The following is a 228,907-nucleotide window of genomic DNA, read 5'->3' as shown; positions in this document are numbered from 1 at the left end:
TCTTCCTTTCCTGGACTGCTCAGCTCCTGCCTCTCCAGGGCTGGGGGGCAGCAAAACAGCCCAACGCCCAGTGTGGGGAGGCATTGCACTGGGGGAGAAGGCACTAGCCTGGCATTCAGGATGAAGGCTGCACCCAGAGTTCTTGGAATCTGTGACCACCCGGGCCCTCACATATTCATTCCCTTCTGGTTTTCTATCCTGGACAGTGGCAGGGGATTTGGGTGGGGCTGGGGCGGAGGTCCTAGGACATCATAAGCAAGGGAGAGGGGATGTTAGCTCCTATGAGGGGGCTCTTATATCCTGTCCCTTCTGTGAGACCTAGCCATGTGGGGGGCCTTTGCTGAGAGGTCCACATTCCTTCCCCTGCAGCCTCTTACTGAACTCTCGAATGGAGCAATGCAGCAGGTCCTGTCTGGGGCCCTCATGCCCTTTCCCTTTTCTGCCTGGAGACTGGGGGCTGGGGGAGGTATCCTCATCTGACTTTAGCCTACAAGGACACAGTATCAGGGTGAAGTTCTTGCCCCAGAGAATGCAGAATAGCAAGATCCTCTGCTTAGGTGGTTCTGCAGGACACCAGGCTGAGGCTGTTTCTGGAAAGAGAAGGACTCCTGGGCCTAGGGCAGAGACCCCAGCCCTAGAATTAAGGAGGAGAGAGATCTACCATGCCATCTGTAATATCTCCTCCAGAAAGTCCTGTGCATTTCTCCCAGGCATCTGCTTTGCCTCATCTGGGGTGCTGGGGGCCCTGGGGAGGGAGTCCCACAGGCATCAGCGGGGCCGGGAAGCCTGAGAGATTTGCCAAACTGGCCTAACCAGAAGAAGAATGCAAGCTACAAGTGACTCAACCCAGCCAGGCAGGCACTGAGGTGGCGGCAGGCTGCAAGGGGGTAGGTGGTGGCGAGGCCAGGGTGGGGTGATTTGCTGCGCAGGAGAAGGGGGAAGCCTGCAGGGGCAGGTCTGGATGTGGTCTGAGAGGGGCAGCCATCTCCAGGCCCCTTCCAGGGGACATGGTGGGACTGACCCATCCCTCCTTTCCTCCTTATTGCCAAGAAGTCTGGGAGGTGAGGGCAGCATGGGGGAAGAAGCAACTGACTGCTGGTGGGTGTCCATGGCTTGAATGAGCATAGCTCTCCAAGTAACTTGTAGGACGAGGGAGACTTTGAGGGGGTTATCATGAGAGTAGTGGTCTTACTGGGGCCAGAGAACTGGTCTTACTGGGGCAGAGACCCTCTTCCTTGATTTTCCAATTTCACCCATCCCACCCCATACATTTCAGTACCATGAGAGCACTGCAAGGACGGAGAATGGAGCTTTTGGGTCTCAACCTTTACAGGACAGATGAAGGCCAACCATGCATTGTCGAGCCTCTACAGTAACACGGTGGGAACGAACTAGAAAACATTCTGTTGTTCTTTTTTTCTTTTTTTTTTTTTTTTTTTTTGAGACGGAGTCTCGCTCTGTCGCCCAGGCTGGAGTGCAGTGACTGCATCTCAGCTCACTGCAAGCTTCGCCTCCCGGGTTTACGCCATTCTCCTGCCTCAGCCTCCCGAGTAGCTGGGACTACAGGCGCCCGCCACCTCGCCCAGCTAGTTTTTTGTATTTTTTTTTTTTTAGTAGAGACGGGGTTTCACCGTGTTAGCCAGGATGGTCTCGATCTGCTGACCTCATGATCCGCCCGTCTTGGCCTCCCAAAGTGCTGGGATTACAGGCTTGAGCCACCGCGCCCGGCCCATTCTGTTGTTCTTTGAACAAGTGTGTGCCAGGCACTCTGTTATATACTGAGATGCCAGACTCAGGCCCTGCCTTAAGAGGCTTGGAGTGCAGTGAGGGGAAATAGACAAGGAAACACATACTTATGAGGAAGAACCATCAAAGAGGAAGGCAGTAAGCTGCTTCCTGTCCCACCCCAGCTTCACCACTTATCAGGGTAACTTCAGCCAGGTGCCTAACCCAATCTGGGGAGATTCAAAAAAAGACTCCCTGAAGAAGTGACATCTAAGTTAAAACCTAAAGGATGCTTAAGGATGAGTTGAGCAAAACAAGAGGAAACTTTACTTTCATAAGCTCTCCAGGCAGTCAAAACAACAAGGGTAGAAGCCTTAAAACTCTGCTTGGGCACTAGAGTGCAATTTGGAGTATATGGTTTAAGGCATCAAGCTTTCATTTTAGGACCATCTCCTCGTCTGCTGGATGGAGAATGTTTTGAAAGGGGGTAAGAATGAAGGAAAAGTGACCAATGATGCTTGCATTAGGGTAGAAGCATCTGCCTAGATGGAGAGAATGGGATTCATTTATTGATTTGACAAATATTTATTAGGCATCTACAATGTGCTAGGTCCCGTTCTACGCACAGTGCTAAAGGAGGTATTAGCATTAAAGAAAATACCTCCGGCCGGGCGCGGTGGCTCAAGCCTGTAATCCCAGCACTTTGGGAGGCCGAGACGGGCGGATCACGAGGTCAGGAGATCGAGACCATCCTGGCTAACACAGTGAAACCCCGTCTCTACTAAAAATACAAAAACTTAGCCGGGCGAGGTGGCGGGCGCCTGTAGTCTCAGCTTCTAGGGAGGCTGAGGCAGGAGAATGGCGCAAACTCTGGAGTAGGCGGGAAGCAGTGAGCTGAGATCTGTCATTTCTGCACCCAGCCTTGGGTGACAGAGCAGACTGCTCAAAGAAAAATACCTCCCAGACAGATCTTACTTTTCTTTTTGAGACACAGTCTCACTCCCCATCACCCAGGCTGGAGGTGGTGGTGCTGCATTCAGGGGCTCACTGCAACCTCCCAGGCTGGAGTACAGTGGTGTGATCTTGGCTCACTCTAACCTCCGCCTCTCAGGTTCAAAAGATTATCCTGCCTCAGCTTCCCAAGTAGCTGGGACTACAGGCACGTGCCACCATGCCCAGCTAATGTTTTATTTTTTTATTTATTTATTTATTTATTTTTTTGAGACGGAGTCTCGCGCTGTCGCCCGGGCTGGAGTGCGGTGGCCGGATCTCAGCTCACTGCAAGCTCCGCCTCCCGGGTTCACGCCATTCTCCTGCCTCAGCCTCCCAAGTAGCTGGGACTATAGGCGCCCGCCACCTCGCCCGGCTAGTTTTTTGTATTTTTTAGTAGAGACGGGATTTCACTGTGTTAGCCAAGATGGTCTCGATCTCCTGACCTCATGATCCGCCCGTCTCGGCCTCCCAAAGTGCTGGGATTACAGGCTTGAGCCACCGCGCCCGGCCTAATGTTTTATTTTTAGTAGAGACAGGGTTTCACCATCTTGGACAGGCTGGTCTCGAACTGCTGACCTCAGGTGATTCACCTGCCTTGGCCTCCCAAAGTGCTGGGATGACAGGCATAAGCCACGCGCCCAGCCTCACAGATCTTACATTTTAATGATGGGCGACAGATAATAATTTCTTTCTCTTTTCTTTTTTTTCTTTTTTTTTTTTTTTTTGCGCTGGAGATTTGCTCTTGTTGCCTAGGCTGGAGTGCAGTGGCGAGATCTCGGCTTACTGCAAGCTCCGCCTCCCAGGTTCAAGCAATTCTCCCACCTCAGCCTCCCAAGTAGCTGGGATTACAGGCGCCTGCCACTACGCCTGGCTAATTTTTGTACTTTTAGTAGAGACGGGGTTTCACCATGTTGGCCAAGCTGGTCTTGAACTCCTGACCTCAGGTGATCCACCCGCCTTGGACACCCAAAGTGCTGGGATTACAGGCGTGAGCCACTGTGCCCGGCCAGATAATAATTTTCTTTTCTTTTCTTTTTTCTTTTCTTTTCTTTCCTTCTTTCCTCCTTCCTTCTTTCTTTCTTTTTTTTTTTTTCTTGAGATAGAGTCTCGCTCTGTCACCAGGCTGGAGTGCAGTGGTGCTACCTGGGCTCACTGCAAGCTCCGCCTCCCGGGTTCATGCCATTCTCCTGCCTCAGCCTCCCAAGTAGCTGGAACTACAAGCGCCCACCACCACGCCCGGCTGTTTTTTGTATTTTTTTAGTGGAGACGGGGGTTTCACTGTGTTAGCCAGGATGGTCTTGATCTCCTGACCTCGTGATCTGCCTGCCTGGGCCTCCCAATGTGCTGGGATTACAGGCGTGAGCCACCGCGCCCAGCCCAGATAATAATTTTCAAAAGGAGGAAATATCGTACATAGAGACCCATGCTATGGAGAAACAGAGGAGGAGGGAAAGTGGGGCTGGAGGGAGGGATGCATTTTAAATAGAGAGGTCAGGGAAGGCCTCACAGCATAGGTGACATTTGAACAAAGGATAAGGATCTCAATTACTGGAAGAAGTGTGCCACAGGGCTATCTGGGGGAAGATGGGCCAGGGACACTGAAGAGCATCTGCAAAGGGTGAGGGAGTTAAGGAGAAACATACCGGGTGTCTTTGAGGGCACCAGGGAAGCCAGTGTGGGTGCAACAGAGTGGGAGAAGAGAAGGCTAGAAAATTATACAGAGGCCAGACCGTGTAGGACCTCGGAGGGAATTCTAAAACTTTCACTTTTATTCTGGTTGGATTGAGAAGGCATTGGAAGATTTTGAGCAGAGGAGTGACATTTTCTGATATATAGATATATTTGTGTATATATATATATATATATGTGTGTGTGTATATACATACACACACACACACACATATATATACATATTTTTTTTTTCGAGATGGAGTTTCCCCTCTTGTTGCCCAGGCTGGAGTGCAATGGCACGATCTTGCCTCACCGCAATCTCTGCCTGCCGGATTCAAGCAATTCTCCTGCCTCAGCCTCCTGAATAGCTGGGACTGCAGGCATGCACCACCGTGCCCAGCTAATTGTTTGTATTTTTAGTAGAGACAGCATTTCACCATGCTGGCCAGGCTGGTCTTGAACTCCTGACCTCAGGTGATCCACCCGCCTCGGCCTCCCAAAGTGCTGGGATTATAGGCATGAGCCACCATGCCCGGCCATTGTGACTTATATTTTTAAAAAACTGGCTGGGGCCTGGTGTGGTGGCTCACACCTATAATCCCCGCACTCTCAGAGTCCAAGGTAGGCAGATCACTTGAGGCCAGGAGTTCGAAAACAGCCTAGCCAACATGGCAAAACCCAGTCTCTACTAAAGATACAGCTGGGTGTGGTGGTGCACATTGTAATCCAGCTACTTGGGAGGCTGAGGCAGGAGAATCACTTGAATCCAGGAGACAGAGGTTACAATGAGCCAAGATCGTGCCACTTTTTTAAAAAAGATTACCCCGGCTACTACATTGAGAATTGACTCCAGGAGTTAAGGGCAGAAGCACGGAAACCAGTTACGATACACTGAAATAATCTAGGCAAGAGATTATGGTGAAGTAATGGAGAGGTTAAGAAGTAGTCAAGATTTGCTGGCTCGACACAGTGGCTCACACCTGTAATCCCAGCACGTTGGGAGGCCAAGGCACGTGGATCACTTGAGCTCAGTAGCTCAAGACCAGCCTGGGCAACATAGCAAGACTCCATCTCTACAAAAAGTACAAAAATTGGCTGGGTGTGGTGGCACACACCTGTAGTGCCAGCTACTCTGGAGGCTGAGGCAGGAAGATCACTTGAGGTCAGGAGGCAGACATTGCAGTGAGCAATGATTGCACCATTGCACTCCAGCCTGGGCACTACAGAGAGACCCTGTCTCAAAAAAAAAAAAAAAGATCTGCTGAAGGGTTGGTTCACTGAAAAGCAGAATACAGCAGCAGGAACAGGTTTAAGAGGGAGCAGAAATTTGTATCCTTTTGAACATGTTGAGTTTGAGATGTTTGTTCTAACTCCACATGAGGATGTCATGTGAGCAACAGATATACAAGTGGATGATCTGAGAGATTTAAGAGAAGGATCTATAGGACCCAATATCTGATTGAATGGATGAGGGGTCAGGGAGGGCAGTAAGGGACAGACAGCTGTCAAGGTTGTCTACTTCATCCTCAGCTTGGTAATTAGTTGTTTAAGTCCAGGTGCGGTGGCTCACGTCTGTAATCCCAGCACTTTGGGAGGCCGAGGCAGGCAGATCACCTGAGGTGAGGAGTTCGACATTAGCCTGGCTAACATGGGCAAGACCCTGTCTCTACTAAATATACAAAAATTAGCTCTGCGTGGTGGTGCGCACCTGTATTCCCAGCTACTCAGGAGGCTGCGGCAGAAGAATCGCTTGAACTTGGGAGGCAGAGGTTGCAGTGCACCACTAGCACTCCAGTCTGGGTGACAGAGCAAGACTGTCTCAAAAAACAAAAACAAAAACAAAAAAAATATCAAGTTGTTGATAGGTCCACCGACTGAGATGGGGAATGCAGGAGGATGAACAGGCTGGAATGTGAAGATAATGAGTTTGGCTTCCAATACATTGAATTCAAGGTGCCTGTGGGACATCTGTGCAGACAGCATAGTGAGTTATACAGATCTGCAACCAGGAGGTGAGGATTTAGCCTGGAGATACTGACTGGGGAGTTATCAGCATGTAGATGGTCATAAAGCTCAGAAGTAAATGAGATAGGTCCAGGGTGTAGTAGATTGGTAAGAGAAGAGGATGGAAAGCAGAACTCTGAAGACTGCCAACATTTATGAGATGGAAATTGGAGACATCTATGATTAGAAGATAAGAAGAAAACAAGAAGCATATGATAGCTTTTTTCTTTTTTTTTTTTGAGATGGAGTCTCGCTCTGTCACCCAGGATGGAGTGCAGTGGCGCGATCTTGGCTCACTGCAAGCTCCGCCTCCCAGGTTCACGCCCTTCTCCTGCCTCAGCCTCCTGAGTAGCTGGGACTACAGGCGCCCGCCACCGCGCCTGGCTAATTTTTTTTGTATTTTTAGTAGAGACGGAGTTTCATCGTGTTAGCCAGGATGGTCTCAAACTCCTGACCTCGTGATCCGCCCACCTCGGCCTCCCAAAGTGCTGGGATTACAGGCATGAGCCACCGTGCCCGGCCAAGAAGCAAATACGTTACAAGTTAAGGGGAGTGTTCAAAAAAGACAGTATGTGAGGAATTGTTTAGATTGCTTATACTGGAGGTCACTGGCAAGGAGGCCAGAAAGGGACCTCCAACTGCTTCTAAGCTAGACCTTCTTTCTTCGCACCATCCTTACAGCATGGAATTGAGGATTAGGACTTAGAAGCCACTTTCTCCTTGTTCATTCATTCATTCATTCATTCATTCACATATTCACTTGCTGTGCATACAACCCCCCATGTGAAGAGATGCAAAGCGCTACAGACAGGCTCTGTCTTCAGAGGATCAGGGACCCAGGGGTCATATAGAACTGGATTTCAATCTCAGTTCTACCATTTAGAACATAATCTTTGATGACTCCAAAATCCCTATCTCCAGGACAAACATCCCCACTGGGTCTGTATACACAATTGTCTCCTCAACATTTCCATTGGGATATGAGCCAACTCAACTTAGAAAGTCCCTTTACTCACCAGTCTGGGCAACATGGTGAAACCCTGACTCTAGAAAAAAATACAGAAATTTAGCTGGGCTGTGTTGTGTGCTTGTAGTCCTAGCTACTCAGGATGCTGAGGAGGCAGGATCACCTGAGCCTGGGAAGTTGAGGCTGCAGTGAGCCATGATTGCACCACTGCACTCAAGCCAGGGCAACAGAGTGAAACTCTGTCTCAAAAAAAAAAAAAAAAAAAAAGGAAAAGAAAGAGAAAATAGAAAAGAAAAGAAAATAGCCTTATTCAAATAATCTAATCCTGTTCAATTTTCCCCTTTTTAGTAAATGGTGCTACCATCAGCCTTTTGTTGAGATCCAAATCCGAGGAATAATTTTTAAAACATTTTTGGAGGAAAGAAGGGAAAAATATAATATATAGAGAGTATAAATATTATAGTATAGCCGGGCATGGAGGCTCACTCCTGTAATGATAGCACTGTGGGAGGCCGAGGCGGGTGGATTATCTGAGGTCAGGAGTTTGAGACCAGCCTTACCAATATGGTGAAACCTTGTCTCTATTAAAAATACGAAATTAGCCAAGCGTGGTGTCACGTGCCTGTAATCCCAGCTACTCAGGAGGCTGGGCAGGAAAATCACCTGAACCCTGGAGGCGGAGGTTGTGGTGAGCTGAGATAGTGCCATTGCACTCCAGCCCGGGCAACAAGAGCGAAACCCCATCTCAAAAAAAAAAAAAATTAGCTGGGCGTGGTGGCAGGCACCTGTAATCCCAGCTACTTGGGAGGCTGAGGCGGAATTGTTTGAACCCAGGAGGAGGAGGTTGCAGTGAGCCGAGATCGCACCATTGCACTCCAGTCTGGGTGACAAGAATGAAACTCGTCTCAAAAAACAATAATTATAGTATATATAATATATGGCATATTATACTATATATAATTTATGCTATAGTATATACAATATGTGGCATATTATAGTATATATGGTATCGTATATATAATATATGGTATACTATAGTATATATAATATATGGTATAGTATATATAATATATACTATAAATACATATAATACATATAGTATATTTATACTATACTTATCACCATATACAGTATATCCGATACTAGAGATAATATATACTATATATAACAGTATACTATACTTATATAGTATACTTATATAGTATCTTATACTATACTTACATAGCACACTTATAATAAGTGTACTATTATATAATATATAATAGATATATAAGGAAGGCCCTGTGTGTTCTGGCCCTTACCTTTCTTCCTGGACACATTGCCTTCTTTCTGTCCTGGAACCTGCCTGTTCTATTGCTTTTGCATTTGTTTTTTTCTTCTGACTGGATCGCTCTTCCCCCAGGTTTCACCTATCTGACTCTTCGTGTGCATTCTGGTCCCAACTCAAATGTCACTTTTTCAGAAAGCCTTTGTGTGAGCCTGTTATTCTCTATCACGAAAATTGTTCTACGTATATTTAAATTAAATTTTTTTGCACGTTTTTCAGGCAATTCCCAGGGCCTAGAAAAATCTTTTGTTGAAGATTTATTGACTGACCATTGGCCTTGGCAGATTTCTGCAGTGCTTTAAGCCATGGTTTCCTTATTAATAGAGGAATAAATGCCTATCTTGCTAGGTAGTTTAAAGCGCCGGGGATGAAGGTAAAAGTATTAAGGACGTCGGGAAATCTCCCCACACTGAACCTTTGCATTTTCCTACTCACTTCCACTGGACTGCTGAGCAAACCGACAAAGGCTCCTTTCCCTCTGGGTAAAGAGCTACGGGACTCTTCACTTCAGGCCCGGAAAGAGGTGGTCCCACTACGCCGTGGCATTATCGCTTTTGTTGTTGTTGTTGTTGTTTGAGACGGAGTCTCGCTCTGTCGCCCAGGCTGGAGTGCAGTGGTGCGATGTCGGCTCACTGCCAGCTCCGCCTCCCGCGTTCACGCCATTCTCCTGCCTCAGCCTCCCGAGTAGCTGGGACTACAGGCGCCCACCACCACGCCAGGCTAATTTTTTTGTATTTTTAGTGTAGATGGGGTTTCACCCTGTTAGCTAAGATGATCTCGATCTCCTGACCTCGTGATCCGCCCGCCTCGGCCTCCCAAAGTGCTGGGATTACAAGCGTGAGCCACCTCGCCCGGCTATCGCTTTTTTAACAAGCGCGGAAAACCCCCTCCCATCCCAATGTTTAATGTACCGAAGTTTGTGAGAGTCACGTGAGACTCTCGGGTCTGCCCCGCCTCAGAGAGGTGGAGCCTCAGCTTGTCGACCAATAGCAGGAGCAGTCTCCAGAACAGCCCCAACGCGACAGGGAAAGGGGGAGGAGCCGGGCGCCCGGCAGCTGTAACAGCACTTCCGGAAAGCACGCCCCGCCTCTCCCCCGGCCCCGGGCCCGTTTCTTTAGCCAGTGCCGGGTGGGCAGAACCTGCGGGTGCTGATTAAAGGCGCCGCCTGCCGCTTTCTCTTCGCCCCCCCGCCGCGACTCTCCGCCCCCTTCCCGAGTAGCGGGACTGGCCTTGATGTAGGGACACCACCCCCCCGTCTCCTTCCGCCCCAGCCCGGGAGCTCGGCTCGCTGCAGCCCCCAGCTCTCTCGCTTCCCCACCCTGCCTGCCCCGCTCTGCTCCGAACCCATTGTATACGGCCGGCTGCGGACTCCCAGGCCGGGCCGTGGCGGGGGCGCTGGGACCCCCGAGTGCCCCTCCAGCTGGTCCCGTGGGCCGCGGCTTCTCAGCCGTCCGCCTTCCTCGCGGCGGCGGCGGCGAGGGCGCCCTTTCCTCCTGGCGCAGGCGACGGGGACGCACCCCCACCCCGCGGCGCCCCTTCCCGTGGGGAGAGCCGGGCTCGAGCAAGTCGAGGCAGGAAAGGGCCGCCGCGGACTGCCCGGCCAGCCGATCGTTTTTATTATCGAGATTATTATTAAAAGGGGGCGGGGACCCCAGGACGCGGGGGAGGGGCTGGATACGCAGGTATTTTTATTAAACAGATTATTCCTGAAATAATAATAATAAGCGCAAGATGGCTGAAGGTGGCTGTGATGAGAGTGTTGGGGTTGGGATTTTTTCTTCCTCTTTTTTCTTTTTTGATCTGACGATAAAGCTCTGAGGCGACAGCCGCTGCGGAGACCTTGCCCGAAGCGCCCTCCCCTCTCTTGAGAAGCAGCGGGCAGACAGACGGACCTCGGACCGAGCAACGGGCGCGGGCCCGCCCCGGACGCGTCGCCTGGGCAGCAGCCGGGGACCGCGGGCGCTTGCCTTTCTGCCGACTTCTTCCAATTCTCATCTTTTTTTTATTTTTTGGACAGGACCGGGGTGGGTGGAGCAGAGGTGGAGAGAAATCAGGACTTCGCGTTTTCTCCCCTCTCTCCTAATTTGTTGGAGGCCGCCAGCCCTCCCCGTGGAAAAAAAAAATCTCACCAAAAAAAAAAAAAAAGAAAAAGGAGCTAGAGGACGCCGCGGGCCCCTCAGCGAGTGCGCCCAGACCCCGGCCGCCGCCGCGGAGCCCAAGATGGCTGGGCACTGAGGGAGGTGGCTCGGCCTGGCCCCGCCGCCGCAGGCTGGCTCCGACCGCAGCCCCGAGCCTTCCAGGCCCGAGCAGAGGCCGAGAAGAAAAGAAAGGGGGGGGGGGGGGGGCCGGGGGGGCGAAGGGGGAGGGCCGGGGGAGGGGAGGGGAGGGCCGGGAGCCGAGCCTCCTGTTCATTAGCAGTTGAGAAAAATTCCTTTCTAGTTTGATCAATCCTTGTTTTCCTCAGCAGAGCCCGGGCGCCCGCCCAGCGCGGAGACAGGCGCGCGGGGTCTCTTCGCGGCGGGGGCTCCGGGCCTCGGGGGAGCGCAGAAGTAGCCGCCCGGGGGTCAGGCCCGAGCGCCGCCGGGGCTTCTCCCTCCCTCCCTCGCCGGTTGCCTTTTTTTCCACTTCTCTCCCTCCCCCTTCCGTTTCTATTTGTGAAGGGTGGAGGAAGGCAGAGGCGGGCTGGTGTCTCTGGCCGGGGACTGGAATTTCATCTGAATGACTGCCCCTGCGCGCACGCAGCGCCCCGGAGTCGGCCCGCCCGCGCCCCGCAGCCCGCGCCCGGCCAGCCAGCCGGGGGACGCCCGCACCGTGGCCCAGGGACCGCCGGCCCGCCCCTCCCGCCCCGTCCGGATCTAGCAGCCCTCGGTGCGGCCACCCTAGCTTCCTGGCCCCGCGGACCCCAGACCCCGGCCCTCGCGAGGGAGGCGCGGCGCCGACGAGCCAGGCAGGAGCCGCAGCTGCTGCCGCCGCCGGAGGAAGTGTGCTGCTCCCAGGCTCCGTCTACTGCGGGGCGCGCCCCAATGTCAGCCGCGGGGCCGAGCGCAGGCCGCGGGCCGCCACTGCCCTAGCCGCGCCGACGGGGAGGCGGCCTCTTATATGGAATTTGGACCCCGGAGCTCCCCTCCAGGGCTGGAGCCCCGGTCGCGGCCCTGGCGCAGTCCGCCGCCTCCCGCTAGGCGCTCGGGAGGAGGAGGAGACGCAGCCGGCTGCGCGCGCGGCGTGAGGACCGCGGCTCCCTCCTCCGGGGGGCGGGCACGCGGAAGGCGCTGCTGACTGAGCGACCGTCGGGGCCGGCTGGGGCCGGAGCTCGGGGCTCGGTGGGCCTACAGCGGCTCTGGACGGACCCCCGGGGCTGGGGAGTCGGGGAGGCCTGCCCCGGCCCCCCTGCCCGCGGCCGCCATGGCGGAGAATTGGAAGAACTGCTTCGAGGAGGAGCTCATCTGTCCCATCTGCCTGCACGTCTTCGTGGAGCCAGTGCAGCTGCCGTGCAAACACAACTTCTGCCGGGGCTGCATCGGCGAGGCGTGGGCTAAGGACAGCGGCCTCGTGCGCTGCCCAGAGTGCAACCAGGCCTACAACCAGAAGCCGGGCCTGGAGAAGAACCTGAAGCTCACCAACATCGTGGAGAAGTTCAACGCCCTGCACGTGGAGAAGCCGCCGGCGGCGCTGCACTGCGTGTTCTGCCGCCGCGGCCCCCCGCTGCCCGCCCAGAAGGTCTGCCTGCGCTGCGAGGCGCCCTGCTGCCAGTCCCACGTGCAGACGCACCTGCAGCAGCCCTCCACCGCCCGCGGGCACCTCCTGGTGGAGGCGGACGACGTGCGGGCCTGGAGCTGCCCGCAGCACAACGCCTACCGCCTCTACCACTGCGAGGCCGAGCAGGTGGCCGTGTGCCAGTACTGCTGCTACTACAGCGGCGCGCATCAGGGACACTCGGTGTGCGACGTGGAGATCCGAAGGAATGAAATCCGGGCAAGTACCCTACACGCGCGCGCGCGCGCGCGCACACACAGACACACACAGTCCCTTCCTCCCTCCCTCCCGCCCGGGGACCACCCATCCCGACAGGCTGACTCTTGTGACATCAGGCCAGTAACCCCTGGCCAAACTCTTCTCTGAAAGTTTGGGGACAGGGTCCTGGGAAGAAGGGCCCCGGGTCGCTACTTGGTACATTCTCGCACCTGTGCTCACAGGGTCCGTTTTCTGAGTGCTTTATGGGATTGGGGTGTGGGACCGTCAGGGGTAGAGTCTGGGTGTTGCTTTTCTGTGGTGCGCAGCTCCCTCCCCCAGCCTTGTTGCTGTAGGCCCTACGGGAAGTCACCGAGGCAGTGACCCCGGTCCTGCCTCTCCAGCTGCTGTTTATGTAATGAGTGTCCCGGTGCCGCTGCTGTGGCTGACATGATCCATGATGCTGGCATACCAATGAGGAAGTAAACAAAAGCAGCCATGTTAGTTTTCAGCGCTATTGGAAACACATTGGGGGGGTGGGGGGAGCTTCCGGAGGGAGAGCAGAACTCCGGCCATCTCTCTGGACAGGGCCTGGGCAGCCAGCGAGGCCCGGACAGCGGCTCCGCTATTTGGATTCCTCCCGAGAGCCGGCTCTCCCTGTGTGAGAATCGCTGCCCTTGCCTGTGTGTCGCACGGGCCGCATGAACAAACCTTCAAGTATGTGTCTTCATCATCCTGGCCCTCTCGCCTAGCCCAACCCTCTCGCCGCCCTCCCACATTTGGGGAGGGGAAGTGGAAGACGGAAAAAGAATCCTGTGGGTTTAAGGTTGAGCCGCCTTGAAATCTGGTTTCAGGCAGCTGGCTCCCCTGGGCTGCCGGCTGGGTGATTACAGAACCGCGTTCCCTCCCATTGTATACACCCTGCGGCCGCGGCCAATGTCAAACCGCCTCCCCCCTCAGGCCTCTGGGCCTAGTTTTGGAGCTGGACTGAGGCAATACTTCCGTCCCCTTCAGTGGAGGGGGCTCCTCCTAGGTCCCTCCCCAGTCCTCTGGCTTTCAGGGTTGAGTCATACCGAAAGGAAGGGGTTGGTCTGACACCGAGGAGTCCTCTCTGAAGCCCCACCTTGGGGCCTGGGACCTGGGGCCTGAGGCCTGGGTGTGATATCTGGGGGCTAGGCTGTGCTCTGGTGGGACTGGGAGTGTCTCTGGGTGGGGATCCCTGGAGGTTAGTGGAGGCCAGTGGGGAGGCTGGGTATGAGGAAGCTCTGTTCAGGGCATGATTGGAGATGGGGCTGTTTCCTGTGTGGGGGGACCAGTCAGAATGAGTCACTGTTTAGCAATTAAAAAACATACACATACGACCAACAAAAGGCAGGAGGGCCACCACAGGCTGGGGCGGGGACAGCAAATACGATTTACTGTATAATTAGTTTCCAATCGGATGGACTAGCCCTGGGTTTGTGTGCCAGGATAGGCCTCTGGTTTCTTAAAGGAAGTGTGTCCTCCACCCGCTGTGTCCTCCACCCCAGTTCAGGGCAGGCACAGCCCACACTTTCCCCAGTATTGGGAAGCTGCTGCTATTAATAAAGATGGAAGGGCTGGGGGAGGAGGCCAGGAAAAGTGCAGAGGCAGGAGAAAGGAGGGCTGTCCAGTTCTGTCCTGGGATTGGCAGTGGAAAATGAGAGGAGGGGAAAGGAGATGTGGCTGAAAGGAACAGGGGAGGGGCAGTAACCTGGGCGATGTGCAGATGCCTGCTCGCACCCACAGTGCTGCTGTAGCTGGTCTGAGTGCTAGGGATGTCTTTAATTGGGGTGGGAGAGAAAACATAATTACACCTGACTTGGTGTAGGAGGATAGCTTTAGGTGTCTGTATTTTTGAGTGTCTTTGAGACTGTGTGCTTCGCCCTCCAATGCACCTGTCTCCCATCTCTACAGTTTGGGGCGCAGGCAGGGGTGGGTGGGTGGCATGTGCATGCAGAGTATTCCCTGGGGTACCCCCCAGTAGGCCCCTCATCTCCAGACTCGTGGATTGGATGGAAGCAGGCACTGAACTTTGTCGACAACTCCACAGGGTGTGTGTACGTGTGTGTGCGTGCGCGTGCGTGTGTGTGCGCGTGCACGTGCTTTCTTGTGCCTGGTGTGGGCAGGCTCAGAAGTAGTGGGTTGCATCAGGGCCAGATGTGCAATTCTGTGCGTTCAGCAGCTGTGCCCTGCAGTGGCAGCCTGAGCCCCATCTTTCTCCAGGTTCCTCCTCCTGAGGCCCCTGATTCTTTCTGGTGCCCCAGGCCACTGGGGTTGGAAACCCTTCAGTAGCCCAGTGTCACTCAACTGTGAGTTTGACTTATTGAATATGGAGAAATAGGGGCCCTGCCTGCCCTCCCAGGAGGGAGAGGAGGGGGTGAGCCATAGGAACCTGAATGGAAGAACCCTCTGCACTCTCTGTAGGCCAAACAGGGGCAGTGGGTGGAGCTCTTTTCCTTGGCCCCTTTTCCCTGGCTGGAGGGAGTCTGCCTTAAACGGCCTTTGCTGGTATTGTGGGCGAGGGCCACAGAATTCCCCAGGATACAGGGGCAGAAGCACAGAGACCTGGCACTTGCGTTAAAATCTAGGCTCTGCTTCTTGTGCATCCTCTTCTGCCCTCCCAGGGGGATTGCTGACATGCCTGTCAATTGGCTAGAAATAGGAAACCCAGATTAATCCCTCCCTGGTGGCCTCACCATCACATACTCACAGCATCCACAGGTGTACATGGGCCATGGCTTAGAGCAGGGACCCAGCAGGAGGGCGAGCAGGGCCTCCATCCATCCTGGGGGACTACAAGGGGGACTCTCAGAATCAGGCCCAAGCGGGTTGTTGCCCTAATCTTCCCTTGGGAAGCCAGTGTGTCAGCCACATTGCCCTGAGGCCTGAATACTCACTGGATGGTCCTGAGACCATTCTCTAGGATGTGCCTAGATCCTAAATGTGCTCTCCCATGAGGTTGTGGGGAAGCTAAGGACCCAAGATTTGAACATCCAGGTGGGCTCAGTCCTGGCAATCCTGAGTGGTCAGACCCCTCCTGGACCCCAGGTTCAGGAGTTCATCTAAAGCAATGAGGGACTGGTGGGAGCTGGGGGGGGTGTCCTTATCTCATGACCCCCCACGACATGGAAAGAAGACCCAAGTGCAGGCCCGGTTGCATGTGTGAGGGGCCTGCAGGTATGTGGTGCGTGTGTGTCTATGCAGGTGTATCTGCTTGAGTCTTGTGCAGTTATAGTTGTGTCTCTGCATCGTCCCTGGCGTCCCAGAGCAAGGCTGAACATGTTGCTAGGACCCTGTTCCTTGCATTCTCAGAGGTTCAGAGTCAAGAAGAGGTGTTCTCTGGGGGAGGAGATCCCACTGCTTGGGCCAGTGTGGGATCTGCCCCTGCTTGGAGTGAGGGGATCCTGCGCACATTGCCGGTGGCTGGAGGGGTCACCCTGAGACCCTGGAGGGAATCCTGGGTTTCCTCTCCATTTGTCTGTCTCTGAGTACGCAGTAAGAGTGAGGGCTGGCTCTACTGGGGCTGGTGCTGAGGCTGGGGCTGCAGCCTGACTCCAGCAGTGCAGACCTCACTGCTCCATCTCCCCACAGCAGACCATACTCCTGCAGGGGTGTGTGTGTTTGTGTGCACACATGTGTGTGTGTGGTGTGAGATCATGTGGCCCCTTCTCTGGCCACCCCGAGTCTTCGTGGAAGGAGGCCCTGGCTTGGCCTTCCTCCGTTGCCCCTGAAACAGAGCCTCAGGCAGAGGCCGAGCTGCCCACCCCCATCCCAGGATCCTGCTGACACGGCCGGGCACCTGTCATGCACACAATATTGACTACTCTGACTCCTGCAGCCCTGGGTGGCCGCACGTCCGTGTCTGTCTGCAGGTGTGTGTGTGTGCATGTGTAGCCAGCACATCTGGGTCGTGTATCTTGGATGTGACTGATTTTTTTGTATCTCACATGGGTGTCTCTGAGAAGGCGCAGCGTGCCTGACTTCAGTCTCTAGTTGCACGGCCGTGTCTGCCTACCAGGCCTGCTGAGTGCCTGTGAGTCGAAGTTGAGTGTGCCTTCCTGACAGTTGGCAGTACTACTGTGCTGCTCTGTGAGTGCCTGCTCAGGTGATCCTTGCTTGGTGGCTGTGAGTTTGTCAGGGGTCCTGGGACGTCCCCCTGTGGTGGGGGTGTCGGGGAAAGGAGGGAAAGATGGGCTTCCCTTTGGAGTGAGCCTGTGGCGGGTATTGGAGGTAGGAGCCGAATGGGTCCTGTGCTGTTGTATTGGGCACAGTCTGGCGAGGCGGAGCAAGCCCGGCTTGGGCCCCTGCCCCGGGCTGAGCAGGCTGGCCTGGCTGGCCTCCTCCCTGGCTCTGGGAAAGCCTTCCTTCCCGGCTGGCCTGGCATTCAAAGCCAGACAAAGGGGGGCTTTCTCTCTCGCCTCTTTGTTCTGCTGCCCCAGAGCGCTGCTCTCTGCATGGCAAAAGCTAATTCCACTCTGCAGCTGGGAAGACCTCTCTGGGGTCTGCCGGGCTCGCATCTGAGGCGCTGCCTCTCTCCTTGCCCTGGTGTCTGCCCTGGAGCCCCTTCCCTCTGCGGCCTGTGGTTTCCCCAGCCTGGGGTTCACATGATAGCCCAAGGCAGAGGCTTGAGGCATGGAAAGGGGGTTTAGGACAGGCAGAAGCTTTTCTGAGGAAAGGGGAGAGTGCTATGGGCCCAGAGACCCAGGGAGAGATGGGGACAGGGACCAGGGGGAGGAGTAGGGGAGGGTTAGGATGGGGTGGCTCTGAGGAGGGGGCTGGAGCCAGAGCTGGAGCTGGCCGGAGAGTCACTGGGCAGGGACCTGAGCAGGAAGAGGCTGCCCAACCCCCTCTTCTTGCCCCTCCCTGCTCTGCCTCTCCCACCACCACAGGGGCTTTTGGAGCCAGCGCTGGTCTTGTCTGAAAACCTAGAGACTGCCTCTTTCCCGGTCCCTGGGGCCCTGTTTCCTCCTGACCTTGTTTCTCTTCAAGGTTGACTTGAGGGTTTTATTATTATTATTTATTAACTTTTATACAGACTAGAGTCCCCAAGCCTCACCTGTCTGCCCAGTCTAGTCTGGCATCAAAAATGGCAGCTGGTGTGGCCAGTCAGGCTCCAGAGGGACATGAGGCTTTCCTGGGGCAGGACTGTAGGGGCTCAGGGTTCCCTGCTCCAGGCTGGGAGGGGAGTCAGAGGGAGCAACGGTAAAGCTGAGGAGTGGTGGCCCAGGTGGTGGAGGGTGGGAATGGTGGCTCCTGATTCTTCATGCTTTTGTCCTCACAGGCTCCGGGCAGACCACCGAAGGCCTGAGGCCCGATAGGCAGGGCTGGGGGTGTGAAGGTCCTCCCTGGGCCCCACCTAGTCCCCGTCTCCCTGGAGGCCTGGGGCCTCCAGACCTTCTAGCCCTGGCCACGTTCCACTTTGCTCTGCTCTGCTCCTGCGTGCTCCAGTGTGCGCAGTCCAGGCCACGCACCCTGGGGGGTGGGTGTGGGGGTGCGGTGGCGTGTGTAAGGTGCCCCCAGCCCCATCTGCCTGCGCGGAGAGTACTTGCTCTGAATTGAGCTGAGAAATCCGGTCCAATCTCAGCTATGGGTTTTTCTCAGGTGGGAAATGGGGCATTGGCTCTTAGCCATTCCCTGGGGAGGCAGGTGGGGGTTGGGATGGAAAGGAGGCTGCTGGTGGTGGGGGGGTCCGGGTCTTCCTTCCTCTGCTCCCTGTCTTCCAGCATCTTCCAGTGTCCTGGCATCCTGATTTGCTCATTTGGTGAACTGGGGTGGGGTCGTGAAGGGGACAGCAGGCGGGTATTTCCCATCTTCCTTCCAATTTCCCAGGCTTGAGGCGGCAGCAGCTCCCACTGTTCTCCCAGGCGCTGTCTGTAGCAGGAACTGGCCCTGAGGTAGAGCAGGCCAGGCCAGTGCAACCCCCCAACTCCTCCCTGACTGGCACCCCCTGGCCAGCCTCCTTCCCCTTCCTGCTCTCACTCCAACCCCTGCAGCAGAGACAGGAGCCCAGTGGCCTCTGCAGCAGGAGGGGGAAATGAAACCCTCCCACCTGCTAGGGACTGTGGCCACGCCTCTGTGTGGCCTGGGCTGGTGTCCCACCCAGAGTGCCCAGGACAGAGAAGCTCGGGAAGACTCTGCTGGCTCCCAGGGTAGAAGTGCTGCCAGGGAAAACTGAGGAAAGCCCGGAAGAAGAGGGAAGGGGCTGAGCCCCACCCCCCCAGGACTGGACAGGAAGGCCCTCTCTCTGCTGTGCCCTGAGGGGTCACTCCCTGGGCATCGGCAAGGGATGGGGCAAAGGGGCACCCACCAGCCTGCGGGGTGGGTGTGGACAGCTCCGCTCCTGTCCTTAAGCTGCGCTGGGACCTTGGAGCTGCCTCTTTCCTACCCCTCCCCTGGGACTCACTTGGGTCCGCCCTGAACCAGCTCCTGGTGAGTTTGGTCGTGGAGAAGCAGCCATGCAGGAAGCCCATGGTGCGAGATGTGTGGGGCCAGCAGGGCCTTTCAGATGTCCTGAGCACTGGATGGCGGGAGTGACCTGGACTCTGAGGAGTACCTGAGGGGGACCTTGTCCTCCTGAGGGTAGGCATGGGGCAGCCAGCAGGCAAGAATTTGAGGGCCTCGGCCGGGCGCAGTGGCTCAAGCCTGTAATCCCAGCACGTTGGGAGGCCGAGACGGGCGGATCACGAGGTCAGGAGATCGAGACCATCCTGGCTAACATGGTGAAACCCCGTCTCTATTAAGAAATACAAAAAACTAGCCGGGCGAGGTGGCGGGCGCCTGTAGTCCCAGCTACTCGGGAGGCTGAGGCCGGAGAATGGCGTGAACCCGGGAGGCAGAGCTTGCAGTGAGCTGAGATCCGGCCACTGCACTCCAGCCTGGGCGACAGAGCGAGACTCCGTCTCAAAAAAAAAAAAAAAAAAAAAAAAAAAGAATTTGAGGGCCAATTGTTCCAGGGGAGGTCAGCGGGCCTGATGTTCCTGGAGTGTCCTGGCCTCCTCGCCATCGTGCCAGGCCTCTCGCCATTGTCTGGGGTCTCCAAGGAGGTCCAACCTTCCCTGTGAGAGGGTTGGGTCAAGTGCGTTTGCACCTGTGGCTGTGCCCGCCAGCATACCTGAGGCGGGCTCGGGGCTCAGGTGGCAAGGTATTCTTATGTGCATGTGCAGCTTTGTGCCGGGCGCCCCTGCGCCTGCCCGCCCATGCTGTGTGTGCTGTCAGGCTCTGACCCCTTGGGCTGGCAGCAGATTCCTGTGCCTCTTGGCACTTCTGGGGGCAGAGCAAGGTCTCCCGGGTCTGTTTCTTTTAGAAGTCCTGTCCTGGGTCACTGAAAGGTTAAGTTGTGTGTGGGCCCCTTGCACCCAGCTTATGAGGTGAAAGCCTCACCCCCACACTTCCTCCTGCTCCCAGGGTTCTGGTTATTTCGAGAGTAGCCTCCAACACAAAATGGGGTCTGGCTGAAGTCTCTGGTGGGCCTTGGTTTGCCCCTACATAAAATGGGCTGGTGGGATGAGGAAGGGATTGATGGCAGCTTGTCTTCGGGGGGGCCAGCTGGGTGTGACTAGGGTGGGAGTCATGGCGTTGAACTGGAGGGCTACTCTCAGGCCCCCACAGAAGAAGAAAGAGAAGCACTCCTTGCGGCGTGACAGTTACTGTGAATGTCTGTGGTTACACAGAGCTGCTTTGCGAATTTTATTTTGTGTGTGGAACCTGCGGGCTTATTGAGTGAATTTGTTATGCATCTCAAGCCGCCCAGGCCTTTGTGTGGCCTGTCTCTGAAGGGAAGTGGAGAAAGACAGCAGCAAATCCCCGTTCTTAAGAGGCTCTGTGTCTTGTAGGCAGATGAGACCATGGTTTGTGAGGCAATTAGAAGACTCCAGAATAGTGCTGTCTAATAGAACTTCTGCATGATGGTAACATTTTGTAACTTTAGTATCTGAGACTAGTGATACATAGGTACTGGCCACTTGAAATGGGGCTGGTGCATAAGGAACTGATATTTAACTTTTTTTTTTTTTTTTTTGAGACAGACTTTCGCTCTTGTTGCCCAGGCTGGAGTGCAATGGTGCGATCTTGGCTCACTACAACCTTCGCCTCCCAGGTTCTTCTGCCTCAGCCTCCTGAGTAGTTGGGATTACAGGCATGCACCACCCCGCCCAGCTGATTTTGTATTTTTAGTAGATACTGGGTTTCTCCATGTTAGTCAAGCTGGTCTCAAACTCCTGACCTCAGGTGATCCGCCCGCCTTGGCCTCCCAAAGTGCTGGGATTACAGGCATGAGCCACAGTGCCCGACCTTATTTTTTATTTTTTGTTAACTTGGATTTAAATAGCCACATATGACTAGTGGCTACCATATTGGACAGCACAACCTGAGAGGGAGGGCAGAGTGGGACAGCCCCACCCCGTAGCCAGGACCGGGAGGGACCTGCACAGCCTCAGAGCGGGGGTCATGGAAGGTTTCCTAGAGGAGTAGGGATTTAAGTTGGGCCTTGAAGGATAGACAGGGGAGGGAGGAGGCACTGTGGGCTGCAGAAGAATGTACTTAGAGCTGCAGGGAGTTTCCATGTGCGGAGTGTTGGGGACAGGATACCAGCCCAGAGTCTTCATTGCCATGCTAAAGTAGTTGATAGCAGGGAGTCACAGAGTTTTTGAGCAGGGGAGAGAGCCTGTCTGAAGAGGCATATCTGGTGGGAGGAGGGCAGGAGAGATGAAGTGGCTGGCAGGGAAGGGGTTGTGGGGACAGGAGATTATGAGCTGAGAAGGGCAGCTTGGTCCAGTACCTTCCAGCAGCCTGGCCTGAGGTCTTAGGAGACCCCAAATCTCCTTTCTGCCTGGGTCCCACTGAGGGGCTGAGGGAGCTAGCCAGGACTCCAGAGTCCTAACTCTTGGTCTTAAGAACAAGGGAGGGGGTGGCAGGCTTGATGCCCCTTAATGTAAGGCGAATATAAAGTGAGATCTCTGGACTGGGACAGAGGCTCATGTGGCTTTCGAAGGGAATTTGACCCCCTGCATCTTAGGGTACTTATCTCTTAGATGACGCTCCCCAGGGAGAGGCAGCACAGACTGGGTAAGAGTGGACCCTGCTGCCAGATCACCTGGGTTTGTGCCCAAGCTCTGCTATTTACAAGCTGCATGACCATGGACAAATTACTTAACCTCTCTAGGCCTCAGTTTCCTCTTCTGTGAAATGAGAATAATGATAGTACTTACCTTATGACATTACTGAGATGATTAGATAAATCTGTACAGGAAAAGTGCTTAGAACAGAGGTTGGTGTAGCCTTGCCTCGAAAGCTCAGGGTTTAAATATGCATGGGGGCTGGGCATGGTGGCTCACGCCCATAATCCCTGCACTTTGGGAGGCCAAGGTGGGCAGATCATTTGAGGTCATTAGTTTGAGATGAGCCTGCTCAACATGGTGAAACCCCGTCTCTACTAAAACTACAAAAAAATTAGCTGGGCGTTGTGGCGCACGCCTGTAATCCCAGCTACTTGGGAGGCTAAGGCAGGAGAATCACTTGAACCCGGGAGGCAGATGTTACAGTGAGCCAAGATTGCACCACTGCACTCCAGCCTGGGCAACAGAATGAGACTCCATCTAAAAAAATAATAAATAAATAAATATGCATGGGAAGCTATTCTGGGGAGAGCTGGTAATAGGCCCCTGGGATTGGAGGGGGCCAGAGGGGCTGGGTGGCAGAGGCTTGGTGCCGTCGGGTCGAAGGATCCATAGGATGCATGTGTTGTGTAGAGGGAAGCATGGGTCAGGGTTGGAGCCACAGCCCCTCTGATACCCCCATCCAACTGTCCCTGCAGAAGATGCTCATGAAGCAGCAGGACCGGCTGGAGGAGCGAGAGCAGGACATTGAGGACCAGCTGTACAAACTCGAGTCAGACAAGCGCCTGGTGGAGGTAGCTAAGCCCAAGGCGATGCTGAGGGATGGGGGTGGCTTGAGTGCAGGGCTTTGGGTGAGTTCCTTACTAAGGATTGACTGTGTGGCTCTACGCCAGAACCACTCCATCAGTCATTCAGTGAACTGTCCGTGGATACCCACTGGTGCCAAGGGATGCTGGCCCAGAGCCCTGTGCTACCAGTGGGGAACTGGCAGGTCAGACCTTGCCCCTGGGAGCCTGGGGCAGCCTGGTAACTTGGAGTTCTAGGATGTGAGATGGGTAAGAGGGGGAAACCAAAGGTCTCCAGTGCTCACCTGCCTGCCCACTCCTACCCCCTGTACTCACAGGAGAAAGTGAGCCAACTGAAGGAGGAAGTTCGGCTGCAGTACGAGAAACTGCACCAACTGCTGGACGAGGATCTGCGGCAGACAGTGGAGGTCCTGGACAAGGCCCAGGCCAAGTTCTGCAGCGAGAACGCAGCGCAGGCGCTGCATCTCGGGGAGCGCATGCAGGAGGCCAAGAAGCTGCTGGGCTCCCTGCAGTTGCTCTTTGATAAGACGGAGGATGTCAGCTTCATGAAGGTGAGCTGGGCCCAGGACCAGGCTGTTGGCACCCAGAGGGCCATTTCCAAATTGAGATCTGCAGTTTCCCCGACCTGTAGCTCACATGCCCTTGCCTTTGGAGCCAGCGTGCATGGGTTCAAATCCACCTGCCTGCTCTTTCTAGCACTGTGACCTTGGGCAAGTCATAGGTACATCCCGGGCCTTGTTCCCTCACCTGCAAAGTAGTGTTGATGATACAGGGCTACTATTCTTTATCCACAATTCCATATTTATAAACATCTCTGAAAACTAACAGAAACAAGTTTTGGCATCTAATTTAACAGCAAAAATTGACCTGAACTGATGTTAGGCAATTTGTGGTCTTTATCTCACTTGGTAGGAAAATTCAAACATTTTGCTGCAGAAATGTTGATGTATTCGATTGTTGTGTCTTGCTGGGGATGATATGTAATATATGATACAGGCACTGTATATTCCTTCTAAAATCAAAAAAATTTCCAAATTCCAAAACACATCTGGCCCCAAAGACTTGAGCTAAAACAGTGTGGGCCTGCAGAGCCCTTCTTCTTGGGTAGCTATCTGAATGAAGTTATAGATGCACAGAAAGCACTTAACAATGCCTGGGTCATGTGGCAAGAGCTCAGTAAATGTTAGCTCTTCTTCCGCAAATGGCCACCCCAACCCCTGCCACTTTCTGTCCAGAATGAGAGGATCCACCTGGCCTGGGGGAGACTCTCGGGGGGCAGCTTTTGTCTTCCCCTCTCCCCGGGCTCTCCCTGGGCTGCCTTTTCCACTGACTTGACCCTTTTCTTTCCCCCAACAGAACACCAAGTCTGTGAAAATCTTGATGGACAGGTGAGCTGGTGGCCCCAGCCCTCCCAGGGGCACATCCTAGGGAGGGCAGGGGGACCAGGCCCATGGCGGGGAGGTAGGGCGGGCTCACCGGTGATGCCTCCTCACAGCAGATGCCCCGTCCACTGCCCCCAGGACCCAGACCTGCACGGGCAGCAGCCTTTCCCCCCCTAAGATCGGCCACCTGAACTCCAAGCTCTTCCTGAACGAGGTGGCCAAGAAGGAGAAGCAGCTGCGGAAAATGCTAGAAGGTGAGGGTGGGGTGTTCCGCCGAAGGGAGACAGGGCCCTTTGGGGAGGGGTTCAGCGCCAGAACTTTCCCTCCAAGAGGCAGTGTGGCCCAGTCTGGGAGACCTGTCCTCATATCCTGGCTTTGCCACTTGTAGCTGTGGGACAGTGGGTAAGCAACATGACCTCCCCAGCCTCCATTTCTTCAGCTTAAAGTGGGGATATAACTATTCTCTACCTCCTAATTGTAGAGGAGCAAGCATCACCTGAGATGTAACATTCTCGAGCCTCTAGGTGTCAATGGTCCCCAGGTCCAACCCGGGGAGAGGAGGCCTAGGTTGTTTGGGGCGGGAGCTTTGGCGACTTTTGCCCCAACTCTCCACAGGCCCCTTCAGCACACCGGTGCCCTTCCTGCAGAGTGTCCCCCTGTACCCTTGTGGCGTGAGCAGCTCTGGGGCGGAAAAGCGCAAGCACTCAACGGCCTTCCCAGAGGCCAGTTTCCTAGAGACGTCGTCGGGCCCTGTGGGCGGCCAGTACGGGGCGGCGGGCACAGCCAGCGGTGAGGGCCAGTCTGGGCAGCCCCTGGGGCCCTGCAGCTCCACGCAGCACTTGGTGGCCCTGCCGGGCGGCGCCCAACCAGTGCACTCAAGCCCCGTGTTCCCCCCATCGCAGTATCCCAATGGCTCCGCCGCCCAGCAGCCCATGCTCCCCCAGTATGGCGGCCGCAAGATTCTCGTCTGTTCTGTGGACAACTGTTACTGTTCTTCCGTGGCCAACCATGGCGGCCACCAGCCCTACCCCCGCTCCGGCCACTTTCCCTGGACAGTGCCCTCGCAGGAGTACTCACACCCGCTCCCGCCCACACCCTCCGTCCCCCAGTCCCTTCCCAGCCTGGCGGTCAGAGACTGGCTTGACGCCTCCCAGCAGCCCGGCCACCAGGATTTCTACAGGGTGTATGGGCAGCCGTCCACCAAACACTACGTGACGAGCTAACGCCACGCAGGCGGCGGGGCGCTGGGGAATCTTCCTCCCCGGCCCCCGGGCTCGGGAGTTACGCATCCAGAGACCTGCCCTTCTACCTTCCTCGCCTCCCCTCTTCCTCATTCCATTGCCCCAGGTCTTTTCCTTTTGGATTTGGTTTTGGTTTTGGCTTTGTTTCTGATTTTTTTTATTATGAATCTCCTGGACGCACAGGTGACAGTGGGAGCTGGCCTGGGCTGGGACCGCAGGTGGCCCTGGAGATGGGAAAGTGTCTGTGTCAAGGCGCTGAGCTCTCTTCTGTCTCTCCTTTTTTCCTCTACTCCTTCCCCTTCACACCCCCGTGGCTGGAAGGAGCCTTAGCTTCCCTGAAAGCTTGGGGGTCCCACCCTTCTTACCCTGCCCGGGAGGAACGCCCAGGGTTTGTTTCTCCTCTTGTTTTCCTTTTGGGCAGTTTGATCACTGATCGAGTAAGGAATGACCTTTAGATTGTGGGACTTTTGTTTTTGTTTTTTATTTTTTTAAACCAAGAATGATTTCTCCTGCTTCCTTCTCCTCACCATCTTCCCAGACGGAGTTCAAAGGCCACTTCTCAAGCAGCTTTTGGCACCTTCAGCCTCAGAGTGGAATCTTTTAAAGACAGGAACCCTATGTCCAGGAAAGGGGAAAAGGAACTTTGCCAATGATAGTGACCACATTAAAAGCAAATAATAATAATATTAATAATAATAAAGAGAAATAAAAGAAATAATAAAATAAAATAAATAGCACAGCCCTTGTTGAGGTCAGCAGGGAGGAGGGGCTGCCCGGAGTTGGGTCCTTGCCTGGATTTTGACACAGCAACTTCCTGTAGTGAGCACTTTGTATGAATCGTGGACTTCCTGTTCTCAAGGCGCAGGTATTTATTCTGTAATCTGTCTAGAGCACACACCAAAATCCAACCTTCTAATAAACATGATGGCGCAGTCCCACTCCCTGCCTCGCCTGTTCCCCTGTCCCCCCCGAGGCCTGGGATCAGTGTGGGGAGGGGCCCCTGCCCTCCTTGCCTTGATTTTGCCCCCCGGGTCCAGCTGGTTCCAGGCCTGTGAATGTCAGTTCGTCAGGCACTGACTCCGTCTGCTCTTGGCCTTGGGTTCATTTGACAAATATTTGCCCAGGGCCTCCCAGGCCCAGCCCCATGCCACCTGGGCCCTGGCATCTCTTTGAGGCTCTGCCAGGGTGCTCTTAGCTGAGGACAAAGGAGAAACACCTTTCTATGGGTCTTGTGAAGTTTACCTCCTTCAGGCCACAAATATTTGAGTGCACACTATGTGCCAGGCACTGTGCAGGGCTGCGGGCATAGAGACAGAATGTCATCTAGCTAGGCCATGGCCCCCATAGGGAGAGGGGACCACTCGGGTCCATACTTCCTTTGGACTTGGGGCTTTGGCCTTGGGAGGGGTGGAGGTGAGGTGGCAAGATGAAAAAGACATCTTGTCCCCATCCACTTCGGCAGAGCTCCAAGTCTCAAGCATGTCTTGGGAGCTTGTTAAAAGGGCTGATTTCTTGCTATGGCTCACGCCTGTAATCCTGACACTGTGGGAGGCCAAGGCAGGCAAATTGCTTGAACTCAGGGGTTTGAGACCAGCCTGGGCAACATGTCGAAACCCTGTTTCTACAAAAAATACAAAAATTAGTTGGGCTTGGTGGCGCACACCACACCTGTGGTCCCAGCTACTCTGGGACTGAGGTGGGAGAACTGCTTGAGCCTGGGAGGCAGAGGTTGCAGTAGGCCTAGATCAAGTCACTGCATTCCAGCCTGCGCAACAAAGCAACAGAGCAAGACCCTGTCTCAAAAAAAAAAAAAAAGAGAGAGAGGTAGGGGCGCTGATTCCTGAGGCCCAGCTTAGACTCATTGGGAATCTCTGAGAGCCCAGGAATTTGCATTTTTAATTCTATTCTGACACATCCTGGGGTTGGAGAAGTGCTGCCATCGGGGTGGCCAGGGTCCTCCCTGCTGCTTATCACAGAGGCCACTGTGGGGAGAGTAAGCTGGGACACCCCAAGGCCCTTCTCTGGAGAGGGACCTCATCATCAAAAGGCTCCAGTTGTAGACATGCTCTGCACGGAGCTGTAAGTCCACAGCCCATGTACTTCTATACTCTGCTGGGTGACTAGCTGTCTTTCCTCTTGTTTGAGCAGAATCAGGGCCTGAATGCCAGCTACCCCAGGAAACCCAGGACAAGGCAGAGAGCCATGTAAAGTCCCATGCTTGCCAGGCACAGTGGCTCAGGCTTGTAATCCCAACACTTTGGGAGGCCGAGGCGGGCGGATCACCTGAGCTCGGGAGTTCGAGACCAGCCTGGTCAACGTGAAATTTCATCTCTACTAAAAATACAAAAATTAGCCAGCATGGTGGTGGGCGCCTGTAATCCCAGCTACTCAGGAGGCTGAGGCAGGAGAATCACTTGAACCCGGGAGGCAGAGGTTGCAGTGAGCCGAGATCGTGCCACTGCACTCCAGCCTGGGTGACAGAGCCAGACTCCATCTCAAAAAAAAAATATGTCCCATGCCAGTGGTCCAAGCCTCACTGACCCCTAGCCACCCCTCCCCTCAGAAAAATAAAGGGTTGCCAAGCACGTTGGCTCACGCCTGTAATCCCAGCACTTTGAGAGACCAAGGTGGATGGATCACTTGAGTCCAGGAGTTCAAAACCAGCCTGGGTCACATGGTGAAACCCAAAAAATTAGCCAAGCGTGGTGCTGTGGGCCTGTGGTCCTAGCTACTCTGGAGACTGAAGTGGGAGGATTGCTTGATTGAGGCTGGGAGGTGGAGGTTGCAGTGAGCTGAGATCTTGCCACTGCACTCCAGCCTGGGCAACAGAGCAAGATCCTGTCTCAAAGGGGAAAAAATAAAGAAAGAAAAATAAAGACTTTGGGGCTGGCCAGACCAAACCATAGTCATAGTCTTGCTAACTGCCTCCGCCTTCCTGCCCTGTGCGAGTAGAGGATGACTCGGGTGGAATGGTGGACCCTTGCTTCATCGTTCCCTTCCCCAGTGTGGCAGGGAGCCAGGAGCTTTATGACAACAGCTGGCCTCCCCCTTCCCTCCCTGTGCACCTGTTTGGGGCTAAAGGGAGTGGGGAGATGGCTGGAGCACAGTGCCCCTCCAGCCCAGGGTGCAGGATGCCTGGGGACAGGTGGCAGTGGACAGTCACTTCACTCCACTGACATCTGCTTCTGTCTCACCGTCCCTTTCTCCAGTTCCCAGGAACCCTGGGACGTCCCCCATGCCAACAGTTGGGAGCCAAGACAGAAAGCTGCCCAATTTCTTTCCCACTTGGCCTAGTTTTGTTTTGACTGAGGGGAGAGGCCCTTTCTCCAGGTGCGTCAGTCCACTGAGATCTGATATCTGGAGGGGACATTCTGGTGGGAATGGGATGGGCTCGAGCCCCTCCACGTCCCAGCTTTGAAGCCCACCCCAGACAAACACACGCTCACGCACACATCTATAGGTGAAGCAGCAGCTGCCCAGAGTTGGCTTGGGGGGATCTCTAGGCAGCCAGGGAAGCAGGGAGACACTAACCCACCCAGCTGTCCCCAGCCATCCAGCTGTCCCTGGCTTTGTAGGAGCAGCTGTCACCCAGCCCCCAAAAGGGTCAGGGGCAGAGGAGGCCCAGCAAGAGCTGGGGCTGCCCCAGGGAACAGGCTCACTCAGAAGTCATCGGAGGGGCCTTCTCTGCCCTGAACTGGTGGCCCCTTGGAGAGCTGGCTGCAGCCACAGGTGCCCCAGCACACGGCCCTCCCCTCCTGCCTTCCCCCAGAGGCCATCACGCCTCCCCTTTCCGGGAAGGGTTGGGGATCCAACCACGTCTCCCCACCCCACAGACCTGTGGCCCAGATGTGCTGAGACTGCAGGGAGGCCACCGCGAGGGAGGGGGCGGGGGTGGTTTCCTCTGCCGCCTGCCAGCCCCAGCTCTTTCATGTTGCCGCCCTCCCCATCCCAGCCCGGAGCCCAGCAGCTGGGCCAGTCCTGCCCCCTCCCTCGGCCTCGCTCCCAGCTGTCTTTGGGGTGGGGCAGGGCAGCTGGGGAACAGCTGCAAGGCGGGAGCCTGGGGGGTAATGGGTGCCCCCTGCAACTGCCGGAAACGGTCTCTGGGCCAAGAAGGGAGTCTGAAGGTGGGGGTGGGGAGGGCGAGGCCTGGGGGATGATCAGCTCCACCCCCTCTCCCAGCGCATCTGGCCAAGAGACCCCAGCTCAAAGCACCCTCCCAGCCTTAAAGGGCACCCTGGGGTGGGAGGCAGGAGACAAGGGTGGGTGCCCTGACCCACTGAGTCAGCACCCCAGGGCCTCCTTCTCCAAGCTGAGACCCCCACATTCTAACCTCACCTCAGGGTTCTTACAGGCCCTGCTCACACTCTCCCACTCATCCTGTCATTGTCACCTTGGCCTTCCTAAGGCACCCTCATCTTCTCCCATCCGAGGGTGGGGGAGAACCAATTCAATTTGCAACTTCAGGACCCAGGACCCATCTAGCCGCCTGGGGAGTTCCCTACCCCACCTCTGCAGCCTATAAATTCTGTGGGGGAGGCGGCCCTGGAGAGAGGATCAGAGGCATGTCCTTCCCTAACCTCCCACTCCAGCCTACTAAGAAATGGGAGCAGGGCTGACCCTACGAAAGTGTGGGGGGGGTGAAGGAGCTGGAGTTGTGATCCCTAGGTATCCCCAGACAGACATCACCACACTACAGCTCCTCTTCTAAGGTGATCCCAGCACTTTGGGAGGCTGAGGCATGAGGATCCCTTAAAGAGACCAGCATGAGCAATATAGGGAGATCCTGTCTCTACAAAAAATTAAAATATTAGGCTGGGCGCAGTGGCTCATGCCTGTAATCCCAACACTTTGGGAGGCCAAGGCAGGCAGATCACTTGAGGTCAGGAGTTCGAGACCAGCCTGGCCAACATGGTGAAAGCCCCACTCTACTAAAAATAAAAAAAAAATTATCTGGGCCGGTCATGGTGGCTCACTCCTGTAATCCCAGCACTTTGGGAGGCCGAGGTGGGTGGATCACAAGGTCAGGAGATCGAGACCATGTTGGCCAACATGGTGAAACCCCGTCTCTACTAAAATACAAAAAATTAGCCGGGCATTGTGGCGCGTGCCTATAATCCCAGCTACTTGGGAGGCTGAGGCAGGGGAATCGCTTGAACCTAGGAGGTGGAGGTTGCAGTGAGCTGAGATCGCACCACTGTACTCCAGCCTGGGGACAGAGCAAGACTCCATCTCAAAAAAAAAAAAAATTATCTAGGTGTGGTGGCAGGCGCCTGTAATCCCAGCTCCTGGGGAGCCTGAGGCAGGAGAATTGCTTGAACTGGGGAGGTGGAGGTTGCAGTGAGCGAAGATCGCGCCATTGCACTCCAACCAGGGTGACAGTGCGAGACTCCATAACAAAAAAAAAAAAAAAAAAAAAGCCAGGCGTGGTGGCTCATGCCTGTAATTCCAGCACTTTGGGAGGCTGAGGCGGGCAGATCACGAGGTCAGGAGATTGAGACCATCCTGGCTAGCACAGTGAAATCTCGTCTCTACTAAAAATGCAAAAAATTAGCTGGGCATGGTGGTGGGCACCTATAGTCCCAGCTACTTGGGAGGCAGAGGCAGTAGAGTGGCGTGAACCCAGGAGGCGGAGCTTACAGTGAGCCGAGATCGCGCCACTGCACTCCAGTCTGTGCGACAGAGATTCCTGTCTCAAACAAACAAAGAAAAACACACACACACAAACAAAAAATTAAAAATTTAACCTGACTTGCTGGCATGTGCCTGTGGTCCCAGCTACTCAGGAGGCTGAGGCAAGAGGATCACTTGATTGCTGGAGGATCCCTTGAGCCTGGGAGGTCAAGGCTGAAGCACCACTGAACTCCAGCCTGGGTGACAGAGCGAGACCCTGTCTCAAGTAAATATAATAAAATAAAGTAAAGTAAAGTAAAATAAAATAAAAGCCTGGCATGGTGTCTAATGCCTGTAATCCCAGCACTTTGTGAGGCTGAGGTGGGCTGATCGCCTGAGGTCAGGAGTTCGAACCAGCCTGGCCAACATGGTGAACCCCTGTCTCTAATAAAAATACAAAAATTAGCAGGGCGTGGTGATGGGTGCCTGTAATCCCAGCTACTCGGGAGACTGAGGCAGGAGAATTGTTTGAACCTGGGAGGTGGAGGTTGCAGTGAGCCGAGATTGTGCCACTGCACTCCAGCCTGGGTGACAGAGCAAGACTGCGACTCAAAAAAATAAATAAATAAAATAGCCTCCCTGCATGTTTTTGGAAAATTCTTCCTTGGAGAAGCTTTAGAAACAGTGGTCTCCAGAACCCAGATTCTAGTACTGGTTCTAGAATCCTCTGAATCCTGTTTCTTTTTGTTAAGAGGGCAAGGAATGAAATTGAGAGCACTCTTAGATTGTCGCTGTCTTTTTTTTTTTTTTTTTTTTGTGGAGATGGAGTCTTGCTCTGTCTCCCAGGCTGGAGTGCAGTGACGCAATCTTGGCTCACTGCAAGCTCCGCCTCCCAGGTTCATGCCATTCTCCTGCCTCAGCCTCCTGAGTAGCTGGGACTACAGGCGCCCGCCACCACGCCCGGCTAACTTTTTTGTAGTTTTTGTAGAGACGGGGTTTCACCATGTTAACCAAGATGATCTCAATCTCCTGACCTCGTGATCGGCCCACCTCAGCCTCCCAAAGTGCTGGGATTACAGGCGTGAGCCACTGCACCCGGCCCTAGATTGCCTCTGTTTTATACTCTGTGCAGAAGAGCTGGGGCAGGGCCTGGGGTTTGGGCTTTTCCAGGGCTAAGATTCCAGAATCTTCTTTGGAGGCTGGGAGGAATGGGAAATACTTCACAGTATGGGGCAGAGTCTGCTAGGGTTGGGGGGGATCTGCCTGGACCAGGAAGGGGCTGGTCCCGAGAACATGAGCTTCTTCCTTCAGTTTCTGTCGTTCTTTCCCAACTCTCTCTCCTTCCACCTGAATCCCAAAGTCTGTCTTCCCTTCCAGGATAGCATGTGTTCCAACTCTGCTGGAATTCCTGCACAGCCCACAACCTCAGGATGTCACTGTCACAGTGAAAGTCCTTCCACATAACCAATAGAAAGCTGATGATGGATAGAGCTCTGGTCTCTACTATATCTATTCTCTCTCTCTTTTTTTTTTTTTTTTTTTTTTTTGGAGACAGTCTTGCTCTGTCATCCAGGCTGGAGTGCAGTGGCCTGGACTTATCCCAGAGCTCTGCACTAGGGGGGTCTTCGAATGTTTCCTTCACGAGAGACCAGTTTTCTTTCATTGTTGTGTGGTTAATGCCTCTCAACTGTAGCAAACTGGGATATTTATGACTTCTCCTTGCACCAGATATTCAATAATTGGCTCTTTCTTGAGGGAGAACCCATCTGCTCTGTGATATAGAATTTTTATTATTATTATTTACACTGAGGCAAGCAGGGGGTGTGATATGTGAGGTGGTATGCAGCTTGTAGCATGGGGGCTTAGAGATGGCACAGAATGGCCGGGCGCACTGGCTCATGCCTGTAATTCCAGCACTTTGGGAGGCTGAGGCCGGTGTATCACCCGAGGTCGGGAGTTCAAGACCAGCCTGGCCAACATGGTGAAACCTCGTCTCTATTAAAACTACAAAAATTAGCCAGGAGTGGTGGCAGGCGCCTGTAATCCCAGCTACTCAAGAGGCTGAGGCAGGAGAATCATCACTTGAACCTGGGAGGTGGAGGTTGCAGTGAGCTGAGATCACACCACTGCACTCCAGCCTGGGTGACAAGAGTGAGACTTTTGTCTCAAAAAAAAGAAATGGCACAGAATTCCATCTCAGAAGTAGAATGCGGTGAGGGGTGTTCCAAGAACTGAGTGTAAGGGTGGTGTGAACTTCTGGTCCACCTGGAAAAAAAACAGCAGTGAATCATTTGACATCTAAATGTCCTGGGCTGGGCGTGGTGGCTCACGTCTGTGATCCCAGCACTTTGGGAGGCTGAGGCAGGCGGATCACCTGAGGTCGGGAGTTCGAGACCAGCCTGGCCAATATGGTGAAACCCCATCTCTACTAAAAATACAAAAATTAACTGGGCGTGGTAGTGGGCATCTGTAATCCCAGTTACTCAGGAGGCTGGGGCAGGAGAATCGCTTGAACCCGGGAGGCAGACGTTGCAGTGAGCCAAGATCGCATCATTGTACTCCAGCTTGCACGACAAGAGTGAAACTCCATCTCAAAAAAATACATAAATAGGGCCAGGCTCGGTGGCTCACGCCTGTAATCCCAGCACGTTGGGAGGCCAAGGCGGGCGGATTACGAGGTCAGGAGATCGAGACCATCCTGGTTAACACGGTGAAACCCCGTCTCTACTAAAAAATACAAAAAATTAGCCGGGCGTGGTGGCGGGCACCTGTAGTCCCGACTACTTGGGAGGCTGAGGCAGGAGTATGGTGTGAACCTGGGAGGCAGAGCTTGCAGTGAGTTGAGGTAGCGCCACTGCACTCCAGCCTGGGTGACAGAGCGAGACTCCGTAAAAAAAAAAAAAAAAAAACCCATAAATAAAAATAAATGTCCTGGCTGCCTGGTTGTGAATTGGATGTTGCCATCAGACACTATCCATGTGGACGCCTGCTGCAGGGCACTGAGCTGGGAGGGGACATGAATGCAAATGGGCAGCTTGTGGCCTAAGAGGGACTTACCAGCCACACCAAATGCCAGTCCCGCCCGCTGCAGCTCCCCAGTCTCCACCCAGCACACCATATACTGGAAGTCAGTCCGCCCACAGCCTGTGTGCTTCCATGCCCCACTGGCTTCAGACTTGCTGACCCCTCTACCTGGGCTGACTCTCTAGCCTCAAAGTCTCACCTCTGTGCAGCCCTCCTGGCCCCGCCCCCTCTGCAGAGAGTGGCTAAGGGGTAATGAGACGATGTATGTGAGTGCCAGGTCTGGTGCTGGCATAGGCGACTTTCAGGCCACCGCAGCTATCACAATGTTTATGTTCCTTTGGGCCAGCCATACTCCCATGCACTTCGCTCCCTTACTTTGGATTTTAACTAATTGTGGTTCACAGGTTAGGTTGCAAGCTGCCTGGCTTAATGTCCAACTAGCCTGTGAATGCCTGGAGGACGTGAATGTGAATCAACTCTGATTTTTTTTTTTTTTTCAGAGCCTAGCACAGTGCCTGTATGTTTGTTTAATTCATTCATTCATCCATTAAGTCATTATCGAGCTCCTTCTTGTGCCAGGCATTCCTTCAATGTCAGGGATATAGCAGTGAACAAAACAAACTCTGCCCTCTTGGAGCTGATCGTCTGTGGGGAAAAGCTAGACAATCAGCCCTAAAGAAGTCACCATGAGAGGCCGGGCATGGTGTCTCACGCCTGTGATCCTAGCACTTTGAGAGGCCAACGCGGGCGGATTGCCTGAGCTCAGGAGTTTAAGACCAGCCTGGGCAACACGGTGAAACCCTGTCTCTACTAAAAATACAAAAAAATTAGCTAGGCATGGTGGCACATGCCTGTAGTCCCAGCTACTCGGGATGCTGAGGCAGGAGAATTGCTTGAACCCAGGAGGTGGAGGTTGCAGTAAGCTGAGATCACACCACTGCACTCCAGCCTGGGTGACAGAGTGAGACTCCATTTCCAAAAAAAAAAAAAAAGTCACCATGAGGCCGGGCACAGTGGCTCACACCTATAATCCCAGCACTTTGGGAGGCCAAGGTGGGCAGATCACCTGAGGTCAGGAGTTCAAGACCAGACTGGTCAACATGGCAAAACTCCGTCTCTACTAAAAATACAAAAATAGCTGGGCATGGTGATGCATGCCTGTAGTCCCAGCTACTTGGGAGGCTGAGGCAAGAGAATCACTTGAACCCAGGAGGCAGAGGTTACAGTGAGCCGAGATTGTGCCACTGCACTCTGGCCCGGGCGACAGAGCAAGACTCTGTCTCCAAAAAAAAAATAAGGCTGGGCGCAGTGGCTACACATCTTAAAGTGTAATCCCAGCACTTTGAGAGGCTAAGGCGGGCAGATCACGAGGTCAGGAGATCGAGACCATCCTGCTAACACAGTGAAACCCCATCTCTACTAAAAATACAAAAAATTAGCCGCGTGTGGTGGCGGGCGCCTGTAGTCCCAGCTACTTGGGAGGCTGAGGCAGGAGAATAGTGTGAACACAGGAGGCGGATCTTGCAGTGAGCAGAGATCACGACACTGTACTCCAGCCTGGGTGACAGAGCGAGACTCCATCTCAAAAAAAAAAAAAGCCTGTAATCCCAGCAGATCACCTGCGGTCAGGAGTTCGAGACCAGCCTAAACAACATGGTGAAACCCTGTCTTTACTAAAATACAAAATTAGCCGGGCATGGTGGTGCATGCCTGTAGTCCCAACTACCTGGGAGGCTGAGGCAGGAGAACTGCTTGAACCTGGGAGGCGGAGGTTGCAGTGAGCTGAGATCGTGCCACTGAACTCCAGTTTGGGCAGAAGAGCAAAACTCCGTCTCCGAAAAAACAGAAAAGAAAAAGAAACTGAGGCATGGAATGTTCCTTCTATGTGCTAGGTATGTGAAACTCCATCTCAAAAAAAAAAAAAAAAAGCAAACAAAAAAAAAAACAAGTCACCATGAGTTGGTGATAAGTACAGTCCAGGAAGGCAAAGCAGGATGGGGACACGGGGGATGCCAGGAGGGGAGGGGGTGTGGAAGTGTTTATAGGGAGGACCGGGCAAAGTCTGGTTGAGGAGATGGGAAACCTCAAGAATGTTGGGGGGCAAGATCTGGGGGATACTTGGAGCAAGAGTGTTTCTGGCAGAGAGAACCAGCACAGAGGCCTCCGGCAGAAAATGTTGTTTCAGGAACAGTCAGGGGGCGAGGGCAGCTGGAAAGAGTTGGGGGTGGGAGAGAGCAGCGAGTGATGAGGTCAGACAGGCAGTGAGGGGACAGGGCTCAGGCCATGGGAGGGGTTTTGCTTCTGCTCAGGAGATATTTGCTGGATGAAGAGTTTCACAGGGAGAGGGTTAGAGGGTACCCGACTGTCCTCTTAGGGAGGTAGGACTTGAAGCATGCCCTAAAGGAAGGGAAAACTCAAAAGAGGGGGCAGACAGCCCAGGGAGGAGGTCGCTGTGAACACAGGTGGGAAAATGAAATTGTGGGGATTATGCTTGGGGGAGTAGTGAGCAGAGATTTGGGCACAAAAGCTGTGTGGAGTCCATGGCTGATAAGTCCATTAAAAAGGTTTGGGGTCAGATCAGCAGGGCCTTGAATAACAGGGTAAATGGTTTGGCTTGAGGGACCCACAGCAGCAGGGCCTCTGAAGGCATCTGAGCAGGGGACTGCATTTTAATAATGGAACTAACCCCTCGAAGGAGGAGCAGGCAGGGGAGTCCAGACCAGGCTGGGAGGCAGTGGGAGGGCCAAGGGAGAGACAGGTGGGGTTCAGGGTACACCCTCAACCCAGTCTAAGGAGCGGGAAGGCGGGTGGCTGGGTGTCCAGGTCCTGCTGCTCAGCTAAGGGATGGAAGCCTGGATTAAGCCTTCCCCTTCCCTGCCAGCTAGCCATGGGCCCCCGAGTCAGCAGAAAATCCCGGCTCCAGGGAGGAGGCGGCGTGGAGCCAGAAGCTGCTGAGGGAGCACTGGCAGCAAGATGCCATTGTACATCCGCAATCAAGATGCTTCAGAGGAAATCAAAGCACCAACTGGGGAAATGATGTGTGCACTCTCTTTCTCTCAAACACACATACAAACTTCTGCCTCCAAAATGGGTCAAGTGAAGGCTGTGGGCGTGGGTTGGGGAGGGAGGGCTGGGAGAAGTGAGGGCCTGGGAGCCCGGGAGCAGGCTGGGCCCTGGTGCCCACTCACCCTCCTGGCATAGGGGATGGCAGCAGCTGCAGGGTGGGGCGGGATGTGAGGATAAATATACACCTCCCATGCATATGGATCATGCTCACAGCTGCCCTCCTTGCTTAGTGTTCATTAGGACCAACTGTTTCAGGAGCAGTGGCAGGCGGGTGGGAGAGGGTGAGGTACCCATTCACAGACTGGGGGTAGGGGGGCTGCCTGCAGCTGTGCAGATGCCTCCCCCACTGCCTGGATCAGCATCTCAGCCCCTGAATGCCCCTTCCTCCCGCTTTCTCTTCTCCCGACCTGCTGCTATGCCAGATCTGGAGGTCTCAGGGTGGGAAAGGGGCCTGGGGCATGAGTGAGGATGAAATCCAGGCTGCATCCCCATAGGAGCTGGGGAGAGTGAGGGGAGAGTTGGGCTGGATTGGATCCCTTGGTCCAGGATGGGCTGTTGTTTACAAACCAAAGCTTCTTATCCCCTTCTTCCTAGAAGCCATCTGTAGCATTCCAGCAGGAAAACGGCTTTGGCACTGTCCTCTGGAGGCTCAAGGGAAGCCCCATTCCTATGTGACAGCCCTAGACCAGGCTTGCTCTGTGCCTCCAAAGGGAATCCAAGGGAGCTGAGGTTGGTGGACCGGCATCATTCTGCAGGATTCTGACGTCCTGGCAGCAAGGAGGGCTAGGGAAGGAGAATGCTGGCCTCCAACCCGGGAGCAGGTGCTCCAGGTGGGCCTGGGCCTGGGCTCGGGGAGAGTGCTGAAATGCAGGCCCAGGGAGGGGTCTGGCTGGTGTCACAGGCAGGGCCAAATGTAGCTATATAGCTTGTGCCCTACCCAAGGGAACTGGCCGAGGGGTCTGCAGCTGGTGCCACGCCTTGTACTCTGGTGTGGGGCATCATCTCCCACATGGGTCAGTGGTGGTCTGGGTGACAAGCCTCTCTAGTGTTAGGAATATGGCCAAGAGGAACTGCCTGTGGACAGAGCCCGTGTGTCTCCTATGGTCAGCTCTTTCTCCTCCTGCTCCAGCGGTCTGAGGGGGCTCCTAGGGCTGCACCTCCAGGGGGCTGGCACAAGGGCTTCTGAGCCCTGGGTGGGAGTGGAGGCAGCTGATCTCAGGCCAGAGCCCCAACGGCAACAGCCTCCCCAGGCCCTTTTCTTGGTTGTAAGGGTGGGGCTGGGCACTTCCTGCCCCCTCTACTGGTGGCATCCAGAGCAGCAGCTGACTCTGGGACCCCAGGGCAGGGTCTTCTGGATCCTGAAAACAGGGTGAGTGGCAAAGAGCGAGGGCCACCTCTAGCCTACCTCCCTGGGGTGGCATCATGGAATAAAATGGGCTTTCAGCAAGTGTGCTGGCAGGAATCGCAGTCAAGCCATTTCCTAGCTGTGTGACTCTGGGCAAGTGACTTAACCTTTGTGAGCCTTGGTTTCGTCATCTGGGAACTAGGGACAGTAAACGGCTATCTGGTAGGGCTAATCAAAGGATGAGACCCACTAATGACTCAAAGGAGAAGCAGTTGGCTTAGCTAAATGGGATTCCGCCTGCAACCCTGTACCTCTCAGCTTCAGGTATCCAAGCAAATTCTCCCTGCCCCCTCCTGGACGCAGCTTGCTCTCTGTAGTTCTGTCATTAATATTTCATTTCTTTAGCAAAGGCTTTTTGTCCCTGGGACACTGCTATTCACTCTGGAGGAGAAACCGCTCCGTGCAGAAGGATTCCTTAGCTCCTTTTCTGACAGCAGAGCATTACGAGCCAAAAGCAAACAGGTATTGTGGTATGAATCTGGGGCCCAGCAGTGAAACAAGCCTGGGTGCAAATCCTGACTCTGCCCAGTTCTTCCTGTGGGATCATGGGTGAGTGATTCGAATTCTATGAGCCCCATCCCCATACTGTGAATGACAATATCTACAGTTAACAGTGTCTTTGCGAGGATTAAATAAGATAACTGTGAAGTACCTGGTGCAAGTGGCTACCTCCTTAACTCTTTTCCCCTGGTCTGACACTGCGGGGGCCTGGTTGTTTGCTGCACTTCCACGCCTGTGTGTGGCTGGTTCTGGACACACACACACACACTCACACACACACACCAGTGCTGGACCAGCAGAATGACTGCAGGGAGCCAGGGCGCTCTTTCTTTCCTTCCTGCCCCTGCTCCTGGTGGCTGCAGCTTCTCTGTGTTCTGCAGTGTTGGAAAAGGAAATTACAGAACAGATTGCAATTAAGGGGGATGAGGGGGAGACAGGGACAGAGGCCCTGAGATGCAGCTTGACTGAGCGCTAAACTGTGTTTGCACCTGGAGCCAATCAGGAGCCTCTGATAAGAGCCTTTCCCACTTACAAATCTAATAGCAGGAGGTGTGGTTGGGGTGGCCCTGGGAGTCCCGAAGGGAGGGGGCTGCTGGCCTTGAAAGTCACAGAGCCACATGGGAGGGAAGGTGGGAGGCAGAGGTCTTGGGGGCCTGGGAAGGTCTGGACTCCAGACTTTCTGCCAGCTGTTATATTTGCTACCATTGATTTAGCACCTACTACTCACTGTACGGACATCTCATCTCATCCTCTTGACAACTGCACAACATGATTATTGCCTAATTTTGAAGATAAGAAACTGAGGGCCAGGCACTGTGGCTCACACTTTATAATTCCAGCACTTTGGGAGGCCAAGGCACGTGGATCACCTGAGGTCAGGAGTTCAAGACCAGCCTAGTCAACATGGTGAAACCCTGTCTCTACTAAAAATACAAAAATTAGCTGGGGATGGTGGCACATGCCTATAATCCCAGCTATTCGGGAGGCTGAGGCAGGAGAATCGCTTGAACCTGGGAGGTGGAGGTTGCAGTGAGCCGAGATTGTGCCACTGAACTCGTTTGGGCAGAAGAGCAAAACTCTGTCTCCAAAAAAACAGAAAAGAAAAAGAAACTGAGGCATGGAATGTTCCTTCTATGTGCTAGGTATTGTCCTAGATCTAGGCACTTTGTTTACATGAGATCTCTTTTAAATCTCCCTATGCTGGCCTAGTCAACATCAAAATGCTGGGATTACAGGCGTAAGCCACGTGCCCAGCTACGCTTTTTAATTGTACTGCACTGTCCCTTTTTTGGGCAGGGAGTGCTGGGAAGGGTTTTGCCAGATTTATCAAAACAAAACCAAAAAGCTAGGATGACCAGTTAAATTTTAATTTAAAATAATGCATTTTTTGAGTGTTATACTGATGTCCCAAATATTGCATGGGATATACTTGAATTAAAAATTATTCATTGTTTATCTGAAATTCAAGTTTAACTGAATGTTCTGTAATGTATCTGGCAACCCTAATTCTTCTTTCTCCTGCTTCCAGCTACCAGCTAGTTCTGCCCACAGCTTGCTCTTTAAAGGCTGGGCGCGGTGGCCCACGCCTGTAATCCCAGCACTTTGGGAGGCCGAGGCGGGCAGATCACGAGGTCAGGAGATCGAGACGATCCTGGTTAACATGATGAAACTCCATCTCTAGTAAAAATACAAAAAAACCCCAAAAGTTAACCGGTGTGGTGGCGGGCGCCTGTAGTCCCAGCTACTAGTGAGGCTGAGGCGGAAGAATGGCATGAACCCGGGAGGCGGAGCTTGCAGTGAGCTGAGATTGTGCCACTGCACTGCAGGCTGGGCGACAGAGTGAGACTCTGTCTAAAAAAAAAAAAAAAAAATTAGCTAGACATGGTGGTACATGCCTCTAGTCCCAGCTACTTGGGAGGCTGGGTTGGGAGGATGGCTTGAGTCCAGGAGGTTGAGGCTGCAGTGAGTTGTGACTGTGCCACTGCACTCCAGCCTGGGTGACAGAGTGAAATCTGTCTCAAAAACACAAAACATACACACACGCACAAATGGTGAGGCCCTGTGGGACCAGCTGTGCTGCTGTGTCTCTAGCCTGATGAAGGGACAATGAACTCTTCTGCTCCAGAGGGCAGAGCCCGGGACAGCTGCCAACTCTGCACCTTCCATGTAACACTGGGCAGGTCTGTTCCCTCTCGGAACCCTCTGTAAATGGAAGATCCAGTATCAGGTACTATGTAACTGCAAGTCTCCCTGCAGGCCCTAACTTTGCTAATTATTTCTTCTCCCTTTTTCCTGTCTGTCGGGCTGGACCTGGCCAAGGATGAAACCCAGTCTATGGTTGTGCTGTGTGAGCAGAGGACATGCAACACCTGGGGCAGGGAACCCAGGGAAGCAGTGCTTGTCAGAGGCTGAGGGGAGGAGGCTGGGCAGAAGGAGCACTCAGAGGCTGGGGGTTGAGGCTGCTGGGAAATGAGCCACTGACAGATTTTTTTTTTTTTTTGCGATGGAGTTTTGCTCTTGTTGCCGAAGCTGGAGTGCAATGGTGCGACCTCCGCTCACTGCAACCTCCAACTCCTGGGTTCAAACAATTCTTCTGCCTCAGCCTCCCAAGCAGCTGGGATTACAGATGCAAGCCACCACGCCCGGCTAATTTTGTATTTTTAGTAGAGACAGGGTTTCACCATGTTGGTCAGGCTGGTCTTGAACTCCTGACTTCAGGAGATCTACCTACCTTAGCCTCTGAAAGTGCTGGGATTACAGGCGTGATCCGGCCCTGCCATTGACTGTTTTTATTCTCCAGAGGCGGCAGCTTGCTGAGCATTCAGACCCAGGCTCCCAGCCCCACCTGCACTGAAAGGCTCTGTGATTTCAGGCAAGTTCCTGAACTGGGGCAAGTGCCTCAATTTCCTCCGCTGCAAAGGGGAACTAATGCTTACCATGATGTATCTAAAGTGCTCGGCACGTAGGAGGGGCTTAATGAAGGGCTATTATTGCTATTGTTGGTATCCTATTTTATACATATATCCTTCTGGAAAAAACCTCTTGAAGAAAGCTAACCCCTGAAAGGACAAACACATTTCAGGCCCTCTCTGAGCTTCGGCAAAGAACACAACACATTCCAGGCTGCCTTCGTTCCAGCTAAATTTTATTTGTCGGATTTTTGACAGACGTCTAAATTATACATTGAGTTTTCCACATGACCAAACACCACGTCTCTTCCTTTGATTATCATTTTCAAAAGGGATTATAAAAAAAGAACCTTTTGATGGATCAGACTGAACCCTGAAACCACATGGAGTGCAGAGCTAAAAATAAAAGGAAGTAAGAACTGGTCCCCGAGAAGGAAAGGAAAGGGAAATCAAAGCAAACTCGGACGGGAATGGAGAGACGAGTCCTGGTGAGGGTGACATGGTGTCACCCTCCGGGCCAGGCCGGATAAGGAGCGGCCAACAGTGAGGGTGGGGCGCAGAGTGGCACAAAAATAGCCACTACTTTAGTCCAGAGGGGAATAAAGAAATTTGTCAAAAGCCAGGAGAGAGAAGTGGAGACGGAGGGAGGGAGGAAGGAAGGGGGCAGGACCGTGTCCTCCCAGCAGCCGTGGGAGCTTCGGACTCCTTTAACCCTGGCACATTTCTAACCGCCGGCATAATCGCTGACTTTCAGCTGTGCACCGACATGTTCCCCAGCTCAGCCCACATCAATGACACCCTTGTTTCCATAGTAACCAAGGGAGAGTGAAGGGGAAAGGGTGTGTTGCACTGGGTGCAGGGAATCCAGCCAAAAGCAGCCACACGGGGTAGGTCGGGAGGAGGGGAGGACTCCAGTTTTTCCCACAACTGGCTTGAGCACATATCAGGAGCGCACCCCCAGGCCTCGCCCGCCCTCCGGCCTCCAGCCCTCTCCCCCGCACATTCAGATGCAATTGTGTGCAGGGCAAAAGTCTCACTAAGACTCACTGGGGACGGGAGGAGGAGAAAAAGGGTCTCCCCTTTCCAGCTTCAAATTCTGTCTTCTGGTCAGGGGGCAGGAGTGGGCAGGGAAGAGGCAAGAGGGCTTTAAAAAGCATTTTGTTTTTAAATGGGAGCTTTCAAACTTTGCCTTTTTCAGGCTTCTCTCATCTACCCCAGAGCCCCAGGAGGGTTCAAAAGGGCTCAAAGGGAAGATGAAAGCGTGTGACATCTGCAGCGTCTCTGTGTCTCTGCAGCTGAGGAGCAAATCGGAACATTTACAGAGGCCGTTATCAGAGGAGTGGCTTCTGCCTGCTAGCAGAGGCCTTGGGAGGGCTCTTTAAAACAGTCCCCTAAGTTGGTGGTAAAAGGACAAAAATATTTTACAGACCCTCCACCGCCAGAGTCAAAGTTCCATAGTGCAGTGTTCCAAAATTGCAGACCTCCAAGCAGGCATTTTGCCCCTCAGATAACTTGTCCCTGATGAAGTATTTTTCAGAAAAAACAATTTTCAAGTGCTAGAGCCACATTTGCAGCCTGGTAGAAGGGGGATTTCTGACTTCTTATAATTCTGTGTTGCCTCTGTTCAAAGTAGGAGAGGAGCTTGGGTGAGCCAGAGAAGCCAGTGGAGGAGGTTGCAGAGAGCAGCTAGCTCTGCGGTTTAAAAAAAACCCTCACTTTCTTTTGTTTTGCAAGTCCTTACAGGTCTGTCCACAGCAACTCCAGGGCACCTTTTCACGGCTGGCTTTGTTAATGACTTTCACGCCAGACCGCTTTTGAAGCTGGCTATGCCTCAGTCTCTGCTGCATACTCTTAGCCAGAAAAAGCTGGGTACCGAGGGCCAGGGGCTGCAGTGGCCCCTTCAGTCTGCTCACATGCCCTGATGGGCTTGGGAAGGGCCACCTCCCAGGATGAGAAGGCAGCTGGCCCCCAGGGACCCACCAGTCACTGGACAGTCTCTTATTCATTCTCTGAAAACCCCTGAGCTCAGGCACCAGAACAGAGTTTAATTCAGCAGCCGGGCAATGCTCTGGCCTGTTTCCCCATGTTTGAAGCGGAGGATTTCTGAGGCTCAGGGAAACGAGCTCGTTTTGCAATGAGGGGCAGGAGAAATGTTCTGCTATTCCTCTCCAATCAATCAACAGAGGACAGACATTCTGCTGCAGAGAGGCAGAGGAGCCCAGCAGCTGGGGTGACTCTGGCTTCCCTGGACACGACCCCTGCAGTCACACGTACACCCATGTCCTTCCCAGCAGCAAACCCTCTCCACCCCTAGGAGCATCCCACACCACCAAGTTGCCAGCACTGTAAAAATTGATCTCTCTAAAAATCGATCTGCCTGGCTTTTCTCAGTGGAGCACGTTCATGGTAAAGCTGCATTTATTTCTAAAATCTGATAGCAGCAGCCTATTGTGATCGTTTAAACACAGAATTCTTTGAGCTTTAGAAATCCCATCTATAGGATGGCCACAGAGAAGCCAGCTAATCTCAGAGTCGGCTGCTCACTGCTCCACTGAGCTGGAGAAAGCCTGTTTACGCTAGCCTGAGCCCTCGATGTGAGAGCTTTTTAAGGACCTTGTAATTTTTCTGGAATTAAACCTCCCACCTCTCCTTACATTCCAGATGTCATTACAGTCAAAAGTCATAAGAATTTGCTTCTCTGTGTGGCTGGCTGGGGCGGGGGCAGGGGCAGGGGTGGGTGGGATGGGGTATGTTTCTGTAGTGACTTGTCTGCAAGAAAGGTTTTTTTTTTTTCTTTTTTTTTCTGTCCAAAGAGTGAGGATTACATACGTAGTCTCTGACCTGCGAGACGATGGGATAGTTTAATTATCTGCCTTTTCTCCCCCCACCCCCACCCAGCAGCTTCCTGCCGGACAGACTGAAGCCTGGCTGGGCTGGTGATGGTAAAAATCACTGACAGCAGCAGCAAACACTGTCTGTGGTTTCAAAACCATGGAGGGAATGCAAGGGACGGGTCAGTAAATAAATGAACTCAGCAAAGCTGCTTCTTCCTCTTTTTCTTTTTTTTTTTTTTTTTCGAGAGGGAAAAAAAGCCCACTGGAATTGTCTAAACTGCAATGCAATCTCTTGCTCATTTAAAAGATCTCATTTTCTAATCATGTGCTTTGAGACATTTAATACTATTTCAATTATGCAGAGGAAATAATATAATTCCTTTATTTGAAAAATGATACTGAACCTCAGAGATCAGTTAAATCTACTGCTGGAATGGGGATTCTTTCTAAACTGTGTTGTTCCCTCTCTTCAAACAGCTGTAGCTGTACACAGATGGAAAAACATTTGGTCAGAAAGCAGCAAATTAGTGTTTTTCAGGACCGAATTCGGCTCCCGCAGCTCCTGCGTCTCCATTCGTCTAGATTTTATTTCTTCTTTGCATTGACATTTTTGCAGACCCAGTTCATGCCATCCTTTGAGGGAAATGGGCAGAGAAAGGCAGTGTTAGTTGTAAGAAAAGTGCCACACGCTCCAGCCTGGAGGGGTGGGCGGGTGGGGGGGTCCCAGGCCCTCCCTCCCAGACTGCCAGCTTTAAGGAGTTTGCTTGGTTCAGGGGCCCACCTCGGTGACCAAGGACAGTGACCCCCCAGGAGGAGGAGGAGGAGGGAGGTCTCTGAGAGCACAAGAGGGAGATGGGAGGGGGAATGCCCAGCGCCTGAACTTGAGATGGGTCCTCAGGAACTCCCTCTGAAAAAATAAACACATCTGCTTGCATCCAAAGCCTGACTGAGGAGCTATCAGGAACGATTCCAGCCATTTTTGGCTTTTTCTAAAAGCTGACCTTTGCTAGGGCATTAAATTCAATAAGCCACCCTTCTGGTGCCCCAGTGTGTTTACAGTGTGACAGTGTACACTTGGGTTAAATTAAATTTCTTTTTGGAAAAACAAACCCAGTGCAGTGAGTGTTGAGAGTCACACACCAGGGCGATGTGCATTTACTTCTCTTCCTGCAGCACTTCAGATAGGTTTAAAAGGGTCTGGCCCGCTTCTTATAGCTTTAAGCACCAGCATCCAGAGGGACTGGGGAGAAGGTTCCCTTAAAGGCACAATGACCTTGAAAGCGCCCTCTCTTAGAAGGCTGCAGAGGGACCCAGGTAAAAACCACACAATGCCTACAGCCACCCGGCAGGCGGCACAATTCCTATGGATGCCAGGCCTGTCAGAGGTGAACTCCTTCCCAACCCCCTTTGGAGCTAGCCCTGGACACTGCCCTTCCCTAGAGTCTCCCCAACCTTCAAGAGCGTGTAGAGTTTCCTCAGAAGCCCAGAACAAAATCCAAGGCAGCTGCTGGCACGAGTCCTTCCCCTTGCATCCGTAACAGAGGCTCACAGAGGTCCCAGCTACATCTGCATACATCAGCCATACTGGACACGCCACCGAGTCCCACATTTCCTGTGGCTATGGATCTAGCTGCTGAACCTGAACAGCTGAGACAGCTTACAGTAATAAATATCAGCTGACACCCTTGGCCATTCGGAACATTAATCCCATAAACAATACATCACTGCAAAACCACCAGCAGGCATCCTCTCCCCCAGCGCATCTGACCGTCACCTGAATTTACAGTGATTACAACTCCGCCAGTTGCTATCAGTGCACTTGGGCAGCAGAACCAGATAATCTGACGGCTGTCCCAGAGCCGACCTCTGACCTTTGCCAAGATGAGGCCGCGGTGCAGAAAGCCCGAAGGTGGACAGCACCTGGCGGCAGCAGGGGGAAGGGCAGAGGAATGCTGAGGTGGGAGAAAGGGGGAATCCAAACGCATCTCTAATTACAACGGGGTCAGCTACTAACTCTGAGAAGCTAAGGGCAATTTTAAGACCATTTTATGAAAAGGATTAATTTAAAGAGAAGCATGTTTAATTTTAGTAGCTAATTGGTTTCCAGGAAAAAAAAAGATCACCTGCCAAGAGACAAAAAGATTTTACAAATAAAAGAGGGATGAATAAGATACGCATCTTCTCTCGCCTGGGAAGCTGAATAGATCGGCACTTACACGGCACTTTCCACCTTCAGGGGCTTGCACAAGCACTCCAAGGTGGGCACCTCTCCTCTATGGAGGCTCGCAATCAAACCATCTTCTCAGAGAAATCAAGGACAGTGTGCCCACACTATGTGAACAGCGCTTTGCCTTTTTCTTGCTTTATGGCTGATTAAGGAGAGATTATTGCATGTAACTGAACATGAATGCAGGCAAAGAGATAGGAAAAATATTTACTCAGCTGCAGGAGCCCAAAGCAGAAGGTGGAGGGTGCGGGGTGGTTTTATACCGGGTCTCTGTTATGGAGGCAAAGGAGGGTTCAAACGGCAGAGCCCTGCTGAGGGGCAGTGTCTGGTGTCTCCAGATGCCTGTGAGGACCAGCCGTGGTGAAGTCCTTCCAGCCACTGTCCTGCCAACAGAGGGCGCGTGGAGGCCAGTCCCTGCCAGCTGACCCCCAGCCTGGGCCCCTGCGGCTGCCGCTGCCGCTGCAACCCTGAGTGTGGGAAGCACAGGGAGTGTAAACAGAGGCCCCTCTAATCTGAAGCGGCTAGGGCTTGGGGAGTGGCATCTTTCTTGTGCTAGCCAGAAGAGAACTGGGCTGGAAGTGGGAGGGGAGGGAAGGGGAGGCATTGGCCAACAGTGGTACCTCCTCAATCACGTGGCCATGGATCTAGCTGGGGCAAGCTTTGTCAGTCACACTGGGGCAAGCTTTGTCAAGCTGCCTCCTGGAAAGGAAAGGCAATGGTGGTGCCCAAGCTCGCCCAGGGGAGGCTCCCATCAGACTTGCTGGAGGTTATATTCCCAGAACCTAACATGATGTCTAGCCCACAGCCCACTTAATTCACATCTTTTAAGTCAATCCTTGTAGAAGCCTGTGAAGTAGGTACTAGTGTTATTTCTCTATCACAGCTGAGGAGATGAAGGCACAGGACAGAGCAGGGCAAGGGCAAGCTGTGGTGCCCAGCATGGTGCTCCAAAGCTGCTTACCAGTTCGTGGGTACCTGCCAGGTGAAGGGCTCTGCCCCAAGCTTAGAGAGGAGCTGGGAAGCACCCTGAAGACAGGAAAGGGAGGAATTCTAGTTTTATCCTCCTCATGACTTCCGCTGAATGCAGGGGCCTGAGACTGGAGTAGCCCCAGCCAAGCCTCCCTGCAGCTGATAGTGCCAGAGGCTGCTATGGGCCATTCAGTTCTCAAGATTCCTGGGCTGTGGGTATGTGTGTGTGCAGAGGCCTGGCTATCTACCTGGCTGCACAATCCTCACATATTAACCATCCACCCAGACCACCACCTCCAGTGGAAATGCTACATTTAGGGACAACATACTTGCAAGAGGAGGAACCTTCTGCTTCTCATGTTTAAATAAATGTTCCACACTACTCTTGCTTTCATCTGGCAAGGAAGGTTTTTTTTTTTGTTTTTTTTGAGACGGAGTCTTGCTCTGTCGCCCAGGCTGGAGTGCAGTGGCATGATCTCAGCTCACTGCAAGCTCTGCCTCCCGGGTTCATGCCATTCTGCCTCAGCCTCCTGAATAGCTGGGACTACAGGCGCCCACCACCATGCCTGACTAATTTATTTGTAATTTTAGTAGAGACAGGGTTTCACCGTGTTAGCCAGGATTGTCTCAATCTCCTGACCTCATGATCTGCCCACCGTGGTCTCCCAAAGTGCTGGGATTACAAGCGTGAGTCACGGTGCCCAGCTTTTTTTTTTTTTTTTAAACAGACAACTGAGAAAAGGTGATCATTTACTTGAAGTAGGTTACTGCTCTGCTTCTAAAGAAGGAAGTGAACTCATAGGTTTGTTTAATGGTTGAACTTTTTTTTTTTTTTTTTTTTTTGAGACGGAGTCTAGTTCTGTCGCCCAGGCTGGAGTGCAGTGGCGCGATCTCGGCTCACTGCAAGCTCCACCTCCCGGGTTCACGCCATTCTCCTGGCTCAGCCTCCCGAGTAGCTGGGACTATAGGCGCCCACCACCGTGCCCAGCTAATTTTTTGTATTTTTAGTAGAGACGGGGTTTCACTGTGATCTCGATCTCCTGACCTCGTGATCCGCCTACCTCGGCCTCCCAAAGTGCTGGGATTACAGGCGTGAGCCACCGCGCCCGGCTAATGGTTGAACTTTTATTGTTAAAAACTGGTTTGACCAATTTTCTGCACATTTGATCTTCATTATGGGGATGACAATCTTACGGTATGAATAGTCCTCCCTTCCTTCCTTCCCCGGACCCTCCCCTGACCAATCTTGCTGAAACTGAATTTGAATTGATTACCTTCAGTTCAATAACAGAGACTAAAGAGAGACATGGAATTTCAAATACTGAGCTTTGTTTGGCCTCCTAGAGAGGAAATAGTTTCCAATGTCACAATATTATTCTCTCCTATAACCACTGGGAGAAACAGCAGGCCGCCCCTAAGCATACGGGGGAAACTCACTCCCAGAGCTCTGCATCCCAGAAGTTAAGGTGTACTGCTTCTTTCCAAGGGAAGAGTGGTCTCTGACTACGCTGCTCTCTTTAATTTGATCTCTGTACATTGCATCCATCACCGCTCAGTAGTTGGAAGGAAGCGGTGGCAGCCATGGCTGGGTGGGCCTGGTTTTTAGAGCCATGCTGGTTACGTGGTCACAGCAGTAATTGCTTTAAGATGACGAGGTGCTCAGATCCTTGCTGAGCAATGCAGCCTACCCCATTGTGCCATCAGGCCCCCACGGTCAAGGAGCAGTTGGATGCTGCGTACATCAAATATGGCTCGCTGTTTTTTTTTCTGGTGACAAAGGGTATTGCACCAGAGAGGTAGCGAAATCGAATGTCCTGAGACTGCTTTCTTAGTCTCCAGGAAGGTTTGAAAATTTAAAAATAAACCTGAGGTCTGACTCACAGGTAATAAGCAGTTCCATATATACCTGGAGTCAATAACAACTGATGCCAGGCCTAGAAAAAAGTGGTAAATGTCGTTTTTCAAAATATTGGGGCCAGGCGTGGTGGCTCACACCTGTAATCCCAGCACTTTGGGAGGCCGAGGCAGGCGGATCACCTGAGGTCAGGAGTTCGAGACCAGCCTGGCCAACATGGTGAAAACTCGTTGCTACTAAAAAAAAAAATACAAAAAATTAGCCAGGCGTGGTGGCGGGTGTCTGTAATCCCAGCTACTCAGGAGGCTGAGGCAGGAGAATCGCTTGAACCCAGAGCCAAGGTTGTGCCATTGCACTTTAGCCTGGGCAAGAAGAGCAAAACTCCATCTCAAAAAAAAAAAAAAAAAAAAATTAAAATTCTGTGGCATATTAGGGAGAAGTCCTCCAAATCAAGGAAAATGAAGCAAGACCAAGAAATGGGAGAGTGAGCATTTAGTGTTCCTCCGGAGGCTGACTCGGGGATGGATTACAGCTCGGCACTCGGACTACTCATGGCCCCTTCTGTGGACACAAGGCAGCTGAAAGCCTATGTGACCTGCTCATGGCTCCTGTCTTCAGGAGGAGGAGAGGGACGTCGGGCAGACATTACAAGAAAAGGTGAGCATGAGGGGGTGGCCTGGAGAGCAACACCCAGGGCACGATCTGCTGGCTCAAGGCTATGGGAGGAGGCAAGTCTCTGTGGTGACCATGGCCAGAGGTCAGGTTAAAACTTCGGATTGGCCGGGCACGGTGGCTCAAGCCTGTAATCCCAGCACTTTGGGAGGCCGAGACGGGCGGATCACAAGGTCAGCAGATCGAGACCATCCTGGCTAACCCGGTGAAACCCCGTCTCTACTAAAAAATACAAAAAAATAGCCGGGCGAGATGGCGGGCACCTGTAGTCCCAGCTACACGGGAGGCTGAGGCAGGAGAATGGCGTGAACCCGGGAGGCGGAGCTTGCTGTGAGCTGAGGTTCGGCCACTGCACTCCAGCCTGGGCAACAGAGCGAGACTCCGTCTCAAAAAAAAAAAAAAAACTTCGGATCTCTGCTTTAAGAGGAAATTCAAAGCCAGTATCATTTTAATTACACACCACACACACACATGCACACTCGCAGTATTTTAGAGAGAAACTGTCTTCAAATGCCTGAAACTATAACAGCAGGAAGAGCTGTGGTTTGGGGTTCAAATTCAGGTCTGCGGGTGGAGGAGGGATGGATTTCTCGATACCTTTCTCTGGCTCTAAGCCAGATCCTTTGTTCACTATTTTCTAGACACCAAAGGGGGAAAAAAAAAGACTGAGAGTCCCAGTGCGAATATTTCATCCTAGGAGGGGCCCTGGCAACTTGGGCCTGACCTCGAGGGCGCAGAGTGACACTTCCTCCATGTTGATAATGGAGTCTAGCTGAGGAAGGTTTGGGTTCTCCCTCCCAGATATGTTTCAGTTTCTCCTCTTTCCGCTGTCATCCACTTGACATAACTAGGTCTCTCCTCATCACTCCCCTGGACAGTGGGCCTCCTGGCAGGGCAGAGTTTCTGAGATTGAGGATCTCCTTCCACTTCTCGTGCCCTTTACCTACTCTCTGCTCCTGATGGTCTCCCACGAAAACCTGCTTTAATTATACGATGGGCTGGCTTCGCAGTCAGCGCCAATCAGGAAAAGAAACCCCGGGTCCATCCTCTCTCAGAAGTCAGTTTCCACACCTGAAGCAGGGGCTGGTGAACAACACGTGGTATTTCCCACCCCTGTAACGGCTTCGTATGTGCTGCCTTCAGGACACCAGGTGGAATGGGACCCTGAAACCCATCCCAGGAATCACTAACTTTCTTTTCTTTTTTTCTTTTTTTTTTTTTTTCTGAGGTGGAGTCTCGCTCTGTCGCCCAGGCTAGAGTGCAGTGACGCGATCTCGGCTCACTGCAAGCTCCGCCTCCTGGGTTCACGCCATTCTCCTGCCTCAGCCTCCTGAGTAGCTGGGAATACAGGTGCCTGCCACCTCACTCGGCTAATTTTTCTGTATTTTTAGTAGAGACGGGGTTTCACCGTGTTAGCCAGGATGGTCTCGATCTCCTGACCTCGTGATCCGCTCGCCTCGGCCTCCCAAAGTGTTGGGATTACAGGCATGAGCCGCCGCGCCCAGCCAGAATCACTAACTTTCATAGTCCCAAATCATGTGTTTAAGCTACTCCACTAATGAGAAGTGATGTACCTGCCCTACTTCATCCACAGAGGGGCGTGGCTCGCCATCTAGCAGCTCCGTGCCTGTTTCCCTAACTCGCCCCCGTGAGGCTATTATTTAGCAGTACAAGACAGGTCTCTCAAATATGTTTTGATTAAACACGTACAATGTATGTGTCTGCCTTTAAACACTTGAAACTGCAACAGAAATTCCAGGTCTTTTTGGTTATTTTTAAACCTTTGTATATTTTCTTTCAGAGTCGTTAGAATCAGATGTCACCTGATTTGCCTATTTAGAGCCTAATCATTTGGGCCAGCTTTTGGGGAGGTGGGGTGGGGTGGGATGAGGAGGAAAAAAAATAGGAATTTAGGGCATTTCAGTAATTATTGCACAGTTTTCATGTTTGAAAGTGAACCTCAAACCATTAGATCTTAATGATATTTTTCTAGTAAAGTCTTTCAATTTTAGAATATTTTTAGCCCTAATAAATAAAAATCACTAAAGGTCTGTACTTCAACTAAGCAATGCTGGAAAGGAATTCCACTTAAGTGACTCTTTTTAAGGCAAAAACCAGGAAGCTGGTGTGTGGACAAGAGCTTGGGTCGGAGGCACCACCTAAGGGAGGCATATGGTCAACCAGGGGCTCACAATGAGAAGTATTTCCGCAGCCAAACTTCACGACCTTTCTCTGGTCCCCAAAGGTTACCACGAAAGGACAATAGACAGCAGATTCCCTTCTTAATTAACATTTTTATTAAATAACCCATTTCAAATAATGGTTAAATTCTCTAAATTTATATCATTCTATTAACCATACTCTAATCTCATTAACCTTGAAATCCCAGTCTTAACTACCCAATTCTATACACCATGGTACTATCTACTAAACTAATTAAGTGACCTTCAAACTATTTCTCCTCCATACAAAAATCATTTTTTATTTTTTACTCATAGTTTTTTGTTGGCTCTCTCTTGATATCATTTCCTGTGAACTTGGTTGCTGAAGGCCCCAATCTGGGAAGAACTTTCTTATCAAAATCAAATCATATATAATAATCTCACATTACTCACTCAAACTGGTTTATTTTGCAGCATTCCCCTGCCTGTCCCCAACTCCACCCTCTAACTGCCTAGTAGCTTGCTGCCTCTTTTGTGGCCTAAAAATCCTGTGAAGGGCACTGAGTGTCTACAGTGGTTACACAGCCAGGAGCATGGAGCTCTATCCTTTAATCTCCACCTGATGGGAGTTGGGGGAGGTCGGGGGGTTGGGAAGAAAATGACAGGAGCTCCCTCTCTACCTCCAGGCTTCTCTGAAGCAGTGTCCTTGACTTTAAATGCCATAGCTCTAAATACTGATTCGATTACTCTAGTCTTCCTTTTTCACATCCCTAAGGCTGGCGGAAGATATAAGAGCCTTACTGTTAATTCTTGCTTTGCTTTTTCTTCAACACTCTGGTCAAGCAAAAGAAAGATTCCAGAGTTGTACTCGCACTTTCTTACAAGTATGCACACAAACTGTATTGCTTTTCTTCAGCCCCACCTTCATAATAGCCCCCAACCTCAAGATGCTCTCAGCTTTCTAAATTTGTGTTCTAAACCCTTCAGACAGGCTCATGCTGAAGTGGTTTGCAGAAACACAAGAAAATTACTATCTTTTCATGGGTCTCATCTTCATCAACATAACCTTAGGCCTTATGACTTCCATCCTGTGTGCAATCAGAGTAAAACATGTTAGACAAATTTTGATTGTTTATTTTTATTTATTTATTTATTTTGAGACACAGTCATGCTGTCGCCCAGGCTGGAGTGCAGTAGTGCGATCTTGATCTCGGCTCACTGCAACCTCCATCTCCCAGGTTCAAGCGATTCTCCTGCCTCAGCCTCCCGACTAACTGGGATTACAGGTGTGCACCACCATGCCCAGCTGATTTTTTTTGTATTTTTAGTAGAGACACGGTTTTGTCATGTTGGCCAGGCTGGTCTTGAACCCCTGACCTCAGGTGATCCACCCACTTCGGCCTCCCAAAGTGCTGGGATTACAGGCATGAGCCACCGCACTCAGCCTTGATGTTTTAAAAAGCAGCCAGGGCTGGGCAGGGTGGCTCATGCCTGTAATCCCAGCACTTTGGGAGGCTGAGGCAGGCAGATCACTTGGGGTCAGGAATTCAAGACCAGCCTGGCCAACATGGCGAAATCCTGTTTTTACTAAAAATATAAAAAATTAGGTGGGTGTGGTGGTGCATGCCTGTAATCCCAGCTACTTGCAAGGCTGAGGCAGGAGAATTGCTTGAAGCCGGGAGGAGGACGTTGCAGTGAGCCGAGATTGCGCCACCGCACTCCAACCTGGGCAATAAGAATGAAACTCTGTCTCAAAAAAAAAAAAAAAAAAAAAAAAAAAAAAAATTAGGGGGAGCCTGCTTTTCCGGTACACAGTTCCTCAGTACAAAGCAGGGGCTTTCTGTCAGCAGAAGCCTCTCAGTGGGAAAACAACCTGAAGTAGCAGGAAACAGACACCAACCCTAGGGCCGGGAGAGATAACCAACAGAAGAAACAAAAACACTTCTAGGATGACTAGGACGTGTATGATTATTGGTGGCTATCACCTTGGAAGGACAGGCAGTTAGCATCCGTAATATTAGACACAACACAAAGTCCCAATCCAATCAATCATCAAAGAATCCTAGAGTTAGAGACAATCCTCAGCCTTCTGTTCTCACATCGCTCCCAATGGGGAAGCTTGCTGCACATGTGGGGTGGCTTACCTAGGGCGCTCTTGGAGCACCTCATGATTTCTGATTGGTTGCTAAGCAGAAAAGAACCAAATTCCTCCATGCCCCTCCTGTCTTGGAATGGTTCATCTGCCCATCAAGATCAGCGCAACCAATGAGACAGACCACCTCGGTTAGTGTCATGTTGCCAGGTGGCCAAGGCTTCCTGTAATCTTACCTGAACGCCCTCTCCTGTGAGAGCTGAGCAAGACTGGATCTGCCAGACTCGGTCGCGGATGGTATGCAGGTTCAGTCCTTCTGCAATTTCAGAGGCAGGAGCTGCTGTGAGCAAATCCTGCTTATTAGCAAAGATGAGCACTGGCACACAACTTAGTTTTTCTTCCTCCAATAATTCCGCTAGTTCCTGGATTTTGAGAAGGGAGAGGGAGGGAAGGTTAAAATCTATAAATCTATGATATATAACCATATACTACCTTTTTCTCTTTTTCCTTTTTTTTTTTTTTTTTTTTTTGAGACAGAGTCTTGCTTTGTCACCCAGGCTGGAGTGCAGTGGCATGATCTCAGCTCACTGCAACCTTCGCCTCCCAGGTTCAAGTGATTCTCCTGCCTCAGCCTCCTGAGTAGCTGGGACTACAGGCATGTACCACCACACCCAGTTAACTTTTGTATTTTTAGTAGAGACAGGGTTTTGCCATGTTGGGCAGGCTGGTCTAGGACTGCACACCTCAGGTGATCCACCCACCTCGGCCTCCCAAAGTGCTGGGATTACAGGTGTGAGCCACCAAACCCGGCCAACCATGTACTTCTAATCAGAAAAAACATAACAGTTAAGCTGATCAGCTAGCAACTTTCAAGAGTAGTGACTCTCAAACTTTTTTCTTTCTTTTCTATTTTTTTTTTTTTTTTTGAGACAGGGTCTTGCTCTGTCGCCCAGGCTGGAGTGCAGTGGCGCAATCCAGACTCACTGCAACCTTCCACCTCCTGGGTTCAAGCAATTCTCATGCCTCAGCCTCCTGAGTAGCTGGGATTGCAGGTGCACACCACCATGCCCAGCTAATTTCTGTATTTTTGGTAGAGATGGGGTTTCACCATGCTGGTCAGGCTGGTTTTGAACTCCTGGCCTCAAGTGATCTGCCTGCCTTGGCCTCCCAAAGTGCTGGGATTACAGGTGTGAGCCACCGTGCCCAGTCTGATTATCAAACTTGAACCTGTATAAGATTCCCCTGGCAGATTCCTGGGCCCAATCCAGAGATGCTGACTTTGGAAAGTCTAAGCTAGGGCTCAGGAATCTACATTTTTAACAAACTCCTGAAGTGATTCTGTTATAGATGATCTACAGACCAAATTTTTTTGAGACAATATCTCACTCTGTCACCCAGGCTGGAGTGTAGTGGCGCGATCACAGCTTACTGCAGGCTCAGCCTCCTGGGCTCAAGTGATGCTTTCTTTTTTTTGAGACGGAGTCTCTTTCCACGCCTGCTGGAGTGCAGTGGCCAGATTCAGCTCACTGCAAGCTCCACCTCCTGGGTTTACGCCATTCTTCCTGCCTCAGCCTCCTCGGCAGCTGGGACTACAGGCTCGCCCACCTCGCCCGGGCTAAGTTTTGTATTTTTTAGTAGAGACTGGGTTTCAGTGTCAGCCAGGATGGTCTCGATCTCCTGACCTCGATCCGCCTCCCTCGCTCCTCGCCTCCCAGTGCTGGGATTACAGGCTTGAGCCACCGCCACCGCCTCAAGTGATGCTTTCTTTCAACTTAGCCTCCTGGATCAGCTAGCTGACCTATGGTGATCGGCCACCATGCCCAGCTAATTAAAAACATTTTTTTTTGGCCGGGCGCAGTGGTCACCCATGTAATCACAGCATTTTGGGAGGCTGAGGTGGGCGGATCACCTGAGGTCAGGAGTTCGAGACTGGGGTCTGACCAATATGGTGAAACCCTGTCTCTACTAAAATTCAGGCCGGGCGCTGTGGCTCAAGCCTGTAATCCCAGCACCTTGGGGAGGCCGAGACCATGGATCACTTCAGGTCAGGAGATCGAGACCATCCTGTCAACCCGTGAAACCCTGTCTCTACTAAAAAAATACAAAAAACTAGCCGGCTGCAGGTGGCTGTATGCCTGTAGTCCCCAGCTACTCGGGAGGCTGAGGCAGGAGGAACGGGCGAACCCGGGAGGCGGGAGCTTGCAGTGAGCTGGAGATCCGCCACTGTACTCCAGCCTGGGCGACAGAGCGCAGACCCGCCTCAAAAAAAAAAAAAAAAAAAAAAAAAAAAAAAAAATTCACAAAAATTAGCCACACATGGTGGCTGGGCACCCGGTCCCAACTACTCAGGAGGCTGAGACAGGGATAATTGCTTGAACCCAGGAGGCGCTTCTGCAGTGAGCCAAGATCACACTGCACTCCAGTCTGGGTGACAGAGTGAGACTCTCTCTGGAAAAAAAAATTTTTTGTAGAGACAGGGTTTTGATATATTGGCCATGCTGGTCTTGAACTCCTTGGCTCAAGGGATCCCTCCCGCCAGCCTAACAACAGAGAATTATAGCCATAAACCAACACACCTGGCTCATAGAACACATTTTGAGAAACATCATTCAAGGCAGAAGACAAGAAGTGGCTTGAGATTCAAAACTTCTACCCAAAGTGGATTACCTGCAAATAACTTTCAATGCGTGTGTGTGTGTGTATGAAATTTAAACTGAAAATGACAATTACTTTAGCGAGCACTTGTTTCATCAATCTCTATCTCTAAACATGCATGCACATGCTTCACATTTCATCAAACCTACATCCTAAAATAACTTTATTGGTCCATCTGGCAAGGTCCCTGATATTTAGGTTATAGGTTGGGGTCTAAATTATATGTGATTCTGTTTACAAAAACTATAGAGAGTTGTATATGTACTTAAATGATAGGCCCATCTTTTCTCTCATTAAATTCACATTTTAGCTACTTAAAACACGGGCTTTCAAAGAGAACTGTAACGGATCAAGAGGCAGATGATCACATAGGACCTCCACCTCCAAGCTCAAGATTTCAATAAAGAGTGATAACCCAGAAATCATCAGGGTATGGAAGGTGGTGAGTTGTTTCCAGAAGTCTGGAGGGTTCTCAACCCAATTTCAAAAAAAAGGACATAAACATGAGAACTGCTACCTTTGAAGCCACCTGTGGTCATATTTAGGATACAGGCCAAGGACTCTGCAATGAGAACTTTTAAAAACTTTTTTTTTTGAGATGGAGTCTCACTCTGTCACCCAGGCTGGAGTGCAGTGGCACAATCTCGGCTCACTGCAACCTCCGCCTCCTGGGTTCAAGCAATTATCCTGCCTCAGCCTCCAGAGTAGCTGGGACTACAGGCACACGCCACCACACCCGGCTAATTTTTTGTATTTTTAGTAGAGACAGGGTTTCACCATGTTAGCCAGGATGGTTTTGATCTCCTGACCTCAGGTGATCCACCTGCCTCGGCCTGCCAAAGTGCTGGGATTACAGGCATGATCCACTGGCCTTAAAAAACATTTGAAAATTAATTTAAAAGTTGAACTTTTTTTTTTTTTTGAGACAGTTTTGCTCTTGTTGCCAGACTCTTGGTGCAATCTTGGCTTACTGGAACTTCTGTCTCCTGGGTTCAAGTGATTCTCCTGCCTCAGCTTCCCGAGTAGCTGGGATTACAGGCACGCACCACCACACCTGGCTTATTTTTTGTAGAGACGGGGTATTACCATATTGGCCAGGCTGGTCTCAAACTTCTGACCTCAGGTGATCCACCTGCTTCAGCCTCCCAAAGTGCTGGGATTACAGGTGTGAACCATTGTGCTGACCTTTTTTCTTTTCTTTTTCTTTCTTTCTTTTTTTTTTTTTTTTGAGACAGGGTCTCACTCTGTTGCCCAGGCTGGAGTGCAGTGTCTTGATCACAACTCACTGCAGCCTTGAGCTCCTAGGCTCAAGCCATCCTCCTACCTCAGCCACCCAAGTAGCTGGAACTACAGGTACATGCCACCATACCCAGCTAATTTCACTCCTTTTTTGTAGAGATGGGGTTTCTCCATGTTGTCCAGGCTGTTGCAATGAGATCTAAGCACGCTTCTTCAAATCAGTCCACTCCACCCCTTGCCTCTCCTATCAGCAAACCCACCCTGGGTAAAATGTCCTTCACTTCTCTATGTAAAATTGGGTACACAAATCACATCATGTAATCATGTTGACATGCGCCCTGCATTTGAAGCCGTATTTGGGTCCAAGGTACACCTCATCTCCTGGCTTAAAAAATAAAAGCAGCTTAGTTTTGGCTTGTGCATTTCTTCCTGTCCTTTCAAATTTGTCAAAGTTACCCCTGAATCAATTAAGTAAGTATTGAAAAATGTAAATAAAAATGAGAAGTGAATTGTTCCTTTGGGTTCATTTTCACATGGCCTGGGAAAAAACCTGAAGAGCCTTTGGGCATAGTGCTAAGTTCCACTCGTCTGTATCTCGTATATTCAATTTGATTAAAGTTAAAAAGCTTTAATTAAAAAACTGTTTAGGCTGGGCGTGGAGGCTCACGCCTGTAATCCCAGCACTTTGGGAGGCTGAGGTGGGTGGATCATCTGAGGTCAAGAGTTCAAGACCAGCCTGGTCAACATGGAGAAACCCTGTCTCTACTAAAAATACAAAAAAATTAGCCGGGTGTGGTGGCGCACGGCTGTAATCCCAGCTATGTGGGAGGCTGAGGCAGGAGAATCACTTGAACCTGTGAGGTGGAGGTTGCAGTGAGCCGAGATTGTGCCACTGCACTCCAGCCTGGGTAACAAGAGTGAAACTCCATCTTGGGAAAACAAAAAAACTGTTTAAAGAACTCTCAACTAATTTCAGACAACTGGTATTTTTGCCAGCTTGCTAGAATAACTGTCTTGTTTCAACTGTAAAGGTTAACAGACAAAACAAAACAAAAACTTCCCTCACTCTCACACATTTACAAGGTTGATTAATGAATACCCAGTTATTTGGGAACTATCTCAACAGAATAATTAGTATTTAAAAAATATACTAGGCTGGGTGTGGTGGCTCACGCCTGTAATCCCAGCACTTTGGGAGGCCAAGGTGGGAAGATCACCTGAGGTCGGGAGTTCGAGACCAGCCTGACCAACATGGTGAAACCCTGTCTCTACTAAAAATACAAAATTAGCGGGGCGTGGTGGCGCATGCTAATCCCAGGTACTTGGGAGGCTGAGGCAGGAGAATTGCTTGAACCTGGGAGGTGGAGATTGGGGTGAGCTGAGATCATGCCATTGCACTCCAGCCTGGGAAATAAGAGCAAAAAACTCCGTCTCAAAAAAAAAAAAAAAAAAAAAAAAAAAAAAATATATATATATATATATTAGACCTTTGATACAAAACAAAAGAATTATTTACCTGACCCGTCTCTTCAAATCTTTTTCTGTCTGCACTGTCGATTACATATATCTATAAAGGAAAAGAAGAAGGTTATTTCAGTGAGCAGAGATGGAAAAGACAGGGCAATTTCTGCAAAAGGAGCAGGTGATCCCCAATCAGCATATTCCAATTAGCACAACATACAGTAATTCACTGGCGATTCTCATCTCATTTATGAAGGCCAAACAAACAAATACACAAATTAAATAAATAGGGGTGCCCAGAAAGTACCTTCAGCAATGCTCCAAAGTCTAGGAATTTAGGAAAACCAAGTGGGATAAAATAGCTACATTTAATGGGCACTTGATGTTATCAGTAAACATTACTAGGTCTACTCTATTAACCCTCATTACAACTTTACAATATAGATTTCACTGTTTTCCCTTTTTTTTGAGATGGAGTCTTGCTCTGTCACCCAGGCCGGAGTGCAGTGGTGCGATCTCAGCTCTGGATTCACACCATTCTCCTGCCTTAGCCGCCCCAGCAGCTGGGACTACAGGCGCCCGCCGCCACGCCTGGCCAATTTTTTTGTATTTTTAGTAGAGACAGGGTTTCACTGTGTTAGCCAGGATGGTCTCGATCTCCTGACTTCATGATCCACTCGCCTTGGCCTCCCAAACTGCTGGGATTACAGGAGTGAGCTACCACGCCCAGCCTTTTTTTTTTTTTTTTTTTGAGACAGAGTCTCGCTCTGTCACCCAGGCTGGAGTGCAGTGGCGCGATCTCGGCTCACTGAAAGCGCCGCCTCCCGGGTTCACGCCATTGTCCATTCTCCTGCCTCAGCCTCCCAAGTAGCTGGGACTACAGGCGCCCGCCACCACGCCTGGCTAATTTTTTGTATTTTTAGTAGAGTCAGGGTTTCACCATGTTAGCCAGGATGGTCTTAATCTCCTGACTTCATGATCCGCCTGCCTCGGCTTCCCAAAGTGCTGGGATTACAGGTGTAAGCCACTGCGCCTGGCCTATTTTCCCATTTTATTCGTAAATAAACATAAGCAGAAAGTCAAGTAATTTTCCCAAATTACATCTGGTACTTGAGAAAATTGGGATTCAAACTCAAGCACGTAAGTCCATAGCTGCTCTTAACCTGTCTGCTATACTGCTTCCCAGATTGTCAGAATGGAAGGGATGGTGTTTTGAGGCATTTATAATCCTATATTCCTCAAATCTCAAAGTACCATCTGCAGCATTAACTATATGCTGACTTCAGGGGCTGATGACAAAGGAGACACAGCTGGGTCAAGATCAAATACTGGAAATAGTAAGGGCACAGTCTTTGCCAGAAGCAAGAAAAGTCTTGAGATTCATCATAAACTACAAATCCCACGATTTCTCTCCATCCCTCAATTTTAGTTATTGCATGAATAACATCCTACAGCAATAAGGGAAATAAGGTAACACACACACACACACACACACACACACACTCACACAAGAAAGAAAGAAAAAAAGAAAGAAAGAGAAAGAAAGAAAGAAAGATCACCTATAGTTATACCACCCAAACACATTAACTATTTTAATTTCCTATGGAAAGCTCCCTTTTAATCCTCCTTCATATGAAAACTAAAAAAGAAACAGAGATATAATTTTGTAGGTACTTTTCATTAAATGATGTATTAATGTTTTCTCACTTGCTAATCTAAAAATTATCAATCTTTCAAACTTTCTTTAAAGAATTTAAAATTGCTATTAGCCTAATGGTATAATGGAAACATTCTCTTTTAAAATAGCATATCCAACTAAAAACACAATCTTCAGTTCTCACCATTACATACGTTAAATTATGTAAGTTACAAGCATTTTTTTTTTTTTTAATTTTATTTTATTTTATTTGTTTTTTGAGACGGAGTCTCACTGTGTCTCCCAGGCTAGAGTGCAGTGGCGCGATCTTGGCTCACTGCAAGCTCCGCCCCCCGGGTTCACGCCATTCTCCCGCCTCAGCCTCCCAAGTAGCTGGGACTAAAGGCGCCCGCTACCGCGCCCGGCTAGTTTTTTGTATTTTTAGTAGAGACGGGGTTTCACCATGTTAGCCAGGATAGTCTCGATCTCCTGACCTTGTGATCCACCCGCCTCGGCCTCCCAAAGTGCTGGGATTACAGGCTTGAGCCACCACGCCCGGCCGTTACAAGCATTTTTTTTTTACTCAAAGTCAAATTCTGTGCTACACTGAAAATCTGCTCTTTAGAAAAAAAAAAAAAAACCACACAATTAAAATTCCACCGCTTAATGCTCTCTATTTAGAGTCACAAATGCTAAATATTATACCAGAAACCAATTTCAGCCATTTCCCTCAAGAATACTCTATGTTTTGGCCAGGCGCGGTGGCTCATGCCTGTAATCCCAGCACTTTGGGAGGCCAAGGAGGGCAGATCACCTGAGGTCAAGAGTTTGAGACCAGTCTGACCAACATGGAGAAACCCTGTGTCTACTAAAAATCAAAAATTAGCTGGGTGTGGTGGCATATGCCTATAATCTCAGCTACTTGGGAGGCTGAGGCAGGAGAACCGCTTGAACCTGGGAGGCAGAGGTTGTGGTGAGCTGAGATTGCGCCACTGTACTCCAGCCTGGGCAACAAGAGTGAAACTCTGTCTCAAAAAAAAAAGAAAAAAAAAAGAATACTCTATGTTTCTACTTGGAGAATCATACGAGGAGAGAGGATGAATATGTTTGGTTTCAATATTTTTGTATGGCATTTTAATTATTGCTCATTATTATTATTGTACTCTGATTCGATGTCAATACATGCACTAATGAGTTCTGCACACCACACACACACCCAACATTCTATGTGTCTGATAAGTCACTCTGCAGAATATGGTGCTTGCTTAGTTTTCCACCAGTGAGGCTCACCTTCTAGAAGTAGCAGGCAGAGTATAAACACAGATGAAGAAAGAAGAAATGCAATGGGAGAGTGAACTTCAAAATAAAAGACCTCATTCAAATTGTTTTATAGTCTATAGTAGCCTAGAATGATTTTCACTCAAGCAATAGTCCAAGAAGATGTGAGGGAAGACCAGGCACAGTGGCTCATGCCTGTAAACCCAGCACTTTGGGAGGCTGAGGTGGGTGGATCACCTGAGGTCAGGAGTTCAAGACCAGCCCGGCCAACATGGAGAAACCCTGTCTCTACTAAAAATACAAAAATTAGCTGGACATGGTGGTGTGCACCTGTAATCCCAGCTACTCGGGAGGCTGAGGCGAGAGAATCGCTTGAACCCAGAAGGTGGAGGCTGCGGTGAGCCGAGCTCACGCCACTGCACTCCAGCTTGGGCGACAGAGTGAGACTCCGTCTCAAAAAATACACATATAGGCCAGGCGCAGTGGCTCACGCCGGTAATCCCAACACTTTGGGAGGCTGAGGCGGGCGAATCAGAAGGTCAGGAGATCGAGACCATACTGGCTAACACAGTGAAAACCCATCTCTACTAAAAATACAAAAAATTAGCTGGCGCATGCGCTACTCAGGAGGCTGAGGCAGGAGAATCGCTTGAACCTGGGAGGGAGAGGTTGCAGGGAGCCAAGATCGCACCACCGCGCTCCAGCCTGGGTGACAGAGCGAGACTCCGTCTCAAATTAAAAAACAAAAAACAAAAAACATATATTTATGTGAGGGAGGAAAGAAAGATCAGCTAGGAGTGTCTGGAGCTCAGAGGGCTGCTTGGTGGCTATGTTCAGGTCATCTGGCAAGAAAAGAATGACAAAGCAGGAGAGAGGTGTGCTGGGGGCAAAGGCTATGAATAAAGGTGAGGGTAGGAAGGAAGAGGCTGAGACAAGGCTGATAATATGGTTAAAGATAGTGGGTGCAGTGGCTCATGCCTGTAATCCCAACACTTTGGGAGGCCAAGGTAGAAGGATCGCTTGAACCCAGGAGTTTGAAACCAGCCTGGGCAACATAGTGAGACCCATCTCTGAAAACAAACAAAATTAGCAAGATGCAGTAGCATGTACCTTGTAGTCTCTGTTATGCAGGAGGCTGAGGCAGGAGGATCCCTTAAGCCCAGGAGATTGAGAGAGTGAGCTATGATCACGCCATTGCACTCCCCTGGGCCACAAAGTGAAACCCCGTCTCTCTCTCTTTTTTTTTTATGAGATGGAGTTTCGCTTTTGTTGCCCAGGCTGGAGTGCAATGGTGCAATCTTGGCTCACCCCAACCTCCGCCTCCTGGGGTCAAACCGCAGCTCTTAAAACAAAAAACAAAAAACAAAAAACAAACAAACAAAAAAAACCCCAGACGGCTGATATGAAGAAACAGACAGTTGGGAGAGGATGGTGAGAAATGGAAAGATCATTTTAATAGTAGACAAGAAAGATGACCAAATACCAGAGAATCCAGAGGCTGAAGGTCAATGAGAAGAAAGCTTAAATTGTACTCATAATTATTTGGTATTTATTGCTTTGACACGAAATTTCACTGCAAGCATTTCCATTACAAGATTAGAAAGGAGGATTTTCCTAAATTATACACCAATTTTTCCTATCATTTGGCATTTTCTCAAGTAACTTTTAAAAAATGTGAAAATTACTACACAATCATTCTAGGAGTCAATCTATAAAGGAAGCATCCCATTTATTAAGAGCCAAATGAAAAAGTCATAGGCACAAACAAATCTCTGGTGATCCCACAAGTGTGTTTTTCTGCAGCATTATACTTTTTTTTTTTTTTTTTTTTGAGAAAGAGTCTTGCTCTGTCGTCCAGGCTGGAGTATAATGGGGCGATCTTGGCTCACTGCAACCTCCGCCTCCTGGGTTCAAGCAATTCTCTTGCCTCAGTCTCCTGAGTAGCTGGGACTATAGGTCCATGCCATCAAACCTGGCTAATTTTTGTATTTTTAGTAGAGACGGGGTTTCACCATGTTGGCCAGGCTGGTCTTGAACTCCTATCCTCAAGTGGTCTGCCCACCTCTGCCTCCCAAAATGCTGGGATTACAACCATGACCTACGGCGCCCGGCCCTGCAGTGGTATACTCTCATCCTGATTGTCGCCTCCCCAGCTCCTCCCAATGTCTCCATGCAATGTCTGTTTCCTTCTGGACAACAGCTAAAGATAAGGATTACCTTTACTTTTTCAAAAAAATAGCATAGCTATTGGTTAACTCAGTCATGTAAAAAATGTAAAAAGGCATTTTTTTGAGACAGAGTTTTGCTCTTGTTGCACAGGCTGGAGTGCAATGGCGTGATCTCAGCTCACTGCAACCTCCGCCTCCTGAGTTCAAGCAATTCTCCTGCCTCAGCCTCTGGAGTTGCTGGGATTACAAGCATGCTCCACCACGCCCAGCTAATTTTGTATTTTTAGTAGAGATGGGGTTTTGCCATGCTGGTCAGGCTGGTCTCAAACTCCTAACCTCAGGGGATCCGCCCATCTTAGCCTCCCAAAGTGCTAGGATTACAGGCATCAGCCATCGTGCCCGGCCAAAAAAAAAAGATTTTGAAAGCTCCAAACAAATTAATAGTCAATTAAAAATTTTTCTGGTCTTTTGCCAGAAAGTATCAGGGAAAGTTAAACATTTATTATGCTCCTGACTCACCTTTAAACAGTATAGACCTTCACAAGTAAGTCATGAAAGCTACTCAAAAGTCAAGTCATATAATCCATGGCATGATGCTTGAGGCAAAGCCAATTCACATCATTTTTTGGCAACTGTTTTGAAATGCTTATTTGGTTATGGGAGGAAGAACTACAGAAAAAGATTTTGTCTTGATAGAAGTTCAGCCAACTCCAGATCACCAGAGAGGGCTCGCCCAGCGTGTGGACGGAGGGCTGTTTGTTCCTCCTCTTGCTTCTGCTCCTCCCAGCTCCGGCTGCCACCTTTTGTCCATTTTATTGCTCCTAACATTTCTCCACCAGATGTAGACAGCAACAAGAAGGTGTGACATTAACCAGTGTGGCTTTTTGATAGCTTGAGTGAAAGTCTATGGAAGGCTCGAAATGATCAGGTGTCTGGATAAACTTGTGGTTTTCAATTAGATGTGCTTCCTCTAGCTTCAGTAGTATAGATAAGTAAGTGTGAGAAATTTGGAAATGATACAAGAGATAGTTATCTTCTTTTAGGGTGTTTGAGATCTCGATGTCCTACACTTTAGATATGGAAATAATTAAAGTTACTTTATTTTATTTACTTATTATTTATTATTATTATTTTTTGAGACAGAGTCTTGCTCTATCACCCAGGCTGGAGTGCAGTGGCGCGATCCCGGCTCACTGCAACCTCTGCCTCCCAGGTTCAAGCAATTCTCCTGCTCCAGCCTCCCAAATAGCTGGGATTATAGGCGCCTGCCACTACGCCCAGCTAATTTTTGTATTTTTAGTAGAGACGACGTTTCACCATGTTGGCCAGGCTGGTCTTGAATTCCTGATCTCAACTGATCCACCTGCCTCAGCCTCCCAAAGTGCTGGGATTACAGGCATGAGCCACTGTGGCTGGCCTACTTTGTTTAAATTATATTACATTTAAACACAAAGCTGGTATTAATAATACAGTAAATGATTAGTAGTAACATGAATATACCTTGAAAATACATTTATTTTATCTATCAAAAGGCTGTTATTATTTCTGGGTCTAAAGAGAAATGGAAGCTACCCTATCCCCTCCCTTCCATCACACTTCAAGTTTTATTTCTTAGTCACTACCCTCAAATTAATAAAGCTGATGTCAGATGTTCTCAATGTCATCTTCCCTAAGAATAATTCTGGTACTTCTAGGAGTTGCCCTTAGTATTTCAAACCTTTTTTTAAATTTTTTTTTTTTTTGAGATGGGGTCTTGTATGTTACCCAGGCTGGTCTCAAACTCCTGGGCTCAAGGGATCCTCCCACCTCAGCCTCTTCAGTAGTTGAGATTATAGGTGTGCACCACCAGACACAGTTTTGAGAACCATTTAATTTAATACTCCAAAGCAAGGGTAGGCAAACTTTTTATGAAAGGCCAGCAGTCAATATTTTAGCCTCTGTGGCCCATACAATCTCTTTCACAGTTCTTGAACGCTCCTGTTATCGTCAGAAAGCAACCACAGAAAATCTGTAAACAAATGCATGCGGCTATGTTCCAAGTAACTTCATGGACACTGAAATGTGAATTTCATATAATTTTCACATGTTGTGAAACATTATTCTTTTGGCATTTCTTCCCCCCAACCACTTAGAAATGTAAAAACCACTCCTAGCTTGAAGGCTATACAAAAACTGGAGGCAGCCTGGATCAATTTGTCGACCTGCTCTAAAGCAAGATTTGATTATGGTACTCTAGAGAAAATGGGAAAGAATGAACCAGGCAACTCTTGTGTCAAGCCTCAAGCCTGCTCTTCTAGGCAGTGGAGTCTAGCATAATAAGTCTTTTTCAACCAACAATGGAAGACTATTAAACACAGACAAATGTAACCCATCCACCACTGCCACTCTAAGCGGCTACAAAACTGGCAGACATGGCTGTGAGTCACAAGGCCTTAGAATCTAACCCCAGGGACTCAGCTGCTCCCCCAAACCTGTTTAATCTCAAACAGCACTGGAAAATAATGAAAGGTTGACCCTCAATTCAAAATATTATCTTGTACTAGTGCCTAGTACAAGGATGTGCTGGAGGAAGCTTTTCTAGGGTTGTTGTGAACCGATTTTTGCTGGATTGTACGTTAATTCCCGGGTACTCTCAGTTCATGTGAATGTGGAATCCAGGGTTACGTTATATTACAACGACCTTGCAGTCTACCCTCAAGCTATTAGAGCTTATGATTTAAAATTACCCTTACCTGGAGACCAGAAGGTTTCTGAGACCTCCTTATGGAGACTTACAATCATTAATGTCCTTATATACTTCTCTTCCTTGGGTATTTCTTTCAAGATACCTTAATCCAGCAGATGAACAGATAGGAATGTAATTTCTCTCAGCCACCTGCTTTTTCCTCACTCTTGATTGAAAGAGGAAAAGGGAGTCTATAGTTTTTGAAACATGTATACACTTTTTTTTTTTTTTTTTTTGAGATGGAGTCTCGCTCTGTCGCCTAGGCTGGAGTGCAGTGGTGTGATCTCGGCTCACTGCAACCTCTGCCTCCTGGGCTCAAGCGATACTCCTGTCTCACTGTCTCAGCTTCCTGAGGAGTTGGGATTACAGGCATGCGCCACCACCTCTGGCTAATTTTTATATTTTTAGCAGAGATGGGGTTTCGCCATGATGGCCAGGCTGGTCTCGAACTCCTGACCTCCGGTGATCCACCCACCTCAGCCTCCCAAAGTGCTGGGATTACAGGTGTGAGCCCTCCATGTCTTTTCTTTTCTTTTTTTTTTTGAGATGGAGTCTCGCTCCGTCGCCCAGGCTGGAGTACAGTGGCACGATCTCAGCTCACTGCAAGTTCCACCTCCAGGGTTCATGCCATTCTCCTGCCCCAGCCTCCCGAGTAGCTGGGACTACAGGTGCCCGCCACCTCACCTGGCTAATTTTTTGTATTTTTTAGTAGAGACGGGGTTTCACCATGTTAGCCAGGATGGTCTCGATCTCCTGACCTCGTGATCTGCCCACCTCGGCCTCCCAAAGTGCTGGGATTACAGGTGTGAGCCACTGCACCCGGCCCTCCGTGTCTTTTCAAGACTTGATAGCTTATACCTTTTTATCACTGAATAATATTCTACTATATGGGTTTATCTATTAACCTACTGAAGGACATCTTGGTTGCTTCCAGGTTTTGGCAATTAGGAATAAAGCTGCCATAAACATTCCTATGCAGGATTTTGTGTGGAATATCAATTTCCAACTAACTGGGTATATATCTTGAAGTACTTCTGGACTGTATGCTAAAACTATGTTTAGCTTTGTAAGATACTACCAACTGTCTTCCAAAGTGGCTGTACCATTTTGCATTTCCACCAGCAATGAAGAGGAGTTCCTGTTGCTCTACATACGTATCGGCATTCGGTATTGTCAGTTTGTTTAATTTTAGTCAGTCTAGTAGGTATTAATATGTAGTACTGGCCGGGCGCGGTGGCTCACGCCTGTAATCCCAGCACTTTGGGAGGCCGAGGCGGGCGGATCACAAGGTCAGGAGATCGAGACCACAGTGAAACCCCGTCTCTACTAAAAATACAAAAAATTAGCCGGGCGCGGTGGTGGGCGCCTGTAGTCCCAGCTACTCAGGAGGCTGAGGCAGGAGAATGGCGTGAACCCGGGAGGCGGAGCTTGCAGTGAGCCGAGATCGCGCCACTGCACTCCAGCCTGGGCCACAGCGCGAGACTCCGACTCAAAAAAAAAAAAAAAAAAAAAAATATGTAGTACTATATTAATGCTGTTTTAATTTGTAAATCCATAATGACATATAATACTGAACATTTTTTATATGCTTATCTGCCTTCTTTGATGAGGTGCCTGTTCAGATCTTTTGCCCATTTGTAAAACTAAGTTGTTTGCTTATTCTTGAGTTTTTTAGTTATTTGTATATTTTAAATACAACTACTTTAACATACATGTGTTTTGCAAATATTTTCTCCCAGTCTGTGGTTTGTCTTTTTATTCTCTTAGCAGTTTCTTTTTTTTTTTTTTGAGACGGAGTCTCGCGCTGTGTCACCCAGGCTGGAGTGCAGTGGCGCGATCTCGGCTCACTGCAAGCTCCGCCTCCCAGGTTCAGGCCATTCTCCTGCCTCAGCCTCCGAGTAGCTGGGACTACAGGCGCCCGCCACCACGCCCGGCTAGTTTTTTGTATTTTTAGTAGAGACGGGGTTTCACCATGTTAGCCAGGATGGTCTCGATCTCCTGACCTCGTGATCCGCCCGCCTCGGCCTCCCAAAGTGCTGGGATTACAGGCTTGAGCCACCGCGCCCGGCCAGCAGTTTCTTTTGCAGAGTAGAAGTTTTATTTTATTTATTTTTTTGAGATAGAGTCTCACTCTGTTACCCAGACTGGAGTACACTGGCATGATCACGGTTCACTACAGCCTCAACTTCCCGAGCTCAAGTGATCCTTCCAACTCAGTCTCCCGAGTAGCTGGGACTACAGGTCCACATCACCATGCCTGGCTAATTTTTTTTTTTATTTTTTGTAGAGACAGGGTCACAGTATATTGTGCAGGCTGGTCTTGAACTCCTGGACTCAAAGCATCCTCCCACCTCGGCCTCCCAAAGGGCTGAGATTACAGGCATGAGCCACTACACCCAGCTTCCAGAAGTTTTAAATTCATTTAAGTCCAATTTATTTCTTTCATGGATTATGCTTTTTGTGTATCTAAAACCTCATCACCAAACTCAAGGTCACCTAGATGTTCTTCTATGTTATCTTCTAGGAGTTTTATAGTGTTTGGATTTTACATTTAGGTTTAAGATCCATTTTGTCAAGGGCCTCAGGTAGAAGGAAAAAAAATCCATTTTAACATTTTAAGTTAAGGGGTAAGGATGGGTCTAGATTTTTTTTTTTTTTTTTTTTGCATGTCGATGTCCCATTATTCCAGCACCACTTGCTGAAAAGATTATCCTTCCTCCCTTGAATTGTCATGTTCTTTTGTCAAAGAGAGTGGGCCATATTCATGTAAGCCTATTTTGGGGCTTTCTATTCTGTTCTGTTGATCAATTTGTCTACTCTTTCTCTGAGGCATGCTGTCTTTTTTTTTTTTTTTTTGAGACGTAGTTTCACACTTGTTGCCCAGGCTGGAGTGCAATGGTGCAATCTTGGCTCACCGCAATCTCCGCCTCCTGGGTTCAAGCGATTCTCCTGTCTTAGTCTCCCGAGCAGCTGGGATTACAGGTGCCTGCCACCACACCTGGCTAGTTTTTGTATTTTTAATATAGATGGGGTTTCACCCCATTGGCCAGACTGCTCTTGAACTCCTGACCTCAGGTGATCCGCCTGCCTCAGCCTGCCAACGTGTTGGGATTGCGGGCATGAGCCACTGTGCCCGGCCTATGCTGTCTTGTTTACTTGCTTTACAGTGAATTTTGAAGTCAGGTAGTGCCAGTTCTCTAACTTGTTCCTTTTCAGTACTATACTAGCCATCTAAATCTTTTGCTTTTCCATATAAACATCAGAATCAGTTTGTCAATATCCCCAAAGTAACTTGCTGTGATTTTGACTGGGATTGTATTAAATCTATAAATCAAGTTGGGTATAACTGACATCTTAATAACACTGAGTTTTCCTATCCATGAGCATGGACCATCTCTTTATTTACCTAGATCTTCTTTATAAGTTTTGCAGGTTTCCTCAAACAGGTCCTGAATGTATTTTGTTAGATTTATGCCTAAGCATTTCATTTTGGGGGTGCTAAATAGTATTTTGCTATTAATTTCAAATTTCAATTGTTCACTGCTGATAAAAAGGAAAGCAACTGACTTGAACATATTCATCTTATATCCTGCAGCCTTGGTGTAATCACTTATTAGTTCTAAGTGTTTCCTTGCTGATTTAAAAGATTTTTTTTTAAATTTTTGAGATGGAGTTTCACCCTTGTTGCCCTAGCTGGAATGCAACGGCACAATCTTGGCTCACCGCAGCCTCCACCTCCTGGGTTCAAGCGATTCTCCCACCTCAGCCTCCCAAGTAGCTAGGATTACAGGCATGTGCCACCACACCCAGCTAATTTTGTATTTTTAGTAGAGATGGGGTTTCTCCGTGTTGGTCAGGCTGGTCTCGGACTCCTGACCTTAGGTGATCCGCCCGCCTTGGCCTCACAAAGTGCTGGGATTACAGGCATGAGCCACTGCACCCGGCCTGATTTAAAAGATTATTTATTTTTATTTTTTTTTGTTTTTTTCTGATTTAAAAGAATATCATCTTATCTTACCTTATCTTATCTCAACCTATTCTTATCTTATCTCATCTTATCTTATCTTAGAGAGAGTCTCACTCTTGTTGCCCAGGCTGGATGACCACCATGCCCAGCCTTATTTTAGTTTTTTTAATTGAGACAGAGTCTCACTCTGTCACCCAGGCTAGAGTGCGCGATCTCGGCTCACTGCAAGGTCCGCCTCCTGGGTTCACGCCATTCTCTGGCCTCAGCCTCCTGAGTAGCTGGGACAACAGGCGCCCACCACCACGCCCGGCTAATTTTTTGTATTTTTAGTAGAGACAGAGTTTCACTGTGTTAGCCAGGATGATCTCCTGACTTCATGATCCGCCCACCTCGGCCTCCCAAAGTACTGGGATTACAGGCGTGAGCCACCCCGCCGGGCCAACAGTTTTTTAAAATGCAAAAATTCCTGTCCTTATGGAGCTTACCTTCCAGTGTGAGAGAAAGGTAATAAATAAAAATATGTCTGATGGCAACAGGTACAAATAATTTGCTGATAGATCAGATGCGGGGAGTGAGAGGAGAGGGAGCCAAGAATGACTGCATTGTTTCTGGAGGAATGGGACTACCATTTACTGAGAAGACTGTGGGAAGAGTAGGGTTGAGTAGGATGAAAACAGGAATTTGGTTTTAGACACGTTGAGGCTGAGGCCTTACCAGCCCCTGAAGTAGAGATGTCAAATAGGCAGCTGGCTTATATAGTCATGTGTTGCTTAATGACAGGGACATGTTCTGAGAAATGCATTATTAGGCAATTCTGACATGGTGCCAACATCATACAGTGTACTTACACACACCTAGATGGTCTACTACACACCTAGGCTGTATGGCATAGCCTATTGCCCCAGGCTACAAACCTGTACACCAAGTTACTGTACTGAATACTGCAGGCAACTATAAAACAATGGTAAGTGTTTATGTACCTAAACACATACAAGGTAATGTGTTATGACAGCTATGTCACTAGGTAATAGAAAATTTTCAGCTCTTTTTTTTTTTTTTTTTTTTTTTTGAGAAAGAGAGTCTTGCTGTGTCATCCAGGCTGGAGTGCAGTGGCAAAATATTGGCTCACTACAAGCTCTGCCTCCCAGGTTCAAGCAATTCTCTGCCTCAGTCTCCCGAGTAACTGGGATTATAGGCGTCCACCACTACACCCAGCTAATTTTCGTATTTTTAGTCGAGACGTGGTTTCACCATCTTGGCCAGGCTAGTCTTGAACTCCTGACCTCCTGATCCACCCGCCTTGGCCTCCAAAAGTGCTGGGATTACAGGCGTGAACCACTGAGCCCGGCAGCTCTATTATAATCTTAAGGGACCACTATCATTTATGAGGTCAGTCACTGACCCAAGTGTCATTATGTGGCACATGACTGTATATGAAACTCAAGTTCAGGGGAGAATTCCAGGCTAGAGATGATGGTTTGAGATTCATAAGTATCTAAGTGGTCGTTAAATCCTTCAAATTAGACGAGGTCACCTAAGCAGTAACTCAGAGAAGAAAAACACAAGGACTCTGGGGCTCTCAAACATTTGGAGGTTGGGAGATTTAAAAAAATAGCAATGGAGATTTAGGAGAAGTAGCCAGTGAGGAGAAAAACCAAGATAGAATGGTGTCTTGGAAGCCAAGTAAAGACAATGTTTCAAAGACAGCATTACCAGTGTTAAATGGGCTGATAGGTCAAGTGAGATGAGTACTGAAAACTGAGCCCTATTTTTAGCAATGTGGAATTATCAGTGAGCCTGAATAGAAGGCTCAAGAGTAACTGGGAGGAGATAAAGCAAAGACAGAGAGCATAGGAAACTCTTTCAAGAAGTTCTGCTATAAAGGGAGGCTGAGGAATGGGACAGTATTGGAGGGGGATGTATGGTCAGGAGGAGTTTTCTGGGGCTTATTTTTTCTTTATTAAGCAAGAAAAGCTACAAGATATGTTTATGTTGATGGGAATGATCCAGAAGAGAGAGACACTTAAGAAACAACAGCAGAGGGTGAAGCTGTTTTGAGATGCAAGATGATTTCTTTTTTTTCTTTTCTTGAGACAGAGTATCACTCTGTCTTCCAGGCTGGAGTGGGGTGGCCCGATCTCGATCTGGGTTCACTGCAACCTCTGCCTCCTGGGCTCAAGCGATCCTCCCACCTCAGCCTCCCCAAAGTGCTGGGATTACAGGCATGAGCCACCACACCTGGTCTAGATGATTTCTACTAGTAATAAATACATAGATATGGCTGCTATTATTGCAGTTTATTGCCTTGCATCATAACTGATGTAAACGCAAACTTTTGGTTAGAGGTTAGTAAAAGTGACATGCAATTCTTCTCCCATCTAAGTTCATGAGTTCCCCTAGTTTTAGGGTATGATTATGAGAGTATGTGGCTGAGGTAGAGAAGATGACAAGATCATTGGAGGAGGGAACTGAGAGGCTGGAGTTTTGTGGAAATCATGTATGTGGACAGTGAAATCTCCAAGAATTCTGAAACAGTAGTGGTCCTAAAGGAAATGACAGTGAGCTGGGAGCTAAAATCTTGGCCTCCAGCCGAATGAATGTTCCCTGCATCAAGGTATTCCCAATTATGAGGCAGCTTCTTCTACTTCTGGACAACTAATTATAGGAAACTTCTTCTTTATTCTGAATTACATTCTACCACCTAATATTCCCCATCTTGCTCTTGGCTCAGCCCTCTAGAACTATTCAATCCCTCTAACTTAAGATAATTCTTGAAGCTGCCTGGACAGTTCCCAGTGTTCTCTTTTCTAGGAAGAACACTGTCAGGTCTTTCAACCACTCCTTATACATCATGGTTTCCAGTATTTTCACTATTTTGGTTGCTCTCTTTGTGATACACTTGATTCATTGTCTTCCTAGGGGTGACAGTCAGTGGCATGATCTTCTGACTTCCCTTCTGCTATTCAAATCACTATGGCAATTAATAAACACTTTATTTTGCCAAGACGGGTGTGGGTACAACATTGTTACTGAGGGACAGCAAAACATCTTATACAAGTTACACAAAGACGTTTTCCCTTTATAATCTGCAGCCTTCTGCTATCCCTGCTAAATTCACAGTGATTAATGTTATGGTGGTGGAATTACTGACAAGAAAGAATGTTACAGTGTCCATGTTTCTAATACATGGCAGAAAATACTATGAATTAGTGCATCAGAAGGAGTACTTACAAGAATATCAGTATTTTCAAAATAATTCCTCCAGTATGGTCTGATTTTCCTCTGTCCACCAATGTCCCATACATTCAGTTTAAAACCTTGTGATTGTACACTTTTGATGTTGAAACCCTGAAACAGAAGCAAAAACATCAAGTTTTATTAAACTTTGGGATCATAATTCTGACAAAGTTACATTTAATAACTATGTATTTTTTTATTAATTCTAAAGTACTCTGCCATATGTGATACTGGTAATGCTGAAAATGGTTTGGTGTGACAGAGAATAAAGAAACATATTTATACATGCTTATCTCATCCAGGTTGTGGAGTCAGTGTTAATAATGTCAGGCTAACACAATGTTTTTCTACAATGAACATATATACATATATAATTGCTGAGGATAACTCCAAAGGAGAATAGCTCTAATTAATCAACACACATCACATGCCCATGAAGCTTCAGGACAGTAAAATTTAACAGGACATTTCACGCAACTAACAACAACAACAAAAAAGCTGAATCTGAAGACTCAGCAGAAAAGAACACAAGCTAAATTTAAAGAGGCAAAAGCTACAAATCTAGAGGATTAGATTCTTCAAGAGCAGCTCAAAATAAATTTCCTATAGGGATTAATCAGGAAAAAGAGCAGAACTGAGGATGCTATGGGGGAGGCTGGGTTTATAACTCGAATATATCAGCCCGGTAGGGAGGTGGAGCCCTCAGTTACAGACACTGATGGAAACAAACAAGTGGTCACTTAAAATTGTGCTTTCAGGCCAGGCGCGGTGGCTCATGCCTGTAATCCCAGCACTCTGGGAGGCCAAGGCGGGTGGATCAGGAGGTCAGGAGTTCAAGACCAGCCTCACCAATATGGTGAAACCCCGTCTCTACTAAAATACAAAAATTAGCCAGGCACGTGCCTGGAGTCCCAGCTACTCAGGAGGCTGAGGCAGGAGAATCAGTTGAACCCAGGAGGCAGAGGTTGCAGTGAGCTGAGATCATGCCACTGCACTCTGGCCTGGGTGACAGAACGAGACTCCATCTCAAAAAAAAAAAGTGCTTTCATAGGCAACTCTGATGAACTTGAACTTGAAAAGGAAGTCTTCATTTTTTTTTTTTGAGACAAAGTCTTGCTCTGTTGCCCAGGCTGGAGTGCAGTGGCGTGGCCTTGGCTCACTGCAACCTCCGCCTCCCAAGTTGAAGTGATTCTCCTGCCTCAGCCTCTCGAGTAGCTGGAATTACAGGCGCCTGCCACCATGTCCGGCTAATTTAATGTATTTTTAGTAGAGACAGGATTTCACCATATTGGTCAGGCTGGTCTCAAACTCCTGACCTCGTGATCCGCCCACCTTGGCCTTCCAAAGCACTGGGATTACAGGCATGTGCCACTGCGCCTGGCTGGAAGTCTTTTTTTTTTTTTTTTTCAGACTTTCGCTCTTGTTGCCCAGGCTGGAGTGCAATGGTGTGATCTCAGCTCACTGCAACCTCTGCCTCCCGGATTCAAGCGATTATCCTGCCTCAGCCTCCCGAGTAGCTGGGATTACAGGCATGCACCACCACGCCTGGCTAACTTTGTATTTTTAGTAGAGACAGGGTTTCTCCATGTTGGTCAGGCTGGTCTTGAACTCCCGACCTCAGGTGATCTGCCTGCCTCAGCCTCTCAAAGTGCTGGGATTACAAGTGTGAGCCACTGCACCTGGCTGGAAGCCTTCATTTTTAAGACAGTTACTTGAGGTGAAACTTTGAGGAAGGTGAGCAAATCAGGGACAGGCAGAATTGCCAGCTGGGGGTCAGTGTGGAAGGAAACAAATTAACAAGCCCTTTGGGGTTCCCAGAGAATGTATGTCATGAACAAGAATTTTTTTTTAAAGTCTTCTTGCAAAAATTACATAGGGAAACCAGGATTTGAAAAACCCAATCAGGGCCAGGCTCGGTGGCTCACACCTGTAATCTCAGCACTTTGGGAGGCCAAGGCGGGTGGATCACGAGGTCAGGAGATCGAGAACATCCTGGCTAACTTGGTGAAACCCCATCTCTACTAAAAATACAAAAAATTAGCCGGGTGTGGTGGTGGGCACGCCTGTGGTCCCAGCTACTCGGGAGGCCGAGGCAGCAGAATGGTGTGAACCTGGGAGGCAGAGCTTGCAGTGAGTCCACTGCAAGATTGTGCCACTGTACTCCAGCCTAGGCAACAGAGCGAGACTCTGTCTCAAAAAAAAAAAAAAAAAAAAAGAAAAACCCAATCAACAGCTTGCTACCACAGAAGAGACATTTCAGCCATAGATACGTTTGGGGATGCCTCCACAAACATTTGTTTCATGTGGTAGCCTGTCAACACTGCTGCCTGGCACAGAAGGAGAAGGCACAGTGCAATAGGACAGGAACACTGCCACCCAATTTCCACTGAGGATACACAGTCTCTGGAGGATAACTGGGGATCCTGCTGACTCTCGCTTCTCTAATACGCCAATGACTGAATACATTAGAAGTTCAAGAATTCTAAAGGGAAATAGTGTAAGCTTATTGAAAAAAGTTTCATTGTGGCTCACTGGCAAAACTACTTTAGTATATTTTAAAATTTCATACTCAACAATGATATTAAATGTCAAACTCAGTAATACTGAATCCTTTCTGGAATAAAGCAGAAAATAAATAACAGTAAATCTTGGAATACAATAACAGTAAATCTTGGAATTTGACCATATGTATCAATGGGCTTAAACGTCTATAAGTAATGAGACCCAACAAATCTAGGAAGTTATTCTGAGGAAACAATAATAATGAATGGGCACAAACATTTAGAGATGTATATTACATAAGCATTTACATACATAATAACAGAAAGATGTTCATGATCTATTATTAAGTAAACAAGAAGGGACAGGTTCAGTGGCTCACACCCATAATCCCAATTTTGGGAGGTTGAGGTGGGAGGACTGCTTGAGCCCAGGAGTTCAAGGTCTGCCTGGGCAATGTAGTGAGACCCCATCTCTACCAAAAAAAAAAAATTAGCTGGGTGTGGTGGCACATGCCTGCAGTCCTAACTACTCAGGATCCTGAGGTGGGAGGATTGCTTGATACCAAGAATTGAGGCTGCAGTGAGCTATGGATGGCGCCACTGTACTCCAGCCTGGCCGACAGAGTGAAACCCCGTCTCTAAAAAAATCTATATCTAGATATAGATGATACAAACTAGTATGTCCTCTATGAGCCATTTTTATTTTTTATTTTAAATATACCCATCATATATATGCATAGAAAAAAACTTGATACATTCCTAAATGTGAACAGTGGTATGTCTGACTGGGCATTATATATAGGTGACTTCTAGTTTCTCAATTTCATTTATTTATACTTCCTAAATTTACTACAATAAGCACTTATTACTTTTTCAAATATAAAACAAAAAACATAATAAAAGTTTGTTTCTAAATAATACGAAATGTTGATGCAATATAATATCAGAGTCACCTATAACACATCCAACAAAGCCTGAAGTTTAGAATGAGAACTTTGGGTTCCTAACTTTATTTCTGTGTTTGCAGCGTGGAAGTCTTCATGTTAGTGTTCTTGAGAGATACAGTTTATTGCTAATACTAAAAAAAAAAAACAAAAAAACAAAAAAAACAAAAGAAAACCCACAAGCAAGGCACACAAAACCTAGTGCTTCTTTTTCCGGCAGAAATCTTGACACACTAATATGTGTTTTCAGTCCTTCTAGGCTAGACTACTGTAATTTGCTCCTCCTCAGGCTATACATTAAATTTGTTCAGAAGCTGTAAAATTGTTCATTTGGTAGCAGTTGAAATGACTTTTCCACAAAGAGTTGTGAATCAGTAAGACTCATAGGCCATGAAGTATGCATGCACGCCAGCACAGCCATTCAAACCTGACACCAGGGTCTTATCACAGTACAGTGATGGAAAATAACTCTGGTTTTGCTAAAACCTCTAACCTTTAATGCTCAAACACTTTAAAGTGACTAAGACCAACAAGTTCTCCCTGTTGGCTTAGCCAAAGGTCAGGCATTCTCAGGATTTCCTACAGGGAATGAGTTCTAAGAAACCCACTACAGTTTTTCCAATCAGGACTTATCTTCTTTTTTTTTTTTTTTGAGACGGAGTCGCACTCTGTCGCCAGGCTGGAGTGCAATGGCACAATCTCGGCTCACTGCAATCTCCGCCTCCCGGGTTCAAGCCATTCTCCTGCCTTAGTCTCCTGACTACAGGCGCCCGCCACCACACCCAGCTAATTTTTGTATTTTTAGTAGAGACGGGGTTTCACTATGTTGGCCAGGATGGTCTCCATGTCCTGACTTCATGATCTGCCCGCCTTGGCCTCCCAAAGTCCAAAGTTCTGGGATTACAGGTGTGAACCATGGCGCCTAGGACTCGTCTTTTTTTTTTTTTTTGGAGACGAGGTCTCGCTCTGTCGCCCAGGCTGGAGTGCAGTGGTGCGATCTTGGCTCACTGCAACCTCGGCCTCCCAGGTTCAAGTGATTCTCCTGCCTCAGCCTCCCGAGTAGCTGGGACTACAGGCGCCCACCACCATGCCTGGCTAATTGTTTTGTATTTTTAGTAGAGACAGGGTTTCACCGTGTTAGCCAGGATGGTCTTGATCTCCTGACCTCGTGATCTGCCCGCCTCGGCCTCCCAAAGTGCTGGGATTACAGGCATGAGCCACCCACGCCCGGCCCAGGACTCATCTTTAAACCTCCACGCTGTGAGCACCATCATTTCCTTATCCTTTATGCTTTGCTTGCTTGCCCTTTTCAGGAAAAAGGAAGGTTGATGAGACTGGATTTAAAAAGGCAGGTAATTGGCCGGGCAAGGTAGCTCATGCCTGTAATCCTAGCACTTTGGGAGGCCAAGGCGGGCGGATTGCCTGAGCTCAGGAGTTTGATACCAGCCTGGGCAACAATGGCGAAACCAGGTATCTACTAAAATACAAAAAATTAGCCGGGCGTGGTGGTGTGCACCTGTATTCCCAGCTACTCAGGAGAATCGCCTGAACCCAGGAGGCAGAGGTTGCAGTGAGCTGAGCTTGCGCCACTGCACTCCAGCCTGGGAAACAGAGCGAGACTCTGTCTCCCCCAAAAAAAAAAAAGAGAAAAAAAAAAAAGCAGGTAATTTTTTTTTTGTTTTAAAAATTGATACATATTTGTATTTATTAAGTCTGAAAAGTACACGGTAAAATTTTTTCTTTTTTTTTGAGACGGAGTCTCGCTATTCGCCCAGGCTGGAGTGTAGTGGCGTGATCTCGGCTCACTGCAAGCTCCACTTCCCGGGTTCACGCCATTCTCCTGCCTCAGCCTCCCGAGTAGCAGGGACTACAGGTGCCCGCCACCAGGCCCGGCTAATTTTTTGTATTTTTAGTAGAGACGGGGTTTCACCGTGTTAGCCAGGATGGTCTCGATCTCCTGACCTTGTGATCCACCCGCCTCGGCCTCCCAAAGTGCTGGGATTACAGGCGTGAGCCACCGCGCCCGGCCAGTACACAGTAAAATATTAACCATGGTCTTTCTCAGAGTTTTCTCCTTTATACTTTTTCTGTTTTCTACATGCACTACGTTCATAATCAGAGAAGATAAAGCTATTTTTAAAAAAGAGGTTGCAGTGAGCCAAGATTGCGCTACTACACTCCAGCCTGTGAGACAGAGTGAGACTCTGTCTCAAAAAATAAATAATTTAAAGAAATAAAATAAAAATAAAAAGAATATAGGTACTCACTTAGATCTGCTGGATTTGTCTATATACACACAAATACACACACGTGTATATATGTATACATATATTTTAAATTGTAAGATAACATGTACAATATGCAGCGGCTGAGGACATGTGTGGGTGGGGAAGGAGGGGCACATCTGGAAGACGGGTGCATGTGCTGAAAGGTGATGTGTGGAGGCTGAAGCCCAGCGGGGTGCAGATGCTGCAGTGCGGTAGCCTGATGAAGTGGGCACTGTGAAGTGTGTCCGTGTACATATTTTAACATTATAACATAAAATGTACCATTTTAACCATTTTAAAGTGTACAGTTCCATGGCATTAAATACATTCACACTGTGGGTCATTATCCACAGAACTCTTTTCATCTTGCAAAACTGACTCACTGTACCCGTTAAACAGTAACTCCCCATTCCCCCTCCCCAGCTCCAGTAACCACCATTCTGCATCTGTCTCTATGAATCTGACTACTCTAAATACCACATGAGAATGGAATCTCTTACATATTTTTGAAATCTGGTTATCTTCAGATTGCATAGACTTTTCTCAGAGACAAAATTTGGAAGTGGACAAAACAGTATTTCCCATTTTGTCTTTCACATTGCTATTATCGTCTTTCTGTGTCACACGGCATCTGGAGCCAAGGTAGTGCTCACCTGTGTAGGTGTGATGTGGCTGATATCTTCAGATGCTAGCTGCTTCAGAAGAGTGGTCTTGCCAGCATTATCCAAGCCCAGGAGAAGTATTCTCATCTCCTGGTCTGGTGCACTTTTCAACTTGCGCAAAATTGAGAGCAAGCCCTTGAACAACCACAAAGGAGACAGATTACTCTGGAAGCACTGACTTTGATATTACTGGATATCAGAATAACTTCTCCTTGAAAAAAGTTCTTGGTTATAGAGAGCTTATGTTATTATTTTTCACTCTAATACCACTTATTCCATTTGCTTCCTCTTTCCAAGTTTCAGTAGAAGTGCTATAGTAAATTCAGCAACTTAATAAGTAGCATGGCTTATTTCTGCTCCTCCTATCAATCTAGCTTAGCAGTCACCCCAAATCTCCTTGGAGTGTGAACTCTACCCCATCTGCGTTCCCAAAGCCCTTTATATATACTTAGAACAGAACACACATCATATCAAACTAGGCAACTGATGTTTGTATTTTTCTCCTTTACTAAAGTTTCTTGTGGTAAGAGCTACACTTGTCCCACAATGGCTGGCATTTATTAAACAGACACTAGATAACACTTATGGAATTAAATAGAATGACACACCCAAGTTAACACAAGATTTTAAGGTGTTATACAAAAATATATAAAAAGGCTATAAAAAATTACGGTTGGGCTCTCTGTTAACGATTTTATCTATTTCATCATTTCGTATTGCATGCCTGTATCAAAACATCTCGTGCACCCTACAAATAGGTAACACCATGGACCCACAAAAATTAAATGGAAAAAATTTTTAAAAAAGATTTTATCACCAGGCGCGGTGGCTAACGTCTGCAATCCCAGCACTTTGGGAGGCTGAGGTGGGCGGATCACAAGGTCAGGAGATCGAGACCATCTTGGCTAACATGGTGAAACCCCATCTCTACTAAAAATATAAAACATTAGTTAGGCGTGGTGGCAAGTGCCTTGTAGTCCTAGCTACTTGAAAGGCTGAGGCAGGAGAATCGCTTGAACCTGGGAGGCAGAGGTTGCAGTGAGTTGAGATAGCGCCACTGCACTCCAGCCTGAGCGACAGAGCAAGACTCCGTCTCGGGAAAAAAAAAAAAAAAAAAAAAAAAAGATTTTATCTATTTCAGCTAAAATGTTAGCTGAAATAGATAAATGCTCTACTTCATTAAAAATGTTCTACTATCACCTTTCACAAGACCCTACAGGATAGGTGCATGGTATAGATTACCTGTGTTTTTTAAGATTAAAAATTTGGTACAACAGAGAAGTTAGGAAATCATAAAAGGCATCCATGAAACCAAAAAAACAAAACAAAGCCAAATTTAACCAAGGATTTTTTTTACTGTTAATCTAATATTTGTTTCTTGTTTTCATTTATTATTATTATTTTTAGACAGAGTCTTTTAAAGAAATAACTTTTAAAGAAATAACTAAAGAAATAACTTTTAAAGAAATAACTAAAAATACTGTTTGTTTTTTTTCCAGGCAGAGACTTTCTACACACTAATTACATTTTAAATTAAAGAATTAAGAGAAAAACAAGTCCAGGCACAGTGGTTCACACCTGTAATACCAGTGCCTCTGTCTTTTTTTTTTTTTGGAGACAGAGTCTCCCTGTCTCCAGGCCGGAGTGCAGTGGCGCGATCTCCGCTCACTGCAAGCTCCGCCTCCTGTGTTCACGCCATTCTCCTGCCTCAGCCTCCCAAGTAGCTGGGACCACAGGCGCCCACCATCACGCCCGGCTACTTTTTTGTATTTTTAGTACAGACGGGGTTTCACCGTGTTAGCCAGGATGGTCTTGATCTCCTGACCTCGTGATTCGCCCGCCCTGGCCTCCCAAAGTGTTGGGATTACAGGTGTGAGCCACCGCACCCGGCCATGCCTGGCTTTTTTTTTTTTTTTTTTTTGAGGAGTCTTGTTCTGTCGCCCAGGCTGGAGTGCAGTGGCCCGGTTTCGGCTCACTGCAACCTCCGCCTCCCGGGTTCACACCATTCTCCTGCCTCAGCCTCCCGAGTAGCTGGGACTAAAGGCGCCTGCCACCGCGCCCGGCTAATTTTTTGTGTTTTTGGTAGAGATGGGGTTTCACCATGTTAGCCAGGATAGTCTCGATCTCCTGACCTTGTGATCTGCCTGCCTCGGTCTCCCAAAGTGCTAGGATTATAGGCGTGAGACACTGCACCCGGCCTGGATAATTTTTATATTTTTAGTAGAGATGGGGTTTCGCCACGTTAGCCAGGCTGGTCTCGAACTCCTGGCCTCCAGTGATACACCCACCTTGGCCTCCCAAAGTGCAATAGGCATGAGCCACCTCTCCTGGCCATTATTCATTATTTTTTTATGGATAGAAATATAAAGCATGTTGCTGGGCGTGGTGGCTCACGCATGTAATCCCAGCACTTTGGAAGGCCAAAGCAGGAGGGCTACTTGAGCCCAGGAGTTCAAGACCAGCCCTGGCAACATAGTGAGACCCTGTCCTTACAAAAAATAAAAAACAAATAAGCTAGGCATGGTAGCGCATGCCTGTGGTCCCAGCTACTCAGGAAGCTGAGGTGAGAGAATTGCTTGAGCCTGGGAGGTCAAGATTGCAGTGAGCTGTATTTTGCACTCCAGTCTGGGTAACAGAGTGAGACTCTGTCTCAAAAAAAAAAAAAAAAAAAAAAAAAAGAAATAAATTATGTTGATTTTTCGTTAAGAACATAAGAACATCTTTACAGGAAAGTTATTTGTTCTGTGCTATAGCTGATAATTTTGTTCTAACAACACATGGCTAGAACAAGAGTCAAAGAATCCCAGAGTGTAAAGGGCATATAATTTAATCTCCCAGCCCAAGAAGAAATTCCTTCAAACTGAGTCTTAGAATTATGTAAAACGGTTATATTTGTTACTCACATTGTACCAGGCAATAATTCAAACCAGTTTGTTCACTAAGATCAAACAATACTTCTGAGAAATAATTCTCAACAATTGCATCTTTGGACAATCATATGCAAATACGCATAATTATTAAGAATTCCTTTCTGCCTCAGAGACTCTTTGTTTACCACTTTAGTACTGTGTTTGTACTGACTTGCTAAGGACCACATTAACCTCTCTATGCCTCAATTTTTTCCAGCAGTAAAATGGAAGGTTTAGTCTAAGCTAGACAAATTCTGTGCCAAAAGATTTGGGGGAGAGAGATTGAATAGATTTGAAACAAACAAAAGTCTGGCTTTTTAAAAGGCCAGACTTTTTTTCCTTTTTCTTTTTTTTGGGGGGACAGGGTCTTCCTCTGTCGCCTAGGCTGGAGTGTAGCGGCGTGAACACGGCTCACTGCAGCTTCGACTTCCTGGGCTCAAGCGATCCTCCCACCTCAGCCTCTCCAGTAGCTGGGACTACTGGCTCACACCACCCCGCCCCGCTAAGTTTGTATTTTTTGTAGAGATGGGGTTTTGCCATGTTGCCCAGGCTGGTCTCAAACTCCTAAACTCAGGCGATCCACCCAAAGGCAAGACTTTTTTTGCTGTTTTTATCTCATCTGGTCTTGAATATTTTGACAGCATTCCTTCTTTTTTTTTTTTTTTTTTTTTGAGACGGAGTCTCACTCAGCCGCCCAGGTTGGAGTGCAGTGGCGTGATCTCGGCTCACTGCAAGCTCCGCCTCCCGGGTTCACACCATTCTCCTGCCGCAGCCTCCCGAGTAGCTGGGACTACAGGCGCCCGCCACCTCGCCCGGCTAGTTTTTTTGTATTTTTTAGTAGAGACGAGGTTTCACCGTGTCAGCCAGGATGGTCTCGATCTCCTGACCTCGTGATCCGCCCGTCTCGGCCTCCCAAAGTGCTGGGATTACAGGCTTGAGCCACCGCGCCCGGCCCAGCATTCCTTCTTAAAACTATATTTATAAGAAGTCTCCCTGGTTTTTATTAGCTATATTGCAGTCACTCATTTATAATATCACCTTTCAGAAAAGTAAAAATTAAAATTCTGAGATCCTTAGGGGACTGGTGACATAAAAAGGTTAAGAAGAGGAAAACTCATTTTACTATTCATCCTGAGTTCCTGATTGTAAGTGAAAAGAAGGGGTCTCATTACCTCTTAAAATAAATTCTAAAACATCTGGAATTTATCAAATTAGTACATATAGGCAAAGTTCTTCTCATGCATTTTCTGCTTAGTGCAGAAATTATGAAGGAAGATCTGTTTCCTATTTTAAAAAAAAATTTTTTTTTGGCTGTGTGTAGTGGCTCACACCTGTAATCCCAGCACTTTGGGAGGCTGAGGCAGGTGGATCACCTGAGGTCAGGAGTTCGAGACCAGCCTGGCCAACATGGTGAAATCCTGTATCTACTAAAAATACAAAATTAGCCAGATGTGGTGACACATGCCTGTAATCCCAGCTACTTGGGAAGCTGAAGCAGGAGAACTGCTTAAACCTGGGAGGTAGAGGTTGCAGTGAGCCAAGATTGTGTCTCTGCACTCCAGCCTGGGCAACAAAAGCAAAACTCCATCTCAAAACAAAAACAAAAAACAAAACCATATATACATATATATGTATGTTGGTTTTGTTTGTTTGTTTTTTTGAGAAAAGGTCTCACGCCTGATGCCTAGGCTGGAGTACAGTGGCGAAATCATGATTCACTACAGCTTCAACCTCCCAGGCTCAGGTGATCCTCCCACCTCAGCCTTCGGAGTAGCTGGGACTATAGATGTGTGCAACCACACCCAGCTAATTTTTTGTATTTTTAGTAGAGATAAGGTTTCACTATGTTGCCCAAGCTAGTCTCAAACTCCTGGCTTTAGGCAATCTGCCCGTGACGGCCTCCCAAAGTGCTGGAATTACAAGAGTGAGCCACTGCGCCCGGCCTATAAAATATTTTCAAAGTTTAAAATTAATGTTTTAGGTTTTTCCTCATGTGTCTCTTTTAAAGAAATCACTAAAAATGCTGTTTTTTTTTTTTTTTTTTTTTTTTTTTCAGGCAGAGGCTTTCTACACACTAATTACATTTGAAATTAAAGAATTAAGAGAAAAACAAGGCCAGGCACAGTGGTTCACATCCATAATACTAGTGCTTTGGGAGGCCGAGGCAGGAGGATAGCTCGAGGCCAGGAATTCAAGATCAGCCTGGGCAACAAACACTAGACACATATCCCTACCAAAAAAAAAAAATTATCCAGGTGTGGTGGTATGCACCTGTGGTTCCAGCTACTCAGGAGGCTGAGACAGAAGGATGGCTTGAGCCTAAGATTGAGGCTCCAGTGAGCTATGGTCGGGCCACTGCAGTATGGGCTGGGTGACAGTGCAAGACCTTGTCTAAAAAAAAAAAAAAAAAAAAAAAGAAGAGAGAAACATAATGTTTAGTCACCTTAAAAGGAGAGGAGCAAAGCACAGATAAGAAAGAAAAAGAAATCATTCTAACTATAAGGGTGAGCACAGTGGCTCACGCCTGTAATCCTAGCATTTCTGGAGGTCGAGGCAGGCGGATCATTTGAGGCCAGGAGTTTGAGACCAACCTGGCCAACATGGTGAAACCCACCTCTACTAAAAATACAAAAAATTGGCTGGGCATGGTGGCGGGCACCTATATTCCCAGCTACTTGGGAGGCTGAGGCAGGAGAATAGCTTGAACCTGAGAGGTGGAGGTTGCAGTGAGCTGAGATCACGCCAGTGTACTCCAGCCTGGGCCACAGAGCTAGACTGTCTCAAAAAAAAAAAAAAAAAAAAAAAATTCTACCTATAGATAAACTTTATTAACCTAATGGTGTAGAATACAGTGCTTCTACATTTCTAATGAGTAACTTTCCTTATTAGGAAATAATAACTTCAGATGCTTCACCTTTAAGTGAAATTACAGAGAAATGGAAAGTTCAGCTAATGTTTTCTTCCAGCAAAACAATAAATGGCATTTCAAGCATGGTATAGGGAAGACAAGTACAAATATAATACAGCATCATATTAATCCAACTACTGAGGACAGGGGATCACAGGATTATCAGGGTTTGCTAAATAGGGAAGAGGATATTTATAGAGATCAGGGTTCTGCCTGAAAGGTACAAAGTAAGCTGATTTAAGAGGCTGGATGAAAGAGACCAGAATAAGTCTATTCTGTGCATCTATATTTATATGCCCATATTTTATTTTAACTGTCAAATGAAGGGAGACAGCGATTAGAAGTTAAATTTATTATGGGGCTGAGTTTTGCAGTATAAATACAATGAAATTAATTTTTAAAGTGCATTTTTTGGCCAAAATATCCATTCACGCAATTATCATTAAACACCCATAATGTGCCCCAAGTACAACAGTGAGCAAAACACGCATGATGTCTATGTAGGATTTATATTCCTGTGACATTAAATAAAGCGATTTAAGAAACATGAACTTCAGTTAAAAGTATATTGTGTGTTACCAGCATGTGTGTATACAAGTTATCTGCACCCTGGTGGGCAGAAGTGGTTTGACTCAACCACAAAACATTTAAACAAACTTTTCTACAGTCAAATCATGAATAGATGTGCTATGGACTACAGACGTTTTATCTGCCTTGAAATCAGCTTAACCTATTGGCAGAGGCATGGTGCACTGACCTAAAACAATATAAACTAGGTCATTCAAAGAAACCAGAGTGGTGGAGGGGGAAGGAATGTGTTGGTATATAGAAAATATATGTGGTTGTGAGGAGCAGCTAAAATGTAAATTCTGAAATTACGAAGCCAACCGTCAAGTACATACAGTCCCCATAACTAACTTAAATATAACTGACTTCTGTTTGTTTTTATGTCTTTCAACTAAACTCCTATCAGCTTAAAGCTCAAAATTGAGAACTTCATCCAAACTGTGTCTTCTTTCTCATCACCCTCTCCTAAATAAATACAAACAATGTTTCCTGAGGAAAAAAGTCTGGGCATCTCCTCAGGAAGAGTGGGTTCCCACTTCACCAGAGTGCTAATGAAACGATTATGGGCTTTTACACAGACTTGTATTCAGCTTCTGTGTGTGTGTGTGTGTATACACACATATATATATCTATATATATCTGTGTATCTATATGTGTATATGTGTGTGTGTGTATATATATATAAAACACTGAACACAGTTTCAACTAGAAAATAGGAACAGGCTGGGTGCGGTGGCTCACGCCTATAATCCCAGCACTTTGGGAGGCCAAGGCAGGCAGATAATGAGGTCAGGAGATCAAGACCATCCTGGCTAACACGGTGAAACCCTGTCTCTACTAAAAAAAAAAAAAGAAAAACAAAAAGAAAATTAGCCGGGCGTGGTGGGGGCGCTTGTAGTCCCAGCTGCTGTGGATGCTGAGGCAGGAGAATGGCGTGAACCTGGGAGGTGGAGCTTGCAGTAAGCCAAGATCGCACTACTGTACTCCAGCCTGGGTGACAGAGTAAGACTCCGTCTCAAAGAAAAAAAAAGAAAATAGGAACAATACTTATTGTTATATCTTGTATCTCTTATATCTCAAGAGATGATGCTATGAGGATGAAATAAGGTCATGTATGTAAAGCATGACACATAGCAGCCACTCAAAACACCACCCCCGTGTTTTTTGTTTTTTAAATAATTTTTCACTGGCCATTTTCTAACTAGAAAACATAAATAACTGTTGGGAACAATCTTCAAATGTTGAACATGCTTGAGAACGACCACAAGCTCCATATATGTAGAAAGTGCTCCATAAATACTGAACGAAGGAGTCATATGTTAAATAACAGTCGATAGTTATATGCTAAAATTACTGTCATTTTAGTAATTCATCAAGAACCTGGCATTGTAAAGCAGGCATAAAATAGCTGACTAAATGCTCAGAGAAACCCATATTTGGGTTTTTGCCACAGTTACCCAAATTTGAAAAAAAATATGTATTTGTCACAGCTGACGTTTGAAATAAAAACCAAAAAAACCTTGGGGTTCACTTTTCAGTTGTACAGTTAGCCCTGGGGGCTCATGGGATACCAGATGAGACACACTTAAGTCACACCACTGACTAAATTGTGTTTCACTTCAAGTTTTAAGAATAGCTCACACTTTTAGAGATACAAAAAAAATGTATTTGGGAAACCAGATAAAGAATCCAGAATAATTTGTCCTAATTTCTTATTGTTCATCTTAGGAAAAAGGAAAAAAGAAAAACAAAATCTGTTTTCATCATTGATCACAACAGTTGTATACAACAGTGTTGTATATACACTGTCAATTTGTTGTATAAAGTGCCAATTTGCACCTGGAAACATGGGCAGTGGTTAATTTACTGTGGTCTCTAATTATAAATTAAACAATCATGGAATTACACAGTCCACTTAATTGATAAAACAAACTGGGAAAAGTTAGCCAACTCTCATGCACTTCTCATCTATAATGACGAATCTTAACTCTGTTGGTTCGGCATGCCCTTTTCATTTCAATTCTAACTATTTTCTGGGTAAATATTTATGTTTGTACTCATTTGTTGAAAAAAACTTAGCCTTTAAACGGACAGCTCACGTATAAATGATTAAGAAAAAGAAACAGTTGTAAAAATCTGTTTAGCCTGAGGTTAAGAAAAAAAACTGCAAGTGTAGCAAGTGTGAAATGTGATTGGCAACTTCAAATAACCCTACTTCTTTAACAATCTGACAATGTAAAACCAATTGAGATTTTTTTCCTATCTAAAGCTACTCACTGGATAATCTGACCAAACATACATCTATTTCTTTTTCTTCCTGGGCATCTAGCTTTATTTTATTTTATTTTTTTACTTCTTAAATTGACAGAAATGGCTCAACATTTCTAAAAGTGAAGAAAGGAACTAGGAAGAGAGGTGGAGCAGTAACTATAAGTTTGATGACAGGCTCTTTGCAGCCAACTAACCTGCTTTAAGTGGTTCAAAATCAATTTTTCTTTGATAGCTCTAAAATTACTCAATTCCATTTTAACTCCCTCCAACTAACTGTACAGACATCAACAAGAAACAGAGTGTCAACGGTCATATCTGTCACAATCATAATTTAGAATTTGGGAAAGCTTTAATTAGGGCTGACAGAGAAAAGGCTTGCCCCAGATTGAAGCTTGATCTCCATTTTTAACATCTCGTTCTTTTCAGTTTGGAGACCCCAAGCTAGGATTGAGATCTTTTGGTCCTGGTGTGGTCACATGCAAGAGGAGATTGCAAAAGGTTTCGAAGGAAATTCCAGAGACCGGGCAGCTAATATGCTTCCATCAACATGGATTAAGTATTGAATGAAAAATCGGTCATCACCAACAACCAGGTCTTGCACAACTCTCAGCAAATAACTAAATAATTCGGGACTGAGGAAGCGCACCCGCCACGCAGACACCAAGACGGCGTAAAATCCACCAGGCATCCCTTCCAAGCGGCTCCCCTTTGTGTCCTGGGACTTACTCCCCTACCCCGCGGGGCCCAGACAGCGCAAGAAGGAGGGGTAGGCTACCATCTCCCCTGCTACCGCCAGGGCGACCTCAGAACCAGCGGGGCCGGCCTTCTCTCCGCTTCTGGCCGGGCTCCAGACGAACCCCACTTTACTGCAGCGCCGGGAGACCGATTGCCCGGGAAGTCTAAGCCTGCGAGCGAAAGCTGCTCTCTGCAGCTCCTGGGATCCGCCCTCACCCCTGTCCCCAGAGTAATGATGGAGCCTGAGCTCCGCACCCTGCCAGCCGCGCACTCTGCCAGCCCCTTCCCCAAGCCTCGGACCCGCCGCAAGCCCCGCCTTCCTCTCCAGGCCCAGGCCTTCCTCCAGGGCCCACCCTCGGGGCTCCCCGCCGACCCCCGAAATCAGTGCAGAACCCAGATAGCAGGCTGAGCGACGTCCCATTCCCTCCTTGGCTTTAAGCGCAGTGCTCCGCCCTGGGCCTGGGGACGGGAGGGGGGTAACTGGCCGACTCCAAGGGGGCCCAGGTCCCCATACTCACCATCCTCCCGCCGAGTCCCTCCTCCTCCTCCTCCTCCTCCTCCTGCCTCCCCCGTTACCAAGGGCAACTGCTGCGGCGCCGCCCCCGACGTCCCTCGCACGCACAGCGGAGGAGTGGAGCAGCAGTACGGGGCGGGGTGCAGCGCCGCTTTCCCCAGAGTGCGCAAGCGCGCCAAGGCGCCCGCCCACTGCGAGGGCGGGCTACGGGAGCTGCAGAGGCGGCCGCCGGCTAGCTAGGACCTGGGAGTGGAGAAAGGCTGCCCACGTGGCTGGCGGGAGCCTCCAGGCCTGGGATTGGTCGAAAAGGAGGGGCGTGGGCGGGCATGGGGGCGGTTCCCCCGCCCAGGTCTCTCCCCAGGCCAGGTTTCTAAGGCGGACTGTAACTGGTGACATTTGTCCCGGGACCAGGTAAGGGGCCTTGGGACGAGGGCGCTCACCCTGTCTACCTCCAATCCCCACATCTCGGGAGGGAGCTGAGATTTCTGTCCTGACTGTCCAGGCGGGGCTGCAGCGCGGGCTAGACTTCCGCCTGCAGAAGCCACGTGGCGCGAGGAGTGTGCCCTGGGGCTGCAGATGGGCCCCTCTGCTCTGATCCCCATTGCCTGCGAGTGCCAGGCCGAGGGGCTGGGGCGTTACGAGCCGTCCGGGATAGGGGAGTACCGATGGGGGGAGACCGTCTGTCGGAGGGCAAGAAGCAGCCTGGGGCTGGCCCTGAGCCCTGAGGTGAGCTGAAGCACAGGTGAAAGGCGTTTTGGGGATTGGCCCAGTTTTTGTTTTGAGACAGGTTGTCGCTCCGTCGCCCGGGCCGGAGTGCGGTGTCGCGATCTCGGCTCACTGCAGCCTTCGCCTCGCGGGCTTAAAAGCGATTCTCCCGCCTCAGACTCCCGAGTAGCTGGGATTGCAGGTGGGCGCCACCACGCCTGGCTAATTTTTTGTATTTTGTTTTTGTAGAGACGGGGTTTCGCCATGTTGCCCAGGCTGCGCTCGAACTCCTGAGGTCAAGCGATCCGCCCGCCTAGGCCTCCCAAAGTGCTGGGACTACAGGTGTCCCAAAGTGGTGAGCCACCGTGCCCAGCCTCTGGCCGGTTTTGCTAAGCTGCTTTGGACCGGACCGTGCACCATCTGTAGTCCTGGAGGAGGCAACAATGAGCCTGCATTTTCAGCCAAGGAAGAGCAAGAAGGGTACTGGGGTGGGTTGGGAAGTGCTACCTCCCACCCCTTTCCTGATGCAGAGGACTATAAGAAGAGTTTGCACAAACGTGTTAGGCCCTGTTCTAGACGCTGGAGACACAGCAGTGGACAAAATCAGCCCGTATGGAAATTACATCCTTCCTAATGAAATACGTTTCATACCAAATTTCATTTCATTTTCACAACCCCTATAAATTGGTAATTGCGGCCAGGCGCAGTGGCTCATGCCTTTAATCCCAGCACTTTGAGAGGCTGAAGGGGAGGATGGCTTGAGCCCAGGAGTTGGAGACCAGCCCGGGCAACACAGTAGGACCCTGCCTCTACAAAAAAAAATTTTTTTTTTTTTACTTAGCCAGAGGTTCTGTGGCGCACTTGTAGTCCTAGCTACTCAGGAGGTTGAGGCTGGAGGATTACTTGAGCCCAGGAGCTATTATCACACCACTGTACTCCAGCCTGGGTGACAGAGCAAGACCCTGCCTCAAAAAAAAAACTGAAAACAAAAACCAACATCTGCTGTTTGCATACCTGCTTCAGATCCTTAGAGAGAAAAGCAGTTCAGAGCCTTGACTAAGGAGGTGATGAATGGAGGTGATGATATAGGGACACAAACCCCTATAATCTACTCATCCGTAGACTGTTAGCCCTTTTATGAAAAAGGCAAGGCAGGTCGCTCTTTCTAAGTTGTCTGGTTTCTAAAAGCCCACTTGCCTTGGAGTCAGATGAGTATCCATAAGCCTATACCTGGGCCTGCTCCTGTAATTATTACTCTCATTTTCCAGCTTGCTCTAGGCAGCCTTGACCCTAATCCTTGCCTGTCTCAGTGGTCTTTGTGTCTGACCTTCTGGGGTCTTTGGCTACCTTGATCTTCCTCTGATGTAAGTACCAGCGATATGCTTCGTTTTTCTCCCTACCTGGGGCTACAAACAGGAATCTTGTGCACTTCTGCTTTTAAGAGGATACCTCAGAAGGAATTTGGAAGCTTGTTTTCTGATCTCTGATACCATTTGTCAGAGAAAATCTCTCTCTGGGAAGGATGAGCATTATGTCAGCATTATGTAGTAGTCTATTTCTTTTTTTTCTCTTTTTTCCCTCTCTTTCTTTCCTTTTTTTTTTTTTTGAGGTGGAGTTTTGCTCTTATTGTCCAGGCTGGAGTGCAATGGCGCGATCTTGGCTCACCACAATCTCCACCTCCTGGGTTCAAGCGATTCTCCTGCCTCAGCCTCCCAAGTAGCTGGGATTACAGGCATGTACCACCAGGCCTGGCTAATTTTGTATTTTTAATAGAGATGGGGTTTCTCCATGTTGGTCAGGCTGGTCTTGAACTCTCGACCTCAGGTGATCTGCCCGCCTTGGCCTCTCAAAGTGTTGGGATTACAGGTGTGAGCCACTGTGCCAGGCCTCTTTCCTTCTTTTTTAAGGAGTTGGCAAGTAGGCTATAGTGGATAGAGGACCTTGGGGAAGTAAGTAAGGCCTTAGCTGTTGTCCAATCTTTGAGGACTGGATCTGTTGATTGTTGGTGTTTATATCTGCTGCAAGTACTTAGTGCAGGGCCAAGTGTACCAAAAATGCCCACCGTGGTGGCCCAATCCGTGTGCACTTTCTAGGCTTCAGTTTCCTTTCTGTAAACTGAGATCTTAGATCACTTGTCTTCAAGCTGTGACATTCTGTTTTTTTTGGAGACGGAGTCTTGCTTTGTCACCCAGGCTGGAGTGCAGTGGTGTGATCTCTGGTCACTGCAACCTCTGCCTCCCAGGTTCAAGTGATTCTCCTGCCTCAGTCTCCCTAGTAGCTAGGATTACAGGTGCCTGCCACCATGCCTGGCTAATTTTTTGTATTTTTAGTAGAGATGGAGTTTCACCGGGTTAGCCAGGATGGTCTTGATCTGACCTCATGATCCACCTGCCTTGGCCTCCCAAAATGCTAGGATTACAGGCGTGAGCCACTGCGCCGGGCCTCAAGCTGTGACATTCTCTAATCCTAGGAGGGAGATACCATTAAATCACTGGTCTGATTTTGACTCCTACCTTGTTCCTAGTAGTGTAACCATAATCCTTCAGAAGTGGGGCTACCCTGGACATGATGATGACCTTTTTAGGGAAGACTAGATGTGGCTTGTGTGGGAGGAGGGACAGTAACTATGGAAGAAAATTTAGAGACCGGTATGACTCAGCTCAGGCAAGGTAGACAATTTGCAACTTCATGAAAGAAAGCCTGCTCTTGCCGGGCACGATGGCTCACGCCTGTAATTCCAGCACTTTGGGAGGCCGAGGCGGGCGGATCACCTGAGGTCAGGAGTTTGAGACCAGCCTGACCAACATGGAGAAACCCTGTTTCTACTAAAAATCCAAAATTAGCCGGGTATGGTGGTACATGCCTGTAATCCCAGCTATTAGGGAGGCTGAGGCAGGAGATTCGCTTGAACCTGGGAGGTGGAGGTTGCAGTGAGCCGAGATTGTGCCATTGCATTCTAGCCTGGGCAACAAGAGTGAAACTCCATCTCAAAAAAAAAAAAAAAAAAAAGCCTGCTCTTAGTTCTGTAACCTAGGCAGGTTCTGAGTTTGACTTAAGAGAGGTGGTATCCTTGATGCCAACAGACCCAAGAAGTTGGAATACATTTCAGGTAAGCAGTGAATATTCTTCGAGGGCACGTGAAAGATGTAGCAGGAAACATCACAGACATGATCCCTATGCTCGTGAGCCTTACAGTCTGTCAGGGGAGGCAGACTTTACACGAATCACAGTCAATGACAAGAAGGTGACAATCACAAATGCCCAGCATGCTGCAAAGGACAGGATGCTGTAGGAGTATATATCACAGAAGGACTTGAGTTTGTCCTGAAGGAGTCGGGGAACAGTGCCCATTGGGGTACAGTGGGTGTGTGGCAGAAATGTTCCAGACAGATCGTTTAGGTTTTTTTTTTTTTTTTCCGGCTTTATGTTTTATTTAAGACAGGGACTCTGCAGTTTCTATCCTGACTTTAGTTAAGAAGGCAAAGGCTCTTGTGTAAGTAGCAAATGTTTAGTTTACCCCTTGATGATAGTCCCTCCATTCTGAGAAGCAGAGGACTTTTCAATGTTGCGTTAAGGGGAACAGAGATGTCAGAGAAGGTCTGGCGCTGTGTGTACGCGTGTGCTGAGGGGCAGGCATAGCATTTTGCTCAGTCAGGCTGTCTCCAGTGTGCGTGAGCCTGGGGCTCTGTAAGCCAAGGCAGCATGTGGTCAGCCAGCCAAGCTGACTCCTTTTAGGTTCATGTAGAGCCTGGGAAAGTGAACTCTTTCCCCTCCTCCCATTCCTGCTTCAGTTGGGACTGAGAGAAATGCCTTTGGTCTTTGAACCAGCCTGCAGGAGGCCAGGTGGCAGGGGAGAGGGGAAGTCTGAGTTTTGGCAGTGGACTCTTTCTGTCTGCCTTCTGACTTCTCTGGAGATTGCTGCTTCAGAGAAGCATCAGGGCCAGGCTAGGGCGCTGTGGATACTCCATGTTGAGCCTCTCCTCTTGTCCCTGGTCCTTCCTCTTAGGAAAAGGTGTACCCCAGCATATCAGCTTCCTGATGTCTCTTCCGCCTTAACGAAAAAAATCTAAAAATTGACCACCACTCTTCCTTCCCCAACTCGGTCCCTCCTGCCTCTTTTCTTGAACTGGAACTCCTGGCCTCCCAAAGTGCTGGGATTACAGGCCTGTCTGTGCCTGTCTCCACCTCCTTTCTCTCTTCTTTCTGGTGGTTCTTCCCATCTTTGGGGGCTTCCTTTTCTCAGCTTCTTTTTTTTTTGAGACAGGGTCTTGCCCTGTTGCCAAGATGGAGTGCAGTGGTACCATCTTGGCTCACTGCAACCTCCACCTCCCAGATTGAAGTGATTCTCCTGCCTCAGCCTCCCAAGTAGCTGGGATTACAGGCACCTGCCACCATGCCCGACCAGTTTTTTGTATTTTTAGTAGAGGCGGGGGTTTCACCATGTTGGCCAGGCTAGTCTCGAACTCCTGACCTCGTGATCCACCTGCCTCGGCCTTCCAGAGCGCTGGGATTACAGGCGTGAGCCACCATGCCTGGCCTCGGCTTCTTTTTTTTTTTTTTTTTTGAGACAAAGTCTCACTCTGTCGCCCAGGCTGGAGTGCAGTGGCACAATCTCAGCTCACTGCAACCTCCGCCTCCTGGGTTCAAGTGATTCTCGTGCCTCAGCTTCTTGAATAACTAGAATTGCAGGTGCCTGCCACCATGCCCAGCTAATTTTTGTATTTTTTTTAGTAGAGATAAGGTTTCACCATGTTGGCCAGGCTGGTCTCAAACTCCTGACCTCAGGTGATCCACCCACCTCGGCCTCCCAAAGTGCTGGGATTACAGGTGTGAGCCACCAACCATGCCTGACCTCAGCTTCTTAAATGTTCTGATTTTTCAGGGTTTGTCCTCAGCTCTCTCTTCTTCCCATTCTGTGTGTGTTCTCACTGGAAAACTTTATCGTAAATCACCTCGATGCTGCTGACTCCGTTTTTTCCTTCTAGCTCTGACCTCTGTTTTCTTTCAAGCCTGAATACCCAGGGGCTGATGAACTTCTTATTCAGCAAATACTTGAATATTGTGCTAGGCACTGGGGTGACAGTGGTAAGCAAAATGAACATACCACCTCACTTTACAGGTGAATTATTTAACTTAGTTAAGGTGTTATTTCTAAGAAAAAGACAAAATGACCTAGTAGTAGAAGCTATAGAAGTAAATCTGAAAATTATTTGTACAAAAAAAAAAAAAAAAAGGACAAATAGGTACTATTCAGTGAAGAGAGGAAACACTGGCTTTTGAGTATGGTGTTTGGAAAGGACCTGAGACAGGATGCAGCCTATTGCATTTGAGAAAATCCTGGCCAGGCTTGGTGCCTCACACTTGTAATCCCAGCACTTGGGGAGGCCGAGGCGGGTGGTGGATCACGAGGCCAGGATATCGAGACCATCCTGGCTAACATAGTGAAACCCTGTCTCTGCTAAAAATACAAATCGTTAGCTGGCTGTGGTGAGGTAGGAGAATCGCTTGAACTCAGGAGGTGGAGGTTGCAGTGAGCCGAGATCGCACCACTGCACTCCAGCCTGCAGCCTCAGTGACAGAGCAGGACTCCATCTCAAAAAAAAAAAAAAAAAAATCCCATGGCAGGACTGGGGGTGGTGGCTCACTCCTGTAATCCCAGCACTTTGGGAGGCCAAGGCAGGCAGATCCCTTGAGCTCAGGAGTTGAGACCAGCCCGGGCAACATAGGGAGACCCTGTCTCTACAAAAAATACAACATTAGCCGGGAATGGTGGCACATGCCTGTGATCCCAGGTACTTGGGAGGCTAAGGTCAGAGGATCTTTTGAGCCCAGGAGGTGGAGGCTGGGGTAGTGAGCCATGATCATACCACTGTACTCCCTGCCGGGCAACAGAGCAAGACCCTGTCTCAAAAAAAAAAAAAAAAAAAATAGGCCGGACGTGGTGGCTCACGCCTGTAATCCCAGCACTTTGGGAGGCCGAGGCAGGCGGATCACGAGGTCAGCAGATCGAGACCATCATGGCTAACAGAGTGAAACCCCGTCTCTACTAAACATACAAAAAAATTAGCCAGGCGTGGCAGCGTGCGCCTGCGTGCGCCTGTAGTCCCAGCTGCTGGGAAGGCTAAGGCAGGAGAATAGTGTGAACCCAGGAGGCGGAGCTTGCTGTGAGCCACGATCTCGCCACTGCACTCCAGTCTGGGCGACAGAGCAAGACTCCGTCTTAAAAATAATAATAATAATAATAAATAATCCCATGGCATTTGAAACTCAACATGGAGAAATCAAGCTTACTATTAATATTTTGTCCCTCAAAGCCAATTTTTCTGTGCTCTCTCGGTTAGCACCTATCACCCAAGTCAGAAACCCTGGATATCACTCTGGATATTTGTCCTGTGTCAACTCGAATAAGCTAAACAAGACTCCCCGGATTCCCTCTCTGGTATATTCCAGTTATAGTGGCTACCCAGGAGCACACATGCACCATCTTCCAGCTCTTCAGACGAACAGTAATCTGGGTGCTGCTGTGAGGGGATTTTGCAGATGTAATTAAATTCCTCAATTGTTTGGCTTTAAGTTAATCAAAAGGGAGATTATCCTGGGTGGCCTGACCTAATCAGGTGGAAGCCCTTTAAAGGAGGGCTAGACCACCCCTGAACCCCCTCTGAGGTTCTGGACTCTGAGCCATTACCCACGTTGCTCCCTCTCCCCCGGGGATGGTCTGTTGCTGGCTGCCTGCCCTGCTGACTTCAGGATTGCCTACCCAACAGCCACAGTTATGTGAGCCAATTAGCTAATTCCTTGTGATAAATCAATTTCTATATTTTATCAATATTATATTATGTCAGCTTTATATATATTTAGGCCAGGAGTGGTGGTGCATGCCTGTAATCCCAGCACTTAGGGAGGATGAGATGGGAGGATTCCTTGAGCCCAGGAGTTTGAGATTAGAGTGAGCTATAATTGCACCACTCCACTCCACCCTGGGCAACAGGCTGAGACCCTGCCTAAAAAGAGAAAAAAAAATTATAAAGTTTATATAGATAGATCAATATATATTTATAATATATAAAGTTATATATTTATATATAATTTTGTATAGCTATATGAATTATTTATGTTTATTATGTTTACATATTATATTTAAATAATTCATATCTCTATATAAATAAATTTATATATTATAAATATATGTTGATACATCTATAAATTTTTAAAAATCATATTTATATAGATATATAATTTATATATTGATGTAGATATAGAAATTATTTATATATTTATAAAATATATATTATAGCATACAAATATATTTTAGAAATACATAAAATATGTATATGTGTGTGTCATAGGCCAGGTGCAGTGCCACGCACTTGTAATCCTGGCACTTTGGGAGGCCAAAGCAGGCAGATTGCTTGAGCTCAGGAGTTAGAGGAACCCCATGTTGCCCCATGTTATGTTTTGGTATCTACCTATCTGTCTGTCTGTCTGTAATCTACTGATTCTGCTTCTCTGGTTGAACCCTGACTGATACAGTGTTCCTTTTATACCTATTGCTTAGCAGATCCTAAGATTCCGCTTCTTTGAAAGATTCTCTCCTGTTCATCTCTCCTTTGAGTGCACCTGGGTTCATCTGAGCCCTATGTCTTCTTGCCTGGATTATTGGGGTTCCCTTCCAGCTGGTCTTCCTGCATCCCGTGAAGTCTGGGCACACCCTGTTTATTCTTACGACTACCCAGTTTGTTCTTGGTAAACTACATATCTGATCTTGTCACTCTTCTTAAAATCTTTCAATGACTTCCTGAAGTTTTCAGGCAAAAATTTAAAAGCCGCTGGGCGCGGTGGCTCAAGCCTGCAATCCCAGCACTTGGGGAGGCCGAGACGGGCGGATCACGAGGTCAGGAGGTCAAGACCATCCTGGCTAACACGGTGAAACCCCATCTCTACTAAAAAATACAAAAAAAACTAGCCGGGCGAGGTGGCGGGCGCCTGTAGTCCCAGCTACTCGGGAGGCTGAGGCAGGAGAATGGCATAAACCCGGGAGATGGAGCTTGCAGTGAGCTGAGATCTGGCCACTGCACTCCAGCCTGGGCGACAGAGCGAGACTCAGTCTCAAAAAAAAAAAAAAAAAAAAAAAATTAAAAGCCTCAGCTTTTTTTTATGACTCCGTTTTCTCTCCTCTCTTAGTGTATCAATTATACTTCTTTTGAAAACCTTTTTAGCAGTTGCCCAGGAGTTTGCAATATATATTTATGACTAATCCAAATCCACTTTCAAGTAACACTATACCACTGCATGGAACGTGCAAGTACCTTGGAATGGAGTCCTCCCAATTCTCCCTTCCCGTCCTTGCTATTACTGCTGTCATGGATTTCTCTGATCCATAAACTACAATCACCAAAAAATTGTTGCTACTATTATTTTAAACAAATATATCTGTTTGTTAACTGTTAACAATTCAGAATAAGAGAAATAAACATTTTTACTTATTTTTGTTTGTTTGTTAATGTTTTTTCTAAGACAGGGTCTCACGCTGTCATGCAGGCTGGAGTGCAGTGTCACGATCACAGTTCACTGCAGACTTAGCCTTAGCCTCCCAGGCTCAAGCAATCCCCCCATCTCAGCCTCCCAAGTAGCTGGGACCACAGGCACATGCCACCACGGCTGGCTATGTTTTTTTCTTTTTTCTTTTTGTAGAGACAGAGTCTCACTATGTTGCCCAGACTGGTCTCAAACTCCTGGGCTCAAGTGATGCTCTTGCCTTGGCCTGCCAGAGTGCTGGGATTATAGGTGTGAACCATTGCCCATGACCAGAAGAACTTCTTCTAATATCTTGTAAGTCAGGTCTGCCAGTGACAAATTTCCTGTTTTGTTTGTCCAAGAAAGCCCTTTTTTTTTTTTTTTTGAGACAGAGTCTTACTCTATCACCCAGGCTGGAGTGCAGTGGCTCGATCTTGGCTCACTGCAACCTCCGCCTCCTGGACTTAAGCATTCCTCTCACATCAGCCTCCCCAGTAGCTGGGACTGCAGGTGTGCACCACAACACCTGGCCAATTTTTCTAGTTTTTGGTAGGAAAAAAAATACAAAATGAGGTTTCACCATGTTGGCCAGGCTGGTCTCAAACTTTTGAACCTCAGGTGGTCCACCTTCCTTGGCCTCCCAAAGTGCTGAGATTACAGATGTGAGCCACCATGCCTTGCCGACTAGAATTTTTTTTTTTTTTGGACAGAGTCTCACTCTGTCACCCAGGCTTGAGTGCAGTGGCATGATCTTGGCTCACTGCAACCTCTGCTGCCCAGGTTCAAGTGATTCTCCTGCCTCAGCCTCCTGAGTAGCTGAGATTACAGGCACCTGCCATCACGCCTGGCTAATTTTTATATTTTTAGTAGAGATGGGGTTTCACCATATTGGTCAGGCTGGTCTTGAACTCCCAACCTCAGGTGATCCACCCGCCTTGGCCTCCCGAAGTGCTGGGATTATAGGCATAAGCCACCGCGCCCGGCCCCGACTAGAAATTTTTTTTTTTTTTTTTTTTTTGAGACGGTATCACCCAGGCTGGAGTGCAGTGGCCGGATCTCAGCTCACTGCAAGCTGCCTCCCGGGTTCACGCCATTCTCCTGCCTCAGCTTCCCGAGTAGTGGGACTACAGGCGCCCGCCACCTCGCCTGGCTAGTTTTTTGTATTTTTGGTAGAGACGGGGTTTCACCGTGTTAGCCAGGATGGTCTCGATCTCCTGATCTCGTGATCCGCCCGTCTCGGCCTCCCAAAGTGCTGGGATTACAGGCTTGAGCCACCGCGCCCGGCCTTAGAAATGTTTTAAGGGATATAAAGCAGTTAGTACTTGAGATGGTTCTTCTGTAAGATATGGAGATAGGTGGAAATGGGTAACGACCAACAGGATCAGATGGTATGCACCCCCAAATAGTAATTCCAATGATCTATGAAGACGAACATTCCCACACCATCCCTCACCACGGACTCAGTGTTTCTCAATGCGAGACAGAATTCATGTGTGGAGGATCTGAGTCCAAGCCCTTCTATTGTGTAATTGCATTAGTATTATTTGTTTTTTGTTTTTTGTTTAACATTTACTTTAGATTCAAGGGTACATGTGTAGGTTTGTTACATAGGTTAACTTGTATCACTGGGGTTGTACAGATTATTTCATCACCCAGGTACTAAGTTTAGTACCCATTAGTTATTTATTCTGATCCTCTCCCTCCTCCCACCCTCCACCCGCAAGTGAATCCCAGTGGGGTCTGTTGCTCCCCTTTTTGTGTCCATGTGTTCTCATCATTTAGCTCCTACTTATGAGAACATGTGATATTTGGTTTTCTGCTCCTGCATTAGTTTGCTGAGGATAATGGCCTCCATGTTCATGTCCCTGCAAAGGACGTGATCTCGTTCTTTTTTGTGGCTGCATAGTATTCCATGGTGTACATATACCACATTTTCTTTATCCAATCTGCCATGGATGGGCCTTTAGCATTTCGACAATTTCTGTTGACACATGTTCAAGCTCACTGATTCTTTCCCTGGCCATGTCCAGTCTACCGATGAGTCTATCCAAGACTTTCTTCATATTTATTACAGTATTTTTGATTTCCAGCATTTCCTTTTGATTCTTTCTTGTTTCCATCACTGCTTACATTATTTGTCTGTTGTCCACTTTTCCCTTCAGAGTCCTTAGAATATTAACCATAGTTTTATTTAAATAATTAATAATTTTATTTATTATTTATTTATTTATTTTAACCATAGTTATTTTAAATTCCTGGTCTGATAAGTCTAAAATCTCATATCTAAATCTGGTTCTGATGCTTGGCCTGTTTCTTCAAACTGTTTTTTTTTTTTTCTTTTTAGTATGCCTTGTAATTTTTCACTGAAAGCTGGACATGATGTACCCTGTGAAAGGAACTGAGGGGTGAGGTTTTGTTTATCTAGGTTATGTTTACTGTTTGCTGTAGCTATAGGTATAAAAGGCTAAATTTTCTTCTGGTGTCCTTGTTCTTGTCTCCCCTACTGTCTATGGGTCTCTAGAGACTTCTTAAATAGTGCCTAAGACGTGTTACTCTTTTTGTTATCATCCTTGTAATGATACAGGAGCCCTGCTGGTGCAGCGGTGACGTGAGGGAGTGGAGGGATCTACAGTCCTGTGATGAGGTCTCAGTCTTCTGGTGAGTCTGTTTCCTGAACCTTCAAAAGAGATTCTCAGTCTCCCCTTGTCCTCTTTAGGTGAGGCAGGAAGGCAAGAGGTGGCTGGAGTTCTCCTTCCCTGAGTCAGTTAAGTTCTGGTAAAACCCAAGATGGTTAGGCTCTGGTAAAATAGTTTCCCTCAAGGGTAGACTTTGTTAAGAAGAATGAAAGGGCTGGGCATGATAGTACATGCCTGTAGTCCCAGCTACTTGGGAAGCTGAGGTTGGAGGATTGCTTGAGCCCAGGAGTTCGAGGCTGCAGTGAGCTATAATCATGCCTGTCAATTACCATTCACTCCAGCCTGGATAAAATAATGAGACTCTGTCTCTAAATAATAAAAGAGGCCAGATGCGGCAGCTTACACCTGTAATCCCAGCACTTTGAGAGGCTGAGGCAGAAGGATTGCTTGAACCTAGGAGTTTGAAACCAGCCTGGGCAACATAGTGAGGTGCCATCTCTACAAAAAATATAAAAATTAGCCAGGCATGGTGGTGTGTGCCTGTAGTCCCAGTTACTCAGGAGGCTGAGGCAGGAGGATCCCTGAACCTGGGAGGTAATAGTTGCATTGAACCATGATCATACCACTGCACTCCAGCCTGGGTGACAGAATGAGATCCTGTCTCAAAAAAAAAGTAAAATTAAATTAAAAAAAAAAAAGAACAAACGGCTTTGGAGTTTTTGTTTTGTTTTGTTTTGTTTTGCTTTTCCCGCCCGAGAAGGAGTCTTGCTCTGTCACCCAGGCTCAGGCTGGAGAGCAGTGGCATGATCTCAGCTCACTATAACCTCCATCTCCTGGGTTCAAGCAATTCTCCTGCCTCAGCCTCCTGAGTAGCTGGGATTACAGGCGCCTGGCACTGCACCCGGCTCATTTTTGTATTTTTAGTAGAGATCAGGTTTCACCATGTTGGCCAGGCTGGTCTCAAACTCCTGTCCTCATGATCCCCTCACCTCGGCCTCCCAAAGTACTGGGATTACAGGCCTGAGCCACCGCACCGAGCTGGCTGTTTTTCAAAATGACTACTTTTCCCATCTCCCTGCCAGAAGCACCCCGGGGTATTATACTGTTTAATGGGTGGGCTTTTGTTCCCAGAGCTCCCCAAGCACAGGCACTGTATTGTCCCCTTTTGCAGTCCCTCCTGCAGTATGGTTAAGCACAGAGCTGACCACCAGCAGGCCCTCAGGAAACACGTGTTGGTGCCCAGTTGCTCAATCTGATGACCATTCACTGGGGCCCTCCCAAGCCGAGTCAGACGATGCCCAGTAGCTGGCGAGAGCAGACCATCTGCAACAGTGGGAGGTGCTCAGGCCCTCTGCGGTGGGCTTTGATTTAGGGGACAGTCCTCTTCTTCCTCTGTCCCTTAGGTCCACAGTTTTATGTGTGAACAAGATGGAGGCTGACCTGACTGGCTTTAACATCGATGCCCCCCGTTGGGACCAGCGCACCTTCCTGGGGAGAGTGAAGCACTTCCTAAACATCACGGACCCCCGCACTGTCTTCGTATCTGAGCAGGAGTTGGACTGGGCCAAGATGATGGTGGAGAAGAGCAGGTGAGTGGTTGGGGAAAGGGCTGGAAGTAGTAGGGTAACATTGATGGGGTCCTCTTGGGTGGAGGTGGAAACTGAAGATGAAGGAATAGACAGAACTCTTAGGGCTGGGGGCTGGGAGAAGCGAGAGTAGGGAGACTGGGAGATGTTGATCAGGCAGGATGGTGACTGCCTGCTGTCCTTGGGTGGCAGGATGGGGGTTGTGCCCCCAGGCACCCAAGTGGAGCAGCTGCTGTATGCCAAGAAGCTATATGACTCGGCCTTCCACCCCGACACTGGGGAGAAGATGAATGTCATCGGGCGCATGTCTTTCCAGCTCCCTGGCGGCATGATCATCACGGGCTTCATGCTCCAGTTCTACAGGTGGGACTTGGGGGCAGGGCCGTGGGAGGTACAGCTGCCTGGATCTGCTGGTCAGGGAGCCATACTGTGATAATAATAATAGTTCTCTTGATTGGTCACTTACCAGATACCAGGCACTATGCTACATTCTTTGCACGTATTGCTTCATTTAACCCTCTCAACAACCCTACACTATAGGTACTATTGTTTCCATTTTATAGATGAAGAACTAGAGTTCTACAGAGGCTGAAGAACTTGTCCAAGTTTAAACGGGCAGTAAATACGGGTGCCTGGATTTTAACTGAGGCAGTCCTATGTAGAACCCTCAACAAATAAGTTACCCCAATTCCTTCTTTAAAAAGTACTTTTTCCACATTGATTTTAATTATGTAACAACCAAACAAAACAATAGGTAGTCCCTTTCTTGGCTTGGCTGAGGAGAGAATAGACCGCCTCTGTAGCTGCTGGATGTGCGACTCTTCTTCCCACCTCTTCCTTCCTCCCCTGCGTCCCCTACCCCATGCATTGATTGGTTCAGCTATTGAGCTGGGCTTTGGGCCAGGTGTTGGGAATGTAAAGGCTTCAGTAACCCCCCCATCAAGGAGCTCCCAGTTTTGTTGAGGACACCAAGAAGTAAACAGTTACAGTACAGCTTGGTAAGTGGTAGGTTGGGGGAAGAACATGGGGTTGTGGAAGCAGGAGCATGGAATGACTTACTCTGTCTCAGGAGGGGCAGGGAAGGGTTGGGAAGGTTCCAAGGAGGAAGTGATCTCTCTCAACAGAGCAGGGTTCGGCCACGTATGAAAGGAGGAGGGGGAGATATTTGAGGCAGAGGGGTCAGCCTGCACAAAAACCCAGGTGCATAAAACAGTATGGGAACAAGCAAGGCATGATGGCTCATGCCTGTAATCTCAGCCCTTTGGGAAGCCGAGGTGGGTGGATCACCTGAGGTCAAGAGTTCGAGACCAGCCTGGCCAATATGGTGAAACCCCATCTCCACTAAAAATACAAAAATTAGCCAGGCGTGGTGGTGTGTGCCTGTAGTTCCAGCTACTTGGGAGGCTGAGACAGGAGAATTGCTTGAACCTGGGAGGCAGAGGTTGCAGTGAGCTGAGATCGCACCACTGCACTCCAGCCTGGGTAACAGAGCGAGACTCCGTCTCAAAAAAATAAAAAATAGGCCGGGCGCGGTGGCTCAAGCCTGTAATCCCAGCACTTTAGGAGGCCGAGACGGGCGGATCACGAGGTCAGGAGATCGAGACCATCCTGGCTAACATGGTGAAACCCCATCTATACTAAAAAAATACAAAAAACTAGCTGGGCGAGGTGGCGGGTGCCTGTAGTCCCAGCTACTCGGGAGGCTGAGGCAGGAGAATGGCGTAAACCCAGGAGGCTTGCAGTGAGCTGAGATCTGGCCACTGCACTCCAGCCTGGGCGACAGAGCGAGACTACGTCTCAAAAAAAAAAAAAAAACTAAATAAATAAAAAATAAAAACCTAGTATGAGAACAGTGTGGGGACCTGCAGATCACGTGCTTTGACTGGCGTGCCCTCAGGACTCCCTGCCATCTGACTTCTCTCTGCCTCTCCTGGCCTTCCTCACTGGTAGGACGATGCCGGCGGTGATCTTCTGGCAGTGGGTGAACCAGTCCTTCAATGCCTTAGTCAACTACACCAACAGGAATGCGGCTTCCCCCATATCAGTCAGGTAGGAGACCTGAGCCCCAGGCTGTCCTCGTGCCTCCCACGAACAGCTTTTCTAAAGAGTTCTGGGCTGGCAGTCCTTCCTGGGCAGCGCCTGCACCGAGCAGGTGACCAAGTTACCATTTCCCAGGGTTTGGAAGTATTTTCTCAAGCTGAGTAGGAGTGGATCTTCTTCCTAGACCAATTCCAAATGTGTTTATTCATTCATTCTCTAAATATTTCTTCTTGAGTGTGTATTATGTGCTGGGGATGTGCATGGTTCTACATTCTGGGATACATTGTTAAGATGTGTGGTTGGGCCAGGCACGGTGGTTCACACCTGTAATCCCAGCACTTTGGGAGGCCGAGGCAGGCGGATTGCCTAAGATCAGTCTCAAAACAAACAAACAAACAAAAAACACCCAGAAAACCAGGGTTGCAAGGCAGAGAACAGCAGAACTGTGTCTGTGTAGTTAGGCCACTTAGAGCAATCCCTTCTGTGGAGACGACATTTCAACTGTGTCCTGAAGGTTGAGGGTTGAACGACCCAAGAGCCCAGGGAGCCCCTCGCCGCATAAGGAGCAGCCATATGCAGAGGCTCTGAGGCAGGAAGGAACTTGGTGTGTTCACAGTACTGAAAGAAGGCCAAGGGGGCTGGGGCTCTGTGAGCGAGGGGGAGAGGGTCACAGATAAGGCTGGGGACAGATCCTGTGCGGTTTTCAGGCATGAAGCCTCACCAGCCGACTTTCTCCCTCAAGCCCGTGGTTTGGCCCTCAGCTGGCAGGCGCCCCACTCCCAAGCATCTCTCTCCTCCCCCAGGCAGATGACCCTTTCCTACTTCACAGCCACAACCACTGCTGTGGCCACGGCTGTGGGCATGAACATGTTGACAAAGGTATGGTCTGGGGCTGCTGCAGCATGGTGGCCACGCGGGGGCAGCAGAGTCCTAGGGAAAACAGCCTTCCCCCAGGGACAGTTCCCCAGGCTGGGTGAGCTGGGAATAGCCAGAGCCCTGCTAGCCAAGTGATGAGAAATACACCAGGGCTGTCCCCAGGTTGGTTCTTCTTGAGCCTTTGAGGGAGTTTGGGGTTCCCAGAGTGGGTGTCTGGATGTGTGGCAGTAGCAAGGCCTAATTTTCTTTTTTGTATTCTAGTTGTTCAGCCCCCTCCCCTCGCATCTTCCAGTGCATCTCAACAACTCCTACTATTCCCTTCCTCCAACAGAAAGCGCCGCCCTTGGTGGGCCGCTGGGTGCCCTTTGCCGCTGTGGCTGCGGCTAACTGTGTCAATATCCCCATGATGCGACAGCAGTGAGTATAGGCCCCCTTTTCTCCCTACAAACCACAAGATTAGCAGAAAAGGGGCAAGAAACCAAAGCAGTGGGTGGCTTCTGGGGACTGCGGTGGGCATGGGGAGGGCTGCTGGGCTGAGCCTCTGAAGGGCCCTGGGATTGGCTGCTCCCCTGGTGATGGCCCCGTGAGTGGTGGGTGACCGGGTTAGGCTGTGTGTTTGAGTCCCGTGGGAGTCCTCTCCTGGGTGATGTGGGATGGGAACGACAGGGTGGACCTGTGGAGTTTTACACTGGATTATGTCCTTTTGGACCTGTGTTAAAATTGTGAACTCCTCCTACTTCCCAAGCCCTGGGGATGGCATACAGAATGAAAAGTATCAGGCTGAGGCGTCTAAAGATAGCACAGAACCCACAAGCTTTGAAAGAAGCCAGAGGAGTAGACAGAAATTTTCCAGGCACCCAACTCTAAACTTTTCAGGAGAAAAGGTAAAGGAGAAACTTACTAAGTCTCACAGTTCTTATTTCTTGACTAGAGAAATCTCTGTTATGAGGTTTTAATGATGTAATTATATAAAGCACTCAAAATAGCACCTGGAACATAACAGATGCTATGTAAGCGTTCACTGTTATTTCTACCATTGTCATCATTATCAATATCTACAAGCCACATTTTCTTGGGACTACCGACAAATGGAAAATGTTCACACTAGCCTTTGTAGAAGGAGTGCTACCAGAATAGTTGTGCACACATGCTGCTCTTCTTATCTTTCCTTCCCCATCCAGTGAACCTTTCCTAACAGGAGAATGAGTCCCTGCCACCTACCGGGGCTTGGGTTGAGTGCTGTCAAGAACTGGCCTGAGAAGAATAGCTGGGGTGAGCTGGGTGCGGTGGCTCATGCCTATAATCCCAGCACTTTGGGAGGCTGAGGTGGGAGGATCACCTGAGGCCAGGAGTTTGAGACCAACCTGGCCAACATGGCAAAACCCCATCTCTACTAAAAATACAAAAATTAGGGCCGGGCACAGTGGCTCTCGCCTGTAATCCCAGCACTTTGGGAGGCCGAGGTGGGCGGATCACGAGGTCAGGAGATCAAGACCATTCTGGCTAACACAGTGAAATCCCGTCTCTACTAAAAAAACAAAAAATTAGCCGGGTGTGGTGGCGGGCGCCTGTAGTCCCAGCTACTCGGGAGGCTGAGGCAGGAGAGTGGTGTGAACCCAGGAGGCAGAGCTTGCAGTGAGCTGAGATTGTGCCACTGCACTCCAGCCTGGGCAATAGAGTGAGACTCCATCACAAAAAAAAAAAAAAGAAAAAAATTAGCCGGGCATGGTGGTGCACGCCTGTAATCCTAGCTACTGGGGAGGTTGAGGCAGGAGAATCACTTGAACCCAGGAGGTGGAGGTTGCAGTGAGCCAATATCACGCCACTGCACTCCAGCCTGGGTGACAGAGCACGATTGTCTCAAAAAAAAAAAAAAAAGAATAGCTAGCGTAATCCTTACCAGGTCCTGTAAAGTGGCGCCAGGATGATCCCCATTTTGCAGATAAGCAAAACTGAGGCTTTGGGAGGGTTAAAGACTGCTCAAGGTCACACACATACGCTGCAGTTTCAGGACTCAACCCAGACAGTCCGGGCCCAGGGCCAGCGCTCTCAGCCACTGCCCTAGATCGCTCCTAAGATACTGCTCATTGGAGTGCAGAAGGAAGGTCAAAGGCCCAGGCTACAGGAGGTGGCTTTCTGGAGCTTAAGCGGCCTGGCCTTGGTCCCCTGGCATGTCACGTGGCTGGCAGGCTTCCATCACCCCTTTCCGAAGTCCAGTAACTCCTGTCTGTGTTTAGGGAGCTCATCCAGGGAATCTGCGTGAAGGACAGGAATGAAAATGAGATTGGTCATTCCCGGGTGAGTAGAGGCCTCCCTTTGGGGTGGGAGGAGGAAATTCCCTTTCATACCCTGTCCCCTCCTTAGTGGTCACAGTGGGCACCATTATAGAATTGAGAAGGCTTCTCTGACTTCATCCTCACTCCCTGTCAAATTTTCCCCATGTTTCTGTGTTCAGAACAGGCCCCTTCTGTCCTTTCTCCATCATTTCTGGTCCATAAAAACCTAGCTAGGGGTGAGGGGATGAAGTGAGGTCACTTAGCACTTGGAGGGTCCTTCTCTTCCCCTTTACCATCTCAGACTTGGCCATGTTGCTGACCCAGCCCCCTGGTGCAACCCATGTACACTGGATACATCATTTCTGACAACTTACTATTTTCTGCCCTCAGAGAGCTGCGGCCATAGGCATCACCCAAGTAGTTATTTCTCGGATCACCATGTCAGCTCCTGGGATGAGTAAGATGGGGAAGCCCTTCCATCCTGGGGAACCCTGTGACACAGGGTGGAGGTCTCAGCCACACTCAGGTTTTGGGTGGGAGGTAGGGCCCACCCTCTACAGCTGTGCTTCTCAAACTGCTTTGCTTGATTGCTGCAAGCCTAGAAGAACCATACTAATCCCTAGAACATCAGTTCATCCAAGGTTTGGGGTAGAAAGTTATTTTCATTTTATTAATATTTGTCAAGCATTTGTGTTTAATGTGTAGACAGTGTGGGGTGCTAGGAAGAGTGGTAGAGAAAATAAATTCCCTGCTTTGGTTTGCTTCCAGCAGGGGGCGTATTGCAAAATTTGTTTGCATGAGCTTACAAATGCATTTTTGAGTTTTGACAAGGAGGCTTTGGACCTAGCAGCACATATTCTCCTGTTATCGCAAGCGTGCAGATTGAGAAGCCTGGGAAGCACTGTTGTGCCGGGACTTTGGGGAGAGAGGTTGGGGGTGGCCATGCCTACTTACTCTTCTGTTCTGCCTCATGGTGAAGTATTTTCTGGAGCTTCTGTTGAAGGAGAGGGAATCACTTGGTTCCTAGTCTGACTTAAGAGGAAGTCCTAGGGAAAGCCTCCCAGCCCTCCCCTCAGCTTCTCCCCTGGTCTCTTCCAGTCTTGCTGCCAGTCATCATGGAAAGGCTTGAGAAACTGCACTTCATGCAGGTATGTAGGGTTTGCCTTGGCATTTTCCCTGCCCAGAGTGCCTCCAGTCACATCTGTCCCTGGGGATGCCTGACATCTCACTCAAGCCCACACCAGTCTCCACTGGCCTCTTGTTTAGACATCATGGCCAGTTTCCTGACCTGGTCTGCAGAGAACAAGGCCTTCTTTGAGGGCCAGGGGGTCCTTGCCTGTGGGTTTTTCTACCTGGCTGATCCATGGCAGAGCAGGGATGGGGTTCACCTTATGGCATAGAAGTACCATGTGGATCTGTCTTTTATCTGTTTTTATACAGAAAGTCAAGGTCCTGCACGCCCCATTGCAGGTCATGCTGTGTGGGTACTTGTAAGTATCATGTTTTGATGGTTTGGGTTCTGTGTGGCTGGAGCACTCGAGATGTGTCATCTTGTCTAGCCTGTGTTGGAGAACGTGTACTCCTTTACCTGACTTTAAAAGTGGTCAAGCTCAGAATACTTATGGTCCATCTGGAAAGCTCTTGCCCCATCTTTTGTGAGGGCTTCAGGCTGGCTAGACTTTACGCACATGTCCATGTAGGAAGTCCAGTGCTGAGGTGCCCTCCCATCCGAGGGTCTCTCCTTTGACCTTAAGTCTGGAGCAGGTTTTTTTTGTTTTTTGCGTTTTTTTTGAGATGGAGTCTCACTCTGTCTCCCAGGCTGGAGTGCAATGGCACAGTCTCAGTTCGCTGCAACCTCCACGTCCCAGGTTCAAGCAATTCTCCTGCCTCAGCCTCCTGAGTAGCTGGGATTACAGGCATGCACCACCACGCCTTGCGAATTTTTGTATTTCATCATGGTGGCCAGGCTGGTCTCAAACTCCTGACTTCAAGTGATCCACCTACCTTGGCCTCCCAAAGTGCTGGGATTATAGGCATGAGCCACTGTGCCTGGCTGTCTGGAGCAATTTTACAGAAGAGATAAGAATGAGGAGACATAGCTTTGGCTGGGACCGTCACGTGTCCCAGACTCACACAGCAGGGAAATGCTACCAGTCACGTCAATGTTCTTGGGTATCTGCCATTAACTGGAGAAGTCCTAGCATTCACCATGCATTTCAGGGCCATGGGACTAATGACAGCAATACTAACAGCTAACGTTGACTGCATATTTTCTCTGTGTCCCCACTGAACCCAATGCTTCACACCTATAATTTCACTTAATTTTCCCAACCTTAGAAATCTACGTATTATTATCATCTCCTTTTACAAATCAAGAAACTGAGACTTAGAGTAAGAAACTTGCCCAAGGGTATATAGCTGGTAACTCCTGGAGCTGAGATTTGATCAACAGTCTAACATTATGCTTTGCCAACTTCTGCTAATTGAGTAGTGACCATGGGCTGGGTGCTTTACATACATATCTCATTGAATCCTCACAGTAGCCCTGCAAAGTAGGCACTGCAAAGTGGGCTGCAGTAGCCCCAAAAAGTAGGTTGTCCTCCCTCTGTGCCTCTGAGGTAACTTGCCCAAGATGGCACAGCTAGTAAGTGGTAAAACTGGGATACCAACCCAGGTCTGTCAGAGTCCTGCATCCTGTAAGACCTTGCCTCCCAAACCCTGGTCCACGCCAGCATCATTGGCATCCTCTGATAACTTGTTAAAAGTAAAGACTCTGCAGCCCTTCCCCAGACCCCCTCAGTTGGGACCTGCATTTTAATAAGCCCCTGAAGTTATATGCTCAGTGAAGCTGGAGAAACTGCCTTTCACTGTGCTCTGACAGCCTAGGTGTTCAACTAATAAAGAAGCAGGTCTCAGAATCCACAGATTCACTTCTTCCCCTCCATAGGGCCCCTCCCCCTCCTGGTCGCTCCTCCCACTACAAGTCAATCTTCCCCCTCCAAGTTGCTCCTCTCGCTCCTCATCGCTCCTCCCCTCCATGTCCTTCCTCCCTCTCCATGTTGCTTCACCCCATCCAGTCCAAGTCGTTCTTCCCACTCCAAGTAATTCCTTCCCTCCAAGTTGCTCCTCCCCCTCCAAGTCGCTCTTCACCCTCCAAGTCATTCCTCCCTCTCCAAGTCACTCCTCACTCTCCATGCTGTTCCTCCAAGTTGCTCCTCTCCCTCCATGTTGCTCCTCCCCCTCCATGTCCCTCCTCTCCCTCCATGTCCCTCCTCTCCCTTCATGCGGCTCCTCCCCTCCTTGTCGCTCCTCCCCCTCCATGCCAGCAGTGCCTGGGCTCCTTTGGCCCACCGCTCACAGTCCCTGTTTACTTCATTGTCTTCTTCCTCTGCCTGAACAATGCAGTAAAGGGTGGGAATGAGTGATGGGGGTTGGGAGGGTACTGGTTTCATCCCCCTGCCAGAATGAGTATCCTCGCACTGCGGGAACAGGAGAAGGGTTGGAGGGAAAGAATATGGGGCCAGCTGGGAAGGCAGGCCAGGTGCCTGGGCATTGCTCCTTTCCCTTCGGGATAGGGGATGGGCGGGCCTGTGGGGAGATGTCCCCTGATGCTTTGGTTTCTCCTTTCTTGCAGCCTCATCTTCATGGTGCCAGTGGCGTGTGGGCTCTTCCCACAGAAATGGTATCTGCTGTTCATTCCTTACTTGGTTTAACTGACCGCCCTGCCAGTGTGCTCCCTGATCTGCCTGCTGTTCAGAAGGAGACAGGGAAGGGGCAGGAAGGGCAGCACCTGTCTGAGGACAGGTGTCCATCAGCCTAAAGGCTGGGCCTCTTAACCCTGGTGAATTTTGGTAAACCAAAACAGATCTGCGAGGGGCGGGAGAAGCCAGGGGCAGGAATAAGGTTGCTCCCTCCCAGTGGAGCAAGGACTACCTTGGAGAGAAAGTCGGGGAGCAACAGGAGACTTTCTCTCCCTGCCGGCTGGGTTATTAGGAAGCTCTCCTCTGGCTGGATCTGGTTTTTCACTTTTTTTTTTTTTTTTTTTTTTTTTTGAGATGGAGTTTCACTCTTATTGTCCAGGCTGGAGTGCAGTGACACTATCTTGGCTCACCACAGCCTCTGCCTCCCGGTTCAAGTGATTCTCCTGCCTCAGCCTCCGGAGTAGCTGGGATTACAGGTGCCTGCCACCATGCCTAGCTCATTTTCTATTTTTTTTTTTTTTTTTTTTTGAGATGGAGTCTTACTCTGTCGCCAGGCTGGAGTGCAGTGGTGTGATCTTGGCTCACTGCAACCTCTGACTCCCTGAACGATTCTCCTGCCTCAGCCTCACGAGTAGCTGGGATTACAGGCATGCGCCACCACGCCCCGCTAATTTTTGTGTTTTTAGTAGAAACGGGGTTTCACTATGTTGGCCAGGATGGTCTCAATCTCCTCACCTTGTGATCCGCCCGCCTCCGTCTCCCAAAGTGCTGGCATTATGTGTGTGCGCCACTGCACCTGGCTTCGTTTTGTATTTTTAGTAGAGACGAGGTTTCACCATGTTGGCCATGGTTGCTCTTGAAATCCTGACCTCAGGTGATCCGCCCGCCTCAGCCTCCGAAAGTGCTGGGATTACAGGCATGAGCCACCGTTCCCCACTGGTCTTTAACACTGAATAAGGGGGCCAGTCGTGGCGGCTCACGCCTATAATCCCAGCACTTTGGGAGGCCGAGTTGGGTGGATTTCGAGACCAGCGTGACCAACATGGAGAAACCCCATTTCTACCAAAAATACCAAATTAGCCGGGCGTGGTGGTGCATGCCTGTAATCCCAGCTTCTTGGGAGGCTGAGGCAGGAGAATTGCTTGAACCTGAGAAGTGGAGGTTGCAGTGAGCCAAGATTGCACACCAGCCTGGGCAACAAGAGCGAAACTCTATCTCAATAAATAAATAAATAAAGGGACAAGCAGAGGACTGAAAACCAAAATCCCTCTATTTCCTTTGTGTGTCCAAGAAGGAGGAAGCAGGGAGAATGGATGATGGAAAAGGGAAGGGATACATCAGACTGTGGGGCGGTGGGTGACTGGCCCCAGGAGACAAGCGTAGCTTGAATATATACCCAGACGATTCCAGTCTCCCCTTCCTAGTATTCTAGTTCAATACTAGTTCCATGGTCATCTGCTAGACATCTCTTGTGTCCCAAGCACTGTGTTTGTAATCTTGTGGAGAAGATGGAAGTTGAAACGAAGAACCATAGCCCAAGGAGGATGAAGTCAGGCCTGAGTAATGGTAAAGCAACATTGTGGTATACAAAGGCCAATAATAATCCTAGTTGGAAAAATCAGGAGGGCTTCTTGGAGGTGATATTTGAGTTGGGCTTCATCTGAGGGTAACTTACTGCTTGTCCCCGGTGGCATGCTCATAATCCTCTTCTGCTCTCTTTTCAGTGAATTGCCCATTTCCTATCTGGAACCAGAGCTCCAAGACACCATCAAGGCCAAGTATGGAGAACTTGAGCCTTACGTCTACTTCAATAAGGGTCTCTAAATGCCCCACCTCAGCAAGGACCAGTCTATTCCCATATTCACCAGCTCCTTCTTAGCTACATGCACACTTGTGTCCTCCTTCCTCTTTGCCAACAAGGCCCGAAAGCCAGGATAGATTGGGGGGTGGGACAATGAATGCCTCATGCTTACACCCTAGTACTGGTTGATTGGACCTCAGGGGAAAAAAGTGAAAAAGGGTAGCAAAGGCCAATGTCTTCTAGCTGCTTCCTCCTTAACCCCTGTCCCCTGGAAACCAGAAGCTGAGGCCCTCTCAGGGAGGAGACACCAAGCAAATCATTTGGAAAAGTTAGGAAACCTTTAGGATTCTGGTTCCAGCCAGGATTGAGGAAAAGACCTTGGATCAAAAGGAAGCTCCTGTATCTCTTCTTCACTTCTCCTCTCCCGAGCAATGGAACCTTTTAATCATGTAATTCTAGCCGAACTCAGGAAAAAGAAGGGGGAAAGGACTCTGTCCCCTTGGGGCTCATCTCCACCCTTCCCCATCCTCCTCCTCGTTGGCCCCTGGACAGACAGCTTTTTTTTTTTTTCCCCCAAGATGGAGTCTTGCTCTGTCCAGGATGGAGTGTAGTGGCACGATCTCAGCTCACTGCAACCTCTGCCTCCTGGGTTCAAGCGATTTTCCTGCCTCAACCTCTCAAGTAGCTGGGATTACAGGGCACCCGCCACCACGCCCGGCTAATTTTTGTATTTTAGTAGAGATGGGGTTTCACCATGTTGGCCAGGCTGGTCTCGAACTCCTGACCTCAGGTGATCCGCCCGCCTCGGCCTCCCAAAGTGCTGGGATTACAGGCATGAGCCACTGCACCCAGCCCGTACCGCTTTTTTGGGAATGCTGCTAACCTTGAAATGATCAGACACCTAGGAGTTATTAGTGCTAAAAAGGGGACCGTGCAAGGCAGCAGAGTTACATGGTTCTTCGAATCATGTCTGAATCTATTCTTGGAATCTTCTGTATAATAAGGGAAGTTCTCTTTCCCCACTGCCACATATGTCTGTTTTAAAAGATAAGTCCACTAACTGTGTGTAAAAATGATATATGTAGGCATTAACCATACACTTTAATGGGTATAATTTCCTGCCTGCTTCCCTTCCTCAGCCCAGTAGGTTAAACAGCAAAGAAAGACTGGTGTGTACTGAATAGGAAAGGGAAGTTTTATTTGGAACCTTCTGAGAGGAAATCAACCAGGACCAAAAAGCCTTAAAGGACACAGAGCAAAGCACAGCCACTTCCCTTCCCCAGCTTGGCTGCCCTAGGTGATTTCTCAAGCTCCTTGGGGGACTGTTGTTTCTCATCTGGAATCAATGTGTATATGAGTTTTGTCTGGTAGGATTGCTCTCTCTGTCCAAATGATATCACTGTGAACTGAATAAATTTGTTGAAAGAGCACATAGGCACACACACGCACACAAACTGTAAACTAAGTTAATAAAGCCTGAATGGAAAGCTGGATCTGGCCTTACTTTGGCCTTGGCATGTTAGAGGGTATCACAACTATCATATAAAGGGAACTCGTCTGATGCCTGGAAGCTGTTATTTCCCTTATTAAAGGGGAAATCCACCTGTCTCCACAGGAAGCTCCAGAGATCTCCCAGAATGGGAACTGTGTTGCCCTAGAGCAAGAGTTGGCAAGCCATGGCCCAAGGGGCCAAATCCACCTGCCACCTGTTTTTCTGCAACTGGGAGCTAAGCAGATTGGACCTCAGGGGAAAAAAGTGAAAAAAACATGGTGAAACCCCATCTCTACTAAAAATACAAAAAATTGGCCTGGCGTGGTGGTGCACACCTGTAATCCCAGCTACTCGGGGCTGAGACTGGAGAATCACTTGAACCCGGGAGGCGGAAGTCGCGGTGAGCCGAGATTGCGCCACTGCACTCCAACCTGGGCGACAGAGTGAGACTCCTTCTCGAGAAAAGAAAACACGTATCAGAATCAGCTCGCAGAGTTGTTAAAGCACAGATTGCAGGGTCCGTTGCTGATTCCTAATTCTGTCACTCTGGGTTGGAGCCTGAGAATGCGCATTTCTGGTCATCGCCGGTGATGCTGAATCTGTTGGTCTCAGCACCATACGTGGAGGAGCACTGCTCTAAGCAGAAAGGGCCTCCTCCCCGAGGCCAAGGAATTGACTGCAGCTTGACACATACCATAAACTTAGTCCTTCTAAAGTATACAATTCAGTGGTTTTTAATGTAGTCACAAAGTTGTACAACCATCACCACTATGTATTTGAGACAAGATCTCGCTCTGTTACCTGGGTTGGAGTGCAGTGGTGCAATCACTACTCACTGCAGCCTCAACATCCTGGGCTCAGGTGATCCTCCTGTCTCAGCCTCTGGGGTAGCTGGGACTACAGGCTAATATGATTTTTTTGATGGGGTCTCACTGTGTTGCCAGGCTGGTCTTGAACTCATGGCCTCAAGCGATCCTCCCACCTCAGCCTTCCAAAGTGTTGGAATTACACACATGAACCACTGCATCTGGCCTCAGAACATTTTTCTTGGCCCCAAAAGAAACCCCATACCCATTAGCAGTCACTCCACATTCTCCCTACCTGCCAGCACCTCACAATTCACTTCCTGTCTTTAGAGATTTGCATATTCTGAACATTTCATATAAGTGGAGTAATGCAATATGTGGCCCTCTGTGTCTGGCTTCTTAGGATAATGTTTTCAAGGTTCATCCATGTTGTAGCGTATGCAATTTGATTTTAGCTGGTATTTGAACAGAAAAGTCTGTCTTTGAGCTAGCTTCCTTAGGACAGGAGACCTGACTTTATTTCCAAAAGCAAATAGGAAAAGAGAAACATTATCAGAGCCAGTCAAGCTTGGAAACAACTCCTGACTGATGTTCTTTCAGAACCTACAATGTTTCCCATTCCTTCTCAGCTCCTCAAGCCTCTTGGATTTCCTGTTCTTTTATAGACAACTGCTCTTTTGGAAATGTCTAGAAGGTATGTGGTGGCTATAATGTTCAGGGACATTCTAAAAAGTGGTCACTCAAATTGCATCTCAGTCTCATTTTGTAACATCTCCCTTCTTTGAGTTGGCTGCTGTGGGATGTTGAACAAGAGGCAGTTAAGGTTACTAAAAGGCCTTGGTGTGGGAAGTGCTAATCCAGACTGTCCTATCCAATAGCTCAGCTTGAGCTTTCAGGTAAAAGCAGAAAAGGAAGTTGCGGCAAAATCCTTGGTGTTTGCCAAATTGAATTGGGATTTCTTATTTATTGAGAGAAAGAGGGTATCACTCTCTTGCCCAGGCTGGAGTGTAGTGGCATGATCATGACTCACTGCTGCCTCAACCTCCTGAGTAGCTTCTTTTTCCTGAGTTCGGCTTGAATTGCATGGGTAAAAGGTTCCATTGCTCAGGAGAGAAGGAGGAAATGAAGAAGAGGTATAGAAGCTTCCTTTTGATCCAAGATCTTTTCCTCAATCCTGGCTAGAACCAGAATCCTAAAGGTTTCCTGACTACAGGTGCATGCCACCATGCCCAGCTAATTTTTAAGTTTTTTGTAGACAGAGGGCCTCACTATGTTTCCCAGGTTGGTCTTGAACCCCTGACCTCAAGCAATCCTCACACCTTGGCCTCCCAAAGTATTGGGATTACAGGCGTGAGCCACTGCACCCCACTTGGGGTTTCTTAGTGATGATGAAACCTAGCCTTTATATGGAAGACTTACAACTTTTTGAGGCCAGGATTGAGAAACCTTGTGCCATGAAAATAATTTGGTCCTTGTCTAGTACTCAATTTTTACTTCTTCTCTAAGAAGCTTGACTTGTGGGATGGATAAGTTTCTAAGAAATGAGAGATTGGCAAAAATACTTGTCACTTTTTGCAGTACTTGGCAAAGCAGGATCAAGATAGACCCAGAACTACGGACTTTCTTAAGCTGAGGCAAAACTGACTTAACTCTTACCTGTTTCCCATTTTTCCAACACTTAAGCCAAGAACAACTCCCTCTGGGTTCAGATGGGGGCTAGACTGGGCCAGGCTGTAAAACATTTTGACAGGTTTTTTTTTTTTTTTTTTTTTTTTTAAGACGGAGTCTCGCTCTGTCACCCAGGCTGGAGTACAGTGGCCGGATCTCAGCTCACTGCAAGCTCCGCCTCCCGGGTTCACGCCATTCTCCTGCCTCAGCCTCCCGAGAAGCTGGGACTACAGGCGCCCGCCACCTCGCCCGGCTAGTTTTTTTTGTATTTTTAGTAGAGACGGGGTTTCACCGTGTTAGCCAGGATGGTCTCGATCTCCTGACCTCGTGATCCGCCCGTCTCGGCCTCCCAAAGTGCTGGGATTACAGGCTTGAGCCACCGCGCCCGGCTTTGACAGGTTTTTGAGAGGAAATTGACTGCTACAGTCAACTGTGTTATTTGCCATGGGTCTTCCTTTGTCCATTTATTTTACCAACTTTTTTTTTTTTTGCTTTTTTTTGAGACAGAGTCTCACTCTGTCACCCAGGCTGGAGTGCAGTGGCACAATCTTGACTCACTGCAACCTTTGCCTCCCGGGTTCAAGCAATTCTTCTGCTTCTGCCTCCTGAGTAGCTGGGGCTACAGGTGTGCACCACCACGCCTGGCTAATTTTTTGTGTTTTTAGTAGAGATGGGGTTTCACCATGTTGGCCAGGCTCGAGCTCCTGACCTCGGGATCCGCCTACCTCAGCCTCCCAAAGTGCTGGGATTACAGGCATGAGCCACCACACCTGGACTTTTTTTTTTTTTTTTTTTTTTTTTGGAGACAGAGTCTCACTCTGTTGCCCAGGCTGGAGTACAGTGGGACAATCAAGGCTCACTGCAGGCTCAACCTCCCTAGCTCTGGTGATTGTCCCACCTCAGCCTCCCAAGTAGCTGGGACTTCAAGTGCGTAACACCATGCTTGGCTAATTCAGCTAATTTAATTTTTTTATTTTTGTAGAGACAGGGTCTTGCCATGTTGCCCAGGCTGGTTTCAAACTCCTCAGCTCAAGGGATTCATCTGCCTCAGCCTCCCAAAGGGCTAGGATTATAAGCATGAGCCACCACGCCTGGCTATTTTACTAACATTGATCAAGCTCCTGGTTGAGCCTTGTACAGAATATTATAGGCTTTAAAAGAAGAAGAAAGACCTGATATGCTATACAAAAAGCTGCATATCGGGCAGGCAGATGTGTTACGAGAATCCAGAAGCAGCAGCAAGGAGTGGGGGCTAGGAGTTTGTAAGCAAGGAACTGTATCTGTAATATGTAAATGAAGTTATTGGGCATCTCTTCAGTGGTCAGTGTGAGTGGAATGTGTGGGAAAATGTAGTGGTGAGAGGTGACATAAAGAGTAGACAGGGACGAAGTCACAGAGAGGACCGTGTTGGGAAGTTTGGACCTTTTATTCTGTAGGTAGATGAAGTATTTAGAAGAGGAGGCCGTGATATAATAATATTTGGTTTAATGTGGTACGGTTGTGGTATGTGGCAGAAATTTGAGAGGGAAGAATTGGCAACTTGCAGGGCAGCAGGGAAGCCATTTGTATTTAGCTAGAAGAACATGGATTGAAGCAATGGATGGTGGATTTCAGAGCAATTTGTGAGGCAGAACCAGAATTTCGTCCGTCGAACTTGGGGTGACGAAGCACTATGCCTCAGATAAAGGTACTATCTTCTAGGGAATTTAAACGGACCTAAGTTGCTATTTGGGCAGTTGAGACCAAGAGAGGCATCCTGGTTATAGTGCTGTGCTGCAAGACAAAAGACATTAAAAGATTTTTACATTGCAATTGTTTTCCTTTTCAGGAGCGCCTGGTTACCTTTCAGGAATAATTTATTTTCCAGCACCGTTAAGAACCACTATACCTCTTTTTCTTTTTTTTGCTGTGGAAAACTGGAAAACTAGTACTTCCGCCACACTCAAGATGGCTACATCAGTAATAGCCTTTTCCATCCACCTGTGTGGCCTCGCCCCTTTATGTAGCTACTTCCGCCACTCTCTGCGGGTTGGAACGCATTTTACACCTCCTCGCAGCTTTCAAGATGGCCCAGCTTCCTCCTACTTTTTATTGGCTGGATCGCTTCGTCTTCAAGAGAAGGCGGGACTTATGTTTGATCGGCAGCTACATTGATCAATGGGCAAAGGGCAAAGGCCAATGAGGAGCTGGAAATGGAGAGTCTCCCGCGTGTCTGGGAGGGTGTTTTGTGCGGGGCGGAGTGGAGCCGAGCCGGAAGCGGGAGGGGAGAGTCAAACAGGAAAAGAAGGGAAGAAGGAAGAAGAGGGTAGAGGAGGAGAGGGAGGAGGAGGAGGAGGAGGGAGGTGGCGGCGCCGTGGCGGAGGAGCAGGAGCAGGAGGGGGATGGAGAGGAGAAGGTTCCTGGGTGGCATGGCGCTCCTGCTCCTCCAGGCGCTGCCCAGCCCCCTGTCAGCCAGGGCTGAACCTCCGCAGGTAAGGGGGAGGGGGCGTCTGGGCCATGCTGGGTCCTGGAGGTCGTCGAGGCCTGGCTGGAGGGGTCTGAAGGAGTGTTGTTGCCAAGAGTTGAGGGGTCCCGAGAGGGGCGTCTATGCCTGGCGTGGACAGGATCTAAAGGGGCGTCGGTGTTTAGCTGAGGGACACCTGTGACAGTTTTGGTGTCAAGGAGGTGGCAGAGGCATGATGCCAAGCGAGTGAGGGGTGTTTGAGACGGCAGGTTGGTTAGGCGGGCTGGGGTGACTGTGGCTGGATAGCGGTGCCAAGCTGGGGATGTGGGCCTTATTCGTGTCCCTCTGTGGAGCAGGTGTCCCAGGCAGCAATGCAGTATGTACGTCTGTCTGTGTAGGGGTACACAGGCTATTGAGTTGGCCTATGAAGGAGGGGATCCTGAGAGAATATTTCTTTCAGGATGAACTGGGGAAAGTTCCGAGGGCATCTTAGTCTCTTTAAAAAAAAAAAAAAAAATTATTATGTTCCTGGGAGAGACTTGGCCCCATTTTTAAATCTGTAAGCCATGGCGCCCTTGGTTGGAGGCAGGACTCTCAGAAGGCAGGTGGGATGAAACAGAGTGGAACCCCTCAGGAGGAGGAGCACTCTTTGAGCTGTAACAAGCTCTTGCTGTTAGGCTGGCTGGCCTGGGAGAGCAAGGCACGGATTCTGATCTGAGCCAGCTCAGGGCTTTTGACCACAGGGTGGTTCTGATGCCAATGTGGGCAGCAAATGGAGCACCCCAGCTTTTCTTGCTGGGTGGCTTGCTCTTTATCCAGGCAGAGAAGCTTGCATGTGCTGATTCCAGCTCCAGCTGGCATTTCGAAACCCTAACCAGAGCGTTACTCCTGGTGCCAAGTTGGGTGGGGTGCAGTGGGGGCAATCACCCCTCCTTCTTTGCATTTGGCAAAGCTTTATTATTCTTTTTTCTTCACTTTCTGTTCTTTTCCCCGTTTTTTTCAGAAAGGCATACATCGACACATAGCATAATGGCAAAGTCTATACAACTTAGCGCTTGAACTTCTGTTGTGAACAAGAGCAGAAACTGAGTGCCAGCAAAAATACTTACCTTTTCCCTAGGAGTTTTAGGACTGCCTTTTCACAAATACATCTTGTTTTGCCCATTATCCTCTATTTTAAAATACTGATTAAAAAATAAGTTGAAATTCACATGACAAAAAACATTTTAAAGTGAACAATTCAGTGGTATTTAGTACACTTACAATGTTGTGCAACTACCACCTCTATCTAGTTCCAAAACATTTTCATCACCCCAGCAGAAAACCTCGTCCCTACTAAGCAGTTACTCTGTGTCTCCCTCTTCCCCCAGCCCCTGGCAACCACCAGTCTGCTTTCAGTCTCTATGGATTTATCTATTCTGGATATTTTATATAAATGGGATCCTACAATATGTGGTCTTTGTGCCTGGCTTCTTTCACTTAGCGTTATGTTTTCAAGGCCTATTCACATCGTAGCATGTACTAGTACTTCATTCCTGTTTATGACCAAGTAACTTTCCGTTGTCTGTATACCACAATTTATTTATGCATTGAAGCACCTAATTTTTCTTTAGGATATGTTTGTGTATACTAGAAATACCATGTGAAAGGAATGGAGCTCATTTTCTAGCCCAGCGTATTCCCTTTTCCAGGGTTGGGACCCTTCTGTTTTAGCCTTTGTTGGAGTTGTTTTTCCAGTGAAAATCATAAACTGGAAGGAGAAATACATTTTCTTTGTTTACTAGAAAAGTTATAGTCCTCAGACAACAAAATATAGAATATAGTAAACACAGAATTTACTTTTCCTTTGCGCGTGTCTGTTTCTATAAGTATCTTGAAAAGGCTGTCCCCAATAACCAATAAATGACATCGGTAGAGGGTTGGTTTAGGAATGTCAGAGCCTTTGGAGATGGGCTGGTCAAAGATAGGAACTAGATCCACTTTTTCAGCAAGGGGAATGATGGAAAGTGGAGGTTCCTACTAGGTCATGGAGCCTGGGAGGTGTTGTGAAGATGTGGAAGGGGATTGTTAATATTGTATCCTAATTGCAGTTTGCAAACCACAGGCTGCTTTCTTGTATCTCTGGCACTTCTAATACTTAATTTTGGGGACAGGTGTCTTTTGTACTTTGTTGCATTTGGATGAATGCTAGCACTGACCAACAGCTGTTACGTGGTTACAATTCCTGCAGAGGAGGGAAAGTTTTTGTAATGAGCGGTGGCCCTCTTCCTAATCAGCGCCCACATACCCTCACTCCTGACACTCCCCATACACTCCCACCCCTCACCTTATACCCTGTGTCTTTCTGTCCGGGACTACTAGATATCTATAGTGAGATTTCTGTTTTGAATTTTAACCTTCGGAATGCAAGTTGCTATATAATTATTAACTCTGAATCCACCACAATTTAGTCAATGTATTTTTTGGGTTTTTTTTTTGGTCTGGGGGGAAAGGGTTGCTTGTACAAATCAGTAAGGAAAAAAAATCCCAAGGCCGTTTTGGCACAGTGCTACTTCAAGTACCCACTGTCCTTAATTCAACAGTGAAGTCCAGCTAACTTTGAATTCAGGAGGACTTACTTGTACTCATTCTGTGTCGAATAATGATATCTGTACCTTATTGCATTTCTCCCACAAAATTGATCTACTTAAAATCTTTTTTTTTTTTTTTTTTTTTTACATACACATTTACTATCATAAATAAATGATATTGGGCAACTTGCTTTCCCTGTTACCAGTTCTGCATTGAAACAGCCATTTCTTGTTATGCAGGCAGGCCCTGGAAAGTTCATCATCTAGTTCATTCTGTGGTTAGGAACTTAGACTTAATTCTCCTATAGGTTATGACATTACAGCTCACAGACGTGAATGCTTAAATCTATAAAGAATGAAAAAGGACGGGCGTAGTGGCTCACTCCTGTAATCCCAGCACTTTGGGAGGCCGAGGCAGGCAGATCACAAGGTCAAGAGATCAAGACCATCCCGGCCAACATGGTGAAACCCCGTCTCTACTAAAAATATAAAAATTAGCCAGGCATGGTGGTGTGCGCCTGTAGTCCCAGCTACTCGGGAGGCTGAGGCAGAAGAATCTCTTGAATCTGGGAGGTGGAGGTTGTGGTGAGCCAAGGTCATGCTGCTGTACTCTAGCCTGGTGACAGAGTAACACTCCATCTCAAAAAATAAAAAATAATGAGAAAACAATAGAGGCTCCAACAGCCTTGGTATTTGCTTCCTGCAGTTAGATTATGATTGAGATACATAGAGTTTCTTTTGGTTGTTTAGATTTAACCAGAATGTTTGTTTTTGTCATTGTTGTTTTTGTTTTGTTTTTGAGACAGGATCTCACTCTGTTGCCCAGTCTGGAGTGCAGTGGTGTGATGTGATCTTGGATCACTGCAGTCTCGACCTCCCAGGCTTAAGTGAGCCTCCCACCTCAGCCTCCTGAGTAACTGGGACTACAGGTGCATGCCACCACACCCTGCTAATTTTTGTGTTTTTCTGTAGAGATGGGGTTTCGCCATGTTGCCCAGGCTGGTCGTGAACTCCTGGGCTCAAGCGATCTGTCCATCTCAGCCTCCCAGAGTGTTGGGATTACAGGTGTGAGCCACTGTGCCCGGCCTAAACAGAATATTTGACTATGTTATTTAAAATAATGTTTTGGGCCGGGCGCGGTGGCTCACGCCTGTAATCTTTGCACTTTGGGAGGCTGAGGCGGGCGGATCACGAGGTCAGGAGGTCAAGACCATCCTGGCTAACACGGTGAAACCCTGTCTCCACTAAAAATACAAAAAAATTAGCTGGGCGCAGTGGTGGGCGCCTGTAGTCCCAGCTACTCGGGAGGCTGAGGCAGGAAAATGGCGTGCACCCGGGAGGCGGAGCTTGCAGTGAGCTGAGATTGCGCAACTCCACTCCAGCCTCGGGGACAGAGTGAGACTCTGCCTCAAAAAAAAAAAAAATAAATAAATAAAATAAATAAATAAAATAATGTTTTGGTAGAAATGTCTTTTTTCATAGGGTAACTCAGCCAGTGGTTTAGGGACACATCTCTAGAGATGCAGTCCTTACCTTTCCTTTCCTTTGCCAAGCTTAAAACTTCGAGCTGGATGGGGGCCCCAGTTCCTGCTATTTTTTCCCACCTAACCCTCAATGGTATACCCTTTGGTTCCCACCTCACCTTACTCACCCCCATTGCCCAGTTTTCAGTCTGGAAGCCCTATTTCATTCTTCTTTCTTTTCTTTCCTTTCTTTTCTTTTCTTTTTTAGATGGAGTCTCGCCCTATCACCCAGGCTGGAGTACAGTGGTGTGATGTGTGCTCACTGCAAGCTCCACCTCTCAGGTTCATGCCATTCTCCTGCCTCAGCCTCCCGAGTAGCTGAGACTACAGGTGCCCGCCACCACGCCTGGCTAATTTTTTTTGTAATTTTAGTAGAGACGGGGTTTCACCGTATTAGCCAGGATGGTCTCGATCTCCTGACCTCGTGATCTGCCCGCCTCGGCCTCCCAAAGTGCAGTGATTACAGGCGTGAGCCACCGCGCCTGGCTCCATTTTCCTTTCTTTCAAATGGTATGTCAGTGCCATCGCCATCATTCCTTCTTGTACGGTAGTAGGATGCGAGACTTCCAGATTCTAATCCCTTTTACCTCACCTTCTTAGTGCATTTGATATACCAAAGTGTAAAATCAGCACCTTGAGTTTCTGTAAACTCTTTCAGTAGAATTCAGTAGGCATGAAAGAATGGACATTTACTGAAATGTCTACTCTTTGCAGCAGGCTATTATTGCTGGGCTCTGGGAACCATCAAATAAGTATGGAATCCCTGTTCCCCAGTAGCTGGTAATCTTGTGGCAAGAACAGATAACACACACGGTGAATCGTAATCCAGAGGTTTTGCTGAAATGCAAGTACAAACAAAGGACTGTCAGAGCAACTGATTCTGCTAGGGCAAGAGGAAGATGGGGTGCTAGGAAGAACTTCATTAAGGAAAAAGCATTTGTTCAGGACTTTAAAGGTTGATAAGAATGAGTAGAATATCTATGAACCAGGAAAGGGAAAAATGGATTCCAGTGTGGAAGAATGAAAATGGAGAGTGTGTTTGGAGGTAGCATGTACTCTGTGGCAGAAGCTTTGTGTGTGTATGTGTGGAGGAGTGTGGAACTGGGGGAGGCTGGAAAGGGAGGCTGTTGTCACATGGTCAGGAGGCCTTTCATCCATTCATCTAAGGCTGTACCATCCAGTAGAACTTTCTGTGATGCTGGAAATGATCTCTCTCTGTGCCATCCATTTCAGTAGCCACTTAGCCAGGTGGCTGCTGAGCATTTGAAATGTGGCTAGGATAACTGAATTTTGAAGCATATTTAATATTTATTTGTTTATTTACATATTTTTATTTTTTAGAGACAGGATCTTGCTCTGTTGCCCATAGAGTTTCTGTAGCTGGAATGTAGTGGTGTAGTCATAGCTCACTGCAGCTTTGAACCACTGGGCTCAAGCGATCCTTCCACCTCAGCCTCCCAAGGAGCTAGGACTGTAGGTGCGTGCCACCACACCTAGCCCTATATTTAATTTTTTTTCTTCTCTCTTTTATTTTATATATATATATATATATATATGTATTTAAAATAGAGATGGGAGTCTCACCATGTTGCCCAGGTTAGTCTAAAACTCCTTGGGCTCAAGTGATCCACATTGGCCTCTCAAAGTGTTTGGATTACAGGCGTGAGCCACCACACCTAGCCTAAGTTTTTTAGTTAAAAATTTTTTTAAAGAGAGGAAGTCTCACTGTATTGCCCAGGCTGGTCTTGAACTCCTTGGCTCAAGCGATTTTCCTTCCTCAGCTTCCCAAAGTGCTGGGATTGTAGGCATGAGCCATATGCCCGGCCCTCCATATTTAATTTTTTTTCTTTTCTTTTTTTTTTTTGAGATGGAGTTTCATTCTTGTTTCCCAGGCTGGAGTGCAACGGTGCAGTCTTGGCTTACTGCAACCTTTGGCTCCTGGGTTCAAGGGATTCTCGTGCCTCAGCCTCCCAAGTAGCTGGGATTACAGGCACTGCCAACACGCCTGGGTAATTTTTTTCATACTTTTTTGTAGATACGGGGTTTCACCATGTTGGCCAGGCTGGTCTTGAACTCCTGACCTCAGGCGATCGGCCCGCCTTGGCATCCCAAAGTGCTGGGATTACAGGCATGAGCCACTGTGCCTGGCCGCCCATATTTAATTTTTATATCAACTTTATGGAGATATAATCAGGTCAGACGCAGTGGTTCACACCTGTAATCCCAGCACTTTGGGAGGCTGAGGCGGGTGGATCATTTGAGGTCAGGAGTTCGAGACCAGCATGGCCAACATGGTGAAACCCCATCTCTACTAAAAATACAAAAATTCTTGTGCACCTGTAATCCCAGCTACTCAGGAGGCTGAGGCAGGAGAATCGCTTGAGCCCCGTAGGTGGAGGTTGCAGCAAGCCTAGATCGCGCCACTGCACTCCAGTCTGGGCAATAGAATGAGAGACCCTATCTCAAAAAAAGAAAAAAGAAAAGAAACTTTATTGAGATAATTTACATGCCAAAAAATTCACCCTTTTAAAAGTATACATAAATTGGTGTTTCAGTATAGTCACAGAATTTGTGACTATCAGTGCTAATTTTAGCATATTTTCTTTATTTTTATTTTTATTTTTCTTTCGAGATGGAGTCTTGCTCTGTCGCCCAGGCTGGAGTGCAGTGGGGCGATCTCCAGGGTTCAAGCGATTCTCCTGCCTCAGCCTCCTGAGTAACTGGGACTACAGGCGCCCACCACCACGTCCAGCTAATTTTTTGTATTTTTAGTAGAGACGGGGTTTCACTGTGTTAGCCAGGATGGTCTCAATCTCCCGACCTTGTGATCCGCTGGCCTCAGCCTCCCAAAGTGCTGGGATTACAGCCGGAAGCCACCACACCCCACCCAATTTTAACATATTTTCTTTAGCCCAGAAAGAAACCCCATAGCCGTTAGCAGTCACTTCCCTTTCCAGCCCCTTTTGTTCTATCCCTTAGTGACTAGCGATCTACTTTCCATTCCTATGGATTTGCCTATTCTGGACATTTCATATACAGGGAATGGTACCCTATGTGGTCTTTCGTGGCTTATTTCACTTACCACAAGGTTTTCTTTTCTTTTTTTTGAGAAAGAGTCTCACTCTGTTGCCCAGGCTGGAGTGCAGTGGCGTGGTCTTGGCTCACTGCAACCTCTGCCTCTCAGGTTCATGTGATTCTCCTGTCTCAGCCTCCTGAGTAGCTGGGACTACAGGCATGCACCATCATGCCCGGCTAATTTTTGTATTTTTCAGTAGAGACTGGGTTTTGCCATGTTGGCCAGGCTGTTCTCAAACTCCTGACCTCAGGTGATCTGCCCGACTTGGCCTCCCAAAGTGCTGGGATTACAGGGGTGTGCCACTGTGCCCAATTAAGGTTTTCTTTTTTTCTTTTTCTTTTCTTTTTTTTTGGTTGAGACAGGATCTCCCTCTGTTGCCCAGGCTGAAGTGCAGTGGTGCAATCTCGGTTTACTGCAATCTCCACCTCAAGCAAACCCCCTATCTCAGCCTTCCTAGTAGCTGGAACTACAGGTGCACACCCACACCCAGCTACTTTTTGTATTTTTTGTAGAGATGGAGTTTATCATGCTGACCAGGCTGGTCTTGAACTCCTGGGCTCAAGCGATCTGCTCACTTTGGCCTCTTAAAGTGCTGGGATTACAAGTGTGAGCCACCACACCCAGCCAATGTGATATTTACTTATAATAATTTAAACTAAATAGCTGTATGTAGATAATGACTATATATTGGGGGATATGATCTAACAGCTTTCCAGAGTAGGGGTTTGGTACAGTCAAACATAGTGGTCATGTCATGGGCTCTGGGGTCAGACCACCTGAGTTCCAAACTTTATACTATCCTTGAGCAAGTTACATAACCTTTTTGTGCCTCAGCTTCCTCATCTATAAAATGGGAATTGTACTAGTGTGGGGTTGTCATGAGGTGAAAAGACATAATATATGTAAAGCTCTTGGAATATACTCAGTGATTATTAAGTATAGTAATAATGATCACCATCATTGCTATTTGCATTCCTCAGAGTGTATTATGGTTTGTAAGTTAGTATCAACTCCCCAGACTAACTTCAGGAACTGAGATCTGGAGATTTTGCAGGTGACTTTCTTGATTCTGTTCTATGTCTGAATTTAGGTTTGGGGAGAATTTTGTCCTTCCAGAGGACATTAGTCACTGTCACAGCTTGGGAGTGCCACTGGCATCTAGTGGGTGGAGGCCAGGGATGCAGCTTAGCATCCTGGAATGCTCGGGACAGCCCCCCACGGCAGAGACTTTTCCAGCCCAAAATGTCAGTGGTGCCGAGGTGGAGAAATCCTGGCTTAGTGGGACCTGCTGTGGCCTTACCAGGTCCTGTTCATTATCGCAGAGCTTGGGGTCAGCCTTCTTGCAAGAACAACATAGCATTGTGAAGTGTAGGAAATTACCTTGGACAGCAGGTTTTCGGTGGGACGGTTTGAAGCTTTGATATGCCGAATCTCACTGCCTTTCAGGTTTGTTGATGTATGTGATCAGTCAGCTCTGTCTTGTCAGCGAACATCAAACATTTTGAAAAAAACACATTTTTTTGGTCTGTGATTCAGTAAGCAGGTGAGCCTCCCTTATTTACCCCATCTTGAACTTTCTTTCCTCTTGCTTTGATCTGCTATGTGGTTTTATTTTAAGAACATGATTTGCTTTGGTCCCAGTGAAAACCTGCTGGTCAATTACTTTATTTGCTCAGTGTCCTCCACAGTCCTGCAACCAATCAGAACTGAGTCATGTTCTTAGAACTTTTTCCTTTCCCCATTCCAAGTCCTGGCTCTACTCTGATTTTCGGCCTCAGGAACGTTGGTTTGCTCTCACACACGTTTAGCCTGTGGAAATCATTAGGTGTTCTCAGGGTCTGCCACAAGAGAAGCTAAGTGTCCTGGACCTCAGGATGGCTGTGTCTCAAGGAGAGTCCTCTTTTCAGGCCCCTAGGAGGCAGCTCATCTGTGGATGTTTGAGCCGGCGGGTCTTTGTGGATGCTGTGGGTATCTTGCATGGCTTTGGATTCAAAACTTCACCTGTCTTTTGAATGCCTGTCCACCCATACCCTTGAGAGGACCTCTTCCCTTCCTGCCGTCAGCTATTAGGGCTAACACTTGGGAGATCATCAGGTTCCAGGTGGTAGAATGGCTTGGGTTGGTTCCTTGTTCCTACTACCCCAGACATGGACATCACTGGGGCCGCTGATCCCACTGTAACTGCATAGCCAGTAAGAGCAGCCACCGAGTGATGGATTCTCCTGCTTCCGCCTCCCAAGGAGCTAGGACTACAGGCACACGCTGCAGCAACAGAGGTGGTGGCCTGTCTCCTTGGTGGCATACAGTAGACAGGCTGAGGTCTCCCTTTTGAACCATCCTTTTCAGTTCCACTAGGTGGAGCAAAGTCTGGCCTGAAAACTGCATGCTATGTGGAAACCACAAACAAACAAACACAAGTAAATCCAGAACATTGCAACCTGGGAGGTCAAGAAAGGGGAAACAAATCCCATCCTATTGAATTTTAAGGCGTGTTGATACAATTCTGAGCTTTCCTGATGTGGGGATTAAGTAGGTCATCCTCTCAGACTTGCAGATCGCCTGTCTTGCATGGTCTGGGTTTTTGGGATATGCTTGCTTACTCAGTTACATTCCCATAGCTCTGGTTTATTTACTTTTGGTTTTCTCCTTTCCACACTTTCTTCTGTGGGAAATCAGAGGAGTTGTTTATCTTCTGCTCCTGGTACTGTTGTTCTCACAGTGCCAAAGCTAAGTTTTGATTCAAGATCTCAGGTGTTTAGAATAATTTAACTTAAACATTTTTGGAAGAGGTAAAAATAAATGTAAGATGTTACAAGACTGTTTGTGGCTTGGAAGGGTGGGTCCTAGAGTGGAGAGTTACGAAAACATGTCTGTTTTGATTTTTAAATATCTAGCAAGACAAATGTTACACTGTAACACTTTTATTACACATCCTTTCAGATCAGAGGCATGCATTCATGGAGAAAATATTCGTATTTTTCAGAATTCTACATGTTGCTTTTTGGTTTGCCATTTCCTAATTTATTTTCCTCATTTAAAATCCCACCTGGCAGTTTCATCAAACACAGAAACAACAAGCAAAAAAACCACAACTTAGTTTATTGATCAGATTTAAATATTTTTCTCTCTTAGTGGTTCATTTGGGAGAAGAAATTACTATTTGGCTTTCTACACCAGGATGTTGGAATATTGAATATTGTAGCTCTTTGGAACTTGAATACAGAATTGAATAGTGTGAGTTCATCCTGCTTACTCCTTTCTTTTTCCTTGGATAATTTGTCTTTAAGTTTTGCAAATCCATTTGCTACATTTGGGAGGGGGTGAGGAGCATAAAACCCACCCCAGTGTGATCTGGCACAATGGCTGACTTTCCATTTTTCTTCCTTAGAGCTGATTGCTGCTTTTCTTTGAGCTTTAAGCCTTTTTTTTTTTTTTTTTTTGAGATGAAGTCTTGCTCTGTCATCCAAGCTGGAGTGCAGCGGTGTGATCTCAGCTCACTGCAACCTCCGACTCCCAGGTTCAAGCGATTCTCCTGCCTCAGCCTCCCTAGTAGCTGGGACTACAGGCACATGCCACCATGCCTGGCTAATTTTTATAGTTTTAGTAGAGATGGGGTTTCACTGTGTTGGCCAGGCTGGTCTCGAACTCCTGACGTAACCTGCCTGCCTCGCCTCCCAAAGTGCTGGTGCTGGGATTACAGGCATGAGACATCGCGCCAGGCCCCTTTTTAATTTTTTTTAATTTTTTTATTTTTAGAGATAGGGTCTTGCTATGCTGCCCAGGCTGGAGTACAGTGGCACAATCATAGCTCACTGCAGCTTCGAACTCCTGGGCTCAAGCGATTCTCCTGCCTCTGCCTCCCAAGTAGCTAGGACTATAGGCACACACTACAGTGTCCAGCTAATTTTGTTTTATTTGTTTATTTATTTATTTATTTATTGAGACAGAGTCTTGCTCTGTCACCCAGCTTTAAAATACCTTTCACCTTTTTTTTAAGAGATGAAATCTGTCTCTGTCACCCAGGCTGGAGTGCAGTGGCACGACTTTGGCTCAGTGGAACCTCCACCTCCTAGTTCAAGCCATTCTCCTGCCAACCTCCCCAGTAGTTGGGATTACATGCATGCACCACCATGCCCACCTAATTTTTGTATTTTTACTAGAGATGGGGTTTCACCATATTGGCCAGGCTGGTCTTGAACTCCTGACCTCATGATCCACCCGCCTTAGCCTCCAAAAGTGCTGGGATTACAGGCATGAGCCACCGCTCCTGGCCTTGTTTTATTTTTCGTAGAGGTAGGATCTTGCTATGTTGCCCAGGCTGGAGTACAGTGGTAATTCACAGGCATAGTCATAGTGCACGGCAGCTTTGAATCCCTGGCCTCAAGTGTTCCTTCTGCCTTAGCCTCCTGAGTAGCTAGGACTATTACTTTTTTTTTTTTGAGATGGAGTTTTGCTCTGTTGCCCAGGCTGGAGTGCAGTGGCACGATCTTGGCTCACTGCAACCTCCACCTCCTGGGTACAAGCAATTCTCCTGCCTCAGCTCACTGAGTAGCTGGGATTACAGGCACACACTACTACGCCTGGCTAATTTTTGTATTTTTATTAAAGATCAAGATTTCACCATGTTGGCCAGGCTGGTCTCAAACTCCTGATCTCGAGTGATCTGCCTGTCTTGGCCTCCCAGAGTGCTGGGATTACAGGCGTGAGCCACTGTGCCCAGTCTACATTCTTTTTTAATTACACAAAAACAACACATGCTCATAACAGTGTTAAATAATAGAAAGATTAAAAAATGTTGGCCGGGCCTGGTGGCTCACGCCTGTAATCGCAGCACTTTGGAAGGCTGAGGCAGGTCGATCACGAGGTCAGGAGATCAAGACCATCCTGGCTAACATGGTGAAACCCCGTCTCTACTAAAAATACAAAAAATTAGCCAGGCATGGTGGTGGGCACCTGTGGTCCCAGCTACTCGGGAGGCTGAGGCAGGAGAATGGCTTGAAGCCAGAAGGCGGAGCTTTCACCAAGCCGAAATTGCACCATTGTCTTCCAGCCTGGGTGGCAGAGTGAGACTCTGTCTCAAAAAAATATATATATATATTGTTTAGAGTAGAAAGTGAAAGTTTGTGGTTTGGTATGCATTTTTGGTGGTTTTTCTGCTTATGCTGCATATTCATAGATATATTAATATTCATACATAAACTTTATGTATATATACAGACATATATATATACACACACACACATACACACACCCACACATATATACAACCATAAAATTGTTTGGTACAGGTAGGGTTCTTTATTTGTTTTAAAAACAAAAATGTGGGCCGGGCGTGGTGGCTCAAGCCTGTAATCCCAGCACTTTGGGAGACTGAGGTGGGCAGATCACTTGAGCCCAGGAGTTGGAGACCAGCCTGGGCAACAGAGCGAGACTCTGTATCTTTGAGACAGAGTCTCGCTCTGTTGCCCAGGCTGGAGTGCAGTGGCACAGTCTCAACACAGTGCGGTTTCTGCCTCCTGGGTTCAAACAATTCTCAGACCTCAGCCCCATGAGTAGCTGGGATTACCAACGTTTGCCACCATACGTCGCTAATTTTTTTGTATTTTTAGTAGAGACAAGGTTTTGCCATGTTGGTCAGGCTGGTCTCAAACTCCTGGCCTCAATGATCCATCCCCTTTAGCCTCCCAAAGTGCTGGGATTAAGACGTGAGCCACCACGCCCAGTCCAATTTTTAAATTTTTTGTAGAGACAGGGTCTTGCTATGTTGCCCAGGCTGGTCTTGAATTCCTGGCCTCAAGTGCTCTTACCTCAGCATCCCAAGTAGCTGGGATTACAGGCACAAGTCACCGCACCCAGCGATACTATTATTCTTGTTTGCACGTCATTGTGCTCTCCTGCGAGAAGAGTGATGGGCTCACCACCAATGCAGATGGGCGCTATTTGTCAAGTATAGGAGTCGTCACCCATCTTGACCACAGGGCTAGACCACATGTAGCTCTGTCTGCTGTCGTACACAGTACTGTGCTGCATTGAGGGGGATCCTTGACTCGTGTCCCCAACCTCCATTTGGCATTTCCTGTTCTGAGGGGAAGATAGTTTCTGAGTCTTTTTTTTTCTTTTCTTTGATACAAAGTTTCCCTGTGTCACCCAGGCTGGGGTGCAGTGGCACGATCATAGTTCATGGCAGCCTGACCTCCTGAGTTCTAGCGATCCTCCCACCTCAGCCTCCTGAGTAGCTGGGACGATAGGTGTGCACCATTATGCCCAGCTAATATTTGTATTTTTAGTACAGACTGGGTTTCACCATGTTGGCCAAGCTGGTCTTGAACTCCTGACCTCCAGTGATCCTCCTGCCTCGGCCTCCCAAAGTGCTGGGATTATAGCATGAGCCACTGTACCTGCCCCCACCTTTTTTTTTTTGAGACAATCTCACTCTGTCACCCAGGCTGGAGTACAATGGCATGATCTCGGCTCACTGCAACCTCTGCCTCCCAGGTTCAGGCGATTGCCCTGCCTCAGCCTCCCGAGTAGCTGGGACTACAGGTGCCTACTACCACGCCTGGCTAATTTTTTATTTTTAGTAGAGACGGGGGTTCCCCCATGTTGGCCAGACTGGTCTCGAACTCCTGACCTCATGTGATCTGCCCGTCTTGGCTTCCCGAAGTGCTGGGATTACAGGTGTAAGCCACCACGCCCAGCCCCCCCCTTTTTTTTTTAATAACAGTTTTATTAAGATCTAATTCACAGACCTTAACATTCACCATTTTCAAGGGTATGATTAAGTGGTTTTTAGTATATCCACAAGGTGTGCCACAGTCACCACTATCTTAATTTCAGAATATTTTCATCATTCCAAAAAGAAGCGTTATAGCCATTAGCATTCATTCCCCTTATTTTCCTTCCTCCAGCCCCTGGCAACCACTAATGTACTTCCTGTTTCTATGGATTTGTCTATTCTGGACATTTCATATGAATGGAACCATACACCATGTGGTCTTTTATGACTGGTTTTCTTAAAACTTAGCATGTTTTCAAAGTTCATCCATGTTGTAGCATGTATCAATACTTCATACATTTTTACGGTCAATTAATGAAGGGTCCAGCCCTATGGGGTTTAGCGGGTGCTCTCCCCATGTGCGGAGACGAGAGATTGTAATAAATAAAAAAAGAGAAAGAGATAAAGAGAAAGCAACTGGGCCTGGGGAACCACTACCATCAAGATGTGGAGACCGGTGGTGGCCCTGGCTGGGCTCGCTGATATTCATTGCATACAAGACAAGGGGCAGTGTAAGGAGGGTGAATCTTCTAAGTGATTGACAAGGTGAAGCAAGTCACGTGATTACAAAATAGGGGACCCTTCCCCTTTAGGTAGCCGAAGCAGAGAGAGGAGGCAGCATACGTCAACGTTTTCTTCTCTGCACTTATAAGAAAGATCAAAGACTTTAAGACTTTAACTATTTCTTCTACCGCTATCAACTACGAACTTCAAAGAGGAACCAGGAGTACGGGAGGAGCATGAAAGTGGACAAGGAGCGTGACCATTGAAGCACAGCACCACAGGGAGGGGTTTAGGCCTCCGGATGACTGCGGGCAGGCGTGGATAATATCCAGCCTTCCACAAGAAGCTGGTGGAGCAGAGTGTTCCCTGACTTCCAAGGAAAGGAGACTCCCTTTCGTGGTCTGCTAAGTAACGGGTGCCTTCACAGACACTGGCGTTACTGCTTGCCCAGGGAGCCCTCAAGAGGCCCTTATGTGGGCGTGACAGAAGACTCACCTCTTGCCTTCTAGGTCACTTCTCACAATGTCCCTTCAGCACCTGACCCTATACCCGCCGGTTATTCCTAGGTTGTATTAGTAATACAACAAAGAGTAACATTAAAAGCTAATGATTAATAATGTTTATAATAATGATTGATAATTGTCCATGATCATCTCTATATCTAATTTGTATTATGACTATTCTTATTCTAACTATTTTCTTTATTATACTGAAACAGTTTGTGCCTTCAGTCTCTTGCCTTGGCACCTAGGTACTCTTTCGCCTACAAATTAATACTCCATTTTATAGATAGACTCTTTTATTTATTCATCAGTTGATGAACATTTGAGCTGTTTCCACTTTGGGACTATTATGAATAATGCTGCTGTGAACGTCGGTGTACAAGTTTTTTTTTTGGTTTTAGAGATGGGGGTCTTACTATATTGCCCAGACTGGGGAGTAAGCTATTCACAGGCAAGATCATAGCTCACTGCAGCCTTGAACTCCTGGGCTCAAGTGAATCCTCCTGCCTCAGCCTCCTGAGTAGCTGCAACTACAGGCATATGCCACTCTGCCTGGCTTGATGTACAGGTTTTTATGTGGACTTGTTTTTAATTATCTTGGGTGTATACCTAGGAGTAGAATTGCTGGGTTATTTGGTAATGCTGTGTTTAACTTTTTGAGAGACTGCCAGACTTCTCTGAAGCAGCTGCACCATTTTATACCCCCAACAGCAATGTATGAGAGTTCCAATTTCTCCAACACTTGTTATTGTCTGTCTTTTTAATTATAGCCATGCTAGTGGGTGTGAAGTAGTTTCTCATTGTGATTTTGATTTGCATTTCCCTAATGACTAGTAATGTCGATTTTTTTTTTCCTGTTCTTATTGGCCATTTGTGTATCATCCTTGGAGAATTCAATCCTTTGTTCATTTACCCTTATCTGACTCAGGGGCCAGAGGTCTTCCCAGTGAGTGATGCCCAGGGTGAGGTTTTCTTTTAAACTGGGCTCTGTCAGGGCTCCGGCATTTCCAGACTTGGCTATGTTCCTGCCTAGTCTTATGACCCTGGGCCACTTAACCTCTCTGAGCCTGCCTGCTTGCTCTGCTTTGCTTTGCTTTGCTTTGCTTTGCTTTTCTTTTCTTTTCTTTTCTTTTCTTTTCTTTTCTTTTCTTTTCTTTCTTTCTTTCTCTCTTTCTCTCTCTCTCTCTCTCTTTCTCTCTCTTTTTCTCTCTGTCTCTTTCTTTCTCTTTCTTTCTTTTTTTTTGAGATGGAGTTTTGCTCTTGTTGCGCAGGCTGGAGTGCAATGGCACGATCTCGGCTCACCGCAACCTCTGCCTCCCGGGTTCAAGCGATTCTCCTGCCTCAGCCTCCCGAGTAGCTGGGATTACAAGCATGTGCCACCTGATTTTTGTATTTTTAGTAGAGACGGGGTTTCTCTATGTTGGTCAGGCTAGTCTCGAACTGCTGACCTCAGGTGATCACCCGCCTCAGTCTCCCAAAGTGCTGGAATTACAGGCATGAGCCACCGCGCCCAGCTGAGCCTTCCTTATTTCTATCAGCATTGCCCAGAGACTGCTCTGAGGCCAGCCATTCCTTGATAAGAGACCTATGTGGTCAGAGAAGTCTCCCCTCTCATTTGGGGAGTCTTAATGCGTATGCTTACAGTTCAGCTTCTGAACAGTCACACAGTTAGGACATCTATATGAAACCTTTATCCAATATATAAATTGCAAATGTTTTCTCCCGTTCTGTTTTGCCCTCTTTTTTTTTTTTTTTTTTTTTGAGACGGAGTCTCACTCTGTTGCCCAGGTTGGAGTGCAGTGGTGTGATCTTGGCTACTGCAGCCTCCACCTCCTGGATTCCAGTGATTCTCCTGCCTCAGCCTCTCAAATAGCTGGGATTACAGGCACCTACCACCATGCCGAGCTAATTTTTGAATTTTTAGTAGAAATGGGGTTTTCCTATGTTGGCCAGGCTGGTCTGGAACTCGTGACCTCAGGTGATCTGCCTGCCTCGGCCTCCCAAAGTGCTGGGATTACAGGCGTGAGCCACTAAGCCCAGCCTTAACTTTTTTTATGTTTAATTTTTTCTTTTTTTGAGATGGAGTTTCACTCTTGTTACCCAGGCTGGAGTGCAATGGCACAATCTTGGCTCATTGCAGTCTCCACCTCCTGGGTTCAAGTGAGTCTCCTGCCTCAGCCTCCCGAGTAGCTGGGGTTACAGGCACCTACCACCATGCCTGGCTAATTTTTTGTGTTTTTTTTTTTTTTTTTTTTTGAGACGGTGTCTCGCTCTGCCGCCCTGGCTGGAGTGCAGTGGCCGGATCTCAGCTCACTGCAAGCTCCGCCTCCCGGGTTCACGCCATTCTCCTGCCTCAGCCTCCCGAGTAGTTGGGACTACAGGCGCCGCCACCGCGCCCGGCTAGTTTTTTGTATTTTTTAGTAGAGACGGGGTTTCACCGTGTTAACCAGGATGGTCTCGATCTCCTGACCTCGTGATCCGCCCGTCTCGGCCTCCCAAAGTGCTGGGATTACAGGCTTGAGCCACCGCGCCCGGCCAATTTTTTGTGTTTTTAGTAGAGACAGGGTTTCACTGTGTTAGCCAGGATGGTCTTGATCTCCTGATCTTGTGATCTGCCCGCCTCAGCCTAATTTTTTGTATTTTTAGTAGAGATGGGGTTTCACCATGTTGGCCAGGCTGGTCTCGAATTCCTGACCTCAGGTGATCCACCCACCTCGGCTTCCCAAAGTGCTGGAATTATAGGTGTGAGCCACTGCACCCACCTTTAATGTTTAATTTTTTAGGAACAGTGTCTTGCTGTTGCCCAGGCTGGAGTGCAGTGGTGTGATCACAGCTCACTGCAGCCTTGACCTCCTGAGCTCAAGCAATCCCCTACCTTAACCTCTCCAGTAGCTGGAACTACAAGTGTGTGCCACCACATCTAGCTAATTTTTAAAACATGTTTTTTTATAGAGACGGGGTCTTCCTATGTTGCTTATGTTGGTCGAGAACTCATGGCCTCAAGCATTCTTCCCACCTCAGCTTCCCAAAGTGCTAGGATTACAGACAGGAGCCACTACAGCTGGCCATCTTTTAGAGATCACACCACTCCAGCCAGGGTGACCCTGTCTCAAAAAATGAAGAAGTAAAAATAAATAAAAAATGAGTCTCTAAAAGATAACAATGTTTCTCAACATTAATGTCATCCCATAGCATCCCTAGAAAACTTGACAATAATTCCTTAATGTTGTAGGATAGGATCTTGCACTTGAGAATTTAAAAAAGATCTAAGAATAAAAATATTGTTACAAAATTCAGCTAATTATGACAGTTCTTCAGTTTTCTTAATTAGCCCTCAGTATGTTCCTCTACTTGAAAAAATGTTACTCCCAACAGTACCCTCAATCCCATGAGAATCAAAAGTACTCTTTCAATCCCAGCATTCTCAGTGTTACTTGACCAGGTCTAGTAGTGGTGTTTTAATGATAACCTTTTTTCCACCCTGCAAAACTTGGTCTTTCATTTTTTTTTTTACACACACATCTGTTTCCAACCTTTGCTTAGTGTATAAAGTGAAAGATTAACTTATGACTTTTGCCCTCAATTTCTAGTGAAGAGAGAATTTTGGGGAAAATCCTCTTATCTGAGATTGCATAAATGTTCAGAGAAACATGGAAAAATGAAGAGACCCTGCCAGCGTATCTTCTCTTCTTCCAGCTTTTCGGGAGTGCAAGCTGTGGGTCCCTATCCTGTGTTTGGCTGACTATGCCTACCCTTACAGTACAGTACTGGGGGTTTCAGAGCAGGTGAGCAACGCTGCTGAGGGAGAAATGGAACGTAGAATTTAGAGACTGAGGCTGGGTGCAGTGGCTCATGCTTGTAATCCCAGTACTTTGGGTGGCCAAGGTGGAAGGATCACTTGAGGCCAGGAGTTTGAGACCAGCCTGGGCAAGGTGGTCAAACCCTGTCTCTACAAAAATACAAAAATTAGCTGGGTGGTGTGGCTCATGCCTGTTGTCCTAGCTACTTGGGAAGCTGAGGTGGGAGGATCACTTGAGACCAGGATGCAGAGGCTGCAGTGAGCTGAGATCGCACCACTGCACTCCAGCCTGGGTGACAGAGTGAAACTTTGTCTCAAAAAAAAAAAAAAAAAGAATTTGGAGACTGAAAGACACTGGAGAGATAAGGATACTGTGAACAGATGTTCAGTTAGAGAGTCTGTGCTACTCAAAATGTAGGAGATTTGGGGTTGAGCAGACTCCTGTGTGACTCTTCCGAGGCTTAACCGTAAGCTTATACATTGTGACTCTACAAACGAGATGGTAGACTTTGATTGCATGGGCCTCTTATCACAGAAATGGCTGGCCTGGGAGGGGTCTCTGTGCAATGCTGATAGAAGTAAGGAAGGCTCAGAGAGGTTAAGTAATTAGCCCAGAGTCATGAGACTAGGTGCTAACATGGCCAGGTCTGGAATGCCAGAGACCTGGAACAATTTAGTTTAAAGGAAAGTCTCCCCCTGGGCATCCTTCACTGGAGTCTCATGGGAAGACCTCTGTCCCTTCAGTTAAAACCCTTAGTCTAATCCAAGGTCACTTTACATTTTCAGACCTCCAGTATATACATCTGGGAAGCAGGGATAGCAATATCCTGTTACCAGCTGTATACCAGCTGATAGAAGGAGCAGCTAAAATGGATGGGCAGGTTGTTTATCAACCTTGAATTCTGATTTTATTGAATTATTTCTCTGTATTTTATTTTCCTTTTTTTTTTTTTTTTTGAGACAGAGTCTCGCTCTGTCATCCAGGCTGGAGTGTAGTGGCACAATCTTGACTCACTGTAACCTCCGCCTCCTGGGTTCCAGTAATTCTCGTGCCTCAGCCTCCCAGGTAGCTGGGACTATAGGTGCACACCACCACACCCAGCTAATTTTTGTATCTTTGGTAAAGACGTGGTTTCACCATGTTGGCGAGGCCAGGTGCAAACTCCTGACCTCAGGTGATCCGCCTGCCTCGGCCTCCCAAAATGCTAAGATTACAGGTGTGAGCCACCGCGCCTGGCTTTCTCTGTATTTTCTTGAAGTTTGCTGAGTTATCTGCAAGAAGAAGGAGGATGACTTATCGTGCCTCTCACTGGCGAGCTCCACCTTTTCTGTACTTTTGAGCACAGTGCAAGGCCTTGGAAAAGCTTTGTTTCTTGAGTTTCTCAAAGGAGAAGAACATTAGTGTTTCTGGGAGGGCCAATGGCTGTGCTGTGATGGGGCATGGATGCTTTCTCAGAGGTACTTTCCCCCAAGCTTTAGGCATGTCTGACCATTTCTTCTGCCTTGTTCTAGTGCTTTCCTCATGATTTAGACTCTGGATGAAGGTGTTTTTGAAGTAGGTTTACTTACTGCTGTCATCCTGTGTCACCTCACTCTCTGTGGCCTGGAAGTGCAGGGTTTCAGGCCTGGCTGTGGGTGGGCGTTATATGACAAAGGGCTCAGCGTCCCTTGCATCTGGTATGATGCCCTCTCTGGTTTCACCACCTTTAGTCATCATTTTACTTGGGGTGTGGACATATTTGTTCCAGGAACTTCCCCACCCTCTACAACTTATTGGAGGGATAAATTGTCCTAATGTTTTCTTCTGGTGTTTTTAACCATGAAATCTTAGACCTGGAGTAGATTTGGTTACCAAATAGCCTAAGGAGGGAGGACATAATATTTGATTTATGTAAGATCCAGGAAATAAGGGAAGGCACAATGCCATGAGCTGTGCTTCCAGCTAGACCTTATTAAGTTTCACAATCCTTTATGCAAAAGAGACAACTTCCAGGTGTTGCTAATGGAGGTATCTCGTGACCTAGAGACAAAACCAGGAGCAGCTTCCTTCTATTTCTCCAAATCCAAAAATGATTGCTAGGGAGTTAGACCATGGCCCAGCTCTGCTTTGAGAAAGGGAATTTTGCTTTTGAGATGATTGAAGTGCTTTAGATTCCTCAGCTTAGAAATGAGAGACGTACAGATAATGAGACACACGGAGGCTTTGCTGCATCAAACTTCATGAGCTTGGAGAACATGCAGGTGCTCTCCTGACCTCTTAGCTGTTTGTCAGGTTTCTATGACCAGGCAGGTGTTACCAGTACTAATGTTTAGGGATTCAGCTATATTTTAACTTCATTTTTATGATCCTTTTTTTTTCCAGACAGGATCTTGCTCTGTCACTCAGGCTGGAGTGCAGTGGTGTGACCACAGCTCACTGCAGCCTCAACCTCCCTGGACACTCAATTGATCCTCCTACCTCACCCTCCCCAGCAACCGGCACTGCAGTCATATAGCACCACACCCAGCTAATTTTTGTATTTTTTTTTGTGGAGATGGAGTTTTGCCATGTTGCCAGACTGGTCTCGAACTCCTGGACTCAAGTGATCCACCCTCCTTGGCCTCCCAAAGTGCTGGCATTACAGGCATGTGCCACCACACCCAGCCAGGATCCTCTCTTTAGTCACGTCTTTATCTCTTCATTCGTGTAACAATCTTTTCTTGAGGGCCTGCTTTGTGTAAGGCATTGTGCTTGGTACCATGAGGGATATGGAAGTGAATGTTTCACATCTTACCCCTAAGTTGCTTACTTTAGAGGAGAAGGTAAGGCCGAGAAGAAATAACTAAAACATAAAGTGTGAAATGGCTTTGTTGAGTTTATGAGTCGCATATAAGAAGTGAGTGGATTTTCCTGTAAAAGCACAACCAAGATGATTTCTTTCTGGACAGTGAGAATGCCTAGAGCACCCAGAACTGCTTCTAAGGACTCAGAGAGTTGAGCTGCCTGTCATAAAATGACCTTGCTGTTAGCCTTTTTCTTGGGTCAGCCATCATTGTACCCACATTCCCACTTAATGTAGACCATGTCTCTATCTCACCCAAAGTTTAAATAACAGTGAAAGATGAAATCAGATTGGTGGAGACCTGGAAGCCTAATTTTCCTAATGGATTCTCTTTCCAAATTACATCTGGCCGAGGTGGGAGGATCACTTGAACCTAGGAGTTCGAGACCAGCTTTGGCAACGTAGGAAGACCCTGCCTCTATAAAAATTTTTAAAAATTAGCCAGGGCCAGGTGTGGGATTACACCTGTAATCCCAGCACTTTGGGAGGCTGAGGCAGGCAGATCACCTGAGGTCGGGAGTTTGAGACCAGCCTGGCCAACATGGAAAAACCCCATCGCTACTAAAAATACAAAAATTAGCTGGGCATGGTAGCGCATGCCTGTAATCTCAGCTACTCGGGAAGCTGAGGTAGGAGAATCGCTTGAACCCAGGAGGCAGAGGTTGCGGTGAGCCGAGATCGCGCCATTGCATTCCAGCCTGGGCAACAAGAGCAAAACCCTGTCTCAAAAAAAAACAAAAACAAAAAACAAAACAAAAAAAAACTAGTCAGGCATTGTGGTAAATGCCTGTAGTCTCAGCTACTTGGGAGGCTGAGGTGGGAGGATTGCTTGTGTCTGCGAGGTCTGAGGCTACAGTGAGCCATGATCGCACCACTGCACTCCAGCTTGGGTGACAGAGCGAGATCCTGTCTCAAAAACAAAGAGCAAGCCTGGCCAACGTGGTAAAACCATGTCTCTATTGAAAATACAAAAATTAGCTGGGCATGGTGGCATAAGCCTGTAGTCCCAGCTACTTGGGAGGCTGAGGCAGGAGAATTACTTGAACCCAGGAGGCAGAGGTTGCAGTGAGCCGAGATTGCGCCTCTGCATTTCAGCTTGAGCAGCAGAGCGAGACTCTGTCTCAAAAAAAAAAAAAGCAAAAAACAAATTACATCTGAGTGTGTTTCATGTAGTTGGTGTGATCTACGTCCCTCCTTTTGTTCTTATTCTAATCTTCGGTTTGGAGAGCAATTTGTGAGGAGGCATGAAATGTATCTGGAGACAGCTATGAACTGTAGCCTGCTGATTTTCATGTAATTCTTGGCTACTTGCCGGTATGGCTGGGGTTAAACTGTTTCCAGGGTAGGAAAAACAGGAACCTAGCATTTTGGTATGAAAACAAACAAGGCTGCTTTGTACTTGATGAAGCTCAAGTTGCAGATCCAGTGAGAGCCCATTAACTATTGGTGATGGCCCACTGACAGTGGTGAGTTTCAGAGACCCCAGCACATTCTGGAAATAGCAGCGAATGGTTGTGCAGCCTACGAAAGTAATAAATATTTCTGCAGTGATTGTCAACAACAAAATGATTTTCTTGTTTGGGGGGCAGGGAGGCAAGAGGCAGAAACCTTAGGAAGCTGTTGCACACCAGTTTCAGCTTCTGCTACTTTTATTTCTCTCCATTTAAAGCTGGGTGCAGTAGCATGAGCCTGTGGTCCCAGTTACTCAGGAGACTGAGGTGGCAGGTTCACTTGAGCCCAGGATTTTGAGGCTGCAGTATATTATAATGGCCCCTGTAAACAGCCACTGCACACCAGCCTGGGCAACATAATGAGACCCTGTCTCTCAAAAAAATAAATAAAAGACTGAGGCTGCTCCAATGACATGGGGTGGAGTCAGGAACCTAGGACTCTTTCTGGCCCACTTTAGAGAACAGGATTCTGTGAGGTTGAGGTCAATGACTGAGAAAGCCCTAAAGTTCTCATCTGTGTCTTTCTTCTACCTCCTCCAACCTTTGCAATAAAACGAAATCAAATCCCAGATTTACCATATTTTAGTAGTAAATATAAAACAAGCAAAACAAGGGTCTAAAATACTCCACTAAAATAGAAATTCCTATATTTGATATTCATGCTGCTACTCTAATCATCAGAAAGAAAAAATGTGCTGGTCAAAGGTACTCATTACATGTGTACTTATGTAGGGCCTTGACATTCTACCTCCAACTAATCTTTGCGTCATCTTTTTCTGCCTTTGGACATATGCCCCATGCGTCCTTGTTTCCATGCTTTTATTCATGATCTGCTCTGCATAGCGCGCTCATTTTATTCACCAAAACCCTACCTATTATTTTAGTATCCGTCTCTTTGGGGTGTTGTAGTTTGTTTTTGTTTTTGTTTTTTAAGACAAATTCTTGCCTGTTGTCCAGGCTGACATGTATTGGCATGATCTTGGCTTACTGCAACCTCTGCCTCCTGGGTTCAAGTGATTCATTCTCCTGCCTCAGCCTCCCAAGTACCTGAGATTATAGGCATGCGCCACCATGCCCGTCTAATTTTTGTATTTTTAGTAGAGACTGGTTTTGCCATGTTTGCCAGCTGGTCTTGAACTCCTGACCTCAGATGTTCCACCCACCTTGGCCTCCCAAAGTGCTTGAGCCATCGTGCCTGGCATTGGTTTGTTTTTTAAGAGATAAGGTCTCACTCTGTTTCCTAGGCTAGGGTGCAGTGGTACAATCACAGCTCACTACAGCCTCAACCTCTTGGGCTCAAGTGATCCTCCTGCCTCAGCCTACTGAGTAGCTGAACCTACAAGGCATGCGCCACCATGCCTGGCTAATTTCTTAACTTTTTGTAGAAACGGGGTCTCACTATATTGTTCAGGCTGGTCTTGAACTCTTGGCCTCAAGTGATCGTCCCACATCAGCCTCCTGAAGTGTTGGGGAACTACTGTGTCCAGCTCTTGATAAAATTTTCTTTGAAAACAAAAACCTTCTTTGGCCATTCTGTCCCTCAACAGCATCCCTTCTTTGTTTTCTTTTTTCTTTTTTTGCTGGAAGCTCAGAGGATCATCCAGCATCTCTTCTTTGAGCTCTTATGTCGCTGTGTTTGTCCCCCACCTCACCATGTTTATCATAGAGGACATATGTTTGTTTCTATGTAGCTAACTAAATAAATCCTCCAGGGCAAGACTGATTCATCCAATAGTACATCTTTGTTATCCCCACAGCACATCCTGGGTGGACTGGATGCAACTGTAAATATCAGGTCACAAGTAGGGGGGAAGTGACAATTAATATCAAAATCCTATCTCCATGTGTGTCCAAGCCTTTTTTTTTTTTTTTTTGAGACGAGGTGTTGCTCTGTCGCCCACGCTGGAATGCAGTGGTGCGATCTCGGTTCACTGCAAGCTCCGCCTCCCGGGTTCATGCCATTCTCCTGCCTCAGCCTCTCGAATAGCTGGGACTACAGGCACCTGCCACCATGCCTGGCTGATTTTTTGTATTTTTTAGTAGAGACACGCGTTTCACCGTGTTAACCAGGATGGTCTGGATCTCCTGACCTTGTGATCTGCCCGCCTCGTCCTCCCAAAGTGCTGGGATTACAGGCGTGAGCCACCGCCCCCAGCCGTCCAAGCCATTTTGGAGTCATACAGACCTGGTTGAGATTCTGGCTCCACTGCCTATTAGGTGTGTGTCCTTGAACGAATTACCTAACGTCACTGTAAAATATGAGATGTCACCATCTGTTGGAATCTTCCCTCTCTGAAATATGTGATTTGATATTTAGTAGAGGATTACATACTGCAGTTAAGAACCATTTACCCAGCTCTCTTTCCTGAAAGACTCAGTAGTAGGAAAGCACTTATGGGTTTTTGTGGATACCTTGTGGAAGAGATAAGCTCTGTGACTTGTAGAACAGAGCCTTGTCCTGCCCAGAAGCAGGAGAGGTGTGTGTTTTCTTGCCTGGGCAGGCCTGCTACATGCCTGCCTTTGTCCAGCCCCAGGACATAGATAAAGCTAGTGTTCTTGGTTTCTAGCAGTTAAGCAACCTTTAGTGTTTCTGCTTGGCAGAGTTCTGGGTTTGGGATTTATCCCCTTGCATTCCCCAAAATAATTACTTCAGGATCCTTTTGTTAATGCCCAGCCTCACACCCATGACAAGAAGATGTCTCAGTTTAACTTTTATTGTGACACTCATGTTGGTTTGAGGTTTAAGTTAGTATTTATTTCTTCCTTTCTTGAGTCAGAACTCTAAGGCATTTAAATGGGTGCGTGCCCAAACCAGAGAAAGATAAGAAAGATCTCTTATCTTAGACATTCTGTGTCTGCCCAGCAGCCTCTGCTCAAAGCTCCTGGAAACAAAATGGCCTTACGCCTGGAGATGATCTCCTACCCTAGAAGCCTGGTAGTTACTGTCCTGTTCTGACAAACTCTCTTTCTTCAGATCCCTTGATTGTGAAATAAGACACCCCTAGACCTTCAGCTGTAGTTGCCATCACCCTCAGTTGACCAGATGACATGGGTGCGGGAGCAGCTTACCAGGTTCCCAAGAGCCATGACCTGGGAAGGTCTCCAGCCTATTCCTTGTGTGTGGATCTGTTGTGCATTGGGAACAGATGAGAATGTTAGGGCTTTCCCAGTCATTGACCTCATAGAACCTTGCTCTCCAAAGTGGGTCAGAGGGACCCTAGGACCCTGACTTCACACTCCAGAATGCCACCATCATATACGGTGTGCACGGCAGTCTCATAAACAGGGTTCCAGAGCACTGACCAGGGACCTGCCTGTCTGCTTAACATTCTCCTGACCCTCAGTTCTGATTTTTGCTGTTTTTTTTTTTTTTTCCCTTGTTTGTAACTTCTTATATTCTAATATCTGATGCCTGCGTGATCATAAAGGAAACAGCCTGTGGAGCCAGAGTCTTCACTCAAATCCTTGCTGTCTCACAGCCAGCTGTGTGACCTTGGGCAAGTTACATAAACCCCATATGCCTCCATTTCTGCAGCTGAGTAATAGGGATAGTAATAGCCACATCATAGGGTTGTTGTGGCTTTGAGATGTTGGTTAGATAGAGTTCTTAGCATGGAGTCTGGCTCATGGTCAGGGCTGAACAAATGATTATCTCTCCCCTACCCCACCCCAGAATTTAAAGATTATACATATAAAGACTGCCTACAGAAATGTTGCCAAAACATACTTAAACAAATTTACTACAGTAAAAGAATGAATTCAGGTAGCTGTGAGCATATATGTTGTTGCAGTATGTCTTAATTTAATCCGGTAGGGCACAGTGGTTCATGCCTGTGATGTCAGCATTTGAGGATGCTGAGGTGGGAGGATTGCTTGAGGCCAGGAATTCGAGACCAGCTTGGGCAACAGAGCCAGACTTCCTATTTAAAATAAAATTTTAGGGAGGCTCAGTGGCTCAGTCCTGTTGTCCTGGCTCATAAGGAGTGGGGGCCAAGTGTTTGAGACCAGCCTGGGCAACATAGGAAGCCCTCATCTATGTATCAACAAAAAAAACATTTAAATAAAAATTTAAAAAGTTAATCTGAGGCCAGGCATGGTGGCTCATGCCTGTAATCCTAGCACTTTGGGAGGCTGAGGTGGATGGATCACTTGAGGTCAGGAGTTCGAGACCAGCCTGGCCAACATGGTGAAACCCCATCTCTACTAAAAAGATGAAAATTAGCTGGGAGTGGTGACATACACCTGTAGTCCCAGCTACTTGGGAGTCTGAGGCAGGGGGATCACTTGAACCTGGGAGGCAGAGGTTGCAGTGAGCCAAGATCGTGCTACCACACTCCAGCCTGGGTGACAGAACGAGACTCTGTCTCAAGGAAAAAAAAAAAAGTTAATCGGAATCCAAAGGGTAATATTTTCAGCAGTACTATCTCTGGGGATTCTCTGAACTGCGGAGGAGGAAACTGCCTCAGTAGAAGGATATCCCAGATGCTGCTTGGGGCCATAAGTAGTTGTTAACCTGCAACTTTTTTTTTTTTTTTTTTGAGATGAAGTCTCGCTCTGTCACCCAGGCTGCAGTGCAGTGGCACAATCTCAACTCACTGCAAGCTCTGACTCCTGGGTTCATGCCATTCTCCTGCTTCAGCCTCGTCCTCAGCCTCCTGAGTAGCTGGGACTACAGGTGCCTGCCACCACGCCCAGCTAATTTTTTGTATTTTTAGTAGAGAAGGGGTTTCACCGTATTAACCAGGATGGTCTTGATATCCAGACCTCATGATCCGCCCGCCTCGGCCTCCCAAAGTGCTGGGATTACAAGCGTGAGCTACCGTGCCCGGCCTTTTTTTTTTTTTTTTTTTTAATTTGAGACAGTCTTGCCCTGTCGCCCAGGCTGGAGTGCAGTGGCATGATCTCAGCTCACTGCAGCCTCCATCTCCCGGGTTCAAGTGATTCTCCTGCCTCAGCCTCCCTAGTACTAGGACTACAGGTGTGTGTCACTGTTTTTAGTAGAGATGGGGTTTCCCCATGTCAGGCTGGTCTTGATCTCCAGACCTCGTGATCCGCCTGCCTCGGCCTCCCAAAGTACTGGGATTACAAGCATGAGCCACTGTGCCCGGCCCCCCACCTTTTTTTTTTTTTTGAGACAGAGTCTCATTCTGTCGCTCAGGCTGAAGTGCAGTGGTGCAATCTTGGCTCACTGCAACCTCTCCCTCCTGCGCTCAAATGCCCCTCCCACCTCAGCCTCCCAAGTAGCTGAGACAACAGGCATGTGCCACCATGCCCAGCTAATTTTTGTATTTTTTGTAGAGATGGGGTTTTGCCATGTTGCCCAAGCTGGTTTTGAACTCCTGGGCTCAAGCAATCTGCTCACCTCAGCCTCCCAAAGTACTAGGATTACAGGCGTGAGCCACAGTGCCCAGCCAACCTGCAACGTTTTGACAACATAATCCTGCTTAATTCTAATTTAGTATGACTTCCTTTTTTTTTTTTTTTTAAGTTGGTGAATTCAACATTGAATTTAATTCTGCATTGGCAGGCGGATGACTAAAGTCATTCGAAGAAGGATTTACCCTACCTTTGGCTCATCATGTATGAGACTGGATCACGTACATAGAAGAACCCATTTTTTCAGGCTAACTGAAATTGTTAATGATCATCTTGCTTTTCAAATGGCAAAGCTGACTACTTTGTCACTAGGTTGTAGTAATATTTGTATAACATGGCAGAAAGTGAACTCACTTTCCTGGGAATGCCTGAATTTGCCAACTCAACCTCTTTTTCTCCTCACCCCTCAGATCTCAGTGCTTAGTGAATGTTAGTGAGGGGCTGTAGGCAAGAAGTTGATTAGTAAGAAAGAAGCTGTTGTCAGCAGTCACTTTTTTAGAATATATTGTACTAGGTGTAATGCCTTGGGTTAAATGCTGCCTTGCACACAGGAATTTATAATCTGTGAGAAGATAAAAATAGACAAATGCTGATTAGAAACACTGTCTTGGGTAGCATCATAAAAGGATGATTCATTAGGAAATCAGGAAGTCTATAATGCAATTTTGATCATTTAGGTTGTATTTTTACGAGGTTTTTTTTTTTGGATTTCTAGTAATTTTGTCGCAATTCCACTTCTTCTGAGATCATCACTGATGAATATTATTTAGAATTATGGGGCCAAGCTTAGTGGCTCATGCCTGTAATCTCAACACTTTGAAAGGCTAAGGCAGGAGGATCACTTGAGGACAAGAGTTCAAGCCTGGACAACATAGTGAGACCCTGTCTCTACAAAAAATAAAAATAAAAATATGTTAGCTGAGTGTGGTGGCGTGTGCCTATAGTCCCAGCTTTTCGAGAGGGTGAGGCAGGATGATCACTTGAGCCTAGGGTGACAGAACAAAACCTTACCTCTTAAAACAAACAAACAAAAATGGAAGGAAGAAAAATATGGAACACTTTATAGCCCATTAGAGCAAGGTTTCTTGTGTGTTTTGGTCATAGTGGCATCCCCAGTGCCTGAAACAATGCCTGGCACACTGTAGGTATTCAGTGAGCATGGAGTGAGTGAATGAATGGTACACTTATGCCATGGCACTCTTTCTGGAGAATTGCAGGTGCCAGTCTGTCTTGTTAGATCAGTGCAAATTACATTGCCCATGAGGTGATGAGGATGCTCTTTCCATCAGTTTGATTGCCAAAGTTAATGCTGTGTATGTTTTGTGGTTCTCAGTGGTTGCCAGGGAACCGAGGAAGTGAAAGGAAGGGGTTGAAAGCGGCCTCATTGCTCTTCCCTGGGCGGCTGTGCCTTGATGTCCAGCCTCGTCTGTCTGGCAATTTGACCTGGTTGTGAGAGTGGCAAAAAGGCCTGGGATAGACTGACCGTATCTTGAGAATATGTATGTGCTAAAGAATGGCTTCCCAGTCCCTAAACCCCGGCAGCAGCAGGAGCCACTTCTTTTACACATCAGCCACCTTTTCCTCTAGCAGTGAGGCTGTGATCCATTCTTTTCGTGAGTCTCGAGGAAATGGCTCAGCCAGTTTGGCACATTCATTTTCTTGTCAGGAAAGTCAATGTGACCTTGACCGTCAGTGGGGACCTGCAGTAAACACGTTGTGTGTCTGACTGGATTCTAATGATCAAACAGTACTTTTGGCACCTCACTGTGCTGTACGTGTCATGTGCTGCTAATTTATTGTCCTAGGTTGGGGGTTATAGATAGTAATTTGCAAGAATCATTTCTGACTTTCATGGATGATGCCCAGCACAGTGCCACTACCATGGAGGCCTTGGATAAGTATCATGAAAGAAAATTGTTGCAGAAAATGAAAGAAAAGATGAAATATACTTGCTTTGAGTCCTGGACAGTGTAATTAATTTGTAGCCGAGGAAGTTAGTGAAAAGTAATTTTTTTTAATCCCAGCACTTTAGGAGGCTGAAGTGGGCAGATCACTTGAGTCCAGGAGTTCAAGACCAGCCTGGGCAACATGGTGAAACCCCATCTCTACACAAAAAAAAATGAGCTGCACATGGTGGCACGTGCCTGTAGTACCAGCTAGGGAGGATCGCTTGAGCCCGGAAGGCAGAGGTTGCAGTGAGCCAAGATCATCACGCCACTGTACTCCAGCCTGCGTAACAGAGTGAAGACCCTATCTCAAAAAAAAAAAAAAAAAAAGTAACTTTGGATTTATAAAGCTCCTCTGAAGATTGTTCTCCTTGAGTCATTTCTGGAAATCCAAACCCAAACATGGACCTTTTGTACTGTGCGAGTGTTGTGTTTGGTAGAGGATTCAGGCCCAGGGAGAACTGCTGTGACCTGCTGTTTCAGGGAGGGTAGCCAAAAGGGATTTGGCTTACACCACCGACTAGGGAAAGTCAGAGCAGGACACCATCCCCAGGGCCCTTGCTTGTGCAAAGCTTGCGTTAGAGAACTCTTTTCTCCCTGAACTGAACTTAGTGAAGAAAACATGACAAACCTAAGGCGGTGAACTTTTCCGAACCAAGAGTTGGTTTAAATATAGATGATCTGCCTTTCTGGCAACTTGGAGGCTGCGGTGGGACTTGTTGTACCTTTTATAAGACAAGTGAGGAAAGATGTTGGCACCTGTACTTGTGTAGTTTGTTTATGAAATATAAACTCTCCGGTGGAAGCGAGGACTTGAAAGGGCAGCGTCCAAGGTAGCGTGTCCTACCTTAGCTGGGGAAAAGGTGCTTCTCCAAGCCCCCACTGTGAATTGCCTCATTCCCTAGAGAAAGTTGGGACAGCCAGGCTTCCTATCCTATTATGTATTGAGACGGACTCTGGCAGGGGTGGGGGTGGAAAAGTTTCTGTGAAACTGACAGACACTGGACTGGATTTTCTTTCCCAGGGAGGAGAAACAATACTTTAGGAGCTACAAAGTCAGTCCTTATTCAGAGCAGTGTTCCTCTTTTCAATTTTAGAGACTTGATTTATGTACCCCCGAGCCTACTTAGAGCCAAGGGGATGCAGCAGCCTGCTCCCATCTGCAACCCCCACCATCCTCCCACAGTGGGCTCTGGCTCTAGGTGGGTCCAGGGCTGGGCATTGCGGGTCTGCAGCACATCCTCCTCAGTATTCCAGCGCAGCTGTCTGAAGTTTTTTCTGCTGCGCCTGAACTGATGTCATTTCCCACTTGGCAGACAGCTTCGGCTTTGCTGCGTCTGAGATATGTCACGAGAAGGTGGGGGTGGGCCAGAACCAGGCGGGGGGAGTAGCGAGGAGAGCAGGAGACAGTGTGCCTGCTCGGTCCCAGGACTCTGTTTACTTTGCTTTGCTAAGGAAGGCTGGTGAACCAGGACCACCGCGCACACAGGCCCATCAGGGGCAATGCTCATTCCAAGACCTTAACTTTTAAGAGCCCTTTGTTCCAACGTTAGTGTGGACGATGCTCTTGCAGGATGCCTTTCCTTTTGGGTCTTAGACAGGTAATTGGTTCCGCATGGATCGGGTTTGGAAGGGAAGAAGGGGTGGGAGCTTGTTTATTGTACTACTGCTTTGGGTGGAGGGAATATTTTAGCAAATACCTCTCCGTTAGACCAGGCCAGCTCCCACACAGAACTTTCCAGTCTCCCTTCTTGTTTGCTAGCTGCTCCTTACTTTCAGAGCCACCGTATTCTTAACCCTCTACGTCCCCGAGGTTTCTCTAGGGCTGTCCAGTTCTGATTTTCCATCAGACACTGTAAAACTGCTTTGGAAACTTCACGGAGAAACAGCTGAAGAGTGGGGCTGGGGAAGGGGAGAGGCAGAGTGTGATTCTTGCTGCAAACCCCTTTTATTCCTTCTCCATTTTGATTTGGCTAGTTAGTGGAGATTTCCTCACAGTCCTCTGGTTCTGAAGGGACTCTGCGCTGGGGGTGGGTCGAGGGCTCCGTTCTTCTTCTAAAGGAAAGGCTTTCTTCCTTTCAAGCATGTGCCTGGGGCTGTGCGGCTGAGGGACGTCCAGGACACCTCAGGGGAAGGGGTGTGGAATTGACCCCATTTTGGCCTTACCGACCGATTTTTCAAACAAACCCCTGTGGCAGAGACTTGATTGCTTGGTGAGCCGCCCTTTGAAGTGGGGACACTGCATTCATTCCAGCCGGTAAAGCAGTGTGGAATGAGAGAACAGTAGCAAGCCACCAACTGCTGTCTGCTGAGAACACAGCTGTTGCCAACTATTTGTTCCAGGGCTTCTGAGAGTCGGACACCCCCACCCCCTCTTCGTCTGAGAGGCATGTCTGTATCGGAATGTGTAACTGTAACCAGCAGCTGCTGGCTGTAAGGGGTGGGGAGGGAGCACACACCCTCTGCTGCCCGTTCCTGGGTGAGGAAAAGCCACAGATGAGCTCACAGCAGAAGCCCTAGAGGGGAGCTGCTAGGGTCCACTGGTTGCCCTCACTCTGAGAAAAGTGCTAGATGGGCAACTCTCCTTTGAGTTGCCTACAGTTCTGTTCAAAGGAAGCTCCTCTGAAAAGCCCCAAACCTTCCATTACAGCTCTTGTTATCTTCAGAGTGTTGCATTAACACAGCTGATGGGCAGAGTGGTGACCACTCTGAACATCCCTTCTGGCCCCACGAGAAAGGCTGTCCTTTTTTTTTTTTTTTTTTTTTTTGAGGTGGAGTCTCACCCTGTTCACTCTGTTGCCCAGGCTGGAGTGTAGTGGCATTAGCTCACTGTAACTTCTGTCTCCTGGGTTCAAGCGATTCTCCTGCCTCAGCCTCCTGAGTGGCTGGGATTACAGGCATGTGCCACTATGCCCAGCTAAGTTTTGTATTTTTAGTAGAGACAGGGTTTCGCCATGTTGGCCTGACTGGTCTCGAACTCCTGACCTCAGGTGATCCGGCCGCCTAGGCCTCCTGAAGTGCTAGGATTACAGGCATGAGCCACTGTGCCTGGCCAGAAAGGCTGTCCTTTTAACCTATGGGCAGAGTGAGCCCTGGAGAGGATTTCGAGCAGTGTTGGAAATAGGATGAAGCTGGACGAAACGTCTCATGCTGTGTCAGCAGGCTGAGAGGGCGAAAACTGCCTAACAGGGTAGAAAGAGTGGGCTGGGAGCTGGAAAGACCTGCATTCATATCCCAGCTTCCCTGGGGTCTTGGGCAGGCCCTTAACTGCTCTGAACCTCATCTGTGAGGTTGCACGGGGATTCCACGAAAGAATGTATGTGAAATGTTTGCACCTTGGCTGGTAGAGAGTAGACATAACTCTTATTTTGATCTACTAATTCCCAAAGGATGCACCACTGCAGGGGTGCAGGAAATGAGAAGCAAAGGGACTGATACCTTGACAGGAGTCAGTTGTGCTGGGCGGGAGCCCATAGCGAGGGGAGTGAGCTCTTGCATCTGTAGTCAGTGACTGCCATTGTGCAGTGACGTACAGCTGGGAGGCCACCTCTTACTCTACCAAGATCCTGTTAATCTTATATACTGAGGTGGCAAGAGGGCGAGGGCTTGTGTCCAGTTACTTGGACATGTAGTGAGAGAATGAAGCAGTGGGTAGCATTTGATTAAACTCTTCAAAGAGAGTGAAGGGTTGGGATGGTGGTTGTGGGGAGCATCTGAGAGGATCAACAGCAGGTGAACCTTTAGCTCTTGTGTCTGAACAGTTGCCTGGTGGCAGGCAGAATTTAGAAGACCTCTGAAGGCCTTTCCTGCCCTGGGCTTCTGTGACTCAAACCTTGCCTGTGCAATCTTGGAGTAGTTACATATATTGTATATTTCTAGTATTTTGTGTCAGACAGTGTAACTATGTTCTTTATTGGAGCCATGTAGAAACCAGCCTTCTAAAGATCACTTGGTGATAATTCTAAGAAAAAATGACACATAATGCACGCACACACACACACAGAAAATTAATCTTTATCATACATATGTATGTACTTTGATTTATTTTTTCCCCTTAATCCATATGATTATTTTTTCCCCGTAATCCTGTGTCTTATGTGGTAGGATTATTCTGTTTGTACAGAGGTGCATGCTGAGGCTTAGAGAAGTTAAGCCATTTGCCCAGCATTGCTCAGTTGTCTAGAGAAAGGGTAATTGAAGATTTTTGTTGCTGTTTTTTAACTTGAGTCTTTCCCAAATCCTGGGTTTTTCTCACTACCTAGACTGTGCGGCTTGATGTCTGAGAATAGAGTATGATTAATGCATTGTTCTCCTTGGGGCATGTTTCTTTCTAGCCTGCCTAGGTAGGAGATAAGATGCTGCTTACCCCTTAATCCCAGCTATTCAGGAGGCTGAGGCAGGAGAATCGCTTAAACCTGGAAGGCGGAGGTTGCAGTGAGCTGAGAGGCCCCGCCATTGCACTCCAGCCTGGGTGGCAAGAGCGAGAATCCGTCTCAAAAAAAAAAAAAAAAAATCATTCTTGTTGAGTCTCGTTCTTGTCTCCCAGGCTGGAGTGCAGTGGCACGATCTCGGTTCACTGCAACCTCCACCTCCCCGATTCAAGCCATTCTCCTGCCTCAGCCTCCCAGGTAGCTGGGACTACAGGCATGTGCCACCACGCCTGGCTAATTTTTTTGGTATTTTTAGTAGAGATGGGGTTTCACCATGCCTGGCCAGGTTGGTCTCAAACTCCTGACCTCAAGTGGTCCGCTTGCCTCAGCCTCCCAAAATGCTGGGATAATAGACGTAAGCCACCAAGCCTGGCCAAAAAAAAATGTAGATTCTTTATGTCTGGGCCAGGGCCCTGAAATATGCATTTCTGTGAAGTTCCCCAGGTGTTTCTGACCCAGGTTGTTTCTGGTCACACTTTGAGAGACTGTCCTCCAGAGTTGGGCGGCATGGAAGTAATTACAAGCCAGTGTGCTGAGACGACAACAGAGGAACGCCCAGGGACTGGGAGAGCACAGCGTGGGGGCACGTACCTGAATCAGGCTAGGGGAGGCTTTCCTGAGAAGCTGATATCTGATCTGACTCTTGAAGGATGAGTAGGAGAGTTTACCAGACATATGAGTTGGGGAAAGAGCATTCCGGACAGATCAGGTTGGGAGAGTTGTTTTTGTTTTCTCCTGCAGATGACAAGGGAAACTGTCATTCATCTGTTGAGTCTTGGCATTGAATTTGCCTGAGGCAAGATAAGGACCTTAGTTCACCAGGTATGGGTGTCTTTTATGGATACCAAGAAGGAGGAAGACCTCAGGGCCCTTCTGTCTAATAATGAGCATGGCATGATTTCAGTGTCTGTAAAGGGCAGATAAACTGTAGGATGTATTAGTCCTTTCATGCAAGGGACAGTCAGACAGGTCACAGAAGCTACAGTGTTGACCAAAAAAATGCTCTTTTTGTGCTTAGATGAGCCAAAGCTCAGAGGAAGATAGTCACCTGCTGAACTTTTTGGGTATGGTACTATATACCAAATTTTAGATATAACACACAATTGGGCATGCTATCCCTTTATTTATTTATTTATTTATTTATTTATTTATTTATTTATTTATTTTGAGATGGAGTCTCGCTCTGTCGCCCAGGCTGGAGTGCAGTGGCGCGATCTCGGCTCACTGCAAGCTCCGCCTCCCGGGTTCACGCCATTCTTCTGCCTCAGCCTCCTGAGTAGCTGGGACTACAGGCGCCCGCCACCACTCCCGGCTGATTTTTTTTGTATTTTTGGTAGAGACGGGGTTTCACCGTGTTAGCCAGGATAGTCTCGATCTCCTGACCTCGTGATCTGCCTGCCTTGGCCTCCCAAAGTGCTGGGATTACAGGCATGAGCCACCACGCCCGGCTGCTATCCCTTTATTGTCTGACAAGATGAGAAAATAGGTTTTCTGATTAAGAGAAGTTCCATTATGTGTACCTAACAAAGGGATTACTAATTTTCGGAGAACAGTATTGCAACAGAATGTTCTTAGTCATGATTTGAATGACTTCTATTTCATGTTTATCCAGAAGGTATTGATTGGGTAAGGCCGATGCGTTTCTTAGGAGCAACACTCAGCAGCTGAAAAGTACTGTGCACCTGTTCTACCCAAAGCATATTGTGGATACAAAGAGATATAAACTCCATCCCTGCCCTCAAGGGATTTACAGTCAGGTAGGGAAAGTAGAATAAATGCACAGGTAATGAGGACATTCTGCAGGTGGTGGCAAATGACATAAGAAAAGAATAGAATGCCGCAGTTCAGAGGTGTGAAGAGGCAACCCTTCTGGAGGTGGCCTTTCCCACAGTCCAGTCCAGTAGTATCAGTCGTTGCACTGTAGGTGCTAGGTGTGTGGAAGGACCAGTGGGTGGTAAGTTCTAGTTGATGGAATGCAGGCTAGATCCATTGAGACACTAATTTTACATCTTGCATCTTGGAGTATTGCCTTTCTCAGTAGGAAAGACCCATTGTTCTCCCAGTTGTCCACACCAATGACATGGGATGGTCCCTGATACTGGGAATGAATAATATCCATCAAAACCCTCTAAGGGTCCCTTGCCCGGGTTGGAATTTGTCATGGAAAGAGCACAGGGGGCAACTCCTGGCCCAAGGGGCTGTGTGTGTTTTTGAAAGGGTGAGCTGGTCCCTGGGCTGATGCTGAATGTGACAAGGCAACTAGATTGTTGCATGGTACTTACTCCCTGGGCATAGGAAGTGGCTTTAGAGTCTCACAAGGAGAGCACTGGAAAGGCTATGTGATAGCCAGCTAAAGCTGCAGGGTGGGAGCCATGACTGCAGAGAGGGAAGGAGGGGAATTGCCGGCTTCCAATTTAACCCCTCAACTGCTGAATGTTAGCCAGCATTGACTTGGGGTATTTATTATTTCACCACAGTGGCCACCCATGAGGGAGGAGGTCTTATCTCCTTTTTGCTGTAAGGAAACTGAAACCCAGGGGGAAGTGATCTGTTCCAGAACCCAGGGCTAATGTGTGGCAGGAGGGGCCTGGAGTGCAGGTCTTCTTGGTGTCTGTCTGCCCCCTGCCCATTGTTCTGGCTTGGTACCCATATCCACAGTCTGCTGCAGGCCTCCTCCTCCCTGCCTGTTCTGTGCACAGCAGAGGACTGAATGTTGACTACCAGTTGCTGTTCCCCTCGGGCACCATCTGTTTCTACCAGGTTGAGGACAAATTAAGCAAGATCTTGCTTGGAAGGGAACTAGTTGTATATAGCAGCAAACACCAAGGTGACACTTGTTTGTGCTACCAAAAGTTGAAGCCAGAATCCTTATCTAAACTGATTTGTAAAAGTCTTGTGACAACTCCACAGAACACCTCATTTCTGTACTGTCACCAAAGGTGAGAAAGGTGGTGCTTCCGCAAGCCCTTTCAGGTTAATTTTTTTTGTGTGGGTAGGGGGAGGGATGGAGTCTGGCTCTCACTCTGTCGCCCAGACAGGAGTGCAGTGGTGCGATCTTGGCCCACTGCAACCTCCACCTCCCGAGTTCAAGGAATTCTCGTGCCTCAGCCTCCCAAGTAGCTGGTAGCACCTGCCACCACACTCGGCTAATTTTTGCATTTTTGGGAAAGATGGAGTTTTACCATGTTGGCCAGGTTGGTCTCGAACTCCTGACTTCAGGTGATGCACCTGCCTTGGCCTCCCAAAGTGCTGGGATTACAGATGTGAGCAACTGTGCCTGGCCTCAGGTTAATTTTTGAACCCTCAACCATTTCTGTTGAAAGAAGCTGCTTTTTATTTTTTTTAAGGAATGTGGCTTGTTTTTCATTACATCTCTGTTATCAGAGCAAAGAGAAAGCAGTGTACTGGACAGTAACTTAGTGGAAAAGAGGCTGTGGCTGCTGATTTTGAAACATTATCCAGGATGGAGCCAAAGAAAACAGTCACTTCCTCCAGTGACAGCCCATGAGTTTGACCCGCCCCCTCCCACCCCTTTTCCTTGAAGAGGTAAATTTTAGTCCAGGAAAACAGAATACGTTAGGGCTATTTAAAAAAATGCTTTGAAATTCCTTCTTCTGCCCTAATTCCTTAGCACCAGTAAGATACTAGTTTCTTACCTCTTCTTTCCTAGGGTTTCTTGACTCTTATTTCTTGCTAATTTGCAGCAACAGTGGGTTGAAAGAGCCCTGAGAATGGTAACAGAGGGGCACAGATACAGGGGCCTGAGCCATATCTGTGCCCCCCTGTAACCATTGTTTCTCTGGGCAGGGCTCATCTGAACTTGAACCCCAGACCTCACAAGAGGCTTCTATTGCTGGTTGCTGGAAATGGTGATAAAATCCTGCGAGGGGAGGGGCAGTGCAGAGAAGGAGACTTGGCTTTGGGTATGGCTGGAGTGTGACACACTGACTTCTTTTCCTGAAAGTGGCTCAGGGTTTGCCGGGACTGTATTGCACATAAGACTTTGGTTTCCTCGGGCATTGCATCAAGGAGGCCAGAGTATTATTTATTATTGCTTGGTTTTCTTGCTTAACACACAAGACTTAAGGATCTCCCAACTGTGACGCATGGTCTCGATGTGGTTTCAAATACCGTCCAATTGATCTTGTGGTTTCCATCGAGGGTTTGAAATCCCTTGTTACCCACCAGGCAGGCAGTGGTGTGAATACCTGTGATTTCCCACCTCTCTGGGTGTGGTTCTGGAGTGCCGTAGGGAGGTTAGGACAGGCTGGGGCGGACCGCCAGCACAAATAGAACCTAGTCATTCCTGCGTCTCTCTGTAAGGTTCCAGATTCATGAGCCAGGCTCAGCTTGTGCTGGGTTACTGTAAACCAGGATGAGAGCGCCACGGCCAGAGAGCCACGGTTCAGTCTTGCACTGGTCATGTGAAAATCACACACCCACAGCCTTGCCTTAGGCTTTGGAGGACCCCTTCATGCTGCTGCTTGTATCGTGTAGCTAAGAGGCACGAGGGACGACTAGCTCCTATGGTTACTTGACTCAGCGGTCACCAGGTTCAGGACTTTGTGAAGGGTTTTTGGCCAGGATAGGTATGCTTGTGAGACTGACATCAGCCCTGCTCACGGGGAATTTATTTATTTATTTATTTATTTATTTATTTTATTTTATTTTTTTTTGAGACGGAGTCTCGCTCTGTCGCCCAGGCTGGAGTGCAGTGGCCGGATCTCAGCTCACTGCAAGCTCCGCCTCCCGGGTTGCGCCATTCTCCTGCCTCAGCCTCCCGAGTAGCTGGGACCACAGGCGCCCGCCACCTCGCCCGGCTAGTTTTTTTTTTTTGTATTTTTTAGTAGAGACGGGGTTTCACTGTGTTAGCCAGGATGGTCTCGATCTCCTGACCTCGTGATCCGCCCGTCTCGGCCTCCCAAAGTGCTGGGATTACAGGCTTGAGCCACCGCGCCCGGCCCCACGGGGAATTTAGAGTGGGGTGGTGGCAGGGAGTCTGTGAAGCAGTCAGGGAACAAGACTAGCTAAAACACAGTTCTGCACAAAATATTGTGGGCAGTTTGGCTAAAACAGGGGTTCTAAACTAGGGACAGTTTTGCCCTTCCCCCGTAGAGGACATTTGGCAGTGTTCGGACATTGTTAGCTGTCACAGTGAGAGGAGTGGGAAGTTGCTACTGGCATACCTAGTTAACAGAGGCGAGGGATGTTGCTAAACATCCTACAATGTACAGTTCAGTCTTGTACAACAAATAATTACCTGATTCCAAATGTCGGTAGAGCTAAGGTGGAGAAACCTTGGGGTAGAAATCAGACTCATAGTAGTCCATTTTGCTTGGGAAACAGGAGTCACAGGGCTGAGGGAAGAAGTACCATATTGTTTTAATAAAGGGGAAATGGGTAGACCTTTCCTGCTGCTTTCTAAGCAATGTGTGTTCATTATCTGCCCAGAAATTTAGAATTTTGACATTGGTTGTCCCACTAATCACCAGGTACTCTGTCTTATCAATGACAGGTACAGAGTCATTTTTTGTGGGCCAGTAGATATGACCAAGCCCATCTGAAATATGGATATGACCAAGCCCATGTGAAAAGTCGGATGGAACTGACGTTTCATCTCTTACTCAAATAACCTGGATTACCACCCCCGAGGAGGACAGGATCTCAGTAGTACCCAAATGACTTTATACATACAACTTAAGGAACAATTAGGCATAGTTATTTTAGTAGTAGCCCATATTTGAAGCCAGGTACCTGTTGCTGTGGGTATAAGAAATTAGCTGGGGCCGGGCGCGGTGGCTCAAGCCTGTAATCCCAGCACTTTGGGAGGCCGAGACGGGCGGATCACGAGGTCAGGAGATCGAGACCATCCTGGCTAACACAGTGAAACCCCGTCTCTACTAAAAATACAAAAACTTAGCCGGGCGAGGTGGCGGGCGCCTGTAGTCCCAGCTACTCAGGAGGCTGAGGCAGGAGAATGGCGTAAACCCGGGAGGCGGAGCTTGCAGTGAGCTGAGATCCGGCCACTGCACTCCAGCCTGGGTGACAGAGCAAGACTCCGTCTCAAAAAAAAAAAAAAAAAAAAAAAAAAAAAGAAATTAGCTGGATATGGTGCTGTGCACCTAAGGTCCCAGCTACTTGGGAGGCTGAGGCGGAATGTTTATTGTAATCTATCATTAGTAACATACTGACGTCCACCCGGTCCCCGTTTTCTAAATCACCGAAGTCTATTTTAATCTTCAAGTCCAAGCTCTTAGAGTTCTAAAAGTTCTTGTTTCTTTAAAGTTTTTCTGTCTTTTGGAGACACAGCCTCTGGATTCTGAAGATCCTTTTATCCTGTGCCTGTTTGCAGTGAGACCCTTGTAAATGTGACTCCTTGTCAGAGTTAGAAGTAAACAGTTCCCTTGAGCAGTGCTGAACTTTTTGCTGGCAATACATCTCTGGTGCTGGTCCCAAGACAGACAACCACACAAGGCAAGTCCCATTACGATCTTTGCTCCCAGCAGGGTCTGCTGCAGTGAGGTGGAACTGCTGAGGGAAAAAAAAAGGGTGTTAAATTTAGAATTATGCTTATAATGAGGAATGAGATGTGGCATATGCCTTTCTCAAATGAAACTGGCAAATCTCTTCTTAAGCACATCAGCAACAAATTAACTTGTACCTTCAATATTTCAGATCCTTTTGAAAACTATACTTCTTTCTTCTTTCGAGGCGAGGAAGTGGATGTTCTATTTGACTAAGAGCTATTTTCAAGATACAGTAAAGACTGTTGAGCTGGAGCCCAGTTACAGAAAGGATAAGGAATCAAAATCAGAAGATCAGGGTTTTGACAGTCCCGATTCTGTCATATTCAATCTTAGGTCTAAGTGTCATTCATTTCTTTATAAGATAGGGGGGCAGTAGCACCTCTTCAGAGACCCTTGCAGTTCTTTTTTTTTTTTTTCTTTTGAGACAGAGTCTCACTGTGTCACCCAGGCTGGAGCACAGTGGCATGATCATAACTTACCGCAGCCTCCACTTCCCAGGCTCAAGTGATCATCCCACCTCAGCCTCCCCAGTAGCTGGGACCTTAAGTGCATGGCACCACACTCAGCTAATTTCTTATATTTTGAAGAGACAATCTTGCCATGTTGCCTAGGCTGGTCTGGCAACTCCTGGGCTCAAGCAGTCCTCCTACCTCTACCTCCCAAAGTGCTGGGATTACAGGCATGAGCCACTGCACCTAGCCCCATGCATTTCTTTTGTTTGTTTGTTTGTTTGAGACAGAGTGTTGCTCTGTCGCCCAAGCTGTAGTGCAGTGGCACGATCTCAGCTCACTATAACCTCCACCTCCCGGGTTCAAGCAATTCTTCTGCCTCAGCCTCCTGAGTAGCTGGGATTACAGGTGCCCGCCACCACCTGGCTAATTTTTATATTTTCAGTAGAGACAGGGTTTCACAATGTTGGTCAGGCTGGTTTCGAACTCCTGACCTTGTGATCCACCTGCCTCAGCCTCCGAAAGTGCTGAGATTACAGCCATGAGCCACCACACCTGGCCCCCTTGCAGTTCTCTAAGTTGTTCAGGGGAACTGTTTACTTCTACCTTGGACAAAGGGTCACATTAAAAAGGGTCTCACTGCAGAGTGTCTTGCAGGCAACTGGCTGGCAGGCTCAAATGAGAGGCTGACTTTTAAAAGATATTTGAAGAGCTCAAGAGGGCAGGGTGCGGTGGCTCACACGTGTAATCCCAGCACTTTGGGGGGCCAAGGTGGGTAGATCACCTGTGGTCAGGAGTTTGAGATCAGCCTGGCCAACATGGCGAAACCCTGCCTCTACCAAAAACACAAAAATTAGCTGGGCATGGTGGCATGCGCCTGTAGTCTCAGCTACTCAGGAGGCTGAGGCATGATAATTGCTTGAACCCAGGAGGTGGAGGTTGCAGTGAGCTGAGACCACACCACTGTACTCCAGCCTACAGTGGGAGTCAGAGTGAGACTGTCTCAAAAAAAAAAAAAAGTTCGAGAGCTCTATGTAAATGTATATTAATTTTTTTTTTTTTTTTTTGAGACGGAGTCTCGCTCTGTCGCCCAGGCTGGAGTGCAGTGGCCAGATCTCAGCTCACTGCAAGCTCCACCTCCCGGGTTCACACCATTCTGCTGCCTCAGCCTCCCGAGTAGCTGCGACTACAGGCGCCCACCACCTCGCCTGGCTAGTTTTTTGTATTTTTTAGTAGAGACGGGGTTTCACCGTGTTAGCCAGGATGGTCTCGATCTCCTGACCGCGTGATCCACCCATCTCAGCCTCCCAAAGTGCTGGGATTACAGGCTTGAGCCACCGCGCCCGGCCTGTGTATTTTAATTATATACACGTATTTACATGTTTGTGCATCTTCCCTGCTTGAAATGATTACCCCGAGGCTTTGCCACATTACAGATCATTAAATAAAGAACACATTCTATTGATTAGATTGTACTTATGAAGGAACAAGATGAACTTGAATATGTCAGGAAGCTTTGTAGCAACAAGAATTGAAATAAACTTAAAAAAGTTTGTTAGGTTTGTTAGGTTTTTTAAACCTAACAGCTTAGTTATTACAAAGTACCCTCCAAGGCAAATTTCATATCTTATCTGTCATTTTTGTGCCTGTCAGCATCTAGCATGAAAGTTTAGGGTAACCCTAAGCATTAAATTCCTTCCACTAAATTTTGGGTTTTAGGTCCTGGACATTTTTCCCAGCTGTATGATCACTCTGAACCTGTTTCCTATAAAAAGGTAATGTAGGTAAAAACACCTAGGTCAGTGGTTGATATACACAGTCACTGGGCAGAACTGGTTGTCTTCCCCATGCTGTTGTGGTAGGAGATTTTTCTAGATTATCCACAGGTGTTCCCATCATGCAGTGGAGAAGGGCCCCTCTTCTTTATCCAGGTTCCTATTTGACATGTATTTAATTAAGATGCTGCTTGAGCCATAGTGTAGAGAATTCAGATGTCTGCTGCTTGTATTTAGGTGTCTTTAGCCTGCCTTAACTTCAAGGTTACTACTAAACTTTAGAGCAGGAAGTGACAGTCAGGTGCCCGCAGGGGCCAGCCAGTGGCGTGACTGAGTCAAGCAAATGGGATTATTGGGCAGTAGGGATGGGGCAGGGGATGGGACTGCGTAGACTGGAGAAGCTGGAGCCCACATACATCTCTGCCCAGCCTCTTACGGCCCTTTGTGAATGTGGTTCTTGATTTTTCTAAAGAAACTGGAAATCCGGATTTTTGTATGAATTTCTCTCATTTTAAAATGTTGACCGTCAGTTCCACTTTTTGTTTTTTTTTCTGAGACATGGTCTCACTCTGTTGCCCAGGCTGGAGTGCAGTTAACAGCTCACTGCAACCTTGAATTCCTGGGCTCAAGTGATCCTCCTGCTTCAACCTCCCAAGTAGCTAAGACTACAGGTGCCTGCCATCATACCTGGCTAGTATTTTTCATTTTTAATAGAGACGAGGTCATGCTTTGTTGCCCAGGCTGGTCTCAAACTCCTGGGCTTAAGCAGTCCTCCCACTTCAGCCTCCAAAAGTGCTGGGATTATAGGCCTGACCCACTGCACCCAGCCCACTTTTTTGTTGTTGTTGTTGGGGACAGAGTCTCACTCTGTTGCCTAGGCTGGAGTGCAATGGCACGATCTCAGGTCACTGCAACCTCCGCCTCCAGGTTCAAGTGATTCTTCCGCCTCAGCCTCCCAAGTAGCTGGTATTACAGGCACCTGCCATCATGCCCGGCTAATTTTTGTATTTTTGTAGAGATGGGGTTTCACCATGGTGGCCAGGCTGATCTTGAACTCCTGACCTCAGGTAATCTGCCTGCCACGGCCTCCCAAAGTGCTGGGATTACGGGCGTGAGCCACTGTACCAGGCCCCAGCCCACTTTTTTTTTTTTTTTTTTTTTTTTTGAGACAGAGTTTCGATCTTGTTGCCCACCCCTGCTGGAGTGCAATGGCGTGATCTCGGCTCACTGCAACCTCCGCCTCCAGGGTTTAAGCGATTCTCCTGCCTCAGCCTCCCGAGTAGCTGGGACTACAGGCATTCGCCACCACACCTGGCTAATTTTGTATTTTTGGTAAAGACACGGTTTCTCCATGTTGGTCATGCTGGTCTCGAGCTCCCGATTTCAGGTGATCCACCTGGCTTAGCCTCCCAAAGTGCTGGGATTATAGGCGTGAGCCACCACGCCCAGCTGACCCAGCCCACTTTTTAAAAGTTGAAAAACAACGGTGCCATGTAGGCATAAAACTCATTAGTGGGCCCACTGGGGCTTCAGGGCCACTAGTGCAATCTCCACTTTTAAGAGGGAAGAGGCAGTGATACAACTGTGGGAAGAAAAGGACCTACTTCATCGCACCAACTGTGAGTGGATGACAGTAGGCTAAACTGCCCCCCTGCTCTGCCTGAGTGCCACCTGCTACTCACCTGCGCCGCTGCATGCTACCTGCTGTTTCAGCCCTCAGCTGTCTGCACCAGCCCTTGCTAAAGAAGCCATGCTTCTCAATGGACGTACTCTAGCAGAAGAGGCCAGGGATGAGGGATTCCTGGGGACTGCTTTTCCTTCCGAGTGTCCAGGGGTGAAAGAGTGGTCCATGAACCAGGGTCCTGTTCTTCTGTAGCCTGCCAGACACCACAGGCCTGCATGCCCCGGGACATTGACAAGTAGACCTTAATAAAACCGTGGGATATGTTGCAACTTCCGATTTTTGCTCTGGGATTTTCCTACCAGGGTCAAGTAGCTTTTTCTGAATTTGTTATTCAGGTTCCTAATGCAACACAGGAAATGGATTTTAATTTTTTTTGCTAGCTGCTCTGTTTGGGGGCTGTTTAATGAGGATGTAGTTGCAGTGTAGCTTTGGCAGTAAGTACTGGTGTGGATGGGAGCGTAGCTAACATGTCAGTTCTTTTTAAAATATGTATGTATGATCTATTATATGTTTTAGTGGAATGAGGCATAGACAGTATAAATAATGTGCCTTGATTCTATGTAGGTACTCTTGTGGGTAACTGTGTTGGGACACGTTTGGGATTCTAGAAAAAGAATATGAGTCTATTTCATGTTTAGAGAGCAGGAACTGTTTATTGTATGTTCTTTTCAGATCCAGGGCAGTGGTTCTCAAGCTTGAAAATACATAAACATAACCAGGGGAGTGTGTTTTAAAAGGTGGATTTTCAGTCCCTGCCCCCAGAGGGTCTCAGTCTATCTACATTCTTGACAACTACTTCAGATGATTTGGGGCCCATGGACCACACTTTTGGGAAACACATCCCTATTTTGTTGCATTTGTTGTCTAAGCATGTTCATTGTTATTTGGGGGCAAATTCACTTATTTGTAAGATGCCCTTATTGTCCTGATTCACTGTGTTGCCCTTCCTCAGATTCTTGGCTACAGTTAGTCTTTGGGAGGCCCCAGACCAAATTGTTACAGGATGCCCTGTGGGTTGAAGTCAATGGACCCCTGTTGTCCCCACTACTATCCCTGGGACTCCCCTTTGGGGACCGTGACACTGTGGGCTCATCTTGAAGCTGCAGCCACCTCTTTTGATTCCAGGCTTTTCTCACATTGGTCACGAGCTCCAGTCTTTGGCTTTACTCTTTAGGGTACTCTATAGCTAAAGGATGGGGGACTGGGTCCTCTTGAGCCCAGGGAGCTGGAGTCCAGAGCCCTTAAGGAGTAAACCACACTATCAGATCTGAGAGATGAGGCTGAACCTTATCAGACAAGATTTACTGGGTTGGTTAGGGGAACCTGCCCATGTAGCCCAGGCTATTTGTTCTTTTGGAAAACTACTGAATTCAGCCAAACAGCATAAAAATCCATTCCTAGTGTCCCATTGCATGTAAGACAAAGTCTTGGTTAACTTCTTAGTAATAGCTTGTCCTTTATGGGGAAGGATGGAATTGAGCTCTTTTAGCCAAAGCTTATGGAATAATTATCAGGTATGGTATATACTAGAAAGGATACGAAAGTAGTACATGACAACCCTACCATCAAAGAAAGGGAGATTAGGCTGGGCACAGTGGCTCCCGCCTGAAATCCCAGCACTATTGGAGGCTGAGGCAGGAGAATCGCTTGAGCCCAGAGTTTGAGACCAGCCTGAGCAACATAGTGAGATCCTGTCTCTACAAACAATAAAAAAATTAGCTGGGTGTGGTGGCATGTGCCTGTGGTCCTAGCTACTTGGGAGGCTGAGGTGGGAGGATTACTTGAGCCTGGGAAGTTGAGGCTGCAGTGAGCTATGATCGTGCCACTGCACTGTAGCCTTGGTGACAGAGTGAGACCCTGTCTCAAGAGAGGAGAAAAAAAAAGGGAGACTAGGCTAACACACTAACACATAGGAAGCAATAGGCCAGGACTCCTGCTGCATCATCCCCCTTCATGAGCTTACTTTCTTCATCCTCAGCCCTTCGGTATTCTCCTTCCACCCAATTTGAAAACGTGTGCCCTTGAACAATTATATTTATTTCCCTCAACTCTTTAAACAGTCGGAGAAAACCAATAGTGGCCAGGTGCGGTGGCTCACGCCTGTAATCCCAGCACTTTGGGAGGCCAAGGTGGGTGGATCACCTGAGGTCAGGAGTTCGAGACCAGCCTGGCCAATATGGTGAAACCCTGTCTCTATTAATAATACAAAAAATTAACCGGGTGTGGTGGTGCACGCCTGACGTACCAGCTACTCAGAAGGCTGAGGCAGGAGAATCACTGGAACCTGGGAGGTGGAGGTTGCAGTGAGCCGAGATCTTGCCACTGCACTCCAGCCTGGGCGACAGAGCGAGACCCTGTCTCAGAAAAAAAAAACAAAAAACAAAAACAAAAAACCAATACTATTAGGGAGAATGTGATCTTAACTTTCTTTTTCTTTTTCTTTTTCTTTTTTTTTCCTTGAGACGGAGTCTCGCTCTATCGCCCAGGCTGGAGTGCAGTGGCGCGATCTCGGCTCACTGCAAGCTCTACCTCCCGGGTTCACGCCATTCTTCTGCCTCAGCCTCCTGAGTAGCTGGGACTACAGGTGCCTGCCACTACGCCCGGCTAATTTTTTTTGTATTTTTAGTAGAGACGGGGTTTCACCGTGTTGGCCAGGATGGTCTCGATCTCCTGACCTCGTGATCCGCCCGTCTCAGCCTCCCAAAGTGCTGGGATTACAGGCGTGAGCCAACGCGGCTGGCCAAAAATATTTTTATATTTATTCAAGTCTCCACCATAGCCTAAGGGAGGGACTAGCCAAAACCAACAGCGAATTTACAAACTGTGGTACTTTGGAGATTATTTTATTTTATTATTTATTTTTTACTGAGACAGAGTCTGGCTCTCTTGCTCAGGCTGGAGTGCAGTGGCACAATCTCGTTTTACCGCAGCCTCCGCCGCCTGGGTTCAAGTGATTCTTGTGCCTCAGCCTCCTGAGTAGCTGGGACTACAGGTGCACACCACCACGCCTGGCTAATTTTTAAATATTTTTAATAGAGATGGTTTTTGCCATGTTGGCCAGGCTGGTCTGAAACTCCTAACCTCAGGTGATCCGCCTGCCTCGGCCTCCCAAAGTGCTGGGATTACCGGCATGAGCCACTGCGCCCAGCCTGGAGATTATTTTAATTGTTATACAAAGCCTATGAGGTCTGACCTCAGCTGAATTCTTAGCTCTTCTTTCACACTGCTTTCCCTGAGATCACTGTAGTCAGCTACACGAGTCTTCTTTCTCTTCCTTGAGCACACCAAGTTCGTTTCTGCTCTGGTGTTTTTGCATGGATTTGATATTTCCTCTTCCTGGAACACTGTTCTCACAGGTCTGGTTAAGCTGGCTCCTTACACTGTTCTCACAGGTCTGGTTAAGCTGGCTCCTTACACTGTTCTCACAGGTCTGGTTAAGCTGGCTGTTTTTCAGCAGTCAGGGCTCGACTCAGATGTCACCTACTCAGAGTGGCCTTTCCTGACCACCCTATCTAAAACTCTTTGTCTCATTATCCTGTTTTATTATCCTCATGGAGCTTATTACTGCTAGTGAAATTCTAATTTTGCTTGTTAATTGTCAGTCTTCCCAACTGGAACATATTTAAAAATCTTTTTGCCTTTGTTATTCTGCAGTTTCATACAATGTACCTAGGTGTGGGCTTCTTATCTGGAAATTTTGTATCTTTTTTTTTTTTTTTCTGAAACAGGGTCTCGCTCTGTTGCCCAGGCTGGAGTGCAGTGGCATGATCTCGGCTCACTGCAACCTCCGCCTTCCAGGTTCAAGCGATTTTCCTGCCTCAGCCTCCCAAGTAGCTGGGACTATAGGCGCGTGCCACTACACCCAGCTAATTGTATTTTTAGTAGAGACGGAGTTTCACTGTGTTAGCCAGGATGGTCTCGATCTCCTGACCTCGTGATCTGCCTGCCTCGGCCTCCCAAAGTGCTGGAATTACAGGCATGAGCCACTGCGCCTGGCCGAAATTTTGTATCTTTAATCAGTCTTATATAGAAAATTTTTGGTTATCCCTTTAAATATTTCCTCACCTCCATTCTTTTCTTCCCAAGCTTCTTTCTCATTTTTCATTTCCATGTTTTCTCTTGTAGAAGCACTTTGATGGTTAATTTTCTCAGATCTATTCTCTAGTTTATCAATTTCCTCTTTAACTTGGTCTCCTCTCTTTGTGACCCATCTGTTGAGTTTTTTATTTCAATAACTATTTTTCTACAAGTTTTATCTGCCTGTTACTATCTCTTGTTTGGTAATGTTCTTTTCTTGTGTTTTTAATTGTTTCTTTTTGGCTTTAATCATTTGAAATATGCTTGTATCTTAGGGAGTTTTTTTTCAGGGGGTCTTATCCTGCTATTTGTTGAATTTGTCTTGTTTGTAATGGATTAGTTTTGTGTGTATATATATATGTGTGTGTGTATATATATGTTTTTTTTTGAGATGAGTCTTGCTCTGTCGCCCAGGCTGGAGTGCCGTGGCCGGATCTCAGCTCACTGCAAGCTCCGCCTCCCGGGTTCCCGCCATTCTCCTGCCTCAGCCTCCCGAGTAGCTGGGACCACAGGCGCTGCCACCTCGCCCGGCTAGTTTTTTGTATTTTTTAGTAGAGACGGGGTTTCACCGTGTTCGCCAGGATGGTCTCGATCTCCTGACCTCGTGATCCGCCCGTCTCGGCCTCCCAAAGTGCTGGGATTACAGGCTTGAGCCACCGCGCCCGGCCAATTTATTTTATTTTTATTAATTTTTTTTTGAGACAGTCTCTCATTGTCACCCAGGCTGGAGTGCAATGGCACAATCTCGGCTCACTGCAACCTCTGCCTCCCGGGTTCAAGCAATTCTCCTGCCTCAGCCTCCGGAGTAGCTGGGATTACAGGCGCCCGCCACCATGCCTGGCTAATTTTTTTGTATTTTTATTAGAGACAGGGTTTCATTATGTTGGCCAGGCTGGTCTCGAACTCCTGACCTTATGATCTGCCCGCCTCAACCACCCAAAGTGCTGGGATTACAGGCATGAGCCACCGCGCCCGGCCAACAGAACTTTATTTGTAGGAATCCTTTGTGCCGTGGCTAAGGGTAGATCTCTTCAGAGTTCTGTATTTCCGCCAGATGTTGCAGGGTTATTGCCAGCCTGGAACGACTTTTTGTGTTAAATTTTTGGCTTGGGGATCTTCAGACCATGTAGTAGTACAATTCAAATCTGAAATAATCTGTGATCACACATTATTAGAGGAGATGCTGTTTTCCTCCCACTTTAGGGCTTTTTATTGTCACTATGTGCCAGTGGGCTAATGTTTTTTCTAATCTGTTCTCCCCCTCTGAGGGCCCCAGCTTTGTATTGGTTCTCAGTTCCAATTGCCTGTTTTAGGTGGGCCCAAGATCAACAAACTACCCCACTTTCTAGGTCAACTGGAAAGGCCTGATCTCATTTACTACTGTGGTCTCTAGTTCCCGCTATCATTTTTGGTCCCGGGTGATCCTCCTTGCTTTCTTGCGAGTTCAGCTTTATAATTAGAAGGGATTGTTGTATAGCCAGGGTTTTATAGCAGAAGAATTTTTAGTTACCTACCCAGCTATATTGCCAGAAGCAGAAGCTGTCCTCTCCCACCCCCCGAATATCTTGTTCATTGCTATAGCTGTAGCATCCCGCATAGTGCCTGGCACATGGTTGGGGGAAGGGGGTCAATACGTATGTGTTGAATGATTTGGAGAACTGAACATTTCCATTAGGAATTAGTTCTTGGCCAGGCATGGTGGCTCACACCTGTAATCCCAGCACTTTGGGAGGCTGAGGTGGGAGGATCCCTTGAGCCCAGGAGTTCAAGACCAGCCTGGGCAACGTAAGGAGACCGTCTCTATTTAAACAAACAAACAAAAAAAGATTTAGTTCTTCCTGCAGGGAAAGCCAGAGGTGATGCTCCAAATTAATTCATATCCAGCAGCCAAGATATTTGGTGTCCTGTGCTTTAGCGTCCCAGGAAGGACTTCAATTTTCTTATTTTTCACTCTTAAACTTTAAAATGTTTTCCTAAGGACATGACGCTGTTGCCATTAAGCCAGTTGCTAGCAGAGTTTTCCAGACCCATAAAGTGGCAGATTAAAACCATGCCTGGGGAAACATTACTGCCCAGTGTGTCTTTTTATGCTGGCACTTAGAAAGTTTTTACGCTGATTAAATTGACCTTTACAGTGGCTCAGCTAAGAATAGCAACTGTAAGATGTGGAAACTGTTGAGGAAAATGTTGTTAGTCCCACAGTTTATACTGCCACCAAAGAGAGGACATAATTTTTTGCATATGTGCAAAAGGCATACTGTTTATCCTTTCCATCGTAAAAATGTTTTTTCCAGTTTGATGTTGGTCTTGCTTGTCTCTTCTTTGTGACTTTGTTTTCTGTTTGGTAACCATGTGTGCCTTCTCTCTCAGAGCTGGTCACTGTGGCACTGGGGCTGAAGGCACATACCTGTAACAGATGGGGCTCCTAGTAGTCACTACCAGGGTCACTCCCGAGGTGAAAGGCCTCAGCGTAAGAGCATTCATTATGCACCAAAGTTCCTTTTTGACAAGTTGTACATTTCTAGCTTTCTGGAGTTTTGTTTTAGCCGGGGAGTTTTGTGCAAATGAAAACATTGCCAGGAAGATGACATCTTTAAAATGCAAGTATGATCTTGTCACCTCCCTGTATAGAGTGGTCCACACCTACCTAACTTCCCTATCTACTTCTTCTACCATCTCCTTCTAGCTAAAGGCCTTTGCTTGTAGCATTTTCTTTGCCTGTGATGTTCTTCTCTGTCCTCTTCCTAGTTTCTTTCTTTTTTTTTCTTCTCTCTTTTTTTTTTTTGAAATGGACTTTCACTCTCGTTGCCCAGACTGCAGTGCAATGGCACTATCGCAGCTCACCGCAACCTCCGCCTCCCAGGTTCAAGTGATTCTCCTGCCTCAGGCTCCCAAGTAGCTGGGATTACAGGCATGTGGCACCACACCCGGCTAATTTTTGTATCTTTAGTAGAGACGGGGTTTCTCCATGTTGGTCAGGCTGGTCTCAAACTCCCGACCTCAGGTGATTCGCCCGCCTTGGCTTCCCAAATTTCTGGAATTACAGATGTGAGCCACTGCGCCCACTAGTTACTACTTTCTAACCATACTGTCAATCTCAGTTCAAGCTCACCTTCCTCCCAGAAGCTGTTCTGGACTTCCTTGACGAGTTCCTAGGTCTTATCTTTTACGCACTGTCACCTAATCTGTACTTTTCCTTCCTAACATTTATTGTAGTCACAATTTTATCTGCGTAATTATTTTACCATCTTTCATTAGACTGCAAGTTTTGTGAGGATGACCTAAACAATATAATAATGTGTAATGTGCTTTGAAGATGCTTGGAAGAAAAGCATAAGCTAGGTGTGGTGGCTCATGCCTGTAATCGCCGCACTTTGGGAGGCCAAGGTGGGATGATTGCTTAAGACCAGGAGTTCGAGATCAGCCTGAGCAACATAGCGAGGCCCTGCCTCTACCAAAAAAGTAAAAATAAAAAAGCCAGATGTGGTGGCACATGCCTGTAGTCCTAGCTACTCGGGAGGCTGAGGCAGGAGGATCACGTGAGCCCAGGAGTTTGAGGCCACAGTGAGCTACAGTCGTGCCACTGCACTCTAGCCTGGACAACAGAGCAAGACCTTGTCTCCAATAAATACATAAATTGTAAAAGCATAGGATAATCATAAAGCGTGCTGAGAATTTTTTATATTTGACCTTTCCGTTGCATTCTTTCCAGTTCCTTTTTCTTTTCTTCTTCATGTGTCTGGAGCAGCCCACATTGCCACAGAGAACTTGGCTGTTCTGAAACAATTCTGAGTGAAGGCAAAGTACTGTTTGGATGGTCTTTCATGCCCAGCAATAGTGGCTCACAGAATAATGTTGATAGTAGGAGCTCAGAGAAGTTAGGTAGCCCAAGGTCACACGGTTAATAGCCCTACTGTAAGAGCTGGGCTTTGAATCCAGATCCAGCTAACTTTTTTTTTTTTTTTTTTTTTGAGACAGGGTCTGACTCTGTCACCCAGGCTAATGTGCAGTGGTGTAATCATGGCTCACTGCAGCCTCAACCTTCTGGACTCAAGCAGTCCTCCCACCTCAACCTCCCAAGTAGCTGGGACTACAGGTGTGCAACATCACACCCAGCTAATTTTGTTATTTTTGGTTGAGACGGGGTTTTGCCATGTTGTCCAGGCTAGTCTCAAACTCCTAGGCTCCAATAATCTGCCCACCTTGGCCTCCCAAAGTGCTGAAATTATAGGCATGACCCACCACACCTGGCACCAGCGAATTCTTAACTACTTAGGCTTTGTGTAGATCTTGAGCCACCTGGAGGTGTTTGAGTCCTAGGTGTGCAATGATTAGGCTCCTCATATAAGGAGGGGTGGAAGAGCACAGGCAGCATTTCCACACCACTGTTCTTTGCTGTGGGTTTGCATGAGAGGAGACATAGATTTCATGATATCTTGCATTGGCTTGAGGCTGCTAGGTCAGAGTGGACAGGGGATGTGGAGGATAATAAAACCTTAAAGTTGAAGGAGACAACTTTAAGTTGTCTTTTTTTTTTTTTTTTTGAGACGGAGTCTCGCTCTGTCGCCCAGGCTAGAGTGCAGTGGCCGGATCTCAGCTCACTGCAAGCTCCACCTCCCGGGTTTACGCCATTCTCCTGCCTCAGCCTCCCAAGTAGCTGGGACTACAGGCGCCCGCCACCTCGCCTGGCTAGTTTTTTTGTATTTTTTTAGTAGAGACAGGGTTTCACCGTGTTAGCCAGGATGGTCTCGATCTCCTGACCTCGTGATCCGCCCATCTCGGCCTCCCAAAGTGCTGGGATTACAGGCGTGAGCCACCACGCCTGGCCTTAAGTTGTCTTTAAGGCGTGGTGGCTCACGCCTATAATCCCAGCAACTTGGGAGGCTGAGGCAGGAGAATCACTTGAACCCAGGAGGCGGAGGTTGCAGTGTGTCAAAATCATGCCACTGCACACCAGCCTGGGCGACAGAGACTCCATCCTTCCCCACCCCCAAAAAAAAATTTAAGGAGACATTAGCGGTGGTCTTAACCAGACCTAGGGCCATTGAGTAACTTGCCCAAAGTTCATTTCTGTGTAGTGATAGAGCTGGGGTCTACAAAAATTAGACGGATGTGGTGGCGTGCACATGTAGTCCCAGCTACTCAGGAGGCTGAGGCAGGAGGATCAGATCAGTTGAGCCTGGAGGTCGAGGCTGCAGGGAGCCGTGATCACGCCACTCTACTCCAGCCTGGGCGACAGTTAGACTCTGAGTGAAAAAAAAAAAAAAAAAAAAAAAAAGTAGGGGGGCGGGGAGAGCTGGGGCCAAACCCAAGGCTCCTGGGTTTTCCACACCACTATTGACTGACACCAGCAGGTCTCTCTGAAGGAACTCACTTTGGCACTCATACCTCACTATCTCCCGAATCCTCCTTCACTTCTTCCTTGCTAGAGATCCACCTTCTTTTGTCCCCCTGCAGCAGAAAATGACAGTTCCCATAACCAAGACCATTCCAGGCAGCTCAGGGACTCTGTATTTGGAGGAGGGAGAAGGACCACAGGGGACTAGATATATAGATGTCCACAACTTGTGATGTTTCAACTTAATGATTTTTCAACTTTATGATGGTATAAATGACATACGCAGCCAGTAGAAATCATTTGTTTTTCACTTTTAATACAGTATTAAGTAGATGACATGAGATACTCAATACTTTATTGTAAAATAATTTGTGTTAGAGGATTTTACCAAACCGTAGGCTGATGTAAGTTCTCAGCATGTTTAAGGTAAGCTAGGCTAAGCTATGCTGTTCAGTAGGTTAAGTGTGATAAATGCATTTTTGACTGACGATATTTCAATTTTTGATGGGTTTACCAGGACATAACCCCATCGTAAGCCAAGGCACTTCTGTACTGGGTTAAAAAGTTTTTGAGGAACACTGGATTCAATGATGCTTCCACTCTGCTGCTCTCCCTGGGAAAGCAGAGGCAGAACAGTGAAGCAGAGTGGGGTCTTGTTTATTCCAGGCCCCCTGCCTCGGTGCACAGAAGATCTGAGAGAAAAGCTGACTGACACCAGTAGGTCATGAGGATGCCACTTGTTTACATTTCAAATGCATTCCACTGTATGTCTCACTTAGGACCAGTTGGCAGCCCTGTGTTCCGAGCCTGGGTCGCCTCTGGTGAATTTTCCTGAGACAGAAGTGTCATTGGATTCTTTCTTGTGCCAAGTGTAGGCACCACTGCCTCTTTTAGAAACTATGTGGACACTTTGAACTGTGCTCTTTCAAGCCAGTGCCAAAAGAATGGCATTCACAGGGCCTGGTAAACTTGGGAGAAACTTTCTGATGTTTTTATGAAAGGCGTGTTTTGCTCTGAAGTCAAAGAGTGTGTGTTCTGGCCAAAGTAGCAAGCATAGATCTGTTTTTTCCACATGTACCAGGCTTCAGAGGAGAAGTTGACTAGATAGCCAGTGTATCATTTTGCTTGTGGTGGGCTGGTGGGATGGTGAAAACGGAGGGAGGAAGGAGTATATGGGACAAGATACTTAGATGGTCCACAACTTGTGATGGTTCAACTTAATGGTTTTTCAACTACGATGGTGTGAGTGGCATACACGGCCAGTAGAAATCATTCTGTTTTTCACTTTTAGTACAGGATTAAGGAGATGGTATGAGAAATCCAGCTTGATAGCCAGTGTCTCATTTTGCTTATGCTGGGTGTGGGAGGGTGGTTGTGGAGGGGAGAAGGAGCACATGGAAAGAACTCTGCGTGCAGTGTTATGAGGGCCTCATTCTCAGGGTTTGTAAATGCCACGTTTCCTTCTTTCTAAACTCTTATATCAGAATGTAAAGCTTTTGAGACCAAGAAACACCTAAAGATTTATGGTGGAAATGTGCACTAAGCCGGGGGACTGGGTTTTCAGCCCTGTGCTTTCTCTTGTCTCTCTGTGGCTTCAGGTGCCAGTCCTGTTTCTGCCCAGCCTCTAGCCCTGTAGACAGTCCCTGGAGTGCTTGGTGTATACCCTTGGCCAAGTAGACAGTGTAGTAAAGCATGGCCCAGAGAGGAGGAGCCGACCATGTGACTCCAGTTTCCACTGGCAGCTGTCCTCCGGATGTGCACTGTGGGCAGGGCCAGCCTGAGTCGCCGCAAATACTGTGGCTTTAGTTTCTTTGCTGAGCAGGGCTTTTTTCCTTCTTAACTCTGAGCTTCTTGGAGATAAGGACAATGTCTTATTCATCTTTGTATCCCTTGAACCCAACACAATGCTTGGCACAAAGACCGCGTCCAGTAAGTGACTGTGTTACTGTTTAGGATGAAGAAATGTTGAAGGCCACGTATAGCAGATGCCTTACAGGTTTCATCATCCGCATAGTGGTCCCAAGTACATTTTGGGCTAAGGTTAACGCTGGTCTGGGAGATATTTTATATCTTACATGTGAAACATTTTTTTAAATGTTTCAATCCTCATCCACCAGTGCTGTGGACAGAATTTGGCAGACTGCTAGATGGCCACTCAGCAGTGCCCTTTATGTGAGTGTCCCTAACAAGGGACAGTATGAATCCTGGATCCAGTCAGGATTCTTATTCAATAAGCAAAAATGATCTAGCAGATTGAAATTGGACTGTGTTGTCTAAGCAGTTTGGCCCTTTATTGAAAAGTGAAGAATTTCAGTTGTGGATTTTTGTTGTTGTTGCCCTCTTTAGGATCACACTGTGAATTAACCTTGGAGAGCAAGTGTTTTAAAAAGGAGAATGGGATAACTAAGCAGATGCTAATCCTAGAATACATACCGCATTAATTATTCCAGGAAGTTTCACAGAAAAGCCAGTTTTATTTAAAACATACTGCTAATTACCAGAGAATCATCACCCTCCTACTGGCTGAGGTTAGCACCAGAACATGAAATGTTTCTACTTGAACATAAAGAAAGTGAGGCAGCCCTTTCCTGTCCTGTCCGAGGAAAACTTACTCTGCCAATTGCTTTTGTGTCCTGAATCTCCTCTCCTCTTTAATAAAGCATATTTTTTTCCAAAACTCTTTTGTTGTTGTGTTTTGAGACGGAGTCTCGCTCTGTCGCCCAGGCTGGAGTGCAGTGGCACAATCTCGGCTCACTGCAATCTTTGCCTCCCCAGTTCAAGCGATTCTCCTGACTCAGCCTCCTGAGTAGCTGGGATTACAGGCATGCGTCACCATGTCTGGCTAATTTTTGTATTTTTAGTAGAAACGGGACTTCATCATGTTGGTCAGGCTGGTCTCGAACTCCTGACCTTGCGAGCTGCCTGCCTTGGCCTCCCAAAGTGCTGGCATTACAGGTGTGAGCCACCGCGCCTGGCCAAAGTTGTTTTTCGTAATGGAATAAACATTGATACAGACTGTTTTGTGGGCAGGTGAATAGACAACCAGGAGGACAGTGATGAGAAGGAAAGTGTTGAAAAGCTGTCATTTAATATGCTAACATGCTTTTTAAATTTTTTAGGATAAGGAAGCCTGTGTGGGTACCAACAATCAAAGCTACATCTGTGACACAGGACACTGCTGTGGACAGTCTCAGTGCTGCAACTACTACTATGAACTCTGGTGTAAGTCCTTGCTCGGGTGTCTCTCAGTATCCCAGCATCCCAATTACGGCCTCTGTAGCCCTTTTCGGATTCTCGTGGGGACAGTGTTGGTGAGTGGAATCTGTTTATGGGTTCCAGACGTGCTTCCTTTGTAGAGGAAGAGAGTTCTGGTGCTCTTTGGACTTTGTTAGCTGAAGACTAGAGAATATGGTTTCAGCAAGGTCTGCTGCAGAAGCTCTTGCCTGGGGTTTTCCTGGATGCCCCCTCCATTGTGTGCTGAGCCGACAACAGCTTAGGTCCATCCTTGGGCCAGCCCAGAAGCCCTGGTTTGCCTTTTTTTTTTTTTTTTGACGGAGTCTCATTGTCACCAGGCTGCAGTGCAGTGGCGTGATCTCAGCTCACTGCAACCTCTGCCTCCTGAGTTCAAGTGATTCTCCTGCCTCAGCCTCCTGAGTAGCTGGTATTACAGGTGTGTGCCACCATGCCCAGCTAATTTTTGTATTCTTAGTAGAGATGGAGTTTCACCATGTTGGCCAGGATGGTCTCAATCTGTTGACCTCGCGATCCGCCTGCCTCGGCCTCCCAAAGTGCTGGGATTAGAGGCGTGAGCCACTGCACCTGGCTGCTTGCTGTTTTTGCAGAGAGAGGTTGCAAGCCAAGCTACTGTGAATGCCAGGCCACTCTATATGGTCACTGTGCCATTTTTTTGTAAGGACCAAGGGGCTTCCAGAATTTCCCATGGAACCTCATGGAGTCCCTCTGTTTCTGAGGGTCCTTTGGAAAGAAACAGTCTTTCCCTAGGTCCCTGCCTATACAGGACCTTCTGGAGAGAGGGAGTCTTGAGGCTCAGCTCCTTTTATTTCTTACCCAGTTCTCACATGGAAGCTCCTGGAGGATTCTCCAGTGTACCTAACCTTTCACTGTCGGCTGAATGCCACGTGGAGGCCGGGCACAGTGGCTCACGCTTATAATCCCAGCACCCGGGGAGGCCAAGGCAACTTTGAGCCCAAGAGTTCAATACCAGCCTGGCCAACATGGTGAAACCCCCTCTCTACTAAAAATACAAAAATTAGCTGGGCATGGTGGCGGGCGCCTGTAGTCCCAGCTACTCAGGAGGCTGAGGCAGGAGAATCACTTGAACCCAGGAGGCAGAAGTTGTGGTGAGCCAAGGTTGCACCACTGCACTCCAGCCTGGGCAACAGAGCGAGACTCCATCTAAAAAAAAAAATTGCCATGTGGAAACCGTCCTTATCTTGCCACTGGTTTGACTGAGGCCAGAACCACTTGCTTCTTCAAGTTGCACGACAGTGGTGATGTTGTTAGGGTCTTCAGGGAGTGGTCCAGGGTTGTTTAAACTGACACTCTTTGTACTCTGACCTTCCTGGAACTCAGATGAGACAGTGTAGGATGCTGGACAAAGAATGAGAGGGTGTTGGGCGGGGGTGGTCCTTAGGACAGGGAGGCCCCAGGTGACCGACATCGCAGTAGTTCTTACAATTGTCTCTTGAGAAAGGAGACTGCAGAATGGTTTCCCCAGATGATTCTAAGCCCTCATCACTGCCTCCATTTGGAAACAGACTTTGGGTTTGTCAAACTATGCCCTTGCCCCCACCGTTCTATCTGCCCCTTTCCCCTTCCTCATCCCCCTGCCAACCCCCGTGTCAGTGATATGGCAAGAAGGCAGCCAGAAGGACTATTGTTTGGGCCAGAGAGGAAATTAGACTCTTGGCTGGAAGGTCTCTGAAATGCAGTTGTATTTGTAGCCAACAGGAGTGGTTCCTCCAAACAAGACCTCTCCCTCACCCTCGCCCTTCCCTTTTGCGAACTGAGGACGGGCTCATCTGCCTTTCTGAGGAATTCCAGGAGCAGTCCAGTGCAGGAGAGCACAGGGCTCAAGATGTCCCCACCAGACCTGCAGATATATAAGCAGCAAAGAAGGAGGGCACAGTCATTGTTGCTATTTTAGAAGGGGTGGGGCTGAGAAACTTACTAGAGGACACACAGTGCCAAGCAGGTAGACAGACTCTGTTTAAATGTTTTAAAATGCAGATAACCACAGGGTTCAAATTCTCCTTCCCACCCTTTGTTAAAACAAAAGTCGAAGCTGGGCTGCCAAAAAGCCACAGAGCTGCAGTTTGTTTCTCTGGGGCCTGGCCAGGCGGCATCAGTTGCGAAAAGGAACGAAGTTGCTCATGGCCCCATCTCAGATTGACAGAGCCTCCTGGGCTTTTGGCAGAGTCGACACAGGAGCCACTGGAATTGGGTCACCAAAGCCAGGGCCAGGGGGTGGAGTGGCAGGGACAGGGAGACCCAGAGGGCAAGGAGGTAGTCTGGGAAAGCAGGTGCCTCACCCCAAGGGCTTAAAGAACATCAGAGAAAGAGCTGCATGAACGGCTAAGTGTCTCTCCAGCTATGGGCATTTGGGAAAGGAGGAGGCCCGGCAGAGAGCAGCGTCTAGACGGAGAGAAAAGGTGCCCTGTTATACGAGCTGGCACGTGTTTTCTACGTTCTGGAGGCATGGGAGGCACAAAAGCAAAACGCCGCTCTCAGGAAGTCCTCCAATATCCCTCTTTATTGAGGTCATGGCCTCTGCCTGGCGTGTATGGCAGGGAGGTTGATGTTGGAACAAACACCTGAAGTTCTCATCAAAATGGCACTTTTTGTTGCTTTCAACCCTGTTGCCTCTAACTACCTTTCAACTTTGCCTGAAGTGTGAAAGTCTTGGGCTTTGGGCTGATTTCCTTCCCACCTTCCTTTGGAAAGAAAAATCCTCAGCCAGGAAATCCTTTGGCAGAGTTTTCATTAGACAGGGCAACTCCTTAACTATAGTTGCCTACAGGAAAGGCCTCAGGGAAAAAATGCCATTTCTACTCACCCTTTACCTCTACTAAACTGAATTTTCCTGTGTGCTGAGGAAAATTCTTAATTCTCACACACGTACTTACACACATACACACGTGGTTTACACAGACATACAAGCACACGTAGACTGAGCTCTGGCCGGCAACCTTTCCCACATGTCTCTAATTTTTCATAACCTAAGCCTGCATGTGATGAGAACGGAAGATCCTATTTTATAGGGGCAGTAGTTGAGGCTATAAGGACCTGATCATTGCTAGTATTATCTCCATGCATTGTTATGGCACGTGTACTTTAGTTCATCATTCCATCAGTTATTCATTCAACAAACCCTTATTCCAGTGCTCTTGAACTTTGGCTGGCATCAGAATTCCCTTAAGGGCTACTGAAAACACACTCTTCTGGGCCCTACTCCCAGAGCTTTTGATTCAAAACTGAGAATTAAAAAACCTGAGAATGTGCAATTGTAACAAATTTGTGGTTGATGCTGTGACCTCCTCTGGGCTGGAAAGTGGAGAGACAGAATTCTTACCTTAAGAAGGTAATCCAGTAGGGAGGAGATAAGATGTCCAGTGGCCCAAACCCCAAAGCCACTCCTCCCAGTTCTCATCCCGGGGCTCTCTCCACTCAGCAAGCTACATTTTCTAGGGAGAGATCAAAGTTGGGAATTTCTGCCCTTGAGATCATTTGGGAGAATTTCACCCAGGCATCAATTTCCCCTGGTTTGGGCTTTAGGAGGGAGAGGGGTATGTTTCTGGACAGTGGAATTTCCCTGAGGTGACACGAAACAGGCTATTAGCAAATCCTGTCAATGCTGCCCAACTTGTTTTTCATTTTTCATTCTCTCTCTCTCTTTCTTTCTCTCTCTCTCTCTCTTTCCTTTCCCTCCCTCCCATCTCACTCCTCCTCTCTCCCCTCCTTCTCCACTCTTCCTTTCCCCTCCCTTCCACCCTCCCCTACCCTTTCGCCCACCCTCCCGTACCCTTCCCCCCACCTTCCCCTCCCCTTTCCCCAGCCTTTCCCCCTCCTCCTTCCCCTCCCCCCTCCCCCCTCCCCCTCCCCCTCTCCCTCTCCCTTCCCCCTCCCACTTCCTTCCTTCCTTCCTCTTTTTTTGTGTGTAAGACAAGGTTTCACTCTATCACCTAGGCTGGAGTATAGTGGTGTGATCTTTGGTCACTGCAGCCTTAACCTCCTGGACTCAAGGGATCCTCCCGCCTCAGCCACTTGAGTAGCTTTTTTTTGTAGAGATAAGATTTCACCATGTTGCCCAAGCTTCGTTTTTTACCTGTTTTTTTTGTTTTCGTTTTTTTTTTTTTTTGGTTTGTCTTAAGATACCTGTTGTTAGCAAGAGCTCAGTAAATAGGAGTTGACTGAATTTCCGGTGAATTTTGCCAAGAACAGAACCTAAAAGCAGACTATGGACTTGTTCCTAACCCATGTTTCTTTTTTTCTTTTCTTTTTTGAGACAGCGTCTCACTCCCTTGCCCAGGCTGAAGTGCAGTGGCATGATCTCACTTCCCAGGTCCAAGCAATTCTCCCACCTCAGCCTCCCAAATAGCTGGAATTATAGGTGCGTGTGACCACGCCCAGCTAATTTTTGTATTTTTAGTAGAGATGAGGTTTCAACGTGTTGGCCAGGCTGGTCTCCAAATTCTGAACTCAAGTGATCCACCTGCCTCAGCCTCCCCAAGTGCTGGGATTACAGGCATGAGCCACCGTACCGGGCCCTGTGTTTCTTTATGGAATACTTTTTGGGGGTCAAAAGGGAAATTGAAAGGAAATTGTAAAGGAAACCTTTCCCGTCTATGGTTAAACCTGTAACAACAACAATGAACATACTAAGAATTTACCGTATGTCAGCCATAGTTCGGCGTACAGTACATATATTAACTCATTTAGTCCTCACAGTGACCCGATAAGTTAGAGAGCTTTATTCTCCCTGTTTTACAGATGAGGGAAGTAAAACCAAAATGACCAAGGTCACAAAGCTAGAATATGTGTTTTTAACCTGGTCTTTGAACCCAGGCCATCTGCCTTTTCCACGTCTGCAGTCATGCTTGTAGGAAAGTTGGCTGGGCTTTCAGATGAACTTGCAAGTCTCTGACGTCTTCATTTCCCAAATTCAGGCCTTTTCCACTGTGACAGTGGCAGGAGCTCCTGCTGAGAGCAAGGAAGGGCCCGGGGAGCGAGTCACCTACCGTCATGCAGGATGGGAGGAGAGCTCACTTACAGTATGCTTGATCCTCCTCATGGGAATTTCCTGCCGGTTGAAGAGTGGTGTTTTCCCAAGTTTGTAGTGAACTCTTGGGGTTTGTAGTGTAGTCATGGGGCACATGACTCAGTTCCTACACTGCACTGTGATTGTTTTTAAAAACATGTTTTCCATTTTGCTTAGCATGACAAATGCACCCCACAGTGAACTCACAGTTTTCAAACTTGTCATTGAGGAATGTAGTCTCTTGGTAGGTGTGTGTTTGTCAGGGAAAGGAGGGTTGGATTTCTGTCGCTGGTGTGTCTTTTGTTGGGTTTTCCTTTTTTTTTTTTTTTGAGGCAGTCTCGCTCTGGTCGCCCAGGCTGGAGTGCAGTGGCGCAATCTTGGCTCACTGCAAGCTCCGCCTCCCGGGTTCACGCCATTCTCCTGCCTCAGCCTCCCGACTAGCTGGGACTACAGGCGCCCACCACCTCGCCCGGCTAATTTTTTGTATTTTTAGTAAAGACCGGCTTTCATCATGTTAGCCAGGATGGTCGGGATCTCCTGACCTTGTGATCCGCCTGCCTCGGCCTCCCAAAGTGCTGGAATTACAGGTGTGAGCCACCGCGCCTGGCCGGGTTTTCCTTTTTTTTAAACTTTCTTCCTTGTGCTTGCTTCAGCAGCACCTATACCAAAATTGGAATGAGACTGAGATTAGTGTGACCCCGGCCAAGGATAGCAGGCAAATTTGTGAAGCACTCCATAAAAAAAAGTAAAAAATGTGAAAATGAACTTTCTTCCTTAGTTTTGAAATCTAGCTAAAAGACTAAAATTTTTCCTAAGTTAGGCAGGCGTGGTGGCTCACACCTGTAATCCCAGCACTTTGGGAGCCTGAGGTGGGTGGATCACTTGAGGTCAAGAGTTCAAGACCAGCCTGGCCAACATGGTGAAAGCCTGTCTCTACTAAAAATACAAAACTTAGCCCAGCGTGGTGGTGCACGTCTGTAATCCCACCTACTCAGGAGGCTGAGGCAGGAGTAGAGTCTCGCTCTGTTGCCCAGGTTAGAGTGCAGTGGTGCAATCTTGGCTCACTGCAATCTTTGCCTCCCCGGTTCAAGTGATTCGCCTGCCTCAGCCTCCTGAGTGGCTGGGATTACAGGCATGTGCCACCATGTCCGGCTAATTTTTGTATTTTTAGTAGAGATGGGGTTTCGTTGTGTTGGCCAGGCTGGTCTCGAACTCGTGACCTCAAGTGATCCATCCGCCTTGGCCTCTCAAAGTGTTGGGATTACAGGTGTGAGCCACCATGCCTGACCTTGTGTTGGCTAATTTCTTTTCGCAGTCACCTTCTGCCCTGCCTAATATTTCCTTAAAAAAAAAAAAAAGGGCCGGGCGCGGTGGCTCAATCCTGTAATCCCAGCACTTTGGGAGGCCGAGACGGGCGGATCACGAGGTCAGGAGATCGAGACCATCCTGGCTAACACGGTGAAACCCCGTCTCTACTAAAAAATACAAAAAACTAGCCGGGTGCGGTGGCGGGCGCCTGTAGTCCCAGCTACTCGGGAGGCTGAGGCAGGAGAATGGCGTGAACCCGGGAGGCGGAGCTTGCAGTGAGCCGAGATCCGGCCATTGCACTCCAGCCTGGGCGGCAGAGCGAGACTCCGTCTCAAAAAAAAAAAAAAAAAAAAAAAAAAAGCAGCTGGGCATGATGGCTCACACCTGTAATCCTAGCACTTTGGGAGGCTGAGGCAGGCAGATCACCAGAGGTCAGGAGTTCAAGATCAGCCTGGCCAACATGACAAAACCCCATCTCCACTAAAAATACAAAATTAGCTGGGTGTGGTGGTGCACACCTGTAGTTCCAGCTACTTGGGAGGCTGAGGCAGGAGAATCGTTTGAACCCAAGAGGCGGAGGTTGCAGTGAGCTGAGATCATACCACTGCACTCCAGCCTGGGTGACAGAGCGAGACCCTGTCTCAAAAAAAAAAAACCCTCTTTGTTTTTTTTAATAATTCTGGTTCAGTGAATCTAGCCTTTTTCTGGATCAAAGATTCCTTTAAAAATCTGATGAATACTTTAAATTCTCTCCCCAAGAAAAATTTGTAATCACACTGCAGTAGTCAGGATAGGCTAAGTGATGCCACAGGGACAAGCAAGTCCAAAATCCTAGTGACCTATAAAACAACAGATTTATTCCTCACTCACACTGTATGTCCATCGAAGGTTGGATGAGACTTTTGTTTCCACTTCACCATCCTCTGGGGCCCAGACTGATGTGAAATCACCATCTGATATGTTGCCAATTGCCAAAACAGAAGGAAGACTAATGGAGGGTCTCATATTAGAAAGGCACATTTTGGCCTCTAAGTGACACATATCACATCCAATCTTGATTCATTAGTTAGACTTAGTCCCAAAGCCTCACCCAGTCACAAGGGGGTCAGGAAGTTCAAGCCTACCTACATGCCTAGAAGGAGAAGAAGCAGAAATACTTGGCAAACATGAAAACCCATGCATGCCATTTTCTTTAAAATGGGGAAAACGAAACAAACCAAAACAAAAACAACCATGTCGGCCACGTGTGGTGGCTCATACCTGTAATCCTAGCACTTTGGAAGCCAAGGTGGGAGGATTGCTTGAAGCCAGGAGTTTGAGACCAGCCTGGGCAACAAAGTGAGACCACCCCCATCGCTACAAAAAATTTAAAAATTAGTCAAGTGTGGTGTGCACCTGTAGTCCTAGCTACTAGAGAGGCTGAAGTGGGAGGATCCCTTGAGCCCAGGAGTTGGAGGCTGTAGTGAGTTCTGGACTCTACTGCACTCCAGCTTGGGTGACAGCTTAAAAATTAATTTTAAAATGTTTTTTTATTAATTTTTTTTAAAAAAAACTGTAAAAGCTGTGAAATAGATCATATATATTGCAGTATAAAAGTTAGAAGTTGGTTTACCCTTAGGTAGAGAACAATTGAAAAAATGACTGGTGGCCAGGTGAAAAACTAGTAGAGTTAGATGCTGGCTGTCTTTTTTTTTTTAGAGATGGGGTCTCACTGTATTGCCCAGGCTGACCTCGCAAGAAGCAGTCCTCTCGTCTTAGCCTCCCAAGTAGCTAGGATTTTAGTTGGGAGCCACTGCCAAGCAGATGCTGATTATCTAATGGGAGAATGTACTTTTAAAATTTTAAAGTTTGGCCATCTGCGGTATCTCACACCTGTAATCCCAGCACTTTGGGAGGCTGAGGCAGGAGGATTGCCTGAGACCAGAGTTTGTTTGAGACCAGCCTGGGCAACCTGGTGAGACCTCATCTCTACAACAACAGCAGCAACAACAACAACAACAACAAAATTAGCCGAGTGTAGTGGTGCATGCCAGTAGCCCCAACTACTCAGGAGGCCAGAGCAGGAGGATCACTTGAGCCCAGGAGATCAAGGCTGCAGTGAGCTGTGTTCACACTACTGCACTCTACCCTGGGTGACAGTGAGACCTTGTCTCTTAAAAATAAGTTTAAAAAAATTGGCCGGGCGCGGTGGCTCACACCTGTAGTCCCAGCGCTTTGGGAGGCCAAGGCAGGTGGATCACTTGAGCCCAGGATTTTGAGACCAGCCTGGCCAACATGGTGAAACCCTGTCTTTACTAAAAATACAAAAAAAAAAAATTAGATGGGCATAGTGGCACGCACCTGTAGTTCCAGCTACTCAGGAGGCTGAGGCACAAAAATCATGTGAGCCTAGGAGGCAGAGGTTGCAGTGAGCCGAGTTCCCTTACCACTGCACTCCAGCCTGAGCAACAAAATGAGACCCTGTCTCACAAAATAAATAAATAAAAATAAAGTAAAAAAAAAAATAAAGTTATAAAGTAACCCAGAAGTATAATGGAGTGTGAGATTACACTGAGAAAGTAAGAGAAGCATAGGTAATACCAAATGGTTGTCCCAGAATCATTTAGACTTGACTCCAGAATATACAGCAGCCAGGTTCTTAAGCAGAGTGTCCACCCCAACAACCCTAGGAGACGTTATCAAACTATGTCTGTAGCTGGTTTCACCTCCATAACTCCTTTCCAGCCGCTCCACCCTTCTCCGAGGGCTCCTCTGCCAGTGTCCACTCTTCAGTTAGCCAGTATTCATAAAGAAAGAAACGTAAGTTAAGCAAGTTTGACTAGTGAACCGGGAAAGACCAAAAGGGAGACTTCTAAGTTCGCTTTATGGTCTCTGGTTAGGAATGGATTTTCCTGTCTGCTGATGGGTAACGGAAAAAATCCTCTGTCTGTTCTCTTGCTGCAAGGCTGCAGCATGAAGGTTTGGTTGAACAGTGATACCTACTGAAAGCAATTAGGTGCCATGGAATGGTAGTGCCAGCCTGCCAGGGCTGGGGGGCATGTCACCATCCTGCCCTACTTGGTGGAGGGCAGCTTTGTGGGGAGATTCAATGGGGGCATCCCAGGGGGACAGAGAAAGAGCTGTCACCAGATGCCACACCCTAAATGCCAGGGGATCTTTTAGAAAATTGTGTATATACAAATAAGGGGGAAAAATATCAAGGATTTGTTCATTTTTACAAGTCTGTTTTGTGGGGGAGGGAGGCATTTTTTTCTGTTTTTAAACAAGGTTAACTTGATTTAAGTCATTCTGACAAGAGATATATGTGGAAATACTTTAAAAATTTTAAACACGAATCTATAATTACAAAGTAGATGATAAAAAATACACATAGCATTTGGAATGGAAAACAATGGAAGTTTTTCAATAATAGAGGACAAACAATATTATCTATTCTTATTTAGTAACAACTCATCTTAAAATTATTCATTCGATACATTTTTCATTGAGAAAAAAATATTCTTCCTACTACAGAGAAGTATATGTCCATCTTAGAAAAATTAGGAAATAGAAGTAAGCAAAGAACAAAGGAGCTGGTACTGTCTGTCATCCAGAGTTACCCCATGGTTAGAGCTTCCTGACTATACCCCTCCTTTTTCTGTCCATATATACTTCTTTTTTTTTTTTTTTTTTTAAGACTGAATCTCACTCTGTTGCCAGGCTGGAGTACAGTGACGCGATCTTGGCTCACTGCAGCCTCCGCCTCCTGGGTTCAAGCGATTCTTAGCTTCCTGAGTAGCTGGGACTACAGGTGTGTGCCACCATGCCCAGCTAATGTTCGTGTTTATTTTTAGTAGAGATGGGGTTTCACCATGTTGGCCAGGATGGTCTCGATCTCTTGACATTGTGATCTGCCCACCTCGGCCTCCCAAAGTGCTAGGATTACAGGGTATGAGCCACTGTATCTGCCCATACGTAATTTTTTTAAGCAAAAGTTAAGATCGTATTTTATTTTGTCATCTGCTTTTTTCATTTAATATCAGAAACTGTTTATCAAAAATAATATTGTGTAATTTTTAAATGATTCATATTATTTCATTGTGTAGCCATATTCCTAGAGGAATTTAAAAACCTACCCAGAAATTAATTTATTGATTAAAAAAAAACAAAAGCTAGCTAAAGTAAAATTAGTCATAGATATTTTTTAAATTTAATTTGTTTTGGCCAGGCGTGGTGGCTCACACCTGTAATCCTAGCACTTTGGGAGGCTGAGATGGGAGGATCCCTTGAGCCCAGCGTTCAAGACCAGCCTGGGCAACACAGTGAGAAAGCCAGGCATGGTGGCGTGTGCCGGTAGTCCTAGCTACTCAGAAGGTGGAGTTGGGAGGATAGCTTGAGCCCAGAAGGTTGAGGCTTCGGTTGAGCTGTGATCGCCCCACTGTACTCCATCCTGGGTGACAGAGCAAGACCCTGTCTCAGAAAAAAAGAAAATTAATTTGTTTCTATTTTTATAATTTGAAAGAAAATAATCAAAAGAAGAAAATTTAAATTTCTTATTCTGTCATTTAAAGATGTCATTATTTTTGTTTTCCTTTCAGTTCTTTCCCCGTCATGTGTGTATGTGTATGTGTGTGTATGTTAAAAGCAAAATTCCTCATTAACTAAAAAAAAAGCAAATTTAAAATCCTGTTGTGCCACACATTTAAAAATTGGAGAGGAGGTCTTATACTGTGGTTTGCTGAGATTCTCTGAGTATGATCCCAGAGACAGCACAGAGGGAAATAAAGTGCTGTGGGGCTTGGCCTCTGTTCCGCCACCCTTTCCTGGAGCAGGGAGGAAGAAGGGGCTGCTAATGGCCCTGTGTCTACTGCAAAGGCAGGCCAAAGGGAGGGAGAGTTGATTGTGGCAGTGGGAGATGGAATTGTACCCGATTAGGATTATGTCGAGAGCAGAGGAAATCATTTACACTCTCTAGGGAGGAGATGGACCTGAGGCAATTAGAATTTTTCCACCTCTAACTTTAGTGATTCTTGTATTACAGAGGCATACGTGATAGAGAAAAGCACCTGATCTTTTTGATGCTATCAGGAGAATCCTAAGACTTCTTTTGTCGGGAGGCCCCTCTGAGGCCCCTTGCAAGTGCTGATCCTCTGAGTTGGTGGGGAGGGGAGATGGGCACTAAGAAAGTGGAGCATTTTCTCAGAGATCTCTTAAGAGAGGAGGAGGAGACCGTCCCAGAAGGTGAGCATATTTAATGCTCACAAAACCTATAATGCAGGGGGTAGCCATCAGTGGTGCTGGAGAGATGCCTCGGCACTCATGCCTTCCTCCAAGGTGCTGGAAGCATCCTGGAATGAGAGACCTGCTTTGTTGTTATCATTCTGTTTTGTTTTGTTTTGTTTTGTGACCGAGTTTCGCTCACCCAGGCTGGAGTACAATGGTGCAATCTCGGCTCACTGCAGCCTCTGCCTCCTGGGTTCAAACGATTCTCCTGCCTCAGCCTCCTGAGTAGCTGGGATTATAGGTGCATGCCATCATGCCTGGCTAATTTTTGTATTTTTAGTAGAGACAGGGTTTCACTATGTTGGCCAGGCTGGTCTTGAACTCCTGACCTCAGGTGATCTGCACGCCTCGGCCTCCCTAAGTGCTGGGATTACAGGCGTAAGCCACTGCGCCCGGCCATTTTTTTTTTTTGAGACAGTCTTGCTCTGTTGGCCAGGCTGGAGTGCAATGGCGCAATCTTGGCTCACTACAACTTCCATCTCCTGGATTCAAGTGATTCTCGTGCCTCAGCCTGCTAAGTAGATGGGATTACAGGCGCCTGCCACCATACCTGGCTGATTTTTGTATTTTTAGTAAAGATGGGGTTTCACCACGTTGGCTAGGCTGGTCTCGAACTCCTGACCTCAGGTGATCCACCCACCTTGGCCTGGGATTACAGGCATGAGCCACCACACCCGATCTGTTGTCATCGTTCTTACATTCCCGCCCACTTCTATCCCATGTGTCTTTCACTCTGGCACAAACATTTATGAAAATTGATCACATGGCTTCCATGTAAATTAACTGGGTGAGGCCCAGCCATGCCAGCTTCAACCACGTGGGCACCGTCCAGGGACCTCCCTCTTCTGCAAGCTGCCCTTCTGGCTGGTACTCACTGTGTGTGAGTGCCTCTCTGTCTTGCCTTGCCCACTCCCCAGGGTTCTGGCTGGTGTGGACCATCATCATCATCCTGAGCTGCTGCTGTGTCTGCCACCACCGCCGAGCCAAGCACCGCCTTCAGGCCCAGCAGCGGCAACATGAAATCAACCTGATCGCCTACCGAGAAGCCCACAATTACTCAGCGCTGCCATTTTATTTCAGTACGTACACCCAAGTCCCCATACCCACCCTCAGGAGCACAGGTGCAAAGACCCAGGGCTCAGACTGAATATTGGTGGCCAGGTCCCCTGTAGGCATAGGGGGTTTGTCTTCTCCCTGCCTCTCCATAAAGCAAGGTCTTGAAAGTATAGGAACAAGGGGGCACTCCTTCAGCACAGAGGAGCAGGTGCTAGGGATGCAGTTCCCTGAAGCCACTGGGCCATTCCAAAGCTCACAGTGGCTGGGTTCTGGCTGGATCTCTGCTCCTTTAGCACCTGCCTGCCTACCCACCTTCCTACCTACCTACCTACCTTCCTTCCTTCCTCTCTCCCTCCCTCTTTTTCTCTCTTTCTCTCTTTCTTTCTTTCCCTGCCTGCCTGCCTTTCTATCCCTCCCTCCCTCCCTCCCTCCCTCGCTCCCTCCCTCCCTCCCTCCCTCCCTCCCTCCCTCCCTCCCTCTTTCTTTCTTTCTTTTTTTTTTTTTTTGAGATAGAGTTTCACTCTTGTTGCCCAGGCTGGAGTGCAATGGTGCGATCTTGGCTCACTGCAACCTCTGCCTTCTGGGTTCAAGCGATTCTCCTGCCTCAGCTTCCAAAGTAGCTGGGATTATAGGCATGCACCACCACACCCAGCTAATTTTTGTGTTTTTGGTAGAGATGGGGTTTCTCCATGTTGGTCAGGCTGGCCTCGAACTCCTGACATCAGGTGATCCGCCCACCTCGGCCTCCCAAAATGCTGGGATTACAGGTGTGAGCCTCCCCTCCCCTCCCCTCCCGTCCCCTCCCCTCCCCTCTCCTCTCCTCTCCTTTCCTTTCCTTCCTCTTTGTTTTCCTTCCTTTCTTTCCCTTCCTTCCTTCCTCCCTCCCTTCATTCCTCTATCCCTCTCTCTCTTTAATGGCAGATAGTCAGATAATAGGACAATAATTATTAACATTTATTGAGCACTTACTATGTGCCAGGTACTGTGCTAAGCACCTAGTCCTTCTAGATGTGGAACTGAAACAGTTGTGGGCTGGGCTCGGTGGCTCACACCTGTAATCTCAGCACTGCGGGAGGCCGAGGCGGGCAGATCACTTGAGGTCAGGAGTCAGTATATAACGTGAATGAATTGAGATTTGGGGTTCATTGGCCTGAATTCCTCCCATTTTGCTTATTTCTGTGTGATATGCCTGAGCAGAGGTTGCCATGAAAGGGGCAACTGGAGGGGTGGCATTGGGACTTTTGAGCACCGAGAAACTTAGTGACTCTGTGAAGAGCACTTCCCGGACTTCCCTGGGGCTTCTTACATGTGACCTCTCAAAGGGTCAGTGGAGGCCCAGCTGTCCACTTTTCCAAAGCCAGTCTGCGTGTATTCTACAAAATAAACTTTCACAATTGTTTCTTTTTTTTTTTTTTTGAAGACAGAATCTTGCTCTGTCACCCAGGCTGGACTGCAGTGGCACAATCTCGGCTCACTGCAACCTCCTCCTCCTCCCGGGTTCAAATGATTCTTGTGCCTGAGCTTCTCAAGTAGCTGGGACTACAAGGACGTGCCATCACACCCAGCTAATTTTTGTATTTTTAGTAGAGATGGGATTTTACCATGGTGGTCAGGTTGGTCTCGAACTCCTGAGCTCAAGTGATCTGCCCACCTCAGCCTCCCACAGTGCTGAGATTACAGGCATAAGCCACCGTGACGGCCCATAATTATTTCAGTTCCACATCTAGAAGGGTTAAGTGCTTAGCACAGTGCCTGGCATATAGTAAGTGCTCAATAAATGTTAGTAATGTTATATTATAATTAAATTATCTGTGTCATAAGGCATTCAGCACATTCAAAAGATAACTCACCTAGCATGTTTTTAATAAGCCTCGGATGGCAGAGGCCCCTTACCCTTCGCCGGTCACCCATCTGCTCCTGATCTGAGTCAAGGTGAAGTTTGGTTTGTGTTTCCAGACCACCTCCAGCCACACTAGAGACAACAGAGATTTCTAACCCCCTAGCAAAAGACCCTGCGTAGTGCATTTGGAAGGTTAGGAGGAAGAAAAGTAGTTAAGAAGTCTTAAGTCAGAGACCCTGGCCCCGAGGCCTGTGGGACTTGGATGAAGGACACAGTCTAAGCAAAAACACGAGACTCGTATGCATGTGGAAATAGGTCCATTCCAGGCAGAAGTTATGTTTTGGCCATCTACCACGTTTGCCTAATTCTCAGCCTTAACTCCCAACAGGCATGAAGTCCTTGCCTGCGAAGCAGCTTTAGGGGCTCTCAGATTTCAAGCAGCTAGGTTAGGCCCCTCCCAAACTGTCCCTCTCTCTCTCTGCAGAATTGCTCACAGCTCTCTCTCCTCTGCCCACAACCAAGAGCTGTAGCCATCACTTGGTGGGTGCTCTGGGGTGGGAAGAGACAGTGCAAATCTTCAGCGGGAGCTTTGCAGTCGCCCTAGAACATGACCAGCGCAGTAATTTCTCCTTCCTACCTCCTCATTTTAGGGTTTTTGCCAAACTATTTACTACCTCCTTATGAGGAAGTGGTGAACCGACCTCCAACTCCTCCCCCACCATACAGTGCCTTCCAGCTACAGCAGCAGCAGCTGCTGCCTCCACAGTGTGGCCCTGCAGGTGGCAGTCCCCCGGGCGTCGATCCCACCAGGGGATCCCAGGGGGCACAGAGCAGCCCCTTGTCTGGGCCCAGCAGAAGCAGCACAAGACCCCCAAGCATCGCTGACCCTGAGCCCTCTGACCTACCAGTTGACCGAGCAGCCACCAAAGCCCCGGGGATGGAGCCCAGTGGCTCTGTGGCCGGCCTGGGGGAACTGGACCCAGGGGCCTTCCTGGACAAGGATGCAGAATGTAGGGAGGAGCTGCTGAAAGATGACAGCTCTGAGCACGGCGCACCCGACAGCAAAGAGAAGACGCCTGGGAGACATCGCCGCTTCACAGGTGACTCGGGCATTGAAGTGTGTGTGTGCAACCGAGGCCACCATGACGATGACCTCAAAGAGTTCAACACGCTCATCGATGATGCTCTGGATGGGCCCCTGGACTTCTGCGACAGCTGCCATGTGCGGCCCCCTGGTGACGAGGAGGAAGGCCTCTGCCAGCCCTCCGAGGAGCAGGCTCGAGAGCCTGGGCACCCACACCTGCCACGGCCACCCGCATGCCTGCTGCTGAACACCATCAACGAGCAGGACTCTCCCAACTCCCAGAGCAGCAGCTCCCCCAGCTAGAGCAGGCCCTGCCAGCACCCACAACTTGGCAAAGCAACCAGGGTAGGGGAGAACCACGAGAGAAGCATTAAGTGACTTTCAAAGACTTTCAGAGTACAGCCACTTGGTTCCTTTTTGTTTGTTTTCCTCCTTCTCTCCTGCATTTTCCTCCATCTCCAGGTACAGTTCGGGGTGTGGATGCCTCTCCTTCCACAAGGGCACAGTGTTGTGGAGGGCTAAGTTGGTTCTGTGACTCATTCCTCATACTCCAACTCCATCTCCTTTCTTTAAAGTCAAATCTCACCTACCTGTTTGGATCAGAGAGATGTGGTTTAAAAGCCCCCAAGGAAAGAGGCTGGGACTGTGCCCTGACATGATTCTTGGTGATGGATTAGGTTTGTGCTCTGATTCTAGTTTAAGAGAACGTTGCCGTGTCTCAGTCCAGGAGAGGCAGCCCATCTTGGCCCTGGATGAAAAAGGAAGCCCACAGAGGCCCAGGGCTTGTCACTGTGGCTGCCAGTGTCTGCCGAGCCAGCACTGAGCTAATCCTGTGGGAGGATGAGAGCTGCTGGGCCATTGTATGATAGGTTGGTAGGGGCTTGTTGATCTGTCAAATTCCAGGTGACAAGATCGATGCACCCCATGTGCCCTTGAGGTGCCTCTTCCCCGGGCTCTGGCTGGCTGCAGGCTGGTTCTGGTGTGAAAGATGATACTGCCTTTTCTTCGTTTGTTTGTTTCCTCTAAAAACAAACAACAAAAGACAGCTGAAAACAAGAACTTCACCGGTGGGCAGGCAAGAATTCTCTTCTGGAAACTGACGTTTGTGGCTCTTTCCCAAGTTGGCTTTCAAAGAGCCTGGCTGCCGTTGAGCCAGAAGATGTCTTGTGTGAAGGCTGGGGTGGAAGCTGTCTTGGAACCTCTGCGAGCCGGGGGCCCTAAGCCGCAGCAGTGAATAGAGGCGCAGCGCTCGGCCTCTCTGCCCTTTGGTCTGTGTTCACAGGTGACCCGTGTCAGCCTGTGTTGCCAGCACACGCCCTGCGGGCCTTCACGTCTCACTGTTCCGTATGAGGAAACAGACAGCGGACTGAGGAAGCCATGGCCCCTGAGAAAGGGCCCCTGTGGCCTGGCTCTCACACAGAATTTTGTCTTTGATTCTGAAGAAATATTTTTTGTGGGTTTTTCTTTCTTTTTTTTTTTTTTTTTTTTTGGTGGCGGTTGTTGTTTGTTTTAAACTGACCACTTGGAAGAAATACCTTGGTTATCTGTGGTTTTCATGCCTTGTCCCTGCCTCTGCCCCCACCCCTTTTGAGTCGGGTGACTCATTTTTCTGTGTAGAGACTCGGTGGCGGTGGCCCAGGCAGGAGGTGGAAGCAGCCGTCCGGAAGGCCCTGGGGACGCTTGTGCCTGTTGCTCAGCTTCAGGTCACCGGCTGAGCTGTGACAGGAAAATCCGAATGGAGGCAGCAAACAGCCAAAACAAACATTCCCCGCCCGGCCCTGTGCATATGAAGAGTCTGTTTCTTCCCCCAACTCTTGAACGATGATGATAGTCAGACGAAGCATTGATGTTATGGAAGAAAGAAAGAAAAAGAAAAAATATATATATATATGTGTATGTCCAAAAACAGACAAATCCAAGGCTGTGAGGTAAACAAATGTCTGCATTTGGATTCCACAAAACCAAAATCCATGTTGAACAAAGTGAAGTCCGTACACAGTGACTTTTTGGGTGAGCCGTGTGTGTCTGTCCATTGTGTGTGAGCCTCAAGCCCTGTTTTCCTGTGAAGATACTTTGAGTGGCAGCCATTCTCCCCACGTGAACCACACGTCTGGAGCACAGACAGCCCTCTCAAGGTCATTGATCTTACGCATTTACTGTTTACCGAACAAATGTCTGACTGTGTACTCGGGAGTACTCCGCAGCATTGTCGACTGCAGTCCCCTGTGTTTGCCAGATACTGTGCTTGAAGTAGAGGTTTTACTCTACTCATCACTGCGATTTGCACATTGCTCCGTGGACACTCGGAGGCCTGTGTTATGTTCCCTGTAAATGGAAGCGTGCTCTGAGCCTGTCTGCCTCCCTCGGCTGCTGCTGGTCCTCGGTACCAGCCCCCAGGGGTGTCCACAACCACTTGGGACAGAAGAAGGTGGAATTTCAGACAGAAGCTTGATTGGGTCTTCAATGACAGGCTTGGACTAGCTGTGGCCCAGACATCGGCCCTGCCCAGAATTGCCAGGAGGAGGCTTTGCAGGCTGTAGCAGGGCCACAGGGCCTGCCTCCCTCTGGTGAGTCCAACAGTCGCAAGCAAGCTAGCATGTGGCCAGAGGCGGCCAGAGTATGTCACAGCTCTCAGATGCCTTTCCTTCCACCTTTTTTTTTTTTTTTTTTTTTTTTTAAGAATCCCCAAATAACTCACTGAAGGGTCTCAAAGGCGAACAAGTTTTACCAAAATGAATCCTTTTTCAGTTAACAGATCAAATGGATGAGTTCTGACCCTCTCAAGTTCCTTTCCCCAGTTAGAGTGGGGAACTGGGCAAGTGTTAACTGTGGGACTCACTGCAGCGTCCTACCCTAAAGGCACGAGAAGACAGAAATGCAACCTGCGGAGCTGGGCTTGGATCCCAAGTCACAGTTTGGCCCCTGCTACAGGAGGCTGCCCTGCTCAGAGAGAGATTTAATAGGGAGCTGAAGGAATCCTTAGGGGGCCAGGGAGATGTGACTGAGACTGGTTTTCCACGTGAATGAGACGGGGTTGGTGGAGGGTTTGGTGCTACAGCCAGTCGGAAGATTTGCAAATGCGAACACATTCCTGTGTGAGGCACGTTACCCTTTGTCAGTTATTGTGAATATGTGTATTTTAAGCAATAAGATTCAGCTGGTCAGACTTTTCTGGGCAGTCTCGGTGACGCATTTCCTGTGCTGTGATTGTTCTGAAGACAGAGTGGCTCTAACCACTGTGAGAAGCCCGAATAAAAATTGATCTCAAAAATGCTACTGTTCTTTCTTGCTGCACTTCGTTCCCTTTTCTTCTTCCTCAGTCTTCAGGGAATTGCACCTCAAGATCCTAAACCACAAGTACTTTTCTCTACCCAGAGACTGAGAGGTTGTCACACAGCCATTGAAGACCGGGCGCTGGGCCAAAGAGAAACCACAGGGCCAAGGGCAGCTGGACAGGGCTGCTGGGTCCACACTCTGTCCTGAGGAGTCCTCCCCTCTCTCTGTCAGGGAATATTCCTGATGTTTGGAATACTTTGGAAAGTCCCATAAACAGGCTAAAATCAGATCCCAAGAAAGCAGAGACAAGTTTTGTCAGATACCCCGTTGCTAAAACATGGCTTGTTTTTGAGACAGAGTCTCACTCCGTCGCCCAGGCTGGAGTGCAGTGGTGCGATCTTGGCCCACTGCAGCCTCTACCTCCCAGGTTCAAGTGATTCTCCTGCCTCAGCCTCCTGAGTAGCTGGGATTACAGGCACCCACCACCACGCCCAGCTAATTTTTGTATTTTTAGTAGAGACGAGGTTTCACCATGTTGGCCGGGCTGGTCTCGATCTCCTGACCTCAGGTGATCCGCCTGCCTTGAGCTCCCAAAGCGCTGGGATAATAGGCCAGCCACCCTGGCCTGGGATTACAGGCATGAGCCACTGTGCCCAGCTATTTTTTTACTTTTATTTTTTAAATAATAGAGACGAGCTGGGCGAGGTGGCTCACGCCTGTAATCCCAGTGCTTTGGGAGGTCAAGCTGGGCAGATCACTTGAGCTCAAGAGTTTGAGACCAGTCTGGGTAACATGGCAAGACCCCATCTCTACAAAAAATACAAAACTTGGCTGGGCGTGGTGCTGTGCGCCTGTGGTCCCAGCTACGTGGGAGGCTGAGGTGGGAGGATGGCTTAAGCCCAGGAGGTGGAGGTTGCAGTGAGCTGAGATCACACCACTACACTCCAGCCTGGGCAAAAGAGCGAGAAGACCCTGTATCCAAAATATATATATACACACACACACACATATAATATATATATAACATATATATATAGAGAGAGAGAGAGAGTCTAACTGTTGTCCAGGCTGGGCTCAAGTGATCCTGCTGGCTTGGTTTCCCAAAGTGCTGGGATTACAGGTGTAAGCCACTGTGCCCGGCCAAAACATGGCATGTAAAAGAAAGCAAGCACTCTGAGAGATCTTTTTTTGTTGACATGATAGACATGGGGGTGTATGCTTGACCTTGGAATTTAACACACAATATAATGTATTGAGTTGCCCACTTTCTGCCCAGCACTATGTCAGAGGCCCAGGATAATGTCAGAGATAGAAGATGAGGCCTCTGCCCTCTAGAACTTACAGTTAGAAAGACAAAACGTGGCCAGGCGCGGTGGCTCACGCCTGTAATCCCACCACTTTGGGAGGCTGAGGCGGGTGGATCACCTGAGGTTGGGAGTTCGAGACCGGCCTGGCCAACATGGAGAAACCCATCTCTACTAAAAATATTATAAAAATTAGCCGGGTGTGGTGGCACATGCCTGTAATCGCAGCTAATCGGGAGGCTGAGGCAGGAGAATCGCTTTAATTCGGGAGGTGGAGGTTGCGGTGAGCTGAGATTGCGCCATTACACTCCAGCCTGGGCAACAAGAACGAAACTCCGTCTCAAAAAAAAAACATACCTGTGTGAAATAGTTAATTAACAATGTAAGTTAAGTTTGAGGTGAAGTGAGTGGTACAGATTCGGAGCTTTTCAGGGATAGTGGGAGGTAGTTTGAGGTCTTGAATGCCAAGCAAGAGGTCTCGGAGCTGATTTTAGGTAGTGAGGAAGCCACCAGTGTGCCAGAATCTGTCATCGTGGGCCAATGATTCTTTCCTAAGACAAGGAGAGTTCCTTTGTTCATTTTACCATCTGCTTAAGACTGACCTCTTAGGTGTAAGTCTTTTTTTTCTTTTTTTTTTTTTTGAGATGAGTCTCGCTGTCGCTCAGGCTGGAGTGCAGTAGTGCCATCTTTGCTTAGTGCAACCTCCACCTCCCGAGTTCAAGCGATTCTCCTGCCTCAGCCTCCCAAGTAGCTGGGATTACAGGTGCCTGCCACCACGCCCAGCTAATTTTTGTATTTTTAGTAAGGATGGGGTTTCACCATGTTGCCCAGACTGGTCTCGAACTCCTGGTCTCAAATGATCCACCTGCCTCAGCCTCCCAAAGTGCTGGGATTACAGGCATGAGCTGCTGCGCCCGGCCAGGTATAACTCCTTGTTTGAAGAACAGCTTGCTACTTCTGCCCAGGGAGGACACCCCTACCCAGCAAGACTGCAGATGGGCAAAGCAAGGTAGTACACATCCTAGGAACCCTCCAGGAAGGGGTTCCTGCCTCCATAAGTGGAGTGCTCACTGGTGGGCCGGCGCCCTGGGGATGCCGGCAAGTGAGTGTTGTCCTCGCTCGGCCCTGGCTTGCCCAGCAGTCAGCCCTGTTGTCTCTGTAGGCCAGTTTTAGCCAGACATGCCCCCACCCCTGTCCTTGACCCTCTGGCAGAGGACATTCCTGGCCCTTCGCTGACACTAGTGGAGTGGTTGCTGACTTGTTCTTTCTAAACTGTTGGGTTCCTTCAGGCAAGCCCAGTAGGGCCACGCTAGCTTCTAGAGACAGTTCTGCTCTGAAACCATGGGAAAGAACTGGGAGCACATCATTCTTGCCTTCTTTAAGCTAATGTCTGAGTGGCGCAAAAACAAAATGGTGTATAACTCTCAGGGGCTGGTTGCCAGAGGCTGTGCATGTACCCTGGGTGCCCAGGTCTAGAGGGGACACCATGCCATTGGACCCCAGGCTGCCGGGTCACTGAGTTCCTCATTTCTGTAATGAAGTTGCTTGTCTCTATTGCCCCATGTGACCAAGTGCAGGTGGCGACAGTACCAATGCCCGGAACTGCAAAACAGAGTACTTTTGGTGAACAAGAATTTCAAGAAACTCCACATTCTTCAGTTCCTGTTTTCAGCCAGGGGCGAAAACCAAGGTTTGACTCAGAAAAGGAGGGAGAAGTGGGTTTGGTTGGTAGCTTCTTGCTGAATCTGCTGGGAAGGGTTGTGGGTCTTGGGAGGATTTGGGTTCTGGCCTGGGGGCAAGAGTGGCCTCACTGAACAGCTGAGCCTTTATTGAGCACCTAGCAGGTGCCAAGGCATGAGAATGCAAAGATGCCTTAGGACTGGACAGAGTCTTGCTCTGTCGCCCAGGCTGGAGTGCAGTGGCGCGATCTCGGCTCACTATAACCTCCGCCTCCCGGGTTCAAGTGATTCTCCTGTCTTAGCCTCCTGAGTAACTGGGATTACAGATGTGCACCATCACGCCTGGCTAATTTTTGTATTTTGGGTAGAGACGGGGTTTCACTATGTTGGCCAGGCTGGTCTCGAACTCCTGACCTCAAGTGATCTGCCTGTCTCAGCCTCCCAAAGTGCTGGGATTACAGGTGTGGAGCCACCATGCCTGGCCCTGGCTCCTCTTTAGAAGACCTAATGGTGTTCTCGAGAGGAAGGAAGGCACATTGGCAGTTTTAGTACCATGTAGAAAGCGCCACAAAGCATGTGTGCACAGAGGAGAATTTAGTCAAACTAGGGGATCAAGGCAGGTTTCCTGGAGGAGATACCTCTAAATTGAGTTTGTCAGGTGAAGAAAGGTGCAAGGGAATTCTAGGCAAATGTTTTTTCTGCAGACTATTGAATGTCTACTATGTGCCTGGTGCTGAAAAGCACAAAAAAGCATGGGAGGCCTACAATAGGAGACTGCATGGCATGTAGAAAGCTGCGAGCAATTTATCGCCGCATTCTGGGAAGTAGCAAAAGATCAAACTGGAGAGAGAAGCAGGTCATATATTTTAATATTTATTTATTTATTTATTTAGGGATGGGGTCTTGCTCTGTCACCCAGGCTGGAGTACAGTGGTACAATCTCGGCTTACGGCAACCTCCGCCTCCCAGGTTGAAGTGATTCTCCTGTCTCAGCCTCCCGAGTAGCTGGGATTACAGGTGCACACCACCATGCCTGGCTAATTTTCATATTTTTAGTAGAGATGGGGTTTTGCCATGTTGCCCAGGCTGGTCTCGAACTCCTGAGCTCAAATGACCCTTCTGCCTCAGTCTCCCAAAGTGCCAGGATTACAGGCATGAACCACTGCACCTAGCAAAATATTTTAATTTAATTTGTCTTTATTGTTTTGTTTTAATTTGTCTTTATTGTTTTGTTGGTTGATTGTTTCCACAATGTCGGTCTTGTGTGAGCATCTTAGCTACATTAAAAAAAAAAAAAAAAAAAAAAAATTAGCCTCAAGCTGGGCACGGTGGCTCACGCCTATAATCCCAGCACTTTGGGAGGCTGAGGCGGGCGGATCACCTGAGGTTGGGAGTTCTACCCTGTCTCTACTAAAAATACAAAATTAGCTGGGCGTAGTGGCGCATGCCTGTAATCCCAGCTACTCAGGAGGCTGAGGCAGGAGAATCGCTTGTACCCGGGGGGCTCAGGTTGCAGTGAGCTGAGATCATGCCATTGTACTCCAGCCTGGGTAACAAGAGCAAAACTCCATCTCAAAAAAATAAAAAAATGTAGCCTCAAAACAGGTCTCTGAGGTAGACTGCAATTATTCCTGCTTTATTAATGGGATTGTGGCATCCAGAGGACTTAACTAACTTTACAAGATCACAAAACTAATAAGTGGCAGAGCTAGGATTTGAAGCCAGGTCTGTTGGCTCCAAGGCAAATGTAATAACCAGAAGGCTGGGCAGTGAAGAGCTGTAATGTAGGTGCTCACAAGCCACATGAAGAACTTGTGACTTCTTCCTCTCTCTCTTCTCTTTTGGCCCAGGCTGGAGTGCAGTGGCACAATCTCAGCTCACTGCAGCCTCGACTTCCCAGGCTCAAGTGATCCTCCCACTTCATCCTCCCCAACTAGCTGAGACTACAGGTGTACACTGTCATGCCCAGCTAATTTTTGTATTTTTTGTAGAGACAGGGTTTTGCCATATTGCCTACGCTGCTCTTGAACTCCTGGGCTCAAGCAATCCACCTGCCTTGGCCTCCCAAAGTGCTGGGATTCCAGGCATGAGCCTTATAATTTCTTTTCAAAGGTGAGGGAGAACTAGCGAATGATACATTGAGCCAAGAGTAACATGGTGAAAAATGAAACAGACACCATTTCCTCAGGAGCTACCCTATCTCCTCTTGCTCCAGGGGGCAGACCCCCCGACACCCAGCCAGGCTTCACCTACAAGAGCCCCTCAGTGCTAAAATGGCGTCACCCCGGGACAGGTGACGCTGCTTGCCACCAGTAGTCAGACCAATGTCAACTTCCAGAGAGGGGGTAACCCCTTGGAAACATTGTAAAATTCTCAGGAGTTACAGTTTGGATCTTGTCTCTTTTCCTTGAAAGAGTGTTTTTGCTCTTCCTCCAAGGGGATGAAAGTAGAACCTTCTGTGTTTGTGAGGGGAGAAGAGGATTTTTGTTTGACCTGAAATTTCTCCTCACTCTGTTTTGTTTGTTTTTGGCTTTTTTTTTTTTTTTTTTCCTTTGAGACAGAGTTTCGCTCTTGTCACCCAGGCTGGAGTGCAGTAGCACAATCTCAATCTCCGCCTCCTGGGTTCAAGTGATTCTCCTGTCTCAGCCTCTCAAGTAGCTGGGATTATAGGTGCCCGCCACCACACCCGCCTAATTTTTTGTATTTTTAGTAGAGATGAGGTTTCGCCATGTTGGGCAGGCTGGTCTTGAACTCCTGCCCTCAGGTGATCCACCCGCCTCGGCCTCCCAAAGTGCTGGGATTACAGGCGTGAGCCACCGCGCCTGGCCTCTCCTCACTTTGTTATAAGCCTGTTCCTCACCATAGCTTCAGATACCCTTCATTTCATGTTTTCTCACCAAGAAGTCTCAAGAAACCCAGTCCCATGGAAACTGTGACAGAACACCTGTGCTGGAGCCGTGAGTTTGTCTTTGGGTTCTCCACCCGCTGCCCGGCAGTCCGTCAGCCCTGGCCCTGTGGGGACGGAGCAGGCAGGCAGCAGGCCAGGGGCTGTAGTTGGCCCTCCGGGGACAGAGCAGGGAGGGTGGGTTCCCCAGGGTTCCATCCTGTGGAGGAATTCATCTGCACACACCTGCTCCCCCTCCTGACCAAACTGGTGGCTTTTGGGAAGATTTGTATAAAACCCTGAGAAGGACTCATTTCTTGGGTTTGGATATAGACAACGATGAGAAACCCAATATTTATCAAGGCACTAAATGTATTTCATAGGTTCACATTTCATCCTCACAGTAACGCTATGACACAAACATCCCAGTTCCCCCCCCCCCCCCCCCGCCATATTACAGCTGGGAAAACCGAGGCTTAAGGCCACATAAGGTGTCCATGGCCACTCAGTCTGTAAATGACATCACCAGGAGGATCTGTCTCTGCAACCTGACTTTAAGTCATCTGTATTCCCATCTGTGTGGGACTCTCCTGCCCACATGCTCCTTTCTGCCTCTCATCCGCACCAGAGCCTCAGAAGATGGGCTGCACAGGTGCTAGGTTCCCCCACATTATCCATGGGGAAACTGAGGCTCAGGAAGTTAGTGATGGGCCTAAGATTCAGGACCAGGAAACGGGAGCCGGGACCGAGCCCCTGGGTGGTCTGGATCTAATTCATCCATTGCACTTCCCACCCCACTGCACGGCCTCTGTGACTGGATCCACACCCTCCAGAGAGGGGCGCTAACATCTCTGAGTGTGACTGCAGAGAGGGCTCCTCATTTGCTTCAGGTTTTGTGGCCACCCAAGGCTGATAGAACATTCATTCACTCTCACCCTCCCACAATAGGGAAGGATTTCCCCTCCCATCAGCAGGGAGACTCAGGGGAACTGCTTTTCTTCCTTTTTTCTTTTCCTTTTTTTTTTTTTTTTTTTTTGAGACAAAGTCTTGCTCTGTCACCCAGGCTGGAGTGCAGTGGCACACTCACTGCCAGCCTCGACCTCCTGGGTTCAATGTGATCCTCCCACTTCAGGCTCCCAAATAACTGGGACCAGCTGGGACCACAGGTGCATGCCACCACACCTGGCTAATTTTTTGTATTTTTTTTGTAGCGATGGGGTTTTACCATGTTGCCCAGCTGGTCTGGAACTCCAGAGCTCAAGAGATTCACCCACCTTGACTTCCCAAAGTGGTGGGATTACAAAGTGCTGGTGTGGTGAGCCACCGCCCCCAGCCCAGGAACTCCTTCTCAGTTTTTGTTTGTCTGTTTTGAGACGGAGTCTTGTTCTGTCGCCCAGGCTGGAGTGCAGTGGCACAATCTCAGCTCACTGCAACCTTCACCTCCCGGGTTCTAGTGATTCTCCTTCCTCAGCCTCCCAAGTAGCTGGGACTACAGGTGCACACCACCACGCCCGGCTAATTTTTGTATTTTTAGTAGAGACGAGGTTTCACCAAGTTGGCCAAGCTTGTCTTGAACTCCTGACCTCAGGTGATCCACCTGCCTCAGCCTCCCAAAGTGCTGAGATTACAGGCATGAGCCACTTAGCCCAGCCAGTAACTGCTTTTCTTTAAGACAAGAGTGGCCCATTTTTCCTGGGAGGGTTGGCTCTTAATAGCTCACTAGAACTGATTATTAAATTTTCAGGAATTTTATGAGCTGTTTATATGAAGCAACCAATTTAAAAAACTTGGCCGGGAGCAGTGGCTCAAGCCTGTAATCCCAGCACTTTGGGAGGCCGAGACGGGCGGATCACGAGGTCAGGAGATCAAGACCATCCTGGCTAACACGGTGAAACCCCGTCTCTACTAAAAAAAAAAAATACGAAAAACTAGCCATTGCAAAACCTAGGAGTTAACATCCCTTTTTGTGGCAACGACCTGATGACCTGGAAGTTACCACCCTCATCCTGGAAATCTCTGCATAATCCACCCCTTAATTTACATATAATTAAAAGCAGATCTCCATATGAGTGCAGCCCTGTCTCTGTGTTGCTGTTCTGGGCACACTTCCATGAGTAGCTCTGCTCCACGAGGAGCAGCACCTCTACTGCTCTGTGCACTGCTGCTTGCTGGCTACCACCATCAGCTTGCCCTGGAATTCTTTCTGGGTGAAGCCGAGAACCCTCCTGGGCTAAGCCCCAGTTTTAGGGCTTGCCTGTCCTGCATCACTCTTGTTTGTCTAACATTCTATTTGTCAGGTGCTGATATGCAGGATAAAGAACATGAGAAGGCTCAGCCTTGAACTCCAGAGGTACAGGAGGTGGACAGTGTCCCTGGGGGGCCCCACTCATTTCAAGCCCAGGCAGATGCTCAGATATCAAGGTTTAGTTTAGGTTCAGTACCAAGGAACAGAAGCTGAGTGCTAAAGAGGGATAGTCATGGTAGACTCATGAGTCATAAAAAAATGTATTTGAGCCTCAAGGTGGGTGGATTTAGATCAGTAGTGAAAAGCCCTTCCAGACAGGGGAGAGCAGTTTGGGCAGGAGTCAAAGTTCATAAAGTCATTTTCTAAACGGTCACTCACCTTTCCTGAAAGGTACTCTCCCGGCCAAACATCCCGAGAGCCCTTCGGCATGACCACAGGGGACAGGTGGGAAAGCATGGCTGGCTCCTCACCATGCACCACTGAAATCTTGAGTTCTGGTCCCAGCCCTGCTGCTAAGTAGCTGTGTGATCTGGGGCAAGTCATAGCCTATCCCCAGCCTCCACAATGGCCCTCAGTTTCTTTATCTTCAAAATGAAGGTTTAGACAGGACACAGTGGCTCACATCTGTAATCCCAGAAATTTGGGAGGTCAAGATAGAAGGATCACTAGGGGCCATGAGTTTGAGACCAGCCTGGGCAACATAAAAAGATCCCCATCTCTTCAAAAAACTTAAAAATTAGCCAGAGTGGTGGCACACACCTGTAGTCTAGCTACCCTGGGGGCTGAGTCTGGAAGATCTCTTGAGCCCAGGAGTTCTAGACTGCAGTGAGCCATGATTGCACCACTGCACTCCAGCCTGGGTGACAGAGTGAGACCCTGTCTCAAAAAAAAATGAAGTCCATAGGAGAGTCTGTGGGCAGCTGCCCCCAGCCCCCATCACAAGCAGCCTGGGAGAGATGCTGACACCACAGCAAGCCCAAGGGAAAGGTTATACTGGAGGTTGTCCCCTTCCCTCTCCTGGTTCCTCTGCCACCATCAGCTGGGTGCTGGATTGAGTCAAGCTATCCTCAGCTCAAAGCAGAGGGGAATAAGATTGGCTGGAGGAAAGTTAAGTATTTCAGATTTGCTCAGAATTTGAAAGGCTTATTTATTTATTATTATTATTTTTGAGACGGCATCTCTCTCGCTCTGTCACCCAACTGCAGTGCAGTGGCACAACCTCAGCTCATTGCAACCTCCACCTCCTGGGTTCAAGTGGCTCTCCCATCTCAGCCTCCTGAGTAGCTGGAACTACAGGTGTGCACCACCATGCCCAGCTAGAGATGGGGTTTCACCATGTTGGCCAGGCTGGTCTCAAACTCCTGAGCTCAAGTGATCTGTCCACCTTGGCCTCCCATAGTGTTGGGATTACAGGTGTGAGCCACTGTGCTTGGCCTGAAAGGCATTTTGTAGACTAGTGATGAACAGATAAGCAATTAGCAGAAGGTCTGTGTTCTCTGTGGAAGTGGTGGGTGAGTTTAACTGGGATAGAAAACATCCCAAGTTTGCAAGAATCTCATACAATGTCACTTGAGAACTCTGGGGCGGGGGGCGTGGGGGGCGGTGCACGTCAGTGTGTACAAGATTCACCTGGATAGCCCGGAAAATGCAGATTTCCAGGCCCTGCTCCCAGAGTGTACTCAATGCATGAAAGATAGGGACCAGAGTCTATGTTTTTAAGTAAGTTTCTCAGATGAGTCTGGCTCAAGGGGTCTGTGAGCCACACTTTGACAGATACTGACCTGGTGCGTATTACATCTATCTATATCTGTTTGTCTGTCTGTAGGTTCCCATGTATCTTCATCTCTGTCTCTCTCTCTCACTCTCCCACCCACACACATATCCACTCTTTCATTCTCCAACTATTGAACCAGAACGTTGAATGGCAGGAAAATGAAAGACTAATCCTTCTTCTTCTTTCTTTCTTTTTCTTTAGAGATTGGGTGTTGCTCTAGGATGCAGTGCAGTGGCGTGATCTCAGATCACTGCAGCCTCGGCCTCCTGGGGTCCAGCAATCCTCCCACCTCAGCCTCCTGAGTAGCTGAGACTACAGGTGTGCCACTATGCCTGGGTAATTTTTTTTTATTTTTTATTTTTCTAGAAACAGGGTCTCACTGTTGCCCAGGCTGCTCTCAAACTCCTGGGCTCAAGGGATCCTCCTGCCTAGGTCCCCCAAAGTGCTAGAATTCCAGGCATGAGCCACCACACCTGGCCTTCTACAGGCTCTTTAGCAAAGTCTCAGGGTAGGTGGCAGATGAAGGCCAAGACCGAGTTAGGGGATAGTAGGGAATGGTCCACTGCCACCTGATTAACAAAGCTCTTTATAAGGAAGAAGGTAGTGCTGTAATTGAAAACTGTGTCTCGCTCCCTATAGGGACTTCTCTCTAAGACTAAGCGAGGCAGGGGATCAGCCATGCTCTGCTGAGGTCCTTCTCTCTAGTCAGAGGGGAAGGACTGGGTTGTTGATGATCTGACCCTGGTCTGGCTGGCACCAGGGAGTTGGGGATGGGGCCTCTCTCTAGGCTAAAAGGGCCAGTTTATTCCGGGATGTCTCAGGACATTCATGTGCGACCGGCCAATGACCAAGGTTTAAATATACCGGTTTCAAGATATAAAGGAGTCAGGGCTCCATTTTCTTTTTTTTTTTTTTTTTTTTGAGACGGAGTCTCGCTCTGTCGCCAAGGCTGGAGTGCAGTGGCCAGATCTCAGCTCACTGCAAGCTCCGCCTTCCGGGTTCCTGCCATTCTCCTGCCTCAGCCTCCCGGGTAGCTGGGACTACAGGCGCCCGCCACCTCGCCCGGCTAGTTTTTTGTCTTTTTTGGTAGAGACGGGGTTTCACCGTGTTAGCCAGGCTGGTCTTGATCTCCTGACCTCGTGATCCGCCCGTCTCGGCCTCCCAAAGTGTTGGGATTGAGCCACCGCACCCGGCCAGGGCTCCATTTTCTAATGAGGAAGCTTTTACAGACTTCCTGGGGTTTTTGAGTGGGGAGAAGGAGGCGGAACCCACGCGCTGCTCAGAAGACAGCTGTAGAAGCCCTTACCTGGCAGTGTTTACTCCAGGGAAGGATGAGGAAAGGGGGACACGTCAGTCTTGGTCTTTGCAGACCAAGACAGAGGGATGGCAATGGCAGGTCCAGTCTGTGGGTCACATACACTCCCCCAAGATCAAACCTGTGAGGTAACATGCAGTGAAACCTGTTTGGATCAAAACAAGCAACATTTTTGCCCCACTTTCTTTTTTTTTTCTTTTCTTTTTTTTTTTGAGACGGAGTCTCACTCTGTTGTCCAGGCTGGAGTGCAGTGGTGCAATCTCGGCTCGTTGCAAGCTCTGCGTCCTGGGTTCACGCCATTCTCTTGCCTCAGCCTCGCAAGTAGCTGGGACTACAGGTGCCCATCACGCCCTGCTAATTTTTTTGTATTTTTAGTAGAGACGGGGTTTCACCGTGTTAGCCAGGATGGTATCGATCTCCTAACCTCATGATCCACCTGCCTCAGCCTCCCAAAGTGCTGGGATTACAGGCGTAAGCCACCATGCCCGGCCTGCCCTACTTTCAAAATATAAACTTAGGCCAGGCTTGGTGGCTCACACCTGTAATTCCAGCACTTTGGGAGGCTGATGTGGGATCATTTGAGGTCAGGAGTTCGAGACCAGCCTGGACAACATGGCAAAAGCCCATCTCTACTAAAAATACAAAAATTAGCCAGGCATGGTGGCAGGTGCCTGTAATCCAGCTACTTGGGAGGCTGAGGCAGCAGAATGGCTTAAGGGAGGTGGAGGCTGTCGTGAGCTGAGATCGTGCCACTGCAGTCCAGCCTGGGCAACAGAGCAAGAGTCTGTCTCAAAAAAAAAAAACAAAAACAAAAAACAAACACACACACACGGAAAACAAAACATAAACTCAATCCTACCACTTCTCACTGTTTCCACTGCTGTAGCCATGGTTTAACTCATCAACATCTGGTTTTCCTGGACCAGCACAACAGCCTCCTTCCTAACTGTTCTCCCTGCTCCCACTCCCATCCCTTAGCAGGACATTCTCCACACAGCAACTACGGTGATCTTTTATAAATACAAAGCAGCCAGGCACAGTGGCTCATGCCTATAATCCAAACACTTTGGGAGGCTGAGGTGGGAGAAGCGCTTGAGCTTAGGAGTTTGAGACCAGCCTAGAAAACACAGCGAGACCCCATCTCTACAAAAAGTAAAACATTAGCCAGGTGTGGTGATGTGCGCCTGTAGTCCCAGTTACTCGGGATGCTGAGGTAGGAGGATTACTTGAGCCTGGGAGGTTGAAGCTGCAGTGAGCCATGATTGTGCCACTGCAATCAGCCTGGGCAACAGAGTAACTGAGGAAGCTTTTACAGACTTCCTGGGGTTTTTGAGTGGGGAGGAGGCGGAACCCACGCGCTGCTGCAGAAGACAGCTGTAGAAGCCCTTACCTGGCAGTGTTTACCCCAGGGAAGGATGAGGTCACTCAAAAAATAAAACAAAACAAACAACCCCCCCCCAAAACAAAACAAAAAACAGGCTGGGGGCAGTGGCTCAAGTCTATAATCCCAGCACTTTGGGAGGCTGAGATGGGTGGATCACCTGAGATCAGGAGTTCGAGACCAGCCTGACCAACATGGCAAAACCTTGTCTCTACTAAGAATACAAAATTAGCCGGGCGTGGTGGCACACGCCTGTAATCCCAGCTATTCGGGAGGCTGAGGCAGGAGAATCACTTGAACTCAGGAGGCAGGGTTTGCAGTGAGCCAAGATCGCGCCATTGCACTCCAGCCTGGGCAACAAGAGCAAAACTCCATCTCAAACAAAAACAAAAACAAAAAAAATAGATTGTTCCACTTACATACTTAAAATCCTCCAGTGACTTCCTGTCATAATTAGAATAAAACCCAACCTCCCTCCTGGCCTCCTGTAATCCCAGCTACAGTGGGAATGGACCACTATGTCCCACTTTGACCTCATCAGGGCCCACTCTCCCCTTCACTGGCCATGCTGACGTCTCCCAGCTGGAGGCCTTTTCACCTGCTTCTCTCTAAGCATGCAACACTTTTCCTGACCCCTTGTTCAAAGTAGCCATCCACTGCCTCTGCCATTTTCTCATGACATCACACAAATTGTGATTGACTTCAAAGCACTTATGAGTCTCTGAACTTATTCACGTGTTAGCCTTCACTAGAATGTAAGCTTCAGAGACCATGGAGCTCGAGTGTCCTGAGACAGTGAATGACACATAATAGGTGCTCAATAAAATCTGTGTTGAAAGAATGAGTGAGCAAATGAATACATAAATGAACTACTCAGGGACCTTATGGAAAACAAAAAAACTTTATGCACATCACTGGCATTGCCACAGGCTGAAAAAGAAGGCGGAGTGGGCTGGGAGCAGGGAAGAATGGCGGAGAACGGGTGGGGGGTTGCATCTCTAAATCGGTGTTGTGGGGCCACACAGGGTGGACGGGGGCTGTGAGTTACAGCCTTTAGGTGCTACCCTCAGCCTGGGCTTCCCTCCAGGCCTGGCGCACCTTGATCTTCACTTTGAAAGAGTCGATCAGAAAGACCACCTTTGGGTTGCCTTCCAGGGAGGGCAGCTGCCCATCATCTGGCACCTCCAGGTCGAACCTCTGCAGCAGCCAGGCCATGATGAGGAAGAGCTCCTGGCGGGCCAGGATCTCACCTATACAGGAGCGAGGTCCTGCTCCGAAGGGCAAGTAGCTTAATGATGGTGAGATGAGCTGGGTCCCCGCTGGATTCAAGAAACGCTCTGCAGGCAAGGAGTGGCATCAGCCAGGGGCTAGGGCAGGAGGGAGGAGAGGCATGGTTCTGCCCTGGCTGAGGGGGAGACATGGCCCTGCCCAGGGAACCCCCATCTGAGGATGTAGCCTTATTGTGGGGGAACCCCCGCCTGGGGAGAGATACAGCCCTGCTCTCAGGTAGCCCTTAATGACACGGAGGAAATGAAATATTCAGGAAAGATGGAAAAGAGGTGGAATTAACCTATGAAAATACCACCACCCAAGGGGAGAAGGGACAGACTTAATGGCAAACAGAGGCGTAGAGGGCTTCTTGGAGGGTGAATTTGCAGTTGGTTGGAAGAGTGTGGGAAACCCAGCTGTGAAGAGTTTGGGTAAGTCTATGGCAGGATGAGGGTGTCAACAGGTATGTACTGTTGGGGCCAAGAGCTTTCTAGTAGCAAGCCTGGCAGAGGTGAAGGGGTACTGGGGTGGTGGAGCAGAGTCCAGGCTGGCTGTGCGGCCCAGGATGCAGGACAGGACAGGGACTCACCAGGCATGAACTGGTCCGGCTGGTGCCACTCCTTCTCATTGTGATGCAGCGCCCACAGATTGATGATAACATGTGTGCCTTTGTCCACAGCAAACTCACCGATGCTGCTCCAGAGAGGAAGAGGAAAAGTGGGTCTGGGACGTTATCCTCCCTTCCTTGCTCAGCCTCATGCCCCCTCATTCCTCCACCGTGGGGAAAGTGCCCTTTACTCCCTCGTTCCCACTCACTCATCTTTTCCTCAGCTTCTGCCAGCTCAAATCTAAATCCAGCCCTTCTCCAGCCCTTCCCTCCTGACAGCTTATGTCTGAACACCTGTGTCTGTGGACTTTGGTGTCTGGCAGTGGATGTGGGTGTGCGTTTGGAGCTGCGGCGCATGTTATGTGCGCGCTGCAGCTGGTTGGAGCATGGAGCTCCCAGTCTTTCATCCCAGACCTCATGTCTCCGAGGGCAGCAGGAAGCTCCTCCGGGAAGTCAGGCAGATCTGTGGATGAGTCAGTGCGTGCATGTAGGTGGTAGAGACATGGAGCCACAGGGCTGAGGGCAGGGTGATTTTTATTTTATTTATGTATTTATTTATTTTGAGACAGAGTCTTGCTCTGTCACCCAGGCTGGAGTGCAGTGGTGCGATCTTGGCTTACTGCAACTTCCGCCTCCCGGGTTCAAGCGATTATCCTGCCTCAGTCTCCCAAGTAGCTGGGACTACAGGCGCATGCCACCGCGCATGGCTAATTTTTGGATTTTTAGTAGAGAAGGGGTTTCACCATATTGGTCAGGCTGGTCTTGAACTCCTGACCTCATGATCCATCTGCCTCGGCCTCCCAAAGTGTTGGAATTACAGGTGTGAGCCACTACGCCCGGCTGGCAGGATGTTTTTAGCAGTTGATGGCTGACTGACTTTAGGTTGGCCAGCAGGGGCCGGGGGTGGGGAGAACCAGGTGGGCTGGCAAGCTGTGTTGAATGCATCATGGGGCTAGATGTCGCTGGGAGGGCAGGCACACCTGGAGTCAACGTTGGCCTTGTGGGGGATGAGCATAGGGGCCACGGGCCTGATGCGAAGCACCTCTCGGATGGTGGCCTCCAGCAGGAGGAGACGGTTACGGTCACTGATGGTTGGTGTGCGGCTGAAACCCACATTCTGGTCAATCTCCTCGTAGAGCTTCTTCTTCACCTGAAGACCACAGTAAGTTGGAGGTGACTAGTGTGTGTAAGTCCAGGAGAAGCAAGGGCTTAGAGAAGAATCCAACTGTGACATCCAGAAAAGCCTGTCCAGTCCCTTCCCAGTAGTGGCTCTGGGGCCCAGGCCCAGCTTCCAGAAGATAGGGCAGCTCTACTCTGGGGTCAAAGCCAACTACTGCTTGGGTAAGGGGCAGGGCAGGCCTAGTCTTCCTGCACAGAAAGCCTGAGGGAATTGGCTCTCCCTCTGTCTGCAGCCCAGAGGTTGGGCTGCCTGGGGTCTGGGATTGATGAGGGGGAAGCACACCTGAGGATTGTGCAGCAGGAAGGCCACGATCCATTTCACCACAGAGGTGGTGGTCTCCACGCCAGCCCCAAAGATGTCCCCTATGGTGGTGAGAATGTGGTTATCTGAAAGCAGCTCTGAGTCTTGATCTGGGCCAGCGTTGCCATTATCTGAATTCATCTTGGCTTGCATCAGTACGTCCAGCATGTTGGTGATAGAGTCGCTGCGGAATTTCTCCTGAGTTGAGTGAGGTTGGGAGACATTAATAAGGAAGGAGCCCCATCTGTGACACTCCTGCCATACTCTGTCCCTGACTAGAGATAACAAGGCTCCTTCCACTTAGAAGCGTAGCGAGTCTGGGCAGGGCCTACGAGCTTGTGGAGGTGGGAGGCAGCCCTGGGCCCTCTTTGAATTTGGTGGAGAGGTTAGGTCTCTTCTAGGATCCTCTTCAATTCGTAATTCCTCACTTTTCCATCCCAACTCCTTAAGTCAGGTTTTTTTTTTTTTTTTTTTGGAGACAATCTTGGTGCAATGCCCAGGCTGGAGTGCAATGGCATGATCTCAGCTCACTACAACCTCTGCTTCCCGGGTTCAAGCAATTCTCCTGTCTCAGCCTCCCGAGCAGGTGGGACTACAGGTACGCACCACCATGCCCAACTAGTTTTTGTATTTTTTTTTTTTTTTTTTTTGGAGAAGGAGTTTCACTCTTGTTACCCAGGCTGGAGTGCAATGGCATGATCTCTGCTCACTGCAACCTCTGCCTCCCGGGTTCAAGTGATTCTCTTGCCTCAGCCTGCCGAGTAGCTGGGATTATAGGTACGCACCACCACACCTGGCTAATTTTGTATTTTTAGTAGAGACGGGGTTTCTCCATGTTGGTCAGGCTGGTCTCGAACTCCCGACTTCAAGTGATCCACCCACCTTGGCTTCCCAAAGTTCTGGGATTACAGGCATGAGCCATCTTGCCTGGCCTAGTTTTTGTATTTTTAGTAGAGACGGGGTTTCAGCATATTGGCCAGGCTGGTCTCGAACTCCTGACCTCAATTGATCTGCCCACTTTGGCCTCCCACAGCGTTGGGATTACAGGCGTGAGCCACCGCACCCGGCCCTTAAGTCAGTTTTTATTGTACACCTACTATGTGCCAGGTTCTACTAGGTTTTGAAGCTCCTGCAGCGTGTAGAATGGACCCCACCCTGCTCTCATAATTACTTTTAGCCTAACTCATATTCTCTTCTGCTGTATCACCTACCTTGTAATTTTCAAATATTTTAGTCAGCAGATCATTTCGTGTTTTAACATGCCTCTTTAATTTTTCCAGAGTTTTGTTGGGGAAAACCTGGGAAGTAAAAAGAAATGTTAAATCCACCCTTCTTCCATTTTGCTTCTCCGGCTGCCAGAGTCTCTCCTGGAGGCAGATCTTAGCTTTCTGTCTCTGGAAGTTCCTACTCCACCCCGGACCTTCAGCCAGAATGGAAGGCAAGAAGGGGACACAGAACGGGGTCATCATGACAACGAAGACAATTCTAAACAGGGGAGGAGGGCGTGGTCTCCACCTCTCCTTCCCCATTCAATCAAACATCAAGCGCTGACTCTGCTGTGTGCCCAGCCCTGAAGACCTGAGCCTGAAGCCTCAGACAAGCTCGCTAAGCCTGCTTCTCACCTGCACAATGGGGATAGTAGAACCGACCTCCATGGGGAATTCAGTGATGAATGCTTATAGAATGCTTTATACTGGCACATGGTCATTGGAAAAGAAATGAAGGTCATTATCTGGAGTACTAAGGTGCATAATTAAAAGGCTAAATCTATCTCTGCAGAGAAATGGCAAAGGTTTTAAGTGGCAGAGGAGGTAGAGGTGGCAGAGATAGGAAAAAGATGGGTCACTGCGGCTGGAGCGGGGTAGTAAAAAGGAAGGAAGACTGGGGACACTGTCAGGGTCTACTAAAACCTGAAGGCAGGGTGTGGCATCATGCTCACCTTCAACCAGGGGAATAGGTCCACCAGGCTCTCCTTGCCCAGGCTGTCTATGATGCCTTCATTGTAATTATGTACTATCTTCAACTCAGGGTCCCCATTCTTGTAGGAGATGTTGAAGCAGATCAAGGAGATGACATTGGTTATCGCCACGAAGACAGGAAAGGAGATGTCTATGGTCTGTCCGTTGTGGGTGGCCAGCATATCACACAATGTACTGATTTCCTGACAAACTGAAGGGAAAGAGGGGCATGAGGGTGGGAAATGGATCAGCGCCGTCACCCCCTCTGTCTACCAGTTGCTCTTAACAGGAGCAGGGGACAGATAGCAGATGGTCACTAGATGGCAGCAGTAGCCAAGAAAAGGCTACATTGCGCTCTAGTCCTAACCCTTATCCCTGCCCAACCCTCCTCTCCCTCCAGCAGTTCCTGTGGGATGCAGCCCTAGCCCCAGGGGCCAGTCTGGCACTCACTGATCTTCTCCAGCTTCTGATCGCCATCCTTGAACAGGGCAAAGGTGGCCATTGCCAGCCTTCGATGCAGCTGCCAATGTGCGCCGTAGTCAGCGAAGGCAATACCCTTACGGTTGTTGGACAGGATGTCTAGAGTTGTCTTTGGAGAGCAAGCGAGGCTATAGGAATCACACACCATCCACCCCACCCTTGCCCGTGCACCTCTGGTCCCTGCTCTCCTTCCTGGGGGAGAAGGCAGGTACCTGGCCTGCTGACTTCCATGGGGCACAGCCCCACTGCACTCCACCATGACTCCAAGGGCTTGGTAGGACAGACCCTGAGGCCTCCTACTCCCAATTCCATCAGAAACACAGTAGATTGGGGAGAGAGAAAGAACTCTTAATTAGAATGCGGCAGCACTGGGCTTCTGTTCACTGACAGGGTGCCCTCTGGGCTTCTTTTTGCTCATCAGTTTCTGACCAGAGGAAGGCAACTCTGGATGGGATAAACTCTCTAAACTATGCCTATCCAGATGGTAGGGAGCAGGCGGGATTGCAGAGGCTGAGGACTGCACAGGTCTCTGCTTTTCCCTGAGCCCTCAGGTGAGCTAAAGGCACAGCTCACCTCACTCGGGTTTACCCTTCCATTGCAAGCCTGCATACCTAGCCACAAGCCCACATTTGGAGAGTACACAGTCTGGACTTGGGCTGAGCCGCTGCCTCCTAGAGGTGCCCCCAAAAGCATAAGGGTCCAAAGCCTCCCTTTTCCATCTCCTGACCCCGAAGATCCCCATGACTAGCCTCCTCCATCTTCTCTGCCCCGGGGAGGAAGCCAGCAGAGGTGGGAGCCAGGTAGTTGGTCAGCAGACCTGGCTGATTGGTCCAAGGAAAAATAGACCAACCCTTGGCTTGATCAAAGCTGACAGGCTGGTGGGGCGCAGTGGCTCATGCCTGTAATCCCAGCGCTTTGAGAGGCTGAGGTGGGGGGATCATGAGGTCAGGAGTTTGAGACCATCCTGGCTAACACGGTGAAACCCCATCTCTACTAAAAATACAAAAAATTAGCTGGCGTGGTGGCATGCTCCTATAGTCCCAGGTACTCGGGAGGCTGAGGCAGGAGAATCACTTGAACCTGGGAGGCAGAGGTTGCAGTGAGCTGAGATTGTGACACTGCACTCCAATCTGGGCGACAGAGAGAGACTCTGTCTCAAAAAAAAAAAAAAAAGCTGAGAGCCTGGGGGCCCTATTGGGGTGTTCAAGAGAGTTCTCAGCAGCAGGGTGCTGGGCTGGGGGCACTGGCAGTGTTTCTGGATGATCAGTACCCCTCCCGGCCGGGGAGCATGACAGCAAGCTCAGTAGGAGGCTCATCAGCAACCCTGAAACGTTATTGTAGATCACTGCCCCTGTGAGCTAGAGCAGCTGGAAATGTCATCAGGAAACCAGCAATCCCAGCCTGCAACAGCAAGGCTACTTCTCCCCAGCAGCTTTCATGGAGGACAGTAATCACTGCCGCCATTTTCCACGAAGAGTAACATGAATCCTGGTTGTATAAGGGGCACTTACTGTGCTGGGTGCTAGGCTAAGTGCTGTACATGCACCTGCTCAGTCCATTAGAGAAGTCTAGGCCCAGAGAGATGAGTGGAGTGAGGACTCCTTGACCCCTCAGACCACTGCGGTCTTCCCATCCCACCTCCTGGGCAGCCTGGTAGAGGAGACTTTCCTTTAATTCTTCCTGCCTCATTTAGAGGCTGGGTGGGGGTCTGAAGGTTCACTCCCTTCACATCACCCCACTAGTCTACTTTGGGAAGAATTACAGGTTGTTGGAGCTGGAAGCACCATTCTAGGCATGGTCTGAAGACCTGAACAATCGCAGGGGGTGGTGAAGGGGGCAGGGAGGAGATAGACACCACTTACCACTTGAGGCCGCCCAGAGAAGTCCTTGCCCTTCTTAATAAGCACCTCCTTGGCCAGCTGGTGGTGGCCAACAATCACTGTAGTCTTGGTGCCCATACGAACGGAATAGATGGGGCCATATTTTTTCTGCAGCTTGAAAAAGTTGTTATGCATATGGCCATGTCTGGGGAGGAATGGCAGGCTGCCCACCAGGGGCAGGGACAGGAGGCTCTTAGGATACTTGGCACCAGGGCACCTTCTCTTGGGCCAAAATAAATAGGCTAGGGTGAGCAGCAAGAGAGCCACAAGCTCCCACATGGTGGCTGGGTGTCAGCAGGCAAGATAGACAGTGGTGGAGTAGAAGAGCCGTGGCAACTCTAGGGTACAAGGAGGCCTTTTAAAGGGCTACCCTGATCTTCACCTTGACTTTGTGTTATCTCTTGCCTTGTGCAAAGATTATCTTGGAGCCCAGCCAGGCCTGAGCTCATTTCCAGAAGGGAGAGAAGCAGGAGTGAAGGTCTCCTCAAGGGCTGGCTCAACTCCAGGGCAAACCTCCGGAGGAGGAGCTAGGTAAGGGAGGTCAGTTGATCCCCCTCTGAGGAGCTCCCCATGCTTGAATGACCCCAGAGTGCAAATGGTATCTGGGCTCAGGAATCAAGGCTTGAAACTTTCCATGTTGCAAAATCAAAATCACTGGACAGATGACAGAGTCAGGAGGGTCACGAGTAGCAGGGACTGTCAAAGGTCTTTTATGTGTTTTTTTTTTTTTGAGACAGAGTCTTGCTCTGTCACCAGGCTGGTGTGCAGTGGCGTGACTGTCCATCCAGCCCTGGCCCTCAAGGCCATGTGGTTTTGGCAGCAATAAGGGGTGTGGGGTAATGGCCCCCAAAATAAAAATGTTATATGTGTGTATGGGAACAAAAGGGGTGCAAAGCTGTGGGGAGCAGTGGAGGGGAAGGGACAGATGAGGTCAGTACTGGGAACGCCAGAGGTGGGAGGCTGTTTCATAACATTCCTTGTTGATCAAACTTGTCAACACCTTCTTTGCTCATCAGCAGGACTAGCGTATTGGGGGAACCACCCCCAATATTTCAACATAGGTTCTTTCTATAAGTGTTGGCCAGCTAAGAAATAAAGAGAGACAGTATAAAGAGAGGAACTTTACAGCTGGGCTGCCGGGGGTGGCATCACATATCAGTAGGACCGTGATGCCCGCCTGAGCCTCAAACCGGCAAGTTTTTATTAAGGGTTTCAAAAAGGGGAGGGGGTGTAAGAACAGGGAGTAGGTACAAAGATCACATGCTTCAAAGGGCAAAAAGCAGAACTACTAATAAGGGTCTAACAAAGATCACATGCTTCTGAGGGAACAAAACAAAGGGCAAAAGCAGAACTACTGATAAAAGTCTATGTTCAGCGGTGCACGTATTGTCTTGATAAACATCTTAAACACCAGAAAACAGGGTTTGAGAGCAGAGAACCAGTCTGACCACAAATTTATCAGGGCGGAGTTTTTCCCCACCCTAGTAGGCCTTAGGGTACTGCAGGAGACCAGGGCGTATCTCAGTCCTTATCTCAACTGCACAAGACAGACATTCCCAGAGCGGCTGTTTATAGACCTCCCCCAAGGAATGCATTCCTTTCCCAGGGTACTAATATTAATATTCCTTGCTGGGAAAAGAATTTAGTGATATCTTCCCTACTCACACGTTTATAGGCTCTCTGCAAGAAGGAAAATATGGCTCTTCTTGCCCGACCCCACAGGCAGTCAGACCTTATGGTTATCTTCCCTTGTTCCCTAAAAATCGCTATTATTCTGTTCTTTTTCAATGGTGCACCAATTGCATATTGTTCAAACACACATGTTTTACAATTAATTTGTAAAGTTAACACGATTATCACAGTGGTCCTGAGGTGACATACATCCTCAGCTTACAAAGATAACAGGATTAAGAGATTAAAGTAAACACAGACATAAGAAATTAGAAAAGTATTATTTGGGAACTGATAAATGTCCATATCAAAATGAAATCTTCACAATGTATGTTCCTTGGCCGTGGCTCCAGCCAGTCCCTCCATTCAGGGTCCCTGACTTCCCGCAACATCTCTGCCTTTCTTTTTATATAAATGTGCCATGGCGATGAAGGCTGTTCGTTCTCTCGGTTTTGACACAGGATTCTTTGACTAATCTGACACACTAAAAACAAGCCCATTAAACAGAGAAACATGATTCCAAAATTTACTACAGTGGAGCCCCCAATAGACTTAATCCAAGTCACGGGGTTTAGTCTAGAAAGACTTTCTGCCACCTGATCTAATGCCACAGCTCCAGGCATAACGGATAAATGAGCTTGAGAGGCTTCAAAAATTTGTTTCTTTAGTTATGTCCAAGGATAAATTATCTACCCAGAAGGTGTCTTTTGACTATTTCCCATGAGTGATCAGTCTCATTGTAGGAATATGGTGTGATACAGGTATCAGAAGTGTTTCAATCACATTGCATTTGCCTGTGATGTTCGAGACTCATTAGCCGATCCCCAAGCCAAATAACAGACTGTCTTAATCATTCATTTGACCAGCTAATTTTTGATCAATGCCTTGTTGAGAATTCCTCATTTGGGTGGAATTGGCTTGTCAATCATTAACAAAATGAGTCACTTGAATAGATTGGTGTAATGCCACTCTGGCAGTGATGGCCAGTGCAGTGACTGTAATTAGGCCCATGATCACAGCAATTAAAGTGAAAACAAATCTCTTAGATCTTTTGAAAATTAGTTGTAACACTTCATTAATTAAATGTACTGAGGGGGAAGATTCCCAAGGTCTGGGTAAAGTTACTGGTATCCAGATTCCTTCTTGAGCTTGAACCAACATTACACTTTTCCTAAAGTCAAAACAGGAGTTAACACAAGTGTATAAATGACAATTAATGCATTGGGCAGTTTGATTGTTCATCCAAATTTTGATATTTCCCACTAACAGCATGTAAGGAGGCTTAACACAACTCTGTATAGGAATAGTCAGGCTGGAGGTAAACAAAACAGAATGTTTGAATCTATGTTGATACTGAGGGAGAGGAGTGGCTGTGGCAACGCCCGATGTTCTCTGCCGTAAAGAAGCAATCCGAGGTGCCCGGGGATGCTGAAGAGGTAGAGGGGCATACTTGGGTCAAGAAGAATTATCATAATGCCAATCAGAGTCCCATAAAGGAGGATTGGCATCAAAAAGGGGAAAAGGGTTCAAAGGGAATTTATCATGGGGTTCAGAATCACGGTTGTGAGGGGTGGTAGTGGGGACAATGGACAGAAAAGTTTTCCCTTCCCATACTTGTAGTCTGGGACATGGCAATAGCCAATTTCCAAAGTTCTGGGTGTTCTGGGCTCAGAATGGGAACATCATATGAGGCCTCGGCGGTGGGGGCGGGGGGTAATGCCCTTATCTTCCCATTTTAAGGGACAGAACAAGCTGAACTTCCTATGCAAAGTAGGATGATGATCCTTGTCCTCCCAATAAGAAATAAAATAAGTAGCCTCCAGGCATTCCCTTCTGCCAGAGAAGCAATTGTTTGTCAAATAGCCCTTTGGTGCCCAGTTTATTACTAAACCATATGAGTCATTTTTTAATACTACTGCATGTGAATTAACACAACCTTCCCTAATTAAAGTTTTAGATGGGCCCTCAAAATTTTTAGGACATGGTTTTCCTACAGGTTTATATTGAAAGTATGGGGTATCTCCTATTACTCCCCCTTTCATTTGTCTTAAAGGAGAAAGGGAGAGGCTGGAGACCAAATGTTCCCATTCCCCTGTGGCTGATCTCTTCAGAAGGTAAGCAGCCCAGACTTGAGTTCCAGATGGATACAAGCAGGTACATGTCCGAGGCACAGAGGAGGGTATCTATAACCCACAGTAACATTAAATGCAGTGCCTTCTTTTCCTGGTTGAGCGGGGCAATGGTCATCTGTAGCTCCAGGTATCCACACACTATCATTAGTATATTTCCAAAGGAGCATCCATCCAGGTGAGAGGTCAAGTGGAGGAAAGGCACATAAGCCCAATAAGAATAATTTTGTGTAGCAGGTAAATAAGTGTGAGGGGAAACTGGTGAGACAGAAAGTATAAGGAGGAGATTATTTTTTTGTTTGTTTGAGACGGAGTCTCGCTCTGTCGCCCACGCTGGAGTGCAGTGGTGCGATCTCTGCTCACTGCCAGCTCTGCCTCCCAGGTTCACACCATTCTCCTGCCTCAGCCTGCCGAGTAGCAGGGACTACAGGCACCCGCCACCACGCCCGGCTAATTTTTTGTGTTTTTAGTAGAGACGCGGTTTCACCGTGCTAGCCAGGATGGTCTCGATCTGCTGACCTTGTGATCCGCCCACCTCGGCCTCCCAAAGTGCTGGGAACACAGGCGTGAGCCACTGCACCCGGCCAGAATTATTAAATAAAACCTATTGTAAGCAAGATCCATGCTGAAGGAGGAATAGAAGAACAGGGGGATGTTATTTTCAGGCTAATAGAAATGGTGAGATTTTTAGGTTCATAAGGAGAAAAAGAAAGGGAATTAGAAGTGGGATTAGTTAGAGGGGTCTCTGTTGCCTTTAGGAAGGATTGAACAAGACCCTTTTTGATTTGGCATGCCGGTTTCTGAGAAGTCGGCACAGACTTCACCAGGTATGAGGGTGTTCTCTGATGCAGACGTCTCTTCCCTGTGGTTTTTACTGTCAGTATTCACACAAAGTTTAAGTCTTCTAGTGGGCACCAAGACAGGGGACTGATGATCTCCAGGTGAAACACAAGCATACCCTCTTCCCCATGTTATGATTGTTCCAGGTTCCCAGGTATTGGTCTGGGAATTAAAGGCAAAGAATTAGGTAGTAAATTTAGAGGAACGGTACTACAGAGATCGACTGTCCCGCCCCCAACTGTGGAGGTGGACAAGCATTGTACTGAGACAGAAGAGGCTGGGACCCATCTGGGTTGGCTGTAGGTAAATTTATTTTTGCTGGGGGCTGCGTTGGGACCTCTTGAAGCGGGACCGCAACATTGATCTGAGTCTGAGGCGTCCCATTTGATATTGGGGGCTGAGATTGGCCCCTCTTCCCATTTCCCTGGTTCTGTGGCAAGGAATTTCCATCTATATCAGACTTAAGAGTGGCAAGTACTTGCCCAATGTTTACCTTTATGACAATGAGGACAAACAGTAGCAGGAGCATTTGGCTGTGTTTTTTGAGCCGGTTTGGCCACCTTTAAGTTTCTAACAGTGCAATTTTTTTGAGTATGACCAAGTTGACCACAATTACAGCAGGCTCCAAGGAAAGAATCAGTCGAGTCAGTTTGACTGCAATCCTTCATGGTCCGTGCCCACAGAATAGCTTTGTGGGTCTCCAATCCAATGCCTTCACAAGCTTTAATATATGCAGGCAACACCTCGTGATCATGTAAACTTTGTCGTTGGACAGAACGCATGGCCATTTTACACTCGTGGTTCGCATTCTCAAAAGCTAACACACAAAGAAGAATACCTTGAGCGTGCTCATCAGAGACAGATTTTTCAACAGCATCTTGTAATTTAGCCAAATAATCAGGATATAATTCATTGTGACCCTGTTTAACAGTAGTAAAAGAAACAGGACTTTGGCCTGGGATGTGTAATTTACCCAAGCTCTCATACACAACTTTGTTACTTGTTCTGTGGTGAGAGCATCAAAGCTTAATTGGGCGGTAGTGTCAGAGTTATTATTGGAGCCTGTGAGCCGAGCCTGAGTAATTAGAATGCCATCAGCCCGATTTAGCTGAGCCTGCAGATGGGCCTCCTCTGACCACCAGGGACGGAATTGTAAATGCTGAGATGGAGTTAGCAGAGATTTTGCCAAAAGGTCCCAGTCTAAAGGAAGCAAAATGACCTCAGTACAAACAGTCTGTAATACCATTTTAACATATGGAGAAGTAGGACCATACTGAGTACAAGCATTCTTGAATTCTTTTAAAAAGGTAAGATAGAGTGGTGCCTAGCAACCCATTTGTACCCCTTGAGCATTGCAAGGTTCCAGCGTGACCGGATAAGGCCACGCCTCTAATCTACTTGCTTTTTTGTTTTGGCGTAATAAGTGTAGCATGGAAGTTTCAAGAACAGGCACATGAGATGGAGTCGGCATAGAAGTGACAGGAAAAGTATGTGTAGATAAGGGGAACTGAGGTTGAGGAGGTCAGACCGGTATGACAGCATGAGAAATGGGCTTTGGAGGAGGAGAAGAGGCAGAAGCATACCAGTGATTATTGCCCAATCCTGTGCAACAAGAGTGGCAGGTGTATCCATGTGTGAAGATTGGTACAGAGAAGCAGGTTGAGTGGATGGCAAAGTGACCGGCTGAGGGACCGAAATGACAGGAGGGTGAGGGGCTGCAATGGACAGGGAAGGGCCTGCAGAATTACAGGTAAATTGTAGTTTAGTCCTAGAGTCATTAGATGGCTCCACAGGCAAAGGCTGCAAAGGTTTGAAGAGTGAAGAGTTAGCATAGATATGGTCCCGGGCTGTCCGAGTAGGGGCTGCGGGAGCTACAAGTACCGGCTCTTCATGAAAAGAAAGAAGATCATCAGAGGGTGACGTTAAGCCAAAGTCACCGGAGTTAGATATTGAATCTTCAATATCCTCAGGTGGGGGAGGAGCAGATGAAGGGAGAGAGAGGCTGAGCAGATAGCGAAGGCCGAGCAGGAAAGGAAAGCTGAGGAAAAGGTGGAATGTCTCCAGATTCAGAAAACTGTGGTAACTGCAGGGGGTCACGGGATTGGTATGTCATTAGGATGGCATGTACCAAGGCCCAGTCACCCCAAACAGTGATGGGAACATAATATCCTGTCAGGACCAGTTCCTGGAATTTTGCACCAATATGATCCCATAGTTCCACATCTAACGTTCTCTTTTCAGGAAACCAAGGACAGTGTTCTTCCAGCGCTCTGAATAGGGTGACCATATTTTCCAAGGGTATCCAAACTCCTCCCTGTTTTAACAGGAGTTTAATATAGCAGAGATAAGCATAATGTTTAGACTCTGCGTGACCCATAGTTACCCCGCACAATACACTGACAATTCACCAGTCTTCAGGGAGCCAAACAAGTGTTTCTGTGGACCGGACTGATGAACATTTCTCCGCACCTTCCAAAGGGAATTGTGTTCCCACATGCACTTAGGAAAAAGAAAACTATGTTGGCATGCGAGATATTGGGGGAACATGCCCCCAATATTTCAACGTAGGTTATTTCTATTTTCCATAACTGTTGGCTGGCTGAGAAATAAAGAGAGACAGTATAAAGAGAGGAATTTAACTGCTGGGCCACCAGGGGTGGCATCACATATTGGTAGGACCATGATGCCCGCCTGAGCCTCGAACCAGCAAGTTTTTATTATGGGTTACTTTTTCTTCTTTTCTATTTTTTTTTTTTTTTTTTTTTTGAGACAGAGTCTTGCTCTGTCACCCAGGCTGGAGTGCAGTGGCACAATCTCGGCTCACTGCAAGCTCAGTATCCTGGGTTCATGCCAATCTCCTGCCTCAGACTCCCGAGTAGCTGGGACCACAGGTGCCCGCCACCACGCCTGGCTAATTTTTTTGTATTATTAGTAGAAACGGGGTTTCACTGTGTTAGCCAGGATGGTCTTGATCTCACGGATCTCCTGAACTCGTGATCTACCCACCTCGGCCTCCCAAAGTGCTGGGATTACAGGCATGAGCCACCACGCCCAGCCTATTAAGGATTTCAAAAAGGGGAGGGGGTGTAAGAACAGGGAGTAGGTATAAAGATCACATGCTTCAAAGGGCAAAAGAACTACTGATAAGGGTCCAACAAAGATCATAAGGCAAAGGGCAAAAGCAGAACTACAGATAAGGGTCTACATTCAGCGGTGCACGTATTGTCTTGATAAACATCTTAAACACCAGAAAACAGGGTTTGAGAGCAGAGAACCGATCTGACCACAAATTTACCAAGGTGCAGTTTTTCCCCACCCTAGTAAGCCTGAGGGAGTACCCTCAGGCGTATCTCAAACTGAGACCAGGCGTATCTCAGTCCTTATCTCAATTGCACAACGCAGACATTCCCAGAGCGGCTGTTTATAGACCTCCCCCCAGGAATGCATTCCTTTCCCAGGATATTAATATTAATATTCCTTGCTATGAAAAGAATTTAGTGATATCTTCCCTACTTGCACGTCCATTTATAGCCTTTCTGCAAGAAGGAAAATATGGCTCTTTTTGCCCGATCCCACAGGCAGTCAGACCTTATGTTTGTCTTCCCGTGTTCCCTAAAAATTGCTATTATTCTGTTCTTTTTCAAGGTGCACCGACTTCATATTGTTCAAACACCTATATTTTATAATCAATTTGTACAGTTAACACAATTATCACAGTGGTCCTGAGGTGACAAACATCCTCAGCTTACGAAGCTAAAAAGAAATAAGATCATCAGGGGGTGACGTTAAGCCAAAGTCACCAGAGTTAGATATTGAATCTTCAATATCCTCAGGTGGGGAGGAGCAGACGAAGGGAGAGAGAGGCTGAGCAGATAGTGAAGGCCAAGTGGGAGAGGAAAGCTGAGGAAAAGGTGGAAGGTCTCCAGATTCAGAAAACTGTGGTAACTGCAGGGGGTCACGGGATTGGTATTACATTAGGATGGCACATACCAAGGCCCAGTCACCCCAAACAGTGATGGGAACATAATTTCCTGTCGGGACCAGTTCCCAGAATTTTGCACCAACACGATCCCATAATTCCATATCTAACATTCCCTTTTCGGAAAACCAAGGACAGTGTTCTTCCACCACCCTGAATAGGGTGCCCATGTTTTCCATGGGTACCTGAACTCCCCCTGCCCCGGTTTTAACAGGAGTTTAATATAGCAGAGATAAGCATAATGTTTAGACTGTGTGTGACCCATAGTTACCCTGGACAATACACAGACAACTCACCAATCATCAGGGGGCCAAACAAGCGTTTCTGTGGACTGGATCGATGAACGTTTCTCTGCACCTATGAAAGGGAATCGGGTTCCCACATGCACTTAGGAAAAAGAAAACCACATTGGTACACCAGATATTGGGGGAACCCACCCCCAATATTTCAACATACGTTATATTTTCCATAAGTGTCAGCCGGCTGAGAAATAAAGAGAGACAGTATAAAGAGACGAATATTATAGCTGGGCTGCCGGGGGTGGCATCACATATTGGTAGGACCATGATGCCCACCTGAGCCTCAAACCGGCAAGTTTTTATTAAGGGTTTCAAAAAGGGGAGAGGGTGCAAGAACAGGGAGTAGGTGCAAAGGTCACATGCTTCAAAGGGCAAAAAGCAGAACTACTAATAAGGGTCTAACAAAGATCACATGCTTCTGAGAGAACAGGACAAAGGGCAAAAGCAGGACTACTGATAAGGGTCCCACAAAGATCACAAGGAGAAAGGCAAAAGCAGAACTACAGATAAGGGTCTATGTTCAGCGGTGCACGTATTGTCTTGATAAACATCTTAAACAACAGAAAACAGGGTCTGAGAGCAGAGAACTGGTCTGACTACAAATTTACCAGAGTGGAGTTTTTCCCCACCCTAGTAAGCCTGAGGGTACTGCAGGAGACCAGGGCGTATCTCAGTCCTTATCTCAACCGCACAAGACAGACATTCCCAGAGCGGCCATTTATAGATCTTCCCCCAGGAAAGCATTAGTTTTCCAGGGCATTAATATTAATATTAATATTCCTTGCTAGGAAAAGAATTTAGCGATATCTTCCCTACTCGCACATCTGTTTATAGGCTCTCTCTGCAAGAAGGAAAATATGGCTCTTTTGCCCGACCCCACAGGCAGTCAGACCTTATGGTTGTCTTTCCTTTTTCCCTAAAAATCACTATTATTCTGTTCTTTTTCAAGGTGCACTGACTTCATATTGTTCAAACACATGTTTTACAATCAATTTGTACAGTTAACACAATTATCACAGTGGTCCTGAGGTGACGTACATCCTCAGCTTATGAAGATAACAGGATTAAGAGATTAAATAAAGACAGGCATAAGAAATTATAAAAGTATTATTTGGGAACTGATAAATGTCCATATTAAAATGAAATATTGACAATTTATGTTCCTCTGCCATGGCTCCAGCCAGTCCCTCTGTTCGGGGTCCCTGACTGCCCACAACTCTAGCGTCCTGACAGTCATGGTAACAGTGACATTGAAGGTGGGAGCTGTAGGGGCCTTTGAAAACAGTATA

The 228,907-nt window shown here is 48.2% G+C and overlaps 5 protein-coding genes and 1 long non-coding RNA gene across 18 annotated transcripts; 4 read left to right on the top strand and 2 right to left on the bottom strand.

The window, feature by feature from the left end:
• Positions 1-11,943: 11,943 nt before the first annotated feature.
• TRIM8 (tripartite motif containing 8) lies at positions 11,944-26,136 on the top strand. Its single transcript, XM_003904191.5, has 6 exons — positions 11,944-12,659; positions 22,468-22,563; positions 22,893-23,126; positions 23,932-23,963; positions 24,096-24,211; positions 24,573-26,136. The coding sequence occupies exons 1-6, from the start codon at positions 12,090-12,092 to the stop codon at positions 25,178-25,180; spliced, it is 1,656 nt and encodes a 551-aa protein (XP_003904240.1). The 5' UTR covers positions 11,944-12,089; the 3' UTR covers positions 25,181-26,136.
• A 15,795-nt stretch (positions 26,137-41,931) lies between these two features.
• Positions 41,932-91,337, bottom strand: ARL3 (ADP ribosylation factor like GTPase 3). 3 transcript variants are annotated; one of them, XR_002524421.2, is made up of 7 exons: positions 91,173-91,337; positions 81,256-81,399; positions 74,885-75,001; positions 59,935-59,985; positions 54,761-54,946; positions 46,000-46,194; positions 45,071-45,180 (listed from the first exon to the last, which is right to left on the bottom strand). XR_002524421.2 is itself a non-coding variant. In XM_003904193.4 (6 exons), exons 1-6 carry the CDS (start codon positions 91,173-91,175, stop codon positions 45,133-45,135), a joined length of 549 nt encoding a protein of 182 aa, XP_003904242.1. In that variant the 5' UTR covers positions 91,176-91,337; the 3' UTR covers positions 41,932-45,132. The 3 variants fall into 3 exon arrangements, 2 of the variants coding, with proteins under 2 accessions (XP_003904242.1, XP_031507971.1); XM_003904193.4 differs by lacking the exon at positions 46,000-46,194 and having other exon boundaries at positions 41,932-45,180; XM_031652111.1 differs by lacking the exons at positions 45,071-45,180; positions 46,000-46,194 and adding an exon at positions 46,201-47,241.
• Positions 91,338-91,442: 105 nt separating this feature from the next.
• Positions 91,443-116,799, top strand: SFXN2 (sideroflexin 2). 8 transcript variants are annotated; one of them, XM_017944279.3, is made up of 14 exons: positions 91,443-91,579; positions 102,735-102,795; positions 102,975-103,048; positions 104,430-104,615; positions 104,805-104,975; positions 106,563-106,661; positions 107,456-107,531; positions 107,860-107,945; positions 109,766-109,826; positions 110,195-110,261; positions 110,903-110,952; positions 111,245-111,294; positions 113,439-113,486; positions 115,230-116,751. In XM_017944279.3, the coding sequence occupies exons 4-14, from the start codon at positions 104,455-104,457 to the stop codon at positions 115,327-115,329; spliced, it is 969 nt and encodes a 322-aa protein (XP_017799768.1). In that variant the 5' UTR covers positions 91,443-91,579; positions 102,735-102,795; positions 102,975-103,048; positions 104,430-104,454; the 3' UTR covers positions 115,330-116,751. The 8 variants fall into 8 exon arrangements, 6 of the variants coding, with proteins under 6 accessions (XP_017799768.1, XP_021799319.1, XP_017799767.1 ...); XM_021943627.2 differs by lacking the exon at positions 102,735-102,795 and adding an exon at positions 93,142-93,237; XM_017944278.3 differs by lacking the exon at positions 102,735-102,795.
• Positions 116,800-120,301: 3,502 nt separating this feature from the next.
• On the top strand, positions 120,302-198,444 carry WBP1L (WW domain binding protein 1 like). Of its 3 annotated transcripts, none has more exons than XM_021943628.2 (4): positions 120,302-121,743; positions 179,460-179,562; positions 192,106-192,267; positions 194,735-198,444. In XM_021943628.2, the coding sequence occupies exons 1-4, from the start codon at positions 121,654-121,656 to the stop codon at positions 195,469-195,471; spliced, it is 1,092 nt and encodes a 363-aa protein (XP_021799320.1). In that variant the 5' UTR covers positions 120,302-121,653; the 3' UTR covers positions 195,472-198,444. The 3 variants fall into 3 exon arrangements, with proteins under 3 accessions (XP_021799320.1, XP_021799321.1, XP_031507968.1); XM_021943629.2 differs by lacking the exon at positions 120,302-121,743 and adding an exon at positions 152,358-153,661; XM_031652108.1 differs by lacking the exons at positions 120,302-121,743; positions 179,460-179,562 and adding an exon at positions 179,634-179,651.
• A 5,717-nt stretch (positions 198,445-204,161) lies between these two features.
• Positions 204,162-216,152, top strand: LOC103887699. 2 transcript variants are annotated; one of them, XR_004176907.1, is made up of 3 exons: positions 204,162-204,384; positions 212,182-213,012; positions 215,663-216,152. It is a non-coding gene; the product is annotated as an uncharacterized LOC103887699 (long non-coding RNA). The 2 variants fall into 2 exon arrangements; XR_651922.3 differs by lacking the exon at positions 204,162-204,384 and having other exon boundaries at positions 212,214-212,324; positions 212,975-213,012.
• Positions 211,912-219,301, bottom strand: LOC101026704 (steroid 17-alpha-hydroxylase/17,20 lyase). Its single transcript, XM_003904194.5, has 8 exons — positions 218,683-219,301; positions 216,791-216,929; positions 216,322-216,551; positions 215,594-215,680; positions 214,365-214,580; positions 213,883-214,052; positions 212,885-212,988; positions 211,912-212,363 (listed from the first exon to the last, which is right to left on the bottom strand). The coding sequence occupies exons 1-8, from the start codon at positions 218,977-218,979 to the stop codon at positions 212,080-212,082; spliced, it is 1,527 nt and encodes a 508-aa protein (XP_003904243.1). The 5' UTR covers positions 218,980-219,301; the 3' UTR covers positions 211,912-212,079.
• Positions 219,302-228,907: the final 9,606 nt, after the last annotated feature.

This window comes from Papio anubis, chromosome 11, assembly GCF_008728515.1.
Source record: "Papio anubis isolate 15944 chromosome 11, Panubis1.0, whole genome shotgun sequence".
NCBI lineage: Eukaryota > Metazoa > Chordata > Mammalia > Primates > Cercopithecidae > Papio > Papio anubis.
The sequence above is the reverse complement of the archived record's forward strand: the minus strand, read 5'-3'. Positions and strand labels throughout refer to the sequence as shown.

Coding starts and splice junctions, on each gene's coding strand:
- TRIM8 (XM_003904191.5), top strand. CDS start 12,090: ATGGCGGAGAATTGGAAGAACTGCTTCGAGGAGGAGCTCATCTGTCCC. Junction 22,564..22,892: donor CAGACAAGCGCCTGGTGGAG/GTAGCTAAGCCC, acceptor CTGTACTCACAG/GAGAAAGTGAGCCAACTGAA. Junction 23,127..23,931: donor AGGATGTCAGCTTCATGAAG/GTGAGCTGGGCC, acceptor TTCCCCCAACAG/AACACCAAGTCTGTGAAAAT.
- LOC101026704 (XM_003904194.5), bottom strand. CDS start 218,979: ATGTGGGAGCTTGTGGCTCTCTTGCTGCTCACCCTAGCCTATTTATTT. Junction 215,681..216,321: donor ACCTATTCCCCTGGTTGAAG/GTGAGCATGATG, acceptor TTTACTTCCCAG/GTTTTCCCCAACAAAACTCT. Junction 212,364..212,884: donor GCCGGACCAGTTCATGCCTG/GTGAGTCCCTGT, acceptor CCTTGCCTGCAG/AGCGTTTCTTGAATCCAGCG.
- SFXN2 (XM_009215264.4), top strand. CDS start 104,455: ATGGAGGCTGACCTGACTGGCTTTAACATCGATGCCCCCCGTTGGGAC. Junction 104,976..106,562: donor TTCATGCTCCAGTTCTACAG/GTGGGACTTGGG, acceptor CCTCACTGGTAG/GACGATGCCGGCGGTGATCT. Junction 110,262..110,902: donor CATGTCAGCTCCTGGGATGA/GTAAGATGGGGA, acceptor GGTCTCTTCCAG/TCTTGCTGCCAGTCATCATG.
- WBP1L (XM_021943628.2), top strand. CDS start 121,654: ATGGAGAGGAGAAGGTTCCTGGGTGGCATGGCGCTCCTGCTCCTCCAG. Junction 179,563..192,105: donor CTACTACTATGAACTCTGGT/GTAAGTCCTTGC, acceptor CCCACTCCCCAG/GGTTCTGGCTGGTGTGGACC. Junction 192,268..194,734: donor AGCGCTGCCATTTTATTTCA/GTACGTACACCC, acceptor TCCTCATTTTAG/GGTTTTTGCCAAACTATTTA.
- ARL3 (XM_031652111.1), bottom strand. Junction 59,986..74,884: donor TTGAAAATACTGATATTCTT/GTAAGTACTCCT, acceptor TTTCCTTTATAG/ATATATGTAATCGACAGTGC. Junction 54,947..59,934: donor GATTTGAAGAGACGGGTCAG/GTAAATAATTCT, acceptor CTCAAAATCCAG/GAACTAGCGGAATTATTGGA.